The following is a 288,358-nucleotide window of genomic DNA, read 5'->3' as shown; positions in this document are numbered from 1 at the left end:
TCCTTGGACCATCATTAGACGGAGCAGGGAGGATGGCCTTATTCGGTCAGCTCGGTCAGCAGGAGCCACGGGTGAGCATGGTGCTGGATGGCCTGGGAGAGGGGAGTTCCCCTGGCTCCCCTGGCTTAACTTGCAGTCACCACACTACCGGCCGGTCCCAAGGGATTCACGGTGGGCCTGAAGTGGAAGAGACAGCCAACCCTGTAGAGTGGAACCTGGTTGCTGAAGGAGAGTTACACAGAGGAGAAGGATAGAACCAGCGTTGAACCCTGACAGCCTTTCCCTTACCACCAATCTTAGCTACAGCATGGTGAGATCCTTCCTTTTTTTTTCTCGTGTGGGCTCACTTTTGCTTCTTTCCCCCATCAAACCTATTCTCTCCTCCTTTTTTTTTCTTGGGGGAAACTATTACCATCTAAGTACTGTATATCATGCATCTCTTGCAATAAATTTGAACATACATTACTAATTTGCTTTCATCGAATTAACGCATTTTATACATCTTATGCAACAAATCTGGATATAAATGATCACCTTGTCACTGCTGTCTTGATATAGTGACTTTCCTGCAAATGTGGATAGAACTTTGTGATTTGAGGAGGGGGTGGAAAATGCACAGGGGGGACAGTCAGTACAAATGTAATTATGAGAGGCAAGTCGGCAATTTCAGCATGACCGCAAAGTCGCCCAAAGTAAGTGCCAGTCCTGGTACAATCAGAAAATGTATGCTACATGAAGAGCATAGAAAAATTACCCCCTGTTAAATCGCAAGGAACCCGTTCGAAAATGGCAGAAGTAAAGGAAAAATTGGCCTAAACAGGACAGCACTAGGCACGGGCCCTGTGGAACAAATAAGATTTAAAAAAGTACAAGATACTGACGCAAGACAAGATCAAAACGCAGAACAAACACCAAGTGACCAATTACCCACAAAGGGGGAAATGGCTGCCATGTCTGCGGTATTAGAAAAATTCCTAAAAATAAAACTAACAACAATTCACTAAGATTTGGCCCACTTACTATCACGAGTCAAAGATCTGGAAAATAGATAAGACAGCTACATACAGAAAATAAAAGATCTAGAAAGAGAGGTGATAGAGCTGAAAATGGAACACATAAGTCTTGCCTACAAAATGAAGGATCAAGAGTAGGAGGAAGAATCTGAGAATTTGTGGATTACCAGAGCAGACTTAAGGCGAGAACTTATTTGACAAAATTAAAGAGAGGAATCCGATCAGATAATGATGAGAGAGTACATCGGCTTAGGAAACCAAAAAATATTCCGGTGGATATCCCCAGAGATGTTATTATAAAATTCCAGAGTTATTCAGATAAGGCCCAGATCTGGGAGAATCTGTAAAGGAAATAATCCATAAACTATGTGTAGCACCCTCCTAGACAGGTGCTGGGTAAAAGCATTTTTTTGGCTCCTGCTGCTTATCAGGGGAATTTGATCTGTTAGTTTTGCCTGTCACATGTTTCCAGGTGTGATTTACTGGGTCTAAGGGAGTGTCCCCACTGGTATCCAACGAGGGAGCTTGTTGGACAGTGGATGAAACCTAGCCAGTAGCACACCAGGGTTTATGGCTGTCTCAGTGGGTGGGCATTGCTGCAATGCATCCTGGGATTGGCAATAAATCTGTTGGGATCATGTGACAAGGCATATTTGGCGGGAAGCAGAGTCCCAGGAGGAGGTGGACAGCTGTCTCTCCTCCTGCAGGTGTGAGGAAGGTGGTTCAGGCGGTCGGCCTAGGGAACCAAGTGTGTGAAGCTGAGCTGCAGAGGATCGAGAGCGCTGACAAGTGGAGCTACTGGCAGGGACTGTTGGGAAAAACAGTATCGTGACTACCAGGAGTTCTGCCTAAGGGTCTGCCTAAGAGAGGGGACCACTCCAGGGAAGTCAGGGGATCAGGAGCTAGCTCACATGGGAAGTTTTTTAGTAAAGGGGGTGCCCGGTAGTTGACCCTGAAGATTGAGAACAAAGGGGGTGCCAGGAAGGGCCCTGAAGTTGTTCAGTAATACAGTACAGATTACCTCAGGAAGTTTATTCAATACTACGTCACTCCTTGTGACAAAGTGAAGCAGCAGTCTAGCCGTGATTAGCGTTTCTCAGCGTTACTCAGCATTTTCAAGTTGCTCCAGCAAATTGTGCATCGTTGTATAAAGTTGGAGTATCCCACCATTTTCCTTCTCCTATCCAAGTTCCGAATAAAAACACAAAAACCAAAGCTGCTGGACTGTTTCCTGACTGAGCTAAAAAACTTGGAAAAATGTCAATCTGTCATGTTGTTGCTAATGGTAACCCTGGGGGACCCATAATCAGTAGCTGCCAAGGGAGTAGTGCTACATATGAAAGTACAAATATTCAGATTTTCACAGACCTATCACAGGCATCGTTTAAAAGAAGGAGACTACTACGAGATCCTTTCAGCTCCCTCCATTGCAACGAGGGTCAAGAAGCCACCCATACCGCCTTGGTCGTTCTTCCTCCTCAGCCAGTTCATTAACGCACTCTCGCGTAAGCATCCTTGTAAGGCTTCCCCCACCACTTTCGACGAGCTCTGTCAGCAGGAAGGTCCGCTTCGTAAATTAATTTCTATTACACACGCTCTCTTATTTGATTACTCAGATCAGGGTAAGAGTAAGCGTTGCGTTGCCTGGGAGAATGAACTTTCCTGTTCCTTCACCACTGAGGAATGGGAACAAATTTTTCTCAAAAACCACAAAGGTTCTCTGAATGTGACCACACAGGAAAGTGGCTACAAGATTGTTGCTCAGTAGTATCGCACCCCAGCACTTCTGAACAAAATCTCCCCTTCTTTGCCCCCTATGTGCTGTCGGTGCCTTGCAGATCGTGGCACCCTGCTACACATTTTTTGGTCCTGCCCGCACCTGTCCACATTCTGGAAGGATGTGCACAGGATTATCGAGCAGGTGACTACTTATGAGCTGGAGTTCTCGCCTGCCCAGTTCCTCCTGCATCATTCCCCCACCTCTCATGCATCGTACACGAAATCCCTGGCAATAGATATGATTAATGCGGCCAGGCAATGCATTCCTGTGTTGTGGGCCTCCACGCAACCGCCTACGATCAAACAATGGTTGCGCCGTGTTGCGAGGATTGCCGAAATGGAAGAACTCATCCATGTAGCTCGAGACATGCCGACGAAATTCCACAAGAAGTGGGCGTGTTGGACCCATTATACGACTACTACGGAATTCTCCTCTCTGTGTAACTCCTGATTCTGGGATGTGCCATCCTGTGGATCCTTCGACTCTGTTCTTATGTTCTTCACCTATGTGCTCTCACGTATGTTCACCCCCCAACTTTTTTGGACCTGCGCCCCGTCTGTTTCAGCATAAATAAAGTAACATGGTATTCCCCCTATACCCTATACCTCCGCGCCCCCCCCTTTTTTTTTTTCTTTCTCCCATCCCCCTCTTGCTCTTTTACACTCTGCTCCGCTGTCTCTCCTCTTGGCTCTTGTTACCCTCCCCCCTCCCTTTTTTTCTTACCCTCTTCCCCTGCCCTGCTCGGGTGCTATTGGGTGGTTTGGCTGGTCCAAATAGCTCGCACCCCTCCTGTCCTTCCCCATGGAACCCTTCCTTGGGTCTACCCCCTACGCCGACGACTACCCCTCCCCGCCCCTGGGCCTTTTTTGCCCGGGGGACAGGAGTACATCTCAACACCTCCCTGCTCCCTTTAGGCCCGTGTTCCCACATTAGGGATCCCCATAATTTTGCAAGCCTCTACACCTCCCCCCCTCCTGCTGCTGGGATTACATCTCTCCCTCACTCTTCAGACTTGGGGGTTTTTGCCTTCCCACGGGCTCCCTTTTTGTCCCCATTATACTCATTTGAGCGCTGGCCTTTCTAACATAGTTGCTTACTGTGCTCTTTCACTACTCTGGGTCTGGTTGCTTCTGATCCAATGTAAGCTGGGATAGTTGTCAAATGTTATGTTGATGTTATGGCATTGTTCTCTGTTTATGTCTGTATTCCCATCTGCATTCTATTCTTTCTGTAATTGCTCATTTTATTACCAATAAAATGTTTTAAAAAAAAAAAAAAAGAAGGAGACTACTGAGACATCTTTCAAGGAATCAATGCAAAAACAGGGAATACTGTATAATTGGGGCTTTCCAGCCTGTTTGATCGGCAGAAGAGACTGTCGCACAGAAAGACTAAGATTTCCTGAGGAAACTCAGGATTTCTCTGGAAAACTGGATATCTTTATACTAAAAATGCCAGGCTGGTATGCCGAGGTTAAGGCAGAAGAGACAACACAAGAGGAACAGTGGCAGTTAGCATCAAAGAAAAAAAATGGAATCTTCTGGAGCTGATCAGGAGTGGGTGGGAGGTGCCTGAGGTGCTGGTGGAGTAGGGGAAATGGGGGGTGGGCTGGCCAGCACAGGAGGGAATGGAAGAGGGTAGGACTCTGCTTTGGTGACCTAGCTGCCCCCCAGATTTTTCTCACCTGAGAGGGAGAGAAGGAAGTTCACAAGCGGGCAAGCAGAGCATCACCCTGATGCAAAGAAGTAGAAGGTGGGGAGAGCCGGTGGGTAGATATTCCAACTACTTTAAGACCATAGAATGGTCAGATCAACATCATGTCAAGAGCGAGGGAGTGGGGGGGGGCATGTGTGGGGGAGGGACTGGGAGAATTTAAATGGGAGGGGAAAGGGAAAACAAAGTTGCGCTAATCCCACAGTATTACTTGTTGTATGTTACTAAACATAGTCATAGACCCTCGCAGAGGTTTTGCAGTAAATGCCCCCATTCCTTCACCTGGCCTAGGCTAGGTGAGGGAAGGGGGGGGGCAAAAAAAATGCATGAGGTGAGAGGGGAAGAGAAGACAATATGAATCTTTTGAAAACACTGTCATATAATGTCAGAGGATTAAATACCCCCACTAAAAGACATAAAGTACTAGAAGAGCTTAGACGTAACTCTGCTAATATAGTTTTCTTACAGGAGACATACATTGTACAAGATACAAATGAAAATATATTCAAAATATTATCCAATATGGTATTATGGGGACTCACCAAATAAGAGGGCAAAGGGGGTAGAAATTGGCCTTGCCAGGGATGTCAGGTTCTCCCTTGAGGGGAGATTGGTAGACCTAAACGGTCAATATATTTTCCTGAAGGGACAACTGCAGTGTATGGAATGTACCTTGGCAAACCCTTTATTGTCCAAACAAAAATCCAAAAGGGTACTTTAGAAAAGTAATAGACAGATTTATCTCCTTTAAAAAAGGTAATCTGTTCCTAGCAGGGGATTTTAATTTCTGCCTGGATCCGTCTCTGTATTGTAAATCAAGTGCGCGGGCGATGGGAGGACTTCAACTCAGGAAGGAAAGGAAAAAGCTTTTCCGCTGCCAATTGGTAGATGTTTGAAGACCCCAACTTCCTCGGGAGAGGGATTATTCTTTCTATTCCCCCATGCACTCGATGTAAACAAGACTGGATTATATAATGATAGAACATAGGAAGATAGGTTGATAGAAGCAGTTGTTAGAAGAACATCAATAGGGAAAATGACCATATTAGACCATGGCCCAATTGTTACGGAAATAAAACTTTCAGGGTCCCATAGAAAAACAAACATCTGGAGAATAATTGAAGAACTGTTACGGGATGAGAAAGTGGGAAGAAGAGTAGAAAAAGAACTGGACCAATATTCCCTGGTGAATGAAACCCCAGATATTTCCTCAGCCACGATATGGGAGGCTCCTAAAGCATACAGTATATCAGAGGAATTTTTATCTCAATAGGTTCCATTTAAAAGAAGGAAAGAACTATTAATATAAACAGATTAATAATAGAACTAGAACAGCAACATAAAGGGAAGATGGGATACAAAAATCTCTAGTATTAAAAAGAGATACATTGAGGGTGCTTTTGGAGGAAGAGACAAGACAAAGCTTTAACAGAGTCGCTAAGGAAAGATATACATGGGGAAATAAACAAGGAAAATATCTAGCAAGATTATTAAAAAGTAAAAAATCTAAAAAATAATTACAACAAAACAAATAAAAAACAGCAAGGGAAAATGGTTTATTCAACAACAGAAATAGCTAAAGCATTCCAAAACTACTATAAAACTGTATACACTGTCCGTCAAAAGGAAATACATGAAGTAGAACAGTACAGTAAACAAAAGATAAACAAATATATAAAAGAATCAAAAATGCCCAAAGTAGCAATATATAAATTATCAGCATTAGAGACACCAATTTCTCAGGAGGAGATAAGGGAGACCCTAAAGGATACTCCAACAGGAAAAAGCCCCAGCCCAGACGGGTATACTACTTATTACTACAGGAGATGCAAGGAAATATTAGTCCCAAAACTTTGCTCATATATGAATGAGATAGGAGAAAAGGGGGAGATGAGAGTAGAATCACTGCAGACTCATATACCTAAAGATGGTAAAGATGGGACTCTATGTTCTAGCTACAGGCCAATAGCATTATTTAATGCAGATACAAAATTATACGCAAAAATATTGGCAACCCGATTAAAAGGTTTAATGGCAGGGTGGATCCATGCAGACCAGACAGGTTTTATCCCAGGAAGAGAAGGAAAAGAAAATGGAATAAAAACATAACTGCTATTACATACGTCTAGAGACCGATACATCCCAGCCCTCCTGCTGTCAATTGGTGCTGAGAAAACATTTGACAGGGTAGACTGGAGTTTATGGTGGAAACAATAAAGGATCTGGGTATTTGTCCAAGGATGATTCAGTGGATAGGAGCACTGTATAGGAACCCATCAGCATTGGTAAAGGTGAACAGCAACTTATCATCTCAGTTTGAAATGTGCAACGGGACGGGACAGGGATGACCTCTTTCGCCCCTGTTATTTGTCCTGTCATTAGAACCATCATATGGCACCTATAAGGAATAATATAGATATAAGGGGAGTGAAAGTCAGGCAGGAAGAGCACAAAATTGCAGCATATGCAGATGATGTCCTGTTTTTTTTAATAGTAATCCTAGAACAACCCTTCCAAATGTCATTAAAAAGCTGAAGAGATATGGGGAATTGTCAAACTTTAAGATAAATCCAAAACAATTCTTCCAAATGTCATTAAGAAGCTGAAGAGATATGGGGAATTTTCAAACTTTAAGATAAATCCAATAAAGTCAGAAATCCTGAATATAGGGCTAAATAAAAAAGAAGAGCAGGCTTTGCAGAGGGAATTTCCATTTACTTGGGCAAAATATAAATTTAAATATCTAGGAATACATTTAACCCCATCATTGGAAAACTTGTACCAGGCTAATTATATACCCATGTTAAACGAGATAAAATCAGACATCAGAAAAATATTAAACCGCCCACTATCATGGTTGGGAAGAATAAATATATTTAAGATGATAATATTGCCCAAAATACTATATAGATTTCAAATGTTACCAATTGCCATCCCATCATCTTATTTTAAAACAATAAGAACAGTGTTGTTATATTTCATCTGGCAAGGGAAAAAAACCTAGAGTGCAGTAGAGATAGATTACAGGGGGGACTAGCAGCACCAGATATTAAAAGATATTACACGGCAGCTGTGATTTCACATATGATAGTGTGGATGAAAAAAAAAATACGGATAAAAGATGGGTCAAGATTGAAATCACATTAAGCTGAACACAACTGAATAGGAATATATGGATCCCACGAAAGTATAGGGAAATACACGAAGATACACATGAAATACGAGAGTTGTATACAAGATCTGGGATATGATTCACAGACAAGCTAAATGGGAATACAACTCTCCGTTATTATCACTACAAGGCACAAAATATTTTGCAAAAACAATATGTTAATTGGGTAAAGAATTTGCAGTTAAACACATAACGAGAAGATTAGGCCATATCACAATCTTAACACTAGAGGAGGGAACTCGATATTAACCACTTTACCACCGGAGGATTTTGATGTCTTACGTCCAGGCCACTTTTTGCGATTCGGCACTGTATGACTTTAACTGACAATTGCACGGTCGTGCAACGCCGTACCCAAACTAAATTTAAGTCCTTTTTTCCCACAAACAGAGCTTTCTTTTAGTGGTATTTGATCACCTGTGAGATTTTTACTTTTTGCGCTATAATCAAAAAAAAGCGTAAATTTTGAAAAAATAACAATATTTTTCACTTTTTTTTATATAAAATTCCCCCCCAAAAAAATGTAAAAATCTAATTTTTTTTATTTGGCCAATTTGTTTTCTGCTACCTATGTTTGGTAAAAAAATCACAATAAGCGTATTTTGATTGGTTTGCGCAAAAGTTATTGCATTTACTAACTAAGGGAAAGATTTCTGTCATTTTTGGTGTTTTTTTTTTAACGAGTAATGGCGACGATCTGCGATTTTTTTTGCGGGACTGCGACATTGCGGCGGACAGATCGGACCCTTGACTGACATTTTTTACACTTTTGGGGGTACCAGTGACATTACTACAGTAATCAGTGCTATACATATGCACTGTTACTGTAAAAATGACACTGGCAGGGAAGGGGTTAATTTTATTGGATAGGGAGGGGTTAATGTATGCCTGGTGCTTACTAACGTGTGTGGGGGGAGGTGACTGAGTGACACAGGGACAGATCGCAGGTTCAGCTATGACTCCCGCTGTGACTGAAAACAGCGGGAGCGAGCCTCCGGCAGCGCGCGCGCGCCGCCCACAAGGGGAGGAGTCCAGCGACGTAGGTCTACGTCGCTGGACGGGAACGAGCCACTTTGCCGAAGTACAGTCAACGTGACTGGTCGGCAAGTGGTTAAACAAATAGAGATATTTACAATTAAAACATTTTGTAGGATCCTTACCTCAGCCCATTAGATCAGAAAAAGAGCTAAACGTTGTGGAAAAGCTCTGTAATCCATTAACAAAAATATAGATGTTAACGTAAATGGTGTATACAAGGAAACCTATATTTATAGTAACGTGGGAAAAAAATAGAAATACACTTAGAAGAGCACAAAGTGAATGCTGTGCCATACAGCGCACTGCTATAGATGCGAATACCATTGAAATGAACTATAAATGCCTATCGAGATGGTATATAACACCGGTAAAAGCACATAAATGTCAGTCAGAGAAATCGAACATGTGTTGGAGGGGTTGTAAGGTGCAAGGCACAATGCTTCATATCTGGTGGGAATGCCCTAAGATCCAGGAATACTGGTTGAAAATACAACATCTCATCAGAAAAAATACAGGTGTGAATACTATGGATGACCCATGATCATGAATATTCCACAGAACAGATAGATCCTTAAAGCAGTATAGAAATACAATCGCCCCAAATCTGTTAAATGCAGCAAAAGGGACAATCCCAAAAAATTGATTAAAGACAGAAAGCCCTACTTTAAGGGATTGGTGTTGTAGAGTTGAATATATTTATAACATGATGAGTAAGAAGCTTGCGCTTTGGTCTGGTGTAGTAAGGCTGGTGTGATAGGTGTAAAAATAGCTGGAGGGTAAAATCATCAAACAAGGTTAAATAAAATACCTTAACACATATGTTATATGGGCATAATCAAGTCCATCAGGTGGGGGAGAAACCCCGACGGTTGATGTGTCTGTGTGGCTAGAAGATGTATCTCAGTCTGCAGCAAAGGGCCAGCTCCACCGCACAGGGAAGTCAATTCTGTGGAGGATGCAAAAGACAAAAAAGGTGAAGCACCTCTAAGTGCAGTAAGTTTTTATTTAAATAGGCACACAAGATCTAACAACTCACATAGAATGATAGTAAGTAGGCTCGATCTGAGGTCATGAGGTGATTGTAGAATCCAGAGTCCTGAATCCAGGAGAAAAGGTGTTCAAGGCCGGTAGATGGAAGCGGAGGACAGTACAAGCAGGCTGCTGTCTTCCGGATCCAGGTGATCTCCGCGTGTCAGGATGGAACGCAGCGTCTGCCGCGTGACATCACCAGGGTCAAAGGAAATCACACGACGCGTTTCAGAGCATGCGCCAAGCTCGCAGAGAGCATGCGCACTCTTTTTTCAAGTGTTGATCAAGACCCTTGACTTCACTGGACTGGCTGAAATATTGTAGTACAAAAAGCACATACAGAGTTTTTTTTTTTTTCTAAGCGGGAGGCTTTAGGGGTGGGGGAAGTTCTGCTTTAGACTATATATCATGCAATCAAGGGATATTGCAGTGTTGGCACGAGCATGGCCTTTTAACGTAATAATTCTAATGTGAAGGATATCAAATAAAAAGAGAAAAACATGGTATTACCTAGTTATGAAAAATGTCATGGAGGATATTACTGAACCATAGCCTATTTACAACAGCAATGTGTCCCAGGAAATTACACGAAACACTCAAATGGAAATTACATTATATTGTACAGAGTGATATTTCTATGCTTACCACTTATCCAAAAAAAAAAAAAAAAAAAGAAAATATTGCTTGAAATATTAAGTGTTGTTTTGTCAAAATCTGATATATCAGCATCTAACCTTGCACACATAATTTTTTTATAAGTGGTTAATATAGAAATATTATACTGTGCAGCAGAAAAATATTGCAACGTCACTACATATAATTAATTATCATTTGAATAGTTCAAATAATATCCTGGCACTCGTTAGTGCTGCAAATCTGCTATGGTTCAGTATGCTCATGTTATTTTTCATAACTAGGTAGTAACATGTTTTCTTTTTTTCATTTGAAATCCTTTTTTAGAGTTGCTAAGTTGAAAGGTCATGCTCATATCAACAGTAAAAAATGAAATCAAATCAACATTTAAAAGCAGATATCTTTTTGATGCTGACCAAAATAAAGTGTATCTCTAGTCAGAACATTTTTTGTTTTGAACAGTGTAAGAAATGGTTGGAAGCTAGGTCGAGTTTTATTGCTGTCTATGTCCCTGCTGGGAAGAGTCATCATCTTTATTTGTCCTGGTGACCATTGTTTTCAAATTTCTTGATCAAATGTAACATATCCATCATACAAAATATGCATTAGAACACAAGTCCAACATGTAGAGTACATGAAGCATCTGAGGCTAACGTCAACAACCAAATTACCAGACCTATAACAGATAATTGGAACTTCATAACAATGACATGGTATCAATGAGTGTTACAGCAAACCCCATGATGTCAAACCATGGGGCATGTGACATGTAAAAAGAAGTAATGTTCACGTATGCAATTGGGACAACCACTTCATAAGTACCAGAAAAAGGACGTTCAGGTGAAACCTGGATCTCGGGGGGCAGGTAGGGAGGACAGGTGGGACAAGGGGGGGGGGGACAGGTGAGGGGGGGACACATGAAGGGGTGGGAGGTGTCAGAGGGACAGGGGAGAGAATGGAGTAGACAGAAGCAGTAGTGAGTGGCAGTGAGGGGGACCTGTGGTCCATAAAGGAGAGAAAAGATGTTTGGCTGAAGCTCGGCTAGCAAGAGACGGTTAAAGTCGTCCCGTGCGGGCGACCCCAGCGCAGATCAGTCCGTAGGTGAACCGGCGACCCCGTCCAGAGCCATGCCCTCCGCGGACAGGATAAAAGAGTTCCAGCACGCCCAGGTGTTGGAGTATTGCTCTTTCCTACCTTCCTTGTTAGTACCAAGTCCTCTAGGTCATTAAGCCATTTGACTCTACGCAACCAGAGTGAAATCGTAGAGGGAGATGTGCTTTTCCAACAGAGGGCTATACAGGATTTAGCCGCATCCGTCAGGTGTCTGAGCACCGAGCGTTTGTATCGCTTAGGGGCAATGCCAGTGCAGTGCAGCAGGAAGAAGGCCGGGTCATCCGGCTGGTGACCATTGTTAATGGAATAGAAAGTGATGGGATGTTCAAAAGTTTACAGTTGTCACCATACAGTCAGGTTCATAAATATTGGGACATCAACACAATTCTAATCTTTTTGGCTCTATACACCACCACAATGGATTTGAAATTAAACAAACAAGATGTGCTTTAACTGCAGACTTTCAGCTTTAATTTGAGGATATTTACATCCAAATCAGGTGAAAGGTGTAGGAATTACAACATTTGTATATGTGCCTCCCACTTTTTAATGGACCAAAAGTAATGGGACAATTGGCTGCTCAGCTGTTCCATGGCCAGGTGTGTGTTATTCCCTCATTATCCCATTTACAAGGAGCAGATAAAAGGTCCAGAGTTCACTTCAAGTGTGCTATTTGCATTTGGAATCTGTTGCTGTCAACTCTCAATATGAGATCCAAAGAGCTGTCACTATCAGTTAAGCAAGCCTTCATAAGGCTGAAAAAAAAACCAAAACAAACCCATCAGAGATATAGCAAAAACATTAGGTGTGGCCAAATCAACTGTTTGGAACATCCTTAAAAAAAGAATGCACCGGTGATCTCAGCAATACCAAAAGACCACGTCCACCAGGAAAGCGGACGATCAGACCGTTAGGTATCTGTTTATTGGGGTAACATCATCTTTTACATTATACAAAAAATTGACCTAACTTTAGTGTTTTGGTTTTTTAAATTTATTAAAGTGTTTTTTTCAAAAAAATTGCGTTTGAAAAACCGCTGCGCAAATACTGTGTGACATCAAAAATTGCAACACCCACCATTTTATTCTATAGGACCTCTGCTAACCTGACCACTGGCGGCCAGGTAAACAAAGAGGCGGAACCGGAAGTGACAAACTAATCATGGCTCCTGGTTTCAGAGGTTACAGAGAGAGAGAGGAATGATGTCAGTTCCTCTCTCTCTGTTCAGAGCAGCAATCGCAAAAGTGATCGAGTGGCTATTTAGCCACTCAGGTCACTTCTGCCTGAAAGGAAATTTTTGGCTGAAACTTTACATACCAGGATGATGCCTGTAGGTCAATCTGAAACCTGAAGACATCCATGAACGTCTTCATGGGAAATGGTTAGCGAACATATGAACACCAAAAATCACAAGTCCTCATTTTAAGGATTCAATTTAAGTGACTATTAATCACCCGCTGGGCCAAGAAATGGAACTCACAGTTTCTCACTTGCTAGCTTGTTATTCTAACAGCTATGCCACCAAGGTAGCTGAGTAGCCTATGACTCTCTCTACGTAACAATTCTCTATCTGGGATTGACAGCTCTTTTATAGGGCTGTGACATCACCAGCGCTCCATAATCCATTTCTCAGGTGCAGTGAATAAATTACTGATGTCACTTCAGAAGACAATTAATAGGTTTTAATTAAAATCCATAATTAATATTAATCACCCTGCTGGCCTGGGGATTCAAACTCACAACCTTTTGTTTGCAAGTTAGTTACTCTATCAGCTAGGCAACCCAGACAGCTGTATAACCTTGGACTCTGTCCGGCTAACTAGCATCTATCTGAGTGTAGCAAGGTTTCCAGGCATGTGGCGAGATGTGGGTCTGCCATTGTTACCGGTTACCTCTCCAGCCCATGTGAGTTGCAGCCCTGGGGGTGAGAACTGACACATTGACAACTCCGGCATCTTTGTTTGGTTGTTTTATTGTAGATTTAGGGGATGGGAGAAGGGAATGAGTGGGATACTCCTTTGGCTCGACTATGTACAATTCTGGGACTTTTGTAGTAAAAAATGTCTGTTAGCGCCAATGCTAGCTAACGCTTACTGACGCTTTGAACATACTGTATCTCTGAAAGCTGTGCTGGAACTCCGACTTAAGTCTAGCAGATCCAGGACTGTAGAACATAGAACATCTGACACTGCTTGCACGGCAAAGTCACTGACTACTCTCTCCAGCCTGGCCCTGGCTTGAAGTAGCTTGCTGTGTATTCCTGTATGGCTGTAACTCTCAACTGATGCACTCACGCAGTGCATTAACTCTTTAGGGCCCAAACTGCAGGCGCCCCCTTTACCACTTTAGGGTCCTTTGACTAGGTACCCCCTTTACAGCTAGCTAACAGTTTGGATCCTAGAACCTTCTCCGGAGTGGTCCCCACTGACTCTAGGCAGACCCTCAGGGGCAATCCTCAGTACTCACGACCTGTGTAGGCTTTCCTGGGACTGGACCCCTCTTGCTCTCCGCTGGTTCTCGGCACACCGGATCCTCCTCAGCTCAACTCAGCGCTCTCTGGATTCTCAGGCAACACCCGAGACATCCGCTTCCTCTAACAGGAGGAGAGACAGCTGTCCTCTCCCTCCTGGGACTCTGCTTCCCGCCAAAGACAACGAGTCATGCTCTCCCTCAAAGGTATCCTTTGCGGCAGAATCTGCCTTCTGGGGTAGTTACAAGCCTGAATGTATCCCTGATTGGGTTTCCTCCACTGCCCTATGAGAAGCCTCTCACAGAGCCAGTGGGGAGACTCCCTTTCAGCAGACACACCTGGAAACCATGACACCCTACCAAAAAGAAATCATGGCCGTGCTGTTAGGCAGACAAAGCCCACTATACATTTACCTAGCACCTAACTGTAGGGTGCTACATGAGTTTGACAGCTCCCATAATCCATTGCTTTGGGTACAGTGAATAAATTACTGACGTCAGTAATTTATTCACTGCACTTGAGCAGTGTATTGTGGGATGGCTTGTGACTCAGGCCACTATAAAAGAGCTGTCAAAATCAAAACAGCTCATTCAGTTGGAAGCCTCTGTAGAAACAGGAGCTTCTTCTTTTTTTTCTTCTATTTTTCGGGTGGTCAGCGACTGATCATCGGGGGACAGTATTTTTTTATTTTTTAATAAAAGACTTTTCCAAAACTGGCTTTTGTCATTATTTTTTTTGTACACTTTGTACCCCATATCCATTCAAATGGGGGGGTATCTGGGGGTCCCCTTGTTAAAGGGGGCTCCCAGATTCCAATTAGCCTCCCCCCGAAGACCCCCACAACCACAGCCCAGGGTTGTGGGAAGAGATGCCCCCTGCCCCAAAGCACCCACCTCCATATATATATATATATATATATATATAAATAACTTTGATCTCAACAAACTAAAAATCTCTCTCGCCGCTTGGGATTCAATCTCACAACCATCACGATTGCAGGTCTGGTATTCTACCAGCTACACCACCACCAAGTACAGCTAGGTTGGATACACTTTCCCTGCCTAACTAACTGCCTAACTGCCTAACTGCCTAACTGCCTAACAAACTAACTAACTAACTAACTAACTAACTAACTAACTAACTAACTCCTATCTCACCCTACACACAGTGGATGAGATAAAAGTTAGGGAGAGTATGTTTACTCTCCCTAACTACTGACCTGGCCCACCTATTGAGCTCCCTATTTTGCTCCCTGCACCAGGGGGTGGAGATCTGCACTGCCCCCCAGTACTCCCCCCTCCCCCTCCTCCTTCTCTTCTACATCCTCCCTGTCCTCATCTGACGGCCAATCTCCTCCACCTGGGCATCATTGTACACTCTGAAAGGGCACCACACCCCCCTAGACAGCCCTCTGCTAATCCCACCACCCCTGGACCTGGATTACAGCTCCGAGCCAAGACTTTGTGCCGAGGACCCCCCTGGACTGGATCTACTGGACGGAGACATGACTACCGGGATATACTGCAAGTCCTATGAGTGCAGAAAGGTGGGATCCCCATTGTTCTACATGACTAGAGAAGGGGATCTATTGGATCCCTCATTGTCACCTACAAGATATAGGAGGTGGGCTTCTGTATATTATATACTCATCATATAGGAGGGGGACCTCTGTATACTATATATACTCATCATATGCGGGAGGAGAACCTCTGTATACTATAAATACTTATTATTATAGGAGAGGGACCACTGTATACTATATATACTCATCATCATAGGAGGGGGACCTCTGTATACTATATATACTCATCATAATAGGTGAGGGACCTCTGTATACTATATATACTAATCATAATAGGTGAGGGACCTCTGTATACTATATTAACTAATCATATAGGGGGGGAACCTCTGTATACTATATATACTCATTATCATAAAGGAGGACCTCTGTATACTAAATATTCATCATATAGGATGGGGACCTCTGTATACTATAAATTCCTTTTTATCATAGGGGGGGAACTTCTGTATACTACATATACTGATCATCATAGCGGGGGAGCATCTGTATACTATATATACTCACCATAATAGGAGGGGGACCTCTGTATACTATATATACAGTGTCTTGCGAAAGTATTTGGCCCCCTTGAACTTTGCAACCTTTTGCCACATTTCAGGCTTCAAACATAAAGATATAAAACTGTAATTTTTTGTGAAGAATCAACAACAAGTGGGACATAATCATGAAGTGGAACGAAATTTATTGGATATTTCAAACTTTTTTAACAAATAAAAAACTGAAAAATTGGGCTTGCAAAATTATTCAGCCCCCTTAAGTTAATACTTTGTAGCGCCACCTTTTGCTGAGATTACAGCTGTAAGTCGCTTGGGGTATGTCTCTATCAGTTTTGCACATCGAGAGACTGAAATTTTTGCCAATTTCTCCTTGAAAAACAGCTCGAGCTCAGTGAGGTTGGATGGAGAGCATTTGTGAACAGCAGTTTTCAGTTCTTTCCACAGATTCTCGATTGGATTCAGGTCTGGACTTTGACTTGGCCATTCTAACACCTGGATATGTTTATTTGTGAACCATTCCATTGTAGATTTTGCTTTATGTTTTGTATTATTGTCTTGTTGGAAGGCAAATCTCCTCCCAGTCTCAGGTCTTTTTCAGACTCCATCAGGTTTTCTTCCAGAATGGTCCTGTATTTGGCTCCATCCATCTTCCCATCAATTTTAACCATCTTCCCTGTCCCTGCTGAAGAAAAGCAGGCCCAAACCATGATGCTGCCACCACCATGTTTGACAGTGGGGATGGTGTGTTCAGGGTGATGAGCTGTGTTGCTTTTACGCCAAACATAACGTTTTGCATTGTTGCCAAAAAGTTTGATTTTGGTTTCATCTGACCAGAGCACCTTCTTCCACATGTTTGGTGTGTCTCCCAGGTGGCTTGTGGCAAACTTTAAACTACACTTTTTATGGATATCTTTAAGAAATGGCTTTCTTCTTGCGACTCTTCCATAAAGGCCAGATTTGTGCTGTTTACGACTGATTGTTGTCCTATGGACAGAGTCTCCCACCTCAGCTGTCAGTGATGTAAGTAACTGCGTTTAAGTAAACGGCGTTACTTAACGCAGTTACTTTTGAGGGTAACGAGTAATCTATTTGATTACTCGTTCTATCCCTGTAAGGCCATTGCCGTTACTTTCGGCTGCGTTACTGCAATTACATCTACCGCCACTAGATGGCAGTAGATGTAATTGTAATTCCCCCTCTCCTCTATGACCGCTGTCTGCGGTACAGGAAAGAGAAGAGGAGGAGACTCGGACAAGGTCAGGGATCGATCGGCAATGTGTCCGTACACGGACACCGGTGTCTGGGCAATTTTTTCTATTTCGGCAGCGTGTCCTTCCGCCCCACGCTGCGTTCTTCTGGGCCGACTGATGGCGCTGTCCAGCTCAAGTCCCGCCCACCTGCCTGCACTTTGCCTTGAATGCCTTCTCTGGGGAAAAGATCTATTATCCTCCCTCCGTCCACGGCCAGCACTCAGTTCTGCTCTCCACTCATCCTGCGAGAGACAGAGACTGCAAGTATGAAGCTGCCTGTGTGAGTGTGACAGGCTGACAGCCGGCTCAGCTATTCAGAGGAGAGGAGGCAGCTGCTTTCCAGACAGTTCAGCAGTCCAGACAGAAGGAGGACGTGCAACAAGTGCTTAAAACAGGTGTGTGCTTGGGGGGTGGCTTTGACATGCGAGGGGGGGGGGGCACTGTCTCTGGCTGCAGCACCAGCACATACATGGCATGGGGACTGTCTCTGACTGCAGCACATACATCATGTATGTGCTGCAGTCAGAGACAGTGCCCTGTCCTCCCCCCATGCCATGTATGTTCTGCACTGCAGTCAGACTCAGTGCCCTCCCCCCCATACCATGATAAAGTGGGATATATGGGGAACCCTGCCTGGCCTGCTCTAAAGGGGAATCTATGGGGGAGCTTTGGGGACGCTGGCCTGCTCTAAAGATGGATCTATGGCGACCCTGTTCTAAAGAGGGATCTGTCCCTTATAGATCCCCTTTAGAACTCGGTCCCCCTAGATCCCCTTTAAAACAGGCCCTGGGGGAGAGTCCTCATAAATCCCCCTTTAGAGCAGGGTCCCCATAGATCCATGGGGACCCTGCTCTAAAGGGGGATCTATGGGGACCCTGGCCTGTTCTAAAGGGGGATCTATGGGGACCCTGGTCTGTTCTAGAGGGGGATCTATGGGGACCCTGCTCTAAAGGGGGATTGATGATGACCCTGGCCTGCTCTAAAGTGGGATCTATGGGGACCCTGCTCTAAAGGGGGATTGATGATGACCCTGGCCTGCTCTAAAGTGGGATCTTTGGGGACCCTGCTCTAGTGTCCCAGTACCAGTGTGCCACACCGCCAACACCAGTGTTCCACACCGCCACCACCACCAGTGTGCCACACCACCACTACACTGCTACCACCATTTCAGGCAGCAGGTACCAAAAAACAAAACAAAATACAGTTACTCACAGTCAGGAGGACACAGACCCCCACAGTGTGCCACACCGCCACCACTATTAAAGATCTCATAGAACGTAATTGCATTATAGAATAGTAAAAAAAGTCGCAGTTACTTTTCTGAGTAACTAATTACTTTTTCTATGTGGTAACTGAGTCAGTAACTCAATTACTTTTTGGGAGAAGTAATTTGTAACTGTAACGAATTACTTTTTTAAAGTAAGATGACCAACACTGGTGCTTGGGGGGTGGCTTTGACATGCGAGGGGGGGGGGGGGCACTGTCTCTGGCTGCAGCACCAGCACATACATGGCATGGGGACTGTCTCTGACTGCAGCACATACATCATGTATGTGCTGCAGTCAGAGACAGTGCCCTGTCCTCCCCCCATGCCATGTATGTTCTGCACTGCAGTCAGATTCAGTGCCCTCCCCCCCATACCATGATAAAGTGGGATATATGGGGAACCCTGCCTGGCCTGCTCTAAAGGGGAATCTATGGGGGAGCTTTGGGGACTCTGGCCTGCTCTAAAGATGGATCTATGGCGACCCTGTTCTAAAGAGGGATCTGTCCCTTATAGATCCCCTTTAGAACTCGGTCCCCCTAGATCCCCTTTAAAACAGGCCCTGGGGCCCTATAGATCTCCCTTTGGAGCAGGGTCCTTATAGATCCCCCTTTAGAGCAGTGTCCTCATAAATCCCCCTTTAGAGCAGGGTCCCCATAAATCCCCCTTTAGAGCAGAGTCCCCATAAATCCCCCTTTAGAGCAGGGTCCCCATAGATCCCCCTTTAGAGAAGGGTTCCCATAGATCCCCCTTAGAAAGGGTTCCTCATAGATCCCCCCTTGAGAGCAGGGTCCTCATAAATTCCCCTTTAGAGCAGGGTCCCCATAGATCCCCCTTTAGAGAAGGGTCCCCATAGATCCACCCTTAGAAAAGAGTCCTCATAAATCCCCCTTTAGAGCAGGGTCCCCATAGATCCATGGGGACCCTGCTCTAAAGGGGGATCTATGGGGACCCCTCCCTAAAGGGGTATCTATGGGGAGCATGGCCTGCTCTGAAGGGGATCTTTGGAGACCATGCTCTAAAGGGGGATCTATGGGGACCCTGGCCTGTTCTAAAGGGGGATCTATGGGGACCCTGGCCTGTTCTAGAGGGGGATCTATGGGGACCCTGCTCTAAAGGGGGATTGATGATGACCCTGGCCTGCTCTAAAGTGGGATCTATGGGGACCCTGCTCTAAAGGGGGATTGATGATGACCCTGGCCTGCTCTAAAGTGGGATCTATGGGGACCCTGCTCTAGTGTCCCAGTACCAGTGTGCCACACCGCCAACACCAGTGTTCCACACCGCCACCACCACCAGTGTGCCACACCACCACTACACTGCTACCACCATTTCAGGCAGCAGGTACCAAAAAACAAAACAAAATACAGTTACTCACAGTCAGGAGGACACAGACCCCCACAGTGTGCCACACCGCCACCACTATTAAAGATCTCATAGAACGTAATTGCATTATAGAATAGTAAAAAAAGTCGCAGTTACTTTTCTGAGTAACTAATTACTTTTTCTATGTGGTAACTGAGTCAGTAACTCAATTACTTTTTGGGAGAAGTAATTTGTAACTGTAACTAATTACTTTTTTAAAGTAAGATGACCAACACTGTCAGCTGTAGATCTCTGCAGTTCATCCAGAGTGATCATGGGCCTCTTGGCTGCATCTCTGATCAGTCTTCTCCTTGTATGAGCTGAAAGTTTAGAGGGACGGCCAGGTCTTCGTAGATTTGCAGTGGTCTGATACTCCTTCCATTTCAATATTATCGCTTGCACAGTGCTCCTTGGGAAGTTTAAAGCTTGGGAAATCTTTTTGTATCCAAATCCAGCTTTAAACTTCTCCACAACAGTATCTCGGACCTGGCTGGTGTGTTCCTTGTTCTTCATGATTCTCTCTGCGCTTTAAACGGACCTCTGAGACTATCACAGTGCAGGTGCATTTATACGGAGACTTGATTACACACAGGTGGATTCTATTTATCATCATTAGTCAACATTGGATCATTCAGAGATCCTCACTGAACTTCTGGAGAGAGTTTGCTACACTGAAAGTAAAGGGGCTGAATAATTTTGCATGCCCAATTTTTCAGTTTTTTATTTGTTAACAAAGTTTGAAATATCCAATAAATTTCGTTCTGCTTCATGATTGTGTCCCACTTGTTGTTGATTCTTCACAAAAAATTACAGTTTTATATTTTTATGTTTGAAGCCTGAAATGTGGCAAAAGGTTGCAAAGTTCAAGAGGGCCGAATACTTTTGCAAGGCACTCTCTATATATATATATATATATATATATATACACACATACACTCTTCATAAAGGAGGGGGAACTCTATAAAGTATATACTCATCATCATAGAAGGAGGACCTCTGTATACTATATACTCATCATCATAGGAGGGAGACCTCTGTATACTATGAACTCATCATATAGGAGGGGTACCTTTGTATACTATATATACTCATCATCATAGGAGGGGTACCTCTGTATACTATATATATATATTCATTATATAGGAGGGGGACCTCTGTATAAAAAATAAATTATATATATATATATATATATATATATATATATATATATATATATATCATAGGAGGGGCACCTCTGTATACTATATATACTCATTATCATAGGAGGGAAGAAACCTCTGTATTATATATATATATATATATATATATATATATATATATATATATATATCATCATTGGAGGGGAACCTCTGTAAAAAAAAAAAAATATCTATCTATCTATCTATCTATCTATCTATCTATCTATCTATCTATCTATCTATCTATCTATCTATCTATCTATCTATCTATCTATCTATCTATCTATCTATCTATCTATCTATCTGTCTATCTGTCTATCTGTCTATCTGTCTATCTATCTGTCTGTCTGTCTGTCTGTCTGTCTGTCTGTCTGTCTATCTATCTATCTATCTATCTATCTATCTATCTATCTATCTATCTATCTATCTATCTATCTATCTATCTATCTATCTATCTATCTATCTATCTATCTATCTATCTATCTATCTATCTATCTATCAACATCATAGGAAGGGGACCTCTGAATACTATATATTCATCATATAGGAGGGGGGCCTCTGTATACTATATATTCATCATCATATGAGGGAGACCTTATATAAATAATATGCACACAAAGCTAGGATGTGTGTGTGTATAATATGTGCACTTGTGCAGTAGTGTGTATATAAACGTATGGGTAGTAGTAGTATCTGCCCAATGCTGGGCATAACCCACAAAGACCTTAAGATGCATTATTTCTGACACCCCACCATCTTAAAACTTCATCAGCCGCCTCTCCCCTGCACTCTGTATTACGTACTCCTTCTCCCAAAATTCTGCATTACATGTCCCTAGCTTCTGGACACTGTGTTAGTTGCTCCTTACCCATGAACCCTGTGTTACTTACTCCTGACCCCAAAACTCTGCATTAAGTGCTCCTGACCCCTGAACTCTGCATTAGTTACCTCTGACCCCTCAACACTGTGTTACTTACTCCTAACACTTCAACTCTGTGTTACTTACGCCTGACTTTTTAACTCTGACCCAGTTCTGCGGTTTACTCCCACTGACACCAGAGTAATTTATCTTCCCCTAAAATTGGGGTATTTCTTTCTTCTCCCTTAACCAATAATGCCAGGCAGTTTTCTCCCATCACTCTACCAGCAATACAAGGGGCACTGTTAGGTAATCTGAACTGCTGCAGTAGCTCAGTAGCAGTACAAGGACTGCGGCAAAGTGTTCAGTGCATACTGTACATAGACTCAGATTTTATCCCAGATAGCAAGGATAACTTGCCACAAATTTGTGGTAGTGTTGAATTGTAAGCCTTGTTCACTTGCTGCACATTATCCCTGCCAAGTTGTACATGTGCAGAGCACTTGAAGCACAAGTTCTAATTAAAACTTTTCCAATTTATAGCAAATGTGTGTGGCAAGTCTCTAGCAAGAGCAAAGTTGCAATGGTGAGTCTACAGCAAGAGTTCTGCAAGTCTACAGCATGAAAATTCAGCCACAGTGACCTCTGTGGTGGGATGACTATTGCACAACATAACTAAACCAGAACTTGCAGCAGACTTTCAGAATGTTTGCAAAAAATGTTCATCTGGATTCATGCAATGCGGACTTGCTGCAATTATGCAATACATTTGTAAAGCCTGGCAAGTTTAGCAATAGCTTACAAGTCATTTTCAAACGTGAAATGCCACAGCTATTTTTGCTGCATTTTGTAGCACTTTATCCCTTATCCATGCTGTCTCTATTTATGAAAGCCTAAAGTTAGGAGGTATGTTATTTCAGTCACTGACACCAATGTTGGAGTTTATAATTTCACTCACTGACACCTGTGTTTATTGCACCACAGTTTACTTACTAAATAATCCTTTTCTTTATTACAAATGTGAAGTAGACATTTTGTTTGATAAATTTGGCACTCTAACTTTCCTGCAAACATTTTAGGCACACTGGACGCAAAAGGCCTATCTCTGTATCTAAGGAAGTGGAGACAATAAAGGTATAAAATATATAAGATATCTAAGGGATTTAAAGAACTATAATGAAGGGACAGTATATGAGTGGGTGAGATGTTCTACTAAGCATAGAGATACACCACGAGCTAAAATTGAGAAGCAAAATGATTAACTTCAGCTCCCCAGTAAGTGTTGAATTCACAATCAGAGCTATCAGACAGGATCTGTAAGCTCTGTTTTCTCTCAAGAATCAGACCTATTACTAAAGGTTTCCAAAGAAAAACAAAAGAGAAGCAACAAGGATCAATGTGTGGATCAAAGGAAAGAAGGTGCAGGAGAGTAATGAGATTCAGGTAAGAAGCTGTGCACAGCGGAAAAAAATTGCAAAGACATAGCATTAATGTGTTGAATCAGCCAACTATAGTTTTGTCTAAAGAGGACATAGTCTTTTCTTTTGAGGGGGGCTATTTTTTTCACCTACACATAGCTTTCATATTTTTTCTTCTGTAATAGATGTCAATAGATTTATTATAAATGTACTGCTGTTAAAATCATATTTTTCCGGAGCGAAGAGGGAAAATATCTTTTTGACAGAGATGAGCAAGATGTATTGTCATTTGTGCCAAATTCTAATACCTTTGATTTTCCAGGATTTTGAGGATGATTAACCCTTGGAACAGTTCAAACAATAGTCCTGCAGGGGATATGTAGTGGTGAAAGAAGATAAATACAGTGGAAATTTTTTTTATCCTTTTCAAGCTTGGAGTCCCACAGTGGAGAAGTTCCAGGTTGTAATTGAGATAGAACTCATAAAATTGAAAAAAAAACAGCAGGTCAGGGGACCATATAATATCATGAAAGCCAAATCTGCTGCAATCAAAACATTAAAAGGGAATAAGAATTTTAGGTTAGGAGATGCTGACAAAGAAGGTTGCATGCTGTTCTTCAGTACTCAAAAAAAGAAGGTTTAAAACATGTTTAACTTGTCCTTGAAAGTGATCACTTTCCAAAATGCCGTTGTGATCTCATTTCTGCCAGGGAATTGATGGGTGCTTTAACAGGAAAGTTGCTGAACTGCAGTACAATCATCTATCATCCTAATAGGATGTTACGTACACTTCGACTCTGCCCCAAATGGCGGGAAGTCGGAGGTATTTATGTTGCTGCCGTGCCGTCATGGTCACACCCCCGGTGAAGAAGTCGGAAATACGAAACGCGCCGGGGCGTGACCAGGCGGCGTAACTTTTCCTGTGTATGAGGAGTTTGGACACCCAGAAGGCGCGCGATCCACGGCGTGGAGTCTGGACACGGGTCCCTGAAGGGTGCACACCTCCTTATATTCATACATGCGGATGTTTTACTGGATACATGTGAGTTTAATACTTACCTTTTGTGTGTAATAAAGTGGTCAAACGTTATGACACTAGTGGAGCACTGTTTTTTTCCCTACATATCGCCGAGCTTGACTGATCAGTTGTCACTGTGACTAGTTTGGATTCCTGAGTGAAGGCTTTTACATCAGGCTTGTTTGCTCAATCATGAGAGTGACTGAGCCAGTGGAGCTGGCGAGTGTGTATTGCTTCTCCCCCTTCGAGCACGGTGGTGGTGGATATGGTGATCCAGTATACCTGCACACAGTTATTTTTTTTTTTTTTAATTCTTTTTATTTCAATATGTGCATAAAAATGAACATTCCAAACGTCCTTTGAACAAAGGGACAAAACAATATAAAATAAAAAAATTATACAATATCCAAATAATTATCTGTTTACTTAGTATTCATAATCTCTTTATGCGAAGGTATATCCATTTAGCTTAATTGATCGCCGTTGTCCTGGTGTGCCCCAACCCCTTGCTCCATCGCAATCATAGATTTATTTCCTCATCATACTATGTGTATCCCTCTATATCCTCTTGGTTATCTCCCGATATTCAACTATTGGTTAAAGTTGATTGACACCAATTATCCCAAATTTTATGATATTTCGTTGAGCATCCTCTATGCATATACAATACTTTTTCAAATGGTAAAATCTGATTTACCGCTCTTATCCAGTTCTTAACAGCAGGGGGCTTCACTTGAATCCACTTAACTGTGATTGTTTTCCTTGCCATAAACAGCGTTTCTCTAAGCATTATCTTGTGATATCTAGACCATGTTATTTCATCTAATATACCCAGCAAACAGGTTTCTGGGGTCAAAGGTACAGGCATATTCAGGACAGAGGATAATATTTGAATTATTTCCTGCCAGAATCTTGATATCACTGGACAAAACCACATAATATGTATAAAGTCTGCCCACTTAGCACTGCATCTCAAACATTTAGGAGATGCAATGCTTTGCATTGCATAAAGTCTACTTGGGGAGAGATATGATTGATGTAGCATATATAATTGTATTAACCTATTGTTTGCTGCTGGCGATACATATAAATGGGATGAACAGGCTTCTTTCCAATCTTCGTCAGTTAAATTGGGAATTATTTCTTGCCATTTTTTTCTTATTGCCAAGGGATTCATTCCTGAATTAACCCTGGTTAAATGTGCATATATTTTAGAGATTAATCCTTTAGGGCCCCGGGACCTAAGGATACCAATCATTGGATATCTAGAGATCCCAGGTCCCAAAACTCCAAATTGCGCTTGTAACGCATGTCGCAACTGTAGGTGTCTATATAATGAGGTATGTGGTATATCATATTTCATTTGTATATCTGACAAATAGTACATATGTGTTATGTCATATACGTCTGCAAGGATGGATATCCCTTTTTGTTCCCAGAACTGATACTCTACCAATTGTTTCAGTTGATTAAACATTGGGTTTCGCCAAAGTGGGAGATCCATGTTTATTTGTGTGTTTCCCTCTATACATTTTGCCTCTCTCCATATTGTACGAGCTAATGTTAACATTGGTATTTGCTTATATTTAAATTTATTCAAAGGTGCTTCTAGGGCTATAAGTAAATTATCGATTTGTAAAACATGAGCCAGGTGTGATTCTACCATCTGTAGTGTTACTGGTACTATCCATCCTGTGAGATGTTTAAGTTGTCCAGCGAGATAGTATCTGTATATTTTAGGAAGTGCCATACCTGCTTCTGTTTTAGCTCTCTAAAGTGTGGTTAACCGTATTCTATTTCTACCCTTTCCCCAAATAAATGTGGTAAATAGGGCATCTATTTCTTTAAAAATAGTTTTAGGGACTATAACCGACATATGTGAAAAAATGTATAAACATTTCGGTAATAGGACCATCTTGATTAAATTTATTCTCCCTGCAACTGAAAGTGGTAATTTAGCCCAAGTAGCTAATTTAGTTTTAATTGTTGTCATGAGTGGATTAAGGTCAGCCTGTAAAGCTGCTTGTGGTAATCTTGTAATATTTATTCCCAGGTATTTGAAAGAGGACACTACCTTTAATAAACTTTAATCCTTGCTTAGTGTGAGTAGTTGTGGTTGTAATGGCATAAGGGAGGATTTTTGCCAATTAATTTTAAGGCCTGAATAAGAACCAAATAGTTCTATTATATGCATAGCTGCTTCCAATGATCCATGTGCATCATTTAAATATAAAACAAGATCATCAGCATATAATCCCACTATATCTATCCTTTCTGCCAATGTAATGCCCCGTACAGAAGGGGTTTGCCGAAGTCGAAGTGCCAAAGATTCAATAGCTACTGAAAATAAGAGTGGTGATAGAGGGCATCCTTGCCGGGTGCCTCTATATAATTGTATGGCCTTGGTTAAAAAGCCATTTACCAACAGCTGAGAAGTTGGATTTAGATTATTTATTATTTCCACCCAAGTAAAGAATTTCTCCCCAAATCCAAATGCCCTGAGCACTGCCTGCAAAAAGGGCCATTCAATAGAATCAAAAGCCTTTGCTGTATCAAGAGAGGCCAAGACACTTGAGTCTGGTAATTGATCTCTAAGCTGAGCTATAAGTTGTGTTCTTCGAAGATTTATAGATGTAGATTTCCAGTTTGATCTGGATGTATAATATTAAGTATTACATTGTTTAATCTATGGGCCAAAATTTTTGCAAGAATTTTGTAGTCTGTATTTAATAATGATATGGGTCGGTATTAAGCACAATCTGTTAAATTTTTATCTGGTTTTGGAATTAGTACTACTGTAGCTAAATACATGGATTCAGGAAGTCTTTTTACCCTGAAAGCTGCATCAAATACTTGAACTAGCACTGGGGCAAGAATATCCACGTACAGTATTTACTATATACTTGTAATGGAAGTCCTTCTGGTCCTGAAGCCTTTCCTATTGCTAGACTTGTTATTGCTCTTCTTACTTCTTCCTCGGTTAGATTTTCCTCTAATGATTTAACCTGCTCGGTCGTTAAGGCTGGAAAGTGTATTTCACTCAGATAAGTTGAAATTTCATCTGCATTATACGTAAGAGAGGTGGCATACATATCAGTGTAAAACGAGTGAAAGCATGACATAATACCAGCTACATCCCTAACGCATTCCCCGCCAGGGCGCTGTATATTAGTTATAACTAAACTTGTACTTTGTTGCTTAGCCATATGTGCTAAAAGACGACTTGAAGTATTCCCTTGTTCAAAGTACTTCTGTTGATATTCAAATTGTTTGTATTTAGCTATTGCTGCTATATGTGTAGTATATTTTCTTACTGTCATTTCGCATTTTTTCCCTATTTATTTCAGTTGGTGTTTTCAAAAACGCAGCTTCTGTATCTCTACATTGCTCTTCTAGATCTTCCGTTTCCTGCCTGGTGGCTCTTTTAATATATGATATTGTTGATCTAAGTGCCCCCCGTAGATATGCTTTCAAGGTTTCCCAAAAGATCAAATCTCTTTGGGATCCATGTATTTCTAAAAATATCTGCAATTGTTCTGGTATGCGATCGTGCTTTCCAATCTGTGATAACCAATATGGCTGAAATTTCCAGTTTTGCTTCATTCCCTCAATTCCTGTTGCTATATTTACCAGGAGTGGTGAGTGATCAGACACTCCTCTAATCAAATATTCAACAGAGACAACCCTAGAAATAATTTTATCATTTCCCAGCGCCAGATCTATTCTTGACAGACATCCCCTTCCTAGGATGGCCCAGGAATAAGCCCTGGTCTGGGGATTAAACATTCGCCACAAATCTCTCCATCCAAATTCCTCCCCTAACTCACGAAACATAAGTGGTTTTCGAGTTCTTTTTAGGGGGGGTCCATGCCTGTCCACCAGCGGGTCCCACAGAAGATTAAAGTCTCCCAGGCACAGCACTAATGCCTCTGGGTATAAACTTGCAAATAGCATAGCTTCTTTAATTACACTTAATGTAGCAGGTGGTGGATTATATATACCTAAAATTACAAATGGTATATCATACACTTGAGCTCGTACAAATACATATTGCCCTTCAGGATCTACCTTTTTTTGAAAGCACTTCCATGGTACCGACCTATGGACAAGCAATGAAACCCCCCTTGCATATGTTGAATAGCTCGAGTGTATTGACCATTGGATCCAGGGTTTGCACAATTGGTTTGTTGTATCTGGGATCAAATGTGTCTCTTGCAGGCATATAATTTGTGCTTTAGTTTGTAATATATTTGTAATTACCTGGGATCTCTTCTGGGGGGTCCCTAGACCCCTAACATTCCATGATAGGAACCCACATTTTGTAGTCATCTTAGAGGTTTTTTTCTATATATAGCTGTAGGTTCACTTCCCAAAAGGGATCCCATATATCTAACCGTCTATCCATGACATTTATCATGATAATATCCCATAGCAATGTACTCCTTATATTTTATACCAATATAATTATTGAGGTCAGTTGGGCACACCAGGACACAGCCATCTTCAAAAGTAACAAGAAAAAATATGAAAAAGAAAAAAAGAGAAAAAGAGAAAAAAAAAATCACAAACAAAATTACAAAAAAAAAAAATGTTTTTTTAAAAAGAAAAATCATCATGCACATATAGCAAAATTTTGACCAATAGGTCTTACTCCAAAAAAAAAAAACAATGGGACATTGCCCGAGCATACAATCATTTGCATGCAAGGACATTATAGCTGTGGCCTCCTCTCAAGCTCCCACCTTACTCTCAGAAAAATTACATGTTTTCCTCTAAGAAAATAGAAAAGGAATTTTGCTAAGCCATCAAAAAAAAAAAAATGGCTCAAAGAATTACCAGTGGTGGGAGGAGGGAGGGAGGGGAAGAGGAACCCCGAAAAACAAAAGAAAAAAAAAACGCACAAAAAAATATATATATATATATAAACAAAAAAAAACAACCCCATAGTTCCTTGACTCCCAGTCCCTTCACTCCCCCCGCCTCGTCATTCCATCATCCACATGCTTCTTTTTTTTTCCCTTTTTTTCCTGTATCCTTCGCCAGGAAAAAAGAAAAAGTTTTCATTACAAGGAAAAACAAAGGAAAATGGCAAGATTCTTCTTTCTGTTCACTTCATAGTTCCTTTCGAACAAAGCCATTCTTGTACACTCTCCGGAGTATTGAAGAAATATATTTTCCCATCTTCCTCCACCCTCATCCTCGCAGGGTATGCCATGGAGTAGATAATGTGTCGTTCTCTTAATTTTTTTTTAACTTCAAAAAAGGTAGCTCTCAATTTTTGTAGATCTATTGAAAAATCAGGGAAAAAAAACACTTGTGCGTTTTCATATTGAATGGTGCCCTTTTGTCTTGCTTTCCTTAGTATAAGATCCCGATCTTTACAATTCAAAAATCGTGCAAGTAAAGGTCTTGCAGGGGCTCCAGGGGCTGGTGGTTTTGCAGGAATTCTATGGGCTCTTTCTACTGCAAATGCTGTGGAGAAAGTAGTATCAGGAAATAGGGTTTTAATCCATGTCTCCACAAAATCTCCAGGATTCTTCCCCTCAGCCCTCTCCGGTAAGCCCACAAATCTGATATTATTGCGTCTTAATCGGTTTTCTAAGTCATCAACTTTTTGATTAAGGTATGTTACTTGCTTTTCAGCTGCTAATATACGATTTGGCACTGGAGTGTAATTATCCTCTAATGAGGATATCCTTTTTTCAGCCTCTGCCATCCGCTCTCTCACAGCCTGCAGATCATGGTGTATTAAACCAATATCCATTCTAATTTCCTCCATTTTACCAGTCAACATAGTATTACTTGCAGTTATAGCAGCCATAAGTTGAGAATGTACCTGTTCAAGTGAGAGTTTTGCTGGTTTCTCCGCCGGCATGTTGCTCTGTGTATTGCTGCTGCTTCCTCCACTCCGTGTGTTTTGTGGGCTCCGACCTACTTCCTGCTTCTCGGTCCGCACAAACTCCTTCAAACGTTCTGTTGCCGTAGCAGGACGTTCCTTACTTGTCTCCTTACTCATATTGCCCGGTATGTATCGCAAGCTGCCGCAATACTCGCATTGAGGTCCGGATCAAGGTGGGTATCAAGGTGCACCGCATGGAGCTCGAATGGAGGCCTGCAGAGCTTCGATCACATGCGGCCAGCCATCTTGCTGGCAAACCACGCCCCTCCTGCACACAGTTATTAGCATCCCAGGAATAATGATTGTGGACTGATTACTGTTATTATTTCTGCTGTTTTGGTGAAATCTACTGACTGCATCCTGACTGTTTGCACATTAGCAGTCAAGGCTATATACTATTAGATGGTGATGATTTGTCACCATTTTGCGCTACTGGAGTATATGATTTTATTATTTGTTTAATTTCTATGTATTCCACTGTTCACATCTATCATCCCAGTTTTTCACCATTTGCCTAATAGTCTACAAGATGGGGTGGTCCCTTAGATGAGCACCCCATTGTGACAGGCATTGGGTCTTTTCTGTAACCTTTGGGTGAATGGGTCATTTTTTATTATTACAGGTACTTATATAACACCTACCTTTTATGCAGTGCTTTACATATATATTGTACATTCCCATCAGTCCCTGCCCTCAAGGAGCTTACAATCTAAGGTCCCTGGCTCACTTTTATAATAGGAACAATTTAGACAAGAGCCAATTAACCTACCAGAATGTCTTTGGCATGTGGGAGGAAACTCACGCAAGCACAGGGAGAACATGCAAAGTCCAGGCAGGTAGTGCCATAGTTGGGATTTGAATTGACGACCCAATACTGCCAGTAAGAAGTCCTAACCACTTTTATTTTCATTGCCAGTGGCGGAGCCAGAGGGTTAGCTGGGGTGGCAATTGACACCCCAGAAGAAGTCCTTGCCACCCCTGTTGCCACCCCAATCCTGGGTGGGTGGGTGCATGACAGCGCCGCAGCGGAGGAATCATAGGGGATCGCCGTATGGGAGCTGCGGAGGGAGGAGGGAGGCGGATCGGATGGAGAGCTGGTAGGCAGTGGGAGGGAGGCGGAGCGGAGGAATCACAGTTGAGCGCCCTGGGCGGTACCATTTACTAGAGGAGGGGGGGCGCAGGTGAAGTGCTCGCAGTCCGCAGAGTACACTGTGTGTGTGTGGATGACTACACTACACACCATCCGCTATGTAGCTGCAAGCCTGCAACGATGTGCCGAGTGCGCTCCTGCACTCGGTACAAGCCTAAAACTGCAGAGCCCTCCCCTGTCAGCAAAGACACTCCCCCCTGACGTGACGTCACTGAGATGCCGGCGCCGGCGGGATGAGAGAGAGAAGACTCAGAGGAGAAGAGTGTGCTGCCAGGGCTGCCAGAGGAGGAACCAAGTTAGTAAGGCACAAGTAAGCAATACTTAGGATTGGGGGGGCTTGGGGAGAGAGATACTGAGGCTGTGGGGAGGTTCATTGTTAATGATATTTGTAATATGCAGCATGAGGAGGTAATTCATTTCCACTGGTCATTGATGCATTAGTGACCGACCAGTGACAGTAAATGAACCCCTATTTGCTGCATTAGTGGCACCAATGTCAGTGTTAACACTAACATTGGTGCCACTAATGCAGCACAAAGGGGTTAATTTACTGCCACTGGTCGGTCACTAATGCATCAATGACCAGTGGAAATGAATTACCTTCTCATGCTGCATATTACAAATATCATTGGCAATTAACCACTTGCTGACCCGTCGCAGTATATGTACTGTGATGGGGTGTCAGCTACAGGCGTACATCCCTGCCTGTTTCAAGGTTTCTGGCACATGCCCCCACCCACCTACTCCCCTGTGATTTGACACAGCAAGAGACTGTCCGCATGCTCTGTCCGCCACCTGTATGTATTTATTCTGCCACATATTTTTTGTAAAAAATCCTAAGTGTATTTTGATTGGTTTGCAAAAAAGTTATTATATCTACAAACTATGGAACTTTTTATATTTTAATTGTTTTTACTAGTAATGGCAGCGATTATTAGAGGGACTGCGACATTGCGGTGGACAAATATGACACTAAATGACACTTTGTATATTGACCCCCCAAAATAATATCTTGCCACCCCTTTGCCACCCCTGTTTTAAAAGTCTAGCTCCGCCACTGTTCATTGCGTTGACCATACCACCTTAAACAGATCGAGTTGTCACCCTTTGCACACCATCTAGTCCATTTCGGTTGGTGAAATTATAGGAGCCAGGCAGTATTGCTCCAGTAATTCTCTTTTTGAGAAACAATTGGCAGTCATGCAAGAATAATTATTTAACAGGGATTCTTCCTTGTGATTGATCCAGTGAGTTGGGAATGCCATGAGGAATTCAGTAAGCTACTGCACCACTTTTCTGGTGTTAATTTATTTTTTTAATGTGCTGTGCCTAATTTAGGAAATAGTTATGAGAGTTTTGGTTCCATCAACAACCCATGCACCAAACTTAGGTAAACTTTGCACTACTTCTACATTGTAGCACAATGCCTGCACCAAATTCAAAATGAAATACTGACAGTTCCTATCTTATGAAAGTGGAGCTTATTAAGACCTACTCTCTTTTAGCCTATAGAGAAAGAGAGGATGGACCCACAGAGATGTGTATACATTTTAATTTTCCAGGATTTTGAGTATAATTAACCCCCTGGATCAGTTCATTATCCTGCAGGGGATATGTAGTGGTGAAAGAAGATAAATACAGAGACATTTTTTTTTTTTTTTCTTTTCAAGCGAGTCCCACAGTGGAGAAGTTCCAGTATGTAATTGAAATAAAACTCATAAAATAAAAATAAAAAACAGCAGGTCAGGGGACCATATAATATCATGAAAGCCAAATCTGCTGCAATTAAAACATTAAAAAAGAGAATAGGAATTTTAGGATAGGAGATGCTGACAAAGAAGGTTGCATGATGTTCTTCAGTACTCAAGAGAGAGAAGCTTTAAAACATGTTTAACTTGTCCTTGAAAGTGATCATTTTCCAAAATGCCCTTTGTGATCTAATTTCTGCCAGGAAATCTATGGGTGCTTTAACAAGAAAGTTGCTGAACAACTGCAGTACAATCACCTATCATCCCAGTTTTTCACCATTTGCCTAATAGTCTACAAGATGGGGTGGTCCCTTAGATGAGCACCCCATTGTGAAAGGCATTGGGTCTTTGCTGGAACCATTGGGTGAGTTGGTGGACTTTACCTAGGTAGTTCAAATTTGCACTACTTCTACATTGTGGTGCAATGCCTGCACCAAATTCAAAATGAAATACTGCCAGTTCATATCTTACGAAAGTGGAGTTTATTAAGACCAGCTCTCTTTTAGCATATAGAGAAAGAAAGAATGGACCCACAAAGATGTGTATACATGTATTTGTGCCCAACTCTCTAGCCTAGACCTTCATATCAACCATCATAGTATACAGTAAATGTGTATTCTTGTAAAATAAAAAAATATATGTAGTGTTCTAAGAAAAATCCCATTTGTTACTGTCTTGTATTGATATTTTTGGATGTTAACTGAACAAAACACATGTTACTATTAGGAATAGTTTAGGTGGGTATGCTCACTGAGGTTCTTGAATGTGCAAGGGACAGGCTTTAAGGGTAAGTTTACCTTCAAAAAATAAGAAACGCACATGTTTTTGCAGGTAGAAAAAAATTGCATTTATTATTTTTCTACATTTGAGCCTGCCACCCATTGCACCACTGGATCACGAAGGCAGACACTGCTGGAAGCTCTCCGCCCATATATCTGTATGGGCAGACAGTTACTCAACCAGCACCCTGGTAGTTCATGGAGAACTACAAGCCATCTGCCGTGGTGACAGACGGGACCTGTAATTTATTAATTCATGGAATGCTGTGAATGAACAACTCGGCTGTGAGGGGGGAACTCCACACAGCCACATTGTTTTTAAATTGTGACCATGGGTTGGGGAAAGGAACCCCTGCCAGCTGTCACCTTGTGGGGAATGGGGGTGGCAGGGATGGGTCCAAAGTAACTTGCTATGTTATGCTACACCCTAAGTATGAGTGTAACAGGTAGCTTGTTACTAAATGTGAACTTAGCCTTTAAAATCTCATATTGGTAAAAGCTGTCATTGTATATTCAAAGTAATCAGTAGTAATGAAAATTTGCTAGGTTAGTGCAATGTCTGTTTCTGTCTCCAGTGTGTATGGATGTAGGTTCAAGACTACTAAAGCTTTTATCCCCCTCCCCAAAAAAAAATACTGTTGTTTAAAACAAATGATAAAAGCTGGTGCTTTTGGCTCCTTCTCTGCTTTGTGTGCCCCCATAGCCAGCCACTTGCTATGGGGGTACACCTGCCAGCTCGCTCAAGAGCTGGGCTGTGTGGGTCAATAAACATACACAGTGTGGCTCGGCCATGCCCCCAACTCTCTGTTCACTGGATTTGATTGACAGTAGCAAAGCTAATGGCTCCTGCTGCTGCCACTGTAAGCGGAGAGAGGAGAGATCCACTGCAGACAGGCACAGTGCTGGACCGAGATAGGACTGAAGTAAGTATTTATGGAGGTGAGGAGGCAATATAATTACTGGGACATTTTTTACCTTAATGCAGAGAATGCATTAAGGAAAAAATGTTAAGCCTTTATAACCACTTTAAAGCTGATTTTATATCAATGACATTATATAAAATAAAATATAAATATAAATAAAATACAAATATAAAATACAAATATAAAATGCATTAGTGTGCAGCCTGCTCATTTCTATATGACAAGCGGAATAGCTGAACAGAGATGCACTCCTGGGAGTGCACCTAATGAATGCTGGAGGAACAGGGAAAAAAGCAAGTTTGGAGTGGCATAGCTGCTATTGATTCCGCAAGCTATGAAATTTGTAGTTTGTTCGAACATGTTATGTTTCAGTGTTTCAATATTTATATAATTTTTAATTATACTCTTCCAGGGAAGAGTATATTAATGCAATTTCTGTATTGTGGCCATCTATAAATAGGGCTGTTCAGAGCTGAAATGCATTAGCATTAGCATGTTATTTTTTTTTTATAAATTATCAGAACTCAGAATGGTGTGCAGGACTTTTACTGAATTGATTGTGTAGATGGACAAGGCCCCTTGCTGAGTACAGATGTTTCTTTTCTGTCCTACGTAATGAAGGAGAGACAATTCCTGGTTGCTTTATTAATAGCACCTGTGAACAGTCCAAAAACAAATTAATAATGTTTAAATTTCTCATAATATGAGATCTTATATTAATATAACAATATTATAATAATAATAGCGAATCTACAATACGTAAAACACTAAACAAGAATGGATTTCATGGGAGGAGACCACAGAGAAAGCCACTGCTGTCCAAACGAAACATTGCTGCACGTTTACAGTTTGCACAAGAGCACCTGGATGTTCCACAGCAGTACTGTCACAGATGAAACCAAAGTTGAGTTGTTTGGAAGAAACACACAACACTATGTGTGGTGAAAAAGAGGCACAGCACACCAACATCAAAACCTCATCCCAACTGTGAAGTATGGTGGTGGGGGCATCATGGTTTGGGGCTGCTTTGCTGCGTCATGGCCTGGACGGATTGCTATCATTGAAGGAAAAATGAATTCCCAAGTTTATCAAGACATTTTGCAGGAGAACTTTAGACCATCTGTCTACCAGCTGAAGCTCAACAGAAGATGGGTGTTGCAACAGGACAATGACTCAAAGCATAGAAGTAAATCAACAACAGAATGGCTTAAACAGAAGAAAATACGCCTTCTGAAGTGGCCCAGTCAGAGTCCTGACCTCGACCCGATTGAGATGCTGTGGCATGACCTCAAGAAAGTGATTCACACCAGACATCCCAAGAATATTGCAGAACTGAAACAGTTCTGTAAAGAGGAATGGTCAAGAATTACTGACCATTGTGCATGTCTGATCTGCAAGTACAGGAAACGTTTGGCTGAAGTTATTGCTGCCAAAGGAGGTTCAACCAGTTATTAAATCCAAGGGTTCACATACTTTTTCCACCTGAACTGTGAATGTTTACATGGTTTGTTCGAAAAAACATGGCAACATTTCATTCTTTGTGTGTTATTAGTTTAAGCAGACTGTGATTGTCTATTGTTGTGACTTAGATGATCATCAGATCACATTTTATTACCAATTTGTGCAGAAATCCATATCATTCCAAAGGGTTCACATACTTTTTCTTGCAGCTGTAGGTACTTATCGCTTATTCATTTGTAGTTACCTCTTTTTTTACTATGAATATCACTCATTTCATGTATTGTCCCTCTCTTCTATGTTTTTTTTGTTTTTATTTGACCTCAGATAGTGACAGGTACAGTGTAGTTTCATCACTGCATACAGGCATTTGTTCAGATGTGATGTTATCCACCAACTGCCATTGTCATTGCGGAAGATACTGTCACTAGGATTGCTATCAAGAACATATAGAACATTATTCTTGTGACATAATAGCTGAGACATTGACATCTCATTGAATCCTTTGTATTAATCAGCACATTGCTGCTGTGAATACGGCACCTGCAATGATAGCGAAGTAGGTTTCCCTGTTAGAATGCTTAATCGAGCCCTCATGTGTCAGAGCTGGATGATTATGGTGCCATCTTCGTCCAGGTCCAGAACACGCCCCCGCCCTCCCTCTTGCTTCTTAAAGACCCCAGAGGTCCACAAAAACACAGAGACCCCCCCCCCCCCCCCACACACATGAACGAGTATGTACTCTGCTCTTTCAAAAACAGAAAAAAATGTGTAACATATTTCTTTATTAAAGAAATAAAAATTAAAAAAAAAAGACACTCATTGTAAAGCCATTATGCGTCATCAAAAAAAAAAAAAAAAGATGACCACAGCACATGCTTGAACCCTGACAGTAAAATTAGCCACATGACAGCTCTACCCCCTAGAGAGCCCCTAGATTTTTGGGTCCCTCTATGTCCTGCACAGCCAAGCAACACGCATTTTCCCACTTTCACACTGAGACAGTAACCAATCCATGGGTTTGTTTTACTTTTTTTTTTTATTGACAAAATACAAAAAAGACAAATCAGTATAGCAACCATTTCGCTCAGACAAATATCAAGTCAAATTCACATTACATATGAATTATTTAAACTGAACATATATGGCAAAGGAAAAAAAACTGTGACACTGTACTTCCCAATCATTTAGAACCAAGTTAGTACTGTAACTGTATAAGACCATATAATATACAAACTTTTATACATTATGATACCCATACAATAGATGTGTACAATATACCCCTCAAGTATTAGTAATAGAGAGAGTCGAGGAGCACCAAATGTCCCACACCTTGTTATATATGTGTGGGCAACCCCTATGCTTAAAAATTAGTTTTTCATAAGGGAGTATCTGGTTCACCAACTGTATCCATTGACAAACAGACGGGGGACCTGACTGATTCCACTTAATTGCGATGGCTTTACATGCCAGAAATAATGTTTCCCAAAGTAAAATTCTGGTGTACCTAGGCCATTGTTCCTCATCCAATATACCCAACAGACAAATCCGTGGGGTACATGGCACCAGTGCAGAAAGAATGTTAGACAGTACTGCTGTCGCTTGTTGCCAATATCTATCTGTCACAGGACATGACCACATCACGTGAGAAAAATCTGCCCATTGGTAGATACATCCCGTGCATGCAGAAATTGTTAAACGGTGCGTAGTATGTAACCGTACTGAGGTAATATAGGACTGTTGGAACATGTAGAGTTGAATAGGCTTATTGTTAATACAATGAGACAAATAAATGGGAAGAGCATGCCTAATAACCTGTTAATATGACAGTTATCATTTTGTGGAAAAAAATGACAACTTCCAAAAACTTACAATGCCTCATACTAAATACCTTGAAATGTCTACTTTCCAAAAAGGGGTTATTTGGGGGGTATTTGTACTGTCGTGGCTTGTTAGTGTCTCAAGAAATAAAAAAGGCCTTCAGTACATCAGGTGTATGTAACAAAACAAAATAAGGTTTAAAATGAAAATGATCTTTATAAGTGAATTAAATTAAGTTGTTACTCTGCAATTTCAGCAAATCACCATCTGTGTGTTGTGTGTGTAAGAAGTGCAAACTCACCAGAACCAGTTGATGCTGTCTAAGTTAAAGGACAGCAAAAGCGCACACAGTAGTCATTTGTCTTCCTTATGAAGGTACATCTGGTAATCTATGGATGTAGTAGATCTTCCAACCTCACAGGTAAAGTCATTAGGAAAACTTCTCAATCTCATCAAGCCAGGCAGAAAGATCACCAATTCCAGAAAAAATGCTTGAGCTTAATTTATATGCCAGAAGTCCTGCTGCCATTTTGAGCTCAGTCTGGCTGCACATTATGTAGGTTTATGTCCCTCATGTTTATTCATGGTTTATATGAACTGTGTGCACCAATTGTTGTAAAGTTTTTATATATTTTAATAAATACATGAGCATTTTTTCTGGTGTTGGTGATACCGCTGTGGCATCCTGGGATATATCTCAACTAGGGATGGTGACTCTGTAGTGGGTTCATTATCGGAAGGTTGCATACGAAAGATTGAGATCCTAAGATACCCTGTTGAGGACTACCCCTGAGGCTTCTTGTGGGATATCCTTACAGGCGATGGTGACTCTGTAGTGGGGTCATTATCTTGAAGTGAGCAGGCATTTCACCTGAGGATGGTGGTCACTGAATTCACTGGATTATTATTACTCTGAACTGTCACTTAAAGATACACAGTAGTGGATTATATACACTTGCGCTACACTAATTATGATATACTGTTTGTTTTATTCATTCATATTTATTCATAACACAAAAAAATAAAAAATAAAAACAGTGGTGATTAAATACCACCAAAAGAAAAATCTATTTGTTTGAAAAAGGTACACAAATTTCATATGGGTACAGTTGTTGCATGACTAAGTAATTGTCATTCAAAATATGAGAGTAGTGGAAGCTGAAAATTGGTCTAGGCAGGAAGGGGGTTTACGTTCACATTAGGCGAGTGGTGAAATAAAAGTCTGGGGAATGCCCTTAACCTGCGATGATGCATCTGTACAAAGTATAGAATCTTCTACAGTAAGGCCCCTTTCACACGGGCCTTCGTATGTCCGTATATCACCCCATCTGTTTGCGGGTGATATACGGACATAATGCATGTCAATGGGATTGCGGATGTCAGCGGATGACACCACTGACATCCGATTTGCGTCCTTTCAGTTCTGTTCCGTTTTTTGGAATGGAAGAGAACCCTATTTTTCTTCCGTTTAAAAAACGTAAAGGACGCAAAATCGGATGTCACGGTGTCATCCCCTGACATCCGCAATCACATAGACATACATTATGTCCGTATATCATCCGCAAACGGATGGGATGATATGCAGACATACGGACCGGATGACACAAGTGTCCAGGGCTGCTGTTAGAAATCGCGGGGCCCCATACAGACTACCTGGCAGGGCCCCCCCAAGAAAATATTAAAGATATATTTAGCTAAAATTACAACAAAATCACTATTATCAGACACAAATATAACATAACTCGCATAATTCCTGCTAAAACTAAAAAAAAAACTATGTTAAATAAAAAAGAAGATGAAATGAGAAAAATATACAGGCTGGGCCGTTGGAGCTCAGTGATCAGTGAGACAGAGAGAGAGAAACAAAGTTACAATTTACAAATAAACTCCTGAGCAGAGATAAGTGCTGGGAGGGGGGGCCCACACAAGGGAGGGGGATTAGTGAGGGACAACTGTCTCTTTCTCAACAGATCAAAGCTGATAGCAGGGAGAGGGACAGATCAGATTCAGGTGCTGGAGGAAGATTTCTGTATTTGTTGTCCATCACTAATCCCCCTCTCTGTGTGGGCCCCCCTGTGTGCTCAGGCCCCCTACAAGAGGCCTGGTGGTCCCCCCCTATCAGCGGCCCTGCAAGTGTCATCCGTGTCCGTAAAGAAAAAAAAAAAAAAGTGCCGCAGCAGACGAAATAAACTGAGCTGCCGTGTGAAAGAAGCCTTACTCTGACATATAACAAGAACAAAATACTGTTTAAATGCTGGCTGCTTTATTCTGTTTGTATACAAAGTGGATATGGATTTCCTTCATCTATACAAGGCCCTTTATCATAGAAGAGGGTCTGGTATAGATGTTAATAGGGCACCCCACAAATAAATAAATGGCCCATCAGACTGTGTGCTAAGATAGGGATACAAATCAGAACTTTATCCTTGATAAGGGTCTGGTATGGATGGCAAGTGACACCCCACACAAAAAGAAAGAGGAAAAAAGTAGGGACCTCCCTGTATTCAAAACCAGACCTAATCTTATTATGCAGTCTGGCTGACCAGAAAAGCATGGATCAAGCATGTACCCCCACCCTGAACCATTCCAGGCAATATGCCCTTAACATGAAGAGAGTACCTTGCCAGGGGGTACTTGTCCCCATATTGATCAGTGGGCTTTTCAGAATCTGGAAGCCTCTTTAAATATAAGGAAGGGGCAGATACCAGCCCCCATGTAAAAGAGTAAGGAGTACATAGTACCCCTATACTGGTTCACGAAAGAATGTAAATAAACACACACACTTTGGAAAAGTCCTTCATTAGAAAAGAAAAAGAAAATCCCAGAATATAAATCTATTGTCAATAACAACGTCCAGTAATGCAGATCCTCATCAAGCATAGTGAATGATGCCTGCAAACTCGCTACAAGCCTTCTTCCAGATCCCCACAACCAGGGCAGGGTTGTGAGCAAGAGGTCTTTTCAAGAATTTTTCACAGATACCAAGTGTAGTATCCTGTGAAACTGGCATGACCAGAAATGTATGGATTTGCACAGAGAACACCATGCACAAACATGATATAAAATAATGTGATTTATTAAAGGATAATGCCAGTAAATATGCAATATAATACATATGCCTGGGTTACAAAAACCCCAGGAACCTAAACCAATGCAGTCTAATGGGTGAGAGTGATCACAACAAATAAACTAAACCAGATAAATGAGCTAACTATATACAGCTGTCAGTTGTAAGACTAAGGGAGTGGTCAGCATCAGAGCCAAGTTCATGCACGGAAAATCAGGTAGAAGGAGCAGGGAACAAGTCAGGACAGGCAAAGAGTACACGGGGGCAGAAACAAGCTGGTATGTGAAGGATATATAACATTTACAACAGGTAGCAGGTCACATGGCACATAGATCAAGGGCACAGGGCAAAACACCAAGGCTAGGAATAGTAGCACAGGAACAACAGGACGTGAGTGGAAATCTACCCCAAAAAAAAAGAAATTCACTCCTCTAAGAGTTATCAAGGGAAAATGGTGCCTCCACTAAAGCTTTATCACTAATCCTTGTTTTCACAACAACCCAAAGTTTTCAAAATCCAATTGTCACAGGGACAGAAAGTGAGGTGAAATCTTCTGAACAGGGGCACAGACATCTAGACATGTTCGCGCACGCATTGGCACCAAACGGCCTATTTAAGCTGAGCAGTGACAGGAGCACATTACTGAGTGGTCTTTCAGCTTGTTCCTGTTCACCTGTGCCTTGACCTGCTTCTGGTTTACCTGTGCTGACCCGGCTTGCCCTTGACTCTCCTTTGGATTCCTGCCTGCCTACCTGTGACCCCGGCCTGTGATTGACCTTGCTCCAGCCTTATGCCTTTGTACCTTGCTGCCAGATTGTGTACCGACTTTGACTTGTATCCTGACACTGCTTCCATCTCACGTTCCTGTACCTGCGCTGCCCGGCTGTTGATGACTCCTTGGCTTGTGTTCCGGCTTCGCTCCAGCCTTCTCATCCAGCATCATGGAGTTCCAGTTCCAGGTGCTCATCCGGTGATCCACGGCCATGGGTCTCCTGTCAAGGTGCCACCTGCTATACTGGCCCTCATGCCACTCTGTGCCCCACACCGCCTGTCATCTCTACCAGGGGTGTTGGACAGGAGGTGCAAGAGAAGTCCACTCTACAGCTCGATCTCCACCAGGTACGTGATACACATCAGACGGGAATACCTGGTAGTAGATTTGTTGACAAGTTGGAAGTTTATTCTTTTGGTGATTATTTAACCTTGTGTACTCCCCAGTTGTGTACCTGTTGAACACTCACCAGTTCTATTTTTGCACCAAAAAACACAATCAGTACCATGATGACAAGCGGAAACATTACTGCAGAGACACATATAAAAATATAAAGAATTATAAAGAAAAACAAGCTGCAAAGCTATTTCTGACGCCAGGAAAAAGTGGCGTCAAAAACACGCCTTTTGCAGCTTTTCGCATTGGTGTCAATGCGCGTTTAAGCGCATCGGCGCTTAGTAGCGTTTTTAAATAAACACAATCCTCTAAATTGTGACCAATCACATTTTTCATTTTTCCCATTTTAAAAAATGCCTGACACTGCTAAAAGCCGATATACAGCGTTAAGCCGCGTTTAGGTGCGTTTAGCAGCGTCAGGCGTTTTTACAGCTTAACGCTGCTGCTCCTGAACGCACTGGCCCTGGTTTTTTTTTGCAGCTTATAAACACCTATGCCACTTGGAGCTCCTAAAAGCCTGTGTGAGCATGAGGCCATTGAATAACATGGAGGGGCGTTTTTAAGCTGCAAAAGAAAACATCTGACACTCCTAACAGCAGCTGCAAAAATGCCCTGTGTGCATGGGGCCTATGTGTAGAGTGCAGTGGTTGAAATTATGTGATGTTTATACATGCAAGTCAAAAGATACATCTAAAAGACAGTAGTCTTTTGGAAAAATGCCCTGGTATCAGTTGGAAAAAAATGCCCTTGTGTCAGTGAGAAAAGAAAATGCTAAGTGACCTAGGTGCAAAGGTTACCCTGTACATATACAGTATTGTGCAAAGGTTTTAGACAAGTGTGAAGAAATTCTGTAAAGTAAGCATGCTTTCAAAAATATATATTTTAATTGTTTATTTTTATCAATTTACAAAATGCAGTGAGGGAACAGAAGAGAAATTCAAGTCAAACCAATATTTGGTGCAACTTCCCTTTTGACTTCAAACCAGCATCAATTCTTACACTTGCACACTTTGTACACTTGCACAAAGTCAGAGGTTTTGTAGGATTAAAGTCAGGTGTATGATTAAACAATTCTACCAAGCAGGTGCTAATGATCCTAAATTTCATATTTAGGTTGAAACACAGTCATTAACTAAAACAGTTGGCTAGGAGGCTTAAAACTGGGGGAGGAACAGCCAAACTCTGCTACAAAGGTACATTTTTGAAAGACAGTTTCATGTCACAGGTCATACACTATGGCAGGACTGAGCACAGCAACAAGACACAAGGTAGTTATACCGCATCAACAAGGTCTCTCCCAGGCAAATAATTCAAAGCAGACTGGATTTTCAAGATGTGCTGTTCAAGCTCTTTTGAAAAAGAAACGGGCAACGTTAAGGACCATAGACACAGTGCTCATCTAAAGAAACTTAAAATGATACTAAAGTCTAACTTTTTTTTTCAGTTAAAAATAACAAACATGTCATACTTACATGCTCTGTGCAGTGGTTTTTAAACAGAGCAGCCTAGAGCCTCCTCTTCTCGGGTCCCACTTCAGGGCTCCTGGCCCCTCCCTCCTGTTGAGTGCCCCCCACAGCAAGCAGCTTGCAGCTTGTTATGTGGCACCCGAGCCAAGCCACAGCTCCTGGTATCCATTCAGACATGGAGTCCTAGCTTGGCTTGGCCCGCCCCCTTTCTCTCCTCATTGGCTGGCTGATTTTGATTGACAGCAGCGGGAGCCAATGGTGCCACATTGCTGTCTCAGCCAATGAGGAGGAGAGTCCAGGGCAGCCGAGAGACTCCTGCAACATCGCTGGATCTAGATGGACCTCAGGTAAGTATTAGAGGGGCTGAGGGGGGCTTCTGCACACAGAAGGCTTTTTATATTTATCTATTTTAAGATTAAAAAAAAATTGCCATCACTTTAAGGTAGGAAATGAAAGACACATTATGCTTATTTCCCTTTGACATCAGAAGATGTCCAGCAGTGCCATCAATACAGAACTGGCAGAAACCATGTGGGAATGAGGTACCCCCATATACTGTCCAGAGATGCCTTGCCAAAAGTGGTCTTTTTGGAACAATCACAGCCAAAAAGCCCTTCTTCATGTGGAAACAAGGCTAAGCACCCCAAATATAAATGGAAACATAGGAACTGGGGTGCAAAAAAAGGGCAACAGGTGCTCTGGACTAATGAGTCAACATTTAAAAAAATGTGGTTGGAGCAGGAGGCAGTTTGTTGACCGTAGGGCTGTAGAGCCATACAATAATGCGTGTCTGAGAGTTGGAGACTTGGTCAGCATCAATGGTGTCCTCAATGCTGAGAATCACAGGCAGATACTTATCCATCTTTCCATACCATCAGGGAGGCATGTGATTGACCCCAAATATATTCTGTAGCAGGACAATTACCCCAAACATGTCATTAAGAAACCTCACAGAGCCCTGATATCAACATCATTGATATCAGGGCTCATCAACTGTCTGGGATTACATGAAGAGATCTTTGGTCAGTTCTCCAAAATGTTTGGAACAACCTGCCTGCCCAGTTCCTTCAAAAACTGTGTGCAAGTGTACCTAGAAGAATTGATGCTGTTTTGAAGGCAAAAAATGGTCAAACCAAATATTAATATGATTTGTATTTCTCTTCTGTTCATTTGTGATTTGTATTTCTCTTCTGTTCATTTACTTTCCATTTTGTTTAAGTGGTTATAAAACCTAAATATTTTTTCCCTAATGCATATATTGCATTAAGGTAAAAAATGTTTAGGCATCAGTCCTTCTTTTATTACCCGTGCTCTCGTTTGATCCAGCACTGTGCCCATCTGCAGCTCTTCTCTCCCCCCACTTCCTGGTCTCTCTGGCTTTGCTGAGGCAGTGAGAGCCATTGGCTCCCGCTTCTGTTGGTCAAAACCAGTGATGAGAAAGTGGGGGGGGGGGGGGGGGGCGAGCCCTGCTGTCTGTGTCTATAGATGCAGACAGCAGAGCTTAGGAGTGAGCCTGCACGAAAGCCTCCATAGAAAGTGGTTTTCCATGGAAGCACTTGCCTGAGAGGAGGAGCCAAGAGTGCTGACGGGGGACTTTGAAATAGGTGGTCCAGGGCTGCTCTATGCAATTGAGCAGGTACTTATAAACCTGTTTGGTATTTTAAAAAATAGAAAAGCATTGATAATCACTTTAATTAACAAAATAAACCATTAACACTTCTATTACTGAAAGCATTCTAATTTACAGCATTTTTTCACACCTGCCTAAAACGTTGGCACACTAATATATATATGTATATATATATATATATATATATATATATATATATATATATATATATATATATATATATATATATATATATATATATATACAGTAAAATCTTGGTTTGAGAGTAACTTGGTTTGAGAGCGCTTTGCAAGACAAGCAAATTTTTTTAATTAACCACTTTACAACGGAGGATTTTGCTGTCTTCCGTCCAGGCCACTTTTTGCGATTCGGCGCTGTGCGACTTCAACTGACAATTGCGCGGTCGTGCGACGCCGTACCCAAACGAAATTTACGTCCTTTTTTTCCCACAAACAGAGCTTTCTTTTGGTGGTATTTGATCACCTGTGCGATTTTTACTTTTTGCGCTATAAACAAAAAAAGAGCGTTTATTTTGAAAAAATAACAATATTTTTCACATTTTTTTATATGAAATTCCCCCCAAAAAAGATGTAAAAACCAATTTTTTTAAAAGTTTTTGGCCAATTTGTTTTATGCTACATATGTTTGGTAAAAAAAATCGCAATAAGCGTATTTTGATTGGTTTGCGCAAAAGTTATTGCGTTTACTAACAAAGGGAAAGATTTCTGTCATTTTTGGTGTTTTTTTTTTAACGCGTAATGGCGGCGATCTGCGATTTTTTTTGCGGGACTGCGACATTGCGGCGGACAGACCGGACCCCTGACTGACATTTTTGACACTTTTGGGGGTACCAGTGACATTACTGCAGTAATCAGTGCTATATATATGCACTGTTACTGTAAAAATGACACTGGCAGGGAAGGGGTTAATTTTATTGGAGAGGGAGGGGTTAATGTATGCCTGGTGCTTACTGACGTGTAGGGGGGGAGGTGACTATGTGATTCATGGACAGATCGGATGTCCAGCTATGCTGAACAGTCCGATCTGTCACTCCCTGTCACTATGGAGATCCGCCCGCTGTGTTTACACACAGCGGGCGGATCTCCAGACTCGATCCCCGATGATCGGGTAAGAGCAGCGGCGATCGCCGCTGCTCCTCCCCTGGCCCGACTCCCGCTGTGAATGAAAACAGCGGGAGCGAGCCTCCGGCGGCGCGCAAGACCCGCCCAGAAGGGGAGGAGTCCAGTCACGTTAATACTACGTGACTGGACGGGAACGAGCCACTCTGCCGCAGTAGTATTACTGTGAGCGGTAGTAGAGTGGTTAATTTTGACTTGATATACAAGCGATGTCTTGATATACAAGTAGAGTCATGTATAAAAAACAGAGGAGCCTCTAAAGTGTAGCAATATGGTTACATTTAATGAAGGTTCAATATTTAGCAACTCAAATGGTTGATGATTAAAACAGGCACATCAACGTATGCAGGCATCTGGGGTAAAGCTGTCCACATAGACCATCCTCTGCACAGCCATCTTTATCATCCCTTCCCTGCTGCACTCCACGAGTGATTCAAAGCCTCACTTTCAGATCACTCTACTGCAGGCTATTCTTCCCGGCCACGATTGCAGACTGACAGTGGTGAGAGCCGGTGGTTCAGAAGACGGTCTATGTGGACAGCTTTACCCCAGATGCCTGCATACTTAGATGTGCCTGTTTTAATCATCAACCATGTGAGTTGCTAAATGTTGTACCTTCATTAAATGTAACCATATTGCTACACTTAGAGGCTCCTCTCCTCTCTCTTATATTCTGTAGCTCTGCTAGATTTTGATTCTAATCCCCTTGGGAAGGCTGCATATTGTGGATGGACATTTTATGGTTACACAACCTATCACATTGCTATAATCTTTGTATATAGACTATAAACTGAAGGACTTGTGGAACGAATCATCTGAGTTTCCATTGTTTCATATGGGTAAATTCTCTTTGATATAAGAGTGCTTTGGATTACAAGCATGTTTCCAGAACGAATTATGCTCGCAATCCAAGGTATTACTGTATATATGTACATGAATATATATATATATATATATATATATATATATATATATATATATATATATATATATATATATATAATTTTTTTTTTTTTTAAATACATCTGAACAAACTTTGTTGCTCTGCATGCTTTTTCTATCTCTCCAGGACTGCTCATTTATCCTAATTGTGACACATGCAATATTGTTAATTATTCCTTTTCTGATTCCTTTTATAAGGCACAATAACAGATGCTGTTTAGGCTGTATCATTCAGCACTCTTGTTCTTGGCTCAGATGTACAGAGAAATCACTTGCTACTTTTCTCACGTGTTACAGTAGGAATACAGTTCTCTGGCTATTCTGCTCTGAGCCCTCTGGCGGTGCTGTCAATGGGATGACAGACAGAACAGGAGGAGTCAAAGCTCTACACCAGTGTCGTTATAGACAAGAAGGTATAAAACAGTCTGCTGCACAGCTACTGATATATTGATACTCAGTATTCTGTGGATTTAAAATGTACCATAGCCAAGCCATCTCCAGCTAGGTTGATTCTTTTGGATGATGGATCAAGAAGCAGAAAGTGAGACTGTGCAAGGACAAGATCAGGATTATAACAAACATCATCAAACCTTGTGAAGATTCCTGAACAGCTGCAGGTAAAGAGGGAGATAAGGGACTACTCTTATACTCTTATATTCTGTACTTTCCAGTAAAACTAGCATTTTCCAGGATGTTATACACCTGACCTATAAATCTTACGTATTCACCTTAAATTATTTCCAGTTAACAGATTAATATTGTTATTATTATTACTAATGATTTATTCTCTTTTATAAAATCTCTAGGGAAATCATGTTATTTGCACTTATCATAATATTATTTAATAAAAAAATAATTGTCTGCATACTGTGACAGCTAGATGCATATTTATAGCCACTTCTTCGATATCATTTTTTATTTTGCTTATATTAGATTACTTCTGCTATACTTCAAGAAGATTTGCAAAGACTTCCTAAAACATTGGTTTCATTTAGTAATGTTTAACTTATATATTTTTTTTTTGTTCTACAAGAATTTGTTTAGTTTTTACCTTATGAAATGCTAACAATCAAGAACTATTGCCTGCAGAGTATATTTTATCAATGCAGGATGAGACATGCCAAAGGCAATAACGGCGACATTCCCACTGAAATATTTCCATCAGTTGCAGATGGTTATTGACTTAATCCCACATATCTGTACCATCTCTCTGGTTTAAAATGGAACAGGAAACGGGGAGGAAGTCAGGTTCCCATAAGTTTTATGATAATAAAAAATAAATGTCAAATCTTGGTAATATTTAAAGAAAATAAAATTAGAAACTGTCAAATTGGTATTTTAATAATTGGTTTATTTATGACAAATGTAATAGTCTGACTATTTACTATTTTTAAAATGCACATTTAAAGGATCTTTATCTGTTTAAATGGTCAGACCAACCAAAATGGGTATTTCAGTTTTTGGTGGAGCATCATACTGCCTAATGGTCCTTCATATTGGTCAGCAACTACTGGGGAGACCAATGTGCTTGAACTCCTAGGTTGGAACATCCTGCTATGAAAAGGAGTCACAATCGCTCTGTTGGATTTGTTATATTTTTTTATATTATGAAGAATATAACAGGAGGAGCTGGCAGCATTCCAGGGGGAGCAGAAACACTCAAAACTCCAAATGAAGGTAGAACTGAGCAAAGGAATGTGGTAAAAGGCTCTCGCCGATGGAGGTCTCCAAAGATATTAACAGCACTGAAAACTCCACCTGTAACAGAGTTATCACTTTTGGGTGGATCGAGTTTCTAAAAAAAGAGGTTCTTAATTCACGTCAGCTTCTGTCTCACAATCAAATGAGTGTAACAAGGCAGTGCAATAATAATGTGCAGCAAACCAAAAAGAACAAGTCCAATTTCTATTTACCAGTGCTAGGGCATTGAGAGATTAGTTCTGGTTGGTCGCTAAAGGTTACAGCAATTTGCACATTATCTTTCCATTTTAAGTATGAAAAGCAATCATGAGAAATAATGTGAACCTGCTGACCACTTCACTCTTTTGTGAGGGTTTTAATCCAGCATGAGAAGTTAGATAGAAAAGTACCAGATATTTTCTGAAAAAAAAAAAAAAAAAGATACAGTAACAACAACGTTAATAATACCATAAAGAAAAATAATAATAATATTATATATTTAGAACTGTATAAGTATTCACTACAAAACAGCAGCTAGAATAAATGTCTAAAATACATGAAATAACAAGAATGTGATCTTTAATTTGTAACCTGAGTGTAGCAACAAGTTCATTTATTTCCAATTTCTCTGTTCCGTTTAAAGTAAACCTTTTACCTGTGATAGAACACGCAATTTTTTTTAAAGTTAGGTCATGGGAAGCATGGCACAATGTATAGATTTTATCTATTAACCTTCCTAGCGGTATTCCCAAGTGTGACTCGGGGTAAGATTTTAGTGCCAAAAGCGGTAACCCCGAGTCACACTCGGGGTAGCGCTAAGAAGATCGCTGGATGCTGGAGGAGGTTATACTTACCTTTTCTCCGGGATCCAGCGAAGACTGCGAGCGGTGTGCGGCGGCGGAGCTTCCTCCCCGATCGTCTGCGAGCCCCGGCTTCCGTCTCCGGCGACGCGACGTCCGCCGAGGGGGGGGGACCGGCGGCAAATTCAAATGTAAAATGCACCAAACACACTGATACCGTTCAAAATAAAATAAAATCACATTACATTGCCCCCCAGTGCCCTTTCCTGCAGTTTTACTGTACTTTTTATGTAAATATATGTATATATATATATATATATATATATATATATATATATATATATATACACGTAATTCTTGTGAATGAGCAGCCCAAACCAACTGTATACATTATATACATATATATATATATATATATATATATATATATATATATATATACGTATATATATATATATATATAATATATGTATACATAATATATGTATACATACATATATATATATATATAATATATATAATAAATGTATACAGTTGGTTTGGGCTGCTCATTTACAAGAATTACATGCAAAATAATGGTACCGCTTTCAGCACCTAAAATCCAAAAGAATCATACCGCCAGGGAGGTTAAAAAAAAATCAAAAAATCAAAACAAAGCAAAATTGTTAGCAGCCATCATTCTAATCATACATCATTTTAATGTGCTAGAACACTATTTGTTTTTCAATAAAGTAACAGGAAACATAATGCGGTATATAGCTTCCATTTATAGATTTTTGTTAAAAAAAAATTCAAAACAAAACAATTGTCAGCTGTAATAATTCTCATCATGCATCATGTTCAACAATTTCCTCTTATTCAATGGTATTGGAAATGAAATTCATGTTATTATTTGGTAGCTTCAACCATTGTAGTAAATGATTGAATAGATATGAGCCATTATGTAGTTCTTCTAACATATTATAAAGCTAAGCAAGCATCTAAATCTAAAACATCTCAGCTCTTTTTTCTTCTCGGTGGGGGAAATTTACTAAAGCTGGAGAGTGCAAAATCTGGTGCAGCTCTGCAAAGAAACAATCAGCTTCCAGGTTTAATTGTCAAAGCCTACTTGAAAAAGCTGATGTTAGAAGCTGATTGGCTACCATGCACAGCTGCACCAGTTTTTGCACTCTCCAGTTTTAATAAATCAACCTCTAATCTCATATATTGATTACTCCAGCCCATACAAAATGGCCTATAAAACTAAGTTTCTCTTACTCATTCAGTAGGGTGTATAAATCCGGCAATTCATGGATCAGAATTTGTGCTGTTCAACAAGGACAGACCAAATTTCGGTCCATGTATGGGCATGATTGTCTGATCTGATCTGTCAGATTTTTCTACATGTGATTACTATCAGCAGCTAGCAGTAATTATTGTATTCTGCGAGCTGGTAGGACCCCCCTGCTAGCAGAACATAATAGTGCTGCGGGAGACATTCCTCCATCATCGAACCGTGTTGATGGGGGAATCAAACAATTTTCTTTCCTTCCACCACAATTCATCTATGGCTTCCCTAAGCTTATGGAGGCACTGTCCATTGCAAAATATTAGAAAAAGCTGTCACTCCAAGTAGTGATCGACCGATATCAGTTTTTTGTTGCCGATACCGATATTTTGGCCATTGAATATCGATATCGGCCGATATGGGCTGATATTTTCGTACATTTTAATTTTTTCACTTGACAGGTACTCTTGTGGTACTCCTCTGCACTTAAAAGCATTCAAATGCCAAGTTTGGCTGTTTTGAATGCTGTCATTTTTTTTAAACTGGAGCCGAGTACCCGGAAGTGATGTCATTCTGGCACCACTAGAAGCTGAACTGATGTGTACACAGGAGCCCCCCCTCTGTCTCTCCATAGGACTCACCAAGGCAGCAGCATTGAGAGCCCCGGCAGACGCCCCATAGATCTTGGTGGCCTTGTTGATCAGATAGGGCGTTCTCTCCTGCAGGCAGCTGGACACCCCGACATTAAAGGACCGGACACAGTGACAGCCAAGCCCTGCCCCCCGGAGGCGTTACATCGAGGTAGCAGCAAAATCAGAGCTCAGAAAAGTGCCTCCTGCCCTGCGCGTTAGGATCCCCTGAGTGACGTCACCCAGCGCTGGTCTGGAAAGAGAGAATTCATTTTTACATGGAGACCAGATCAGATCTGAATGCAGCTTTGATCGGGTCTTCGGTGGCTGTGTAGGCTGGTTGTCCGGGTCTCCCGGTGGGACGGGAGACCCGGGCGAGCCGTGGAAGGTGGCGGGGAGGGGGCGTCCCCTCCTGCTCCTTGAAATGACAGCCAAGTGGCTTCTCAGCTGCATCAGTTGTCATTACAAGACAGCCGACCGCCGGCTATGGACGCTGGTACCGGGGTGATGCCTCTAGCTGCAGGTATCACTTCGGTACAAGCACTTTCCCAAAATATCGGCAATGTCGGTAACCTCAGGGGCCGATTCTGATATATCGGGGAAAGTGCATATCGGCCCTCGATATATCGGCTTTGCTGGTAATTGGTTGATCCCGAACTCCAAGGTCAGGCGTGGACAACCTTGCTGGGGCATAAAACAGTTTATGGGGGAGATTTACTAAAACTGGTGCACACAGAATCTGGAGCAGCTGTATATGGTAACCAATCAGCTTCTAACTTCAGCTTATTTAATTAAAGGAGAAGTACAGCCCAAGCTCATTCGGCTGTACTTCTCCTGTGAATCACAGAAGTGCAATTTGTTCTGTTCTCCTGTGACCCTTTTTCAGCAGACAGCAGGCTGAAGCCCACTGTCAGATGACGTCACAGAGCCAGTCCAGGCACTGAGAGCCTAATGCCTCGTACACACGCATCGATTATTGGCCGGGAATTTTCGGCCAACGTCCGATCGGCCGATTTTTGACTTGTTAGTATGATGCTTCCTACAACCGACTCCGACTTTTCGGCCGAAAAAAATCTGGTCTGCAGGTTATAAAAATCTGATGAGCAAGACTGGGCATGCTCAGAGAAGAAAAAACACACGGAAAGTAAACCAGCACATGACATCACTTCTGAAGTAGATTTTTGTTGGCCGAGAAAATTCGTGTGCAGTCTAGGCACATTCCAACCAACAAAACACCACTCTGGACAAAAGTCGGACGATCGGTCGGCCGATAATCGTTGCGTGTGTACGAGGCATTAGCCTCCCGCTCCCACCCCCTCCACAGCCCAGCACTCCAGTGAATGTGGGAGTGCAGAGCAGAGAGCCAGTGACTGACAGTCACCGGCTCTCTGCTCATGGATAACTATGAACTGAGCAATCAGCAGTCTTAGATCACTTGGTTCTCAGTCTTAGAGCTGGTGAGGGACAGATGCAGCATCGAGCCGATGCTGCATCCACCTAGGTATGATTCTTTAAAATATTTTTTTTTTAACTTCTCTTTAAGGCCCCTTTCACCCAGGCGGACCGTTCAGATCCGCCTGTCAGTTTTTTTGGCGGATCTGAACGGTCCCCCCATGCATTTCTATGGGGCATCGGATGTCAGCGGAGACATGTCCGCTGACACCCGATCCGATCCGTCAAATCTGGACGGATGGAAACCCTAAGGTCCGTTCCCATCCAATTTCCCCCATAGAGATGCATGGGGAACTGACAGCTGTGTCTTCGCTCACAGCATGGAGAACAGCTGTCCTCCTCCTTCTCAGCGGGGGATCGGAGGCTCGATCCCCGGCTGAGAAAAACGGACTCCGTCCAACGGACAGAGTGTGTGAAAGGAGCCTTAAGCTTTGACAATAAAACCTAGAAATTGATTGTTCTGCACAGTTGCACCAGATTCTGTGTGCTGGTTTTAGTAAATATCTTCATATGTGCTTTTAAACATATTTTTATATATACTATAAGGATAGGTTCACACTATAGGCAGATGCCAAATTATATGTAATTGCACACTGTCCTTTACCTGCATAAAAAATTAACTGTTGTTAGCAAACTCAAGGAATGCCAATAATTCTTAATTGCACCCCCACATACTGGAAGCTGCAGTATGTTTAGGAACTCCATGTGGTTTACCTGCAGCTGCAATTTTGGAATAGGTGCATTTTCATAGGTACAGCAGCCCATTCATATGAATGGTCTGCTGGGTCCACGCAAAAGAGGCCACTGGGAAATCAGCATAGTGTGAACCTGGCTTAATTGTTTTACAAATAAACATAATACATAATGAAGGATTCCCAGACAACTGGTTAACAATATGAAGAGCAGAGCAGAACAGAAGTTATCTCCTTTCAGGTGATGCTGTCTATCCTTGATGCCTTTGATGGAGCTTTGCAGAGGGAGGGGGAGAGAGGAGGGTGAGTCACTCCTCTAATTCATACACTAGAGAGAGTGCAAAAAAGGGCAACTAAACTTAAAAGGGCCATAGGAGACTTCAGTTATTAGGAAAGATTAAACTGAAGTTATCCTCCCTTGAGATGATACAGTGGGTATACAATCGCCATGTACAAATATATCAATGATATTAGTAGGTGTACAAATAAACCTCTGATAATAGTGTATTTCCACTTTTGCAGCCAAATTGGGATAACAGCTGCTTTAAATTTGTTACGGGTTTTTATTCACATAACATAATTTAAAAAAATATATAAAATATTAAAATATAAAATATTAAAATAAAAATATAAAAACAAAGCAGCTTACCTTAACTAAAATTCTACTTAGTTCTCTGTGTTTATGATGGGAGTGGTCAATTGTACTTTCCATAATTACCCCGCCTGTACTGTGCAGGCAGAGGTCATTATCAGTTGTAAACTAGATTTGATCACTGTTATTCTATCAAAGGTAAAAGGTATAGAAGCTGGGATTCCTGCATTGTATGTTAAGAAACCCAACCAGCACAGACTCACTCCAAAATGGTTTAGAAAACCTTGCAGTGAGCCGTGAGTCTCTTCACAAGATCCCAGGACACCACATCCCATCAATACGATACTGCACACATATCTGACAATGAGGAATTTTTAAGCTGTCAATGTTACAATCACAAGCAATTATATAAAACCATATTTCTTTTTACATTTATATAAAAAGATTTCTCCTTAAAAAGGCTTTTCAGAAAAGCCAAATGTTTTTTAAAAGGGAAAAAGAACATTTGTTATATTCAGAGAGAAACGATTCCCCTAAACATGCCATCAACTATCCAGCTATCGGTAGCATTTAGCATTTCTATTTCTTTTATTCATAATATTTATATAAAAAGTTTCTCCTTCAAAAAAGCTTTCAAAGAATCCAAATGTTTTTTAAAAGGGAAAAAGAACGCTTGTTATCTTCAAAGAGAAAATATTCACTTATACATGCCATCAACCATCCAGCTATTGGTAGCTAATATTCTAGTATATACATCAAATGACTATCTATGACAGAATATACACCACAGGGTTTTTAGATGGATGGTTGCTGTAGTTATAACTGAAACAGGTTTCACAGATGATCTCTGCTTCTTCAGATAGAAATGGGAATAATGATATGTTTATGTTAGAACCAAAAGAACCAAAGCTTTTTATCGCACATGCATCATCGATAGCGTTCATATCGCAGAAACGACTTACACAAAGTATACAATATGGCACTGCACCTATGGGCATAACCAGATCCCCATGGGATTGCAGGGGATCCTATAGACCAGAACACGCAAGAAACATAGGAACCTGCCTCTATACTTCTCTCTCTTTTTTCTAATGTCGACTTCTATGAAATAATGAGTCATGTTTATTAGTATAATATATAACTATATAATATCACACCCCTAAGGCTGGCCATACATTATACATTTTTCTTACAATTTTCTGTACAATTTTCTTTAAATTTACCTTCAATTATGAAGTACAAAGGACTGCCTAATTGGATACAATTGAAAGTGTTGTTTAGTTTTGACCTCGTATTATATGGTTTTGGGAAAATCTAACAGAAAATTGTACAAGAAAATTGAACATATATGGCCAGCCTTAGGCTCCGTTCACACTACCGCGACTTGTCAGGCGACTTGTCAGCCTGACAAGTCGCGGTCCATTGACTGGTACAGGACCCGCTAGAAAAAGGGTCCTGTACTACTTCGGGGCGACCTCAGAGCGACTTGCATAGACATTCATTATATGAAGTCCGTGCAAGTCGCGCCGAAGTCGCGGTGCACTGGACTTCACAGGTCGCCCCCGAAGTCGTGCAGAAGTCGTGCCGCTTCAGTGTAAATGCGGTCTTAGTCATACCTTTATCCTATCTAGCCAGCAAAAAAACCCATAAAAAACAAAAGCCTCCTTCCTAACCACAGAGAACGACCAGTATTCTTTTTCTATACTCTCCTGTCTACTCTTGCTCTGTTATGGAAGTATACCATTGCGGATTACGTTTCATCAAAATCATCCTAGGAAGGTTACAGAAAGCAAATATATATACACCATAGTTATCAATCATTATATTTAGCGGGTATCCATGCGTAGTATGCACTAAATGCAGGTATATATACTCATTCTCAAGAAGGTGCTTTGATACACCATCTTGGTAATTCCAAAAAACATGCCAGGAAAATTTTGAAATACAATACAATAAATTAAGCTTTAACCTATTCTTACCTGGAATTATGTGACTGAGTGCAGATCCCTAGGGCTAGAGATGTCATGTGAAGTAAAATAGGCTGAGAAATAGAAACACCAAGATATCTATCTGAACGATTATAAATTCTAAGTCAATAAATGTGCTAGCACCTACCCTAATGGTTATAAAATCCTCCCAAAAGTACAGGGGCATCTTTCCACCAGAAATAGATAGTGGAGGGACAAGCTGCCTGTGTTTTTATCCCCAACCATGCCTCATTATACCGGTTAATTTCTGGTGTGTGACGTAGGTGCGGGGAACAATATAGAAAATTGCGCAAGCGCAGATACGATGGCGCGACATAGAGGGGTCGGGGTTGTGTGAGTGTGAACATAAAACAAACATATAATGTAGGTTTCTCAAATTTGACTGCAAAAATATACTTTTAAGTCATCCCAAAAGACACAAGGCGGGGATTTACTAAAGGCAAATAGACTGTGCAATTTGCAAGTGCAGTTCCATTCTGCAAGGGTGTTTGCTCCAGAGCTTGGTAAATGAGGGGAAACTCTGCTGACTTTCATCAGCCAATCATGTGCAAACCAAAATATATATTTTTTTTATTTCCCTTGCATCTGATTGGGTATTCTTTGCAATGTGAAGTGTCACCTAATTTACTAAGCTCTGGAGCAAATTCCTTTGAAAAGTACACAGCCTATTTGCCTATAGTAAATAAACACCAAGGGAATGTTTGGTGCCTGGGAAAAAAAGGGTTCTTTACTGTTAGAGCTGTGAAAATGTGGAATCGTTTTCCAAAGGTGCTAGTTCTAGCCAACTTAGTAGATCGCTTTAAAAAAGGTCTGGACGTGTTTTTAAGTGTCCCAAAAATAAATAACATAACATTTATAAGAAATAACATTGCAGGATATTGATTCAGGGTGTATCTGCCTCCGGAGATCAGGAAGTATTTTTTTGCCTATTAGACCAAAGTAAACTTTGCTTTATAAGGGTTTGCTGGATCACCAGAAGGGCAACAAGTCAATGTAAAACAAGTTGAAAGCAACACAAAGTTCCATCTGCTGGCTGAAAAGAAGAATATAATATACTATCTTATAATATTTCATAATACTATGACCTAAAAATTCTTACTTCACATTTTCTTAGTGTTCCACCCCCCAGGGGACAATATACATGTAGTACAAGTAGTACTTTGTCCCACGTGCCTTGTAAGCCGAGGTCAGATAGGATGACCCCCGGCACAACTAATTAAACAATATAACTGGCAAGGAGACGGATAAACGCTGCTTGTCTCAGCTCCAAGCATTTGTCCAAGACAAGTAGCAGTGAGAGGAATGCAGCAGGATGGGAGTCCGGCAATCTGGACTTGCTAGCTGCACTGTCAGAAGAAGGGAACCCTGACTGACCTCATAGCCAGGCTTACTAAACACATACGAATGTAAGACCAAAAAAAATAATTAGCATCACTATCTTCACAGAGTTTGCATGTCCTCCCTGTCCCTGTGTGGGTTTCCTCTGGGTACCCTTCCCACACTCCAAAGACATGCTGGTAAGTTAATTGGCTCCTGCCTAAATTGTAAACTCCTTGAAGGCAGGGACTGATGTGAATGTATAATATATATGTAAAGCGTTGCGTAAACTGATGGCGCTATATAACTGTAATAAATAAAATAAATAAATGAGAGATTTTCTTTAACCTCTTCCTGCCTGCACTATAGCCGAAAGACGGCTACAGCGTAAGCCTAAATTGCCATCCTGGCTCCTTACCACGTGATCAGCTGTCAGCCAATGACAGCTGATCAGGTGATGTAAACAGAGCCCATAATCGGCTTCCCCCCCCCTCGCATTGACAGCGTAAGGAGAAAAAAAAAGCTTATCACCGGCTTCTGTCAGAGGGACATTGATTCCGAACAGAAAGAGCCACTGCTGCTTCATCTGTGCCCACCAGTGCCACCTACAAGTGCCCACCAGTGCCACCTAACAGTGCAAATCAGTGCTGCCTAACAGAACCCACCAGTTCCACCTATCAATGTCCCCCAGTGTCACCTATAAATGCCCTCCAGTGCCACCTATTAGTACCAATCAGTGCCTCATCATCAGTGCTGCCTATCAGTGTCACCTACCAGTATCTATCAGTGCCCATCAGTGCCACCTATCAGTGCCCACCAGTGACACCTTTCAGTGCCACCAGTTAGGGCCCTTCAGTGACACCTATCAGTACCCTTCAATGCTGCCCATCGGTGCCTATCAGTGCCACCCACCAGTGCCACCTATCAATGCCACCTATCAGTGTCAACCAGTGCCATCTTATCAGTGCCCATCTGTGCCACCTTTTCTGTGTCTATCAGTGCAGCCTATCAGTGGCCATCAGTGCAGCCTATCAGTGCCCATTAGTGCCACCTCATCAGCGTATATCCATGAAGGAGAAAAATTGCCTGTTTGCAAAATTTTATAACTAACTTTTAAAACTGTTTTTTTTTCAACATTTTGGGTCCTTTTTTGTTTGTTTAGAAAAAAATAAAAACCCCAGTAGTGATTGAATACCACCAAAAGAAAGCTCTAAAAATGCTAAAAATTTAATTTGGGTACAGAGTTGCATGACCACGCAATTGTCATTCAAAGTGCTACAGCGCTGAAAGCTGAAAATTGGCCTGGGCAGGAAGGGGGTTTAAGTGCCCAGTAGGCAAGTAGTCAAAGTGGATATATGTTGTTCCAATGCAAGGCTAAATAAAAGGTTGACTTTAATCCCCCCCTACACAAAAGCACAATTTCCTTTTATTTGATTTGCTCCTCCACCATTCTGTTAAGCTGCCAGAAGCAGAAGCCACCCTGTGTAAGCTACAAAGTACTCAATTCGTTACTTGGGCATATCTGTGGACTGTGATAATGCTGGCACTTTGTCATTACTCCAGCCCTGTCACATGCTCCTCTATACCAAGGAGCACCATATATTTTCTTCACTCTTAGTAGTCAAACAGAATATCAGGGCAGTGAAGGAAAGGAGAGTATGTGAAGCTATGTTGCTGGGGAGAAGGAAATTAATCCAAACGTATTGCTTTGCCCTACACATGCAAGGCAAAGATATGCCTAAAATGATAAAATAAAAACAATACCTCATGCGCACTGAACATTATAAAAAACACCAGTAGCTTTGTAGTGAGTTTTTCAGCGTTTTTTTTTTTTTTGGCATATTTAGCTAAAAATCACCTCTCTGCTATTTTAGTAACTCCCACTTTCCCACAATTCAATGCTCTCCAGACAATGCTTGCCAGAATTGCATTGCATTAGTGTTCACGCCCATGCAATAAGATTTAGGTGCGAGGAAAAAAGGGTCCTACAACATTTTGGTGCAAATGTGATGCAATTTGAGCTATACAAAATATATGGCTCAAATCGCATCGCAAAAATATCCCATGTGATGTGCACGGGAATGCGGTGCATTTTTGAGGCAAATCACATGTGGTGTTCAGCATGCACTGTAACTAATCAACCGGCACCCTGACCAGGTACCTCCGTTGACGGATGCTCCTAGTGCTTCCCAAGGGCTCCAAGCACTCCACCAGACAAAATAACCGCCTCAGACCCCACGAAACGCCGCAGCTTGGTTAGGGCATCGCCATCTCCTACCTACCCTGGACCTACAACAAGGCTCCAGGTTCCGTGGGGGAACCTCTCTTTCCCCAGAGAGTGCAGCAGAACAAGCTCTTACAAGAGCTTAGTGACTATCCAAGGGAGTATGGAGGACATAGCAATCCCTTGTAGCCGATTCCCCAATGAGAGACAGGACTCTAGATTGAGGGTGAAGTATAACTCTTTATTGAATAAGAAACACACTTTTATACAGTTTCCCCCCACAATGTTACCACCCTGGTGGACCTTGTTGAGAACAGGCCCTGACATTCACAATCCAATAAAAACAGAGTTTTAAACTACCATACAGTGTACACATATACATGCCATAATAAGTTTATTTTAAGACAGACAGGACAAGAGAGGTCATTAACATTTAACAATGAGACAGGTAAACTTTAACACAATACACATTCCATTTCAATACACAAACAATAGGGAAGCCTGTCTGGCATGCAGGGACATGGAATACACACATTATCTAGGAGTCAGACTTCATGGCAATTGTCTATAACAGTCTGAGTCTCCCAGTGTAAAATAGGATTAAATCTTCATATTTCTATATGAAGATATTGCTGACAAATATTGCTGTCCCATCTGAAGCAATTCAAACCATTAAGTATCTGCTCCTCACCTCCAGTGATGGCGAATACCGTCACACCCTTTGTGAATCCAGGCTATGTTCCATGAACGACACCTCGAAACAGAATCCAGGCTTAAAAAAAAGTAATGGAATCAAAAATGTCAAAAAATGCCAGTTAGTAGCGTTTTATGGCGTTTTTTTGGTGTTTATCAGCGTTTTCGACATTAGAGCGTTTTTACAGCTGAAAAACGCCACTCAAAACCACCTCGTTTTCTGTTTTTTTTTACAGCCAGAAAACGCCCCTGCCAAAAACTGCTGACAACAGCCTATGTGTGCATGGACATGTAGGACATGTTGCAGAAAAAAACGTCTGACGCCAAAAAACAGCAGCTGTAAAAACGTCCAGTGTGCATGAGGCCTAAAACAGGAAAAATATACTAAATCACTAAACATTCTCTTTAAACTGTAGGTATCCTTTTTATGAAAATTGAGTGAAAAAAATGTATGTGATATGATGTAGTCATGTCACAAAAAATTTCCTTAATTCATATCCAAATGAAAAATTGTAAAAATAATAATTTAAAATGCATTAACACTATTCAAATATGATAGGGTGTGCCCTTTTTAGGCTCTGCAAAATAGACTATGTATCTTTGTAAGAATACAGTATGCAATAGTTTTGTTATGGTAAGTGATGTACTTTTCCAAAAAGCTGGGATTTTTATGTGTATTGCAGCCCATATACTCTACACTCTACTACAGTGCAGGGAAAGATACATTATTGCTAATTGCTATAGGGTACTGCAATTTGCACAACTACTCTGTCTTATTAAATAAAATCACTAAAGTCAGCTTTTTCTTTTTATAATTTCTTCTTCACTATTTATGTTCCTCCATGACAAGCCAAGCTGGCTACGTATATTGGTGATAGCCATTTTTGGCAGTCCATCACCTTGGCAACAGTTACATACTAGGTTGCATGCTGTAATAAATTTAACTACTTAGATTAAGATTTCCCAGAGGATTACTAGTGTGGATAGAATCAGAAAAGGTTATTTACAGATATATAGAATACACACTAGTTTTATTTAAAATATATAATGTTTGGGTAAATTTTCCAAATCAGTGCCAGAATCTATTTGTTTCTGAAAAACATTGATAAATAATGTAGGAATTTTTTTTTTTTTTTATACATCAATATTATAGAGTATAGAGTAGAAGCAATGAATTCCAAGTTCTTCCAATGAATCTATTTGTTTCTGTAAAATATTGATAAATAATGTAGGAAAATTTGTTTTTTCTTTTTTTTACATCAATATTATACAGTATAGAGTAGAAGCAATGAATTCCAAGTTCTTCCAATGAATCCATTTGTTTCTGTAAAATATTGATAAATAAAGTAGGAATTTTTTTATTTTTTTTTATTTTTTTTACATCAATATTATACAGTATAGAGTAGAAGCAATGAATTCCAAGTTCTTCCAATGAATCCATTTGTTTCTGTAAAATATTGATAAAGTAGGAAAATTACTGTTTTTTTTTTTTTTACATCAATATTGTACAGTATAGAGTAGAAGCAATGAATTCCAACTTCTTCCAATGAATAGCTAGTCAGAGCGTGAGATATATTGGCAGCGGCAATTATGGTAGGGCTTAAGGCAATCAACTGTATTAATACAACTCTTGAAGGAATACTAGTAGCAAGTGAATGATAGCGGAGTGGATTCAATAGATTGAGCTCAGCTGGTGGTGAAAAATATGAATGAAATGCAGTGCTTAGATAATGAACCATAAGAGTAATAGGACTTGGTTTTACAATGCATTTCAAGAAAGTAGATGGTGATGATTTACAGTTAGGAATATACAGTATATGTGCTTATAGCATGTATAATTTACATGTGTTATTAACCACTTCAGCTCCCCTTCATGACCAGGCCATTTTTTGCGATACGGCTCTGCGTTATTTTAACTGACAATGGCGCGGTCATGTGACACTGTACCCAAATAAAATTTTTCCACAAATAGAGCTTTCTTTTGGTGTTATTTGATCACCTCTGGGGTTTTTATTTTTTGCGCTATAAACAAAAAAGACAGACAATTTTGAAAAAAAAAAACAATATTTTTTACCTTATGCTATAAACATATTCAATAAAAAAAATGTAAGAAATCACATTTCTTTATCAATTTAGGCTAATATGTATTCTGCTACATATTTTTGGTAAAAAGAAAATACCAATAGGCGTATATTGATTGGTTTGTCCAAAAGTTATAGCGTCTACAAACTATGGGATATTTTAATGGAATTGTTATTTATTTTAATTTTTTTAACTAGTAATGGCAGTGATTAGCAATTTTTAGCAGGACTGCGACATTGCGGTGGACAAATCGGACACTTACTTACAATTTTGACACTTTTTTTTAGTGACCAGTGACACTAATACAGTATTCAGGCTAAAAATATGCACTGTCACTATACTAATGAAACTGGCAGGAAAGGGGTTAACATCAGGGACGATTAAAGGGTTAAATGTGTTCCCTGGGAGTGCTTGCTAACTGTGGGGGGATGCTTTGACTGGGGGAAAGACAGAGATCCGTGTTCCTGCTTAGCAGAAACACAAAATCTCCATCTTCCCCTCTCACAGGACTGCAATCTGCCTTGTTTACATAGGATGACTACCATTCTGCCTCTCTCCGGAATGATCAGGAGGTGCTGGCGAACATCAGGTCCGCCAGACCCGCTGTGTCCAATCACAGCAGGAGCGGGTCTCCGGCGTCGTGCGCACGTGCCTAAGCCCCATTGCATGAAATCACGTACAAGTATGTGATTTCGCACAGGAGGGCCGCCCTGCCACAGTATATATGCATGGGGCAGTCCAGAAAAGGTTAAAGTCTATGTTACCCTATATATTTTTTTCTGTGTATGTTTACATATGTGTATTATATAAATCATAATCTCTATCATTTTCATGTACTTCTCCCATCTAAGGTATCTGGTTGATCCTGACAAACACCTGGTTTCCTTGTTCTAAAGAGACCACACAAAGCAGAGAAGCTAATCTGGGTTAGCGTGGTCAGTTTTCATCCTTTGGCTATTCAGAGGTACAGAAATGCAGCATGCCTGTTTTGTGTAGTCTGCTCAGCAAGCACGACCCCCTGACCAATCACAGAATGCCTCTGGCACACACCCCTCCCAATCACAGCCTTAAGCCTCGTACACACGCTTCGAAATTCGGCCGGGAATTTTCGTCCGACGACCGATCCGCCGATTTTCGGCTTGTTAGTATGATGCTTCCGACAACCGATTCCGACTTTTCGGCCGAAAAAATTCGGGTGTGCAGGCTATAAAATTTTTGTCGACCGTCAAAACACGTCCGATTTTCGTGCAGTCAGTACAGATTTCGACAGGGAAAAATCTTATTAGCAAGTCTGGGCATGCTCAGAGAAGAAAAAACACAAAGAAAGCAAACCAACACATGACATCACTTCTGAAATAGAATTTTGTCGTGCGGGAAAATTTGTATGCAGTCTAGGCACATTCCAACCAACAAAACACCACTCTGGACAAAACACAGACGACCGGTCAGGGCGGAAATTCGTTGCGTGTGTACTAGGCTTTATGCCCCGTACACACGTGCAGATTATCTGAAGACTTTTTCCTTCAGATTTACCTTTTCTATGTAGTGCAAGGGCCTGCCGGATTGCATACAAATTGAAAGTGTTTAGGTTTGACCTCATATTATATGGTTTTGGTAAGTCTGCAGACAAAAGTCTTCAGATAATCTGCACGTGTGTACGGGGCATTAGTTTTGAACTGTTCAAGCACAGCCAGCATCTTACCTCATGTTAAACAGACTGTAAAATACAGGCACACCGTGTGTTTGCTCAGTTTCCTGCAACCCCTCCCCCTACTATCATACAGACAAGACATGGTCACATGAGATAACTTTTTAACCATGTATAAAAGGAAGATCATTTCTGAAACTAAGAAAAAGCTGTTATGTTAACTGCATAGATAGAAGAGTATTAGAATGCATTTATAACATTGTATGGTCATAAATACTTAAAGACATAGAGGTTGACTTACTAAAGGTAAATGGTCTGTGCACTGCAAAAGCAGTTGCTCTAGATCTGAGGGGAAGCTCTGCTGATTTCTATCATCCAATCATGTGCATACAAAAATGCAGTGTTTTATTTTCCTTGCATGCTCCCCTCGGATCTAGAGCAACTGCACTTGTAGTGCACAGACTATTTACCTTTAGTAAATCAACCCCTATGTTTCCCCAACATTTCATATTACTGATCTGTGTCTGTTGCACCATGTACTTGTGCTAAAAAGGATCTTGTTTGTTGCATTGTTTCTTGTCTTTGTATGAAATCCATGGTGATTCCGCCAATCCCTCTGCTTTCCTATTCCATACTTACTACGCTAGGCATGAGAGCACATCCATCCCAATGTGATCAGTTTTCTGGCTGTCCTGAGAGAACAGCCTGCCTGTCCTCCAATGATCAGACTTGTCCTGACACACCCCTTCCCCTCTGCACAGTCATTAACATGGATCAGTGTGGTCAGTTTTCTGGCTGTGCTGAGAGAACCGCCTGCCTGTCCTCCAATGATCAAACTTGTCCTGACACACCCCTCTACCTCTGCACAGTCATTAACTTGGGAGATCAGTGTGGTCAGTTTTCTGGCTATGCTGAGAGAACAGCCTGCCTGTCCTCCAATGATCAGACTTGTCCTGACACACCCCTCCCCCTCTGCACAGTAATTACCGTCCTAGGGAGATCAGTGTGGTCAGTTTTCTGGCTGTGCTCAGAGAATTGTCCTGACATGCCCTTCCCCTCTGCACAGTCATTAACTTGGGAGATCAGTGTGCTGCTGCTTCTCCACCCCCACCTTTCTAAGATAATAGAAATGATCTAATCACCTAAATAAATAAAAAAAAGTATTTAGAATTTGTTTTATATATACAGTATATATACAAAATTGTTTGCCTTCCTTTTATATCGTAAAATGGGTTGTTTTACAAGGTAAGGGTTCTCATCAGTGGCGTACCAATAGGGGGGGCCGGGGGGCGGTCCACGATTCAACCAATCACCTGCTCATTAACTAGCACAGTTAACTTCTGCAGTTCCCGCCGACCGCTGTGTATTCAGGGCTCGGGAGGGACAGTGAGTCTCTCTCCCATCCTCTGCTTTAAACAGTTCCTCCTCCTCTGCTCTCCTCCTAAAAAGGTAGGGGGGGGTTGTATTGTAAAGGGGTTATTTGGAGGGGGGGGCTTTGTATTGTAAAGGGGTTCTTTGGGGGTGTGGCTTTGTTTTGTAAAGGGGTTCTTTGGGGGGGTGGCTTTGTATTGTAAAGGGGTTCTTTTTTTTTGGGGGGTGGCTTTGTATTGTATAGGGGTTCTATGGGGGGGGGGGTTTGTATTGTATAGGGGTTCTATGGGGGGGATTTATTGTAGTGGGGTTCTATTGGTGGGGGCTTTGTATTGTAAAGGGTTTATATTAGGGGGCTGTGTAATGTAAAGGGGTTCTATTGGGGGGGGGGCTGTATAATGTAAAGGGTTCTATGGGGGATGGGGGCTGTGTAATGTTGTAAGATTCTGGTACCTCTGGTACCCTTAATTTCCATTTCCTTTCAATATGCGTCCCACCTTTCTAATTAGGTGGTACGCATACACCTTTAAGACGGATGACGTCATCGCCGAGCGCCGCTCTGAGCGGCTATTTCAACCGCCGGCGTTCTCTCTCACGTTGTTCGTTCAATGTGCCTGTGCCTGTGCTTATGTGCCTGTGTGTCTACATGCTTACAAGCTTGTCTCGCTGCCGGAACCTCCAGCTATTTGCTTTTACCTGGAACAGACCGGAACCTCGCTACTGATCCCTGTATCTCGCTACCGGATCACTCCCTCACTACTGGACCCCTCTACTACTAACCTTACTAGTGATAAGTACCCCACAGGGGAATCCTCCATAACCTAACTTACACTACCTACCTCTGCACATTAAGGACTGTTACTATCTATGCATACTAATTCTATCATCTGCACTGTTACATAGATTGCTAGCTCTTGAGTCTACTAACATCTATCCTTGCACTGGGTTAGCCTATCCTGTATTTGTCATCTGCTGTCCTTACCACCTGTTACCATACTCGATTGCTAACCTATCTGCATTCTACCTAAATACCATCTAATACTCTCCTGAACATTTCTATCAAGTGCTTACCATCTCTGTCACTGTTCACACCTGTCCCTTCAGCACATCACCTTCATACTATCATATACATCCTATCACTCCAGGAACATCTTATTGAGTGTGTGTATATCTGTATGCTGAAGCTGACGGGCCCACAGTGATGAGTCTGGAGAGTTGGATCTGGTTATTCAACACATCTCTACATGACTACTGAGTGGAGATTCTGCAGCTGCAAATCCAGCCTACTACAAAAACGCAGGAGCGTTACAGATTGAACGAACCTAAAAAAATGGATTCAGCAGAATTACCCACTCAAGTGACACAATTAACACAACAAGTAAATGCATTAATACTTGCTCTTACTGAAGTAAAAGAAGAAAATCAAACTCTGACACAGAAGGTAACCCGTCTTTCACGGCTTACTGCTGCTCAGCCCCCTGAACCTAAAATAAACCCTCCTCCAGTGTTTACAGGTGATCGGAAAAAATGTTGTGAATTCAAAAACGCATGCCAATTGCTTTTTTTGTTAAAACCTCGTACATACCCTACTGATCAAATTAAAGTCTGTACCGTTATTTCATACTTAACGGGTGATCCACGGGCCTGGGCAGACTCTCTCTTTGAGAAAAATGATCAGCTTCTCAACTCCTATTCTTTATTCCTAGCGGAACTCGCTAGTTTATATGAAGACCCCAATAGGCAGAGTACTGCTGATATTCAATTGAGGGCTTTAAAACAAGGTAGGAGACCTGTAGAAGACTTTGTAGCAGAGTTCAAAAGATGGACCCTTGATTCAGGGTGGAATGATACATCTCTGCGAACTCAATTCAGACTCGGGTTGTCAGAAGCTGTTAAAGACGAGCTCGCCCGAGCGGATTTACCTGGCACCTTGGATGCCTTAATACAACTCAGTATCAACATCGACAGGCGACTGCGAGAAAGAAAGGCTGAGAAAATGGGAATGCCATTGTCTAGTCCTTCTCGGATTTCGGCCGTTGACCCTACTCCCATGGAGGTAGGAACCATACGCCCACCTTTATCAACTACTGAACGAGCCAGAAGAAGATCCAGAAACCTCTGCATGTACTGCGCATCCCCGGATCATTCGATAAGCGTCTGTCCCCTTGTCCGCAAAAAAGAGGGTGAGTGTTCACATGTCTTGCTAGGAGGATTAACGACTTCCTTTTCTAACCCCTATCTCTTTGTTCATCTAACATTACAGTGGGACCAGACTAGGATTACCACCAAGGCTATGATCGACACAGGATCTTGTGGGAACTATATTGATACATGTTTTGTTACCTTAAATAAAATACCTATTATTTCAAAACCTAAACCTGTTTCTGTTAGTTTCATTAACGGTATTCCGCTATCTTCTGGTCCAATCACCAAACAGACACAAGCACTCCTTGTCACTGCTAACGAGTCTCATATGGAGACCACCACTTTTGATATACTACCTTCACCCCATTATCCCATTATTTTGGGACTTCCTTGGTTACACACACATCAACCAATCATAGATTGGAACCGACAGACTTTAACTTTCCCTTCTCACTATTGCGAGATTACGTGTAACCTCCCATCTTTTGGAAAGATCCTGTCTGTGGTGTCAGATGAGATTGCACCATTATGCTATCAGGATCTGTCAGAAGTATTCCTTGAGAAAAATGCTCAAGCGTTGCCTCCCCATAGGGATTATGATTGCACTATCAATCTACTCCCTAACAGCAAACTGCCTTTCGGTCATGTTTATCCTCTTTCACAGGATGAACTTTCTCATCTCAAGGAATACGTAGATGAAAATTTGAAAAAAGGGTTCATTAGACCCTCTACTTCTTCCACAGCTGCAGGACTTTTCTTTGTCCGCAATAAGGATTCAAGTCTTAGGCCTATTATCGATTATAGGCAATTAAATACGATTACGATAAAGGATCGCTATCCTCTACCGCTCATCCCTGAACTCATCGAACAAGTGCGTGGGGCTACTTACTTCTCTAAATTGGACCTAAAAGGGGCATACAACCTAATCCGAATCCGTGACGGAGATGAGTGGAAAACAGCATTCAGAACCAGATACGGATTATTCGAATATCTTGTGATGCCATTCGGGTTGTGTAATGCTCCCGCAGCTTTCCAGAGGTTCATAAACGACATCTTTAGAGACTTACTTGATGTCTGTGTTGTATTATATCTGGACGATATACTTATCTATTCTCGATCTCTGTCTGAACATATAAAACATGTAAGACTTGTGTTATCCAGATTACTCGCACACAATCTATACGTGAAATTAAAAAAATGCCTATTTCATAAAGAAGAAATATTATTCCTAGGATACATCATATCCAAAACCGGAATTAAGATGGATATGAGCAAGATATCCTGTATTCTGGACTGGCCTATACCAACAACTCGTAAGGCATTACAGCGATTCCTTGGATTTTCAAACTTCTATAGGAAGTTCATCAAGAACTTTTCTGCTATTGTGAGACCTCTCACACAACTGACAAGTATAAAGAAACCATTCAAATGGTCAGAAGAAGCAAATCAAGCTTTCTGCTTGTTAAAATCAAGCTTTACTTCTGCTCCCATACTACGCCATCCAGACCCATCCCTCCAATATATTCTGGAGGTAGATGCGTCAAATATGGCAGTAGGAGCAGTTCTCTCCCAACGACCAACAAATACTTCACCACTCCACCCAGTTGCTTTCTTCTCAAAATCACTAAGCAGCCCAGAGGTGAATTACCCAGTGGGTGAAAAGGAGTTGCTTGCCATAAAACTGGCACTGGAGAATTGGCGACATCTACTTGAAGGTACCCGGTTACCAATACTCATATATACAGATCACAAAAACCTTCAATACCTCCAGACTAACAAAACTCTCTCCCACCGGCAGGTACGATGGTCATTATTCTTCCTAAGATTCAACTTCCTAGTGACCTACACGCCTGCAGACAAAAATAAAAAAGCGGATGCGCTATCACGATTAACCGAAGATAACTGCGCCGAAATCCCTTCTATTCCTATAATACCCTATGAACGTATTATTGGTGTTGTTCGTTCCTTGAAGGAAGAGATTTTGCACAGTATAGGATTGGATTCACCTCCACCACAACTAAGTACTGATGCAGAAGGCTTCCTCTATTACAACGACAAACTCTACATACCCCCTACTATGCGCACCAAGATCTTGGAGTTATCACATGATGTGCCCATGGTAGGACATATGGGTATGACGAAAACCCTTAATTTGCTTACCAGGCAGTTTTGGTGGCCTGATATGAAGACGTCTGTACAAAAATTTGTTTCTTCATGTGACATCTGTGCAAGGTCCAAAATTGACACTACAAAACCATCTGGTCTACTCTGCAGTCTACCAATACCCCAGGTTCCATGGGAAGTTGTGTCCTTAGACTTTATAGTAGAACTACCACCATCTAAAGGATTTAATACCATTCTAGTGTCAGTGGACCATCGCTATCCGTAGACTACCTTCATCTAAACAAACAGCGGAACTACTGATGAAACATGTGTTCAAGTTACATGGAATTCCAAAGACTCTTTTATCCGACCGTGGTTCACAGTTCATCTCCAGATTTTGGCAAGCTCTTTGTCAAATATTACGGATTGAGCGAAAGCTCACTTCACCCTACCACCCTCAGACCAACGGACAGACTGAAAGAGTCAACCAGTGTATAGAACAATATCTGCGTTGCTACACATCATACCTATAGGATGATCGGGTGGACCTTCTCCCTCTGGCGGAATTTGCTTATAACAACGCAACCCACAGTACTACTAAGCAAAGTCCATTCTACTTGAACTATGGGTTTCATCCCACACTTCTTCCACCACGCATCCTACCATCAAGTAACCCAGTAGCCTCGGACTATCTTACCCAAATAAAAGACTCTCTGGGTTTACTTAATACCACTATCTCACACGCTCATAGTCAACAAAAAAGGTACTACGACCTTCGTAGAAGACCTTCTCCTCAGTATGCTATTGGGGACCTCGTTTGGCTATCGACAAAAAATTTAAGGTTAAAGATCCCTAGCAAAAAGCTTGGACCTTTATTTCTGGGACCCTTCCCAATTAAGAAACTTATTGGAAAAGCTGCAGTACAGCTCACCTTACCGGCAGATCTCAAGATCCATCCCATCTTCCATGTGTCGTTACTGAAACCACATGTTCCTAATCAAGGAATAAGGCCTACCATCTTGCCTCCACCTCCAGTACAAGTTGAAGGCGGAGAAGAATATGAGATTAAGGAGATTTTGGATTCTCGTATCCACAGAGGAAGACTCCAGTATCTCATAAGATGGAAGAACTATGGACCCCAAGACGACACCTGGTTGGATACCTCTGATGTTCACGCACCTAGGCTTATACGAAGGTTTCACTCGAAATACCCGGAGAAACCAGTGCTATAGGCCTTCCGGAGCCGGCCTTAAGGGGGGGGGTACTGTAAGATTCTGGTACCTCTGGTACCCTTAATTTCAATTTCCTTTCAATATGCGTCCCACCTTTCTAATTAGGTGGTACGCATACACCTTTAAGACGGATGACGTCATCGCCGAGCGCCGCTCTGAGCGGCTATTTCAACCGCCGGCGTTCTCTCTCACGTTGTTCGTTCAATGTGCCTGTGCCTGTGCTTATGTGCCTGTGTGTCTACATGCTTACAAGCTTGTCTCGCTGCCGGAACCTCCAGCTATTTGCTTTTACCTGGAACAGACCGGAACCTCGCTACTGATCCCTGTATCTCGCTACCGGATCACTCCCTCACTACTGGACCCCTCTACTACTAACCTTACTAGTGATAAGTACCCCACAGGGGAATCCTCCATAACCTAACTTACACTACCTACCTCTGCACATTAAGGACTGTTACTATCTATGCATACTAATTCTATCATCTGCACTGTTACATAGATTGCTAGCTCTTGAGTCTACTACCATCTATCCTTGCACTGGGTTAGCCTATCCTGTATTTGTCATCTGCTGTCCTTACCACCTGTTACCATACTCGATTACTAACCTATCTGCATTCTACCTAAATACCATCTAATACTCTCCTGAACATTTCTATCAAGTGCTTACCATCTCTGTCACTGTTCACACCTGTCCCTTCAGCACATCACCTTCATACTATCATATACATCCTATCACTCCAGGAACATCTTATTGAGTGTGTGTATATCTGTATGCTGAAGCTGACGGGCCCACAGTGATGAGTCTGGAGAGTTGGATCTGGTTATTCAACACATCTCTACATGACTACTGAGTGGAGATTCTGCAGCTGCAAATCCAGCCTACTACAAAAACGCAGGAGCGTTACAAATGTAAAGGGTTCCTTTGGGGGGTGGGAGCTGTGTAATGTAAAGGGTTCCATGGGGGGATGGGGGCTGTGTAATGTAAAGGGTTCCAATGGGGGGGCTGTGTAATATAAAGGGGTCCAGGGGTACGGGGGCTGTGTAATGTAAAGGGGTCCAGGGGTAAGGGGGCTGTGTAATGTAAAGGGGTCCAGGGGTACGGGGGCTGTGTAATGTAAAGGGGTCCAGGGGTAAGGGGGCTGTGTAATGTAAAGGGGTCCAGGGGTAAGGGGGCTGTGTAATGTAAAGGGGTTCAGGGGTAAGGGGGCTGTGTAATGTAAAGGGGTCCAGGGGTACGAGGGCTGTGTAATGTAAAGGGGTCCAGGGGTACGGGGGCTTTGTAATGTAAAAGGGGGTCTCCATACATTTTACACGTAACACGTCAATGGGCAGTTCGTCGCCGGGGGGGGGGGGGTTGCCAGAAATAGGATCCGCCCCGAATGCCAAATGCTCTAGGTACGCCCCTGGTTCTCATATACTTTAGTACTGCTAGGAATGTATCATTAATACTATAGATTAAAGCGGAGTTTCACCCAAAAGGGAAAGTTCCGCTTTAAGCACCTCCCCCATGCCACATTTCTCATACAGATTTTTTTTGGGGGGAGCGGGTACCTAGTTTTGACATGTACCTGCTCCCACTTTTGCTTAGATCACCTAGGCGATCCGAGCCGAAATTCATCTCTTCCCCTCCCAGGAGACTGCCTGACCATTCAGAAGGTGCAGTGCAACTCGCCCAAGCGTAGCGTGTACCTGGCTGTGGAGCTCTGTCACAGCCGGATGCCCAAAGTTGAAATGTTGGCACCGGGGAGACGTAGAGAAGTGACGGCTCGGGGTGAGCACATTGTTAGATCCAGGAACAGGTGAGTGTGTGCTTATTATAAGCCGGCAGCTACATTTTTATAGCTGTTGACTTTTAATAAACACAAAAACGTCTCTCTTCTTCCTTTTCAAAGGGCCACCAGGGTCCATGACCCTTTACATGCACACGCATCCTACTGTAATATTTGAATGTTCTCTACCATAACACTCCTACTAGTTGGTTTTATCTATTTGTTATTTGTATACCGGCTTCATATGGCCCATCTTATATCTCTGAGACCTAATCTTTTTCATTCTTAATGCCTTGCACTTAACTACATTCTTTGAAAATCATTCCAGTGTACCCCAATGGCTGTTTTCGTACTTTACTGAAGACTTATAATTTGATGTTTGCATTATCTTGTACCTTGTTCTTACCCCAATAAACACATAGAACAAGAAATACAAAAATGACTGGAGCTATGCTTTAACATCAGTATAAATCTATCAACATAAATTAGTTTCTGATTTGCTATTTTTATCCAAATTAGCTATAATTCTGTTCCCCAACTCCTTTATGGCATGAAAGCCTTTGGGCACTATTTAGCTATTAATGAGAGGCAGAGTTTCATCTGATACTAATCTTAAGCAATCATTCAAAGACAATTAGTAAAAAGCTGCAACTGTTGATATCAAAGAATCATTTTCAAGGACAATACATATTATTTTGTATTTTTCTTTTGCGTGTATAGTACTATAATTGTACTCTAATTACTATTCATGAATACTAATTTCCTCTGACATGCAGGCATTTACAAAGGGTGAGCAAAACTACGGAAACACCTAACTGTAAATTAATCTAATTAGGAGTAGAATTTAAGACAGCTTATATAGTCTCACTTGTCAAACACAGGTCATCAGATTTCCATCGACTTCAACAGAGTTGTGTAGAGGACAGCTTCATTTGACTTGCTTTGCATTGTGTATCTTTGGATACAGCTTGCCCTACTGGGGCTATTAAGTCTTTTCATGTCAAATGCTGTGTTTTCCATTTGAAGGCGCGTATTTGAGAATTGCTGCATTCAAATAAAAAAAAGGAGCTGCCTTTGATAAAAACATTCTTCTACTTGAGCCTATTTTTCTTTTTAGAAAGCCTCAGGAGAATAAGTTTGGATATGTTCAAATAGAACCTGACAATCAGACATTCTGCTTAAATTTTAGCCCAGGGGTTCTTAACCTGGGGTCTATGGACCCCTAAATGGTCCATGGACGGGTTTCAGGGGGTCCATGAGGGTCAGATAAAAATAACCTATATATTCACTATACAACCCTTCCCAGTTTCCCAATCAATGGTTTCCCATTAAAAGAAATGAAATAAAATGCTCTCTGACACTGCTTATAGCACTGCCCGCTAAGCACCTCTTGACTCATTATTTGCCCATGCTAACCATTTAAATTTGTATCATCATTCACACCAGAACCTCCATCTTGTGCCATTCCATAATAATTCAAAAATGAATTCTCATTTCCCATAGCTTGATTATCTTTTCATATATTGGGGAGGCTTAATTGACCACAATTTCTTTCCCAGTGTGGATGAAGAGTAATATGTGTAGAGGGTGTGAATTTATTTGTGCATGTGGATTCAATATAGAAAAATGTGTAAGTGTTGTGAAAAACCTACAGTATTTAATGAAAAACATTGAAAACTTAAAGGGATACTTTTTATGTGGGGCAGATATACTGTATGTCAAATATATGTTAATTGTAAGGCAAAAAAAATTAGTTTGTATTAATTTGGTATCTGAAAGTCACAATGTCAATATATTGGTGAAGTCTGGTTATGTAAGCACACACACTGAAAGGCTGGGAATGGCTAAAAGCACACAAGTGGTGTCTGTACTGTCTGGTGCTTAATTCTTAGTGCATCTTTTATGTATGTGCGCGTTTAAGTTTTTAAAATACTTCTCACCTGGCCACTGCACATATGAGGCCAGTTGGGACTAGCGTTGCTCTGGGAGGACACATCTACGGCACAATCTGTGATGGCTGTGTCCACACTATGATTGGCTCTGGTACCATATGATCTCATTACCAGTAGTAAACAATGGCTGTCATTCATGATGCTATTGCTACTACTGTGATCTCTGTAATTGACCACAATAGCCCTGTACCATGTGATAGCTGTGGCCAATCATAGCTATCACGCTAGAACTCAATGACTGCAGAAATCCAGCCAAAGAGTGTAAAAATGTATTGCTTTTACAGCTATCATGGTTGTAAAAGCAATCACAATGTAAAAAAAAAAAAAAAAAAAGAATCCCAACCCCCCACCAAACACACACATGCACACCGTGGTGACACTGTACTACTCTGATGACAGTATGTTAAAAAAAAAAAAATAGTAGAGAAAAAATATTAATTAAAAAAAATATTTACAATTTTACATACAATAACAAGTCAGAGTCTCTCATTACAGCTACTCACTTACAGTGTGTCCCTAATTGCCACCACCCCAGTCATAGTGTCCCTGATCACCATCACACCAGTTACAGTGTCCCTGATTATGACCACAGCAGTTACAGTGTCCCTGATCACTGCTACACCAGGCATAGAGTCACCATAAGGACTTGTTTATATGTGCTATGCTCCCTGAAGAGTAAACTATGTGCAGCTCATACTTCAAAGAGCATTACACAGACACTGAGAAGGCCTTGCTTTGTCTCCTACCATAGCTGTGAAGCAATATATTGCAGCTGTGGCATGTGTACATCCCAGCCACTGCCTCTGCAATTAAAGGGTTTAGCAGGTAAGGGGTGGTAAACCAAGGTTTAACCACCCCCAAAAATCACGAGTGAATGAACCCTAATAGTGTAGCCAGTCACAGTTCTTTAATTGCCACCACACCAGCCACAGTGTCCCCAGACCAGTGTAACTAGAATCAGTGTTCCTGATTTCCACCACACCAGACCAGTGCAGCAATTAACAGTTTTTCTGACTACCACCACAGATATTCCAGTCTCACCAGACAAGTGTATGCTTGCAATGCTTGCAACAATTTTCCTTATCACCATCACAACAATTGCAGTGTCACTACAAGCCAGCAACAGTGACTCTGATTGTCGCCACACCAGTAACGGTGTCACCAGACAGGTGTAAGTCAGTAGCAGTGTTCCTGATTAGAGGCACACTAGTCTCCAGTTCCTGAATACTGCTACACAAGTTCTATTGTCACCAGACTAGTGCAGCCAGCCACAGTATTCCTAATTACTGCCACACCAGTGTAGTGTTGCTGTGCTACCTGCCTATGCTAGCGCCGGCCTGTTTGATAATGTTTCTGCCTGCAGACTGGACTGATCCTTTACCTATTTTATGGCCATGTCTCTGCCTGCAGCCTGAACTTATAAATCTGCAAATCCCACTAACTACATTCCTACAAGGTACCAGCCCAAGACATGCCCAAGGACAACAACACTCCTGGAACTTTTTGTGCTTAATTTTTGTGCTTAATTTTTTCAGTCTCCTTCACTTCCTGGCCAGTTAACATGACATTTCTAGGAGTAGCCATATACATGTAGGCTAGGCTTGCTTAGTTTATAGGAACTGGGACTGCTTTAGGTGATGCTACACTAAGCTATATTCCCTGAGCATTAGTACAGAGGTGACCATTACAGTACATTGGATTTGAGAGGAAAGGAAGTCCTCCTCTTCCTCCTGCTGCTCTGCCTTGAGTGCCCTGTCCATAATGCCACGAAGAGTCTGCTCCAGCAGGACACAACAGGGATTGTGCCACTGATGTATGCATGGTCACTGCTCACCATCCTTGTTGCCTTCTCAAATGGTGACAGTACAGTGCATGCATCCTTTATCAGCAGCCATTGGAGTGGGTAAAAAAAGCAGAGCCGCCCTGAGCCTGTCATTGTGCCATACTCACACAGGTACTCATTGATGGCCCTGCTGCATGTGCAGCCGCTGCAGTATTTTCACCTTGTGGGCATGTAAAAAATCAGGTGGTTTACAGGCAGGTGAAATTCCTGCTGAGTTTCAGCCAACTGAACACTGACTGTGTATGACCACCTGAAATGGCTACAGAATCTTCTGGCCTGCTTTAGAAGATGTTGCAACCCTGGGTACCTGTTTAAGAAACACTGCACCACCAAATTGAGGACATGTGCCAGGCATGGCACATGTGTAAATGTTCCCTGTCGAAGGGTAGACAGGAGGTTAGTGCCATTATTACACACCACCATTCCTGGCCCAAACTGGCGTAGCGTAAACCCCCTCTGGGTATGCCCCTGCAGAGTTTAAATAATCTCTGCTCCGGGGTGGCTTCTTTTCTCCTAGACAGACCAGCTAAAGCACTGCATGGCATCTTTTAGCCTGGCTCGTTGAATAGCCCCTTGAATGCTTAGGGGGTACTGGTGGTTCATAGGACAATTCAACAGAGGAGGACATAGAAGAGGAGGAGGAGGTGGAGCTGACAAACCTCACATCATCAAAGCCAGCTGTAAGGAGACATGGCAGCAAAACAAGTTTCAGCGCTGAGCCATGTCCTGCATTCTTCTTAGTTGCAAGCAGAGTTACCCAGTGTGCTGTGAAGGAAATTTAGCATCCCTGACCATGTGTCAGCAGTAATGTGTGGACCTTGCTGCTGATTGCCTTGCCCAACGATGCCACAACCTTGCCTTCAACATGATGGTATAGAGCTGGAATTGCCTTACGTGCAAAGAAATAGTGACTGGGAACCTGTCATTGTGGTACAGCACATTCTGAAAATTCATGAAAGGGGGCAGAATCCCCCAGACAGAAAGCCAGGAGATGTAAAGCCTGCAGCTTGGACAAGCTGCAATTTGGACGCTGGGCATGTGGGTGGCAGAGACTGTATTTTTTTTTTTTTTTTGCTGCAGCTGCTGGGGCAGAGAAATTTCCCTGCGATACTCTAAAGCTGGTGGTGTAATGCTGGCAGATGTGCTGCAAGAATCTGTGACACCCTTTGCTATACCATCATGCCTGTCATTGGAGGCTGCTGAGAGGTCATGAAATATAGCAGGAGTAGACCTGGAAAGTGAGGAGGAGAAGAATTGTGGCCCTTTTTAGTGACTTTCAGGTGCTCTTGCCAACAGGCTGAGTGGTGGGCGGTTATATGCCTTGTCAAGCATGTGGTACCCAAATGACTGGTGTTTTTGCCACACTCCATCTGCTTATGGAAAAACTTGCAAATTGCAACAGTGCGATCGGCTGCACATGTGCTAAAAAAGGCTCAGACAGCTGAGCTGTGGGAAGTGGGCTTGGAGATAACAGCTCCACAATCTGATAGAATGGGGTGGCTGCTCTCCACTCTTCCATGATGGCTGCCTCTAGAGGACATCCTGCCTCCTTGGGGTTGTGCCTCACCTTCACTTTCCTCCTCTGCTCTATCCATCACCCAGTTCACTTCAGTGACCTCACCATCATCATTCCCTCCATTCTCATCATCACTGGAGCCATCTTGGCAATAAGCTGCGGCTTGGGGAACATGGCTGGCAATTTGTTGTTTACCAGTGTTCTCCCCTCTCTGTAGGCTTATGTTCTAACCTTTCTCAACCTCAGAACCAACATCAGAATCAAGTAATGCCTGTGTATCATGAAGGAGCAAGGGGCTAATGCTGACTCCTCCATGCATGATGCTGGGGCTATGGCAGGAGTAGCTGTGGACAAGGAGGCAGAATAAGCCACTCTGGCAGCTGCGGTGGACTGCGCACTAGTCTCTGCTTGGGTGATAAAGGATGAGGGGGGGGGGTATACAGCACTGTGTACAGCACTAAATGTTAAGTAATGCGGTGTAAAACACTACACTACACATACACACTGCACAGACACACTACAATATACTGCAGTAAAACTTCACTGACACACTACAATATACTGCAGTAAAACTGCACTGACGCACTACAATATACTGCAGTAAAACTGCACTGATACACTAAAAAATTCTGCAGTAAAACTGCACTGATGGACTTTAATATACTGCAGTAAAAGTGCATTGACTCACTACAATATACTGCAGTAAAAGTGCACTGACTCACTACAATATACTGCAGTAAAAGTGCACTGATGCACTTCAATATACTGCAGTAAAACTGCACTGACACACTTCAATATACTGCAGTAAAACTGCACTGACACACTTCAATATACTGCAGTAAAACTGCTCTGACACACTACACTGCCACAGTTCAATATACACTGACACTACAGTAAAACTGCACTATCACTATATTTACACTAAACTGACACTCTACACTCACAATTGAATCACAATAGCACACTAAAGCACACTACCTCACTAGCAGAAATGAATAGAGCCCTGTTCTATATCTCCACTCCAACATCACACTTCAAATGGCTCCTCTGAGAAGGAACCTTTTATAGTGTGGGGTGGGTCTATGAGCAATGAGCCATGATTGAGCTAAGCCATCATGACTTTTCTCCAATCATGGCTCTGAAAGTGCTCTGTGCCCTGATTGGGTAAAGCCTTCATTTCTTCAGCAAATCAGGGCTTAGAATGCTTTGTGAGGCATGCAGTGCATTGTGAGGCATTTGGCAGGCCGAACAAACGATCAAACCACCTGGCAATTTGGGTGTTCACCAAATGGCCAATGATTGGGCCGAACCTTTGCTAGGCTCGAACTGTCTGCCCAATACTAGTAAGCAAGGAATGAAGAAAATATCAGCTGCAGGGGGCACAAAACCAATACCACTAACTAGTAGTTAACTATATGCCTGTTTTTAAGGGGAACAACATTCAGAGTTCTCTTCCTAGTAAACACTAAGAAATGTATTTTTAACCACTTCTGGATTGGAAGGTTTTACCCCCTTAATGACCAGGCCATTTTTTTGTGATACGGCACTGCGTTGCTTTAACTGACAATTGCGCGGTCGTGTGACGCTGTACCCAAATTAAATTTATGTAATTTTTTTCCCCACAAATAGAGCTTTATTTAGGTGGTATTTGATCACCTCTGCGGGTTTTATTTTTTGTGCTATTAACAAAAAAAAGCGACAATTCTGAAAAAAAAAATATATTTTTTACTTAACCACTTGCCGACCGCCGCACGACTATCTACGTGGGCGGTCAGCCCCTCACAGGCAAAGTGACGTAGGTCTACGTCGCTCGCCTGTGAGGGTTTAGGGAGCGAGCGCGCGCCGCCGGAGGCGTGCTCCCGCTCCCGCGTGGTCACGGACCCCCCCGCGCGCGTGACCGGCGGACCCGATCGCCGCCGGCCACTCTGCGATCGGCGGGGGAGAGGGAGAAAGTCAGGCAGCTTGTGTAAACAAGCTGCCTGTCATTCTCCTCTCTGTATGAGAGCTGATCACATGGATCTACTATGTAGATCCATTGATCACTCTGCATACAGTTGAAGCCCCAGCCAATCACAGTTAGAAGCACGCCCCTAGGGACACACACAGCCCCTCCCTCTCAAATAAAGTTAACCCCTTCACTACCAGTGTATTTTTACAGTAACAGTGCATATATATAGCACTGATTACTGTAGAAATGTCACTGGTAACCCCAAAAGTGTCAAAAATGTCAGTCAAGGGTCCGATCTGTCCGCCGCATTGTCGCAGTACCGCAAAAAAAATCGCAGATCGCCGCCATTACGCGTTAAAAAAAAAAACAACAAAAATGACAAAAATCTTTCCCTTTGTTAGTAAACGCAATAACTTTTGCGCAAACCAATCAAAATACGCTTTTTGCAATTTTTTTTACCAAACATAGGTAGCATAAAACAAATTGGCCGAAAATATAAAAAAATTTTGATTTTTACATTTATTTTTGGGGGAATTTCATATAAAAAAATGGGAAAAATATTGCTATTTTTGCAAAATTTACGCTCTTTTTTTGTTTATAGCGCGTGATCAAAAAATCGCACAGGTGATCAAATACCGCCAAAAGAAAGCTCTGTTTGTGGGAAAAAAAGGACGCCAAATTCGTTTAGGTACAGCGTCGCACGACCGCGCAATTGTCCGTTAAAGTCACGCAGTGCCGAATCGCAAAATACCCCCTGGTCAGGAAGGGGGTAAAATCTTCCGGGGCTTAAGTGGTTAATGCTATAAAACACAGCCAATTAAAAAAAAAATTAAATAATCACATTTTTTTTTATCATTTTAGGCCAATATTTATTCTGCCACATATTTCTGGTAAAAAAAAATCCCAATAAGTGTATATTGATTGGTTTGAGAAAAATGTATCGCGTCTACAAACTAGGGAATAGATTTATAGCATTTTTTTAATATATTTTTTTTTATGGTAATAGCAGCGATCATCGATTTTTAGCGAGACTGCGACATTGCGGTGGACAGATCGGACACCTGTAACTTTTGAGGGGACCAGTGACACTAATACAGTGATCAGTGTTAAAAATATGCACTGTTACTGTACTAATGACACTGGCAGGGAAGGGGTTAACACCAGGGGGGATCAAAGGGTTAAGTGTGTCCCTAGGGGGTGCCTACTAACTGTGTGAGGGATGGACTCACTAGATGAACATAGAGATGTGTGTTCCTTAATAGCAGGAACACAGGATCCCTGTGTTCATCTGTGACAGAATGGCGGTCTGACTGCCATTCTGTCTCTATGGTGAGCGATTGCAGGTGGCCGGCGGACATTTCATCCGCCAAACCCACTGATTGGCTCCCCCTCTGGCCAATCAGTGCGCCGTCTGAGGCTGTACGTCATTTCAAACAATAGAGCCGACCTGCTGCAGTATATGTGCGGCGGCGGCTGGTCGGCAAGTGGTTAAACATAGCTAGTCCAAGTGTTTGAAATTCACTTACTACCAACCTCGTGTAATCTTTTTTTTTAAGCTATAACCTATTTGTCTAGGACAGAAAAAGGGAGAGTCATTTGCAACTTCAGATTCTAATGCAGTAGAAAGCATCTTCATGTAGCTATATTATACAAAAAAAAAAAAAAAAAAAAAAACAGTGCGCTTGTTCATAAGAATCCCTCTATATGTTTAAAACAATGAATCCAATGTAACAATCAATTGTGCAATAGACTCATATAATTAGACATTCAATTGGAATGGTGTAACTGTAACCATACGTTTATAATAATAAAAAAATTGAGGAAAAATCTAGTTCAATATCAACATGCATATGTTGAATCCACAAAGTGACGTTTGTAATCATTCATTTATTCAGCAATGTGTAAAAATCCTTAAAAAAATGTGATGAAAGGATGGGACCACCACCAACAGGTGAAATAACTGCTCACCTCACGGAAAGACCAATTGGTCAAAATGCGCTTTTTCAACAGAAAGCTCAAGAAACTGATCCCTTCCACTGCAATGGTCTACCCCCCTGGATAACCAGATTGCTCCACCGATCAGTCTCTCCGGGCTTTCAGGATCCTCACTTCCAATTTGATAAATCACTCAGAATAAAGGAAAACTACATAATGCAATATTGCCAACTTCCACCAAATTTTATTAACACATCTAAATGGCTGCTCACAAAACCATGTAAAATCGCGTTTAAAAACACAGATTGAGGGAATTCCTCCTCACTGCAATTCCATGTATCGGTGTCACGGAAATTACATCACAGGCTCCATCCAATGCATTGTGTCACTGATCAAGTGACTTCTTCAGGGATAGGAGCCTAGTGATAAGCGTTGGGCTTTTAAAGTGTAAAGTGACAGATGTATCATTGGATCATGAGAGTTCTGCTTTTGTAAACAGCCACTGGGAGGAGGGTTAAACGAATGTCCTCCCCTCCCCCATGCTTTCGTGCCTGAGAACAACCAATACACTCTTTAAAATACATTAAGACATCTAAAAAAACAGCAAATTAATGGCAGCATTAACAGAAAATATGCAGATTAAAATAGCCTCTATATGTGGACAAAGGACAATCCCGGCTGTAACAATTTATCATGACCCAATTGTCCACACACACAGAAGCAAACTAACTCATACATTTAAAATGATCAAAATAGATATAAACATAGTTAAAATGGAAAAAATTATAATTAAAGAACGACCACCCATAACACTAAACTTTCAGAAAGGAGAAGATGGAGAAAAAAGATAAGGTAAATAACCTAGACAAAGCTAGTGGGGGAACCTATCACCTTCACAGGAAACAAAAACTCAGAGATTATGGACACATGGGCACACCCTAGTGGCAAAAAATATTGAAAAAAGAAGTCAAAAATTGTAAATGAAACAATTAAGGTCACAAAGTCAATGTTCATTACTTGTGGGTGAAAAAAAAATCAATTTAGATTCACTTCTACTTAATTTATAAATCTTATCACTAACCCCCCCAATGGGGCTTATATTTTTTTGATCGCCCCCCAATTTTAATACTGAGGGATCTTTAGTATGGTATTGTGCAAAATGTCTTGAGACACAGTGTTTGCTGAAACCTTTGTATATTTTCTGAATATATTCATGTTTGACACAAGTTCTGAATATATTCATGTAGCCTCTTCCACATAGGTAGTTTTGTTCTCCCTACATATTGCATTAGACAGGGACATTGGAGAACACATACTACACCTTCTGTCCTACATTAAATAAAGTCCTTGATGGCTTTCTCTTTCTCAGTGACACTGGAGGCAAACGTATCACCCCTTTGGCCATTAAACTTGGTATTTTTGCAAGTATAACACCTCTTACATGGGAAGAAACCTTTTCCCTGAAAAAAACTAAAATTGTTAGACAGCCTGGGGGGGGGGGGGGGGTCTGTGGGTGTTTTTCAATACGTACATTTTGGGCGTTCTGGTAGAATTGTACGCAATTGTGGGTCCGCTCTTAAGATGGACCAGTGCTTCCTAAAAACTGCTTATGTTGTACATTATAATTCAGTGTGATGGGTAAATTATCTGTAGTTCTTTTATTCCTAGGTTTGTCTTCAATGAGATCTTTTCTTTCTACGCTGGATACATTTCAAATGCTATCATTTATTCTATTACCAATCAATTGGGCCTGCTCATTAAAATCATCCTCCTTACTACAATTCCTTGGAAGTCTAATAAATTGTCCTTTGGGTATGTTTATAAGCCAGGGATCATAGTGGCAACTGTATACGTAACAAAATGTCTTAGTAACTATTTCATGGTTCTCTATCTCCAAAACCAAATCAAGAAAATGAATGTTTTTTTTCATGGTATTCAAGTGACAAGTTGATATTTTTCTGATTGCTATTCAGCCGTTGGAAATCTGACAGACTTGTCACTTCCCTAGTCCATAATACTATGAGGTCATCAATATACCTTTTGTATAATAAAAGCTCCTTTGGGAGGTTTCTAAACACACTTTCCTCTTCCCATTTTGCCATGAAAAGATTGGAATCATTGGGCGCATATTTAGCGCCCATCACAATACCCTTGATCTGTTTATAGTAATCCGAATTGTGCCAAAAATATTTATGATGTAAACCATTTTCGAGGCATTTAAGTATAAAAGATTTTTGTTTGGACACCAACTCACTAAAGGTATCTAAAGCCCATTTCAATGCTCCTATAGCCTCATCATGAATAATAATCGTGTAATCAGATGATACATCGGCATTCCTGTTATTATACCAGTTATTGTTGCCATTGTTGTTCCAATAATGATTCCCATAATTGTTCTTACCATAATTATTTCCATAGTTGTTTCAATGGGGTCTCCGTGGAGATTTCAAACCAGGGTTTCTGAGCCCCTATTTTGCCACCAGGGTGTAGGTGTTCTTGGTTCTTGGAGTTCTCCCCCTAGGTTTATGTCTAGGGGGAGGGGCAGGCATTCTATAGCCTTGATCTCTTTGAGAGGAGCACATTTTTTGATTTTTTTGGACTTTTGTTTTTCCTCTATTTTTTATTAATATAAATGTATGGTTACACCATTCTACTTGCATGTCTAATTTTTTGAGTGGTCTATTGCACAACTGATTTTTACATTGGATTAATTGTTTAAGGCACAAAGAGGGATTCTAATAAACAAGCGCATTGTTTTTTTATTGTTGTATCTTAGTGTTGAAGGTCACTATTGCAATGGTTGATGCTGTTCTATCCCTTTCTTTTTTTCTGTCGTTTGATTATTAATACAGATACTAGGGTTGCCCCTATCACATCTTCACATAGCAGCACATAAGTATTTACATTTAGGAAATTTTTATCTTCATGAAACTACTATTTAGGTAATTTTGATATGGGGCAATGGAAAAACATCAACAGTACTACTGCATGTGGAAGTGGCCCTTAGTGACCTCAACATTTTCTTTCTGCTGGTGACATTAAAGTGTCCTGTCTGTTTGTCAGAACATCCTGTTCTAGTGGTATCTTGGATTAGACCTGCTGTAGAGATGTCTACTTATCTCCTGTCTTCATGACAGTGCTCACTGCTTATGGAAACGAAGAAAGCCAAGGCATAGACAAAAAAACAATTATTGTTTTAGTAAAGTGAAGGACCTCTGTATACTTTTATTGATTTTCCTGTAAGGAAAGATTTCTTTACCCTCTGTGCCAGTAAGCACTGTCATCAGAACACCAAGTTCTCGTAAGTTTCTCCAGTTAGAATAAAACCTGACAGAGTTACTAACCTTTTGCCTCTCTATTAAAAATTGTCTATGCTCGACAAAAATTTTAAAGCCCAACTTCAGCCTTAACTTTTTCTTTGTTTTGAATGGTTGTATATGGAATAAAATCTTATGCCTAGTTTTTAATAATGCTCTTGACCCTGTTAGGGGCATTTCAACACAGTCCCTGTGCCTATGACAGCAAGACAAGAAATGAGAGAACCATTTCTCATTGGGATAAGAAGATTCAGACAGTGATTCATTTGACAGAGGTTTCTAGCCCCTTTCTGGTTTACTGAAAAAAAAACAAAGAAGTTTGTTGCAGTGTGCCTCCTAACTATTTATATTTCCCATTGCTTCATGTCTTGACAGGAAATGTCTTCAGTGGACTACACAGGCTACACACGAGGTCAGGGGTTCAATCTCTACCCAACTCAAAAGAAAGTAGATCACTGAAAAGGGCAATGGCTTATCTCAAAGCAGAAACATCTTATCATAAATATAGATTTAATTTACCTCCAGGGACCTCTTTTAAACTGGAATGTCCCTGGCTACATTTCATTGTCATTTAACTAGCTATGTTTGTGTTATCTGTGTTAGTTGGTTTTGTAGGGTTTGTCCTAAGCTAAGGACATTAATTGTTTCTACCTGTCGCTGTTGAGTGTTTGACAGTAGCTAGAAGGAAAAATTTCAACGTATTGGATTAGGAAAATGTATTCTACTTTGGCCAGTCACTATCTAGGAAGAGGATACATATTTAAAGCAACCTTTTAGAAGAGTCCCTGCCACTCCCAAGTTTCTGCCTGGGAATTATGTCCATCAGTTAGTGCCAGTTTTTCACCCCGGGAATGTGTACGTTAGATAGGACTGGAACTAAACATTCTGCCCACCTTAGAATGCCGATTGCCTCCATAGCTGCCAAGACACTTCTTGTGCCCCTCTGGTGATTGACATAAGCCACGGCCATGGCTTTTTTCGATTGAAAGTGAACTGGACAAGACATTGATTGGTAGTCTGACTTTTCCAGTGTCCAGACCCCCTGAGTAGAATTTTTGCAAAGAATGCCTCCCCACCCAGACAGGCTGGCATCCATGGCAACCACTGTCCAATACAAGGGGAGGAAGGATTTGCCCACCTGAAGCGCAGGAGAATGAAGCCACCATATCAGAGACTCTTTTGTTCCCCAGCTCAGCTGGATCCGATTGTCCAGAGACTGTGGATTCTTGTCCTATTTGCCCAGAATCTCCCTTTGCAGGGACCTCGTATGGCACAGTGCAAATGGAACCGCCTCAAAGGTAGACACCACCAGGCCCAGCATCCCCATGCAAATCCGGAGTGATGACCATCTGCTGGACAGCAGGAGATGAATTGCAGCCTGCAGTTTCTGGAGTTTGTCCAGAGGAAGGAGCATTCTGGCTAAGGCAGAGTCCAGAGTCAGACCCAAATAGTCCAGCTTTGCGGACTGAATCAGAGCAGACTTCTGAAAATTCAGAATCCAGCCGATCCCCCGTTGGCGTAACAATGCTAGCACTGGGGCTAACACTTTCGTGAGAACCCAAGGAGCGGAGGCAAGACCAAAAGGTAACGCTACAAACTGATAATGCTCCTCTCCCCTGGCAAAGTGGAGGAATCGTTGGTGACTTGCACATATTGGAATCTGAAGGTAAGTGTCCTTGATATCGACAGAGGCAAGAAAATCCCCCTGATGAAGGGATTTCACCACCATTCGAATGGACTCCATTCTGAACTACTGTACCCGCACAAAGCAGTTCAGCGTCTTAAGGTCCAGAATTGGTCAAACCTTGCCTTCCTTTCTGAGAACTGTAAACAGGTAAGAATAAAACCACTGAAAACTTTTTGATGTTGGAACCGGGACAATCACCCCTTGAAGTAACAGGTCTTGCACCACCCCAAAAAGACCCTGTAAGCAGTCCGGGGACAGGAACAAGTAGGAAGAAAAGAACCTTACCGGAGAGTAATAACGAAACTCTATCTTGCAGCCGGACTGTATGGCTTTGTGGACCCACTTGTCTTGTACCAGGAAAGTCCATTGGTCCGGAAACCAGCGAAGACACCCTCCCACCCCTGATACAGGTGAGGGCGCACCTTCATGCTGAAGGAGCTTTGTCTGTGAGACCCTTAATGATGCCATCCAGGGTAGCTCTAAACAGGCAATCTCCATGAAAAGGAAGATCAGTCAAGGCCTTTTTTGAAGTGTGGTCCGCAGACCAGCATTTGAGCCAAAAAAAAAGCTGAAGGACCACTGCTGAAACATAGACCCTAGTGACTAGGGGAGCCATATCCAGCAAAGGCAAGGGGGAGCTGCTCCCCTCCAGGTCACGGAGCAAAAGCTCAGCCCACTCGGTCAGAGTTTGGGACGACAGTGCAATTACTAAATACCGGCCTCAATGGGCACCAGCCAGGGTGTACATTACATAGTTACATAGTTAGTGAGGTTGAAAAAAGACATCAGTCCATCCAGTTCAACCTATGATGTGTGTGTGTGTGTTTGCTGTTAACCGTACATTGTATACCCCTGTATGTTGTGGTCTTTAAGGTGCCCATCTAATAGTTTTTTGAAACTATCAATGCTCCCTACTGATACGACTGCTTGTGGAAGAGAATTCCACATCCTTACCGCTCTTACAGTGAAGAACCCCCTGCGTATTTTAAGGTTAAACCGCCTTTCCTCTAGTTTTAGTGAGTGGCCACGTGTCTTATTGTATTCCCTTTCTCTGAATAGGTTTTTCCATATGCTAGGGTTGCCAGTACAGTATTTGTACATTGATATCATATCCCCCCTCAATCGTCTCTTCTCCAGAGAGAATAGGTTCAGTGCTTGTAGACTTTCCTCATAGCTGAGGTCCTCCATTCCCCTAATTATTTTTGTTGCCCTTCTCTGGACTTTCTCCAGTTCCAGCACATCCTTCCTGAGGACCGGTGCCCAGAACTGGACAGCATACTCCAGAAGTGGCCGGACCAGAGTCTTGTAGAGTGGGAGAATGCATGCCACTGCCAAGCCTGTTGTCTACCAGTACCCCCAGGTCCTTTTCCATCCTAGACTCACCCAGAGGTTCCCCCCCTAATGAGTAGCTTGCTTTCTGGTTTCTGGCACCCAAGTGCATTACTTTACATTTTTCAACATTAAACCTCATCTGCCATGTAGTTGCCCACCTCATAATTTTTTTCAGGACCGCTTGTAAGGTTTCCACATCCTGCCCAGAAGATATTGGCATGCTTAGTTTAGTATCATCCGCAAATACTGAGATTTTACTCGATAGCCCCTAAAAATTAAACAGGATTGGCCCCAGGACAGATTCCTGGGGGACCCCGCTTTCCACACCCGCCCAATCTGGGTACTCCCCATTAATCACCACCCTTTGCAACCTCCCCTGGAGCCAGTTCTCTATCCAGGTACTCACCTTATGGTCCATACCTACTTTCCTTAGTTTGAACAGTAAGCGTTTGTGGGGAACGGTGTCAAAGGCCTTTGCAAAGTCCAGATACACCACATCCACAGGCTTACCTTTATCTAGGTGGCAGCTCACTTCATCATAGAAGGTTAATAGATTGGTTTGGCAAGAATGATTTTTCATGAATCCATGCTGATTACTACTAATAATACCGTTTTCATTACTAAAGTCTTGTATGTGGTCCCTTAACATCCCCTCAAAAATCTTGCAGACTACTGATGTTAGGCTGACCGGCCTATAGATACCCGGGACATATCTCGGCCCGTTTTTAAATATTGGTACCACGTTGGTTTTTTTCCAATCAGCTGGCACCATACCCGTCTGTAAACTATCCTTAAAGATCAAGAATAATGGTCTGGCAATCACCTGGCTGAGCTCCTCGGGTGCAAGCCATCCGGTCCCGGTGATTTATTTATTTTAAGTTTCTCTAGTTTAGTTCTAAGTCTATCTTCTGTTAGCCATGGCGGTATTGTTTAGTTTGGCCTTCAAGCTGGGTTAGTGTAGCCCCCTAATACTTTTGTGAAGACTGAAGAGAAGAAATTATTTAACACTACCGCCTTTTCCCTGTCCTCTGTGGCCAAAACTCCCTTATCGTCTTTTATGGGGCCAATGTGTTCTGGCCTCGCTTTCTTACTGTTTATATACTTAAAGAATTTTTTGGGGTTCTTTTTACTCTCTTCCGCTATATGTCTCTCGTGTTCTATTTTAGCCGCCCTGATTTCATCTTTATATTTCTTATTACACTGTTTGTAATGCTTGAATGCTGCCAATGACCCCTCAGTCTTGTATTTTTTGAAGGCCTTTCCTTTAGCATTAATATGCATTTTAATGTTGGAGTTTAGCCACCCAGGGTTTAGTTTTGCTCTTTTAAATTTATTTCCCTTTGGAATGCACTGGTCAATCCCTTTGTTAAGTATGCTCTTGAAGCACTCCCATTTTTCCTCCGTGTTCTTTGTTCCCAGGGTTCTATCCCATTTGATATTTTCTAGCAGAGAGCGCAGTTTTGGGAAATTGGCTCTTTTGAAATTCAGTGTCCTTATATTACCCTTGTGTTTCCTATTACTATAATTAATACTGAAACTAATTGTTTCCTAAGTTGCCCCATATTTCTATATCCGTGAGCAGGTCTGTATTGTTGGTAATCAGTAGGTCAAGTACCGCATTGTTTCTTGTCGGTGCATTCACCATCTGACCCATGAAATTGTCCTGCAAAACATTTAGGAACTGCCACGCCTTTGCTGAATGCGCGGTTCCTTCTGCCCAGTCTATATCTGGATAATTAAAGCCCCCCATTATAATGACATTTCCCATCCTTGCTGCCAATCCTATCTGTAAAAGGAGGTCCGCCTCCCCCTCCTCCCTCTGGTTGGGGGTCCTATAGCATATGCCCAAAATTACCTTCCCCACAGTGCCTTCCCTTTGAAGTTCTACCCATAGGGATTCTGCCTCGTCCATAGCTCCATTATTAATATCATCCCTCATATTTACCTGTACACTGTTCTTAATATACAGACATACCCCTCCCCCTTTTTTACCTTCTCTATCCCTGCGATAAAGGGAATACCCCTGAATGGTCACCATCCAGTCATGAGAGCTGTCAAACCAAGTCTCAGTTATCCCCACAAAATCTAAGTCCTCCTCAAACATCAGTAGCTCCAGCTCTCCCATCTTGTTAGCCAGGCTTCTGGCATTGGTATACAAACCTCATAATTTTGACCGGTTACATATATCCTCATTTGATGTTTTTAGGCTACTCTCTTGATTTTTCCCCATACCCACCCTGGGTTTAGGAGCTCCGAACACCCTACCGCTAATGCCCCCATTTCTGCCCTCTGAATCTTGCTTTCCACTGGCTAATTCTACATCTGTACCCTCTTTGGAAGTATACATATTGTGGAACACTGCCTCCGCCTTCCTGTCAACCAGGTCCTTAAAGGTCGAGGACTTTTCAACCGTAATCATGGTGGCTTTGTTCAATCTGGAGACCGGAGGATCCACCACTTGTGGAACAGTCCACTTCTTAAGAAGGGACTCCTGATAGGGGTACCGCATAGCTGATTCCTCAAGGACCACAAGGTGACGTTTTGCTCATTCCCACTCTTTAGCGATAATTCTGTCAAAATAGGAGGGGAAAGGAAACACCTTTGTCGCTCTTGATGGCTTGTGAGTGCCAAAGGGAACCTGCGTCTTCATCGTAGCTTCAGTTGCGTCCTCCATTTTTAAGGTCTCATGCACAGATTTATTCAGTGCATCCACCAGCGCCTTTTCGAGCGCGGCTACAGGAGTGGAGAAATCATCCTCACTATCTGAGAACTCAGGGTGCATGGTCACAGACCCCATAGAGTGACCCAAATCCGCAGTGGCCAAATCAGATTCAGGATCTTAGGAGACAGATGAGGAAGGGGAAGGTGAGGGGGTGCTTTTTGCTAGCTGGGACACAACTCCACCCAGAACACAAAGGACTCCAGGGCCCTGCAGCCTCTAAGAGGGGATCAGATGGGGAAATGTGCTCCAAAGACTCTGAGTCAATAGGCAACCACACAAAAAAAGGTGTAAAAACAATGCGAAGGGACACCCCACTGCTCCGGCAGCATCACTCGGTCGCCAGTAACAGAACACCTAATCGATCCCAAGCAGAGAGGGAACGGACCGCACTAGACTCACCACCCAGCAGAAACAGGCACCTGCAGCCACCAGGATAATCTGCACTCCACGTGCGGCGATCAGGAAGTAAAAAGATCCAGGAGTCAACACCAGGGAATAAGGAGAGAATCCCACCACAGAAATTGCGGCCCATAGGGCGCTGTCATGGCCACCGCTATTTTCAATGGCAAATCACTGCAAAATGGCCGCCGGTCTACAAAAACATGGCCTCCGTGCATTGAGCACACAGGCTACCAGAAAATGGAGGCCATGCGTGGCACCACAAGGCACCAGGTACCCCAGAGGGATCCCTAGGCCTGATAAAAATGGCACAGGCAGGAAAAGGGGCCCAGGCAGGAGTCCCCAGATGGTACAGCCCCCCCACAGCCAATCGCCCGGTCACCGGTGGCGCACCCCCCCCGCCCCCATCACCAGAACAGCACCCTGACCCCACTGTGGACCAGGCCATTCCCCCAGCATCAGTGAAGGAGGGGGGGCAGATGGGAGATGAGATGGCCCACAGGGACCACTAGACCAATGAGGGGGGTGCCTAACGGGAAGGAGGGGAACCCAGGGATCTCACCGTCCCATAGAGGGGCCCACAACCATGCCAAAACCCTCCAGTGGGAGAGGGGGGACAGTTATTTACCATACCAAGAACCAGGCAGGCTCCCCTCCAGACAAAACCTCCTCTCCATCGAAATTGGGGCCATGGGCCAGGAGGAACGCTAACTCACAGGCCAGCTCCCGTCCAGTGGGGCTATGTTGCGGCTGACCTAACGCGGAGCTAAGGTCTGCCCGCGTTCATTGGCCAGACTGCGGTGACCAGTGGCAGTTGATTGTAGATCTCACAGGAAAAAAACCAGGAGAAAAAAATCTATCTAAAAAAGAAAGAATTGCCAGGACCAGAGATCATAGCAAGGAACTAGGTCTTTACTCCTGACTTGTGATGAGCATTAGAACACCGCAAACAGGGGAAAAGTTTGTTCAAACAAACGAACTCCATTGAAGTCTATGGGACTCGAACGTCAAAAATCAAATGTTCCCATTTTGAAGGCCAAATGCAAGTTATTGCCCAAAAAAAGCGTATGGGGGTCTGGGTACTGACCTGGGGAACATGTAGCAGTGCAAAAACATTTTTTAAAAACAATCGTTTTTAAAGGAGCAGTGATTTACTGATTTTAATGAGGCTTAAAGTGAAACTATAAAAATTCCTTCAAATATCGTGCCTGGGGGGGGTCCCCTTAATGTGCCTGTAAAGTAGCGCATCTGTATGATGTGTGTAGCCTGCTGCAGCAATACTAACATTTCTAAAGGAAAAAAAATTCATATACAAATACACATACAAATTTGAAATCGCATGCATTTGTCATACAGGTGCAGAAAAATTGGGCCTTGATTGTTGGTGGTGCCTTAACACTGCAACCCCTCGCAGTTACTCTTGCTGGGCGCAGGAACAGGCCCTACTGGTAAAAATTCAATACAAATTTTGAAATTGCATGTACTTGTCATACAGGTGCAGAGAAATTGGGCCTTAATTGTTGGTGGTGCCTAAACACCGCAACCCCTCGCAGTTACTCTTGCTGGTCGCAGGAACGGGCCCTGCTGCTAAAAATTCCATACAAATTTGAAATCGCCTGTACTTGTCATACAGGTGCAGAAAAATTGGGCCTTGGTTGTTGGTGTTGCCTGAACACCGCAGCCCATCGCAGTTACTCTTGCCGGGCGCAGGAACGGGCCCTGCTGGTACAAATTTCATACCAATTTGAAATTGGCAAAGATCAAGTGTTGTATGTGTTCTTATCAGTGATAGAGTGGGGGCACTGTGCTGTCATCTGACCTAGCCAAGGTTGGGTGTCTGTCGGCTATGTAAACCTGCTGGAGTGATGGGACCTGGAAGGTTAATATCGGCAGGAACTGAAACTGAAATTGGGCCTTTGGTGTTGGTGGTGCCTGAACGCCGAAACCCCTCACAGTTACTCTTGCTGGGTGCAGGAACTTGACCTGCTGGTAAGAATTCCATACAAATTTGAAATCACATGTACTTGTCATACAGGTGCCAAAAATTGGACCTTTGCTGTTGGTGGTGTCTGAACACCGTAACCCCTCACAGTTACTCTTTCTGGGTGCAGGAACGGGACCTGCTGGTAAGAATTCCATACAAAGTTGAAATCACATGTACTTGTCATACAGGTGCCAAAAATTGGACATTTGCTGTTGGTGGTGCCTGAACACCATAACCCCTCACAGTTACTCTTGCTGGGCGCAGGAACAGGGCATGCTGGTAAGAATTTCATACAAATTTGAAATCGCATTTACTTGTCATACAGGTGCCCAAAAATTGGGCCTTTGGTGTTGGTGGTGCCTGAACACGGTAACGCCTCACAGTTACTCTTGCTGGGAGCAGGGCACAGGGACAGGGCCTGCTGTTAAAATTTAAAAAAAAATTACATTTAAAATACAAAATTTAAATTGTATGCACCTGTCATACAAGTGAAGAAAAATTAGGCCTTGGGGGTTGGTGGTGACCTAAACCAAAAACATTGTTGAAAGCTAGCAGAATCAAGGTTGAGGAATAGGATAGGCAGCATATGCAGTCTTCAAGGGATTGCAGACCTCTAGCAAATTCAATCAGTTACATTAACATCAGGGGCTTGATAGTTGCTGTTGATCCAGGACTGACTCATTTTGATAAAAGTCAGCTGGTCAACAGAGTCTGTGGACAGACGCACTCTTTTGTCCATCACAAAACCTCCAGCAGCACTGAACGTCCATTCGGAGAGCATGCTGGAAGCAGGACAGGCCAGTAGCTCCATTGGATATTGAGCACAATCTGCCCAATGGTCTATCCTCAAGACCCAGTAACCCAGTGGATGCTCAGTTGGAAAGGTCTCCAAGTCTGCTCTTGCCCCTAGATAATCATGCACCATATGATGGAGACGCTGCTGATGGTTGCTTAATCCTAACAGCCCTGGGTGCTGCTGAGGACTGAAGAACTGTTTCAAGGCATTGGTCAGCTGGCCACCTTCTCCACCGCTCCTCCTTTGGCTGAACGATGCCTCAGAAACATGTGAAGGGAATGTTAATTTTTTTTTAAGGCCTCCTCAAGATGTTTCATTCTCTGCTCCCTCTGCGAAGGCAGGATGAGCTCTGCAACTTTACTCTTGTAACGTGGATCAAGAAGGGCTGCCAACCAGTAATTATCCCTCTCCTTGATACCAGGAATCCCCGGGTCCTTTTGCAGGCTTTGCAGAATCAGGGAGCCCATGCAACGTAAGTTGGAGGAGGCATGAGCTTCTGAGTCCTTTATGTCACTAAGGATGACATTGTCAGGAGCAACCTCTCCCCAACCAAGTACAACTCCTGGGGTTTCTGGGGAATCAAAACCATCCCTTGAAGACTGCTGTATGCTATCCTCTAAATCCATGCTGCCACAATCCTCCTCACCCTCCTTTTCCTCTTCCTCTTCCTCTTCCTCTTCCTCCTGTGTGTTTTGTGTCCCTGCAGGCATGATATCTGCATAAAGGGGGCCTTGTGAGGAAAGGAAGTCCTCCTCTTCCTCCCGCTGTTCTGCCTCAAGTGCCCTGTCCATGATTCCATGAAGTATGTGCTCCAGCAGGTAAACTAGAGAGATATTGTCACTGATGCATGCATCGTCCTGGCTCACAATCCTTGTGGCCTCCTCAAATGGTGACAGGATGGCGCATGCATCATTTATCAAAAGCCACTGGTGTGGCGAAAAAAAGCCAAGCTCCCCTGAGCCTGTCCTTGTGCCATCCTCACACAGGTACTCATTGATGGCCCTCTGCTGTGTGTGCAGCCTCTGCAGCATTGCCAATGTTGAGTTCCACCTGGTGGGCATGTCACAAATGAGGCGGTTGGTGGGCAGGTTGAATTCCCATTGAATGTCAGATAAGCGAGCACTGGCATTGTATGAACGCCGGAAATGGCTACAGACTTTTCTGGCCTGCTTCAGGAGATCTTGTAAGCCCGGGTATCTGCTCAAGAAATGCTGCACCACCAGATTCAGGACATGTGCTAAGCATAGAACATGTGTCAGGTGTCCCTGTTGGAGGGCGGAGAGAAGGTTGGTGCCATTGTCCCATACGATCATTCCTGGCTCAAGCTGTCGTGGCATCAACCATCTCTGAGCCTGCCCCTGCAGAGCTGACAGAATCTCTCCCCCAGTGTGACTCCTATACCCTAGACAGATCAACTGAAGCACTGCATGGCATATTTTAGCCTGACTGCTTGCATAGTCCCTTGAACGCTTAGGGAGCACTGCTACTTCAGAGGACAATTGAGCAGAAGAGGACATGGAGAAAGAAGAAGAGGAGGAGGTGGTGTAGTAGTCAGATGTGGCAGAACCAGCACCAGCTTTTTGGAGGCATGGTGGCAAAACAAGCTGCCACACTGAACCCTGTAATGCATCCTTCCCAGCTGCCAGCAGATTTACCCAGTGTCCCTGTCCATGCCTGCTGCCTGTAATGTGAACCTTCCTGCTGACTGCTTTGTCCAACGAGACCAAAACACTACCTTCCACATGACAATAGAGTGCCAAAATGGCCTTATGCGAAAAGAAATGTCTTTTTGGTACCTGCCACTGTGGCACAGCACATTTCACAAATTCGTGAAAGGGAGCAGAGTCTACCAGATGAAAAGGCAGCAATTGTAGTGCTAGCAATTTGGCCAAGCTAGCATTAAGATGCTGAGCATGTGGATGGCTGGGACAGTATTTATTTCTACGGTTCAGCAACTAGTGTAGTGAAATTTGCCTGCTGCTCAAATCAAGCGGTGGTGTACTGCTAGCAGATTGGGTGCAAGTCTCTGTGGCACTCATTGCTATACCATTATTCCTCTCAATGCAGGTTTTTGATAAGACATGAGGTATAGTAGGGTTAGAGAACCCAGATGAGGAGCAAGGTGAAGTCTGCTTGTTTTTATCTTCTGGCTCTTTCAGGTGCTGTTGCCAAAGGACTGCATGGCAGGTCATCATATGTCTTGTCAAGCATGTGGTGCCTAAATGGCTGGTGTACTGGCCACGCTTGATCCACTTCAGACAGATGTTGCAAACAGCAACGCTGCAGTCTACTGCACGTGTGCTGAAAAAAGCCCACACTAATGAACTTTCGGAAGTCTGCGGGGAGTCTGCAGCCCCCTGCACCTGTGGAGCTCTGTGATGTGATGCAATAGGTTGGCTACTCCTATGGCAGACCCTGGAGCACATCCTGCCTCGTTGGAGTTGTGCCTCCTCCTCCTTCTCCCCCTCACTTTACTCCTCTATCCTGTCAGGCACCCAAGTACAGTCAGTGACCTCATCATCCCCTCCCTCCTCATCACTGGAGCAAACTTGGCAGTATGCTGCAGCTGTGGCAAAATGACTGCCAGTTTCTTGTCCATCATTGTCACCCCCTATCTCTAGGCTCACTTTATTCCCTTCATCAACCTGGGAACCAACATCACAGCATTCAAATTGCTGTGTATCCTCCAGCAGCATGTCACTGAAACTATGATCGAATAGTTCAGGTGACTCCTCCAAGCATGATGATGGGGCGACAGAAGGAGTAGCTGTAGAGAAGGAGCCTGTGGAACGGGCCGCTTTGGCAGCTGCGGTGGAAGGCAAACTAGTATGAGCATGGGTGTCAGAGGATGAGGACGGCTTATTTATCCACTCCACCAACTCTTTCACATGTTGTGGCTGAATAACATGGCCAGCACCGGAAAAAAAGGATGGGCATGCCGCGCCTGCAGTGGATGCACCATGTCTGTGACCACCACTTTTCACTGTGGACACAGAGGCTGCTTGCCCTCTTTTCATGGCCTGTGAGAGTCTGCCTCTCCTTGTCGGCCTTTCAAACATGATGTGGATTTTGGGGGGTTTATTACTGGTTGACCAATATATAATCTATATATAATGCACTGCTGATAGGTAATGAACTGACTGATAGATACTGAATGGCCTGATCTATACTCAAGTGGCCTATATATATATATATGTAGATATCAATATATGGTTTATACTGAAACGACTGATAGATACTAAATGGCCTAATATATACTCAAGTGGTCTATATACATTAGATATCAATGTATGCTCAGTGTCCCATATATATATATATATATTATAAAGGTATGCTCTATACTGAACTGACCAATAGATACTCAATTGGCCTATAAATATATAGAGATCAATGTATGCTCTATACTGAACTGATAGATAGATACTCAATGGCCTAATATATACTCAATTGTACTATATAAATATACTGTATAGAGAGATCAATGTATGCTCTATACTGAACTGACCGATAGATACTCAATGGTCTAATATATGCTCAATTGTCCTATATATATATTGTGGCTCCACAGGACTGAGTGCAAAACCGTTAAAACTTAAACAAAAAGGCTTTTATTCAGCACATAAAACAAAATAAGGCTTCCAGCAGCACACCAGCACAAAAATACAAAATAAAGTCCGCTTATCTTCAGCACAAAGTAAAAGCAAAACACATACAGTTTGTAGATGGATCTTCGCCCCCAAGGTTTAACAGTCCTTATTAAGTCGTGTTTTCAACTGTATGACAGAGGTAGAGACCCGTTCCCACCCAAATATCACTTCAGGGTCTCTGAAATCCCGGGTCCCAAATATCTCTCTATTAACCCAGAGAGCTGCGAGTCAGTCCTCTCCTGTTTCAGGCTATTCCTGGGAATTCCTCACCTGTCCTGGGTGACCCCCCTGAGTACTGCCACACTTCCCTTAAAGGGCCCATAACTAGAGTTGAGCGAACACCTGGATGTCCGGGTTCGGCGGGTCCAGCTTAACCCAAACTTTATCCCGATCCCGAACCCCATTGAAGTCAATGGTGACCCGAACTTTTGAGCGTAAAATGGCTCTAAAACAAACATGGAAAGGGCTAGAGGGCTGCAAATGACAGCAAAATCATCTTAAGAGCATGGCAAGGGCTCTGCAAACAAATTTGGATAGGGAAATAACTTAAAATAACATAAAATACATAAAATTAAAAATAATCATCTTGATCTAGGAGGACGAGGCCTATATGGAGTAGGAGGTTGAGGTGGCAGTGGATGTGGCGGTGTAGGTGGAAGTGGAGGAGGAGGACGAGATAGCCAACACTGGTTTTGGTTTTTAATTACATTTTTTTTAAAATTAGGGTACACCCCAAATGAGTAAGAAAGATCAAATGCAACAATGGCTGGGTAAGGCTGGTATACATGTCTATTCTGCACAAGGTACGGACAAGTCCTGTGGGATCCAGTCCTGGTTAATTTTAATGAATGTGAGCTTGTCCACATTGGCTTTGGACAGGCGGCTGCGCTTGACTGTTATAACGCCCCCAGCCATGCTAAATACCCGTTCAGATAATGCACTGGCTGCAGGGCAGGCAAGCACCTCCAAGGCATAAAGGGCATGTGCCCAATTTAGAGACCCAGAAGTTGAAGGGGGCAGACCCGTCATTCAGTACGTGTATAGTGCGTAAGGAACGGTAAGGAACTATATATGGTGTATGGTAAGGAACGGTGATGGCGACGGGGGGGGGTTCCCCTTCTGGGTGGAGTCTGGCCTTGGAAAAGGTATGTGTCCCTGGTTGTGGGCTGGGCTCTCCCAAAGCTGTATAAGTTCTGAGGCCTTCTGGTAGGGACAGGGCTGCACTGGTCTTGGCAGGGACCGGTATTCTGAAAAGCCTGTGGTGTATGTGCCCCTGGAGTGGCAGTCCAGGGGTGCCATAATTCACGGTGGATGGCAACACTATGAGTATGGCACCAAGGACACTGCACTTCCTACACACGTTTTTCACACCTGCCTCTATTTATTCCTGGGCGAAGGGCCTGCCATAGTATTGCAACGTGGCACTAACCTTGCACTTCTCCACTATCCCTTTCCCCACTTTTATGTGTTGTGTGTCTCCCGTTTGGGTTTTTTATTGTGGCGGTACACTTTATTTTGCACAGCGTGATTAGTAGGGTTTAGGTCCTTGGGCCTGTCCCTAAAAGTCTTGGGAGGGGGTGGATATGGCCTTCTGGCTTGGTTCGCCCTCTCTATCATGGGGTCTCTCTGCGGGAGAGCCCCACCTAGTACTTGGGGTGGTCTGTTTCAGCAGACCTCCTAAAGAACGGGGCTGCCTCTCTGCCACACCAGAACTGGCCTTGTTGTCTCTGGTGCCTGGTTCCTTCCGCTCAATTAAGAGAGATGTTCTCAGGTTCTTCTTGGCAGCTGTCAGGGCTGTGATCCCCAGACATTGGAAAACCACCCATATACCCACTAGGTTGGAGTGGACCCTGGAGTTGGATGCGATTAGAGACATGGAAAATCTGTTCACACAGGGAGGGGGGCAAGGAGGAGCGATTCTCCGCCACATGGATGTCCTGGGACATGTTCCGGTGTTCGGATGCCTTCAAGTCCTGGATTGATGCCACAGTGTTACCTGGTGCCGGTGGAACATAGTGGGATGTATGCAGCACACCCCCCCTCTCTGATCTCTCTTCCCTACCTGTGCTTGCTGGTCCTTCCTCGCCTCTCTTTCTGCTTCTGCAGCCCCTTGCTTTCCTTTTTCTCTGTCCTTACAGATATGTCATTGACTATGACTGTGGTCTTTCCTATGTTTTCGCATATTGCTCTTCCACATTACCCGGCATAGTGCCTTGTTATGGTTCTCTGACCTCAATACTTGATTGCTTTTCTAATTTAGATACCTGCTGTAGTGAGTTCTATCAATGTTGTTTTTTTTTTTCTGCTATAGCTGACAGGTACCCTCCTGAGATATGACCGGCTCTCCTGTGCCGCTTCTCTCCGTTTGGGTCCATGTGGGCCTGGAGGTTTTTTTTTTTTTTCATGAGATGCGCTATTGTTGCGGATTACTAATGTATGCTGTGACTGCCTTATCTGTTTGTACTCTTTATTCTTGCTCTCTGCTCTGTAAAACAAAAGTTTGTGCTTTCTTTATTTTCCAATAAACAAAGATTGAACTAAGAACGGGGCTGCATAGTCTCGGCCAGGTTAGCCAGTGTAAGTACCCCAGTCCCTGTCAGGAGCCTTGCGCCCCGGGGGATCAGGGTAAGGGACCATGTGTACACCCTGTGCACTTTTTGTGTTTCACTTTTTTGGTGTGCACTTTTTTATGCAGCCACCGGGTGATAGTCTGAGTGTGTTCACACACCACAGGCTTAAAAAGAAAAAAAACAGCTGGTGGTCCTGGTTGTTGTGGCGTGCTGACAAAGCTTTTCCACATTTCATATATGCTAACCATGCCTTCTGAGGTGCTGGGGTGCCCTGGCTGCGTTGGCGACCTCCTCCTCCTCTGCCTTCGCCTTGTGCTTCCACTGTGCCCCCGCTGTCAGGTGGGAATGCCACCAGCATTACTTCTCGACCTTCTGGCTAAGATCAAGTGTAGTATCTGTTGTTATCAGTTATCTGGGTGCCACCCTGTTGTGAACATGGTTCCTCCTCCTCCATCTCCTCCTCCTCTTCATCCTCCACCTCGTCATCTTCCAGAACTGTGCCCTTGCTGGACAATTCTGTACCTGGCATTTGTGGGTGCAGGAACACACCCTCTGAGCCACTTGTGAATTACTGTCCTGAAAGCCTTGGAAATGATCACTGCTCCGGATGCGGAGGCGGTAGAGGATGAGGAAGCGGAGTAGGAGGAGTTAGCAACAGGAGGAAAACTGAAGCGCCCTGCAATCCTTGGTGGTGGAAGGAGATGCGCCAAACAAATTTAAAGGGTGTATCTCACACGTACAGATACAGACTAAGCCACAATTTAATATATTTCTGTCCCCTAAATGGGTGTTTATTGAAAAGCAAAATAGAACAACAGCATCTAAAAGGGTGTATCTCACACGTACAGATACAGACTAGGCTGCAATTTATTTTTTTCCCATAAATGGGTGTTTATTGAATAGCGGAATAGAACAACAGTATCCAAAGGGTGTATCTCACAGTAACATATGCAGACTAGGACGCAATTAAATTTTTTCCCCTAAATGGGTGTTTATTGAATAGCAGAATAGAACAACAGTATCCAAAGGGTGTATCTTACACATACAGATACAGACTAGGCCGCAATTTAATATATTTCTTTCCCCTACATGGGTGTTTATTGAATAGCAGAATAGAACAACAGTATCTAAAAGGGTGTATCTCACACAAACAGATGCAGACTAGGCCGCAATTTAATTTTTTCCCCCTAAATGGGTGTTTATTGAAGAGCAGAATAGAACAACAGCATCCAAAGGGTGTATCTTACAAGTACAGATACAGACTAGGCCGCAATTTAATATCTTTCTTTCCCCTACATGGGTATTTATCGAATAGCAGAATAGAACAACAGTATCCAAAGGGTGTATCTTACACATACAGATACAGACTAGGCCGCAATTTAATATCTTTCTTTCCCCTACATGGGGGTTTATTGAATAGCAGAATAGAACAACAGTATCCAAAGGGTGTATCTCACACGTACAGATACAGACTAGGCCGCAATTTAATATCTTTCTTCCCCTACATGGGTGTTTATTGAATAGCAGAATAGAACAACAGTATCTAAAAGGGTGTATCTCACACGTACAGATACAGACTAGGCCGCAATATAATATCTTTCTTTCCCCTACATGGGTGTTTATTGAATAGCAGAATAGAACAACAGTATCTAAAAGGGTGTATCTCACACGTACAGATGCAGAATAGGCCGCAATTAAATTTTTTTCCCCTAAATGGGTGTTTATTGAATAGCGGAATAGAACAACAGTATCCAACGGGTGTATCTCACAGTAACATATGCAGACTAGGCCGAATTTTTTTTTCTCCCTAAATGGGTGTTTATTGAATAGCGGAATAGAACAACAGATACAGACTAGGGCACAATTTAATATCTTTCTTTCCCCTACATGGGTGTTTATTGAATAGCAGAATAGAACAACAGTATCTAAAAGGGTGTATCTCACATGTACAGATGCCGACTAGGCCGCAATTTAATTTTTTCCCCCTAAATGGGTGTTTATTGAATAGCAGAATAGAACAACAGCATCCAAAGGGTGTATCTTACAAGTACAGATACAGACTAGGCCGCAACTTAATATCTTTCTTTCCCCTACATGGGTGTTTATTGAATAGCAAAATAGAACAACAGTATCCAACGGGTGTATCTCACAGTAACATACGCAGACTAGGACGCAATTTAATTTTTTTCCCCTAAATGGGTGTTTATTGAATAGCAGAATAGAACAACAGTATCCAAAGGGTGTATCTTACACGTACAGATACAGACTAGGCCGCAATTTAATATCTTTCTTCCCCCTACATGGGTGTTTATTGAATAGCAGAATAGAACAACAGTATCTAAAAGGGTGTATCTCACACGTACAGATGCAGACTAGGCCGCAATTTAATTTTTTCCCCTAAATGGGTGTTTATTGAATAGCAGAATAGAACAACAGCATCCAAAGGGTGTATCTTAGAAGTACAGATACAGACTAGGCCACAATTTAATATCTTTCTTTCCCCTATATGGATGTTTATTGAATAGCAGAATAGAACAACAGTATCCAAAGGGTGTATCTCACACGTACAGATACAGACTAGGCCGCAATTTAATATCTTTCTTTCCCCTACATGGGTGTTTATTGAATATCAGAATAGAACAACAGTATCTAAAAGGGTGTATCTCACACAAACAGATGCAGACTAGGCCGCAATTTAATTTTTTCCCCCTAAATGGGTGTTTATTGAATAGCGGAATAGAACAGTATCCAACGAATGTATCTCACAGTAACATATGCAGACTAAGCCGCAATTTCATTTTTTTTCCTTAAATGGGTTTTTATTAAAACGCGGAATAGAACAACAGTGTCCAACGGGTGTATCTCACAGTAAAATATGCAGACTAGGCCGCAATTTCCCCCCCTAAATGTGTGTTTATTGAATAGCGGAATAGAACAACAGTATCTAAAAGGGTGTATCTCACACGTACAGATACAGACTAGGCAGCAATTCAATATCTTTCTTTTCCCTACATGGGTGTTTATTGAATAGCAGAATAGAACAACAGTATCTAAAAGGGTGCATCTCACACGTACAGATACAGGCTAGGCCGCAATTTAATATCTTTATTTCCCCTAAATGGGTGTTTATTGAATAGCGGAATAGAACAACAGTATCTAAAAGGGTGTATCTCACACATACAGATACAGACTAGGCCACAATTTAATATCTTTCTTTCCCCTACATGGGTGTTTATTGAATAGCAGAATAGAACAACAGTATCTAAAAGGGTGTATCTCACACGTACAGATACAGACTAGGCCACAATTTAATATCTTTCTTTCCCCTACATGGGTGTTTATTGAATAGCAGAATAGAACAACAGTATCTAAAAGGGTGTATCTCACATGTACAGATACAGACTAGGCCACAATTTAATATCGTTCTTTCCCCTACATGGGTGTTTATTAAATAGCAGAATAGAACAACAGTATCTAAAAGGGTGTATCTCACACGTACAGATACAGACTAGGCCACATTTGAATATATTTCTTTCCCCTACATGGGTGTTTATTGAATAGCAGAATAGAGCAACAGTATCTAAAAGGGTGTATCTCCCATGTACAGATGCAGACTAGGCCGCAATTTATTTTTTCCCCCTAAATGGGTGTTTATTGAATAGCGGAATAGAACAACAGTATCCAACGGGTGTATCTCACAGTAACATATGCAGACTAGGCCGCAATTTAATTTTTTTTCCCTAAATGGGTTTTAATTAAAAAGCGGAATAGAACAACAGTATCCAACGGGTGTATCTCACAGTAAAATATGCAGACTAGGCCGCAATTTTTCCCCCCCTAAATGGGTGTTTATTGAATAGCGGAATAGAACAACAGTATCTAAAAGGGTGTATCTCATACGTACAGATACAGACTAGGCCGCAATTTAATATCTTTTGTTTCCCTACATGGGTGTTTATTGGATAGCAGAATAGAACAACAGTATCTAAAAGGGTGTGTCTTACATGTACAGATACAGACTAGGTCGCAATTTAATATCTTTATTTCCCCTACATGGGTGTTTATTGAATAGCAGAATAGAACAACAGTATCTAAAAGGGTGTATCTCACACGTACAGATACAGACTAGGCCGCAATTTAATATCTTTCTTTTCCCTAAATGGGTGTTTATTGAATAGCGGAATAGAACAACAGTATCCAAAGGGTGTATCTCACAGTCACAGTAACCCTTTATTTGGTGATTTTTGAAGAGCAGATTAGAACACAGCAGTGTCTAAATGCTGAATGTCACTGTAAAATATGAAGGAAAAAACGTTTTTTTTTTTTAAATCCAGATTAAGCAGACACATATGCACTGAGCTTGCATTACATGGCTGCTACACGCCGCCCACCTAACAGGTTGGATACTGTTGTTGTTCTATTCCGCTATTGAATAAAAACACATTTGAATGAAAAACTGAAAAATAATTAGTTTCCCCTTAAATTGGTGCTTTTTAACCACTTGCCTACTGTGCACTTAAACACCCTTCCCATCCAGGCCAATTTTCAGCTTTCAGCGCTGTCACACTTTGAATGACAATTGCGCGGTCATGCTACACTGTACCCATATGAAATTTTTATCATTTTTTTCACACAAATAGAGCTTTCTTTTGGTGGTATGTAATCACCTCTGGGTTTTTTATTTCTTACAAAAAAAAAGAATAAAGACAGAAAATTTTGAAAAAAAAAAGTTTTTCTTATTTTCTGCGAGTAAATTTTGAAAATAAAATTTTCTCCTTCACTGATGTGCGCTGATGAGGCGGCACTGATGGGCACTGATAGGCTGCACTGATGGGCACTGATGAGGTGGCACTTATGGGCACTGATGAGGAGGTACTAATATGCCGCACTGATGAGCACTGATAGGCGGCACTGATAGGCGGCACTGATAGGCGGCACTGATGAGCACTGATAGGTGGCACTGCTGGGCACTGAGAGGTGGCACTGCTGGGCACTGAAAGGTGGCACTGCTGGGCACTGAGAGGTGGCACAGAGGTGGCACTGCTGGGCACTGAGAGGTGGCACTGACGGGCGGCACTGATGGGCACTGATAGGCGGCACTGATGGGCACTGGCGGATGGCACTGGACACTGACGGGTGGCACTGATGAGCAGCACTGATGGGCAGCACCATCAGTACCCACACTCAGTGCCCATAGTGCTGCCAGTCAGTGCTCATCAGTGCCTAGATGAGCAGGCACTGATGGGCACTGACTGGCAGCACTATGGGCACTGATTGTGGGCATTGATGGGGGCACTGATGGCGGGCACTTTGGACACTGATGGGGGGGCACTGTGTGTATGTTTTTACCTTTTAGTAATCAGGGCACTGGTGATCAGTGCCCTGATTACATCGCTGTGTGTCCCCGGCGCTGTGAGGCTCCCCGTCCTTCCTCACACTGCAGGCTCTGTGTGAGGAAGGAGCGCCGGCGATGAGAGATGATCTCATATGTTTACATATGAGATCATCGCTCATTGGACAGCCCGATCACGTGGTGAATGGCCGCTGTGATTGGCCATTCACCACGATCTGTGATCGGCCGTGTCCAAGGGACACGGCCGACACAGATTTTCCCCGCTGCGCGCTCGCGGGAGCGCGCGGGGGGGGCGTGTCACTGGAGGCCGTTTAAAAACGGCCTCCCGAAAATTCGAGTCCGCGCTGCAGCCGTATATAGGCTGTAGCGCGGATGGCAGCAGGTTAAATAGCAGATTAGAACAGCAGTGTCAAAACACTGTATGTCACTGTAAAATATGAAGGAAAAACTTTTTTTAAAATCCAGATTAAGCAGACACATATGCACTGAGCTTGCATTACATGGCTGCTACACGCCACACACCTAACAGGTTGGATACTGTTGTTCTATTCCACTATTGAAAAAAAAAAAACACATTTGAATGAAAAACTGAAAAATAATTAGTTTCCCCTTAAATTGGTGATTTTAGAATAGCAGATTAGAACATCAGTGTCCAAACACTGTATGTCACAGTAAAATATGAAGGAAAAAAATATTTTTTTTTATAAATCCAGATTAAGCAGACGCATATGCACTGAGCTTGGATTACATGGCTGCTACATGCCGCCCACCTAACAGACTGATAGAAGTTTTTTTTTCTCCCTCCTCCTCAGGTCAGGGCAAAAAGATTGTGCACTGCACCCCCACACAATAAAATCGATGTAGATCGCTGTCTGATTAAAGAAGATTCTCCTATTCTTTCCCTGAAAGCAATCTCCAGCCTGCCCCTACAATAATCTCCTATCTCACCCTCAGCAGCATCAGGAACCTCTCCCTACAGTAGTTAGAGCAGAGTGATGTGCAGGGCTACGTGACTCCAGCTTATATAGAGGCTGGGTCACATGCTGCACTGGTCAATCACAGCCATGCCATTAGTAGGCATGGCTGTGATGGCTTCTAAGGGCACACTAGTTAAACGCTTGTTGATTGGCTGTCCTGCAGCTGTTGAAACCGCGCCGTTAAAACCGCGCCGTTAAAACCGCGCCAAAACATGAAATAAAATTACCGAACAAAAGACTGTACCCCGAATATACAGTAAAATGTTTGGGTCCGTGTCCGGGTACCAAACACCCAAAAGTCCGGTACGATCCCGAACAATACAATACAGTCTGTGTTCGCTCAACCCTACCCATAACCCAAATATTGGTGCTATATAGCACCCATCCAGGACCCAGCCTTGGACCCTTCCTGAACTGACCGATAGATACTCAATGGCCTAAAATATAATGAATTGTCATATATATATATATATATATATTGTGACAGGAAGTCAGGTAAATCTGTGGGTGTTGTCACAGACAGGAGATACATTTCCACCTGGTTTAGAAAATTCACCAATTACTATAGGGTGTTGGCTGCAGAGGTAGCCAGAAAGGTGTAAGGATGTTGAAAAAGCTTCAGCTGTTCAGGATGAGGCAATTAAGGCCTCTATAAGTTATCTAGAGGATGATTACTGATTGCTGCCTCCTGAAGCGATGTGCGCTGAGGAGAGCAGTCAGCTGAAGACTTCTCAAGGTGAGGTCATGGACTTTTTCTGTGTGAAAGGAAAACAATGGACTATTGATTGTCTGCTGTCTGCCCAGCAGTAGGTTGGGACAGACTCCCTAGGTAGGTTCCTGTGTGTGAAGGTAGACGCCCACAGTGGCCAGGGTTTATTTTATTTTATGTTTGTTTTGAATTATGCTGTTTTTGATGCTTGCACTTGTGTGAAGAAAATTGCAAAGATAAACCATAGACTGTTGTTTTTCAACTACTCCTCGGCTATCTCTCTGTGTAACGAACCCCCCCCAATGGGTCACCCTCTCTCACTACCGAGCTAACCCCTCACATAATATATATATATATATATATATATATATCAATGTATAGTATATAGTCTATGGTATATACTGCACTGCTGAATATACTTCACTATCTGATCTCTCAAATTGAAATAAGCACAAATCTCTCTCCCTGCCTAACTGAATGCTACTAGCAATGTCTTTTTAATTAGACTACACTGCACTGTCTGATAAACTGCAAATCACTTTCCTCTCCCTGCCTCAATCACGATCCTCTACTTGCCTAACTCATTGCTAGCAATGTTACTAATTAGACTACACTGTACTGTCTGATAAACTGCCAATCACTTTCCCCTCCCTGCCTCAATCACGTTTCTCTCCCTGCCCCAAACACTTTCTATCTCGCCCGCACAATCACAATACATGCAACTGCTGTCTGAGCAGCCTTTATATAGTGTGGGGCGTGTTCTTAGCCCCTGAGCCATGATTGGATAAAGGCAGCCTGCCTTTGTCCAATCATGGCAGAGATGATTTGATTGGCCAAAGCATGGATGTCAGGGTGCATGATTTGGCCAATCACAAAATGCACTGCACGGGTGCGTGCAGTGCATTATGGATGTGGGCACTCAAATTTCCCATGAAGAAGCACATTTGTTCATCTTATGTTCGACTCGAACTCTAAGCTCATCCCTACTCCTGACTAGGCAGGAAAAAAAACAGAGTATACCCCCTGGGACTGCCCATAGGCATAGCCAGACTTTTTTCTGCTTAGTGTCAAACTCTTGTAGGGGTTAGTATAACCCAATGGTTAAGAAGATCAGGAGCTGTGTCCGTTGATGACCAAACAAATGAACAAAAGAGAAATGTGAATGCATATAGCACAACTGATATTGCAGTATATAGATTTGTAGTTCTGCAGGTATATTTGGCTACATCTAAGAAAGTCAACATTGAATAATAGATGTATTTATTCAGTAAAATCATTTTGTTTCAGGCACCTACATTTGCCAATATGACTGACAGAGGTGATAAGCAGTGCAAATAATGCAAAACTGAGAGATGTAGATCCATATCTGAGTAGCATTTCAAGCTGTAGTTCAAATTACAATTTATCGAACTTGAAACTGTAAATTGCAACATATCACCAATATATATATCACACAGTAAGCATTTAGAAGGGGTCATTGATTGTGTAGTTAATATATATCAGAACAGCAGATGGTGCTCCACATGTATTGTTTTGTAGTTGTATTGTATTGCTTTGTGAACGTTCACAGTTTTATGACCTATGAATCTCCTTATTTCTTCTACTTGCACTAATTACACATGATATATAGTGAAAGAAAGATGATGGGATCCAAAGAACATTTTTGATGTGCATAAAACTATGTGTGGCCCTATTTAAACATTATTGGCTTTTTTAGACAGATGGAGTAGTTTGACATTCCAGATGGTAATCATAGTACTTGTATGCTGAAAGTTTCAGAACTAATATCAAAAAATATATTATATTAAAAGCTTTGAATTTTTTATATATAAATAAGACATAGTAAAAAATGTGTTTAGTGGTTTACAGATGAGATAGCCAATAGGCAATATTGCACTTGTCAGCATAAATACTTATCTCACAAAACAAACATCTTGGCACTTGTGTATGGAAGAAGCCCCCGACGTGTTTCAAAGTTACGTTCATCAGGGGTGCACCAAGCCCCATGCATCAGGCGGTCACCCCAGGGCAGACAACCCAGAGCCAGCACCTCCCCCTCCAGTGGCCAAAAAGGGAGGGAAAGTGCACCAGAATATACCAATATACATATTATATACAGGTACAAAGGCTATAGCAGAAAAACAGTATGTACAGTATATACAAGAAATGCATCTATGGAAAATCTCACAAACATATACAACATAGAACTGTACCCGAAGTTGGATCATATAAAAGTGAATTGAATTAATATTTTTCTGTGTATGGGAGGAAGAGAAAATTGCAAGACATTGATATATACTGTAAGTGTATAAATACTAAATGGAATACATAGCTACAATTTATATGAAACAATGGCTGTATATTGACTACTGTACTTCTTTACAGATATAATAACCTACATTTTGGCTTGGCACATGCCCGATGAAAGTAACACTGAAACGCATTGGGAGCTTCTATCATACACGTGTACCAAGATGTTTGTTTTGTAAAATACGTATTTATACTGACAAGTGCAATATTGCCTTTTGGCTGTCTCATCTGTAAACCTCTAAACACATATTTTTCTATGTTTTATTTGTGTTAATAAAATGTATAACTTTTAATATAAGAATATAATGGCTACCTTTTATAGTTCCAAGGAAAATCTGTTTTTGACACTTCAATATAGGGATGCCAACCATAGAGTAAATAACCCCTTTCTTGCAATAATTTACAGAATTGACATGTAATTGAGTCTACAAATACATGTGTTGTGTTAGTTGGAGACAACAAAGATCAAGGGCAATAAAGAATATTAAGACCTATGGTGAAAAGTGTGTGTTATATCTGCAAAAAGTGGAGCATTTACAAATCATTTTCCCCATATCTTGGGAATGTTATAATTATTGTGACTGCGTCTCAAATGTTAGCTCTTACAGCCAAGTGAGACAATTGCAACTCTTCTGCTGGATCCTTTACTGCTAGGTGCCACCTTTTACTGCACTAATGGGGGGGCGGGGGAGGAGTATTTATAGTATTTTGTATACGTGTTTTTTTAATTTTATTTTTATTTTTATACTTTTTATTTAAAGTATTAATATTTTTACAAATATGTTTTCTTTTTAGCAAACTTAATTAAAATTATTGCATACAAATATTTCTCACTGATAATTCCTGCCAGAGGTTGCATCTCTTTTTCATATGCTTTTTAAAAAAAATAATTGTATTGAATATTTTCAAAAATATAAGAGATTTTCAAACTTCAGAGGGTTGCATAAATGCACAGAGTAGCAGGCTATTTATAAAGCTGAACTCCGGGTATGTTTTTTATTGCATAGTTATATTGGTCTAGTTTTGACCAATGTCAGCATACATGTTCTATACTTCTGAGACTATGGAAGCTGTTTCCACTACTACAGTGATCTCTGTGGTCCTACAGGTCCTAAGCCTGCCCTTCTTTATAGTGAACACAGAGAGGAGGTTGCTTGCTCAGCACAGCCCCCATTTACAGAATGCCATGTATTTTTTTTTCAATGAATACAAGCTATTCCCAGATTGGAATAGGTGGAAAGATAAGCACAATCTCCACCCTATCCATTATGTGAATGGTGGCCTTGCTGAGCAAGCAACCCTCTGTGCTTACTATGCAGAAAGGTAGCCACTTGGCACATGACATTGAAGACCACGCTTATCACTGAAGTAGAGGCAACTATTGCATTGATTCTCTGTTTCCACAGTTATCCCACAGGTATGGGACCAAGCTGGACCAATGTAACAATGATAAAAAAACATACCTAGAGTTCATTTTGTGTACCCTGTATGAAATATTTACTACTTATATAAATAGTATGTGTATATTTTTTATATCAGTTTAAATGTGAACATTTAAGATGAATAAATAAAATCAGGGCTGGTGTTAGAAATCATTGGGCCTTGAATCAGTAAATAAAGCTCTGTTTGTGAATAAGGTGTTAGGGCTTATTTACATGGGCACTGGCGGCCTGTAGTGTAAATCAGATTTTTTTATTTTTTTTTTTAATGTGGCTGGAGTATTCATACCCCTTGAAATTTTCCACATTTTGTCATATTACAGCCAAAAATATAAATGTATTTTATTGGGATTTTATGTGAAAGACCAATGGAAAGTGGCACATAATTGTGAAGTGAAAGGAAAATGACAAATGGTTTTCAAAACCTTTACAAATAAATATCTGAAAAATGTGGCATGCATTTATATTCAGCTCCCCTGAGTCAATACTTTGTAGAACCGCCTTTCGCTGCAATTACAGCTGCAAGTCTTTTTGAGTATGTCTCTACCACCTTTGCACATCTAGAGAGAGACTTTTTTGCCCATTCTTGTTTCCAAAATAGCTCAAGCTCTGTCAGATTGGATGGAGAGCTTCTGTGAACAGCAATTTTCAATCCTACCACAAATTTTCAAAATCTGTGAATGTGAAAACCAAAAAATGTCAAAACCATTTATCATTTTTCTTCTACTTCACAATTATGTGCCACTTTGTGTTGGTCTATCACATAAAATCCCAATAAAATGCATTTACGTTGTTAGTTGTACCATGACAAAAAGTGGAAAATTTCAAGCAGTATGAATACTTTTTCAAGGCACTTTATCTACTATTTGGCTTTAGCCATTCTGCATTTTTGTTCTGTATATATTTTTTACATGCTTTAGCTTTGAAACTTATGTTGTCATGTGCTATACCAATTTTTGACTGTCTATGCCGTACATGTTCAATAAATTGTTTATGAAACTGTTATTAGAAAGTGGGTGTCATATTTTCAAAAACATTTAAGAGCTCTTGGAATTCATAATAAAGGACTAACTTGCCATGATAGTATGACATCTAGGAAGATTAAGGGAGAGCAGAATTTTGTCAAAAGAGAATGCCCTAGTGTATATAGCTTTATGTTTTTACGGAAGACCTTCATCCTGCACTGAGGTGCTTACGTCACAATCTTCAAAAATTGGACATGAAAAAAGCCTACTACCCTTATTTTCTCTCTCTTCTCCACCCTGAGATACACCCTTTAATTAAATCACTAACACATACATTGAGCACAAAATTATGTTTTTTTGGGGGGGGGGGGGGGGGTGGGGGGCATATAACTAAAAATAAAAAGTAGGCACTCATTGTGAAGTTCAGGGATATTGTCATGCTAATAAAACTAGTGTCAATTAATGTGACTACATACACAGTGCTGCAACAGGTCTGCTTCCTAATAAATGCACACTAAGCAGTTGCCTAAAGCATCTTCTGATGCCTCAGTGGTTGATCGTGCCATTTGCCGCTTTCTGCTCTATTTTGCTCTCAGTGTATTGGAGGAGGATATAAGAGAGACTTAAAAGCTGGACAAGTAGATAAGGAACTGTGGCAGTGGGCAAATTAAATTTACTCCTGCTCTGTGATCTCTCTGAGATCTGTGTATTATGGGAAGAAAGAGTAAAGAAGGAATCATTTTGCTTCCATTGGGGATTATTTACTAAAGCTGGAGAGTACAAAATCAGACTCACTTCTGCATAGAAACCAATCAGCATTTAACCTCAGCTTGCTCAATTAAGCTTTGGCTATAAAACCTGGAAGCTGATTGGTTGATATCCAGAAATTAGCTGATTTTGCACTCTCCAGCTTTACTAAATGAACTCCTTCATGATACTATGAAAAATCTTTCGCTGCCGAGCCTTGAGCTAAGTGTGGCTGTGTTGTTGACTATTTTTTAAAGCAGTTTCTTGATCTCTTTTTTGCTTTTCTAATTTCTGTTTCTTTCTTGCCTGTAATTATATACTACTGTATGGAGACACTTTTAGACATTCCTTTTTATATATATGTAAATATTCATGTAAAGATTTTACCACATTCTGTAAATTATTTGTCTATGATTCATGAATTTTGATTAATAAAGTAGATGTGAACCCTCACCTTATAAAACAACCTATTCAGTTTAAAGTGGAAATGAAAGGCAAAACTTGTGTATACATATAAAAAACATTATAAATACTTTTTTTTCTGAAATCTGAACAATCGCTCTGGGTTACTGTGTATGGAGTCAATGTACTTTGTGGTTATCTTGATAAATAAGCCCATATGTAAAGTATATCTAAAGCCAATACTTTTTTGTTTTTGGATAGAGTAGGGAAGGGTTAAAACCTAAATTAAAATACTCTCATGACTATGTTAATAATCCTCCATTCTGCTGCCTTTAAGGCCTAGTAGGGTCTAGTCCTTGGTCCTGTGATCAACTTCTCATCTAGTGTAGCACTGCCCCCCTGAGGACTGCTGGACGCCTTCGGGTCGCCCTTGGTGACCATTAGCAATTCCAGAATGCACATATTAAAACTTCTTGGCTCAGTCAATGATCAGTCCAGGCATATGTAGTGGTTTTTGGTGTTTTATTTAAATTAGGGATGGGAGAAGGGAATAGTGGGATACTCCAAATTAACTATTCACAATGTGGAGGACTCCTACTTCTAACGATACAGCTAGGCGGCTGTTTTACCCTGCCACTAGGTGAATTTGGATTAAGTCTATATCCAGATGACTTAATGGATTTGATTATCTTCAGGATACTCTCCTAGTATCCCCTTTAACTTGACACACTGACACCCGTCCTCTGGCTATCCTACACCAGGGTGGCCCCCCTCAGGTCAGGCCCCTAGACACGATCCCCTGTACTCACGATTGTGTTTTTCGATGGTCTCCAGTGTCTCTCCTCCTTTAGTCAGCTCTCCTGAGCCCCTGGGTTCAGTTTTGTTCCTCTGGTCCCCAGGCTGACCACCTGCGACCATGTGCCACCACTAAAGAGGAGGAGGCAGCTGCCGCCCTCCCTCTGGGACTCTGCTCACCAGCCAAAGACCCCGCAGCATATGTGCTCCTGGCTTTTATACAGTATCCCAGAATGTAATGGTAAATAAATGGCGCTAAGCGCCAAAAGTACCTGCGCTATTGGATAAAATGTAAATACAGGGGAGGGGAATTGTGCTAGTATAGCTCAATACGTGATATAAATGAAAGTGCACAATATAATGGTGTGAACCAAAAAATAGGGAGCTGCGGCTTAATCTTGGAAACGTAGCAAGTGATAGATGATACACCTTAGGTGTACTAAGCTGCGCTCACCAAAAAAGTGCAATGTGCAATAAATAATAAAATCCTCATATAAAGTGCATAAGTGATTCAAGTATAAGTAAAACTTATTAATCCACAAAATATAAATATATATAAATATATATGAGCACGGAATATAAATATATATGACAATTGTTCCTTAAAACATTTCAAATGGTGAAGTGCAAAAAAAGCAATAAAGAAATATAGTCCCAATATCAGCAAATAAATTAATAAACTGGTGAATAAGTGCAATCTTCGGGGGATAAATCTTCCTCATGAGCACATATCTTCAGTCCCTTCACCAAATAAGCACCCAGTGCATGAATATGCTTACCAGAGGGCACCGACCCCTTAATTACAGGGGGTCAGTGCAAGCAGAATGGTTCAATAAGACCAGACTCCACACAGTGAAAGACCAAGTCCTCCAAAGGTGTCCACTCCACAAACGCCTGTAACCAAAAGACTTCACACTCCTCCGCCTCCTTACGCTCCTCAGCAATATTTAAATAAACGAATGGCCAGGATGGTGAAGTACGTTCAAGCAGTTTTATTATAAAATAAGATGGACACACTTACATCAAAGACAGAATAAACAGGCATTCAGCTCAGGGTCCGGATTAGACACAGGTAGTACCGCTTCTGCGTTAGCAAGTCCGTGACAATCGGTCCCAGAAATGACAATAGCGGCAAGGTGATTGCGTTCAAATGCTCCCGACCAGTTTCGTCGGCGCACAGGCCGTCATTCTCAAGGGTCATCCCTCTGTTATCTGCATAAGTTACTTCCGACACCTTTTCCTGGACATCAAGAAAAAAATGGTGGAGGGGTAGGAGAGCTGCAGCACACAGCCTGTGATTTGACAGCCACAGCGGTGATTTTTCTCCTAGAGTGAGGAGGGGGTGTGTCCCTTATCCCCAATCAGGATTGGTGCTCTTCTCCTTTATCTGTGCAGTGTGTGAATAAAGATTCACACCTCTTGCTTCATGCTGCTGAGAGATGCTCACAGATTATTTGTAAACTATGTGTATTGTAAAAGGCTGTACAGAACAAATGGCTGCAGATAAAAACATACAACTTACGTAGGAGGATTTGTTTCATCTCTGTGTATCACCTGAGGCTAGTCACTTCACTTGTCTGGTTATATGTAAGGGTTTCCGACACTTTAAAGAGAACTCTCTCTCAAAAAAATCTAACACATGGAACTGGAGGCACACCGTGTTACATTAAAATACCATACCTTTATTCATAGAAAATACACATAAAATATTTTCCATTGTGTTGTACAAAGTCTTGTAACGTGTCAAAGTACAGACATTAAAATAAGCCTCAAATCAAACAATACATTTGAATCGTAATACTGGTACTTTACGGCAAAAATACGGTAAAATCATACAGCTTCCCAGTATATCTATATACTGTTGCATTGACAATCCTGTCTCCGGGCTATCACCTATTTCTATGTCAATATCTCAACCTTCTTCCCAGGAAACTGAAGCCAGATACCTTGCAGTCCCAGTTCTGTGATTGACAAGGGTGAAGAAAGGTGATCCAATTATTTGTTGCGTAACTTTCCTTGGGCACATATTACGAATTCTATGCAGGGGACCCAGTAGAATCCTTCACACAGGGACTTAACAAATGAACTGACCCATTGTAAATGCACTTTAAGGTTTAATTATTTGATTAACCAGTGCCCAAGGGTGTTCATTAAAATTAAGCGCTGCAAGATCACTTAAGAATAAAGTTACATGGCCCCTCGTACTTGGAATACTTATCATGTCACTCTGAAGAACTGGGGAGGTAGTGAGGTTGTTAGGGAGCCTGAATGCGTGCATGCGTGCAACCCACCACAGTAAAATTAGTCTGTATATGCGGTAAAGCATGCTTGTTCTACTCACTGTGGATAATAAGAGGAGAAGGCGCCTCTAAGTGCAGCATTGACAATGTTTATTTGCACACAAAAACATAACACTTACAAGATAGTAGTGTATAGCGGGCATATCAGGACATCACTGAGGTTCCGTTCCTGTCCCTGTGGCTGCATCTCCTTCAGCCGTCAATCAGCAGGAGGGATGGTTGAAGTGGAGAGCATAAACAGGGAGGTCTTTCAATCTGAGGCTGCGGTGGAACGCACGCCTCACTCGTGGACCGCACCGGGCGTAGTGATGTCAGGGGGTGGTAACACCTTTCGTTGAGTGCACAGTAGAGCTCCTTTGTTAGATGAATTAAAGGGGAAAGGTGCCCAAAGTTAAGTAGGGAGTAGGGCAGGAAGGGGGTAATGGAAAGGATGGAGGAGGAGACACAGGGGCCAGATATGTATGGGTGCCAATGGTCTTGGAGACAATCAACAAGCCTGTTTATGACTATTAGGGATGATCAAACTTTTGAAAAGTTTGGTTCGACCAGAACACCCGAATTTCCCAAAAGTTCGGTTCGGATTTCAGAACCCCATTGAAATCAATGGGACCCGAACTTCGGTAATCAAAAAACACAATTTTTAAGCCCTAAAACCCAATAAATGCCCCTAAAAAGTACCTAGGGTTCTGGGTCATGCCCCATTAACTATTAATCACACAAAAAAAGTTCTTAAAAATTGTCATTTTTGATAAAAAAAAGCCAGTTATTGAAAAAATTAAAAAAAAAGAGAGATTTTTTGATTTTTAGTATCTGTGGGGTCTAAAAGGTGTGCATGTGAAGTTTCAGCTCTGTAGCATGTCCAGAACCATGAAAAAAAAAAGATAATTTTTCAGTAGAACAGGGATGTGGGTCGGGACCCTCCTTTAACTTTAACACCTATATGATCTTTTTTTCTGGTTCTGGACATGCTACAAAGCTGAAACTTCACAGGTACACCATTTAGACCCCCCAGACACAAAATCACACAAAAAAAGTTCTTAAAATTGTCATTTTTGATAAAAAAGCCAATTATTGAAAAATTAAAAAAAAAAAAAGAGATTTTTTGATTTTTACTTTGGATTTAGTATCTGGGGGGGTCTAAATGGTGTGCATGTGAAGTTTCAGCTCTGTAGCATGTCCAGAACCAAGAAAAAAAAAAAAGATAATTTTTCAATAGGACAGGGATGTGGGTCGGGACCCTCCTTTAACTTTAACACCTATATGATCTTTTTTTCTGGTTCTGGACATGCTACAGAGCTGAAACTTCACAGGTACACCTTTTAGACCCCCCAGACACAAAATCACACAAAAAAAGTTCTTAAAAATTGTCATTTTTGATAAAAAAGCCAATTATTGAAAAAAAAAAAAAAAGAGATTTTTTGATTTTTACTTTGGATTTAGTGTACATGTGAAGTTTCAGCTCTGTAGCATGTCCAGAACCATAAAAAAAAAGATTGTTTGTATTAGAAAACTTTCAGACAGGGGGTTGGCTTCGCTGCTGTAACACCTTGCCGGTTTAATAGAAGGCATTTTTTTGGGTTCTTTGCAGTCAGGAAAAACATCTGAACTTGTGTATAGTGGTACTGTGCACAAGTTCAGATGTTTTGCCTGCCTCCAAAACCCCCCAAAAAATGCCAGCAAAAACACACCTGGGCATTTTTTTTTGACGCTAGCGTTTTTTTTGGCATTTTTTGGGTTCTTTTGAGGCAGGCAAAACATCTGAACTTGTGTATAGTGGTGTATATACACACATCCATATATTTATATACACACCTAGACATATATAGGTGTGATAGTAGCAGAAATATATGCTTGCGCTAATGAAATCATTTACAGTAATATATTTCTGCTACTATCACACCTATATATGTCTAGGTGTGTATATAAATATATGTATGTGTGTATATATACCACTATACACAAGTTTAGATGTTTTGCCTGCCTCAAAAGAACCCCAAAAAATGCCAAAAAAAACGCTAGCGTAAAAAAAAAAAATGCCCAGGTGTGTTTTTGCTGGCATTTTTTGGGGGTTTTTGGAGGCAGGCAAAACATCAGAACGTGTGCACAGTACCACTATACACAAGTTCAGATGTTTTTCCTGACTGCAAAGAACCCAAAAAAAATGCCTTCTATTAAACCGGCAAGGTGTTACAGCAGCGAAGCCAACCCCTTGCCTGAAAGTTTTCTAATACAAACGATCTTTTTTTTTTTATGGTTCTGGACATGCTACAGAGCTAAAGCTTCACATGTACACTTTTTAGACCCCCCCAGATCTGAAATCCAAAGTAAAAATCAAAAAATCTCTCTCTTTTTTTTTTTTTAATTTTTTCAATAATTGGCTTTTTTTTATCAAAAATGACAATTTTTAAGAACTCTTTTTGTGTGATTTTGTGTCTGGGGGGTCTAAAAGGTGTACCTGTGAAGTTTCAACTCTGTAGCATGTCCAGAACCAGAAAAAAAAAGGATTGTATGTATTAGAAAACTTTCAGCTCCGATGGTTAGCTTCTCTCCACACCTTGCCGGTTTCAAAGCAGGCATTTTTTTGGGTTTTTTGCAGTCAGGAAAAACATCTGAACTTGTGTATAGTGGTACTGTGCACAAGTTCAGATGTTTTGCCTGCCTCCAAAACCCCCCAAAAAATGCCAGCAAAAACACACCTGGGCATTTTTTTTTTGACGCTAGCGTTTTTTTGGCATTTTTTTGGGTTCTTTTGAGGCAGGCAAAACATCTGAACTTGTGTATAGTGGTATATATACACACATACATATATTTATATACACACCTAGACATATATAGGTGTGATAGTAGCAGAAATATATTACTGTAAATGATTTCATTAGCGCAAGTATATATTTCTGCTACTATCACACCTATATATGTCTAGGTGTGTATATAAATATATGGATGTGTGTATATACACCACTATACACAAGTTCAGATGTTTTGCCTGCATCCAAAACCCCCCAAAAAATGCCAGCAAAAACACACCTGGGCATTTTTTTTTGACGCTAGCGTTTTTTTGGCATTTTTTTGGGTTCTTTTGAGGCAGGCAAAACATCTGAACATGTGTATAGGGGGTATATATACACATATATGTCTGAATATATACCCCTAGACATATATAGGTGTGATAGTAGCAGAAATATATTACTGTAAATTATTTCATTAGCGCAAGCATTTATTTCTGCTACTATCACACCTATATATGTCTAGGGGTATATATTCAGACATATATGTCTATATATACCCCCTATACACATGTTCAGATGTCTCGTCTGACATCAAACATGTCCTCAAAAAAGCACTGGCAGTGGCAGCCCCTGCAGCTTAAAAAATGCTTGGCTGGTGAGAAGCCATATGGGTGTGCCGAAGCAATTCAGAGAAATTATCATTTCTCTATAGCGGTCACCCTGCTATGGAAGTGTTTTGTCACCCTGCCATAGCAGTCACTGCCACTTAACCCTACACTACACTACGGTCCCCTTACACTTAACACTTTCCCTACAGAAACTAAATTTTTGAAGCTAACTTAAGTGTAAAGGAGCACTCTAACTACACTAGATATCCCTTTCCTCGCACTAAAAATAGCTAAATTACACTTTTAAAGTAAAATTAACAGAACTGCTTCCACTCTCCTCCATGTCCAGTATAACAATGCTAGGAATATGGCGGGGGCGATCTTATATACTGGGGGGCGTATTCACTAATGATTGGTCTAGGGACCCCCTAGTCACTCCAATCACATTCCTAGCATTCTCCTGCCCCCTCAATTGGCTTTTGCTAATGGTTCTGGTCCAATCACGGGCTTTTAAAGCCCATTTCCTGAAGCATTGCATTTTGGGAAGTTCTGGTTGCCGAATTCCGAACTTTTTGGGCAAAAAGCTCTAAATTCGGCCGAACTTTGAACACCCAATGTTCGGGCCGAACCGATGGTCGACCCGAACCGTTCGATAATCCCTAATGACTATATGATGGGATCTGGTTTTTGTTGTTATATGAGCGGATGGCTTGCCCTCCTGTTGGAACCTCAGTAATGTCCTGATATGCCAGCTATACCCTACTATTTTGTAAGTGTTATGTTTTTGTGTGCAAATAAACCTTGTCAATGCTGCACTTAGAGGCGCCTCCTCCTATTCTTATCCTATCAGTTGGGAAGGCTTCTACTCTCCAGAAGAGCTGCCTCTGTGTCAGTATAGCACCCCCCAAATGTCCTTGGAGGATGTCACCTTTCTACAATTGAGGATTGATCTTCCTATCAGAAGCGCCCTATGTTCCATGTACTCATACTCACTGTGGAACCTAAGGGGTTAATCATCCACATTGTGTGAAAAGGCTTTTTGGTCTTATTTGCACAGATCCTCCTCTTCTTCCACTGACTCCAGAACAGATCCCGATTGTACAGAGCCTTTGGAGTCAGGCTGCACATGCTCAGTTTGATGTGTATTGCTAGAGAGTTTTTTTTTCTTGGGAGAGTGCATGTGATCAGCACAGGGCCAATCAGCACTATTCAGCCAGAGGGTCAGGGGCCCTTGATCCTGATAGGACAGCCAGCGCAGTATGAAAACTCCTCCTACAAGCTATAACCAGGAACTGATAGAAGTCACAAGATTGCTATATACTGCTGGTAAGAAAAAGTAATTAGCAGTTTCTTTTTACTAAAATAATTGCATTTCCATGTTCTTTGTACTGTGGGAGACCAAATATAGTGAAGGCAGAGTCCTGGGTTTATTAACACTTTAATATGCAGGTGTCAGGGTCTTTCTAGGCTCTGAAAGTTAAGAATCAGATAAAAGATAGCTGCTCTCTTACAATTACTCATCTGTTGTGAGTCCTATTTAATGAAATTATGCCAGAAGCAAAAGGTGTTTGTTTAACCAGTTCCCATCCACGCTACAGCCTATATACGGCTGCAGCGCGGACTTGAATTTTCGGGAGCGCGCATCGGGAAAATCTGTGTCACAGATTGTGGTGAATGGCCAATCACAGCGGCCATTCACCACGTGATCGGACCGTCCAATGAGAGATGATCTCATATGTAAACATATGAGATCATCTCTCATCGCCGGCGCTCCTTCTTCACACGGAGCCTGCAGTGTGAGGAAGGAGGGGGAGCCGTTAGCCGCCGGGGACACACAAGAATGTAATCAGGGCACTGATCACCAGTGCCCTGATTACTAAAGGTAAAACACATACACAAATTGCCACCATCAGTGCCCGCCATCAGTGCCCCCCATCAATGCCCACAATCAGTGCCCATAGTGCTGTCAGTCAGTGCCCATCAGTGCCTGCTCATCTAGGCACTGATGAGCACTGACTGGCAGCACTATTGGCACTGAGTGTGGGCACTGATGGTGCTGCCCATCAATGCTCATCAGTGCCGCCCATCAGTGCTCATCAGTGCCACCCGTCAGTGTCCATCAGTGTCGCCTATCCGTGCCCATCAGTGCCGCCCGTCAGTGCCGCCTCTCAGTGCCCAGCAGTGCCACCTCTCAGTGCCACCTCTCAGTGCCCAGCAGTGCCACCTCTCAGTGCCCAGCAGTGCCGCCTATCAGTGCTCATCAGTGCCACCTATCAGTGCTCATCAGTGCCGCCTATCAGTGCCGCCTATCAGTGCCGCCTATCAGTGCTCATCAGTGCGGCATATTAGTACCTCCTCATCAGTGCCCATAAGTGCCACCTCATCAGTGCCCATAAGTGCCACCTCATCAGTGTCCATCAGTGCAGCCTATCAGTGCCCATCAGTGCCGCCTCATCAGCGCCCTTCAGTGAAGGAGAAAAATTTATTTTCAAAATTTACTCGCAGAAAATAAGAAAAACTTTTTTTTTTTTTTCAAAATTTTCTGTCTTTTTTCTTTTTTTTTTGTAAAAAATAAAAAACCCAGAGGTGATTACATACCACCAAAAGAAAGCTCTATGTGTGTGAAAAAAATGATAAAAAATTCATATGGGTACAGTGTAGCATGACCGCGCAATTGTCAGTCAAAGTGTGAGAGCGCTGAAAGCTAAAATTTGGTCTGGATGGGAAGGGGGTTTAACCTTCTTAGCGGTATTCCCGAGCGTGGCTCGGGGTTAAATTTCAGAGCCAAAAGCGGTAACCCCGAGCCACACTCGGGGTACCGCCAGAAGCATCGCTGGATCCTGTGAAAGAGGTTACTTACCTTGTCACCGGGATCCAGCGATGTGTCTCGGCGGTGTTTCGCGGCGGATCTTCCTCCCAATCATCTCCGTGCCACGGCTTCCGTCTCCTGCGACGTGACGTTCGCAGGGGGGTGGAACCGGCGGCAAATTCAAATGTAAAAACACACCAAACACACTGATACCATTCAAAATAAAAAAAAAATCACATTAGTTTGCCCCCCAGTGACCTTTCCTGCAGTTTTACTGTACTTTTTATGTAAATATATATATATATGTATATACAGTATATATATATATACAGTATATATATATATATACTGTATATACATATATATATATATATATATATATATATATATATATATATATATATATATATATATATATATATATATATATATATATATAATATATATATATATATGTAATTCTTGTGAATGAGCAGCCTAAACCAACTGTATACATTATATATATGTATATATATATATATATATATATATATATATATATATAATATATATACATAATATATGTATACATACATATATATATATATAATATATATAATAAATGTATACAGTTGGTTTGGGCTGCTCATTCACAAGAATTACATGCAAAATAATGGTACCGCTTTCAGAACCTAAAATCCAAAAGAATCATACTGCCAGGGAGGTTAAGTGCACAGTAGGCAAGTAGTTAATGTGACCCTGCTGCTTAAAAAAACTAAACCCCCCCCCAAAAAAAAAAACTTAAAGAGAATCAATCCCTAAAATACGATAACTAATATCTGTACTATGACCTGTTCCATGGGTGGCAGCTCCAATTTTCACTTCCTGCCTTTGGATATGGCATCCAACATAAACAGAAGTGTCATATACAAATGGTGGTTATTTCTCTGAAAGAGAGCGTAGATTGAAAACTTTACGCACAGAACTGGCAAGCATAAGTAATAATTAGTCATTTTTTTTACTGGTTGTTTCTCTTTAATTTTGTTTTGAATGACAGAGGAAGAGGGGATATCCATAGTATTAGTGGCATGCTCTCTAAGATGTGCCATGAATGTTTAATTAAATAATTTTGCTTGTAAAAAAAAAACAGGATTTGTAAAGAACATATTGTTTTTATCTGTAACAGGACCTCAGTAACACTTCCTAATATTCCAGATCCCAATATCTTCTTGAAATGGGCTCATTTATATAGGCATTTTTACTAATCTTGATATGATGTAAATGAAAAGCATTATAAAGCAATTCCGAAACAGTGATAAGCAAATCTGCCCTGGTTCAATTTGTGGGAATGTTTGGTGAACTCATCATGAAATCTGCAAATTGCAAACTTTAAAGTGGAACTTCACCCTAAAGGGGGTGTTAGCTTGATGTCCCCCCCCCTCCTCCTCTTTTATTTTTGTCCCTTTTTTGGAGGGAGGGGGGAGTGATTTTGAGAGGTACCTGCTCCCACTTCCAGTTGGATTGCTGTGGCAGATCCACCAGAAGTTCTCCCCCCCCTCCCTGCCCACATGTAGGCAGGTAATAGTGAACGCTGCCCCAGCCGGGAAGTTGAGAGTTAATGGTGTTCCCAGGCTTGCTTTTGGCAGGCTTCACTGAGCTCAACCCACTGGATCTGTGTGTTATGGAAGAAATGGGGGGTTTAACTCCTGGGGGGACTTAGGAAATACCTGGGGGTATTCGTGTCATTGTTCCAGCTCTTTATTCTACCTATGTAGCCCGGACACCTTGGGGCTTTATGTAATGTAATAACATGTATTTATGATTGCTGTACCACATTTAACTATTATACTCCCTACTGTTGTCAACATAAACCTAATAAAATTATATTTGTTACCTTTTACATGGTTTGGAAGTGTGAAAATAAATTTTCCTTTTGTTAGTATATGTGGCACATTTAAACCCCCAGGCCTGATGCTTGGACTGCACCCTTTCTGTGTGTAGACCAGCACATGCCTTCACTCCCCACATACAATTTTTATTCGTGTCATTATCCAGCCAGAGTCTAGAAAGCCAGTGACGTGCCAAAGTCGGAATTCCCACGGCCCATTAGGATCACTTGGGTGCGTAGTTAATCTTAAATACACTAATTATGGACTTTGCCAGAGATGGACACTTTCCTCTACAGGTATGCTGGGGCAGCCACAAGCCTGAGTTAGCATGTTAGGGAAAGGACTGTACTTTCTTTTAGACTGCTATCTGTATAGTATATATTATCACATTTATTTGAGTAAAGCTTTTGAAGCTTTGCCTCTGCCTGGTCTGAAGGGGTGTAATGCAAGTAACCGGCACATATAGTTACAGCTCGGGTCACAAAGCACATTGGGGTGTGAATATAACTGTACAAGAGTTAACGCTGAGTGAAGATACAAGTGGTTACCAAGTGTAACAAAGATTTCTCAAGAAGCCTGTTGTTAAAGCGGAGTTCCACCCTGGATTTTTTTTTTTTTTTTTAATACCCCCGGGACAGTCAGGGCTAGTGCATTCCACAATGGCTAGCCTCTGATCTGTCCCGGGTTGCACTTACCTGCAAGACAAAATACTTACCTTGCAAACGTCTTGTCCAGCGCTGCCATCTCAGATGTGGGCAACTTGAAGCCAGCGCGTCCTCTTCGGCGTCTTCTTCCGCCTTCTGTGGTCCCACGATGCTCTGCGCCGGCCCCGACGTCACTTCCGGGTCGCGCGCGTCACCCCTCCACAGCTTCTGGGCATGCCCAGAAGCGGTTTAGAAGGGGATGACGCGCGCGGCCCGGAACTGACGTCGGGGCCGGTGCAGGCGCCATGATTCCTGGGAGCTATGACGTTCAGCTCCCAGGAATCATTGCAGAGCCAGGAAGTGACGACGGGCCGCGGCCGAGGAAGGAGGAAGAAGGAAGTAAGGTAAGTATATTTTCTTCGCTACGAGGTAAGTAAAAAAAAAAAAAAAAAATGCGATTAGCCATTTCTTTTTCAGGTGACCCGGAGCGAGAAGATGGAGGTAAGTATAAAATGAGGGTGGAACTCCACTTTAAGCATGTACATGTGGCAATCTGTCTTCTATAGCAACAGGAGCAGATCTGCACTGCCGGGCCTTCATCCTATACAAAGGTGCAGAAGAGAAATAGTTAAGTTAAGTGCACACATCGAGTCAGCACTAGGTGTATGGCTCCATACCGTCAATGGAAGTGAGGTAGCAGGGATATTCTGGACAGGTAGAGAGGGAAAAGGCTCTATCTATGTGTCTCTCCTAAATGCTCAAGTAACTGTGGGGATGTTTAATACATCATGAGAGACTAATTAAGTTTAATTGTCTGTTCAAATGAAAGGTACACCGTGTGTAAGGCAGTGACCCTGTACAAAGTGCCTAGCGTAGCCCAGAAGCCATCCAGGTGTAGTCCTTTCATGTGACTCTTGCTTGGCAACCCAACAAGGAGAAAAGCATGGAGGACGTGATAACCACCACATTACACCTACCCCACATGCAGCTTCTGGGACACATCACGGGTCCCAAAAGTCTGCGGGAGCATTCGCTAAGCAAAGCGCAATGGCCAGCTGACTGTGAATGCACAAGGAATCAGAGGCAGCTTCCCACAGTAAACATACTGCATCGGTGACCAGAAGACCAGTGAAGAATCAGTTTGGCTGAGGATGGCGCTGGATTCCTGGACAGATAACTTATTAGAAGTTATCAGCTACAGTATTTGTAGCTAGTGACTTTTAATTTTTTTTTTTCAAACAGGGCGAAGAACCACTGCAAACCCTATCGAAGTCAATGGGAGGCAAATCTTAAAAATCTGTTACTTTTTGAGGCTAATAGTCAAGGAATTGATAAACAAAGGGCATGGGGATCTGGGCACTGACAAGGGGAGGATGTATCAATGCAAAAAAAAAATAAAATAAAATATTAATACCAAGTGGCAGGCAGAGGGCTTTCCATGTTATAAGACTTACACATATACATTTTTATACAACTAATGGTAACATAGAAGAAACATAAGTTATTCAAATTACCTGCTTTAAAGCGGTATTAAACCCAAAAACAAAAATGTAACATGTTGCAGTCTACCAATTCTTGGATGTGGTTGCTGCATTCGTTTTCTTATTTTTTTTTCCCTTTTTTTCATCTGATGATGCAGCTATTAACACCATTCTGGACAGCAACATTGTCAGTCAAAGGGGAGGGTAATGTTAGACTAGCAGACTTGATTAACAAAGTGAAACTGAACTCTATCTAACATTTTATAAGCAGTTACAGCAAACAGTTGTTTCCCTTTTGGGAATGCAAGCACCACAACTATGAATTAGTAAGCTGCCATATATTCAATTTTTGTTTTTGGGTTTAATACCACTTTAAGCTATATGTTGGTTTACAGAACATTATGATAATCAACAGCAGCATATTCTGGAATCACATAATTTGTATGCAAAATACATTTTCTTAATTGTACAATATTCCCTGGCTTATATAAAGCAGCAACATCCCAATATGGTTAATTGTAATTTAATTTAACAAATCTATTTTTAGGATGTTCTTGATATCACAAGAATCTAGCTGTAATAGGCCAGAATTGAGCTGTTTAAGTAGTCAACAGAAGAGATCTTAAAGTTGTTTGGATCTGAGGCCAGGGAAATCTAGGGCTGTCTCAAGAACAAATAAGTGTACAATTGCTGCGAATTAACTGCAAGTGGATGCAGCAACAGGATGAGCAACAGATAAAAAAACGGCACAAAAAGTACTAAAAATAAATGTCATAAAGTGATAAGTGCATAATCAGTTATAAATCTATAAATTACATAATAAATGGTGTTATAGAATAAAAAAGTGCATGTGCTAAATTAATTAATTAATTAAATATGCATAACTTCTATGTATTTGATCATCCAAATTGCCTGTGCAAACACACTGAATAAATTCTGTGTAGTATTTTGCACAAATTTGCACAGAATTTATTCAGTGTGTTTGCACAGACTAGCACACAGAATTTGGCTAGCATACTTTGCACATCCATTAGATATGCATATTTGATCACCAATTTGGATGATTGTACACATAGAAGTTATGCATATTTAATCAATTCATTAATTTAGCTAGCACCGCGCACTTTTTTATTCTATAATACTATTTATTATGTAATTTATAGATTTACAATTGATTATGCACATATCACTTTATGACATTTATTTTTAGTACTTTTTGCGCCGATTTTTTCATCTGTTGCTCAACAGAAGAGGTCTGAAATCTATCCGCAGTTTTCCCTGTGAATTAAAAAAGCTAAATTCCACATCTTCATAAAAATTGTTATTGAGTAGTAAAACATACTTCCTAGCTTGTTCGAGATGATCGAGAGACCCCAAGTAACATGATGACATGGGGTGGCATGACTAGTTCCAGTGGTGTGCCTCCTGCATTTTTCTTGTCTACCAACAAATTTACCCAGTGGGTCAAGAATGTAACTCCCCCTGCTCATGATTGCTGGACCACATGTATGTGGTAATATGGATCCTCTCAATGACTGCATGCTCTAGTGACAAGGCGATATTACCTTTCAATTGCTAGTGGAGGGCACGGATAGCCGTTAGAAGATAAAATAGAAGCTGGCTACCCGTTACTATAATAGACTGCAAATTCGCTGAAATGGGAGCCATTGTAAAGCCAGCAAATTTGCCATGAGGGGGTCACTTAATACTTACTTTCTTCTTACACCCCAGCAGCAGAGAGACATCTGCCTGGTCAAGAATGTACTGTAGCCGGAGATGGCAAGGCAGGGTCAGAAGACTTTGAATGTAATTGAAGCCTATGTTCCTACTAGCCTACTAGCTGGGGCCCTATGCCGACCTTGCTAACCACTTGATGCGCCGTAAGCTCTGCCTCTTAAATCTTTGTCAGACTTCCATTTCTGTCCCTTGAGGATGTAGATTTAGCAGCGCACGCAGATGGAGATTCCTTAGAGTGGTGGAAGAGGTGGAAAGGATAGGGAAAGAAGGATGCGGATTGCAGATCTGCTTTGTGGTGAACAGTCATGTATCCTCTCATACATGTGGCTTTAGCTGTGGAATAGGACAGATGGTCCCTCAAATCTTCTGCAAGCTGCTCCTTGATGACATCCTGCCTTGCAGATGTTTTTTCCCATTCTCTCATTCCTCCTTTACATTCATCCCCACTCTCCTCATCAGTCAGGCCCACTTGGCAGTAAGCTGCAGGAAAATCACTGTCAATTGATTCTACCTGCCTGTTGTGTTCTCCCTCTCTGCTAAGTGTGCTCTCTTCCTCAAGATGTGCTAAAATTATTTGCTGGACATCCATATGCAGTATGTAATAATTCATCTGACTCCTCAATGCTGGTTTGCAAAGCTTCCACAGGATTAGATGTTGAAGAGCAAGAAGACGAGGGTGCATTTGTGGATGCTGAAGACACTGTGCTGGTCTGCACCTGGAAGAAGGAGGAGGAGGAAGGCTTGTTTATTCTCTTTACCACCTCCTCCTCCATGTGTTCTGGCTGTATAGTATGCCCACTGACAAAAAAAATAGGGCAGATGTGCCTCTCAAAGTGCTGCCTGAACACTGCGTTGGGCTTCAGAATTACCACCTACCCCCCTTTAGGCCTCTCCGGCATAATAACAATGGGGCTGTTTGATTTATTAGCAGCTATGGCAATAGGGGGATTGAGGATGTGGTGCTTTGGTGCATTTGATACTGTAGTTGTTTTATGCAGTAAACTGGACCACAAACTCTGTCAACTTCGTGATGTCTGGGTTGAAATGCTAAATGGACTAAGATGAAATATAGTCAACAGTTGGAAATATACTAAAACTGGGCTGAAAGGGCTAATCAATTGTGGAATGAATTGTAACAAGTAATCTGAATCCAGGGAAAAGGAAACAAATACATACCAATAAATATACTGGCGTTGATTTACTAAGGGCAAATAGACTGTGCACTCTGCAAGTGGTTAAGCCATAGCTTAGTAAATGGAGCTCTGCTGACTTCCATTGTCCAATCATGTGCAAGCAAATGTTCTGTTGTTTATTTCCTTTGCATGTGATTGGGTATTTACAAAGTTAAGCTTCCACTCATATACTAAAGGAGAAGTACAGCCAAAGCTTGTTTGGCTGTACTTCACCTCTGGATCACAGGAGCGCAGTTCGTTCTGCACTCCTGTGATCCATTTTCAGCAGCCAGTGGGCTGAATCCCTCTGTCAGCTGATGTCACAGAGGCGGTCCAGGCTTGGGCAAGATCGCGACCATATGTTTACAAGGCTCAGCCTCTCAGCAAGCTACCAAGGGCTGCTCCTGCCCCCCTCCACAGCTCAGTGCTCCAGTGAGCGAGGAGGGGTCAGGGAAGACAGCAATGACTGACAGTCACCAGCTCTCTGCTAAGAATCGAGCGATCAGTGGTGTTTGATCACTCAGTTCTCAATTTTTGAGCCAGCGGGGGACAATTGCAGCTTTGAATAGATGCTACATTCACCTAGGTAGGTATGATTAAAAAAAACTTTTCTTTAAGCTTTCAGGGTGCACAGCCTATTTGCCCTTAGTAAATAAACCCTCGGTTGTTTTAATTGAATTGCTAAATACATTTGTGATAGTGTTGTATAATGTAGTTGTGTTGTATAGATGTGATAACTGTATGTAGTGGCTCTAGTCAGTTTTGTTTTCCAGGTCTGTTTCAGTATATTTCCCACTGTTGATTATACTTCATCCGGATCTACTTAACATTGCAATTTAGTCATTGCTCTGTGGACACCTTCATTTTACTTTTTTTTTTTTTGGCAAGCGCTGTTCCCCACTGCTGTTAGTTTTTCCTATATTTCAAAGTGTTTTTTAGAGTAACTACACTAGGAACAGTGCAGCTGTCACATTACGTTTTAAAATGTTTTTAACAATTTAGTAGCTATACACAATCAACTTGGGTGCTAAATAGTGGGTGGTGATGTGCTGCTAATAAAGGGCAGCTTTGCCTGTGTCACTAACAAGGTCATGCTGCTGCCCCCCCAAAAGAATTTAAAAAATGTCCCATAAATAAAAAAAAAAAAAAAAATATATATATATATATATATATATATATATAAATTATATCTCCCTCCAAAAAAATTAAAGTGAAACCCCAGTTTGTAGAAAAAATGTATAACCTACAAGAGAGAGAGAAAAAAAATGATTAACCCCCCTCCAAAAAAGTAAATAAAAAAACAAAATAAAAAATAAAAAGACAAAAAGAAAAGGTAGTCCAACAAAGTGCTGTTGGGTTGACACTTAACAGCCCGGGGGAGGTACACATCACTCTCTGTAGCCCCCCACATTGCATTTCTGCATTTCACTGTAATGCCGCAGTGGCAATATACAGCACTGTATAAGTAGTACACTAGCACTGTATATTAGGACTAACATAAATATCTCTCCCTGAAATCACTGCCAGCTGTCCCTCACTACTCCAACTCCAACACACACTGACAAAAGCATAGCTCCCGACTGTCCTTGATTTAAAGGGCTGTCCATGATTTGAAGGACTGTCCCTGATTTAGAACAGTCTCTCTGTCTCCTCACTTGTCCCTCATTTTGGTCTGATCTATGTAGTTGTATATCAAATGCACTATTTATCTTTCAAAGAGTGTTTCCCAGGGCTAAACCTCTCATCCAATTTCTAAATTGCTGAACTTGTACATTTCAAAAGGAATAATAGTGGTAAAAAAACAAAGCACCTGTGGGTTTAACTAATCTTTTTTTGTATGATTCTCCTTTAAGGGGGCGTGGCAGGGGGTGTGTCCTATACCAACATAACTTTGCTAATAGGTGACCTCCTTTCCCATCTCAAAAAGTTGGGAGGTATGCAAAAGGCTGATTGGAAAGTTGACTTTTATAGGGAGAGGGCAGACACTTTTTTTCAAGCCCCTTTATTGGCCATACTCCACCACTTAACCACAGTTCCCACGTATGTAATGAACAGCGATTCACTGTCAGTGCTTAGGTGAACAATCCCCTTTTCCTGTGAAAGCACTTGAAAGCTGATTGCAATTATGTTGCTTTTAGGGGCCTACACTGGTACATTTTTTTTTTATCAAAAATACAGCTTCCCAATGAAATAAATAAAAAATTGCAGCAAAGTCGCCGTAAAATCGTGGTAAAAACACACCACAATTTTGCATTTTTGGTGCGTTTTTGAGTCACATGTCGATTTTCCACAGGTGCAGGAAACCCAGAAATGCACAGCAAACACATAAAACACAGCAAAATCATGGTAAAAAAAAGCAGTTTGAAAGAACCCTTAGTCTGTGGTCCAAGAACCTCTCCACCAAAAGCTGGTGAAGAGAATCAGGTTAGAGAAAGCTTCCAGAAAAGGGCTTAAAAAGGAAAAGAAAATGACTGCTGTCTTTTGGAAAAGCTAAATACAGGCATACCCCACTTTTAAGTACACAATGGGACCAGAGCATGTATGTAAAACCAAAATATACTTAAAGTGAAGCAATACCTTTTTTCACTTATCCATGCATGTACTGTAAATACACTAGCTCTATAGGTAATATTGGTCAGCTTGACATGGCACTGCTCCCGAACCATAAGTGACAGGGACACCAAGCTTGGAGAGCATGTTAAGGGGGCCCTTGACTATGACATGGTAGATTACCTAGGCAAGCTGGTCGGCAACAAAACAGGATATGTTGTAGTCCTGGGTCCCCTCTTGGGGCTCCCTAAGTTTGGTGTTCCTCTCACTTATGGTTCGGGAGCAGTGCCATGTCAAGCTGACCAAGATTTCCCATAGACATCAATGTTACAAAGGGAGCAGTGCCTTACCAAGCTAGCCAAGATTTCTCATAGACGCCAATGTTAAAACTAGCAGCAGTACCATGTCAAGCTGACCAAGATTTCTATAAATGCCAATGTTAAAACCCGGGAGTAGTGCCATGCCAAGCCGACCAAGCTGTGTCCGTACTCGCGAGTGTATGTAAAGTGAGTGTAGGTAAAACGGGGTATGCCTGTAATGAGTTATGCAGTTCAAGAAAACAGTAGACTGATTACAAAGTAAGGCAGGCCATACACGGTTCGAATCTCAGCTGGCTCAGCAGGAACCAGCCGCGATACTAACCATTTATGGGCAGGCAAGTTTATTGATCGATCAACTTTGGTACAACCAGCATGCCAGATTTTACCTGCAATTATCGCTAGCAGAAGCTATAGCCACTAGCAATAATCACTGTCTTCTCCCCCTGCAGGTAGAAGACAATGGCCCAGCAGGAGGGAATCCCACATCAACACTGTCTGTATTGATGGGGGAATCAAGCTAATTTCTTTCCTGCAACCGATAATTGCTCCTTGTATGGCTGGCTTATGGGGTCTTTTGACATAAAACTGTCTTGATTTAGTGAGTTGAATAGAAAGGGAGTTGAGAAAATACTGAGATTTAAATGTTACATGCAGTATACTGTATATAAGCCAGCCATATTTGCTCAGTATGTGTGTAGGCTCTGGTTCTTGTATTGTACTAGTTGTGTAGTTGCTGTACTGGTCACTGCATGGAAGGGGGCATGTATGCTGGTCACTGCATTGAAGAGGGCATGTACGCTGGTCACTGCATTGAAGGGGGCATGTACGCTGGTGACTGCATTGAAGGGGGCATGTACGCTGGTCACTGCATTGAAGGGGGCATGTACGCTGGTCACTGCATTGAAGGGGGCATGTACGCTGGTCTCTGCATTGAAGGGGGCATGTACGCTGGTCACTGTATTGAAGGGGGCATGTACGTTGGTCACTGCATTGAAGGGGGCATGTGTTATACCTGAAGGGTTTCACATGTACTGTCACTTTAAGGCTGGCTCCACCCAGGAGTGATGACAAGGGTCAAGGGGCAGAGTGGCCATCTTTAGACACATGTAGAGATGTATTGATATGCAGAGCTGTCCTGTAATGCTGTACAGAGAGTCCTGAATAAACAACCGTTGTTCCAGACCAGAGTCCTGTGTCTCTCACAACACGGAGAATATAACAGTGGCGACGAGGATGGGATTTACAAGGTTAATATCTGTGTGAGAAAGGAAAGGAAGAAAAAAACTCTGGATTGTCAGGAATACAAACACCCACAGAGCCCAGCAGGAAAATGTCATTGATCGGGACATTAAGTGAATTTGATGGAGAACAGACAACGTGGATTTCCTGGATTGAAAGACTAGAACAATATTTTGCTGCAAATGCCATCCCAGGCGACAGGCAAGTAGCAGTATTTCTGACAGTGGTTGGTGCTAGGACATATGACACTCTTAGGGATCTCCTTTTCCCTGAAAAACCAGCAACTAAGACTTTGGCAGAGCTCCTGACACTGTTAGGGACTCACTTCCAGCCTAAACCACTAGAGATTGCAGAAAGATTCCAGTTTTATCAGCGGCAGCAGCAGCCAGGTGAAGATATTAAGGCTTATGTGCTCGCCCTTCGCAGACTAGCCTCAACCTGTTCGTTTGGGGAGTACTTACCGACTGCACTGAGGGATAAGTTTGTCATGGGACTGAATAGTGAGTCTAGCCAAAAGAGACTGTTAACAGAGAAAGACCTTACCCTTACAATGGCAATTGAGATAGCTTCAGTGATGGAAATGGCTGTGAAAGATACAGAGGCATTGAACCCCCAGAGTAGAAGGGAAGAGGTTAAAAAGGAAGTTTTCAGAACAGCAGTCAAGCAAACTGCAGCTAACGGTAAATATAGAACCTCACCAACCGGGACGTCAGCTTGCTACCGTTGTGGGAATACAGACCATGATCACAAAGTCTGCCGGTTTAAGGATCAGCTCTGTCATAATTGTGGTAAGGCAGGCCATCTGAAACGAGTCTGCCGTAGTAAGAAGGTGCAAAATAAACAACCTCTGAACACCAGGACGAAAGCATATATGGTGGGAAGATATACATCGTCATCGGAATCAGAGGATGAGGAAGTGCTCCACAGATTAGACATACATCATATGCATTCAGCACCCTCAGCAATGACTGTAGAGGTAACCGTGGAAGGAAAGAAACTCAAGATGGATGTAGACACAGGAGCAGCAGTTTCAGTTATCACCCAGAAACAATGGAGAAAACTTCTGATCCGAACAACTGTCCGTCCAACACCAATCAAACTGCAGACATACTCAAAGCAGATACTCCACCCCCTGGGGTACGTGAAAGTACAGGTATCCTACAAGGGTCAGACGAAAAGAATGCCATTGTATATCCTAGAACATGGGGGACCCCCTCTCTTTGGCAGAGACTGGATTGCTCACTTTGGCATGCCAGACATCGCCATTAACCCCTGCAACACCGTGACCATCCCATCAGGGGATGAAGAGGGATGGGTGAAGTCCCTGAAACAGCGATTCCCACAAGTCTTTGATAACCATTTGGGAAAAATAAAGCATGACTGTGTGAGACTCAGGCTGAAACCCAAAGCCCAGCCTAGGTTCTTCAAAGCTCGGACGGTACCTTTCGCACTCCGAGCAGGTGTGGAAGCTGAACTAAGCCGGCTGGAGGAACAAGGTGTCATCTCAAAGGTAGAGCACAGCGAGTGGGCATCACCAGTTGTACCAGTAAAGAAAGCGAATGGGGACTTACGCATTTGTGGCGATTTCCGCATGGCACTAAATTCTCAACTGGAGATAGACCAGTATCCCCTACCCAGAGTAGATGACATTTTTGCCTCTCTTGAAGGAGTTCAAAAGTTCACCAAGCTTGATCTCAGGCAAGCTTATTTACAGTTTGAGGTCCACCCTTCGTCCCGCAAGTTTCTAACAATCAACACTCACAAGGGACTGTATGAATACAATCGGATGGTGTTTGGGGTAGCCTCCGCCCCAGCCATTTGGCAACGCAAAATGGATGAGATTTTGGAGGACATTCCTTTCACACAGTGCCTGTTAGATGACATGCTCATCACGGGCCTGACGGACCAGGAACACAAGCATAACGTGGAGCTTGTGTTGGCCAGACTCCAAGAGCAGGGTCTAAAAGTGAACTTGGCGAAATGCCAATTCATGGTATCTAAATTGGAGTTTTGTGGCCACCTTGTGGATGCAGAGGGTATACACACCACGGAAGCCAAAGTTGATGCTTTAGTAAAAGCTCCAGCCCCGACCAACGTCCAGCAGCTGCGATCATACCTGGGCTTGCTGAACTATTACCACAAATTCCTGCCGGATCTAGCACACACTTTGTTTCCATTAAACAAGCTTTTGGAGAAACACTCCAGATGGAACTGGTCGGCTGCATGCCAACGTGCTTTTGAAGTTTCTAAGCGAAAGCTGTTGGCGTCACGCATGCTCGTGCACTATGACCTCCAAAGGCCTCTCACCTTGGCTTGTGATGCCTCACCCTATGGTCTAGGGGCTGTACTATCTCACGTTTTGCCAGATGGGTCAGAGAAACCAGTGGCATTCGCCTCCAGGTCCTTGACAAAAGCAGAAAGCAATTACTCTCACATTGACAAAGAGGCTTTGGCGCTCATATGGGGAATTAAGAAGTTTCATCTTTACCTGTATGGTAGGGAATTCACCATACTGACTGATCATAAACCACTCCTTCAGATCTTTAACCCTGACAAAGGCATCTCCCAGACGACTGCGGCCCGTCTTCAACGATATGCCCTATTCTTGGGAGCATATAGCTACAAAATCCAGTATCGCAGCCATGATGCCAATGCTAATGCAGACGCCATGTCCCGTCTGACAAGGACATTAACAGACTCTTCTCCACCTGTCAAGAGTTGTCATTACACCAGCCTGTCCTTTCTGTCTTCCGGGGAAGTAGCAGCCCATACAGCCAAGGATACCTTCCTTAAGACAATACTCTCCTGGGTACGGTACGGTTAGCCTGCAACTGTCACACAGGATTATGAACCTTACTTCCGTAGGCATCTGGAATTAACTGTGTCTGGCAACTGTGTTTTATGGGGAGACAGAGTGATCGTTCCACAGACCCTCCGGAGACACATTCTGGACTTGCTAAATACTGGTCATCCTGGAGGCACACGTATGAAACAAAAGGCCCGAGGCTATGTGTGGTGGCCGAACCTCGACTCCGATATCACGACATATGTGAATGCGTGTGCTGGATGTGCACAAACTGCAAGAGACCCTCCTCGAGCGTGCGTCCAGCCCTGGACTTGGCCCACGGTTCCCTGGTTTCGCCTACACTTGGACTTTGCAGGCCCGATCAGAGGACACACCTTTTTGATTATTATTGATGCCCATTCAAAGTGGCCTGAGGTCATTCCTGTTACCCAGCCAACGACTAAGGCGACGATTTCCATACTGTTACATCTCGCTGCTACGTTTGGATACCCCAGAGAAATTGTAACAGACAATGGTGCACAATTCACAAGCCAGGAGTTTCAGGGTTTCCTGACTGCCCACAACATCAAACATAAGTTGACCGCACCTTACCACCCAGCTACAAATGGTCAAGCAGAAAGGTTTGTACAGACCTTCAAACGCTATTTCAAAGCTACTGTGGCTACAAGTAAACAACAGTCCCTGTCACCCCAGCAGCTGGACTTCTTCCTTTCTGCTTACAGAACCACACCACACGCAACCACTGGGAAAACTCCAGCTGAACTTCTTTTGTGTCGGCAGCCATGGACTGTTTTGGATATGCTCCGCCCTCAAATGGTCCAGGAACATGTACGGCAGTCCCAAGACAAGAGGGTCGAATCCGACGAGATTCCCCGGTTTACAGCCCAGCAAAAGGTATGGGCCCGATCTTATGGCACTTCCAACACTCGTTGGCTTCCTGCTATCGTCGCAGAGACTTTGGGACCCAAAATGTATAGGGTCTGCCTGGAAGATGGTTCCATTTGCAGAAGGCATGCGGACCAATTGCGTCCTCGTTCTCAGCTGCCCGAATCCCTGACATCAGCTGCACCTCCAGTGTCTCAAGGATCTGCTCCTACCGGATCAGGAGGCATTGAGACTGATGCTTGGGAGGACTCTGAACTTTTGAACTCAGCTCCAACAGAGCCCTCCAGCCCTGGTCCAGAGGTCTGCTCACCCTCTGAGCTAGGGGATCCCCACTTGGCCCCGCCGTTGTCCATTCCGGCCAGCCCTGCTTCCTCCGGCCCCGAGTCGCTGGGTGCCCGTCCTCAACGACACTGTCGCCCTCCTGACCGGTTTCAAATGCAAGACCGGTTACGAGACTTTCGACGGGCCCGCCGAAAGTGATCCGCTGCCATTTTCTCCCCGTAGCGTCCCTGGAAGTTGTTTTTACATCCGGACGCGGAAGAAGCCATGTAAATCTTGGAGGACGGTATTGGACAATTATGAGTTACTGTTTTATGCCTGTTCTTGTATTGTTGTTTTTTTTGTTTTTTGTTTTTTTTTTAGGGATGGATGGAAGGTGTTATACCTGAAGGGTTTCACATGTACTGTCACTTTAACCACTTGCCGACCGCCGCACGCCGATCTACGTTGGCGGTCAGCCCCTCACAGGCAAAGTGACGTAGGGCTACGTCACTAGCTTGTGAGGGTCTAGGGAGCGAGCGCGCGCCGCCGGAGGCGCGCTCCCGCTCCCGCGTGGTCACGGACCCCCCCGCGCGTGTGACCGGCGGACCCGATGTCCACCGGCCACTCTGCGATCGGCGGGGGAGAGGGAGAAAGTCAGGCAGCTTGTGTAAACAAGCTGCCTGTCATTCTCCCCTCTGTATGAGAGCTGATCATATGGATCTACTATGTAGATCCGTTGATCACTCTGCATACAGCTGAAGCCACAGCCAATCACAGTAAGAATCACGCCCCTAGGGACACACACAGCCCCTCCCTCTCAAATAAAGTTAACCCCTTCACTACCAGTGTATTTTTACAGTAACAGTGCATATGTATAGCACTGATTACTGTAGAAATGTCACTGGTAACCCCAAAAGTGTCACAAATGTCAGTCAAGGGTCCGATCTGTCCGCCTCAATGTCGCAGTACCGCAAAAAAATCGCAGATCGCCGCCATTACGCGTTAAAAAAAAAAAACAACAAAAATGACAAAAATCTTTCCCTTAGTCAGTAAACGCAATAACTTTTGCGCAAACCAATCAAAATACGCTTTTTGCGATTTTTTTTACCAAACATAGGTAGCATAAAACAAATTGGCCGAAAATGTTAAAAAATTTAGATTTTTACATTTTTTTTGGGGAGAATTTCATATAAAAAAAAGGGAAAATATTGCTATTTTTGCAAAATTGATGCTCTTTTTTTGTTTATAGCGCGTGATCAAAAAATCGCACAGGTGATCAAATACCGCCAAAAGAAAGCTCTGTTTGTGGGAAAAAAAGGACACCAAATTAGTTTAGGTACAGCGTCGCACGACCGCGCAATTGTCCGTTAAAGTCACGCAGTGCCGAATCGCAAAATACCCCCTGGTCGTTTAGCAGCCAAATCCTCCGGGGCTTAAGTGGTTAAGGCTGGCTCCACCCAGGAGTGATGACAAGGGTCAAGGGGCAGAGTGGCCATCTTTAGACACATGTAGAGATGTATTGATATGCAGAGCTGTCCTGTAATGCTGTACAGAGAGTCCTGAATAAACAACCGTTGTTCCAGACCAGAGTCCTGTGTCTCTCACAACACGGAGAATATAACAGCATGTACGCTGGTCACTGCATTGAAGGGGGCATGTACACTGGTCACTGCATTGAAGAGGGCATGTACGCTGGTCACTGCATTGAAGGGGGCATGTACGCTGGTCTCTGCATTGAAGGGGGCATGTACGCTGGTGTCTGCATTGAAGGGGGCATGTACATTGGTCACTGCATTGAAGGGGGCATGTACGCTGGTCACTGCATTGAAGGGGGCATGCTGGTCACTGTTTTGAAGGGGGCACACTGGTCACTGTGCATTGAAAGGGGGCACGCTGTTCATTGTGCATTGAAAGGGGGCACGCTGGTCACTGTGCATTGAAAGGGGGCACGCTGGTCACTGTGCATTGAGAGGGTGCAAGCTGGTCTCTCTGCATTGAAAGGGGGCACGCTGGTCTCTCTGCATTGAAAGGGGGCACGCTGGCATCTCTGCATTGAAAGGGGGCACGCTGGTCTCTGTGCATTGAAAGGGGGCACGCTGGTCTCTGTGCATTGAAAGGGGGCACGCTGGTCACTCTGCATTGAAAGGGGGCACGCTGGTCTCTCTGCATTGAAAGGGGGCACGCTGGTCTCTCTGCATTGAAAGGGGCACACTATACTTTAATTACTGAAGGCCCCTTTCACACTTTTGCAACCTCAAAGTCACGCAATTTTTTACAGCGTTTTTTGCCACAAAGCAATGGCTATTACATTTTTCTATTTGTGCCCCCCCCCCCCCCCCAAAAAAAAGAATTTTGAGCACCAGCCGCCACTGCTCCTTCCCCAAAACGCAAATCTATGAGTTGGATAACTCTTCAGCTGATATCTTATTAGTTGTTGATGAAGCGAGAATTTTTTGAACCAATGAGATCTTCATCTAGTTGCTAATCTAAAAATCAGTACATTTAACACAAATTTGAAATAATGGAAGAGGAAGCTTGTAAAAATGTGAACGTAAGATATACTCTGCAATAATAATTTAAAATAGGGGGTCACTAAGGGTTATATTTACTAATGCTAGAGAGAGCAAAATGTATCCCAATTCTGAAGCGATACCAGCCAGCTTGCAGGTTTTATTGCTAAAGCTTAATCAATCACTTGCTGACTGTCTGCCACAGTTTTATTGCGGCAGGCTGGCTCGGCTGCACGAAACGACGTAGAGGTACATCAGTCACGCGAGTGGCGCTAGTGGACGATCGCGCGCCGCCGACGGTGCGCTCCCGCCCCCATTAGGCAGTGGGGATGCTGATCCACGGGACTGGCAGCCACGATTGCCGCCTGGCTCCCCACTGAGAGAGAAGAACGGGCAGCTGTTGTAAAAACAGCTGACCATTGTTCTCTCTGAAATGATCACAGAGTGCCTGTGATCCTTCTATATAGGATCACAGGTCTCTATGGCCATTTCACAAGTCCCTCCCCCTACAGTTAGAATAGGCTCACAGTTAATCCTTTGATTACCACTGTGTTAACCCCTTTCCTGCCAATGTCATTATTACAGTAACCTATCATATTTTTTTAGCACTGATTACTGTAGTAATGTCACTGGTCACCCCCAAAAGTGTAAAAAATGTCAGTTAGGGGGTCCGATCTGTCCGCCACAATTTCGCAGTCTCACTAAAAATCGCAGATTGCCGCCATTACTAGTAAAAAAAGAAATAAATAAAAATTACATAACTCTTTCCCCTAGATGGTAGACGCGATAACTTTTGCACAAACCAATCAAAATACGCTTATTGTGATTTTGTTTACCAAAAACATGTAGAAAAATAAAAATTTGCCTAAAAGGATGAAAAATTGTGATTTCTTAATTTTTTTTTTGTAATGTTGCATAGCAGAATGTAAAAAATATTGTTTTTTTTTTTATCAGAATTGACGCTCTTTTTTTGTTTATAGCGCAAAAAATTAAAATCGCAGAGGTGATCAGATACCACTAAAAGAAAGCTCTGTTTGTGGGGGGAAAAAGTACATCAGTTTTATTTAGGTACAGTGTTGCATGACCGCGCAACTTTCAGGTAAAGTATCACAGAGCCGAATCACAAAAAATGGCCTTGTCATTAAGGGGGCAAATCCTTCCGGTCCAGAAGTGGTTAAGCAAGCTGAGGTTATAAGCTGATTCTCTGCAGAATTGTGACTAATTTTGCCCTCTCTAGCTTTAGTAAATAAACCCCTAAGACTCTATTATTTCCCCTTAGAGCAGGCATGTACAATAGGTGAGAGCATAATAAAAAGACTTTCTGATAAAAGGTAAGAGACAGATCACTCTTTTTAGCAAGATTGTTACCTTGTCATAATAACTTTGGGTTGCAGTATGTCATTTTTACCATAATTCCTATTACATTGACAGTAAATCCTCATTTAGCCCAAGTCTGATAATACATGATGCACTTTGTGTAAATTGTTGCTGCAGAACATTTAGTTACAGGTTTCTATCTTTTCCAGATTTGGAGTGAGTAATACTGCAGAAATAATTTTCTTCTGCTTTCTTTCAAAGAACTAGAATAGCATTTTTATGAAAGTACCAGCCATCATTTTTCTCCATATACAGTCAGGTCCATAAATATTGGGACACCTACACAATTCTAATCTTTTTGGCTCTATACACCACCATAATGGATTTGAAATTAAACAAACAAGATGTGCTTTAACTGCAGATTTTCAGATTTAATTTGAGGGTATTTACATCCAAATCAGGTGAACAGTGTAGGAATTACAACAGTTTGTATATGTGCCTCCCACTTTTTAAGGGACCAAAAGTAATGGAACAGATTAACAATCAGAAATCAAACTTTCACTTTTTAATACTTGGTTGCAAATCCTTTGCAGTAAATTACAGCCTGAAGTCTGGAACGCATAGACATCACCAGACACTTTCATCCCTGGTGATGCTCTGCCAGGCCTCTACTGCAACTGTCTTCAGTTCCTGCTTGTTCTTGGGGCATTTTCCCTTCAGTTTTGTCTTCAGCAAGTGAAATGCATGCTCAATCAGATTCAGGTCAGGTGATTGACTTGGCCATTGCATAACATTCCACTTCTTTCCCTTAAAAAACTCTTTGGTTGCTTTCGCAGTATGCTTCGGGTCATTATCCATCTGCACTGTGAAGCGCCATCCAATGAGTTCTGAAGCATTTGGCTGAATATGAGCAGATAATATTGCCTGAAACACTTCAGAATTCATCCTGCTGCTTTTGTCAGCAGTCACAACATCAATAAATACAAGAGAACAAGTTGCATTGGCAGCCATACATGCCCACGCCATGACACTACCACCACCATGCTTCACTGATGAGGTGGTATGCTTTGGATCATGAGCAGTTCCTTTCCTTCTCCATACTCTTCTCTTCCCATCACTCTGGTACAAGTTGATCTTGAACTCATCTGTCCATAGGATGTTGTTCCAAAACTGTGAAGGCTTTTTTAGATGTTGTTTGGCAAACTCTAATCTGGCCTTCCTGTTTTTGAGGCTCACCAATGCTTTACATCTTGTGGTGAACCCTCTGTATTCACTCTGGTGAAGTCTTCTCTTGATTGTTCACTTTGACACACATACACCTACCTCCTGGAGAGTGTTCTTGATCTGGCCAACTGTTGTGAAGGGTGTTTTCTTCACCAGGGAAAGAATTCTTCGGTCATCCACCACAGTTGTTTTCCGTGATCTTCCGGGTCTTTTGGTGTTGCTGAGCTCACCGGTGCATTCTTTCTTTTTAAGTATGTTCCAAACAGTTGATTTGGCCACACCTAATGTTTTTGCTATCTCTCTGATGGTCTTGTTTTGTTTTTTTCAGCCTAATAATGGCTTGCTTCATTGATAGTGACAGGTCTTTGGATCTCATATTGAGAGTTGACAGCAACAGATTGCAAATGCAAATAGCACACTTGAAATGAACTCTGGACGTTTTGGGGGTTTGTCCTACTAGCTTTTGCAATCCGTCATTCATTTTTAATTTTTGCGTCCCTGATTTCCTTTTTACATATTCTGTTTACATATTCTGTTATATTCTTTGCAACAATTAAACAATGATAGTGTTCCTTCATTTTTATATTTTTTAAAAGCACTTTTCTTTTTATTTATAGCTTTTTTAACTTTGGCCATGAGCCACATAGGTTTTATTTTTAGCCTTTTAAACGTATTACCCATGGGAATATACTTTGCAGTGAGTTTGCATAAAGTCATTTTGAAAATTTCCCATTTCTGTTCTGTGCTAATCGATGCCAATATTCCCTCCCAGTCTAAATCCTGGAAAATTTGCTCTCTTAAAGCTAAGTGTTTTTGTATTTCCTGTATGCGTTTTTTGCTTACAACTAACATAAAATAAAATCATATTATGGTTAGTGTTGAGCGAACACGGACTGTATTATTCGTGTTCGTACCGAATAATTGGATTTTTTGTACCCGAACACGGACACGGACACTTTACTGTATGTTCGGGTAAAAATCCGTGTTCGGTCGTTTTATTTCCGGGTTTTGCATGCTTTGGCGCTCTTTTCATGGCGGGCTTTCAACAGCCAATCAACAATCGTTTAACTGGTGTGCCTTAAGCCATCCCAGCCATGCCTGCAAATGTCTCAGTAGCTGTGATTGGCCGTCTGAAGCATGTGACCAAGTCTTTATAAGTTCGAGGCAGCCGCAGCGGCGTCATTATGCTGCTTAGATTCAGGGACAGAGCACACATCAACGTGCTGGCTGCTGATTAGGGAAAGATAGGCAGGAAAAAACCATTTGTGTCCGGATAGAATTGAGGGACAGGTCGGAGTGTTTAGGCAGGGCGAGTTGTAGGCATTTTAGGGATAGAGTCTGCTGAATTATAGGGTCAGTGTCTTCTACAAACTACAATCGATATTGCTGTGTGGGGGGTGGGGTCTGCACTCAATCCTGATCTACGATCTCTTCTCAATCCTGTTAGGGACAGAGTCTGCTGAATTTTAGGGAAACTGTGTTCTACAAACTACAATCGATATTGCTGTGTGGTGTGGGATTGGAGATAGGCAGGTGTCAGTGATCCACATCCATTTTTCTGTGTGTGAGCTGCAGTGAACACAATCTTTTTGGGCTGCAGTGAACACAATCTTTTTGGGCTGCAGTGAACACAATCTTTTTGGGGTGCAGTGAACAAAATCTTTTTGGGGTGCAGTGAACACAATCCTTTTTGGTGTGCAGTGAACACAATCTTTGTGGGGTGCAGTGAACAAAATCCTTTGTGGGGTGCAGTGAACACAATCTTTTTGGGGTGCAGTGAACAAAATCCTTTTTGGGGTGCAGTGAACAACATCCTTTTTGGGGTGCAGTGAACACAATCTTTTTGGGGTGCAGTGAACAAAATCCTTTGTGGGGTGCAGTGAACACAATCTTTTTGGGGTGCAGTGAACACAATCTTTTTGGGGTGGAGTGAACAACATCCTTTTTGGGGTGCAGTGAACAAAATCCTTTTTGGGGTGCAGTGAACAAAATCATTTTTGGGGTGCAGTGAACACAATCTTTTTGGGGTGCAGTGAACACAATCTTTGTGGGGTGCAGTGAACACAATCTTTTTGGGGTGGAGTGAACAACATCCTTTTTGGGGTGCAGTGAACAACATCCTTTTTGGGGTGCAGTGAACACAATCTTTTTGGGGTGCAGTGAACACAATCTTTGTGGGGTACAGTGAACAGAATCTTTGTGGGGTGCAGTGAACACAATCTTTGGGGGGTACAGTGAACACAATCTTTGTGAGGTGCAGTGAACACAATCTTTGTGGGGTGCAGTGAACACAATCATTGTGGGGTGCAGTGAACTCAATCTTTGTGGGGTACAGTGAACACAATCTCATACTTCTGAAGGTTTGAGGGTGCTGCCTGTTCCATACTCCCCCTACTCCTCATCTAGCCTTTTAGGGGTACAAACAATAGTAATTGGGGCCTAGTGTGGTTGTGTACGTGTGATATACATACACTTTTTTGGGATCATATTTTCTATTCCGCTATTTAATCAAAAACCTTTGGGGATCAGTTAAATTGGGGGATAGTCTGTGTTGGTACGTGTGAGAGAGATCCACCTTTCCAAGTTGTTGGGGTTCATCTCATACTTCTGAAGGTTTGAGGGTGCTGCCTGTTCCATACTCCCCCTACTCCTAGCCTTTTAGGGGTACAAACAATAGTAATTGGGGCCTAGTGTGGTTGTGTACGTGTGATATACATACACTTTTTTGGGATCATATTTTCTATTCCGCTATTTAATCAAAAACCTTTGGGGATCAGTTAAATTGGGGGATAGTCTGTGTTGGTACGTGTGAGAGAGATCCACCTTTCCAAGTTGTTGGGGTTCATCTCATACTTCTGAAGGTTTGAGGGTGCTGCCTGTTCCATACTCCCCCTACTCCTAGCCTTTTAGGGGTACAAACAATAGTAATTGGGGCCTAGTGTGGTTGTGTACGTGTGATATACATACACTTTTTTGGGATCATATTTTCTATTCCGCTATTTAATCAAAAACCTTTGGGGATCAGTTAAATTGGGGGATAGTCTGTGTTGGTACGTGTGAGAGAGATCCACCTTTCCAAGTTGTTGGGGTTCATCTCATACTTCTGAAGGTTTGAGGGTGCTGCCTGTTCCATACTCCCCCTACTCCTAGCCTTTTAGGGGTACAAACAATAGTAATTGGGGCCTAGTGTGGTTGTGTACGTGTGATATACATACACTTTTTTGGGATCATATTTTCTATTCCGCTATTTAATCAAAAACCTTTGGGGATCAGTTAAATTGGGGGATAGTCTGTGTTGGTACGTGTGAGAGAGATCCACCTTTCCAAGTTGTTGGGGTTCATCTCATACTTCTGAAGGTTTGAGGGTGCTGCCTGTTCCATACTCCCCCTACTCCTAGCCTTTTAGGGGTACAAACAATAGTAATTGGGGCCTAGTGTGGTTGTGTACGTGTGATATACATACACTTTTTTGGGATCATATTTTCTATTCCGCTATTTAATCAAAAACCTTTGGGGATCAGTTAAATTGGGGGATAGTCTGTGTTGGTACGTGTGAGAGAGATCCACCTTTCCAAGTTGTTGGGGTTCATCTCATACTTCTGAAGGTTTGAGGGTGCTGCCTGTTCCATACTCCCCCTACTCCTAGCCTTTTAGGGGTACAAACAATAGTAATTGGGGCCTAGTGTGGTTGTGTACGTGTGATATACATACACTTTTTTGGGATCATATTTTCTATTCCGCTATTCAATAAAAACCTTTGAGGATCAATTGAATTGCGGGATAGTCTGTGTCGGTACGTGTGAGAGAGATCCACCTTTCCAAGTTGTTGGGGTTCATCTCATACTTCTGAAGGTTTGAGGGTGCTGCCTGTTCCATACTCCCCCTACTCCTCATCTAGCCTTTTAGGGGTACAAACAATAGTAATTGGGGCCTAGTGTGGTTGTGTACGTGTGATATACATACACTTTTTTTGGATCATATTTTCTATTCCGCTATTCAATAAAAACCTTTCTAGGGCAAGATCTTAAATTACAGAAATATGAGGAGACCGTCAAATAAGGGCCGTGGCCTGGGTCGTGGTGCTGCTGGTAGAGCTCCTGTTGCAAGGAGAGGACATGGTCGATCTGTGCCAGCTACACGCACAAGTGAAACACCTTCCTCAAGTGTGAGTAGGCGACAGAACCTGCATCAGTATTTGGTAGGGCATCAAACGCCCCTAGAAGTGATGAGGCCAGAACAAGTTGAGGCGATAGTAGATTGGTTTGCTGCTGACAGTGCCTCCAGTTCCTTCACATTGTCTCCCACCCAGTCTACTGCAGAAAGGTCAGAGTTGGCACCTGCAGCCAATGTCCAACCGTCTTTCACCTCACCCCCTTGCAAATCAGGCCAGCAGTCTGAGCCCCAAGCCATACAGCAGTCTCTTATTCTTTTTGAGGACTCTGTCAGCAGGGTTTCCCAGGGCCATCCACCTAGCCCTGCCCCAGAAGTGGAAGAGATTGAGTGCAGCGATGCCCAACCACTTATTTCTCAAGATGAGTACATGCAAGGATCATCGCAGCACGTCTCCGATGATGACGAAACGCAGGTGCCAACTGCTGCGGCGTTCAGCATTGTGGAGACCGACAAGGAGGGCAGGGGTGAAGACTGGGTGGAAGATGATGTGGAGGACGATGAGGTCCTCGACCCCACATGGAATGAACATCATGCAGGTGACCTGAGTAGTTTGGAGGAAGAGGCGGTGGTCGCACAGAGCCACCAGCACAGCAGAAGAGGGAGCAGGGTGCAGAAGCGGAGCGGCCGTGCCCTAGACACTACGCCCGCTACCGCCCAACGCAGCAAGGGAACGAGCGCACCAAAGTCAGCTCAAAGGAGTTCTCTAGCGTGGAAGTTCTTTAGAAAATGTGCTGATGACAGGACACGAGTGGTTTGCACCCTGTGCAATCAGAGCTTGAAGCGAGGCATGAACCTTCTCAACCTGAGCACAACCTGCATGATCAGGCATCTAAGTGCAAAGCACGAGCTGCAGTGGAGTACACACCTTCAAAACCAAGAAACGTCTCTGGCTCATCCTGCTTCCTCTTCTGCTGCAGTCTCGGCCGCTCCAGCCACATCTGTAGTGATACCGGCACCTGCCACCCCGCAAACAGACGATCTGTCAGCAACACCACCACCTGGGTCACCAACAACCATCTCCACAATGTCCCGTGGAAGCGTTCAGCTTTCCATCTCCCAAACACTTGAGAGGAAGAGGAAGTACCCCCCTACCCACCCGCGATCCCTGGCCCTGAATGCCAGCATTTCAAAATTATTGGCCTTTGAAATGCTGTCATTCCGTCTGGTGGAGACGCACAGTTTTAAAAACCTTATGTCGGTGGCTGTCCCACAGTACGTCGTGCCCAGCCGCCACTACATTTCCAGGCAAGCCATCCCTTCCCTGCACAACCAAGTGGGGGAAAATATCAGGTGTGCACTGCGCAACGCCATCTGTGCCAAGGTCCACCTAACTACGGATACGTGGACCAGTAAGCACGGTCAGGGGCGTTATATCTCCCTAACGGCACACTGGGTAAATGCAGTGGCGGATGGGCCTGAGGCGGATAGCAATTTGGCGCATGTCCTTCCACCACCGAGGATTGCAGGGCGCTTCAGTTTGCCTCCTGTTCGTAACTCCTCCTACTCCGCTTCCTCATCCTCTACCGCCTCCTCATCCGGACAGCGTAACACCTTCACCACCAACTTCAGCACGGCCAGGGGTAAACGACAGCAGGCAGTTTTACAACTTGCCTGTTTGGGGGACAAACCACACACCGCGCAGGAGTTGTGGAGGAGCATGGAACAGCAGACAAATGAGTGGTTGCTGCCAGCGAGCCTCAAGCCCGGCCTGGTGGTGTGTGATAACGGGCGAAATCTCATAGCAGCTCTGGGCCTAGCCGGTTTGACGCACATCCCTTGCCTGGCGCATGTGCTGAATTTGGTGGTGCAGAGGTTCCTTAAAAACTACCCCGATATGTCAGAGCTGCTGCAGAAAGTGCGGGCCGTTTGTGCGCACTTTCGGCGTTCTCACCCTGCTGCTGCTCGCCTGGCAGTGCTGCAGCGTAACTTCGGCCTTCCCGCTCACCGCCTCATATGTGACGTGCCCACAAGGTGGAACTCCACCTTGCACATGCTGGAAAGACTGTGCGAGCAGCAGCAGGCCATAGTGGAGTTTCAGCTGCAGCACGCACGCGTGAGTCGCTCTGCGGAACAGCACCACTTCACCACCAATAACTGGGCCTCCATGCGAGACCTGTGTGCCTTGTTGCGCTGTTTTGAGTACTCCACCAACATGGCCAGTGGCAATGACGCCGTTCTCAGCTTAACTATCCCACTTCTATGCCTCCTTGAAAAAACAATTCGGGCGATGATGGAAGAGGATGTGGCACAGGATGAGGAGGAGGAGGAGGATGAAGAGGTAACATTTCCAAGGCTTTCAGGGCAGTCATTCGCAAGGGGCTCCGAGGGTGGGTTCCTGCACACGCAAACGCCAGGGACGCAATTGTCCAGCAGGGGCACAGTTCTGGAGGATGAGGAGGATGAGGAGGAGGAGGAGCTGGAGGAGGAGATGGAACCATGTTCACAGCAGGGTGGCACCCAGGCCAGCTCATGGCCATCACTGGTGCGTGGCTGGGGGGATACAGAGGACACGGACGATACACCTCCCACAGAGGACAGCCTTTCGTCGCCTCTGGGCAGCCTGGCACACATGAGCGATTACATGCTGCAGTGTCTCCACAATGACCGCCGAGTTGCCCACATTCTAACTTGTGCTGATTACTGGGTGGCCACGCTGCTGGATCCCCGTTACAAGGACAACGTACCGTCCTTAATTCACTCACTGGAGCGCGATCGCAAGATGCGCGAGTACAAGCGCACGCTGGTAGACGCCATGCTGCTGGCATTCCCATCTGACAGCGGGGCCACAGTGGAAGCACAAGGCAGAGGAGGAGGAGGAGGAGGTCGCCAACGCAACCAGGGCACCGCCAGCACCTCAGAAGGCAGGGTTAGCATGGCCGAAATGTGGAAAAGCTTTGTCAGCACGCCACAACAAACAGCAGCACCAGCAGCTCAGATGGAACGTCTTAGCAGGAGGCAGCATTTTACCAACATGGTGGAGCAGTATGTGTGCACACGCCTACATGTAGTGAATGACGGGTCTGCCCCCTTCAACTTCTGGGTCTCCAAATTGGGCACATGGCCTGAGCTTGCCCTTTACGCCTTGGAGGTGCTGGCGTGCCCTGCAGCCAGTGTATTATCTGAACGGGTATTTAGCACGGCTGGGGGCGTTATAACAGACAAGCGCAGCCGCCTGTCCAGAGACAATGTGGACAAGCTCACGTTCATTAAAATGAACCAGGCATGGATCCCACGGGACTTTTCCGTACCTTATGCAGAATAGCAATGGATACCGACCTTACCCACCCATTGTTCCATTTTTGCTCTTTCTCACTCTTTTGGGGTGTACCCTCATTTAAAATTTTTGAAAAGAAGCAGTGTTGGCTACCTCGTCCTCCTCCTCAGGGCCAGATTAATGTAGGGGCTATTGGAGCTGCAGCTCCAGGCCCCTACCTTTTATATAGGCCCCGGGTTGGCCATATTCACTGTTACCGCTCTTCTGTCACTTGTAAACACAGAAGTCTGGCTTCTATGCTCGCTTCCCCAGGCAGCACCCTCAGAACCTCCCCACACAGCGTGAAGGCCGGACAAGGAGGGACAGTTGGCGATGCATGGATGTGTTTATGGGCTTCAGAGACAGCATCCCATGTTGAATTAGGCATGCATGGCTGCACCCTTCCTCCTCTGGATGCATGGCAAGGCACGGCCCTTAAGGCCCTTCAAAATCCTCATCACCAAGCCCATGATGCTGTTAATCCGGCCCTGGTCCTCCTCCACCGCCGCTTCCACCTACACCGCCCATAGGTGTGCGCAGCCTATTGCATTAAGGTGTGCACCCCAAAGTTGAAATACACATGCATGTGTTTGCCAGCAGGGAGAGTAATGTATCGGGGCCATGTACCTGTAGGCAAGGAGAAATAGAGCAGAGCAGGTCCCAGGGAGATCTTTCCCATCTCCTCACTGGCAATGCTATGTGCCCTAGGTGATTAGGGTGTGCCCAGGCACACCCAGCACACCCTGTGCGCACGCCTATGTCACCGCCACATCCACCACCACCTCAACCTCCCTCCTACTCCATATGGGCCTCGTCCTTCAGAGATGAAGAAGAACATTGTTTTATTTTTCTGTTTTTTTTTTGTTGTTTTAAGTTATTTCCCTATCCACATTTGTTTGCAGAGCACTTGCCATGCTCTTAATTACGTTTTGCTGCCATTTGCAGCACTCTAGCCCTTTCCTTTGGTGTTTTAGAGCCATTTTAGTGCCTTAAAGTTCGGGTCCCCATTGACTTCAATGGGGTTCGGTGTCCGGGAAAAGTTCGGTAAAAGTCCGGCCGAACCCGTCGAACACGGACATCTAGGTGTTCGCTCAACCCTAATTATGGTAACTGCTACCCAGATGTTCTTTTATATGAGCTTATATTAATAAGCTCTGCATGGTTTGAGATTACCAGGTCCAACAGAGCATCATTTCTAGTGGGGGGCCTCAATAAACGGCACCATAAAATTGTCTTGTAATAGGTTTATACATTTTTGCCCTTTAACTGTTCCAGCAGTGCCATTACTCCAGTCATTATCTGGGTAGTTAAAATCCCCCATTATTATCACTGTCCCAGCCCTTGCAGCCCTTTCTATCTGTGCCAGGATCTGAGTCTCCACCTCCTCATTAATACTAGGAGGTCTATAACAAACTCCAATGATAAGCTTTGTATTACGCACACCCATGTACATTTCAACCCATACTGCTTCAGACTCATCACACTCTCCATCAACTAGGTCCTCTTTCACACTAACTTTGAGATCACTTATCACATACAGACAGACACCAACACCCCTCCGTTTTACTCTGTCTTTCCGAAAGAGAGCATAGCCAGGAATTTTAATAGCCCAGTCATGTGAAGAATGAAGCCAAGAATTAGCAATACCAAATAAATCATAGTTCTCCTCGTGCACCAGAGCTTCCAACTCACCTATTTTGCTTGGCAGACATCTGGCATTTGCGAACAAACACTTTAATTCATTGTCACATTTTTCACAACAAATTTTGAATATTTTTAATTTTGGTACAAATATTACCATTTCCAATGAACCCCCTTCCATTTAGGTGCAATCAATCTTTAGCATATAGGTTGCACCCCAATGAAAAGTGAGCCCAGTGCTCTAAAAACCCAAATCCCTCCTTCTTACACCAGGTCTTTAGCCATGCATTCAGCTCTCTAAATCTCCCCCTGCATTTCATGTGTTGGGCATGGCACAGGCGATATTTAAAAAATATCACCTTGTAGGTCCTTCCCTTCAACTTCAACTGTGGGTGTTGTAGCTGCTTGAATGCAGATGCTAGCAGAGAAGGTTCTTTTCTGTTTAGAATGGGGCTAAAGGAGAGAAATCAAACCACTTATGGCTGGAGTTGGCATCAAAGAAGGTGTCCCCTAGATTCCCCATGACCTTCTCTTCCTACAACCATAACATTTTAGTTTCCCATCATCTTTGGTGACAATAGTCACAGGACAGATTTAGAGAATAAGTCTCCACAGTGGGAGACAGCAAGAACTTCTAATCTCTCCCTACTCTATCCATGATTTTCCATGATTTGAAGCCAGGGATCAAAACATTCCTGTTCTGAACGTGATTGTTGCGCATTAAGGAGGGGGATGTTGAAGGTCCCCTAATGGCAGCAGCTCCTAAACTTTAGTAAAAGCCTATGTGTACATTGACACATAGGCTTTTATGGAGTTGAGTTTTGGAGCTTTGGCAAAAAAATGCCAAAAGCTCCTAAACTGAAGGTTAGAAGCTGTAGTGTACATGAAGCGTTAGGGTTTTAAATGACATCCATAGTCCCCAGACTTGCATATTTTTAAAATCTGTGGGTGTGCCATTTATCTCTCTACAGAAGTCCAATATTCCCCCTACTTAGTTATAGCTAAAGCATTGCTAAAAGCAGACCTATAGGTCTGACACAGCAAGTGAACCTCTGCAGAGAGACCGCTGGCCCCAAACAGGGCAAGGGTCCAACCCTGCAGCATGCCAGGTGGGGGACACGTTTTTCTAGTCAGGATGTGACTGCTTTCAAAAGAAAAAAATTGTACGTTTTTCTACACCTATTGTTTGGATCCACTTGCATTGTATTTAGGTCATTTAAACTAAAAGTTCACCCTAACACTAAAATCTACAGGCATGCATGATCTAAGACTAACCTATCTAGCCCTGTAAAGAAGAAGTCACTATACATACCTTTTTTTGAAGCTTTTCAGGTACCCTCTCCAGCAGTGGAAGCTCTGCAGAGGAGACAGCTGACAATGGCTGTGAAATGAATGGGAAGTGATGTCACTCATATACTTACTATGGAGTTTCCGTTGTCTGCTGCCTCCTCTGCACCCGCCTCCACAGAGAAGCCACAGGGGAGAGTTCAGCTTGGGTTTGGACCGCTTTGGCTTCAGAAGAGGCATGTATCGCGATTTCTTCTTTACAGGACTAGATAGGTTAGTCTTAGATCATTGGTGACTGCAAATGTAGAGATTTTAGTGTTAGGGTGGACTTCCCTTTTAACCACTTTGCGACCAGTCACTGTGCCTCTACTGCGGCACAGTGGCTCGTTATCGTCCAGCGACGTAGACCTACGTCGCTGGACTCCTCCCCTTGTGGGCGGCGCTCGCGCGCCGCCAGAGGCTCGCTCCCGCTGTATTCATTCACAGCGGGAGTCGGGCCAGGGGAGGAGCAGCGGCGATCGCCGCTGCTCTTCCCCGATCGTCGGGGAATTGAGTTTGGAGATCCGTCCGCTTGTGTAAACAAAGCGGGCGGATCTCCTAAGTGACAGACAGTGACAGATTGCAAGGTTCAGCACTGAACATGCGATCTGTCCCTGTGTCACTCAGTCACCTCCCCCCACACATGTTAGTAAGCACCAGGCATACATTAACCCCTCCCTCTCCAATAAAATTAACCCCTTCCCTGCCAGTGTAATTTTTACAGTAACAGTGCATATTTATAGCACTGATTACTGTATTAATGTCACTGGTACCCCCAAAAGTGTAAAAAATGTCAGTCAAGTGTTCGATCTGTCTGCCGCAATGTCGCAGTCCCGCAAAAAAAATCGCAGATTGCTGCCATTACTCATTAAAAAAAAAAAACACCAAAAATGACAGAAATCTTTCCCTTAGTTAGTAAACGCAATAACTTTTGCGCAAACCAATCAAAATACGCTTATTGTGATTTTTTTTACCAAACATAGGTAGAAGAAAACAAATTGACCAAAAATGTAAAAAAATTTAGATTTTTACATTTTTTGGGGGGGGAATTTCATATGAAAAAATGTGAAAAATATTATTATTTTTTCAAAATTTAAGCTTTTTTTTGTTTATAGCGCAAAAAGTAAAAATCGCACAGGTGATCAAATACCACCAAAAGAAAGCTCTGTTTGTGGGAAAAAAAGGACTTAAATTTTGTTTGGGTACGGCGTCACACAACCACGCAATTGTCAGTTAAAGTCGCACAGTGCCGAATCGCAAAAAGTGGCCTGGACGTAAGACAGCAAAATCCTCTGGTGGTAAAGTGGTTAAGTTTGTTTCTTTAAGTCTGCTGGGCTAGCTACTGTCTTACCTAAGATAGCAGCACTCAAAAGCTGTGTCAAGCATTCTGGCTAACTAGAAATAACCAGGCCAAGACTTTCCTGGGGGAATTTGACTCATAATAATCAATAGTAAGCGGATATAAGTTACAATAGGAAATATCTTGTTTTATGGATTTATGTTGAGACAGGGTCTCTTTAGGATCTAAGCCCAAAGACAGCAAAGAGAATTTTTAAATTCCCATTCACTTTCCACCTATACCCCATATATTATCTCCATTTAACAATATTTATCTTTGCTTTGTAAATGCAATGTGATGTCAGGATAAATGGACCTCGGTGAGTATAAAGGGCTTTCATCTACATAAAAGTTTGCATGATAATGTCACCTTACTTTTGAAGTTTACCAGCTTTCACTTCATTATTCCTATTACTGGGCACTAAAATCCACTGATCCAAAAAGCACCTATTTATCTCTACTGCTAAATAATGGTTATATGTAGAGAGATAAGAGGATAATCGCCATAAAATGGCATGACATAACTAACTGATTTGCTTCAGTTAGTACAAACAGCCTAGATGTCATTTTGAAAAAGATGTAGACACAGTATATGTGCAGCAACTGCAATTTCTTGAGTATTATGGCAAATTAAAATATGAGCTCATGCAGGTTTTTATTATTGGTATATACTATGCTTCATTATTTTAATTCAAGTGTGAAGCCTGATTTCCATATGCAGCAAAGGAAATATGCATTTATTAGAAGGCAAATAAAATAGGCTTCTGGGAAGAAAGTATTCATTAATATGTAGAAGCTAACTTTTAATATGGCTATAAAATGTTAAATAAAAGATAGGCTATTTACTTGCGAAAACGAACAGGACCTATTAAAAAGAAGAAGATGACATATTAAAAATAAGAATTGGATTTATAATAATATATTTAAAATGCATTTGTTATCATGTAAAAATGTATTAGGTATTCATACATATTACGAATCAGTCATGTTTTGTCATTAGTCCACTGATACTGTTGCTCTTTATAATGGCTACTGTACTTGGGCTTCATCATTTTTGCACCATATTTTAAATCTCAACTCCAGCCAAGTCTTTTTTGTTTAGCATAGAAGGGCAAGGTGTAAGAACCTCTGTTTTTCTTTTTCACTGCTGGCAGTGTCCCCATCTGGGAATTTCCCCTTCACTTCCTTTCTATTTGATAGTTGTCAGTCAGATCCAGAAGTGGGGAGAATTTTCCCAGTGACAACGCAGACATCAATAGAAACCTTTATTGGCCTTGTTTCGAATGCTTATAATGCCATCCTAGAGGGATTTTCTCTTTCTAGGTCTAGGAGTTTCATAAGAAAAAGGAGTAACAGCGATTGTGGAGAATTGCTCCATCAAGAGCAGCATTTAAAACCAACCAAACATTGTGTGCCTTCTCCACTTCCCCACAAAAAAATTGCCTGGAGTTGGGTTTTAAGCTTAAGTGTATAAGGTGTCAATTGTTGAGTAATAAAGAACATTTAAAGTGGTTCTAAAGTCTTAAAGTGATTGTAAAGGTTAGTTAGTTTTTTTTATAAATAACATACATGTTATACTTACCTGCTCTGTGCAAGGGTTTGGCACAGAAGAGCCCTGATCCTTCTTTTCTAGGGTGCTCTGGCGGTGCTACTGGTTTCTCCTCTTCATCAGTTGTCCTCACAGAGAGCTGCTTTCCAAGTAGGCACCCGTGCGGATGCGCTCAAGAGTCCCGCTGCTGTGTCCATTAACACAGACAGTAGGACTCGGCCTGGCCCCTCCGCTCCCAACGCATTAAGATGAAAAACTATGAGACTTTACAACCCCTTTAAGGTTTTTTTACCCTAATGCAATCTATGCATCCAAATAAAAAAACCTTCTGTGCCAAAGGATCCCCCAGCCCCCCCTTACACTTACCTGAGCCTGATCCCAAACCAGCAATGTGCACGAGAACAGTGGCTCTCTCAGCTCTCCCATTCCTCATTGGGCAGATTGTTAGCAGCGGGAGCCAATGGCTCTCCCCCTGCTGTCAATCAAATTCTGTGATGAAGGAGTGGGGGGAGGCATGGCCAAGCCACCCTTTCATGGTCAATAGATGAAAATAGTGAGGCTCGGGAGTGAACTGCCACCATAGAAAGCGGCTTTCTATGGGGACACTTATAAGGAGGAGGAGTCAGGAGCACTGGAAGGGGCTGCTCTGTCCAATACCTTTGCAGAGAGCAGGTAAGTAAGACGTGTTTACTTTTTTTTTTTTTAATTTTAATAAAAATTTAAGCTTTACAATCAGTGTCAAGTCCTGCATGCTGTTTGACTTTTTGCATGGTTCAGTGACAATTTGATGAAAACAAATGATAAATTAAAATTTCTACAAAGTAAAACTGGTATTTTTTTTAACTAAAAAAAAAACAGTAGAAGACTGCTGAAATAATATTCCAGCATGCTGGAAATTATACTGTACATTATTTATAATTTTTTGAGATATTTAGTATTAATGCTTTTAATCCTGTTTAATCCTAACCATTTAGAAATACTTGGAGAAATGTTCTAGCACTTATAGCTGAGCATGTTTATGTATATAGCTGTGTGTCTAGTGTAGCTATTGTACTTAGCACTAATCAGCAGAAGCAGGTGTAGTTGGGTGCAGTAGATAAAATAAAAAAGAGGGCGCGTAGGCTTGTCTGGAATAAATGAATAGAGGTAAATATACTCACAAACCCATGCTTGAATCATTGCTTATCATAAAAGTAATCTGCTTAGGTCCATGTAGAGATGTTCACATTACATGGAATTAGCCTAATTGGCTAACGCGTTTCGAGGTTTCCCTCTATCTCAGAGCCTGTAGCTGGGTGCCGCATTTGGTGCCCCTGCTGTATACCAAGTGGCTGTGCTGAACAGTGATATTGCGGGTTGTGTCACCCCCCCCTCTCTTCTTCTCCCCACGCCACTATGCTACTCTGCCAGCTAGAGGAGAAGCAGTCTGTTTGCTCCAGTGCCCATTCTTTCTCCTTTGTTCTTTCTCCACCACTGGAAAGCTATGGCTGAGAGGAGCACCGAGCGTGTGCAGCAGCCATCTCTCTCCTCTTACTTCCTTGCTGTGAAACTTTTTGAATGGAATCTGTGTAAAATCCCCCACTCCTGTGACCCTTCCCCCCCCCCCACCCCCAGCAACAGTAAACTTGAGCTAATCAGGGGTAATGTGGATGCCAGGGATCATGACAACTGTACTTCTTAAAGGAGTGCTGCACAACACAAGTGAATGGCTGTGGAACTACTATACGCACACATCCCTGGCACAACAGGGGAGCAAGACTTTTTCTGGGTAAATTTACTAGGTTTGGAGGCAGCCCAGGGCCAGGATAGAGAGAGAGGGGATGTGCTGCTTGCAGTGTCTATACTCCCACACACCCCTAAGTGCTCTTGTGTGTGGGGACCTGGAGCAGTGCAGACCCATCACTGGGGTGTATGCACAGTGTGCGCAAGGACCTTTATTTTCTTTCGTCAGTTCATGTGGATCTAGTGATCGACCAATATTGTTTTTTTACGATACCGATATTTTGGTCATCGGGTATCGGTATCGGCCGATATCTGCCGATATTTTCGGACATTAAAATTATTATTTTTTTAATGTCTACAGGTACTGTGGTGGAGGGATCTGGGGGTCTAAAATACCCCAAACCCCTCCTCTGCACTTAAGCATTCAAAACGCCAAGTTTGGCTGTTTTGAATGCTGTAAGTTTTGTTGAATTCGGCACCGCCAGTACCCGGAAGTGATGTCATGTCATGACATCACCTCCGGGTATGCAGCGGCACCAAATTCAAAGAAATGGAGACCCGGGTCAGATGGTGGCGGTGAAGGTAGGATTCCCGGGTCTCTTGGTGGGATGGGATCCGCAGAAGGCGGCGGGAGGGGGGGACGTCCCCTCCCGCTCCTTGGAATGACAGCCAAGCAGCTTCTCAGCCGCATCGGTTGTCATTACAAGACAGCCGACTGTTGGCTATGGACACCGCTACCGGGGTGATGCATCAGGCATCACCCCGGTACAAGCACTTTCCCTGAAATATTGGCAATATCGGTAAATAAAAAGCCAATTCCAATATATCGGGGAAAGTCCATATCGGCCCTCGATATATATCGGCTTTGCCGATAATCAGTCGATCTCTAACTTTAACCCTGTTATGCACCAGTTATAATTTAACTTAACATTGCTACAGTTCTATTGTTTGCCAGTTTGTGGGCCGGTGATTACATAGGCGTGCACAAGGGGTATGCTACATGTGCCTGGGCACACCCTAATCACTCTGTGTAGTGCCAATTCCCCCTACTGCCTGACTTCCCCCCCAAGTTGTGCCCCCACATGTTGTGTTTACTATGCTTCAGTTTGTGAATGAAGAGGAAGTCGCCCAGCACAGAGCACTTCCTATTCATTGGCTGCAGAGAAAGGCATGTGTGTTTGAGCTTTAGGGTGCACATCATGATGCAATAGGCCAGTGCACACTTATGGGTGATCATTTCTCTAGTATAGTATTTTTAAATCTGTTTGATTACCTATTCATTGATTAATACATCTGTTTAACAGCATTAACATAATATACAGTATCTGACAAAGTGAGTATACCCCTCACATTTTTGTAAATATTTTATTATATCTATTCATGTGACAACACTGAAGAAATTACACTTTGCTACAATGTAAAGTAGTGAGTGTACAGCTTGTATAACAGTGTAAATATGCTGTCCCCTCAAAAAAAATCAACACAGCCATTAATGTCTAAACCACTGGTAACAAAAGTGAGTACACCCCTAAGTGAAAATGTCCAAATTGGGACCAATTAGCCATTTTCCCTCCCCGGTGTCATGCAACTCATTATTGTTACAAGGTCTCAGGTGTGAATGGGTTAGTTGTATTAGATTTGGTGTTATCACTTTCACTCTCTCATACTGGTCACCTCATGGCAAAGAACTCGCTGAGGATTTGAAAAAAAAAAGGATTGTTGCTCTACATAAAGATGGCCTAGGCTATAATCAGATTGCAAATACCATGAAACTGAGCTGCAGCATGGTGGCCAAGACCATACAGCGGTTAAACAAGACAGGTTCCACTTTGAACAGGCCTCGCCGTGGTCAACCCAAGGAGTTGCGTGCACATGCTCAGCATTATATCCAGAGGTTGTCTTTGGGAAAAAGATGTATGAGTGCTGCCAGCATTGCTGCAGAGGTTAAAGGGGTGGGGGATCAGCCTGTCAGTGCTCAGACCATAGGCTGCTCACTGCATCAAATTGGTCTGCATGGCAATCATCCCAGAAGGAAGCCTCTTATAAAGATGATGCACAAGAAAGCCTGCAAACAGTTTGCTGAAGACAAGCAGACTAAGGACATGGATTACTGGAACCATGTCCTGTGGTCTGATAAGACCAAGATAAACTTATTTGGTTCAGATGGTGTCAAGCGTGTGTGGCGGCAACCAGGTGAGGAGTGCAAAGACAAGTGTCTCTTGCCTACAGTCAAGCATGGTGGTGGGAGTGTCATGGTCTGGGGCTGCATGAGTGCTGATGGCACTGGGGAGCTACAGTTCATTAAGGGAACCATGAATGCCAACATGTACTGTGACATACTGAAGCAGAACATGATACCTTTCCTTTGGAGACTGGGCCACAAGGCAGTATTCCAACATGATTACGGCATCAAATACACCTCCAAGATGACCTTCGGCCTTGCTAAAGAAGTAGTAGAGGGTAAAGGTGATGGGCTAGCCAAGCATGTCTCCAGACCTAAACCCTATTGAGCATCTTTGGGGCATTCCCAAATGGGAAGTGGAGGAGCGCAAGGTCTCTAACATTCAAAAGTTCTGTGATGTCGTCATGGAGGAGTGGAAGAGGACTCCAGTGGCAACCTGTGAAGCTCTGGTGAACTCCATGCCCATGAGGGTTAACGCAGTGCTGGAAAATAATGGTGGCCACACAAAATATTGACACTTTGGGCCGAATTTGGACATTTTCAATTAGGGGTCTACTCACTTTTGTTGCCAGCAGTTTAGACATTAATGGCAGTTGAGTTATTTTGAGGAGACAGAAAATTTACACTCTTATGCCCCATACACACGTGCAGATTATCTTTTGACTTTTGTCTGCAGACTTACCTTTTCTATGTAGTGCAAGGGCCTGCCGGATTGCATACAAATTGAAAGTGTTTAGGTTTGACCTCATATTATATGGTTTTGGTAAGTCTGCAGACAAAAGTCTTCAGATAATCTGCACGTGTGTACGGGGCATTATACAAGCTGTGCACGTAATACTTTACATTGTAGCAAAGTGTCATTTCTTCAGTGTTGTCATATGAAAAGATATATTAAAAAATGTACAAAAAAATGTGTACTCACTTTTGTGAGATACTGTATCTAATCACCAAATTGCTTGTAGCCTAATTTCTGGTCATCATCAGAGTGGTGGTTTATTAACGTTTAATTCACACAGGTGTGACTGGCCTTTAGCCTGTATCCAGGTGTGTCAGTGGGGATAGAGCAGTTTGGAGATTCATGGTAGAACAAACCCATCAGCAGCAGCAGGCAAAGGTGCTACACAGGTCTTTCAGCATTAGTGCTTGTTATAATGTACGCAAAACTAATAGTTGTAGTTAACTGCAGCTGCCAGAAGCAGTTAGCTGCAGTCCAAGGTTTTAACCAAGCTTCCTGCACAATTATAATAGCTCAAGAAACTGTTGATTGAAGTGCATCATATTAACTAAGCAGATAATGCTGTTTCAAGTCTATCTGAGCCGCGCATCAGAGTGAATCAAAGCTAGCACAGGGTATGCGTCTAAATAACAGAGGGAATAGGACAGTTTTCTATATTTAAAATTGCTGCAGATTACCTTCAGGTGTGACTTGCAATAGGTGATATGAGAAATATGCAATAAGTTAAGTAGATGGCACAGAAGTTACAGCCTTCTGTTTGTCATACTTTGCTTAAAGAGGAAGTAAACCCTTCTCTGCAACTTTTACCTATAGGTAAGCCTATGATAAGGCTTACCTATAGGTACTGTAAATATCTCTTAAACATGTACCGTTTAGGAGATATTTACCTTAAATGCAGCCAGTGACATCACTGGCGCATGCGCTCTGAAGGAACTGCTGCTGGTGCCGTTCCTTCAGAGCCCCGTGCCGTGACCGTGGGCTCCCGCGTGCATGCGTGGCAGTGACGCAATCAGATGGCCGGATGCTGCGATCCCGGAAGACGGGCGACTGAACATGTCGCCCATCATACAGGTAAGCGGACGGCACGGCGGGGGCTCGTTCTAAGGTAAGTATTTCATAATAAGCTAGTATGCAATGCATACTAGCTCATTATGTGTTTCTCTTTCAGGTTGGAAAAAAAAAAGTTTTAATGAGTTTACATCCTCTTTAAAGTGTTACTAAATCCAGGACCCAGCATTCAGTATATCTGGTCCCCCACAGCACACAGAATATGGAAATGCAATTATTTTAGTAAATAGAAACTGCTAAATACCTTTTAGTATCAGCAGTATATACCAGTCTTGTGACTTCTATCAGTGTCTGGTTAAAACTTGTAGGGGAAGTTTTCATTCTCCCATGATTGTCCTATGAGGCTGCACGACCCCTGACTTTTTGTCTGGACAGTACTGACTGGCCCTGTACCGAACACATACACTCTCCTATGGAAAAAAAAAAAAAAAAAAATTCTCTAGCGATACACCAAACTGAGCATGTGCAGAGTGCCTCCAAAGCTCTGTACTTTCAGGAGATGGATTGGGGACAGTGGAAGAAGAGGAGGATCAGAGGATCAGAGAAGACAGGATCAAACAGCCTTTTTACACAATGCAGAGGATTAAGCCCTTTGTTTCACAGCAAGTATAACAAGCATGCTTTACTGCACATACAGACTAATTTTACTGTTGTGGATTTAGTAACACTTTAACTAAATGTTGAGCTTTCTGATAAAGGATGAGTCACAGCTGATGAGTCATCCACTCCTGTGTATGAACAAAAGGCTTTACAGCTAAGAAAGAGTCTGGAAACCTTTCAGTGAGGACTCCTGTTTCACTTGTTTTAGAGAAATGTTATTTACATTTCTGTCGTGTGTCTGGAAAATGGAAATCTTCCAATGGGACACAAACAGCAAAAAATGAACAAAAAAATCTGACAGGGATGTTAACCTGCTCAAGCTTTTCTCAATCAGGGTTCTGTGGATTCCTAGGGTTCCTACAGAGGTTGCTTGCAGTTCCTTGAGCTGTGGCTGACTGGCCTCCCAATGGATGGTGCCAGCATAGTGCCAGGGTCAATGCCACTTGGTTGGGCCAGTGGCATGACGTCAATAGTCTTTTTAACCGTCCATAGGGGTTGTATTCTGACCGCCACTGGGTTACATTATTTTTACTGAGCACCAATTTAAGGGTCATGGTCTTCATTGACCACCATGTAATTGGTTTTAGCAAGAGTTCTTCTGGGGTAAAACTGAAGACAAAATATTTGGGCAAAAACTTTGCAATTTGGATACACTTTAAAGGGTAACTCCACTTTCATGGGAAAAAAATAGCAAAAAAAATAAATATAGCATATACAATTGCGACGCAAGTCATATTACGATTGAATGTTATTAAAAGTTACTTTTCCTTTTCAATCTGCAGCCGCTGTCATTTTCTGTAAATGCAATGCAACGTGGCTACATATCTGTACAGATATGTAATATGTAATTTCCTGCTTGTGTGATTGGTTCACTGATTTTCCTAAAGGTCTGCACTAAGATACAAGTCAGATTTAACCACTTGACCTCTAGCCACTGTGCTGCTACTGCGGCACAGTGGCTCGTTATCGTCCAGCGAAGTAGACCTACGTCGCTGGACTCCTCCCCCTGTAGGCGGCGCTCGCGCCCCGCTGGAGGTGAGCTCCCGCTGTTTTCATTCACAGCGGGAGTCGGGCCAGGGGAGGAGCGGCGGCGATCGCCGCTGCTCTGCCCCGATCGTTGGGGAATTCAGTTTGGAGATCCGCCCGCCTGTGTAAACAGAGCGGGCGGATCTCCTAAGTGACAGGGAGTGACAGATCAGAGTGTTCAGCATAGCTGAACCCTGGATCTGTCCCTGGCTCACTCAGTCACCTCCCCCCCACACGTTAGTAAGCACCAGGCATACATTAACCCCTCCCTCTCCAATAAAATTAACCCCTTCCCTGCCAGTGTCATTTTTACAGTAACAGTGCATATATATAGCACTGATTACTGCAGTAATGTCACTGGTACCCCCAAAAGTGTCAAAAATGTCAGTCAAGGGTCCGATCTGTCCGCCGCAATGTCGCAGTCCCGCAAAAAAAAACGCAGATCGCCGCCATTACTCATTAAAAAAAAAAACACCAAAAATGACAGAAATCTTTCCCTTAGTTAGTAAACGCAATAACTTTTGTGCAAACCAATCAAAATACGCTTATTGCGATTTTTTTTACCAAACATGGGTAGCAGAAAACAAATTGGCCAAAAATTTAAAAAAAAATTGGTTTTTACATCTTTTTTGGGGGGAATTTCATATAAAAAAAAATGTTAAAAATATTGTTATTTTTTCAAAATAAACGCTCTTTTTTTGTTTATAGCGCAAAAAGTAAAAATCGCGCAGGTGATCAAATACCACCAAAAGAAAGCTCTGTTTGTGGGAAAAAAAGGACGTAAATTTTGTTTGGGTACGGCGTCGCATGACCGTGCAATTTTCAGTTAAAGTCGCACAGCGCCGAATCGCAAAAAGTGGCCCAGACGTAAGACAGCAAAATGCTCTAGTGGTAAAGTGGTTAAGGCATCACCCCCAACAAAAATGTCATTTTTGGTAAGATACTCCCAATAGGAAATCAAGACTAAAGGCTAGTACACACTATAAGAAAATCGGGCGAACATTTTCGTCCAAATAATTTTCGTAAGATTTTCGTATAGTGTGTACACAACTTTTGACAGCCAATTCTGAATTTTCGTATGGGAAATTCTCGAAGGGACAAGTTCCAAAATATTTATTGTAAAGAAAAAAACAAACGATTTTCGTTTAATGTGTACCGTTTTCGTACGATTTATGTACAAGAAAAATCAAAAAAGAAAGACTGCGCATGATCAGAAACAGTAAACAGCAAAAAAAAAAAAAAAAAAGCCTTTGTTGTACGAGAATTTTGCTTTCATTGGTTCCAATTTGCTGTGAAACAACGAGGAAAATCGGACAATCGTTCGCCCGATTTTCTTATAGTGTGTACACCACTTAAAGGGATGCAGGACCAGCAGATTTCCTCATTAGAGCTTTGTCGATAATTAAAAAAACACTCCCATTAGACTCACTTCTGCACATGGGCACAAACAAACACACATGGATTTCTTCAGAATAACAAAAGGTAGGAATCTGCAACAAAGTTTGTCAAAATCCTTGTAATATACAGAGATCCCCCAGAGGAGAATGTTTTTTCTCAACAAAAGTGGAGTTACTCCTTAATATGAACCACAGACAGACAGACTACATTGTCAAAACTATTGGGATGCCTGTTCATTTATGGCATCCCAGTCTTAGTCTGTAGGGTTAAATATTGAGTTGGCCCACCCTTTCCAGCTATAACAGCTTCAACTCTTCTTGGAAGGTGTCTACAAGGTTTAGGAATGTGACTTTGGGAATGTTTGACCATTCTTCCTGAAGCACATTTGTGAGGTCAGGCACTGATATTGTATGAGAAGACCTGGCTCGCAGTCTCTGCTCTAATTTATCCAAAATGGTGTTCTATCGGGTTGAGGTCAGGACTCTGTGCAGGCCAGTCAAGTTCCTCCACCCAAAACTCGCTCATCCATGTCTTTATGAACCTTGCTTTGTGCACTGGTCCAAACCATTTGGTAGAGGGGGATTATGGTGTGGTTTGTTTTTCAGGGGTTGGGCTTGGTCCCTTAGTTCCAGTGAAGGGAACTCTTAAGCCATCAGCATGCCAAGACATTTTGGACAATTTCATGCTCCCAACTTTGTGGGAACAGTTTGGGGATGGCCCCTTCTTGTTCCAACATGACTGCGCACCAATGCACAAAGCAAGGTCCATAAAGACATGGTTGAGCGAGTTTGGGGTGGAGGAACTTGACTGGCCTGCATAGAGTCCTAATCTCAACCTGATAGAACACCTTTGGGATGAATTAGAGCAGATACTGCGAGCCAGGCATTCTCATCTAACAGCAGTGCCTGACCTCACAAATGTGCTTCTGGAAGAATAGTCAGATATTCCCACAGACACACTCCTAAACCTTGTGGACAGCCTTCCCAGAAGAGTTGAAGGTGTTATAGCTGCAAAGAGTGGGCCAACTCAATATTGAACCCTATGGGCTAAGACTGGGATGCCATTGAAGTTCATGTGCGTGTAAAGGCAGGTGTCCCAATACTTTTGACAATATAGGATAGATAGATAGATAGATAGATAGATAGATAGATAGATAGATAGATAGATAGATAGATAGATAGATAGTTTGATTTTTTTCAGTGGTACAATGTGCATTGTATTTATGAATAATTTACAGTAGGAAGTTAGTTACATGTAAAACATTTCATACCAATTGTGATTGGCATCTTCTGTCTACATAGTCCGCCATTCTATTTTAAGATTAGGAACTGATTAATTATACATTCTGCTTTAAAGAAAAATCAGTAAACAGTGAAGAAAGTTAATTTTAATGTTACACATTTTGACATTTTTATTTCATCTATCACATTATTACAGATACAAAAAAAAAAAAAGATACATATTAATGCGACTTTGTATTCATCAATCAAGTTTTTTTTTTCCATGAAACTAGTAAAAGTATTTGACTTAGAATAAATATTGCCCCTATAAAGAAGCACTTAGAGTAGAAGGGGCAAGACTGTGAGCCAGCCAAGTGTGCTGCATGAAAATGTGCTGACCAGGAACATGCTGATAGGAAGGATGGGATAGAGCCGAAGGATGATCTAGTCAGCAGGATTAAGCCTGCTACACACTAGCAGTTTTTTTCAGTTCAACCCAGCAGGCTGAATAAAAAAAAAATGCTCAGAAGGAGCCGCTGTACTAACTATCTGACAACGTCCCCTGCTGTCTTATTGTGTTTTGACAGGGGGACAGCCCCCCCATCAGAACACACCAGTCAGCGCTCTCAGCCAGTGTGTTTGGTCCTTTAGTGTGCATAGGTAACACTACTCTATCACCTAACTATTATTTGTGTAATCTACCTGCCTATACTATATGTTGGTTTGTGTAAATCCCAGGTTTCGACAGACTTGTATAAAGTACTCGAAAGTTCTACTTGAGTAAAAGTACAAGTGCTCGATCAAAAAGTGACTTGAGTAGAAGTGGAAGTGCTCGCAGAAAAAGTTACTTAAGTAGAAGTACTAAAGTATTCAACATTTTTTTTACTTAAGTATTGCAAGTAGTTTTTTAAAAAAATTTGCTACTTAAGTACTAAAAGTAAAAAGTACCAGTAGTTTTGAAAAAAAAATTCTACTCAAGTACTGAAAGTAGAAGTACAAGTACTGTGTTATGTAGTTATTAAAGAAAGAAGTCAAACGTTTGAACATCATATTGTTTTTTATTATTTCAAATGATTAACCTGTGTTTGTTAGTAGTTTCTTGATGCACTTTAAGCGCTGTAGCACCATTTATTTGTTTGTTTCATATTTTCTTTTTATTGGAAAGATTTGGTATAGCAGCTTTTATTATACACAGCCTTTATTTCCGTATGCGCTGATTTACAAATGACCTTATACACATTTTTTTGAGCTTTATGCAACCTGCCATTTACTGTTCTGGCAGTGGTAATTTTTTTAAAAGTAACGAGTAACTATGCAGCACAAAAAAAAAATACTTGAGTAGAAGTATCGAAATCATCGAAAAAATGTAGTGAAGTAAAAGTAGAAGTAGGAGAAAAAAATTCTACTCTAGGAAAGTACAGATACCGCATTTCGGTACTTAAGTACAGTACTTAAGTAGTTCTACTTCGTTACTATACATCTCTGGGTTTCGATAGATAGAAAGAAACCTTGGGCAGGTAAAACAGCTTCTTTATATGTCTTTTACATGTGTTATTAATCATTTCACCTATGACTGTGTAAAAAGATCTGCAAAACATAACCTTGTAAGCAGAATAACCCAACCCCCCCAAAAAAGCTCAGCTCCCAGCCAAGGCCCCCGCTGTCTGCCAGCTCTGCTCTTCGACAGTTCTTAATAACTAAGGGGCTGTGCCATCCGGTGATGTCACCAGGTGGCCCTGCCTCATGTTACGTCAATGACCGGGGTCATGCTGGGTCGGTGATGCCATACAGCGGCAGGACCGCCGGGTGACACCACCGGGTGGCACCACCCCTTAGATATTTAAGCGGGCAGATGGTGGGGGCCTTTTTTTTCTGGGTCATTGGTGGCGGCGGGCTTTATGCTTGGGGATGAATCTACATTGGGGGACATTGTTTTTTTTTATTTTTAATAAAGGAACTGTCAAAAACTGGGTGTGTTTTTATTTCTTTTTGACACTTTTCCGGTGAATAGGTAGAGGAAATTTGTACCCCATGCTCATTCACATGGGAGCGGGATCTGGAAGCCTCCTTGTTAAAGGGGGCTTCCAGATTCCAATAGGCCCCCTTCCTGCAGACCCCCACAGTCACAGCCCAGGGTTGTGGGAGAGAGACCCTTGTCCCCATCAACATGGGGACAAGGTGCTTTTGGGTTGGGGGAGAGCCCCCCTGTCCCAATGCACCCCCCATGTTGAGGGCATGTGGCCTGGTATGGTTCAGGAGGGGGGGTGCTCGTTCACCCCCCCCTCTTTGCTCGCCAGCCAGGCTGCATGCTGGGTTAAGGGCCTTGTATGAATTGGCTGGAGACCCCCAAGCGGTTTTTGTAACATCTTTGTATTGCCGGCAATGGTATTGTATTGCCAGCAATTTACATGATTTCTTTATATTTTATGTCAGGTTCGCTGCAACAAGTTCTATACATGATACAGATACACCACTTTGCAGGCAGACTAATGGGGCCCCCCTTGCACTATATTTAAAGGAATTTTTCATTTTTATTGTTTCACTTTAGACATCATTAAAGTCCCTGCTCCTTCAAATTTTTTTTGCAGTAATTCATGTCCTCCAGGGCAGTACCCGGGCCCCCATACCCTTTTTATACCCAATAACTTTCATATAAGACTTCAAATAGGGGGCTTTTGATTTTTCAGGTTCGGGTCCTATAGTAGGGTTCACGGCTCAGGTCTGAACTTTTTCCATGTTTGGGAGTTCTGGTGCGAACCACACCGGGGGAAAGGGGGGGGGGGGGGTTTGGCCTATCACTAGTACCTATTATAAAATTGTGTTTATATGCTAAAAACAACTTTATTGCAAAAGCATTCTTGTTATACGGTATGCAGATATTAGTGGGGTGCAGACCTTTATTGCTAATTACATTTACTGGGAGGTTGCCCAAGATGTAGTGTATAATGGGTATGCATGTTGCATGAAACAAACAGTTGCCATGCTTCTGTCTTGAATGATAAGTTACTATTGTGTATGGCCAGGTATATTCAGGCTCATTACTGTGATCCATATGATTTTGCGTGTCGAAAGGTACCTCCAACTTTTGTATTAAAATGCAATCTCTGATCACTATAAAAAAAAAAAACAATAAAAAAACAAAAAAAAACAAAAACCATAATGTTTCACGTTCTTTTGTAATAGGAAGGCATACGTGAATCATGTTGATATCTGTTTTTATTCTTTTTTGACAGTATACCTCATATCTCCTGACAATGGGACCAAAGTACAAAATTGGAGAATAACAGTCTTGGGAAAGAACATTCACATTCTTGTAAGGATGAACATGTCCGTGCAGCAACGTATCCTGGAACTTAATATAAGCAACATAGATGGCAATAACACTGTGCCAACAAGCAAGACTAAGCTGTCTTCGTGTGATCAAGTGGTAATAGCTGCGGAAGTGTTTTTAACGCTTGGTATTCTAAGCCTCCTTGAAAACATCCTTGTAATTTTTGCCATTATCAAGAACAAGAATTTGCATTCCCCTATGTATTTCTTTGTATGTAGCCTAGCAGTAGCCGATATGTTGGTCAGTGTGTCCAATGCATGGGAAACAATCACCATAAACCTCATAAATAATAGACATCTTGTTATGGAAGATGCATTTGTACGTCATATAGATAATGTTTTTGATTCCATGATCTGCATATCAGTGGTGGCTTCTATGTGCAGTTTACTTGCCATAGCTATAGACCGCTATATCACCATTTTCTATGCTCTTCGGTACCACAACATCATGACTGTAAAAAGAGCTGGAGCCATTATTGCTTGTATATGGACATTCTGCACTGGGTGTGGGATTATATTTATTCTTTACTATGAATCAACGTATGTAATAATATGCCTCATTAGTATGTTTTTCACCATGCTTTTCCTCATGGTATCTTTATACATCCATATGTTCTTGCTGGCACGTACGCATGTCAAGAGGATAGCTGCTCTGCCAGGCTATAATTCAGTCCACCAGAGAACAAGTATGAAAGGAGCCATCACTCTAACCATATTGATAGGAATTTTTATTGTTTGCTGGGCTCCATTCTTTCTCCATCTCATTCTGATGATTTCATGTCCACAGAACCTTTATTGTGTCTGTTTTATGTCTCATTTTAATATGTATCTCATTCTTATCATGTGCAACTCTGTCATTGATCCTCTGATATATGCCTTTCGCAGTCAGGAAATGCGAAAGACCTTCAAGGAAATCATTTGTTGCTGCAATATGAGAATTACTTGTGAATTACCTAGAAAATATTAATAAAATCCTTTGTAAACTCTCGCAGTTCAGTTATTTTGTATTAGTCTCCTATCTTCATGAATTATTGCAAGTTTTTATCACATGGATGAATGTAAAAAAGACCCATACAAAAAATAAACTTTTGGAAGGTACTGAAAAGCCATGCTTGGAAAACTAAATGATGATTTCCATTGATAAAAATCAGAACAAGCAGAAAAAAACAAACAAATGTATTAACATGCTCTTGAGAATTCATTTCTATCACAAGCTTTTAACCTTAGTTCCCTAACTCCAATCCTCAGCTACCAGCAACAAGTCACATTTTTCAGATACACAGTCTGTTTCATAGTCATTAAAGTGCTTACAGTATAAATGAAACACCCTAATTGTTTTACTGTTGGTGATGGGATGAACACAGGGCTTTTTTTTTTAACTGTAACTTTTTTTTAACTGTAACTCCATTCCGTCACCTCTAGCTTTCGCCCTCCACCCCCTGCCCACCACTGTCACTTGTGAACACAGAAGCCCGGCTTCATTGCTTACAAGGACATCTTGCTTCCCCCAGTAGTTCCACAGATCCCTCCCTGCCTTGCACTCAGGGATGGGGCAAGGGAGATGTAGGTGCTATTCCAGTGTGGTCATGTGCGGGAGGTTGCTTTGCATAGAACACTACACCCTCTGTGATCACCATTTCTCATCTGTTTCCTGGTGCATGGAAGTCGATACCCACGGTGGGGTGAGAGGCAGAGCCACCTACAGTGCGATGAGGCACTAGAGCTTGACAGGTGTTTTTTTTTTACAATGTAAGATGTGTTGAAGCTTTGAAGGAAAGAAAGAGAAAGGGGGTATGTGTACAAATGTTGGAATTTGATGGATGAGTTGAAGGCAGTTGTGTACGGAGGTTGGGGATGGGGATAGGATGAGGGCAGTGCAGGGGTGTGTATGCAGAGGTGTGGGATGGGGGTGGTGGTGCAGAGCTGCAGATGTAAGGACCTGTAAAAGAGAGCTGAGCTCAGCACATACTCTGTACATTGTGCACTCCTGAATCCTGCACTCTGTACATAGTGCACCCCTGAATCCTGTACTTTGTACTTAGCACACCCCTGAACCCTGCACTTTGTAGGTAGTGCACCCCCCGGACCATGCACTCTGTACATAGTGCACTCCGGAACTCTGCAACCTGTATGTAGTGCACCCCTTAATCCTGTACTCTATACATAGTGCACCCCTGTATCCTTACTCTGTACATAGTGCACTCCTGAATCCTGTACCCTTTTCACAGTGCACCTCTAAATCCTGTACCCTGTATGCAGTGCACCTCTGAATCTTTTATTCTGTACATGGTGCACCCCTAAATCCTGTACGCTGTACAAAGTGCACCCTTGAATCCTGTACTCTGTATGTAGCACACCCCTGAATCCTGCACTCTGTACATAGCGCAACCCCTGAATCCTGCACTCTGTGTGTAGCACACCCCTGAACTCTGCACTCTGTATGTAGCGCCCTCCCGAACTCTACATTCTGTACATAGTGCACCCCTGACCTCTGCACTCTGTACAAAGGGCACTACTAATGCTCAAAGCCCAACTGCAAATTGGTCACTCCCACCATGTGATGTGGTTCAGTGGAAAGGAGAGGGTATGGTTGAGTTCCTGCATCTATTCTCTGAGGCAAAAAGCCATAGATAAGTATAAAATGTTATTGGCCTCTGGAGGACTGCTATGGGAAATACTGCTTTCATGATATTACTGTATCTTAACAGATCACATCCTGTAATAGGTTCCATCCCCTAAGACATTGTACTGTACATGAGCAAGGCTTCTGAGAACAGTTATATTCATCAGCCTGGGGCACAAATTGTTGTGGGAATGTACTGTTGCTTTTGTATTGTATAAGAATACAAGAATACACTGGAGTATCTTTGCACAAAAGTTACAAGAATACACTGGAGTATCTTTGCACAAAAGTTCAGCCATTGTTTTTTTTATTTAAAAATTTTTCCTGACCAGGGGGTATTTTGCGATTCGGCACTGCGTGACTTTAACGAACAATTGCACGGTCGTGCGACGCTGTACCTAAACAAATTTGACGTCCTTTTTTCCCACAAACATGCGCTATAATCAAAAAAAGAGTGACAATTTTGCAATAATAACAATATTTTTTACATTTTTTTTATATGAAATTCCCCCCAAAAAAATGTAAAAATCAAAATTTTTTTAAATTTTTGGCCAATTTGTTTTCTGCTACCTATGTTTGGTAAAAAAAATCACAATAAGCGTATTTTGATTGGTTTGCGCAAAAGTTATTGCAAAAGTTATTGCGTTTACTAACTAAGGGAAAGATTTTTGTCATTTTTGTTGTTTTTTTTTTTAACGAGTAATGGCGGCGATCTGCGTTTTTTTTGCGTGACTGCGACATTGCGGCGGACAGATCGGACCCTTGACTGACATTTTTGAAACTTTTGGGGGTACCAGTGACATTACTACAGTAATCAGTGCTATACATATGCACTGTTACTGTAAAAATGGCACTGGCAGGGAAGGGGTTAATTTTTATTGGTGATCAAGGGGTTAATGAATGCCTGGTGCTTACTGACGTGTGTGGGGGGAGGGGACTATGTGACACAAGGACAGATCGCAGGTGCAGCTATGCTGAACCCTGCAATCTGACCCTGCCTGTCACTTAGGAGATCCGCCCGCTTGTGTTTACACAAGCAGGCGGATCTCCACACTCGATTCCCCGACGATCGGGGAAGAGCAGCAGCGATCGCCGAGAGAGGGGAATGTCTGGTGACGTAGGTCTACGTTGCCAGACGTTATCGAGCCACTTTGCCGAAGTAGAGCTCTAGTGAGCAGCGGCAAAATGGTTAAAGCATGACATGTTAGATATCTATTTACTCAGTGTAACGTCATGTTTCACATTATATAAAAATTGGGCAAGCTTAACTGTTTTTTTTTTTTTAATTCATAAAAATGTATTTCTTCCCAAAAAATTGCATTTGAAAGAACGTGTGACATAAAATATTGCAACAATCTCCATTTTATTCTCTAGGGTCTCTGCTAAAAATTATATGTAATGTTTGGGGGTTTTAAGTAATTTTCTAGCAAAAAATACTGATTTTAACTTGTAAGCAACATATGTCAAAAAAAGGCTTACGATCCAAGGGGTTAATGGCATCCCAGTCTTAGTCCGTAGGGTTCAATATTGAGTTGGCCCGCCCTTTTCAGCTATAAGAGCTTCAACTCTTCTGGGAAGGCTGTCCACAAGGTTTATGAATGTGTCTATGGGGATGTTTGACCATTCTTACAAAAGCGCATTTGTGGGGTCAGGCACTGATGTTTGAGAGAAGGCCTGGCTCGCAGCCTGCACTCTTATTCATCCTAAAGATGTTCTATCGGGTTGAAGCCATTTCCAGAAAACTTGAAGCTGTTATAGCTGCAAAGGATGGGCCAACTCAGTATTGAACCCTACAGACTAAGACTGGGATACCATTAAAGTTCACGGGTGTGTAAAGGCAGACGCCCTAATACTTTTGGTAATATAGTGTGTGTGTGTATATATATATATATATATATATATATATATATATATATATATATACACATACACCGTTTTTAAATGAGGATTTATTAGATAAAAAAGGCAAAGTAAATGCCCCTAAACCTAATAACTGGTTGTGCCACCCTTGGCAACAACAACAGCAATCAAGCTTTTGCAATAACTGGCAATGAGTCTTTCACATCGTTGTGGAGGAATTTTGGCCCACTCTTCTTTGCAGGATTGTTTTTTTCAGCCACATTGGAGGGTTTTCGAGCATGAACGGCCTGTATAAGACCATGCCACAGCATCTCAATTGGGTTTAAGTCCAGACTTGGACTGGGTAACTCCAAAACATTATTTATTTATTTTTTTTTTTTTTTTTGAGCCATTCAGAGGTGGACTTGCTGGTGTGTTTCAGATCATTATCCTGCTACATAACCCAATTGTGTTTAAGCTTGAGGTCATAAACTGATGGTCGGACATTCTCCTTCAGGCTTTTCTAGTAGAGCATAGAATCCATGGTTCCATCAATTATGGCAAGTTGTCCAGGTCCTGAAGCTGCAAAGCAGCCCCAGACCATCACACTACCACCACCATGTTTGACTGTTGATATGATGTTCTTTCTATGAAATGCTGTGTTAGTTTTATGGCAGATGTAACTGGTCACACACCTTCCAAAAAGTTCAACTTTTGTCGGATCCGTCCACAGAATATTTGCCTATAATTCTTGGGGATAATCAAGATGCTTTTTGGCAAATGTGAGACAAGCCTTTGTGTTCTTTTTTGTCAGCAGTGGCTTTCACCTGGGAACTCTCCCATTGATGCCACTTTTGCCCGGTCTCTTTCTTATTGTTGAATTATTAACACTGATTCTATGAATTACCAATTTGGACCTATCTTAACATTTTGAATTATTCTCCAATACCAATCTATAATCTAAGTTAGCTTCCCAAAAATGTTGCCATCTTATTGATAATCCAACTTTACAAATATCCCTCAAAATTGTTGGACTCTATTAAATACTCCAGCCAATTAATATCCCCTCATATCCCACCTACAGGTATACTTCACAACCCTTTCTTTCCTCTTGCGTTAAAAAATCCATCTGATTTTCTCTAGTGGTCAAACAGAACCATAAAATATATACATGATCTTATGACTCTTGATGGAGTCAGATAGCTTTCATATCTTCAGGAACATTGGCAACTTTCTGCCTCCAAATATTCCCATTTAAATAAAATTTCAGAATGTAAGAATGCATATTCCAAAGGCTTAATTTCTCTTTTGTACTCTTTGATTAATCCTTTAAGCTACTCCAAACCCCAATACGTCCTTAACTGTGAACTTGATAATTCGGCAAATTGTTAGACATCCCTGAGCGGAATATGAGATAGATAGATAGATAGATAGATAGATAGATAGATAGATAGATAGATAGATAGATAGATAGATAGATAGATAGATAGATAGATAGATAGATAGATAGATAGATAGATAGATAGATAGATAGATAGATAGATAGATAGATAGATAGATAGATAGATAGATAGATAGACAATTTCTGGTTTCACTAAATCAGAACAGAAATGTATCTCCTTTATATTTCTTGCTACATGGCAGGTTATTGTGAGGGCTTGGAGAGAGCCATCCTTGAGTTTTAGAGAGATAAAATCACACATCACAGGATTGATTCATAAAAAACGTACTTCTATTCCTAATGTTACACACTCAAAACTCCTTGAAATCTGGATGTCACGGATATTATATAATAATACCCTCAACCTTGACTACACATTACTCTCTATTTAACACTTTCTGTAATCCTAAAGTTTTGATGTCCAGTCAGGAAAACAAAATTCCACTTTACCTACCCTATTTTTCCATTGCTGTCTTCTTTTTTTCCTTTATAAAATTATTATATTTTGTTAAACTTTTTTTTTTCTTTTTTCTCTTTCACTTTTTTCCCTTTCATTTTGTTTATCTTGTTTATTTTTTACTTTAATTATTTACAAATAAACTTACAACTCATTAAATTATATACTTTTGCTCAATATATAGAGTTTATTATACCAAAAACGTTAATATTGCAACACGACTAAACTATATTCATATGACAACAATCTATTTAAATTTTTCCCTTGGTCTTTGTTTTTATACAATATATTTGTTCTTATATTATATAAGGTATATAGTACAGTATATTTAATTTTTTTTACTTTCAAAGATTTTTATTAAGTTTTAACAAAACAAAATCCATCAACAGATAACAGCATTTAGCCATATAAATTGGTAGGTAACTTACAGAAAGCTTCACCATACAAGTTATGACCTGTGGACTGAAAAATGTCAGCCATAAACAACAATGCAGGTAAAGAGGCTCCTATGGAGGAAGAGCAACGTGAGTAAAAGTAGAACATCATGCAGTCAGAGGGCAACCCCAATGGGATCACGTATTTACATTTTTTACGCACACATCTACCTATATATTAAATCGTACATTCCTTACCATTTATATCTTTGTATTTAATTATTTTATATTTACTTTTACATTTACTATATATTCTATTTATGTGAAAAAAAAAACCAATACAATTCCTATACCATAACTACCATTATGAGGAGCCCCTAATCTGACCACCAGTGTTCATTCCTCTTACTAGCCACTTGGGATGAGCTGAATGTACCTGAGTTCAGTCCAAGGCAGGTTCAGCAAATATTACTGAAGTTTGGTGCCAAATCTGAACTCTTCTGAGGGGTCTGGCATTGGTTTCCAAGGGGACCTCATTCTTTTTTTTTGTGAGGTACCCTCTTAAAAACCATACAAGACTCAGAGGAGTTGATTTACTAAAACTGGAAAGTGCAAATTCTGATGCAGCTCTGTATTGTAGCCAATCAGCTTTTAACTTCAGCTTGTTCAATTAAGCTTTGAAAAAATAAAAACCTGGAAGCTGATTGGTTACCATGCATTTTGCACTCTCCAGCTTAAGTAAACCAACTTAAAGGATCTGGCATGTATTTTGGGGGGCTCTAAACAAAATGTTTTAATTCAATCTTGCTGTAGAACCTTCTCATATGGCAGCAATTTTAAAGTGGAGCTCCAACCGAAAGGGGAAGCTCCGCTTATCTGACTCCTCCCCCTCCGCTGTAACATTTGACATCTTTCAGGAGGGGTGGGGGGAGCAGGTACCTGGCTTTGAAAGGTACCTGCTTCCACTTCCCGCTGCCTTTGCCTTTTTTTTGAGAATGTCATATAGCAGAATGTGAAAAATATTGTTTTTTTTTTTTTTTCAAAATTGTCGCTCTTTTTTGTTTATAACACAAAAAAAAAAAAATTACTCAGGTGATCAAATACCACCAAAAGAAAGCTATATTTATGGGGGAAAAAATGACATAAATTTTGTTTGGGTACAGCTTGGCAGGACCGCACAATTGTCCGTTAAAGTAACGCAGTGCCGAATCGCAAAATAGGGCCTTGTCATTAAGGGGGCAAATCCTTCTGGTCTGAAGGTGGTTAGGTAGTGTGACTGCTTCCATGAGCAACCTGATGAGGCCAAGTGAGAGCTGTCCTTATCCAATGTACATAGTTCTAGTTGGAGTATCCCACTATTCCCTTGCTGATGCTGTATATTACTGTATATTACTGTCAGTGAAACAGCTACTACCAGCAATTTGCAGCCTTAGTACAAAAGTGGATTCATTTTGGCCTCAAATCAAATGCTAAATAAAAATGTAACCTGTAAAAAAAGATAAAAAATAAATATTTCCATCTCCTGCTGCCCATAAGGCTGAATATTGCAGTAATTTGGAAACACTTTGGCTGAAGCCGCTTCAGAAACTGACACTTCCAGAGGTGTCAATTTACCAATCCACCGCTGCGCTCAGTAGTTCCTGCTGCAAACCACCACAACAATAATGTGTATTGTGGTGCCCCGTTCAGTCAGCTAGTTCTGCTATCATTGAATAAATGGATTCTTTAGCCAGTTACACAATGTTTCTTTAGCTGCTTATCTTTTACCACCTCTCAGAAATATTACCCAATTCCTCATCTAGTATTGTTCTCTACTGAGCTGTGTGAAAAACAGCAAATGTATGAAGCAGAAGAAAAACAGAGAACGAAGGAAGGAAGCTGCAGTGGAAAACTGATCCATTTATGTATATCCCAAGAGTGAAGAAACTGTAACCTGAATTCAAGATGTCATTTATTTAGATCTTGTTTGCTGCTGTATAGCCTGTGAAGAACCTACTGTAGGTGCACAAACACAGGCTAACATGTTTGGTTGGAGGGCAAGAACGTTATATGTTCCACCTCACCTCTGCAGGTCCAGAAACGATGGTCCTTACTGCAATACATACAGTACATTGTGTATACACAACTTTTTGTGACATTTTACATGCTGCTTTGCATCCCTCTTCCTGTGAATCTCATTCTCAGCTTTCATTGTTGATATTGTGTAAATTACTTAAATTCAGTGGAATTCACACAGTCAGACTCCCTAGCACAGTTGCTTGTACAATCAGAAAATCCCACTAAATCAGCATGCAGCAGAGGAGGCCTTTGTTGCCAGTCAGCATAAAGCCATTAACTACATAGGCATTACCAGCTTCACGTAAGAAAAAAGGAAGCACAGGCTTCTCTCTGCACCACTGTGTTCCTTTTATTCCTTAAAAAATATATTTTCAAAGAATGGAACCTCTTCTTCTATACAAGCTTCCCATGCAGTCACCAGCAGTTCAATAATGTATTATAAAAGAGTAGTAAAAGCAATAATAAAGAGAGCGATTTATTCATGTCTATGTCATGTAATAAAGACTTTGAATTCTCAGATACCGTTTTCCGTATCTCCCAAGTTTGAAAGTTGAAAAAGAAGGATTCCTTGGGATGGAGAAGACATCTATTGGATATGGCTTAAGGGAGCATGGTTAAAGCGTAACTCCACTTTAGTTGAGAAAAAACATTCCACTCTGAGTGATCAATGACCTTTGCAAGGATTATAACAAACGTTGTTGCAAATTCCGACCTTTTGTTATTCTGAAGAAATCACTGTTTGTTCCTCTGTGCCCCTGTGCTAAGTGAGTCTAATGGGAAGAGTTTCATAATTATTAATCAGCTGTGCACCTGCAGGGCACTAATGATGAAATATGCAGGGCTTGTATCCCTTTAGACATCTTCCTATTGGGAGTATCTCACCAAAAATTACATTTTTGTTGCAGGGGATACCAGAAATCTGATTTGTATCTTAGTGCAGCCTTCTGGAAAATTCAGTGAGCCAATCACACAAGCAGGAAATTATGTTTCTGGGGGCATTCTGTGTACAGAACACCTCCAATTGCCAAGCAGGAAGTGAAAGGCAATCCCTGCATATTAGGGAATTCCTTGGGAACCCCCAGGTCATCAGAACTAGTGACCTCATTGGAAGATTTTCCCTCTATTAATTTTCTGGGGTCAACCCAAAACTGGGGTCAACCCAAAATTTGAGATTTTATTTTACTTTCACTTTCAATGATAATGGTAAGCAGGACAAATAGAGAGGGTGAATCTCCTTAACGGGGGGGGGGGGGGGCACAGACAGCAAGAATAGGTGTTCTAATTCATCTACACTCTGTGCAAAAGTTAAAAAAAGGTTTTGCCTTTAGTTATACTTTAAACTCAACATACGCAGACAGCTAGCATTTTCGTCTGAACCAACATAAAAAAGCTTAATTAAAAAAGTTGCAAACTGTGCAGCAATGAACAACTGTCGAGAAAAAAAAAAAAGAAAACACTTTGATTTGGAGTATGTTATACTTATAATAGTATATAGGGTGAAGGGGCCAGGTCTATGTAATACACAACATAGCATACAGAGTGCAAGGGTCAGGTCTATAAACATTGCCAGTCTGGACTATGCAATGTACAACATAGTGTATAGCGTGTAGCAGTAAAGCATATGTATCATAAGGGCCCTTACTTTGTTGGTCAAGAAGTAGAGCAGAGGGTGAGGAGTTAGAGTAGAAGGTAAAAAGGTAATGCTGAATGCTGAAGGATAGAATATGAAGCACAGGGTTGGGAACTGGACTAGAGGAGCAAGAGGTAGAGTGCAGAGGCAGGAGGTATAGCAGATAGTCAGAAGGTAGAGCAGAGAGGCAGAAGATCAGAAGGTAAAACAAATGGTCATGAGATAGAGCAAAGGACCAGGGTGCAGAGCAGAGAAGCCAGAGGTAGTGCAGTAGACCAGAAAGTAAAACAAAGAGGCAGGAGGTAGACCAGAGGAGCAGGAAGTATAGCATTGATGCAGGAGGTAGACCAGAGGGCCAAGAAGTAGAGCAGATAGGTCAGGAGGTAGACCAGAGGGTCAGAAGGTGGAACTGAATGTGAAGAGATAGAGAAAAGCGTGAGGAGGTAGAGCAGAGGGTCAAGAGGTAGAGTGGAAGGTCAGGAGGTAGAGAAGAAGGACAGGAGGTAGAGCAGTGGGGAAGGAGGTATAGCAAAGAGGCAGGAGTTAGCCCAGAGTGTCAGGAGGTAGAGCAGATGGGTCAGGAGGTAGACAAGAGGGTCAAAACGTAGACCAGAAGGTCAAGAGGTGGATAAAAGAGTCACTAGGTAGAGTAGAGGATCAGGAGGTAGAATAGAAGGTCAGGATGTACAGCAGAGACGCAGGAGGTAGAGCAGAAACTCAGGAGATAGAGCAGAGGTGCAGAAGGTAAAGCAGACAGACAGGAGGTAGAGCAGACAGACAGGAGGTAGAGCAGAAGAAAGCTGTATTTGTGGGTAAAAAAAGGACATAAATTCTATTTGGGTACAGTGTCACATGACCGTGCGATTGTCAGTTAAAGTAACGCAGTGTCGTATCGCAAAAAAACGGCCTGGTCATTAAGAGGGGTAAAACCTTCCAGTCCAGAAGTTTAAACTGTGCTTTATACAGTGTGGGCTTTGTTACACATACACAGAGTGTATTGTACACAGATCTCGTGTTGATATGAGTTTGCACATGGCAGAAGTTTATAAATTGTATTGAAAATACCTTTCTGCTTCCACTGTCTTCAGGAACAGCACTGCTCTTCACCAGTCCGAGAGACTCCATTTCAAGGCGCACGATAAGGGGGTACCACCTGTCCAGTAATGGGCCCAAGCCCCAGAAATTTAACATGGGGTGCCCAAGCAGCTGACAAGCAGAAGAAAAGGGAACCTTGACTGGGGGGTAGATCGATGTGGCATGGGCGACTTTTACTGGAATCGATCACTTGTGGTTCCCTCCTACAATAGCCGAAAGCCAGTATCTTCTCCTATCCCTCCCACAGTCTTTCAGCATGCTACACGAGGGAACTACAGTTTCAATAAATGCCCTCCCTGCCACACCAATCACCCGTCTCCTGTCTAGGTTCCCCTTCCTTCTGATCCCTGGGCCCCTCTGTATGCCTCACTGGTCTCCTCCTTACTGCAGATCTGGCAGCTTCCTCTCCACTCCCTCCAGCCAGCTTTCAGCTGCTGCTGCCAATTCAGCCTCAGATCTGAATGTGACAGGTGTCAGAGGTGGGAGAGTGGCCCCAAATGTACACGATCTGTGTTTGGGGCCATAGACCTTCACCCACATGTCTGTCAAAGTAGATCCTGCGGCGAGGTTTGTACTGCTGCTGCGTCCCCATAGTGTAACATAGACTGCCTGTATACAGCTCCAGCTACACACACAAAGACTACTGATTCACATTGTACAGACCGCAGTGCCCATGCGAATGAGCTCCAAGACCTCATTTACACAAAGAGCTTTATTTATTAACCTAATACGGTTTTATCTTTTACATTAAGCATTCATTTTATAAGCTATATTGTGTAAAATATTTTTTTGATAACTGCATGGGGGGGGGGGGTGTAGCCAGGGGATATCCTGTCAGGTAAGTTTTTATGGGCCCCGTAATTTCTAACAGCAGCCCTGCTCTATCTGTCTTCACCCTGAAATCCCCTTTAACTCAGGCACAGGAAGCTAATCACAGTCATCAAATGCATGTCTCAGACACTGGAGCGGCAACGAGAACGCGGGTATCCATGGGTTCAAGTGTTGCAGGTTCTTCATGGTGCTGTGGAAAGAAACGGAATTGCAGAAGACATCCAAGCCATGGACAAAGGACACTCATGGAGGTATGCCTGGGCCACTAAATTATTCTAGTTAGGATAAAGGAAAACAACAATGTTCATATTGAACTGTATGCTGCATCATGTTCAGTAAAGATATATTAACTGTTATAAGCCTGGTCTGACGTTACTCAAAGGTGTGCATGTTGATTCTGGCATATTCCAGAGAACCTGGGTCTGTAAAACACATATGGGGTATGAAGTAACACCGTTACACAAGGATTAACTTGGCAAGACAAGGAAGAGAAATGCAGTCGCTAAGAGTAACCAAGCATACGTTTAAGCAACCAGTCATTAGGCGTGGTACCTGGTAAGGTGACAGGTCAACTGGCAGTGAGGGGGTCATTATTAGTCTCCCTCCCTAGTGGTCGTATCCAATAGCATCTGGATCTGAACCCGTGTTATAGAGATCTATGAACTGGTCACGAGGTATAGAAAGAGTCAAGTGAGAGCATGCATGAGGTCCATGAGGTCCATGCTAGGTGCTAGGTGGACCCCATTCTGTTACTGTGAGTGAAATAACAGAAGTACGCTGGACTGGTTGAGTGGGTGCAGACTCAGCATGGCCCTCCTAATGCAACATACAAGTTACAGTGTGCAGTGAAAGTCGCTTTTCAGAGTAGTTCTGCACTTTACTGCTGCACACAGTGAAGGCTCATCCCTAAGTCAGGGAACTACCTTATTGTTAGATTCTTTCTAATGACCACAGCCAACGCCTGATCCCATGCATTGATCAGAACTAGGGTTGAGCGGACACCTAGATGTCCGTGTTCGACGGGTTCGGCCGAACTTTAAAAAAAAGTCCGGGTCCGTGTCCCGGACTTTTACCGAACTTTTCCCGGACACCGAACCCCATTGAAGTCAATGGGGACCCGAACTTTAAGGCACTAAAATGGCTCTAAAACACCAAAGGAAAGGGCTAGAGTGCTGCAAATGGCAGCAAAACGTAATTAAGAGCATGGCAAGTGCTCTGCAAACAAATGTGGATAGGGAAATAACTTAAAACAACAAAAAAAAACAGAAAAATAAAACAATGTTCTTCTTCATCTCTGAAGGACGAGGCCCATATGGAGTAGGAGGGAGGTTGAGGTGGTGGTGGATGTGGCGGTGACATAGGCGTGCGCACAGGGTGTGCTGGGTGTGCCTGGGCACACCCTAATCACCTAGGGCACATAGCATTGCCAGTGAGGAGATGGGAAAGATCTCCCTGGGACCTGCTCTGCTCTATTTCTCCTTGCCTACAGGTACATGGCCCCGATACATTACTCTCCCTGCTGGCAAACACATGCATGTGTATTTCAACTTTGGGGTGCACACCTTAATGCAATAGGCTGCGCACACCTATGGGCGGTGTAGGTGGAAGCGGCGGTGGAGGAGGACCAGGGCCGGATTAACAGCATCATGGGCTTGGTGCTGAGGATTTTGAAGGGCCTTAGGGCCGTGCCTTGCCATGCACCCAGAGGAGGAAGGGTGCAGCCATGCATGCCTAATTCAACATGGGATGCTGTCTCTGAAGCCCATAAACACATCCATGCATCGCCAACTGTCCCTCCTTGTCCGGCCTTCACGCTGTGTGGGGAGGTTCTGAGGGTGCTGCCTGGGGAAGCGAGCATAGAAGCCAGACTTCTGTGTTTACAAGTGACAGAAGAGCGGTAACAGTGAATATGGCCAACCCGGGGCCTATATAAAAGGTAGGGGCCTGGAGCTGCAGCTCCAATAGCCCCTACATTAATCTGGCCCTGAGGAGGAGGACGAGGTAGCCAACACTGCTTCTTTTCACAAATTTTAAATGAGGGTACACCCCAAAAGAGTGAGAAAGAGCAAAAATGGAACAATGGGTGGGTAAGGTCGGTATCCATTGCTATTCTGCACAAGGTACGGAAAAGTCCCGTGGGATCCATGCCTGGTTCATTTTAATGAACGTGAGCTTGTCCACATTGTCTCTGGACAGGCGGCTGCGCTTGTCTGTTATAACGCCCCCAGCCGTGCTAAATACCCGTTCAGATAATACACTGGCTGCAGGGCACGCCAGCACCTCCAAGGCGTAAAGGGCAAGCTCAGGCCATGTGCCCAATTTGGAGACCCAGAAGTTGAAGGGGGCAGACCCGTCATTCACTACATGTAGGCGTGTGCACACATACTGCTCCACCATGTTGGTAAAATGCTGCCTCCTGCTAAGACGTTCCATCTGAGCTGCTGGTGCTGCTGTTTGTTGTGGCGTGCTGACAAAGCTTTTCCACATTTCGGCCATGCTAACCCTGCCTTCTGAGGTGCTGGCGGTGCCCTGGTTGCGTTGGCGACCTCCTCCTCCTCCTCCTCTGCCTTGTGCTTCCACTGTGGCCCCGCTGTCAGATGGGAATGCCAGCAGCATGGCGTCTACCAGCGTGCGCTTGTACTCGCGCATCTTGCGATCGCGCTCCAGTGAGTGAATTAAGGACGGTACGTTGTCCTTGTAACGGGGATCCAGCAGCGTGGCCACCCAGTAATCAGCACAAGTTAGAATGTGGGCAACTCGGCGGTCGTTGTGGAGACACTGCAGCATGTAATCGCTCATGTGTGCCAGGCTGCCCAGAGGCAACGAAAGGCTGTCCTCTGTGGGAGGTGTATGGTCCGTGTCCTCTGTATCCCCCCAGCCACGCACCAGTGATGGCCATGAGCTGGCCTGGGTGCCACCCTGCTGTGAACATGGTTCCATCTCCTCCTCCAGCTCCTCCTCCTCCTCCTCATCCTCCTCATCCCCCAGAACTGTGCCCCTGCTGGACAATTGCGTCCCTGGCGTTTGCGTGTGCAGGAACCCACCCTCGGAGCCCCTTGCGAATGACTGCCCTGAAAGCCTTGGAAATGTTACCTCTTCATCCTCCTCCTCCTCCTCATCCTGTGCCACATCCTCTTCCATCATCGCCCGAATTGTTTTTTCAAGGAGGCATAGAAGTGGGATAGTTAAGCTGAGAACGGCGTCATTGCCACTGGCCATGTTGGTGGAGTACTCAAAACAGCGCAACAAGGCACAATATATGCAAATGTCAAATATGCAAACTATGCCGCAATTTAATGTTTTTTACACCAAAAGGGTGTGTATTGAATAGCGGAATAGGATAAAAAACTGTGTATCTCACACGTACAAACACAGACTAGGCCCGATTAAATTTTTTCCTACCCTAAAGGGAGGATGAGGAAGAGGAGTATGGAACATGCAGCACCCTCAAATCTTCAGAAGTATGAGATGAACCCCAAAAACTTGGAAAGGTGGATCTCACACGTACCGACACAGACTATCCCGCAATTCAATTGATCCTCAAAGGTTTTTATTGAATAGCGGAATAGGAAATATGATCAAAAAAAGTGTATGTATCTCGCACGTACACAACCACACTAGGCCCCAATTACTATTGTTTGTACCCCTAAAAGGCTAGATGAGGAGTAGGGGGGGTATGGAACAGGCAGCACCCTCAAACCTTCAGAAGTATGAGATGAACCCCAACAACTTGGAAAGGTGGATCTCTCTCACACGTACCGACACAGACTATCCCGCAATTCAATTGATCCTCAAAGGTTTTTATTGAATAGCGGAATAGGAAATATGATCAAAAAAAGTGTATGTATCTCGCACGTACACAACCACACTAGGCCCCAATTACTATTGTTTGTACCCCTAAAAGGCTAGATGAGGAGTAGGGGGGGTATGGAACAGGCAGCACCCTCAAACCTTCAGAAGTATGAGATGAACCCCAACAACTTGGAAAGGTGGATCTCTCTCACACGTACCGACACAGACTATCCCGCAATTCAATTGATCCTCAAAGGTTTTTATTGAATAGCGGAATAGGAAATATGATCAAAAAAAGTGTATGTATCTCGCACGTACACAACCACACTAGGCCCCAATTACTATTGTTTGTACCCCTAAAAGGCTAGATGAGGAGTAGGGGGGGTATGGAACAGGCAGCACCCTCAAACCTTCAGAAGTATGAGATGAACCCCAACAACTTGGAAAGGTGGATCTCTCTCACACGTACCAACACAGACTATCCCCCAATTTAACTGATCCCCAAAGGTTTTTGATTAAATAGCGGAATAGAAAATATGATCCCAAAAAAGTGTATGTATATCACACGTACACAACCACACTAGGCCCCAATTACTATTGTTTGTACCCCTAAAAGGCTAGGAGTAGGGGGAGTATGGAACAGGCAGCACCCTCAAACCTTCAGAAGTATGAGATGAACCCCAACAACTTGGAAAGGTGGATCTCTCTCACACGTACCAACACAGACTATCCCCCAATTTAACTGATCCCCAAAGGTTTTTGATTAAATAGCGGAATAGAAAATATGATCCCAAAAAAGTGTATGTATATCACACGTACACAACCACACTAGGCCCCAATTACTATTGTTTGTACCCCTAAAAGGCTAGGAGTAGGGGGAGTATGGAACAGGCAGCACCCTCAAACCTTCAGAAGTATGAGATGAACCCCAACAACTTGGAAAGGTGGATCTCTCTCACACGTACCAACACAGACTATCCCCCAATTTAACTGATCCCCAAAGGTTTTTGATTAAATAGCGGAATAGAAAATATGATCCCAAAAAAGTGTATGTATATCACACGTACACAACCACACTAGGCCCCAATTACTATTGTTTGTACCCCTAAAAGGCTAGGAGTAGGGGGAGTATGGAACAGGCAGCACCCTCAAACCTTCAGAAGTATGAGATGAACCTCAACAACTTGGAAAGGTGGATCTCTCTCACACGTACCAACACAGACTATCCCCCAATTTAACTGATCCCCAAAGGTTTTTGATTAAATAGCGGAATAGAAAATATGATCCCAAAAAAGTGTATGTATATCACACGTACACAACCACACTAGGCCCCAATTACTATTGTTTGTACCCCTAAAAGGCTAGGAGTAGGGGGAGTATGGAACAGGCAGCACCCTCAAACCTTCAGAAGTATGAGATGAACCCCAACAACTTGGAAAGGTGGATCTCTCTCACACGTACCAACACAGACTATCCCCCAATTTAACTGATCCCCAAAGGTTTTTGATTAAATAGCGGAATAGAAAATATGATCCCAAAAAAGTGTATGTATATCACACGTACACAACCACACTAGGCCCCAATTACTATTGTTTGTACCCCTAAAAGGCTAGGAGTAGGGGGAGTATGGAACAGGCAGCACCCTCAAACCTTCAGAAGTATGAGATGAACCCCAACAACTTGGAAAGGTGGATCTCTCTCACACGTACCAACACAGACTATCCCCCAATTTAACTGATCCCCAAAGGTTTTTGATTAAATAGCGGAATAGAAAATATGATCCCAAAAAAGTGTATGTATATCACACGTACACAACCACACTAGGCCCCAATTACTATTGTTTGTACCCCTAAAAGGCTAGGAGTAGGGGGAGTATGGAACAGGCAGCACCCTCAAACCTTCAGAAGTATGAGATGAACCCCAACAACTTGGAAAGGTGGATCTCTCTCACACGTACCAACACAGACTATCCCCCAATTTAACTGATCCCCAAAGGTTTTTGATTAAATAGCGGAATAGAAAATATGATCCCAAAAAAGTGTATGTATATCACACGTACACAACCACACTAGGCCCCAATTACTATTGTTTGTACCCCTAAAAGGCTAGGAGTAGGGGGAGTATGGAACAGGCAGCACCCTCAAACCTTCAGAAGTATGAGATGAACCCCAACAACTTGGAAAGGTGGATCTCTCTCACACGTACCAACACAGACTATCCCCCAATTTAACTGATCCCCAAAGGTTTTTGATTAAATAGCGGAATAGAAAATATGATCCCAAAAAAGTGTATGTATATCACACGTACACAACCACACTAGGCCCCAATTACTATTGTTTGTACCCCTAAAAGGCTAGGAGTAGGGGGAGTATGGAACAGGCAGCACCCTCAAACCTTCAGAAGTATGAGATGAACCCCAACAACTTGGAAAGGTGGATCTCTCTCACACGTACCAACACAGACTATCCCCCAATTTAACTGATCCCCAAAGGTTTTTGATTAAATAGCGGAATAGAAAATATGATCCCAAAAAAGTGTATGTATATCACACGTACACAACCACACTAGGCCCCAATTACTATTGTTTGTACCCCTAAAAGGCTAGGAGTAGGGGGAGTATGGAACAGGCAGCACCCTCAAACCTTCAGAAGTATGAGATGAACCCCAACAACTTGGAAAGGTGGATCTCTCTCACACGTACCAACACAGACTATCCCCCAATTTAACTGATCCCCAAAGGTTTTTGATTAAATAGCGGAATAGAAAATATGATCCCAAAAAAGTGTATGTATATCACACGTACACAACCACACTAGGCCCCAATTACTATTGTTTGTACCCCTAAAAGGCTAGATGAGGAGTAGGGGGAGTATGGAACAGGCAGCACCCTCAAACCTTCAGTATGAGATTGTGTTCACTGTACCCCACAAAGATTGAGTTCACTGCACCCCACAATGATTGTGTTCACTGCACCCCACAAAGATTGTGTTCACTGCACCTCACAAAGATTGTGTTCACTGTACCCCCCAAAGATTGTGTTCACTGCACCCCACAAAGATTCTGTTCACTGTACCCCACAAAGATTGTGTTCACTGCACCCCAAAAAGATTGTGTTCACTGCACCCCAAAAAGGATGTTGTTCACTGCACCCCAAAAAGGATGTTGTTCACTCCACCCCAAAAAGATTGTGTTCACTGCACCCCACAAAGATTGTGTTCACTGCACCCCAAAAAGATTGTGTTCACTGCACCCCAAAAATGATTTTGTTCACTGCACCCCAAAAAGGATTTTGTTCACTGCACCCCAAAAAGGATGTTGTTCACTCCACCCCAAAAAGATTGTGTTCACTGCACCCCAAAAAGATTGTGTTCACTGCACCCCACAAAGGATTTTGTTCACTGCACCCCAAAAAGATTGTGTTCACTGCACCCCAAAAAGGATGTTGTTCACTGCACCCCAAAAAGGATTTTGTTCACTGCACCCCAAAAAGATTGTGTTCACTGCACCCCACAAAGGATTTTGTTCACTGCACCCCACAAAGATTGTGTTCACTGCACACCAAAAAGGATTGTGTTCACTGCACCCCAAAAAGATTTTGTTCACTGCAGCCCAAAAAGATTGTGTTCACTGCAGCCCAAAAAGATTGTGTTCACTGCAGCCCAAAAAGATTGTGTTCACTGCAGCTCACACACAGAAAAATGGATGTGGATCACTGACACCTGCCTATCTCCAATCCCACACCACACAGCAATATCGATTGTAGTTTGTAGAACACAGTTTCCCTAAAATTCAGCAGACTCTGTCCCTAACAGGATTGAGAAGAGATCGTAGATCAGGATTGAGTGCAGACCCCACCCCCCACACAGCAATATCGATTGTAGTTTGTAGAAGACACTGACCCTATATAATTCAGCAGACTCTATCCCTAAAATGCCTACAACTCGCCCTGCCTAAACACTCCGACCTGTCCCTCAATTCTATCCGGACACAAATGGTTTTTTCCTGCCTATCTTTCCCTAATCAGCAGCCAGCACGTTGATGTGTGCTCTGTCCCTGAATCTAAGCAGCATAATGACGCCGCTGCGGCTGCCTCGAACTTATAAAGACTTGGTCACATGCTTCAGACGGCCAATCACAGCTACTGAGACATTTGCAGGCATGGCTGGGATGGCTTAAGGCACACCAGTTAAACGATTGTTGATTGGCTGTTGAAAGCCCGCCATGAAAAGAGCGCCAAAGCATGCAAAACCCGGAAATAAAACGACCGAACACGGATTTTTACCCGAACATACAGTAAAGTGTCCGTGTCCGTGTTCGGGTACAAAAAATCCAATTATTCGGTACGAACACGAATAATACAGTCCGTGTTCGCTCAACACTAATCAGAACGCTCCAAGTGAGAGGTGCCCCATGTGCAAGATTGCAGATGACCCGCCCACATGCTTCTAGCTATACGATTTGGCTTATTTCATTCACATTTTCTTACTTTACCTTTGCTTATTTTTTTTTTGTTATATCCTTTTATAATGGATCTTGCTGATAGTAATAATAATGGTGGTGACAGTATTTTTTCTAAGGGGGCTGTAGGGACCTAAGTCTCGGAAATGACTGTAATGACAGGGATTTCTAGTAGTCTCTTGTACAATATCCCCAGTCTCTGTCCTATCTAATAAAGAATGACCAGTCTTTGACCATTTTATGTAACATTACTTACACATAACCTTACATTTGGACCTTTGGAGATGTTAAGTGCCGCACTTAAGGCTCCTAGTTAATGTAAGTTTAACATCACTGTGCTATTTTCTCAATTTCAATGTAACAACTGCATGGCTGAATTCCTATTTATGCATAATTGCTTGTCCCTTGATACATTTTTTATTTATTTTATATTATGCATAACACAACAGGACCTCTAGGAACTCCAATTTTTTAAGTAAAGGAAGAGTTGGATGGGACACAGAGCAAGAAAGTAAAGTATTATTGTTGATCTGTGACACCTGTAATGACTTATCTCTTTTTAAAATAAAAGCATAGTTTTCACCTGCCCTTGCTTTTAAATAACATCTGCAGATTTTGTAAATGTGTCCCTGAAAAGATTTTCACAGATTTTTTTTTTCTATATAACAGAATTCTGGCAAGTTAAACATTTGTTTGTATGTAAAACCCCAACTTGCTGAACAGGCCTTTCCTGGAACTTCTTGTTTACAAGTTTAAATTAGTATTTTTTGCTAGTAAATAACTTAGAACCCCCAAACATTATATATTTTGGTCTAGCAGAGACCCTACAGAATAAAATGGCAATCGTTGCAATATTTTATGTCAAACTGTATTTGCACAGCGGTTTTTCAAAGGCATTTTTTTTGGGGGGGAAAAAATACACTTTAATTAATTAAAAAAAAACACTAAACTTAGACCAATTTCTTGTGTAGAATGTGAAAGATGATGTAACACCAAGTAAATAGTAACCTAAAGTTTCAAGCTTTAAAATTGCTCATGCTCTTGGAATGGGGACAAACTACGGTACTGAAAAATCTCCTTGGTGACACTTTAACAATTTTTACAGGCTACCTTTTTAGAGTTACAGAGGAGGTATAGTACTAGAATAATTTCTCCCACTCTAATGATCACGGCGATACCTCAAATATGTGGTTTGATCTTCATTTACATATGGGGACGCAACTTATGTATGAGTTTACTTCTGCGTGTGAGCACAGAGGGATGAGGTGCTTTTTTTTTTTTTTTTTAAATAGTTGTACATATTTTTTAAATATTTTTTATTTTTACACTGTTCCCTATTTTTTTTTCTTTTTGATCACTTTTTTTCATATTATAAGGAGAGATTGAGAGATATTGAGAGATCTTGGGTCAAAAAGACCCCAGATCTCTTATTTACCCTTAAAACAAAAAAAAAAAAAATTAAACTGACTTGAACAAAAAAAGTGAATCATCCCCCAGCCTGAGAGATAGAAGTGATGTTAGACGTCGCTCTGGTCCACCAAGGGCATAGAGCTGCGGGGGGGGGGGGGGCTATCTTGCCCACACTCTAACAACAACAATTCAGCGTCAAACTAATGATGTAAATGTACTGTGGGTGGCCAGCAAGTGCATAGATCCACGTGGGGGCTATCTTGCCCTCACTCTACTTCATGCCCAGGCATAAGAGGGATCAGATCGGCTCTGGGCTTACCGACGGCTCCGGTAAGCTCAGAGACAATTGGGAAGCGACAGGAGGGGGGGGGGGGACTACCTCTCCCGCTGCCTCCAAAAGTGATCCTGTGACAAATCTGCTGTTGAGACACCACTTTTATCCTGTAAAGAATTGCTCATAATACAAAATGGTACCAGGGTTACGGCAGCTAGCTGCTGCCATAACAACGGTATTTAACGTCAAAGTAATTATGTAAATGTACCGTGGGCAGATGGCAAGTGAATACCTACCCTAACTTGTAAGAATTAAATGGAGGATTTTACTTGTACAGTGCAGGATAGACAGATCTGTAAGGATGTTGTGGATAGAAACAAGAAGAGCAGAGAGAAAACAGGAAACTAAAGAGTAAGTTATCAAGCAATAAGAGAAACTGCATATAACTAGGCTATATCATTGATTACTATATTACCACTGGGATGAACTTCAGGCTTGGGTTGAACATAAGATTGACCTGAACCTAGTCTGTTTGCCAGTTCACCTGCCTGAATCCCTGGTGATGTTTGTAAACAGACTAGTCGAGGAAAAATAGATAATGTCATTGTTGGACAATGTGATTGTCACTGTATTTATATCGGAGGTCATTATTTTTGTTTTTTTCCTAATAATGAAGCTTTTTAGGGTGTGGGTACTTTCATTTACTTTTTCATTTTTTTGAATGCATGAAAAAGGGTACTATGTATCCCTGACTCTTTCACCTAGGGGATGCCAAATATCTGCAGGTTTCCTTTTTCTAGAGGAAGCTTCCTCTTTTTCCCCACGAATGTCCTAAGACAAGATGTGAGAATGAGGCCCTTGTCTCCTCAACCAAACTGGATGGACCTGTGTCTTTTTTTAACCAGACTAACTATGTAATTATGTAAAATTGGGGACAAGGTACCTTGCAAAGGGGGGGGGGGGGGGGCTTTACTGCTTGTGGGCAGAACTTATTGCACCCGAGTGTGGGACACCGCGCGAACACTTGCTAGTGCCCCCAGCGGTGGGCTGAGGTTGACTGATATAAAGTTAGGGCGGCACTCCATCTTAAAAACAAGGCTCCTCCACTACACACAGTTAACTCTTTGTAATACTGTATGTGCCAACTTCTGTAACACTTCACATCGCGGGCAGACCCAGTTCTTCACTAATCTTCAACACTTCTCTCGCTTAAGTTGTACCAACCCAGTAGCCTGTCGTTTCACTCCCAGTGACATCAATCGGCATGTTTCACTTAGATACTAGGAAGCTATTTTGTACATATCCCACGCTAATTCTTCTCCTGGGGCCTCACAACATCTTTCGTGACTCCCAGGCTAGGTCCCTAGGGTTCCCCATGCTGTGAGATCAGTCTCAGTATGTGAGGAATAGGTCACTAGGGAAGGAGCCTAAGCACCAAGCTTCTTCACTACCAGGGCCCCCCATCACCTTCTTCTTGACTGCCTGACTGCTTATGCACATGACACTAGTACTGTAGTCATTAACAACAGCAATATAGCCTCCTCCAGACAGCTAAGCTGCTTATTAAACATTTGTACAGTATCTTCACTAACTTCTCTTGTCCCCTTGTTAAGCCCTGATCTTTGGATACACCATGCATGCACCCCTTTAATGACTTCAGACCAGGCAATCTAAGTAACAGCAGTTACTTTTACTGAAGTTCTTTTACTGAAGAAGTTAAGTAATACAGATGAACAGTTCTCAAAAAAATTGTCCATACACACTCATGTACTGTGTTCTCAAAGTGCCCATTTATTTGTGCCCCTGGTGCTTCCTTTTGTCCCATGAGGTAGTCAGACTTTAAATAGGTGAGAAATGATTTTAGTCCATTAGTTCATTTCAGCAGCATACTGCAAGTCCATGTCCCTTAGAACACCAAATGGGCTCCCACAGTGGGAGGTAAAGTAGCATTCTCTATAGCACTCTCCTTCTCTTCCAATGCAGAGAGTATAAAGTGGGACCCTTACCTAGATACAGTTTCCCTTTTATATGTTTTGTCCAGAGGAGGGTAATACTTCTCAGAAAATCCCAGAAAACATGTGCCTAACAGTGTTAAGACTTACCTTTCAGTTAGCAACAGTAAAATGGTTGTAACCCTAAAAAAAATAAAAATATCCTGTTCCTTTAAGGCATGATCTATAGCACAGTGCTTGTGGTGTGTAACTTGCCCCTTCCTATGTTGTGCTATACCTGCTTGTTCCTGTGTCCTGACCACGGTAATACCTTTTTCCACACCGCCACTGTGCAGTCACGTTACTTTCCCTGCTGCCCTGATTACATCACAGGGGAATCTCGGCCCCTCCCTCTTCTCTGCATGGATCAGGGAAGAAGAACGGAGTGGGATCACCTGACTGCGCAGCTGCAATGTGAGAAAAGGTATTTAGCCTTTTCATTTTAACCACTTTCTGACCGTAAGAGGTACATATACTGCGGCAGGTCGGCTTTGTCCCACAAAACGATGTAACTGTACATCGCTTCACGGGACCGAAGCCACAGGGGAAGCTGATCTTCCCTGGGTAAACACTGCAGACCACTGTTCTGTCAACAATGAACATAGGGCTCCTGTGTTCCTTCTATTTAGGAACACAGGTCCCTGTGTTCATTCGATAAGTACATTCCCCACACAGTTAGAAAGAACTCCCTAGGGACACATTTAACCCTTTGATCGCCTCTGGTGTTAACCCTTTCCCTGCCAGTGTCATTAGTACAGTAACAGTGCATATTTTTAGCACTGATTACTGTAGTAATATCACTAGTTCCCCCCCCAAAAGTGTCAAAAATGTCAGTTAGGTGTCCAATCTGTCCGCTGCAATGTCGCAGTCCAGCTAAAAATCTCTGTTCGCCGCCATTACTAGTAAATAAAATTTAAAAAAATAAAAATGAAATAAATCTTTCCCGTAGTTAGTAGACTTAATAACTTTTGCACAAACCAATCAAAATACACTTATTGGGATTTTTTTTACCAAAAATATGTAGCAGAATACAAATTGGCCTAAAATGATGAAAACATTTGAGTTTTACATTTTTTTTTTTTTATTGGGAATGTTATATAGCAGAACGTGAAATATATTGTTTTTTTTTTATAGCACAAATTATAAAATCGCAGAGGTGATCAAATACCACCAAAAGAAAGCTCTATTTCAGGGGGAAAAAAACACATAAATTTTATTTGGGTACAGTGTCGCATGGCTGCGCAAAAGTAACGCAGTACCGAATGACAATAAATGGCCTGGTAATTAAGGGGGAAAACCTCCAGTCCAGAAGTGTTAAAAAAAAAAAAACACACACACACTATAGTTAAAGTGTTTGTTACCCCAACACTTCATATTCCTGATATGTGTCTGCTGTACCATGTACTTGTGTGAGAAAGTATCCTGTTCTCTTTTTATTGCTTCCTTTATGGAAAATCCCTGGTGTTCCTGTCAGTCCCTCTACTTTCCTAATAAAAACTGATCACACTAAGGAGCAGAGCACACCGTGATCAGTTCTCTAGCTATGTGATATTGCAGTGTATTGGCTGCTGATGATTGGCCAAAGCATGCACCTGACCTGTATTCTGTGGCCAATCAGCACATTGTACTGTCAGAGCCCTGATTGACTAAAGGCAGGGTGCCTTTGGCCAATCATGGCTTAGGGGCTAAGTCTACGCCCTACACTATATAAGGCTATTTACAGGGCAGCCATGTTTAGTGTGCGTTAGTGGAGATTAGGCAGGTAGTTAGTTGGTTGTGTGTTCAGTCAGTTTAATGCACTCCATGTAGTGTAGTGTTGTGATTCTTTGTGAATAACACGGTGTAGTGGTGCCACTGAAGTGTTGGTGTGTACAACACTTCTGTGCCACCCCACTGATCCCATTTTTTTTTATCGATGTTTATTTATTTATTTATTTTTTTAAATGTATCTTTTTTTGCAGCATTATATTATTTTGCTACATTATTAGTACTCCCCCATCTGTGTCACCTTTTGCGTAAGCAGAGGTTTTCTTTTTACTTTAATTTTTTTTGTGGCGCAGCAGCACTGATATTATTTAGGGCATAATTGGTGTCCCTCCTTCTACGTCTGCATCAGCAGTGGTTTTCTTTTTTTTTTCTTTTTTTGTGGCACAGCAGCACTAATAATATTTAGGGCATCATTGCTGTCCCCCTTTCTTACTTCGCAGGTGCTATTCCTTCTGGGTCAACAGTGATTTTCTTTTTTTGTTGCACAAGGGGAGAGAACCACAAGCACCAATCAAAGTGTAGTATAAAAACATTTTATTCCAAAGTAGAGCAATGTTACTCACAAGACTAGCATAAAAACAGGCATCAAACATGAATAGGGAGGTCCTAGGCATTAGGGATGATCGAACTTTTGAAAAGTTCGGTTCGACCAGAACACCCGAACTTCACGAAAGTTCGGTTCGGATTTCAGAACCCCATTGAAATCAATGGGACCCGAACTTCGGTAATCAAAAAACACCATTTTGAAGCCCCAAAACCCAATAAATGCCCCTAAAAAGTGCCTAGGGTTCTGGGTCATGCCCCATTAACTATTAATCACACAAAAAAAAGTTCTTAAAAATTGTCATTTTTGATAAAAAAGCCAATTATTGAAAAATTAAAAAAAAAAAAAAAAAAAAGAGATTTGTTGATTTTTACTTTGGATTTAGTATCTGGGGGTCTAAAAGGTGTGCATGTGAAGTTTCAGCTCTGTAGCATGTCCAGAACCATGAAAAAAAAGAGATAATTTTTCAGTAGAACAGGGATGTGGTTCGGGAGCCTCCTTTAACTTTAACACCTATATGATCTTTTTTTCTGGTTCTGGACATGCTACAGAGCTGAAACTTCACAGGTACACCTTTTAGACCCCCCAGACACAAAATCACACAAAATAAAGTTCTTAAAAATTGTCATTTTTGATAAAAAAGCCAATGATTGAAAAATTATAAAAAAAAAAAAAAAAGAGATTTTTTTATTTTTACTTTGGATTTCAGATCTGGGGGGTCTAAAAAGTGTACATGTGAAGTTTCAGCTCTGTAGCATGTCCAGAACCATAAAAAAAAAGATTGTTTGTATTAGAAAACTTTAAGCACAGGAATATGGCTTCTCTGCTGTAACACCTTGCCGGTTTAATAGCAGGCATTTTTTTGGGTTCTTTGCAGTCAGGAAAAACATCTGAACTTGTGTATAGTGGTACTGTGCACAAGTTCTGATGTTTTGCCTGCCTCCAAAACCCCCCAAAAAATGCCAGCAAAAACACACCTGGGCATTTTTTTTTTTGACGCTAGCGTTTTTTTTGGCATTTTTTGGGGTTCTTTTGAGGCAGGCAAAACATCTGAACATGTGTATAGGGGGTATATATAGACATATATGTCTGAATATATACCCCTAGACATATATAGGTGTGATAGTAGCAGAAATAAATGCTTGCGCTAATGAAATCATTTACAGTAATATATTTCTGCTACTATCACACCTATATATGTCTAGGGGTATATATTCAGACATATATGCCTATATATACCCCCTATACACATGTTCAGATGTTTTGCCTGCCTCAAAAGAACCCCAAAAAATGCCAAAAAAACGCTAGCGTCAAAAAAAAAAATGCCCAGGTGTGTTTTTGCTGGCATTTTTTGGGGGGTTTTGGAGGCAGGCAAAACATCAGAACTTGTGCACAGTACCACTATACACAAGTTCAGATGTTTTGCCTGCCTCAAAAGAACCCCAAAAAATGCCTTCTATTAAACCGGCAAGGTGTTACAGCAGAGAAGCCATATTCCTGTGCTTAAAGTTTTCTAATACAAACGATCTTTTTTTTTTATGGTTCTGGACATGCTACAGAGCTGAAACTTCACATGTACACTTTTTAGACCCCCCAGGTCTGAAATCCAAAGTAAAAATAAAAAAATCTCTTTTTTTTTTTTTTATAATTTTTCAATCATTGGCTTTTTTATCAAAAATGACAATTTTTAAGAACTTTTTTTGTGTGATTTTGTGTCTGGGGGGTCTAAAAGGTGTACCTGTGAAGTTTCAGCTCTGTAGCATGTCCAGAACCCCAAAAAAAGATCATATAAGTGTAAAAGAGGGGTCCCACCATCCCTGCTCTACTGAAAAATGATCTTTTTTCTGGTTCTGGACATGCTACAGAGCCGAAACTTCACAGGTACACTTTTTAGACCCCCCAGACACTAAATCCAAAAAAAGTCATGCCTGCCTCCAAAAATGCCCGATAAATGCAAGAAAAAGCGCCGTAGAGAAGCCGTATACCTGTTCTAATAAAAATTATAAGAAAATGCTAATTTTTGGGGGGTTCTGGACATGCTACAGAGCTGAAACTTCACATGTACACTTTTTAGACCCCCCAGATACTAAATCCAAAGTAAAAATCAAAAAATCTCTTTTTATTTTTTTTTTTATAATTTTTCAATCATTGGCTTTTTTATCAAAAATGACAATTTTTAAGATTTTTTTTTGTGTGATTTTGTGTCTGGGGGGTCTAAAAGGTGTACCTGTGAAGTTTCAGCTCTGTAGCATGTCCAGAACCATAAAAAAAAAAGATCGTTTGTATTAGAAAACTTTAAGCACAGGAATATGGCTTCTCTGCTGTAACACCTTGCCGGTTTAATAGCAGGCATTTTTTTGGGTTCTTTGCAGTCAGGAAAAACATCTGAACTTGTGTATAGTGGTACTGTGCACAAGTTCTGATGTTTTGCCTGCCTCCAAAACCCCCCAAAAAATGCCAGCAAAAACACACCTGGGCATTTTTTTTTTTTTGACGCTAGCGTTTTTCTGGCATTTTTTGGGGTTCTTTTGAGGCAGGCAAAACATCTGAACATGTGTATAGGGGGTATATATAGGCATATATGTCTGAATATATACCCCTAGACATATATAGGTGTGATAGTAGCAGAAATATATTACTGTAAATGATTTCATTAGCGCAAGCATTTATTTCTGCTACTATCACACCTATATATGTCTAGGGGTATATATTCAGACATATATGTCTATATATACCCCCTATACACATGTTCAGATGTCATGTCTGACATCAAACATGTCCTCAAAAAAACACTGGCAGTGGCAGCCCCTGCAGCATAAAAAATGCTTGCTGGTGAGAAGCCACATACCTGTCCCGAAGCAACTCAGAGAAATGATCATTTCTCTATAGCGGTCACCCTGCTATGGAAGGGTTTTTCTCACCCTGCCATAGCAGTCACTGTCAGTTAACCCTACACTACACTACGGTCCCCTGACACTTAACACTTTCCCTACAGAAACTAAATTTTTGAAGCTAACTTAAGTGTAAAGGAGCACTCTAACTACACTAGATATCCCTTTCCTCACACTAAAAATAGCTAAATGACACTTTTAAAGTAAAATTAACAGAACTGCTTCCACTCTCTTCCATGTCCAGTATAACAATGCTGGGAATATGGCGGGGGCGATCTTATATACTGGGGGGCGTATTCACTAATGATTGGTCTAGGGACCCCCTAGTCACTCCAATCACATTCCTAGCATTCTCCTGCCCCCTCAATTGGCTTTTGCTAATGGTTCTGGTCCAATCACGGGCTTTTAAAGCCCATTTCCTGAAGCATTGCATTTTGGGCGGTTCTGGTTGCCGAATTCCGAACTTTTTGGGCAAAACGTTCTAAATTCGGCCAAACCTCGAACACCCAATGTTCGGGCCGAACCGATGGTGGACCCGAACCGTTCGATCATCCCTACTAGGCATCAGGCATCTGGGGGGGTCCCTCTGGTACCGGATGCACTTTGTACAGGGGAGCGTGGTTCTCCTGTGTGCTGGCAGGAGGCTGTCCTGATCCATGGGCTGCTGTAGCTTCGATCATCCGCACGTCCGAGGGCCGTGACATCACTTCCGGGATGCCGAGCTGCAGACAAACGGTGACGCGTTGCGGAGCATTTGCTCCTTCTTTAGGCCATACAGGGGCCATATTGGAAAAGGTCTTTTATGCCCACAGTCTCTAATTGTCTCTAATCTCTGATTGTTTCTTTTTTTGTTGCGCAGCAGCACTGATAATATTTAGGTCATAATTGCTGTCCCCTCTTCTGCATCGCAGGTGCTATTCCTTCTGCGTTAGCAATGGTTTTCTTTTCTCTTTTTTTATGGTGCAGCAGCACTAACATTATTTAGGGCACAATTGCTGCCCCCCTTCTGTAATGCAGGTGCTATTGCTTCTGCATCAGCAGTGTTTTTCGTTTTTTTTTTTTTTTTTAATTTTTGATGTGGAGTAGCAGCACTAATAATATTAAGGGCATATTTTTCTGTCCCCCCTACTGCGTCGCAGGTGTTCCTCTTTCTGCGTCAGCAGTAGGTTTCCTTTTTTTATTCCAAGAGCAGCACTAAAAATATTTAGGGCATAATTGCTGTTCCTCCATTCTGCTTTGCAGGCATTCCTCCTTTGTGTCAGCAGTGGTTCCTTTTTCTTTATTTTTTTGGCTTTCTTAATTTTTTCATTATCAAAAGTACCATATTTGCTAACCACACACTATAATAAAAAGTTATAAAAATCCCCCCCAAAAATAAAAACCATAATAAAACAGGTTGCAGTGATCAGGCTTCACCAACATCCCAATTTTTCTGCACCTGTTTGACAGTGCATGTCATTTCAATTTTTTTTTCTAATTTTTACAAGCAGAACCCGTTTCTGAGCCCAGCAAGAGTAACTGTGAGGGGTGACAGTGTTCAGGCACCACTAGGGATGGACGAATGGTTTGGGCCGAGCATAAGTTTGCCCTAAATATCGCCCATTCAATTACTAACATCTGAACTTTCTCGGCACTTAGCGGGATGTTCCCCCGCCGAGCACACAGTCAGTCAATAGGCAGCCGCTGCTGGGCAAAGTGACCTAGCTCTACGTCGCTCACTTTCAGAAGGCTCAGGGGCGAGCGCGCACCGCCGGTGGCATGCTCCCGCCCCCGCTCGTCAGCCGGGGAGCCAGTGCGTGTGTCAGATGGCTCTAATTGCCACCTGACACCGGCGATCTCCCCCCACTGACAGAGAAGGATGGATGGCTGATGTAAACACAGCCATCCATCCTTCTCCCAGAGATGATCACAGAGACTATGTGATCCTGCTAGAATCGCATGTCTCTATGGTCATCTCACAAGCCCAACCCCCCCACAGTTAGAATCACTCCTATAGGGTCACAGTTAACCCCTTGATCACCAACACTGTTACCTCTTCCCTGCCAATGGCATTATTACAGTAACAGTGCATAAAAAAAAATAGATTTTTACATTTTTTTTTGGGGGGGGGGGGGGGAATGTTCTATAGCAGAATGTGAAAAATATTGTTTTTTTTTTTTTGTTTCCAAATTGTCGCTCTTTTTTTGTTATAGCGCAAAAATTAAAAATCACACAGGTGATCAAATACCACCATAAGAAAGCTCTATTTGTGGGTTGCCCCCCCCCCAAACATGGGGACAAGGGCCTCTTCCCGACAACCCTGTGCTGTGGTTGTCAGGTTCTATGGGTGTGGAGCTTATCGGAATCTGGAAGCCCCCTTTAACAAGGGGGCCCCCAGATTCCCCCCCCCCCCCACCTAAGTGAACGGGTATCGGGTACTTAATACCCCTACCCATTCAAAAAGTGTCAAAAAGTAAAAACCACAGGACAAGTCCTTTATTAAAAAAAGAAAAAAAAGTGTCCCTCGATGTATATCTATCATCAATCATGACGCCCGCCAGGACCCGAAAAATAGAAAAAAAATGTTCCACTTCTTAGGAGGCATCCCGTCACCTGCCCAATCTGCGCACTGACAATTCTTATATGGGCAAGGGACAGGGCCACCCGGCTACGTCCCCTGCTGAAATCCCTTGCCTGTATAAGAACTGTCAAAGCGCAGATTGGGCAGACGGCAGGACTCCTTTCAAGAAGCGAAAGCGTTTTTTATTTTTTCTATTTCTCCGGTCTGGCGGTCATCGCGATTGACGATGGACTGATGCTGGCCATATACTATATGAATTATTGGGCAATAGCGATTTAGAAAAACAAAATAATTTTCGGAAGCATAAATATACTACCATCATGTGGCGACCAAATTTAGAAAGATAAACGTTCAATGGACATAAGTTAACTGGTTTATCGTTCGATTTGGTCACATTAGAAGTGAAATGACGAAATAAAATTGACCTCTCGATGTCCCTTCCGTGTATGCCCACTTGGTGTACCGTACATTCGTTGTGGATAGATCTTTCTGTCCCTCTTCATTTGCTTCGTTAGCATCACCATGGCTTTTCATTCAGTATGGGTCATGTGGATGAGAGGACCATTGCCATAGCAATGCTTGGTATCATGGCAATACAACAGGCACAGGAGAAGAAAACTAGAAGAAGACAATGGACCAAGCAATGACTGAAGAATCATGAAAAATACTCTCACATGACATTGTTGAGAGACCTGAAGGTGAATAATGTAGCACCCCTCATAAGAAGACAGGATACTATCCTCAGACAAAGTATAACAGCAGGGCAACGGTTAATAGCAACACTTCGTTTTCTGGCAACTGGAAGGTCATATGAAGATCTTACGTTTACCACAGGCATATCGGCCCAGTCGCTAGGTCACATCATCCCAGAAACCTGTGCAGCTATAGTGAAGGTCTTGTAAACTGAATATTTAATGGTAATCACATTATCTCTATTGTTTGAAATAATTTACAAAAACAGCAAAGAAGTGATGTGAGACGTTATGTTTTTAACAGTAGGTAGTACAATTTAGTCAGTATGTATTAAAGAATTTAGTACAGATTTGTCTCTGTATAGCAAGAAATTATATGTTTTTTTAACAAAAACATAATTTAACCAAAAAACTGAGCTCAAATACATTTTTGGGGGTTGTAAACATCAGTATAACCATGAAAAAAACATATTAACACAATTCATCAAGAGCAAGAACACAATTACAAGGATGTGTAACGGAAGTAATTTCCCCAGGTGTTTTGTGTTTGTTCATGTTATGTGAATGGTAGACGCCAGTGATGTGGCTGCTGAGATTGTTGAGATTGATGCCCCTGAGTGATATTGCATTCTGCCAAGTATGTATGTTGTATGAGCACCCCTCTGATTTCCTTATTTAGTAGCTGGATCAGTAATGGTTCAAGCAGTTGTTTTTTGCTCTTCTGAAATCTGTTGTATCTTCTTTGCAGTTAGGCCTCCTAAATCATCACATTCATCCCTCCTTTGATTCAATGCAGCAGATGCTTGTGAAAGAAAGATGGTAGTTGAATCTTGTAATGGTCGTCTTTTTTTTACCCATGTTTGGTGTTTCAGCTGCTGATGATAAAAGTTACAAAGGATTGATGAATAGATCCTGTGTAAAAAAATAAATAATTTAATTTGTTATTAAAGTACATAAAATAGCACACAATCTTCTAAACAATGATTATTTTCTGTTACAGTTACCAACTTCTGTGGAGGAATGGCTGACAACAGCCAAGCAATTTCAAGATTATTGGAATTTCCCAAATTGTGATGGTGCGATTGACGAGAAGCATGTGCGTATTACACCCCCTGCAGACTTGGGTTCCTACTATTAGAATTATAAGGGATATTTCAGCATCGTGTTAATGGCCATAGTGAATGCCAAATATGAGTTCATCTTTGTGGACATTGGGAAGAATGGACGAAACTCTGATGGAGGAATAATAGGCAAAACTGAGCTTTACAAACCTCTAAAAAATGGGTCACTCAATCTGCCATCAAGACTAGGGATGATCGAACGGTTCGGGTCGACTATCGGTTCGACCCAAACATTGACTGTTCGAAATTCTGCCAAATTCCAAACTTTTTGCTGAAAAAGTTTGGAATTCGGCAACCAGAACCAACCAAAATACAATGAGACAGGAACTGGGCTTTAAAAGCCCGTGATTGGACCAGAACCATCAGTAAAAGCCAATTGAGGGGGCAGGAGAATGCTAGGAATGTGATTGGAGTGACTAGGGGGTCCAGAGGCCAATCATTAGTGAATACGCCCCCCAGTATATAAGATAGCCCAGCCAAATTCCTAGCATTGTAATACAGGGACGTGGAAGAGAGGGGAAGCAGTTCTGTTACTTCTGCTTCAAAGTGTCATTTAGCAATTATTAGTGTGAGGAAAGGGATATCTAGTGTAGTTAGGGTACTATTTTCCACTATAGTTAGATTTAATAATCTAGTTTCTGTAGGGAAAGTGTTAAGTGTAAGGGGACCGTAGTGTAGTGTAGTGTAGGGTTAACTGACTCTGACTGCTATGGCAGGGTGACAAAACCCTTCCATTTCAGGGTGACCGCTATAGAGAAAAGACTGTTTCTCTTAGGTCACTTATAGAACCGTGATATGGCTTCTCCCCTGTCACCCTGCTTTTTGTTGCAGGCGTTTATAGGCCTTTTTTGAGGACATGTTTGGAGTCAGGCATGACATCAGAACTTCTGTGTAGGGGTATATATAAACATACATATGTATGTATATATACACTTACACATATATAGGTGTGAAAGTAGCAGAACCCTATGCTTGCGCTAATGAAATAATTAACAGGCATATGGCTCCGCTCCTATCACACCTATATATGTGTATGTGTATAAATACATATAAGTGTGTGTGTATATATACCCCTATACAGAAGTTCAGATGTTTTGCCTGCCTCCAAAGACCCCAAAAAAAATCCAAAAAAATGACTCTGCAAAAACACACCCTGGCGTTTTTGTAGCTGGCGTTTTTTTGGGCATTTTTTGGGCATCTTTGGAGGCAGGCATAACATCAGAACTTCTGTGTAGGGGTATATATACCCACACACATGTATGTATATATATATACACATACACATATATAGGTGTGAAAGTAGCAGAAACCTATGCTTGCGCTAATGAAATAATTAACAGGCATATGGCTCCGCTCCTATCACACCTATATATGTGTATGTGTATAAATACATATAAGTGTGTGTGTGTATATATACCCCTATACAGAAATTCAGATGTTTTGCCTGCCTCCAAAGACCCCAAAAAAATGCCCAAAAAAAACGCCTCTGCAAAAACACACCTGGGCGTTTTTGTAGCTGGCGTTTTTTTGGGCGTCTTTGGAGGCAGGCAAAACATCTGAACTTCTGTATAGGGGTATATATACACACACACTTATATGTATTTATACACATACACACATATAGGTGTTATAGCAGAGAAGCCATATGGGTGTTAATTATTTCATTAGCGCAAGCATAGTGTTCTGCTAGTTTCACACCTATATATGTGTATGTGTATATATACATACATGTGTGTGTGTATATATACCCCTACACAGAAGTTCTGATGTTATGCCTGCCTCCAAAGATGCCCAAAAAATGCCCAAAAAAATGCCAGCTACAAAAACGCCCAGGTGTGTTTTTGCAGCAGGTGTTTTTTTTGGGCATTTTTTGGGGTCTTTGGAGGCAGGCAAAACATCTGAACTTCTGTATAGGGGTATATATACACACACACTTATATGTATTTATACACATACACACATATAGGTGTGAAAGGAGAGAAGCCATATGAGTGTTAATTATTTCATTAGCGCAAGCATAGGGTTCTGCTACTTTCACACCTATATATGTGTATGTGTATATATACATACATGTGTGTGTGTATATATACCCAGGGCCGGTGCAAGGATTTCTGCCTACACAAGCGAAGCTCAATTTTGGAGCCCCCCTGTATAGGCCAGCGGCGCGGCGGCGGGACTACAAGAGAAGCTTTCAGCTCCACGCGCGCCGCTGGCCTGCTCCTGCAGTAAGTGTGCTGTGGGTAATATTCTTTTCGGGGGGGGGGGGGGCAATTGACCCGATGCACATACCTCCCAACTTTTGAACTTTGCAATGAGGGACACTGAAAGAGAAATAAAACCAAATTGTGGGTGTGGCCAATTGCTTAGCAGTGGGAGGGGCTTAAGGGATAGGGTAAACAAAACCCAGACTTCCTAGTACTCATAAAATATGCTTTGATTGCTCAGCCTACCTTAAAGAAGAACTTCATTAAAATAATCAGAGACTGCATAGAAACCAGCAACTGTTGAAGGGGACAATGAAGACTTTGGTGAGAAGTATATAATGTACAGTATTGTGTATATAGTGCAAGAGAGTAATGTACAGAATGCAGGAGACAGGAGTATGTAATGTACAGAATGCAGGGGTCGGACTCTGCACCATCCACCCCCCAGCTCTATACACCCCAAATGCCCACCCAGCTCCATACACCCCAAATGCCCCCAGCAGCTCTATCCACCTCAAATGCCCACCCTAGCACTATCTATCCCAAACACCCATCCAACCTCCAAATGCCCACCCCAGCTCCATCCACCCCCCCATCCAGCTCCATTCACCCCATATGCCCACCCCAGCTCCATCCACCCCAAATGCCCCCTTTTGGAGGGCGCAAACAGAAAAATGAAATAGGCATTGCTTTGCGGCAAAAAAATGCTGTAAAAAATTTAGTGACTTTGAGTTCACAAAAGTGTGAAAGGGGCCTTCAGTAATTAAGGTATAGTGTACCCCCTTCAATGCAGAGAGACCAGAATGCCGTGCCCCCCTTCAATGCAAAGTGACCAGCATGCCCTTCAATGCAGAGTGACCAGCGTGCCCCCTTTCAATGCAGAGAGACCAGCGTGACCCCTTTCAATGCAGAATGGCCAGCCTGACCCCTTTCAATGCAGAGGGAGGGAGGGATGACGGAGGGATGACGGAGGGAGGGAGGGAGAGAGAGAGAGATGACAGAGGGAGGGAGGGAGAGAGAGAGAGAGAGATGACAGAGGGAGGGAGGGAGGGAGAGAGAGAGAGAGAGAGATGACAGAGGGAGGGAGGGAGGGAGAGAGAGAGAGAGAGAGAGAGAGAGAGAGAGAGATGACAGAGGGAGGGAGGGAGGGAGGGAGGGAGGGAGGGAGGGAGGGAGGGAGAGAGAGAGATGACAGAGGGAGGGAGGGAGAGAGAGATGACAGAGGGAGGGAGAGAGGGAGGGAGAGAGGGAGAGAGGGAGGGAGAGAGAGATGACAGAGGGATGGAGGGAGAGAGAGAGATGACAGAGGGAGGGAGGGAGGGAGGGAGGGAGGGAGGGAGGGAGGGAGGGAGGAAGGGAGAGAGAGAGAGATATGACAGAGGGAGGGAGGGAGAGAGAGAGAGATGACAGAGGGAGGGAGGAAGGGAGAGAGTGAGAGAGAGAGAGAGAGATGACAGAGGGAGGGAGGGAGGGAGAGAGGGAGGGAGGGAGAGAGATGACAGAGGGAGGGAGGGAGGGAGAGAGAGAGAGAGAGAGAGAGAGAGATGACAGAGGGAGGGAGGGAGAGAGAGAGAGAGAGAGAGATGACAGAGAGAGAGAGAGAGAGAGAGAGAGAGAGAGAGAGATGACAGAGGGAGGGAGGGAGAGAGAGAGAGATGACAGAGGGAGAGAGAGAGAGAGAGAGAGAGAGATGACAGAGGGAGGGAGAGGACGGGGGGGTAGAAGACAGAGAGAGGGAGGAAGGGGGAGAGAGGGAGGAAGGGGGGAGAGAGAGGACAGAGATGGGGGGGAGAGAGAGGACAGAGATGGGGGGGAGAGAGGACAGAGATGGGGGGGAGAGAGAGGACAGAGATGGGGGGGGGGAGAGAGAGGACAGAGATGGGGGTGAGAGAGAGGACAGAGATGGGGGGAGAGGACAGAGATGGGGGAGAGATAGAGGACAGAGAGAGGAGGGAGGGGGGAGGGGGGGAGAGGACAGAGAGATGAAGGGGGGGAGAGGACAGAGAGAGGGAGGGGGGAGAGAGGGGGGGGGACCGAAAGGAAGTGAGGACAGAGGGGGGTAATGGATGGGAAGGGAGGGAGGAGAGAAGAGAAGAGAAAGGGGGAGGAAGAGCTCCTCCACCATAGACATGCTGGATATTGTAGTCTGAGTCTCACAAACTCCCCTCTACAATGGCACATGGAAATCCCGCCCAGCCTCTGCCTCTCTCAGACACAGCAGTCTACTCACAGGGCATTTACCTCTTCTTCCAGGGCTTCCTATCAGAGTCCCCCATAGATCAGTAGAGTCCCCCATAGATCAGTAGAGTCCCCATCAGAGTCCCCCATAGATCAGTAGAGTCCCCATCAGAGTCCCCCATAGAGCCCCTATCAAAGTCCCCCATAGAGCAGTAGAGCCCCTAACAGAGTCCCCCATAAATCAGTCGAGTCCCTATCAGAGTCCCCCATAAATCAGTAGATACCCTATCAGAGTCCCCCATAGATCAGTAGAGTCCCTATCAGAGTCCCCCATAGATCAGTATAGCCCCTATCAGAGTCCCCCATAGAGCAGTTTAGCCCCTATCAGAGTCCCCCATAGAGCAGTATAGCCCCTATCAGAGTCCCCCATAGAGCAGTAGAGTCCCTATCAGAGTCCCCCATAGAACAGTAGAGCCCCTATCAGAGTCCCCCATAGAGTCCCTATCAGAGTCCCCCATAGAGCAGTAGAGCCCCTATCAGAGTCCCCCATAGATCAGTAGAGTCCCTATCAGAGTCCCCCATAGAGCAGTAGAGCCCCTATCAGAGTCCCCCATAGATCAGTAGAGTCCCTATCAGAGTCCCCCATAGATCAGTAGAGTCCCTATCAGAGTCCCCCATAGAGCAGTATAGCCCCTATTAGAGTCCCCCATAGAGCAGTATAGCCCCTATCAGAGTCCCCCCATAGAGCCCCTATCAGAGTCCCCCATAGAGCAGTATAGCCCCTATCAGAGTCCCCCATAGAGCCCCTATCAGAGTCCCCCATAGAGCCCCTATCAGAGTCCCCCATAGAGCAGTAGAGCCCCTATCAGAGTCCCCCATAGATCAGTAGAGTCCCCCATAGATCAGTAGAGCCCCTATCAGAGTCCCCCATAGATCAGTAGAATCCCCATCAGAGTCCCCCATAGAGCAGTATAGCCCCCCATAGATCAGTATAGCCCCTCATAGATCAGTATAGCTCCTCATAGATCAGTATAGCCCCTCATAGATCAGTATAGCCCCTCATAGATCAGTATAGCCCCCCCATAGATCAGTAGAGCCCCCCATAGATCAGTATAGCCCCTCATAGATCAGTAGAGCCCCCCATAGAGCAGTATAGCCCCCCATAGAGCAGTATAGCCCCTCAAAGATCAGTAGAGCCCCCCATAGATCAGTATAGCCCCTCATAGATCAGTATAGCCCCCCATAGATCAGTATAGCCCCTCATAGATCAGTATAGCCCCCCATAGATCAGTATAGCCCCTCATAGATCAGTATAGCCCCCCATAGATCAGTATAGCCCCCATAGATCAGTATAGCCCCTCATAGATCAGTAGAGCCCCTCATAGATCAGTAGAGCCCCTCATAGATCAGTATAGCCCCCCATAGATCAGTATAGCCCCCCATAGATCACTATAGCCCCTCATAGATCAGTATAGCCCCCCATAGATCAGTAGAGCCCCTCATAGATCAGTAGAGCCCCCCATAGATCAGTATAGCCCCCCATAGATCAGTATAGCCCCTCATAGATCAGTATAGCCCCCCATAGATCAGTAGAGCCCCTCATAGATCAGTAGAGCCCCTCATAGATCAGTATAGCCCCTCATAGAACAGTATAGCCCCCCATAGATCAGTAGAGCCCCTCATAGATCAGTATAGCCCCTCATAGATCAGTATAGCCCCCCATAGATCAGTAGAGCCCCTCATAGATCAGTATAGCCCCCCATAGATCGGTATAGCCCCCCATAGATCGGTATAGCCCCCCATAGATCAGTATAGCCCCTCATAGATCAGTATAGCCCCCCATAGATCAGTATAGCCCCTCATAGATCAGTATAGCCCCCTCATAGATCAGTATAGCCCCTCATAGATCAGTATAGCCCCCTCATAGATCAGTAGAGCCCCTCATAGATCAGTATAGCCCCCCATAGATCAGTATAGCCCCCCATAGATCGGTATAGCCCCTCATAGATCAGTATAGCCCCTCATAGATCAGTATAGCCCCTCATAGATCAGTATAGCCCCCCATAGATCAGTATAGCCCCCCATAGATCAGTATAGCCCCTCATAGATCAGTATAGCCCCTCATAGATCAGTATAGCCCCCCATAGATCAGTATAGCCCCTCATAGATCAGTATAGCCCCCCATAGATCAGTATAGCAGTGTACCTGTCCCTGTAGCTTGAGCACTGGAAGCAGAAGCACATTGCAGGGGGCGGGGAGCTCAGCATTTCGTGAAGGCGGCACCAGAGGAAAAACGTACAGTGATAGGAGGACAGGACTCGGAGGACATTTCTGGGAGTGCAGGTGATGATTGATAGCAGCTCCAGCCAACCAGCAGCCTCTTATCAGCCGCCTGTGTGAGACTTGACTCCACTCAGAGGAGCCGACACTCGCACCCTCAGCACACTGTGAATTTCAGTGTGGGCGGGGCAGACGGGATTGGAGCCTGACTGACTGCTGGAGAACAGCGCGGAAGCTCTGCGTGCACCGGACAGGAGAATCTGTGGAGTCCAGTACCGGAACTTGTTCCGGTACGCCGATGCCCCCCCCTGGATCCGCCACTGCACAGGAGCGGGACACCTGGCGCCGGCGGGCGGCGGCAACTAATATAATAATAAAGGATAATAAAGTATTTAAAAAAAAAAAAAAGGTTAATTTTTCCGCCCCATCCCCGGCTGCGGACCTGCCCGCCCCAAGCGGCCGCTTGGTCCGCCTGGTGGTTGCGCCGGCCCTGTATATACCCCTACACAGAAGTTCTGATGTTATGCCTGCCTCCAATAACCCCCAAAAAATGCCCAAAAAATGCCCAAAAAATGCTTACTACAAAACCGGCAAGGTTTGAAAATAGCGGAGCTATTAGTGTAACTATAAGTGTTCTAATACAAACAAACTTTTTTTTCTGGTTCTGGACATGCTACGGAGTTGAAACTTCACAGGTACACCTTTTAGACCCCCCAGACACTAAATCCAAAGAAATCTCATTTTTTTCCCCAATAATTTTTTCAATAATTGGCTCTCTATCAAAAATGACAATTTTTAAGAACTTTTTTTGTGTGATTAATAGTCCCTGGGGCATGAACCAGAACCCTAGGCACATTTTAGGGGCATTTATTGGGTTTTAGGGCTTCAAAATGGTGTTTTTTGATTACCAAAGTTCGGGTCCCATTGATTTCAATGGGGTTCTGAAATCCGGGCCGAACTTTCGGGAGGTTCGGGTGTTCTGGTCGAACTGAACTTTTCAAAAGTTCGATCATCCCTAATCAAGACAAGAGACAGTAAATGGACTCAACTTTGTCTTTGTTGCTGATGAGGCATTTGGTTTAGGAGAAAATCAGATCAAAAGATTTCCTATGAAAAATCTCAGCCCAGATCAAAATATATTTAACTACAGATTATCACGAGCTAGACGTGTGGTTAAGAATGCATTTGGTATCATGGCCAACAGGTTTAGAATCTTCCATACTACTATCAATGTCTCTCCTGATAACGTTGATACAATTGTGCACAGTTGCTGTGTTCTGCACAGTTTCCTGCATCACACTACCTCCTTATATATGCCACAGGCCATGCTAGATAGGGAAGACACTGTGGCAGGTAATGTGATTCTTGGTGATTGGCGAAGTGACACAGAGGCACTGGTGAAAATAGGCCATCTCCAGTCCAGCCTCTCCAGTCAAACTGCAAGCCAAAATCAAGTGGAATATATACAATACTTTGTTGGGGCTGGTGCTTTAGATTGGCAGAAAAATATGTAGTGTATGCCACTGCTCATTTTCTGTCAGGTTATGCCAAAGCCATCTATCTGCCATCTATCTGAATAATCGCTTATTCAGTAAAGTGTACATAGGTGTTCTTTGTTATGCAATTTTAAGATAAATGAAAAATGAACAAGGACAATCCATAAAGTGTTTATGAATTTTTCTTTACATCAAACAAAAATTCACATGGTACAAATAAAAAGCATTTCATGCAATTTACCTGACTATCAGCAAGTTCCTCTGGTGTCCTATCTTCCATGTCTGATGATTTGTGATCTATGGCTAAACTGGATAATGGTGGTCTAGCGTTGTCTTGGTCAGTGAGAAAGCGAATACCATAGATGGGGTACATCAATTTCATCTGCCCCTGATCTTTTAGAGTCATAGATTTTGTTTATTCTAAAGCTGTTGTTGCTTATGTCAAAGGGAACTGTGTTCAAAAAATAATTAAACAGCAGTACAAATTGCAGCCAATTTCATATATGCTTCATTTTTTAAGTTTGTCTGAATATTCCTTTCCATAGACAGGTCAGGTCTCTATACATTTGTATAAACTGTGGTAAAAACTCTTGTGAAGTAAACTTATCCACCATAGTGCCTGTATACCAAATAAAACACTCACAGCATGCATGCATACATACTAATTTTAGCAAGAGCTCTTTAACGCAGTACAGATACTTACTGATACTTGTCAGAAGAAAGATATTGGAAGAATCGTGAAAGAGTTTGTTTATGACAATGATCTGTTCACTAGAACAGGAAATGCTTCACCTCATGTAAGGAAGAAGCTGATGTGCTCCAGACACAGATGTAATGCCCAGCAATGCAGCACCAAGAAAGCAACACCTATGTGCTTGGAAGAAATGATTACCATGTTCAGAATACTGGAAAGAAAGGATTATGATGGCAAATATGCACACTATCCAAAACCAAACACAAGAAAGGACCAAATCATGGATAAAGTTGTCCGCGTCATCTATGCTAAACACGCGGTGTGCAAAGATCCAAGGACCAGCTTCGTAAATGTTGGTTTTAATTAAAGCTCAGGGAGGTTGATCAGCTCCGCAAAATCCACAAAGTTATCAAGAAAGGTACAATAATTATTACAGCAATTATCAGTGGATAAACACGGAAAAGCTTATTTTACCTATTTTATTTTGGCTTATATCTTTTAAAAAAATGTGAGGACCAGTTATAAAAATGCAAATGCTGAACTGCTATCCATATTCAAAATGTTCTTTTATGGTTTATATTTATTATTTATTATTTTATTCCTTCAGTTTATAATATGTTATTCCTTCTTATTTTAGAAAAAAAAAGATAAAGGCAAAATGGTTGTTTCATAAGCCATTGAAGAACACTCTGACAACTCACAAAAAGAAGATGACACACTTATAATTGGAGATGAAAACAAAGTTGAACCTGCAGAAGATGTTGGTCAGCCAACAGATGAGGAAACAGTGTTTTCCTTTGGGGAAGAGTGTACTACAGCTGACCATTCCGAATGTCTAGATAGAGCTGAGGAGGCATTGGCAACTGAGATTTCCAGCAGCACAGATATTTGAATCATACATATTGGGCATACACATGTTTCACTCTCTTTCACAAGCCTATATATATATTGTATATAGAGTATATATATATATATTTATACTGTATATACAGTATATATATATATATATATATATATATATATATATATATATATATACAGGGAGTGCAGAATTATTAGGCAAATGAGTATTTTGACCACATCATCCTCTTTATGCATGTTGTCTTAATGCAAGCTGTATAGGCTCGAAAGCCTACTACCAATTAAGCATATTAGGTGATGTGCATCTCTGTAATGAGAAGGGGTGTGGTCTAATGACATCAACACCCTATATCAGGTGTGCATAATTATTAGGCAACTTCCTTTCCTTGGGCAAAATGGGTCAAAAGAAGGACTTGACAGGCTCAGAAAAGTCAAAAATAGTGAGATATCTTGCAGAGGGATGCAGCACTCTTAAAATTGCAAAGCTTCTGAAGCGTGATCATTGAACAATCAAGCATTTCATTCAAAATAGTCAACAGGGTCGCAAGAAGCGTGTGGAAAAACCAAGGCGCAAAATAACAGCCCATGAACTGAGAAAAGTCAAGCGTGCAGCTGCCAAGATGCCACTTGCCACCAGTTTGGCCATATTTCAGAGCTGCAACATCACTGGAGTGCCCAAAAGCACAAGGTGTGCAATACTCAGAGACATGGCCAAGGTAAGAAAGGCTGAAAGACGACCACCACTGAACAAGACACACAAGCTGAAACGTCAAGACTGGGCCAAGAAATATCTCAAGACTGATTTTTCAAAGGTTTTATGGACTGATGAAATGAGAGTGAGTCTTGATGGGCCAGATGGATGGGCCCGTGGCTGGATTGGTAAAGGGCAGAGAGCTCCAGTCCGACTCAGACGCCAGCAAGGTGGAGGTGGAGTACTGGTTTGGGCTGGTATCATCAAAGGTGAGCTTGTGGGGCCTTTTCGGGTTGAGGATGGAGTCAAGCTCAACTCCCAGTCCTACTGCCAGTTTCTGGCAGACACCTTCTTCAAGCAGTGGTACAGGAAGAAGTCTGCATCCTTCAAGAAAAACATGATTTTCATGCAGGACAATGCTCCATCACACGCGTCCAAGTACTCCACAGCGTGGCTGGCAAGAAAGGGTATAAAAGAAGAAAAGCTAATGACATGGCCTCCTTGTTCACCTGATCTGAACCCCATTGAGAACCTGTGGTCCATCATCAAATGTGAGATTTACAAGGAGGGAAAACAGTACATCTCTCTGAACAGTGTCTGGGAGGCTGTGGTTGCTGCTGCACGCAATGTTGATGGTGAATAGATCAAAACACTGACAGAATCCATGGATGGCAGGCTTTTGAGTGTCCTTGCAAAGAAAGGTGGCTATATTGGTCACTGATTTGTTTTTGTTTTGTTTTTGAATGTCAGAAATGTATATTTGTGAATGTTGAGATGTTATATTGGTTTCAATGGTAAAAATAAATAATTGAACTGGGTATACTGTATATTTGATTTTTGTTAAGTTGTCTAATAATTATGCACAGTAATAGTCACCTGCACACACAGATATCCCCCTAAAATAGCTAAAACTAAAAACAAACTAAAAACTACTTCCAAAAATAGTCAGCTTTGATATTAATTCGTTTTTTGGGTTCATTGAGAACATGGTTGTTGTTCAATAATAAAATTAATCCTCAAAAATACTCATTTGCCTAATAATTCTGCACTCCCTGTATATGTATATATATATATATATATATACCGAATATCCAGTATCTCACAAAAGTGAGTACACCCCTCACATTTATGTAAATATTTTATTATATCATTTCATATGACAACACTGAACAAATTACACTTTTCTACAATGTAAATGAGTGAGTGTACAGCTTGTGTAACAGTGTCAATTTGCTGTCCCCCTCAAAATAACTCAACACACAGCCATTAATGTCTAAACCACTGGCAACAAAAGTGAGTACACCACTAAGTGGAAATGTCAAAATTGGGCCCAAAGTGTCAATATTTTGTGTGGCCACCATTATTTTCCAGCACTGCCTTTACCTTTTTAGGCATGGAGTTCATCAGAGCTTCACAGGTTGCCACTGGAGTCCTCTTCCACTCCTCCATGACGACATGTCAGAGCTGGTGGATGTTAGAGACCTTGTGCTCCTCCACCTTCCGTTTGAAGATGCCCTACAGATGCTCAATAGGGTTTAGGTCTGGAGACATGCTTGGCCAGTCCATCACCTTTACCCTCAGCTTCTTTAGCAAGGCAGTGGTCATCTTGGAGGTGTGTTTGGGGTCATTATCATGTTGGAATACTGTCCTGCAGCCCAGTATCCGAAAGTTGGGGATCATGCTCTGCTTCAGTATGTCACAGTACATGTTGGCATTCATGGTTCCCTCAATGAACTGTAGCTCCTCTGTGCTGGCAGCACTCATGCAGCCCCAGACCTTGACACTCCCACCACCACCATGCTTGACTGTAGCCAAGACACACTTGTCCTTGTACTCTTCACCCGGTTGCCGCCACACAGGCTTTACACCATCTAAACCAATTAAGTTTATCTTGGTCTCATCAGACCACAGGACATGGTTCCAGTAATCCATGTCGTCAGTCTGCTTGTATTCAGAAAACTGTTTGCGGGCTTTCTTTTGCATCATCTTTAGAAGAAGCTTCCTTCTGGGATGACAGCAATGCAGACCAATTTGATGCAGTGTGCAGCGTATGGTCTGAGCACTGACAGGCTGACCCCCCACCCCTTCAACCTCTGCAGCAATGCTGGCAGCACTCATACATCTATTTCCCAAAGACAACCTCTGAATATGACGCTGAGCATGTGCGCTCAACTTCTTTGGTCGACCATGGTGAAGCCTGTTCAGAGTGCAACCTGTCCTGATAAACCACTGTATGGTCTTGGCCACTGTGCTGCTGCTCAGTTTCAGGGTATTAGCAATCTTCTTATAGCCTAGGCCATCCTATAGACTTTAATATAGTTCACATGTTCGCTAGAACTTTTTCCCTGTTCGAGATGTTCTGGTGCGATCCGGACATGGGGGGGTGTTCGGCCCATCACTAAGAATGAGTCACTTCTGTCAGACACATGACAGACACAACTTTTGTTTTATCCAGCTGTATTTACTCATTGCACTTATTTTAGGTTCTCACTTAACACCTACTGTATATCATTTCTGGGTTCTGAGGTATCAAAATCCCAGCTGCAAACCCAGGCTGCCGAGCCTGTATGGTCTGAGCTGGTGTGATGCCCGGTGTGGATGACACGGATCATTGACTAACTTTACAGGCTTTATTGCTCAAACACGAAAGTGGGTTGGGCCACAGCATCTGGTGAGTGGGCATTCTCCTCCCCCCCTTGGAGCACGGTGGTGGTGGTGACCCTCTTGAGAACTACACCTGTATATCTAATTACCCCAGGAGATGTATTGAAGGATCATGGACTGATTTATGTCAATATGATTATTTCCTGATGCTATTGTGACATCTGTGTAAAAGTTGGACTTTGTGTAGTCTTACGAGTTGTATCTTCATACAATATGTTTATGGCACTTTCTTTTTGCTAAGTTTGCGCTACTGGTATATTTAGAGGTATTGTCAAATATCTTCTGTTTATCCATTGTGCATATATATATATATATATATATATATATATATATATATATATATATATATATATATATATATATATATATATATATATGAGCTTTGTGGAGTGACTATATACAGTAGAATTGAATGGACATTTTAACCATATGAGGTACAGTCTTTCTGAGGGAATATGGGGGGGGAGGGGGGGGTTATGCATGTGTGGGGGTGGGCGCCCTGAGTGTCCTCATATCGATTCATGCACATGGTACCCCCGGGTGGTGAGCTTGGGGAACTTGGGATTGTATATTGTATTATTAATTATGATTATTGTATGTTTCTATTGGTGCATATATGTATACAATAGACAATACTGATGGCTCCTGAAGAAATGGGTTATGTCCAAGAAATGCACTGAGCAAAGGAGAATCAGTGTCAGGATAATATATTTTAATTCACATTTTTTGCATTAGTGTGAAAAAGATTTTTATTTTGTCTTTTATGGATTCATAAATATAAAGTTTATTTGTAAATGTTGTGCCTCCAAAGTCCTTTTATTTTCAATATATTGATTTAGAGACGTGGCACCGTTTTCACAGTAATTTTAGAATGAAAGGAAGCTTACATTGGACTGTCAAAAAAACTATTGTTTATAATGCTAATACAATGCTGATGGTATAAAATGAAAGTGTATTTATACTATGACCATACATTTGTGCCACTGTAGCAATATCAGACCTTGGCATAATGGGAATGTAATTTTCCTTTGATTACCTATAATCAGAATTATCGGTTAGCAAGATGCCTTAGGGTTAATTTATTATTGGTAAAAAGACTGCACACTTTGCAAGGGAAATTGCACATTGCAAGGGAATCTCCCCTGCACTTTGTAAATTAGGTGAGCCTCTGCTAACTTCCATCATCCAATCAAATAAAGCAAAAATATTTTTTTTTCTTGCAAAAACTATTGATTGTATCCCTCATACAGCTTAATGGTTCATACAATAGGTCTTCAAACCGGCTCTCATTGGGGTTTATTTACTAAAACTGGAGAGTGAGAAATCTGGTGCAGCTCTGCATGAAAACCAATCAGCTTTCAAGGTTCTTTTGTCAAAGTTTACAGTGGAAGTTAAGTAATTTTTTTTCAAAATGTCTGACAGGCAGGGTATTTATACCCACATCCTTCTTCCTGTCAGCCATCATGTACACTAAACGCATCCTTCTTCCTGTCAGCCATTGTGTACACTCAGCTGTGCATGCGCAGATCAGTGTACATTTACGGCCCCGATCCTCGTCTGGAAGATGTTACTCCCGTGAGCATCATTGCAGCCCAGTCTATCAAACGACCGAAGGCACAGGACCCGGAGGAAGACCGGGCTGAAATGGAAGCGCCTGGGGCCCACTGGATTGATCCCACAGCAGCGCTGGAGAGTACCGTTTGACAGGTAAGTCTGCCATAATGCACTAATATGCTGTGCATACTAGCACATTATGGCATAACCCACCTGGGGGGCCCTAAAAAGCACATTTTATAGCAAACAATACTTCCACTCAGTGGCGGTTTTAGGCAGGGGCGAACGGAGAAGCCGCCCGCGCGGCATTTTTTCATGACACGTGGGGGGCGGCACACGAACTTGGAGGAAAAAAAAAAATCATCTGTGCCGCTAAGCGGTTTTCTATTATCTATGATACCTGCGCTACCCCTGCTGCTGAAGGAGCAGCACAGAAGCTGAGCGAGCGGAGAGGGGAGGGAGGGGATGAGGGGCAGGGGGGGGAGGCGCAGAGTACAGATTACCTCTCCCAAATGAAGCGGACAAGGAGGGGGGCTAAACTATGTCAGTGACACACCTGACTTTCTTACAAATAACGCACATTTCATTCAAAATATTTTAAACACAGACCAATAATTTGCACATTTTTTTTATTTATTTTATTGTGTGAAATGGCTAATAAAAATAGGTAATAAAAAACGATTATGATGTGGAGGTGAATTGGTTTAGTCTTGACTTCTGGTCGTGAGTGACAGCATTGGGGGATGGGAAATCTGTTGATTGACGATTACTTAGTAAACACAGCGATGGAGAGAAAAAGGCCAAAGCTGTCAGGTGCCCAATTTAGGAAAAAAAGAAAAGAAGATGAGGAGAAACGGGCAAAAGATAAAGGTATGCAACAATATTCTCTCTGTATGATTAAGGTATTCATGTCATTGTGTTAATTAGTGGTCTACCGTGGGAGAGCAAGGTCAAGAGCGTTGAGCCCATGAGGTACCACGGAGCTGCCGTGAGAGAGGCTTTAATTGAGGTGAGAGACAACACCAAAGACCCTGCTATAAAGGCTGAGGCCCAGTCTTTGTCTGAGGAGGTGGGGTGGTACCGCTTCAGCATCTGCACGGTTGTTTGGTATGACATGCTATCTGCAATACAGCATGTCAGCAAACTCATGCAGTCTCCAAATATGCATGTCGACCTAGCTGTGAATCTTTTGAAGAAGACTGAGCAAGGTCTCCAGAGCTACAGGGCAAGTGGCTTTGTGACTGCATAGATGGCGGCCAAAAACATTTGTGAAGAAATTAATGTGGAAGCTGTTTTGAAACAAAAAAGGCTGAGGTCCACAAAGCGCCACTTCTCATATGAATCACATGATGAGCCTTTCAGTGATGCCCTTAGGAAGTTGGAGATTGGATTCTTCAATGTTGTTCTTGATGCAGCCCTGTCAGCTATCGCGGAGAGATTTACCACATTGGAAAATGTGGAAAACAAATTTGGGTTTTTGACAAATTTCCCTAGTCTTGCAGATGAGGAGCTGGCAGAGCAGTGCAATGCACTAGGTACCACACTGCACTTCGAAGGGCATTCTGATTTGGACAATAGAGAGCTTTTGCAGGAAATCAAGAACTTCCCTCACCTGCCATCAAAAACCATGAGCCTCCTTGAGCTTATCACTTTCATGCACGATAAGGATCTATCTGAGATCTACTCCAACTTTTGGACTGCTCTCAGGATTGCACTTACCCTGCCAGTGACTGTGGCTAAAGCAGAGAGGAGCTTTTCCAAACTGAAGTTAATCAAGACATACCTGAGGTCAACCATGTCTCAGGAATGGCTCACTGGCCTTGCTGTCATAAGCATTAATCATTCAGTAGGGGAGCATATCTCATATGATGCCATTATTGATGACTTTGCATCTAGAAAGGCCAGAAAAGTCAGATTTTAGTTTCAGTTTGTGTTTTCTGTTCTGCAGTGAAACCATTTAATTTTCTTTAGTGTGATTTATTCTATATTTTATTTGTATATTATTCTTAGTAATTTAAAATATTTTTCTTAAATAATTTTGTTTTGTACAGAGTATATTTAAGTTATGAGCAGTTTATTTATTTATTTTTTGCAAAAATTGGTCTGTTACGGAATGACATAGTATTACTACAATAAAACATGTGGTGTGTACAAAATGTGAAGTTTTGTCATGTTATTTTTTTTTGGGGGGGGGGTGGGGGGGCGCCGGGAGGGAGTCTTGCCCGGGGAGCAATTTAATGTAGAACTGCCACTGCTTCCACTTTAATTGAACAAGCTGAAGTTGGAAGCTAATTGGCCACCATGCACAGCTGCACCAGATTTTGTACTCTCCAGTTTTAGTAAATCAACCCTATTGTGTCAACTATAGATTTCAGGTTGCTCAGATGAAATTGTTAACAGATTTTAAATCCACGCAAACACATACAGTACATATAAATCACAAACATATTAATTTATAAAAGATAGCTATTTAATCAAATTATTAACCACATTTTATTCTAAAAAAAAAACACAAGGACAGTGTTCAGGTCCCTGCATACTGTATACCTTATATCTTAGAGCATCCTATTTGATAACAGGTGACTTTTTTTCTTGCTTCTGATCGGATATTCTTTGCAAAGTGAAACTTTTCCACATTCAATAAGCTCCAGGGCAGATTCACTTGCAAAGTGCAACTTCCTTTGCACAATGAACAGCCTATTTGTCTTTACATGAATAGTCACAGGAATTATTTTATTAGTTAGCTTCTATTAAGTTTACTGGTTTTGCATCTTTTAAGCCTTCATTAGTTATTGAATTATGTGCCCTTTGTTAAGAAATAATTTCTGCTTTTAAACCAAATACCTAGCTAAAGTTTATGGCCCAAGGTCATTTGTCTTGTGTCTTGATTTAGGATTTGTATTAAAGTTTCATCAGCTTCTTTCTCAAAGTAAACAGGTCATCAACATAAATACAAACATAGATCCATCAGTCAGTTAGTCAGTCTGATGTGTACGAATAGGGGTCTGGAATGCTGCTCTAAAAATTCTCTTGTGTAAGCAATTCATTTATTTTGGTATTCCACATTGTACCAGCTTGATTCAGCCTTTAAATACTGTTTTTAGCTTTTTTAACCAAGTCTGGTCTCTGTGTATCCCTAAAGTGAGCCTGTGTTTTGCTAGAAGAAAAGAGAAAGTGATTTTAGAGGGAGCGCAAAATCCACCTATACAACGAGAGATAAGATTCATATATGTGCCACATATAATAAATACAATTTTGCAAAGTTACAATATTTTTTGCAATTGTGTTTCAGGTTGTTTTGAGATTAGTGAGATTTCAGATGCAAATTGATTTGCACAGAATCGCATGACAATGGCAATCACATTATTTTCAATGGTGCCAATTTACATCAATGCATTTCAGCATGGTGTGATTTTGGAAAAGTTTCCCGTACTATTTTGGTGTGATTCCAGCACAATTGTGGCCCACAGAATATACAAACTACATCCAAGTTGTATCCAAGCTGCCCTACATAATCGCATCACAATCTGATCACAGCATTGTGAACCAAGTCTCATTTACCACACAAAGAATGTCTTTGAAAATGGATCCATCATCTTTAAAGCAGTTATATGCCCCGCTCTGTTATTTTTAACTACAGGTAAACCTATAATAAGGCTTACCTGTAGGTAAAATTAATATATCCTAAACGTGCACTGTTTAGGAGATATTCCCCCTGCATGCAGCCACTGATGCTCTGAAGGTCCAGCATAGTGTGCCGGATCTATGCGATGCATACTAGCACATTATGCCATTGTGTTGCAGGTTTTTTTGTTTTGTTTTGTTTTTTAAGGGTATACAACTGCTTTAAACAAGTAAATTATTCACAGCACCACATGTGTTCTGAACTCTATATCAAATGTGCTTCAACTATAATGTCCATCACCACCTTCAGAAAGGCTCTGGCACCAAATTATAAAGGTGAGATCAACATTTTCATTATTGCCTCCAGATCCCTTAACACCAATTATTTCATAAACAATCTCTTTTCTATCATTCCAACTCAGCTTTCATAAATTATTTTAATGTGGGGAGGATATAATAATACAATACAATCTGATAGTGTAATCCTGCATTATGAATAAAAAACTGGCAGAATTCTCCAGACGAGAAAAAAAAATCTTACACTCTGATGACACGTAACATCTCTCTCTCCTTCAGTCCATTTTTGTTTTCTTCTGTTTCGTATGTTTTGCTTTACTCTAAGAAAATACACAACTTTCTGTGACAGCTGAGAAGTCTATTTCGAACATTTTGGTGATGAATGCGGACCTGGATGAAGTATATTTATCTTGACTCCAGTTACTGATCCTACTACTGGGGGGTGAGTTTTTTGGCTGTTTTCTCACCTATTAAGACCTTGCGATTCAGCAAGGGGAAGAAAAAAAAAAAAGACCCAGCTTGTACGAGGATTGTTTGACATTACCATCTGGACAGTGGTCTCAGGTATTTTTAGATCCTGGAGGACTTCCAGGTTAAGTGAAAGCGTGACGTTGTGCATGTGAAGATTTCTGCCAAGGTCCCTGGAAAATGAAGCTGGTACCCAGGACACGTGAAACATTTTCACAGGATATCAGGTTGGAGGCCCGAGGGTAGGGCTTTAAATGAGACTAAGACTTCACATTATTTTTTAAAGCCTACCATTACAGGAAAACCAGCAGATTTTCCCTTTAGATGAGGCAAGTTTGAAAGTCGGATTCTGAAAAAGACACTATTTAGCTCTTGTTTTTCTTTAATTCCGCAAAGGACTGTCATTCTTAACAGAGTGAGTGTGTTTGTTCATATAAGCAGATAAAATGGAATTGTTAACATCTCAAGCTCAGAAGTATAAACATATCCCTGTACTATCAGGAATTGATACATTCCATATATTCAATACAGGAATGCAGTGGTTTATTGATCAGTGCCAGAGTGTTAACAACAAAATGTTTAGCAAATAATCAACTATGTTTAATGCTGCATGTACCATATTGTTATCTTTTTATGAATATTTATGCCCTGAAATGTGTGTTATTATGTGGTCATTTCAAACACATACAAGGGGCAGAACAAAGCTTACAAGAGAATCCATTAATTGAGGTTGTGGAAAGAACTGTATGCAAATTAGATAAATGGAAAATAACCTGGTGTTTAGTGTTTAACAACAATCCTACAGATGAGATTGCAGGAAACAATAGGTTAAGGATTGAGCAATTTTTACAAAAGATTCCAAACTTGGATTTGGTTATTAAATTAAAGGTAGTAGATTGTCCTAATTTACTTGAGGCTACCCAGCAAATGTTGAAACGTAAATGTTTTGTGTAACCTGAAGTTTCTAAATGTCAACTGTTAAAAGTTTTTGCAATAAGCATTTCTGGTAAGAGTAATGACAATGGTTGTGGGAGGAGTCTTTCTCAGGGAATTGGCCAATCGCAGTTCATGGGCAAGTCCCAGTCTGTGAGTTTCACGATGAAATCAGTCTCCAAACAATTTCTTTGTTTTTGCTATAATCAGGAAAGTCATATTGAAAAGCAGTGTACAAGCTTTTTTTTGTAGATGTACAACCAAAATCTGTAAAACACAATAGAAAAAGTTAAACAAGATTGTTACCAACAGTATATTGGGATACAAAGTGTGACAGCTACGACTGACAGTAATAGATTAACTTCTGCGCTCTCTGAAAAGAATGTGACATTTAAGGCATATACTATCAATCTTTACAGAGCAGCAAAGATCCAGTTACACAAACTAGCTAGCTATCCCATGACAGTTTTCATTTCTTCTGTGGCTCAGAGAATGGCAGATTTTTGTGTAAATCCTTCCAGATACATGCAAGAGAGTCCAAGAATGAAAAAAAAAACAATTTAAAGGTACTTTTACCTACTAATGTAACTGTTTTAAGAAGATTTTTAGGCCTTTCAACTTCTCTCAAGAATTCATTGAGATTTTTGCAGACAAAGCATCTGTCTGAGAAAATCCGAATGAATTATGGAGGCTTACTGAGGATATGGGGCAAATATATAGGAGAGGCCTTGTACACAATCATCTGAAGATCTACAAAAAGCCCTTATAAATTAAGTATTTCTTATTAATGTAGATCCCTCTCAACCATTTTACATTCTAGTGTATGTGGGTGATAAGACAATTTCATCAATAAAATTGTGTTAAGAGTGCATTGAACAATGCTACAGGTCAGACACATCGTGGGTTTTACACCATTTGGTTTGCTAACACCTCAGGTTACACTAAAAGGTGTTATTACAAAGAAAAACAAAAGGTGTTAATTCACAAAGATTTGCCTAGTGACAATTGGGTTATGAGGAGAAAGGCTTCTCAGTTGAAGTGGGAGATAAATATTCCTTTGCTCAAATGACGTAATGTTAGAGACGGAGCCACAGTTGTGTAATTAATCATGAAAAAGTCACTCCTTCACCTTTTTTTAGTGGACAATTGTTGGGAATAAATTTCCTGTGCCTATATAGATGGATCCAGATATTGGCACAATGGAGCGTATGTGATGGGATTTGCTGATTGGATTCTTGATCAGCAATGTTTGTTACAATCTAAGCTTCCTGGATATATGTCTGCACAAAGAGCTGAACCTGAGGCTGCCTTGTGTTTGTTTTGCAGTCAGAGTGAAGCCCCGTACACACGTACCGATGGTCGGCTTACAAATGTTCCTCTTTTCTCCCCGGGATGTCGGTGTCTGCTGAAAAGTGCAAAGACAGCACAAGGACAGCACAAGAATTTTGTCCGCCGACTGCAGAAGTGATGTCATGTAATGGTTAACTTTCCCTGTGTTTTCTATTTTCTGAGCATGCCCAGTCTTGCAAATCTGCGGTCTGTCGGCCGAATTGTGTACTGACAGGCGAACAATCGTCCGTTCTGGTGTCGGCATACAAATATTTTCATGTTTGCACGAAAGACTTTTGTCCGCGGATTGTGCGCAGACATCTGTCGGAGGCACCATACTAACACGCGTACAATCGGCAGATCCTTCGTCCACCGACGTTTGTATGCCGACGATCGGTACGTGTGTACGGGCCTTGAGAGTGCAAATGTGGTTCATTCACTCACACTTTATGTTTCTATATGGTCTATGACAGGCATGGTTGGTTCTTAAAAAAAAAAACAACTTCAACATGATCAAATTTCTTTCAGAAATAGAACATATAGAAAAGATCAAAATAAATCAGTGGTCCTTTTGCAAAATGAAAGCAGCTGTGAGTGTAGTAGTCAAAAGAATATACGAATCTGATAAGTCTACTTCTTTTTAAGATTTAATCCAGTCACAGGATAAACAGGGGGACACTGACATTTTATCTTAGTTAGAAGAATCAGTGCATCTGATAGTGGAGATAAAATTTATTGTAAAAATTTTGAAAGGTCAATTGGGTTACTTATACTTCAACAATAATGGCTAGAACGCCATTGAAATTGAATTATTTTCAGATTTTTTTTTTTGGGATGAGCTAATGGAAGTATATTTTTTAAATATGTATTTTTAGAGCCCTTTGTCATTAAACTTCTGACTCTTGTTTTATTTGTTTATAGAACAATCCAAAAGGCAATGGTAAACCTAAACTAAAGGTTGGGTGACTTATTTACATGCTATATTTTAGCTTAAGTATTTTCTAGTATAGGTTTGTCACTTTTTGAGTTGATGACAGGACAAAGAATGTCTATTCCTCTATCTTTTGAGATTAGCATTCTTAGTTATTTACAATCTGTTGTATAGAAGGAAGTGTGCTTGCAAACATTGCAACAACAGGTACAAGAACTTCAGAAGTTTGCTGCACAAAATATGGCTAGACCCTTGTTCGATTTAAAAAGAAATGATGTTTTGAATAAGATTTCTACTTCTGAGTATTTCAAGAAATGTATTCCAGGAACTCAAGTTATGGTTAAGATCTGAAGGTACTTGGGATCCCAACAGGGAAGGTTTCTTTTGTTATTCTTAAGTTAATTGGGACTATAGTTCATTTTTGTTCAAAGAATGGGTAAACAACGTAGAAAGGACTTTGAGTCTTGAATGGTCCATATTGATCAATGAAAATTACTTAGGAAAAACATATAATTTTTTGATAAGAATTTGATACTTGTTTTTAATTATGGACTCAGAGCGTATTTACTAAAAACTGGAGTGCAATTTCTGGTGCAGATCTGCACAGAAACCAATCAGTTTCCATGTCTTATAGTAAAAGCTTAATGGAACAAAATAAACTTTGAAGCTTTTTGGCAGCTGCACTGGATTCTGAATGCACCAGCTTTAGTAAATCTACCCCAATGTGTTACAGTGTGCAAGGTCCTTATTGTGCTAAGTTTGACTACAGGAGCAAGTGTCATATCATGGACCTCTCCATATTTCTTGCATTTTCTCTGGTGGTAAATCCTAATATGCATCACTTACTTTCAGTATTACAAACCCACAGGTTTTCCTATCAATAGGAACTTTGTATGTGTCTTTGTTTGGTTGTCATGCAAGGACTTTGTTTCCTTGTCAGCTGCTTTTTTTCCATTTTCTGGCTACCCCTCCTGGTAGTTGAGAAACTGTATGTTCTTTAAGTATTTAGTTAGTTGTTAGTGTAAAAGCTGTATAGATGGGTTACATTTTTTGTGTAGAACATCTTAGTTTCGCTATGCCAGCTTTTCTGCTTTCAAAACAATTTTCAGCTGCAACTGCTGATTAACAAAAGTTTTCCAACAGTCCTTCTGACAGAAGTTTATCATTAAATCAACTTCTGTCTAATGGGGATGTCCATAGATAGATCAAATTTCACCCGGTTCCTGCTGAACTGGCTGAATTTAGACTCATCTATGGGCAACCTAAAGCTTTAAAATAAAGCTTCTATTTCTAGTTCCACATATTTTCTGCTAGCAAGACCTCATTATTAACCTCAGCTGTGCACAAGCCTTTTATATGTGAGCTGTCTGATGCTCAGGACTTTCTGCAGTGCGAGCCTGCTGCTGTGTAAAGGGCTGACAGCTAGAATGTGGGCATGTGCAGTCTATTTTCTCCACTGTAGGTGGCAATCTTTTAAAGTGGCACTGCAGTTGAAGAGGAAGCCAAGAGGAAAGTGGTTTCTCTGTGGTTTCCTGGGTCACTGCGGAAGCTATTCTATTGGATGCTGCAACCCCATGTGACTCTAGCAGCCATCTTGTATCACAGTGGTCCTCAACTCCGGTCCTCAGGGCCCACTAACAGGCCAGATTTTAAGTATTACCTTGGGGAGATGCAGACTAGAGTACTGCAATCACTGAGCAGCAAATTATATCACCTGGGATGTATTTCAGTTATCTTGCAAACCTGGCCTGTTAGTGGGCCCTGTAGGCCAAGGTTGAGGACCACTGTTGTATCAGACCGAGCCATTTTAAGGCTGTGGCTCCCAGGTTTGGTGCACATTTTCCAAGTTGGTAGAGTAGAGACAGGTACCCTGTGTGATAGGGACAGAATTAGCGACAGGGAAAGGTTCCTGATGAGGAGGGAAAGCATAGAGCTTGCAACTTCTCTGGACATCTTCCTGCACAAGATGGCCAGGCCACATTCTGCCCCTCTCAACAGGCGCAGTTGATCTGGCTGAAACCTGCTCTCTACACGCTGTTGGACCTGTGAGTGTTCCTGGCTGGGCTGCCTTCCCACTGGGTTATTTGTAAACTGTCTTTGCATTATTTCCAGTTCTTTCAAGTTCTTTGATCACACTGGGACTGTGCGTGTTATTGCCGCCACACCACACTGCAAACACTAAAAGGAGCAAGAGCTCCCCGTTTTTTTTGGAGAACCTATTAGAGGACAACCTGCTAGCCAGAAAATTACCAGAGTTTAGGCACTGGCTCAGATCAGTAGTTTTTTTTTTTAGGTTATAGATTTGCTGTACATAGATATCCTGCATAGAATCTGTGTTTTTTTTTTTTTTTTTGCTGCCTTGCTAAATAAAAGTGCAGGACTAACCCATTTGGACTGTTCCTGAGTGTCCTTGTCTCAATAATAATTTACTCCTGTACGTACTGGTTTAGCCAGCCTCCTTACAGCATCCACTTTCTATCTACATGCATTTCCTCTGATAATGGATGCATGCTAACTTTCAGGGTGGGGTTCCTAAAGGTGATAATGTCAGTGAATTTTTTTCCTGGAAATTTGTATTCTCCATTGGAAGATTACATGGCAGAGCTGGAGCACAATTTGGAGTGCTGTCAGCCTATAACTAGAAGTACCTGGACATGGATCTTTATAAGAGAATCAATAGATATTATTTTAATAAAAGCTTCAGATCTAAAATGATTTTGAATTACTTTTACAATAAAATGAACATGTTAAAAATTATATGTGGTTTTAGCAAGAATATTTGGATCAACTTTAAAATTGGCTTGCAAATTTCAGCAATAAACCTATTCTTGCTCCCCATTTTTTCCTGTGAGATGTAAGAAAGATCCCAGCTCCTATATCAGGCTTGGGTCCATAAGATGATAAAATCAAAGACACAAGATTGGTAGTGTCTAATGTTATTATAGAGGCTTGGGCAGTGGCTTTTCAAGCTAGCTAACAACCACTATGCTAGAGTGCCTGGGATAGTATCTACTTTATAAGAGGAGTCTACAAAAATCTAAAAAACGACAGTACGGATATCACAATATCCTAAATCACAGGATTAGATAAATATGTGTCCATTCAGAATGCTTTGGTCATCTCTAGCGTTAAATAATGTTTAAAATTACATATTATTACCATTTATTGCCTATATTTCTCTGTGAATTTACGTCTTATCTTCTTTACATCTCCTTATCTTCTTTACATGATCATCTTGAACTATAAGTGAGAGCCTTGTTTTTAAAACCTGTTATAATTTCACAAACTCACATATCTTTTATTGTAGGAAGTGATTCATTTTCACTGAGGTCTATACAGATACATTAATATTAATATACTGGTACTGGCCTCATATTTTCTGTTCATTTTGGAATAGATTGTTTTATATTTCAATTGTATTGTAATTGCTCGTTTACAATGTATGTGTGTGTGTCTAAGATACATTATCTTTGATTGTAATTTAATTATGGATTTGAAATTTTAATCAGGATTTTATGTAATTGTACTTTATTTAACAGCAAGTTTTTTTGAACAAAGATAGCTGAAAGCAGCATAGTCCCGTTCGTGACAATACAATTTATGCTATGCTTTCAAAGACTTTGAATTGTGGTTATATTAAATGCCTACTAACCTCTCTGTATATAATTTTCACCCTTGAAAGTGATGCTTTTCATGCACCTTGACATTTCACAGGAAAAAATAACACAATGGATGAATAAAATATATAGAGAATAATTTATTAAACTATGTGCAATGTAAACAGCATTCTATTTACAGTATCCATGGTTTATTTAATCTTAACTGGGGAGGAAGACATATGCATGCATTTACTCTATATTCTGTGCTCGTTTCATTAGCATAGATATAAAGGAAAATATATTTGGACAATGGTGAATAGGTTAGAGTGCTCTGATACAGCAAAAAACAAACATAGTGCTAAAAAGTTAATATGATTATTTCTAAATAATATTAGTGACATACACGCAGAAGTTATTCCATTTTCTGCTTCTATTGACCTTCGCACCAAGGGTGGATTTATCTTTTAAGACATGACTTGACAGCATGTTTGCTGGGTGCGGCACTAACTCTGTGGTGCACATAGATTTGAAAGAAAGGTTCCTGCACTATTTTATTTGTGAATTCAGGTGCGACTTGCACAGACATCTGTGCATAAAGACACACAGATGTCAGCCAAGTTGCACCTGGAGTAGCACTGACCTGTGGCTTTGAAAAAAGTGCAGCTTCAAGTAAAGGTGCACAATTTCAAAGTCAGATTCAGTGTGAACAAGGGCTAAAAACCACTTACATGTGAAATAAGAAAACAGTGCTACGTATAGAAAGCAATACTGGCAAAGGCGTCTTCCTGGATCTGCTGGACTGCATCAGGCCATCGTGTTTGATGATGTCCCACCCTGTCCCTACACATTTCTTCAGAGGCTGACATTTTCAACAGGATATGAGATATGATCAGCCATGTGTTGAAGACAAAGAGAAGTATATTTTGGAGGACTCCAAGAAGCAAGGAGCAGTCTGGAAGAGATCCTGGGTAGAAGGAAGAGGACTCCATAGTAAAGAAGGCTTTAATAACAACAAAGAAATAGCTTTGGGTGAGCGGTTCAGCCAAGCATAAGTTCAGCCGTAACATCGCCTGTTTGTCAAACACCCGAATTTGCGGGGTGCTAGCCAGAATATTTGCCCGCACAGTGTCCCACAATGCACAGTGCCCTGCACAGTGCATTCCAAGCACAGTGAATAGTCATCATCTGTCAATGGGCTTCCCCACTGACAGCTAAATGAAAAAAATGCGTTGCCTTTTAGTGTGGGGTTCCTAAAGGTGATGATGTCAGTGTAATTTTTTTTTATGGAAGTTTGTATTCTCCATTGGAAGCTTACATGGCAGAGCTGGAGCACAATTTGGAGTTCTACCATAACAGGAAGTACCTGAACATTCACCTTTATAAGAGAATAAAGAGATATTATTTTAATAAAAGCTTCAAATCTAAAAAAGATTTTGAATTGCTTTTATAAAAAGATAATGAACATGTTAAAAATGATATGTGGTTTTAGCAAGTGAGTTTGGATCTACTTTAAAATTGGCTTTAAAAATGTCAGCAATAAACCTATTCTTGCTTCCCATTAGTTCCTGTGAGACGTAAGAAAGATTCCAGCTCCTATGTCAGGCTGGGGTCCATAAGATGATAAAATCAAAGACACCAGATCGATAGCGACTAATGTCTCTAATGTTATTATAGAGGCTTGGGCAGTGACTTTTCTAGCTAGCTAACAACCACTATGCTAGAGGGCCTGGGATAGTATCTACTTTATAAGAGGAGTCTACAAAAATCTAAAAACTACAGTACGACTATCACAATATCCTAAATCACAGGATTAGATAAATACGTGTCCATTTGGAATGCTTTGGTCATCTCTAGCGCTAAATAATGTTTTAAAATGACATATTATTACAATTTATTACCTATATTTCTCTGTGAATTTACTCCTATCTTCTTTACATGATCATCTTGAACTATAAGTGAGAGTCATGTTTTTACAACCTGTTAAATTTAAAAAAATCACATATCATTAATTGTAGAAAGTGATTAATTTTTGCTGAGGTCTATATAGATACATTAATACTAATATTCATATACTGGTACTGGCCTCAAATTTTCTTTTAATTTTGGAATAGTTTATTTTGTATTTTAATTGAATTTTAATTGCTCCTTTACAATGTGTGTGTGTGTGTGTCTAAGATACAGTACATTATCTTTGATTGTAATTTATTTATGGATTTTAAATTTTAATCAAGATTTTATGTTATCGTGCTTTATTTAACAGCAGGTTTGTTTGAACAAAGATAGCTGGAAGCAGCATAGTCCCGGTCGTGACAATACAATTTGTGCTATGCTTTCAAAGACTTTGAATTGTGGTTATATTAAATCTCTGCTAACCTCTCTTTCTATAATTTTCACCTTTAAAAGTGATGCTTTTCATGCACCTTGACATTTCAAAGAAAAAAAAAAAAACACAATGGCTGAATAAAGTATATAGAGAATAATTTATTAAACTATGTGCAATGTACAGCATACTATTTACAGTATCCACAGTTTATTTACTCTTAACTGGGGAGGAAGACATATGCATGCGTTTACTCTATATTCTGTGCTCATTTCATTAGCATAGATATAAAGGAAAATATATTTTGACAATGGTGAATAGATTAGAGTGTTCTGGTACAGCAAAGAACTAACATAGTGCTATAAAGTTAATATGAATATTCCTGAATAGTATTAGTGACATACACGCAGACGTAATTCCATTTTCTGCTTCTATTGACCTTCGCCCCAAGGATGGTTTCATCTTTTAAGATGTGATTCGACAGCGTGTTTGCTGGGTGCGGCGCCAACTTTGTGGTGGCACACGGATTTGAAAGAAAGGTTCCTGCACTATTTTTTTGTGATTTCAGGTGCGACTTGCACAGGCATCTGTGCATAAAGTAGCACAGATGTCAGCCAAATTTAACCTGGAGCCACACTGACCTGTGGCTTTGAAATAGTGCAGCTTCAAGTGAAGGAGCACTTATGATTTCCTATTTTACACTGGAGCACTATGCACTTTATTGACTAAATTTTAGACTTTTTCACCTCACAATATGTGTTATATTGAATCATTTATATTGTGCACACTATATATTTATTATTGATATTCTTAAAGACACATGGTACATTGTTTATGCTAGCGCTGTTTTTAAATTTTATTCTATATAGATTAGTTTTTTTACTTAGTGAAGCAGCAGCTGCAATTTTTCTTTTTTTATTTAATTTATTGTGAGCGCGGGTTTATATCACTTCACAGTTAACTTGCATAACAGCCTTCAAACTAGGGCCTTATGGTTTTTTGGGTCCCATCGACTTTAATAGGGTTCTCGGCTTGGGTCTGAGCTTTTTCCATGTTCGGGAGTTCTGGTGTGAACCAAATTGGGGGGCTATTCAGCCCATCACTACAAAGAAAGTCTGTGCAAGGAGGGAACTTCAACCTAGGGAAAACACTAAATCAACAACCTAAATGAAAGGAGTTGTAAAGTCTCAAGATTTTTCACCTTAATGCATTAAGGGGCATCAAGGTGAAATGTATTAATGCATTAAGTTGAAAAATCTTCTTGTTTGCAGCTGCCCCCCAGACTCCCCATTATTCTGAACGTTCCAGTGGCGAGCATGAGCCCAGCAGCTCCAGCCTCTGTCTCAGGTCCTCATTGGATAGATTGATAGCAGCAGGAATCATTGGCTTCTGCTGCTGTCAATCAAATCCAGTGACACGAGAGTGGAGGGGTGAGGCCGAGTCCTGCTGTCTGTGTCAATGGAAAGTGGATCTCCGTGGAGGCACCCGATGAAGGGGAGGAGCCAGATGCGACACCGAAGCACCCCAGAAGAGGAGGATTGGGACTGCTCTGTGCAAAACCCTTGCACAGAGCAGGTAAGTATAACATGCTTGTTATTTAAAAAACAAACAAACAACCTTTACAATCACTTTAAGTAACTGTTTAGTGAATCTTTGTCACGTACATTGTCCATGTTCTTTTGCTAGGTAATATAGATAGCTTCTGCATGTGTATATTGTATACCTATTTTGAAATACTCTGTATGTCATGTATTGTTTTCCTAACATTGTAGGTTTGTGTGAATATAGCATTTATGTTTAGTAAAGCACATTAATACACTATAGAGGTATTTTATCCTTCCTTTCTTGTACCACAAAGTGACCTTAAAAAACGAAGCAAAACATATAAGCTTTAGTAGCGCAGTGAAGTTCCTGGTTCACAGATTGCATAATGATTTTGACAGGCAATGATATCATCTTTGTATACACAAACCACCTCTTGTGCTGAAACAATAATAAATAAAAGAATGTGTGAATAATGAATGAAGTAAATTAACAAATGACATGTAGCAAACAATAAATTGAAAAAAATAAATAAAAGCTGAAAACACTGAAGTGAAATAGGGATGCTGCACACTATGCTGTGTCAGAATATTCAGGATATTTATATATACACAGATGGGGGTTTACTAAGACTGGAGCAGCCAAAATATGGAGCTGCTGTGCATGGCAACCAATCAGCTTCCCCTTTTTTATTTTCAAAGCTTAACTGAACAAGATGAAGCTATAAGTCCCGGTTCACACTATTGCGATGCGGGAACACTGTGAATAAACTGCGTGTTCCCGCATTGCATCCACAGAACAGGCAGTTCACACTGCCATATCCGATATGCTGGGGGTGTCAATTCAAAGTTAACGACACCCCCAGATCAGATTGCATATCGCAGGGCGATATGACAGTTTGCACAGAATCGGATTGCACTAGTGTGAACCACCATGCGATCCGATTCTGCTGCGGACCAAAAAAAGGGTCCTGTGCGAGTTCACTGCGATTGCGGTGCGAATTCAGCCATACAAACTGTATGGCTGAATTTGCACCACACAGACATTGCATGTGATTTTAGGAGCAGTGCGCTCTGAATCATATGCAATCTCTGTGATCGCATAAGTGTGAACCGGCACTAATCGTATTCGTTGCTATGCAAAGCTGCCCGTGATTCTGCTGGATGTATTTTGGTACATACCCACCACCATAGTGTATTGTCTCTTAAGATGCTAACTAAAGACACACAGCATCAAAATATATAAATACATCGAAAAATCAATAAATAAATATATTAAAATAAAACATATCACTTAGTGGGAAACTTCACACTAGCTATTGCTTTGTCATTAATCTTCCTAGAAGCCCTCAAAAGGGTCAAAGGTGAACACAACAAAAATGGTCCCCCACTTGACTTTAGTGCTATCAAGGTCAACATTTAAGTGCAGTGAACTTTTACAAATATTTAGTGAATTCAGGTGGAACCAAATTTTGGCCAGTTCAATCATTACTATTGCTTAGGGATGCAAATCAAAACCAGAAGAAATGTACATCCTTCATGTTTTGTCTCCAAAGAAACCCTTAGGGTCCTTTCACACAGGTTTTCCGATCGGGTCCGCCTGTCAGTTTTTCGGGTGGACCTGATTGGATGCTCCATTCATCCCTATGGGGCAGCAGATGTCAGTGGTGACATGTCTGCTGACACCCGCCGCTATCCAATCCGATCCTGTCCGTGAAATCCAGACCGATGGAAACCCTATTTTCCATCCGTCTGGAGGATCGGAAAGGATCAAAAGAAAATGGACAGGCAGTCCATTTTAATCTGATCTCCCATAGAGGAGAGCAGGGAATTGACAGGTCTGTCTCTGCACACAGAGACAGAGCTGTCTTCCATCTGCTCAGTGGGGATCGGTGGATCGATCCCCGCTGAGCAGAACGGAGTCTGCCAGGCGGAAAACCTATGTGAAAGGACTCTTAATGTGTCCTTGTCAGTTGTCACTGTTTAAAGTTCCAGTTTCTGCTTTTCATTTACATTTTTGCTACATGTTTGTTAAACATTTGCAAGTTTATCAATTGATCTTTATTATTTTTACTTTTTTTTAGAATATACTTTGCAAAATAAACATTTAACTCAGGTTTTTTTTTTTTTTTATCCTGTAGTACTTGAATAAGATGCTGAACTTTTCAGTATGAAACTGATTCTTCACATGGAGCCCTATGAACAGATGGGAGGCAGCTGTTTTTCTTCCCACAGCTGTTTCTGTGCTTTTATGGCAGATTTAATTACAGCCTATTCACAGCTTAGTAGTAAAATGAAAAAGAAAAAATGGTGAACTGACTTGAGTGCAAAACTTTGTCTCAGTAAATGTTAAAATGAATAATTCATAGGCAAGTTTTCATATTTACAAAATTAAAAAAAAAAATGTTAAATATATTTAATAAATAATTTGTTTAATAATAAAAATAATATATGACACTATATCTAAAAACACGATGTATTTTTCTTACATATTTCTGGCAAGAATACAATAACTTCTTGAAGTTTAAGTCATTAAAGGGTTGCTTTGCTGCCTTGTTATACCCACTTTAATCTCCCTGCTAACTTGTCGTTTCCTTTAGCAGCTTTTTTCTCTGCTTTGTCTTTCTGTAGCCAGCCACTTGTTTGCCCTGGAGGCTATTTACCCTCGCATCTCACAGCTGAATGTCCTCAGTCTTTTGTTTCAGACCTTTTACTTGAACATCTTCTGTTGTCTCCCTCAGGTCTTGCTCTCACTTTTAGGTCTCCTATTTGAACATTCTGTAGTATCTCCCCTGTTGTAAGAGAATAACGTTGAAGTATTAACTATTGGAGTACAGCTTTCATATAATTTCTACTTTGCTGTGTTTTATGTGAGTGTAGTCCAATTGAACATTATTCTGTAATTTCTAATGAAACCAGTTTCTAGATTTACATAACCTATTAAAAATGCTGGCTCTGTTTGTTACATAGTTGGTAAGGTTGGATAAGGACAATAGTCCATCCAGTTCAACCTGTGTTGGTGTGTGTGTGTGTGTGTGTGCGTGCGTACGTGCGCGTAGAAAATTATTTCCCATATCTCCATATATGGTTTTCGTCAAGATGCATGTCTTTGAGTCTTTTAAAACTATCCAAACTTCCTGCCGACACCACCAATTGTGGAAGAGAGTTCAACATTCTTACTGCCCTGACAGGGAAAAACCCTCTACGCAGCTTAAGGTTAAACCACTTCTCTTCCAGTCTCATCGTGTGGCCCTGTGTCCTTTTACACTCCCAGGGACTGAAACGTTTCATACTTACGCTGGGATCACCATTTAAATATTTGTACTGTATATCGCTATCATATCTCCTCTCAAGCATCTCTTCTCCAGGGAGAATAAATTTAGTGCTGGCAGTCGTTCCTCATAATTGAGGTCAAGTCCCAATATTAATTTAGTTGTCCTTCTCTGGACTCTCTCCAGCTCCAGCACATTCTTCCTGAGGACTGATGACCAGAACTGGATGGAATACTCCAGATGCGGCCAAACCAGAGTTTTATAAAGTGGCAGGATTATTGTTTTATCTCTGGAGTAAATTCCATTTGTAATGCATGTTCATTTTCTGCTGACTTTGGTAGCTATAGCTTGACACTGCATGCTATTGCTCAGTCTGTCTTCTACTAGGACCCGTAGATCCTTTACCAATGGTAAATCTTCATTTGCCATCTAGCATCCCACTCCATTTATTTATCCAGGTCCTCTTGCAAAGTTTCTATATCCTGCCGTGATGTTCTTGCCCTAAATAATTTTGTGTCAGGCACCCTAACAGGATTACTTTTATGCATATTAGCTTATCTCCTAAACCATGTAACTATCTTGTTTTAAAGTAAACACATTAGAGACAGCCACAACTGGTCCCTTCCTTTAAGAACAATAATTCCCTGGCTACTATGTGGATGCCTTGGCTTCAGTGATTCAGTCTCTCACCAGCAACAGGTATAACATTATGTTTTGACACTCACATACACCCAGTGAAGCGAATAGCCTCAGATGATACACAGAGATTAAACAAATCCCCCTACATAGGTTTTACTTGTTTATCTGCAGTCTTCTCTTCCCTACACTCAGTCAAAAGGGCAAAAAAATGTTAAAATCTGTCATCATCTGTCAAGAACAGAGGGTAGGGAGTGGAGAGGTTACAGTTACAGTATGTGAGAGCTGATTGGAGGAAATGAACACAGAAGAACTGTGTTTTGAATAGACAAGCTGCCTGCTGAGCTCCCTTCCTGACACAAATTTATCTCATGTGTCAGGAAAGCTTTTCAGAAGTGACTCTAATGCTGATAACAGGGGAAGTAAGCATAAGAGAGAAATGGCACTTATTGCTTTGGAGAGAGATAAGTAAACACTACAAATGTATGTGCTTTGCTCAGATTCCATGACTGAGGTTTACAACCACTTTAATTATGCATTTATCCAGATCTGTGGCTCAAAAGTAGTGAAAGCAAACACAGCCAGGCAAACGGTGTTTTCAGAAGGAGGTCAGCAAAGACAGTCTGCATACATTTCTCATAACAGGTCTACTCTCAGCAAAATTAGTCAATGCATTTATGCCGTGCCGGTTTGCATTACCACTACTACTGTAATATGCTAAAAAGGAGGGATGTTAATTGTTTACATTTTTTCACATGTGTAGGTCTTTTTTGACTTGTCTAGCCACTTGCCTCTAAATCATGTACCTGCAACATCATTGTACTTAAAGTGGTTGTACCGGGGTGATGCCTGCAGATGCAGCATTTTTTAGAGCCGATAGTCGGCTCTCTTGTAACAGCAATTGGAGCAGCTAACTAGCCGCTCTATTGCTATTACATGCAGAGGGAGGGGACATCCCCCTCCTGCCACCTTCTGCAGATTGCTCGGTCTCTCCCGTCCCACTTGGAGACCTGAACGACCAGCCGGCGTGTCCACTGACTGGCCAGACAACCAAACAAAGCTAGGATTGGATCGGCTATTCATAATATTAACCTGGAAGTGACAGGACGTCACTTCTGGTTTACCCGGATGTCAGTGGCGCCATTTTTAGAAAATCAAAATCATTCAAAAACACAGATCTTGGTGTTTTGAATGCTTTTAAGGGCAAAGGAGGGATTTGGGGGATGTACAGACCCCAGATCCCTCCATAAAGAGTACCTGCCATGTGCCTTTTGCTGTCACAAAGGATGTTTACATTCCTTGTAACAGCAGTATAAGTGATCAATTTTTTTTAAAGTAACAGAATAAAAACAAAAAAGGAAAACATGCAAAGGCTCTCTGAAATTTCAGAACTTAGCTTCACCTATAGATGACCAGACCCACTGATAGTTTATCATTTTGATCAACTTGCCACACCATATTACTAGTACAACTGACATAAGATCATATTGATGTGATGTTTTTTAATGATATTTTCTTTGTTGTTACATTTTACAGTGTGTAATGTCTATATAAATACCTTACTTTCTCTAGTATATATATATATATTTTTAAGTAGGCAACATCAAACCACTGAAACATTTCAGTTTGTTTTGTAAAATGTACTTGGAATACTATCCAAATCTCATTCTGTTCTAGGCTAGGAGAGCTTTAAAGACAAACAAGCCCCATTTATCAACTTTGCAAAAAAAGAACATGGAGCAAAATCTGAAGGGTTGGCCCTAGAAACTATCCAAATCTCTACTTGTAAAAGACCAGATGCCATTACTAACAGTTCCACTTCTTCTTTGGGAGTCTATTTATAAAGGATTTACTGTGCAATATGCCAGGTGAATCCTTTACTGAAATTCACAAAAGTGAAATTAACAAGCATTTGCCTTGCATCCCTTACAATAGGATGAAAATTTAACAGCCCCCCCCCCCCCACAAATGGAGGTTGCAGCAAATGGGTAGGTGATCCATACCCCCTAGTGAACCAGTTTTTGGAGATCCCTTTGACTCCTAACCAGTTCACCAAGGCATAAGGGTAAGTCTAGATGCAAATATTAACCCTACACATGTTTAAACATTTTTTGATGTTAATAATATTTACTTTACAGGCTCCAGTGGTGTCCAAAGGTGCCTGGTTGTGGGTCCAATCCAGAAAGAACAGAAGTCCCCCTCCTCATTTCTAAGACCAAATATGGGCACTTTTGTCACAGGGAATTATAACTCCAGAGTTCCCTACTAAGGGTAGCTGGGGAAACAGCAATTAATTGAACGTATTGATTTACCCTGCATGGGCAAAGCAAAAGATAACTTTAAAGCAGATCTTGTCTTATGAATATGCTTTTTGAGTAAACACTGTCTGTAAACAATTTTATTTTTTACATGCCACTGTGTATTTTTTAGGAGATGTTATAATTTTGGATTGAAGTAAATGCACAGAACAATGCTTTTTGCTATCATGCCATCATCACTGCCACATTTTTATTTATTTTTTTTACCAGTGTTGTTGGAGCAGATGGTAAATTAAACGCCTCAGCAACTCATTCTCAGACGTTCGCTAATGATCTACTATAATTACTATAATAATTGCTATACATTGTCAAACTTTTCATCCAATTCCTCCCACATACCATGCCCTACTATGGTCCAAATGTGTACTATTGCCAGTAGAAATATTGTGGTATGCAACATCAGTAAACAATGAAAGCACTTTTTGTTACTGAAGTCATCTAATTAATAAACAGTACCAGCATTTGTGGTCAGGCAGTAAGTTTAAGAGTATTTTTATATAATTGTAAAAATGCAATTTTAAGTCCTAACATCACAGCCAAATGATCTCTCTTGCATGAATTTGTATTCTATGTTTTGTTCTGTGGAGTAAGACTTGAACAAAAAGCAAGCTTTGTTGCAAAGTGAAAATCTGTTTGGCAGTCTTTTCGGCTTTAACCTGGCAGATTAGATGGTAGGCATGTTTTTTTGTATATCGGATCTTTTCTCCACAATACAACTGTCACAAAACATGTGTGAGTTTGTATAAAAACATGTTTACAGAGAAAGCGAATTAACACATAGAAGGGGCTGTTTTTATGGGCACAGAAAAGCTTATAGGAAGCTTGCCAGTGACCATCTTCCTCTGGAAAAACAGCACTGACCTTTCATCATCCAATCTGCTGTTTACAGTATATTACAAGAATATATGAGGGAACACAGACAATAGGGCTTGCTTTTATTTTCCATTTGGCTCTATTGTGTTTTCTCTGTTGAACTTTAGATATTATAAAGCTCCCACATATTTTATTATAGAACTCTTTTACAGCAAAATAAAAAGTTCCAATAAAACTTTTATGGTATGGTTGTTGTTTCTCATTGTTTGGCTGAGGGAAAAACACTTATTCATTGCTTTATATTAGAATATAGTACCCTAATGAGAATCTGATGATGTCATAAGTGAAATTTTGGGGAACACAACATGGATGTGCAAACCTATGTACTTGCAATTTACCCCCACAAATGCCACGGGCATTTTGAGGCTCATTTATTAATATGCTAGTAGAGTGACCCATATACAAAAACCTGGACCACAGCTCAACTGCAAAACTTTCCCCTGCAGTCCACAGTACACATCGGGTGCCAATGTTCAAACAAGCTCATCCAGGCTAGCTGAAACATATCGGAAGACAGAAGGTAGAAACACCACACGCTGAAACCCCGCTACTATATAGAGAGGTAAAGATATGGCTTCAGCTTGAACTCCTCCTGGCTATGCTCCTCTGACACATTTCACCACACCTATGGGGTCGAATATTAGAGATCGGATATGATAATAGAGTTAAAGTGGGCAAGCTGGTCTGGGCTCACAGAAGAATACTGAAGAAAAAGGCATACTGGTAGTAGTTAGTCACATTCAACTGGAATTGTTCTGTAATGCTGAAAACATTTCTTAGCTTATTCAAGGCACTTCTTCGGTTTTATTCAGGAAAACACCCCAACATTTATATCCACACAAGTAGTACAGACACCTAAATCCAGTCATTGTGGAAAACAGATGTTTTTTGTCCAAGAACAGGATGGGAGGTATGCAAGTGTAGCAGAGAAATCTCAGGATTGAATGGACAGAAATACTGATCCTTTAATAGTTAAAGTAGCTCTAAGTATTTCAGCTGTGTATTTATTTTTTTCCTTGAGTTTAGTATAAGGGTTATGGTGGTTACCCTGTTCTTGCCAGCTGTATATACAGTATATTACCAAAAGCATTGGGACGCCTGCGTTTACACGTACAGTACATGAACATTGATGGCATTCCAGTCTTAGTCTGTAAGGTTCAATATTGAGTTGGCACATCCTTTGCCGCTACAACAGCTTCAACTCTTCTGGGAAGGTTGTCAACAAGAATTAGGAGTGTGTCTATGGGAATGTTTGACCATTCTTCCAGAAGCTCATTTGTGAGGTCAGGTACTGAATGTTGGATAAGAGGGTCTGGCTCGCAGTCTGTGCTCTAATTCACCCCAAAGGTGTTCTATCGGGTTGAGGTCAGGAAGCTAGTCAAACTCACTCATCCATGTCTTTATGAACCTTGCTTTGTGCACTGGTCCAAATCATTTGGTGGAGGGGAAATCATGGTGTGGGATTGTTTTTCAAGGGTTGGGCTTGGCCCCTTAGTTCCAGTTAAGGGAACTCTTAAGGCGTCATCATACCAAGACATTTTGTGCAATTTCATGCTCCTAATTTTGTGGAAACAGTTTGGGGTTGGCCCTTCCTGTTCCAACATGACTGCTCAATCAAGAAATCAAAATTAGGGTGTATTATGCTACAGAAAAAAAGCCACAGGAATTGTAGAGACTATTGCATACTATTTAAGAAGTTAAAATTAGAACGTATTGTACCAGCTCTAGCCAGTGGTTCAGCCTGCACATCCAATAGGTGCTCACTTAGAGGAGTGAATCCTATGGTTTAAGCACATTTTTACATTTACAGTTACAGAACCTGCAAACACCCTAGTAGCAGAACCTCTGTCTCTCTCTTTAGACCTCCCTGACATAATGAATACGGAAACACGACCCCACAATGTTTTTGTGGGCTTTCATCAGAATACCGCTTCCTTCAGGCTAGATATCAGATATTATACCCGCCCCCCATAAAAAACTAGCAGGGAATAGCTTGTATAAGATCTGGAACATTTATTGAACAAACTCACGTCCAATATATACCCCACCAGGTCAGGTGCCTGATTACATTATCTAATGCAGATGAAATCAGTAGTCTACTTTCCCACTAGCAGCTAATAGATGACAGTGATTTAATTAACTTGAGCTGATTAACTAGCAGATTTGCCGTCATTGAGCTCATGAAGTACAATACACATTATTATAAGTGAAAACACTTCCCCACAGTAGACAATAGGTTAGTTAATCAGGACAATCAACAATGTGTGGAAGACAAGTGGTTGAGCGGATGACATTAGCATCTGCAATGAGTCTGACTGTGTGGAGAAGTCCCCTATTGGCAATTGGCAGCTAGGCCTTTAACATGGATCCGAGGCCTAGAGTCCCAGAGTCTGTGTGTCTTGGGGAAATGTGGGCTTGAATCCAAAGTAACATTACTCTAAGGGACCCCCAGCATACACCCCACAAAGAGCAGTGTTCCCTCACAAGCCACGGCCCATAGTCAGTAGGCAAGAGGCTAGCCTGCAGTGCAATCCAAAAGCCCATGTCCTGAGTGAGTTTGTCCCACAGGGGATTGACTAACTTTATTAGCAGCCATGGCAATTGGGGGCTTGAGGTTGTGGTGCTTTGGTAAACTTGTGTGTGATTTGGTATACCAAACTGTACTGCAGAAGTATGTAGTGATATTTTACAAAGCATCTCAGCCAGTGTAAAGCCTAGAACATAAGGGCCAAATGTTGGGCGGCATTGGCTGTTTCAATACATTTGGCCCATGTGTACTACAGCCGGGGGCATGACCGGAAAAGGTCTGACGATCGACTCCCAGTCAGCGCTCTCAGTCAATGGCTGGGAGGACCGGAGTGTTCTGACGGGGGCGTCCCGCTGTCAGAACACGATAGCACAGCAGCTGAGATCACTGTACTAACATTGCATGTTAGCAGGGGAGCTGTCATTTTTGTTACGTACAGCCCTGCTGGGTTGGGGTGAATGAAAATAAAAGCTACTTGTGTATACTAGGTTTTAGGAACAAGTCCCAGGGGGAAGGGAGGAGTGGAGAGATGGGCAGCAGATAAACACCAACTGAGACATTGGTGCAAGTTGTTGTTGACACACACAAAAAGGTAGTCCTAGAAAGGATTGTTTGTTCTGTGCACTGGGAATACAGAGGGGGTACAACAATTTATAACCCACCACACTGCGATTCACAGTAATGTAGCACAGCACAGCATGGTGAACACAGAGCAGTACGCACTACACAGCCCACCACTACAAATCACTATAATGTGGCACAGTTTGGTATTAAGTATAGCAATGTCCAGCAGCACAGTATAGAATGTAGCAGAAATGTTCCCTGCAAACACTCTGTCAGTTCTCCATATCCACTCCAGGTCTCTCCAAGACACATTGGGGTTTATTTACTAAAGCTAGAGCGGGCAAAATGAGTCACAATTATGCAGAGAAACCATTTAGCTTCCAGGTTTTATTGCTAAAGCTTAATTAAACAAGCTGAGGTTAGAAACTGATTGGTTTCTCTGCAGAATTCTGACTAATTGTGCCTCTCTAGCTTTAGTAAATAAACCCTGACTATGTATAGCACCACCATGTATGGCTCTTTTAAGCAGCACTTTATAGCATAGCAGCAACTATCATTCTCTGCAAACAGTCTGTCAGCTCTCCATATCTACTCTAGGTTTCCCCAACACACAATGACTGTGCATAGCACCACTGTATATAGCACTTTTTTAGCAGCACTTTATAGTATAACAGCAACTATGTCTCCCTGCAAACACTCTGTCAGTTCTATCTTTCTACTCCAAGCCTTTCCAACTCCCACTGACAAAAGGCTGTTGGAAACCCTGAGTATGGAGGGGGCTGGAACATAGGAAACCCCCAACATTGACCCTTCTAAGCCACCTGACCACAATTCAGTATACTTAAAGTACATTTTTGGTAATTGGTTGCTGTAGCATTCAAAGGGCTGCATTAGATCATTATTTTTCTAAATTACAAATTACTTACAAATGGTGCAGGTCAAACTCATATTCCACCTGGACTCAAAGTGCACCCCTACTGCTGGTATTTATTTATTGGTTAGAATAGAGAATAGGTAAAGAATACATTTATGTGCTAGCCGTAGTGATCAACCAGGTTTTCGTCTAATACTGTAGCTGCTGAATTTTATTTTAGGACACTTACCTGTCCAGGGATCCAAGGATGTCATCACCCCAGCCGATTTTCAGATTGTCTCTCGGGTGCTGTCGCTGCAATTCATGGTAAAGGAAACTGGCAGTGAAGCCTTACTGCTCATGCACAAAGCGTGCTGCACTTTCTAACTGGCCTGGCAGCAGTGGAAGCACCAGGGGGGCCAAACTTCAGAGGGACTTTGCCACGGAGTCTCATGTAGGTGGGGAAGGGCACCTGTCAAAAACAAGTACCCATTCCTCCCTCCCCCCTGAAAGGTGCTAAACTCAGCTGGCTGGACTATTTTTGCAATTTTTTCATTGTTTTTTTTATTTATTTTTCCCTTACAGCTTTCAGAGTTTGTGCAGGACCCCCCAAACCACATATTCATATAAATGACCAGTAGAATAAAAATAATTTGCTACTGATTTTTAGGGTTCCATGATAAGGGTTCCATGATATTTGCACAAAAGTTTATCAAAATAATATTTTTAAAGTCTTTATTAGCAGATAAAAACACAATTAATTTTGCCATCCTTCTGCTATATAAAAGCTTAACCTGTATTGAGTTAATAAATAACAAGCATTTGTAAATTTTAAATTGCACCTTTTTGCGAAATGGTGGAAACCGAACATACACATAAATTAAAATATCTAAACTTCTCTAAAAATCTGGAGGATTTTTTTTTCCACTTACAGCTTTCAGAGATTGTAACAGACCAACCCCCCCCCCCCTCCCAAACCATATATTTTCTGAAAGCACATGACCTGTAGAATAAAAAATAAAGTGCTACTGATTTTTATTGCCCCATGATATTTGCGCAAATGTTTATCAAATCAATATTTTCACAAAAAATACACTAAAATCATTATTAGAAGATGAAAAACACAGCAAATGTCACAATTTATCTGCTAAATTCCTACTGAATATAAAAGTTTAACCACTTGCCGACCTCCAGTAGTACATATACTGTGGCAGGTGGCTCTGTCCTGCGAAACGACGTAACTGTATGTCGTTTCACGGGACCGCGAGTGGGGGCATGCTATAGGGAGAGTCAATCAGCGGGTCCGGCAGCAGTGATTGCCACCAGGCACCTGCGATCACTCCCTGTGATGGTTTGCCGTTGTAAACACGGCAGACCGCTGTTCTATCAGTAAGGAACACAGGGATCCTGTGTTCCTCTTATTTAGGAACACAGGTCCCTGTGTTCATTCAGTAAATACATCCCCCCACAGTTAGAAAGCACCCCCTAGGGACACATTTAACCCTTTGATTTCTCCCTGGTGTTAACCCCTTCCCTGCAAGTATCATTTTGGTTTGTGCGAGGCACACACATCGAGTATATAAGTAATAATTGTAAAGAATATAAAAGAAAGGTTACAAATTTTATTATAAACTTTTCAATAAAACAGAGTGCATAAAAGCAAAACAATTTATGACATAGAAATTGTGTTTTTGAAACACTACCACCAGGCTTGTTCACCAGTAGAGCGGTAGATTTATTGTTTCAAACTGTTAGCGCAAAAATATGTACACTGTCATGTCATCCACAATTTCTATGTCTTATTTGCTTTTATTCACTCCGTTTTATTCAAAAGTTTATAATAAAATTTGTAACCTTTCTTTTATATTCTTTACAATTATTACTTCTATACTCGATGTGTATGCCTCGCACAAACCCCAATGGGACTGGTGTGTTCTTGTTCTACAATACTTTCCTGGAGGGGTGGCATAACACATATCTAGCTCCATGTTGCTACCTATAGAATCTTTCCTTTCATATCAGTACAGTAACAGTGCATCTTTTTAGCACTGATTACTGTAGTAATGTCACTGATCTACACAAAAATGTCAGTTAGGGGTCCCATCTGTCTGTCACAATGTTGCAGTCCGGCTAAAAATAGCTGATCGTCACCATTAATAGTAAAAAAAACAAAAAAATAAAAATGATATAAATCTTTCCCCTAGTTTGTAGGCATGATAACTTTTGCGCAAACCAATCAATATACACTTATAGGGATTTTTTTATCAAAAATATGTAGCAGAATACAAATTGGACTAAAATTATTTATATTGGGAATGTTATATAGCCGAAAGTAAAAAATATTGTTTTTTTTTTTTCAGAATTGTTGGCCTTTTTTTGTTTATAGCGCAAAAAATAAAAACCGCACAGGTGATCAAATACCACCAAAAGAGATCTCTATTTGTATGAAAAAAGGACATCAATTTTTTTAGGGTACAGCGCCGCATGACTGCGCAATTGTCAGTTAAAGTAACGCAGTGCCGTATCGCAAAAAATGGCCTGGTCATTAAGTGGAAAATCCTTCCGGTCCAGAAGTGGTTAATCTGTGTTCAGTTAATAAATAACAAATATTTGTAAATTTAATAATGTATCTTTATGCGAAATGGTGAAAATCAAACATGCAAAAATTGTAAATGGAGGTTTTCATTTTTCACTTACAGCATTCAGAGTTTGTAAAAGACCCCCAAAATCACATATTTTATGAAAGCACCAGTAGAATAAAAAGAAGGTGCTACTTTTGGAGCACAATAGTTGCACAACGCAAATGTTTTAACTCAAAAAACACTAAAATCCTTCTTAGCATACAAAACACAACAATATTACTTTCAATATTCCTGCTAAATTCCTACTAAGTCCTTGTTCACAGCCCCCGCCCCCCCTTTTCGCTGTCCATCCTGATACTCACTGATCTCCCGGGCAGCAGCTGCAGCCTGTGGCAGGAGGTGGAGGGAGAAACGGTAGTCAGCATCGCTGCATATACCGGCACATGGGATCGGTGAAGAGGAGGGGGGATGCTGCAGGGAGGGAGGCCACAGTAGGGGCAGTTTTTCAGATTAGGAAAGGGTGCTTATAAACACATGTTTATGTCACGGGGCTACCTTTGTTGGAGTCTGTAACACAGAGATGTACGCTCACCCTTGCAGATATCCACAGTCCAAGGTGACCAGGTAAAAAAGCCACCTGAGCTGTGAATCTGTGCATGGGGGCTTGGCAGGGAAGGTGCTCCAATAAGCCGGACCGGCAGGAATACAATGGGAAGGGAAGTCCAGGAATAACAGTAGTCACTGGATGACACGAGTTCGGATAAGGATCACAGGAACAACAAGGAGCAAAGGTAAGGATGGAAGCTGGGGTCAGTCTGGAACACACGCTTGGGAAACAGGAACACTGGAACAACGGAAGAGTTTAAGAATTTTTATTTGTTACTTTATAATCTACCGAAAGTAGGAAAAACACAGAAGGAAATGGAGGAGTACTTAGTACAAACAGGAATACCAAAACTTACTGAGGAAGACAAAGACGATCTGGAAAAATATATCTCACAGGAGGAAATAGAACAGACCATAAAAAATATGAAAAGTGGTAAGGCACCAGGTCCAGATGGACTGACACCACAGTACTTCCATGTATTGGCCCCCATTTTGGGACCATACATGGAAAGACTGTTTAATGAGAGAGGCCCAGAGGGGATGTTGTCTAGGGACACATTAACGGCTTATTTAACGCTAATATTGAAAGAGGGCAAAGATCCATCAAGCTGCGGAAGCTATAGGCCCATTTCGCTCCTGAATACAGACTTAAACATTTTTACAAAAATTTTAGCGGCAAGAATGGCAAAGGTAGTACCAAAAATAATACATCTGGACCAAGTTGGCTTCATGGCAGCAAGAGAAGCCAAAGACAGCAGTACTTTGATTCATATAGTCACTAATACAATAATAAATAATATAATAATAATAATATAATAAACTAATAATAATAATAAACTAATAATAATAATATAATAACTAATACAATAATAATAATAATATAATAAAGATAGCAGTAATTTGATTCATATAGTCACTAAAGCAGAAATACCTTGTGTTATACTGAGCACTGACGCAGAAAAGGCTTTTGACAGAGTCCAGTGGGCCTTTATGCAGTCAGTGCTCAAGTATATTGGAGTAGGAGAAATAATGCGGGAAAGAATAACTAGGGTATACTCCAACCCGACAGCAAGGGTAAAAGCGAATGGGGTGTTGTCAGAGCCTCTGAGTATGAAAAATGGTACAAGACAGGGATGTCCACTGTCCCCCTTGCTCTTTGCACTTACATTAGAGCCCTTTCTGAATAAAGTCAGACTAAACCCAGATATAAAAGGAGTTACTGTGGGTAAAGTACAATATAAAATCGCAGCATATGCGGACGATTTATTGTTTACACTGATAGAACCAGAAATATCGCTACCAGTGCTCCTGGAGGAATTTAAACAGTATGGAGACATATCAAATTTTAAAATAAATTATGGGAAGTCAGAAGCGATGGGAGTTGGAGTAGCAGAGGTAAATAAGGATAGATTAAAGAGTAATTTTGGATTTGCATGGGTAGAGAAAGCAGTGAAATATTTGGGGACTTATATAACAGCAAATCTGGCCCAAATATACGAACTAAATCTAATTCCCCTGATTGGAGAGACAAAAAAAAAAAACTTTGGAGCAATGGAGGGGGGGGCCTCCAGTCATGGTTTGGCAGAGGAAATCTAATAAAAATGAATATTTTACCAAAATATCTATATATTATGAGAGCACTCAGAGTAAAAATACCTAATAGCTTCTTTAAAACTATACATGGGCTGTTTAACCTCCCTGGCGGTATGATTATTTTGGATTTTAGGTGCTGAAAGCGGTACCATTATTTTAGGTGCTGAAAGCATGTAATTCTTGTGAATGAGCAGCCCAAACCAACTGTATACATTTATTATACATATTATATATATATATATATATATATATATATATATATATATATGTATGTATACATATATTATATATATATATATATATATATATATATATATATACGTATATATATATATATATATATATATATATATATATATATATATATATATATATAATGTATACAGTTGGTTTGGGCTGCTCATTCACAAGAATTACGTGTATATATATATACGTGTATATATATATATATATATATATATATATATATATATATATACATACATATATATGTATATATATATATATATATATATATATATATATATATATATATAATATGTGTGTGTGTGTATATATATATATATATATATGTATATGTGTATATATATACGTATATATATATACTGTATATATATATGTATATATATATATATACATATATTTACATAAAAAGTACAGTAAAACTGCAGGAAAGGGCACTGGGGGGTAATGTAATGTGATTTTATTTTATTTTGAACGATATCAGTGTGTTTGGTGCATTTTACATTCGAATTTGCCGCCGGTTCAACCCCCCGGCGGACGTCACGTCGCCGGAGACGGAAGCCGGGGCTCGCAGACGATCGGGAGGAAGCTCCGCCGCCGCACACCGCTCGCAGTCTTCGCTGGATCCCGGAGAAAAGGTAAGTAAAACCTCCTCCAGCATCCAGCGATCTTCTTAGCGCTACCCCGAGTGTGACTCGGGGTTACCGCTTTTGGCACTAAAATCTAACCCCGAGTCACACTCGGGAATACCGCTAGGAAGGTTAATAGATATATTTGGGCTGGTAAAAAACCACGTATAGCTCGTAATATCTTAACACTCCCTAAAAACATGGGTGGACTAGCAGTACCTGATCTTCGTAGATACTATCATGCTATTCATCTAAATCGAATATTGAACTGGTGGCACCATGTAGAAACAAAAAGATGGGTACAAATGGAACAAGCACAGACTGTGGTATCTTTAAAGAGAGCGATCTGGTGCTATGAGATACTTCCCAAAACTTTGAAGATACATCCTTTAATGGGAAATACAATAAGAATAGGTTATCAGCAGTCCTTGAGACAAAATTTAACTACTACAGAATCTCCGTTATATCCTATTTTAGGAAATCCTAAGTTCATTCCTGGCCTAGATAGACAGCATTTTAAAAAACTAAGGGAAACGGGACAAGATGGCATTAAAATTTTTGTGAGCCAGCAGAGGTGGCCTCCTATCTCTAGGTTAATAGAAGAGGAGGGTCCGTATGGGCTCTGTGTGTGGGAGGCACTCCAACTACGGCATTTTTTGGAGTCGCTACCTGAGCCTGAAAAATTTAAGAGGCCATTGACACACTTCGAAAAATTATGTGAGAAAATAGGGAGCATGGATCGCCCATTATCTATTTTATATAAAATGCTGAATACCCCATTGGACCAGCCAAGATTAAAATGGCTGGAAAAATGGAAACTGGAACTAAACATGGATATAACGGAAATACAGAAAAAGAGGATGTTTAGGGCAATATTTAGACCAACAAAATGCACTAAAATTCAGGAAATAAATTATAAGATCTTAACCAGATGGTATAATACACCAGATAAATTACACAGGTGGTACACTCAAGAATCAGATAGATGTTGGAGATGCGGAGAAGGAGAAGGCACAATATATCACATCTTTTGGAACTGCCCAGAGATAAAGAAATTCTGGTCAGAGATCGGAAGTATAGTCCAAAAAGTAACAGATTATAAAATCGAGGGAGATGCGGCTTTCTGCCTATTACAGATATCAGAATTGTCAGGAAGGAAATATGAAAGATCAGTATTGCCCCATATGATGAATGCTGCAAGAGCATGCATACCCCAACACTGGAGAAAGAAACAAGCCCCATCGGTGTTTGAATAGGTTAGAAAATTAGAACACATCAATAAAATGGAAGAACTAGTGCTCTCTTCACAACATAAACAAAAACAATACAAGTTGACATGGAGAAAATGGAATCTATTCGCATCCTCGGATGAGGGGAAACAAATGTTGTTCCCATCATCCCAGAATGTTGAAGTTTTGTAAGATGTGAGCTACTAAATATTCTTGTGGAAGTGGGAGGAGGGAGGAAGAGGGGAGGGGAGGTTTTCCCCCTTGTGGTTTTTTTTTTTTTCCTTCCCTTTTTTGTGTGTGTGTGTGCGCGTATGAGAGTGATTGTGTAGGGGGTAGGAATGTGGGGAGGGAGGGGGGTAATATAGAGGGAAGAAGGAAAGAAGGAAGGGAATGGATAGATAGGAAGATGAGGGGAAAACAAAGAAAAATCAGGAGGTTAAGGGTCATTTGAATCAAGTATAATGAAGGTTAAGGATCGAATGAGTAGGGATGGAGAAGGAGACTTGCTGTCTTAACAATACCTTGCCTCGGTCGAATAATTAATAAATGACTGAATATAAGTAGGTTGGAAATCTTTAGAGGATCATAATAGACCTCTGAGATAAGAAAAATTTAAGTGGATAATGTCTTTGTAATCTAGTAACCTTATCTTGTTTTTTTATGTTTTGTAATGACTTTCCTGGAAATCAAAATAAAGTAATAAATACAAAAAAAATAAAAATATGTACACTGTCATGTCATCCACAATTTCTATGTCTAAGAGTATTTTGCTTTTATTCACTCCGTTTTATTCAAAAGTTTATAATAAAATTTGTAACCTTTCTTTTATATTCTTTACAATTATTACTTCTATACTCGATGTGTATGCCTCGCACAAACCCCAATGGGACTGGTGTGTTCTTGTTCTACAATACTTTCCTGGAGGGGTGGCATAACACATATCTAGCTCCATGTTGCTACCTATAGAATCTTTCCTTTCATATCAGTACAGTAACAGTGCATCTTTTTAGCACTGATTACTGTAGTAATGTCACTGGTCCACACAAAAATGTCAGTTAGGGGTCCCATCTGTCTGTCGCAATGTCGCAATGTCGCAGTCCGGCTAAAAATAGCTGATCGTCACCATTAATTGTAAAAAAATAAAAAAAATAAAAATGATATAAATCTTTCCCCTAGTTTGTAGGCATGATAACTTTTGCGCAAACCAATCAATATACACTTATAGGGATTTTTTTTATCAAAAATATGTAGCAGAATACAAATTGGACTAAAATTATTTATATTGGGAATGTTATATAGCAGAAAGTAAAAAATATTGTTTTTTTTTTTTTTTCAGAATTGTTGGCCTTTTTTTGTTTATAGCGCAAAAAATAAAAACCGCACAGGTGATCAAATACCACCAAAAGACATCTCTATTTGTATGAAAAAAGGACATCAATTTTATTAGGGTACAGCGCCGCATGACTGCGCAATTGTCAGTTAAAGTAACGCAGTGCCGTATCGCAAAAAATGGCCTGGTCATTAAGTGGAAAATCCTTCCGGTCCAGAAGTGGTTAATCTGTGTTCAGTTAATAAATAACAAATATTTGTAAATTTAATAATGTATCTTTATGCGAAATGGTGAAAATCAAACATGCAAAAACTGTAAATGGAGGTTTTCATTTTTCACTTACAGCATTCAGAGTTTGTAAAAGACCCCCAAAATCACATATTTTATGAAAGCACCGGTAGAATAAAAAGAAGGTGCTACTTTAGGAGCACAATAGTTGCACAACGCAAATGTTTTAACTCAAAAAACACTAAAATCCTTCTTAGCATACAAAACACAACATAACTTTCAATATTCCTGCTAAATTCCTACTAAGTCCATGTTCACATGGGGTGTAATAAAGCGTATGCCCATTTAGGGCCATATGGAGAACCGTCTTTACCTGCACAGGGATGCACAATCAGTCAGCCCATGTGAAACGGGCATTATTATGTTTTTTTTTTAACAGCACAATTTGATTTTTTATATTTTTTTGAAGGGGGGGGGGTGGGGAGGGTTTGGAGAGACCTCAGGGGTCTGAACAGACCAATAATGTCTCTTTTTTGAGACACAGGAACGGACTCAAGACAGCCTCAGCTGCATTGTAGTGAATGAGACAGGGGTCTGCATAGAGACTCCTATTCATTCACTAACTGAAATATATTAAACAGTGTTTATAATACTTCAGTAATGAATGAACAGAAGCGATCGGTAATGCCCAATCTCTGTGTTCATTCAAGAAATAAAGGAAGCTGGTAAACACATGGTTACCAGCCCCCCCCCCCCCATTACGCTGTCCATCCTGATACTCACTGATCTCCCGGTGAGCAGCTGCAGCCGGTGGCAGGACGGGGAGGGAGAAACGGTAGTCAGCAGCGCTGCATATACCGGCACATGGGATCGGTGAAGAGGAGGGGGGATGCTGCAGGGAGGGAGGCCACAGTAGGGGCAGTTTTTCAGATTAGGAAAGGGTGCTTATAAACACATGTTTATGTCACGGGGTTACCTTTGTTGGAGTCTGTAACACAGAGATGTACGCTCACCCTTGCAGATATCCACAGTCCAAGGTGACCAGGTAAAAAAGCCACCTGAGCTGTGAATCTGTGCATGGGGGCCTGGCAGAGAAGGTGCTCCAATAAGCAGGACCGGTAGGAATACAATGGGAAGGGAAGTCCAGGAATAACAGTAGTCACTGGATGACACGAGTCTGGATAAGGATCACAGGAACAACAAGGAGCAAAGGTAAGGATGGAAGCTGTGGACAGTCTGGAACACACGCTTGGGAAACAGGAACACAGGAACAAAGTCTGTCAAACAGACAGTGTTATATAGCTTGCTTAATTGAGCAATTAGCTTCAGGTGGACAATGAGAGACTGGATCCATAAGAGCTGAAGTGTGGCTCAGGGGAAATTTAACAGGACAGAATGTCAAAGTACACAGGTTCAAATCCCATGTCAGGTACTTAGCAGTGACCACGCCTGGCTGACTGTAAGCCATGGCGAGAACTGTGAGAGTTTACCAGCCTCCCCCCCCCCCGCTCTCCATCTTGATTGTCACCCTTCTCCCAGGCAGCAGCTTCAGCCGGCGGGAGGAGGTGGAGGGAGAGCCGGTCAGCAGCGCTGCACATACTGAGTGCTGGGGATCGGTGAGGAGAGGGGAGACACTGAAGGTAGGGGATCACAGTGTGGGGGTTTGCCATTTAAAATTTTTTGTTGTAGAACTGTGGCTGGAATGGATGTAATTGTCGGTGGGAGAGGTAGCAGGGGAAGCAGACAATTGCATCCAGGACAGAGATCAGTGCTGCGGAGAGGTGCTGGGGGTGAATAATGTGCTAGAGGGGGATGTCCTCCTTGATGACTTCGAAAAGTTCATTGGTGTGGGCTGTTTTAAACACATGTGTAGCGGACCGCAGTGTTGCTGTTTGCAACCTCTGTCTGAAGAGGATAAAGCGTGGCAAGAACACCAGCCGCTAGGGAACCACAGGCTTGACAAGACATATGACGACCTGCCATGCAGTCCATTGGCAACAGCACCTGAAAGACCCGCATCATTAAAAAATGCAGATTTCTCCTTCCTCCACATCTGGGATCTCTACCCCTACTATACCTCAAGTCTTCTCAAAAACCTGCACTGAGAGGGATGATGGTATAGCAATGGGTGCCACAGGTACTTGCACCCAATCTGCTAGCAGTACACCACCTGTTGATTTGACCAGCAGGCAAATTTTGCTACCCCAGTTACTGAACCATGAAAAAAATACTGTCCCAGCCATCCACATGCTCAGCATCTAAATGCTAGCTTGGCCAAATTGCTAGCACTACAACTGCTGCCTTTTCATCTGGTGGACTCTGCCCCCTTTTGTGAATTTGCGGAATGTGCTGTACCACATTGGCTGTTCCAAAAATAAATGTATTTTCACGTAAGGCTAATTCCAGCTCTGTACCATCATGCTGAAGGCAATGTTTTGGCCTCATTAGACCGAGCAGTCAGCAGGAAGGTGCACGTTACATTTCCTTCACGGCGAACTGGTTAACGCTGCTGGTAGCTGGGAAGGATGCAGGACAGGGTTCAGTGCTGGAGCTTGTTCCACCACCACGCCTCCAAAAAATTAGTGGTGATTCTGCCACATCTGTCTTCTCCACCCCCTCCTCTTCTTCTTCCTCTATGGCCTCTTCTGCTAAATTTTCCTCTGAACCAGCAGTGCTCCCTAAGCGTTCAAGGGGCTACGCAAGCAGTTAAAAGATGTCATGCAGTGCTTCAGTTGGTCTGTCTAGGGGACAGGAGCCACACGGGGCAGAGATTCTGTCAGCTCTGCAGGGGCAGGCTCAGAGGTGGTTGACGCCAGGGCAGCTTGAGCCAGGAATGGTTGTGTGCGACAATGGCACCAACCTTCTCTCCGCCGTCTGACAGGAACACTTGACACATGTTCCATGCTTGGCACATGTCCTGAATTTGGTGGTGCAGCATTTCTTGAATAGGTACGTCAGTGGACATTTCTGGTGGTCATACAATGCCAGTGCTCGACTGGCTGACATTTAATGGGAATTCAACCTAACCACCAACCGCCCTTATTTATGACATGCCCACCAGGTGGAACTCAACATTGGCAATGGTGCAGTGGCTGCACACGCAGCAGAGGGCCATCAATGAGTACCTCTGTGAGGATGACATAAGGACAGGCTCAGGGGGGCTTGGCTTCTTTTCGCCATGCCAGTGGCTGCTGATAAAGGATGCATGCACTGTCCTGTCACCATTTGAGGAGGTCACAAGGATGGTTAGCCACGACTATGCATGCATCAGTGACACTATCCCTCTAGTCCTTCTGCTGGAGCACATGCTTTCTGGAATCATGGACAGGGCATTTGAGGCAGAACAGCGGGATGAAGAAGAGGACTTCCTTTCCTCACAAGGCCCCCTTTATGCAGATACCAGTCCTGCGGGCCACAAAACACACAGGAGGAAGAGGAGGAGGAGAAGGAGGATTGTGGCAGCATGGATGTAGAGGAAAACATACAGCAGTCTTTAAGGGATGGTTTTAATTCCCCAGAAGTTGTACGTGGCTGGGGAAAGGTTGCTCCTGACAATGTCATCCTTAGTGACCCAGAAGACTCAGAATCTCATGCCTCCCCAAACGTACGCTGCATGGGCTCCCTGATGCTGCAAAGCCTCCGAAAGGACCCAAGGATTCGTGGTATCAAGCAGAGGGCTAATTTCTGGTTGCCAACCCTTCTTGATCCACGTTACAAGGGTAAAGTTGCAGATCTCATCCTGCATTCACTGAGGGAGCAGAGGATGAAACATCTTGAGGATTCCTTGAAGAAAATTTTGTGTAACACCTTTCCAGACACTGGGAGGTTACCATTTCTTGGACGACGTTTTTCTCCGGCTTTGTTCGGTCAAATGAGGAGCGATGGAAAAGGCGGCCGGCTGACCGATGCCTTTAAACAGTTCTTTAGCTCTCAGTACCCAGGGCTGTTAGTTTTAAGCAACCATCACCATCATCTGCAGCATATGGTGCAGGATTATCTAGGGGCAAGAGCAGACTTGGAGACCTTTCCAACTGAACATCCACTGTCTTGAGGATGGACCACTGGACAGAACTTGCTCAATATGCAATTGAGCTACTGGCCTGTCCTTCTTCCAGTGTGCTTTCCAAATGGACATTCAGTGCTGCTGGAGGTTTTGTTACAGATAAAAGAGTGCGTCTGTCCACAGACTTCGTAGACTGGCTGACATTTATCAAAATTTAGAAGTCCTGGATCAACAGCAGCTATCAAGCCCCTGATGCTGATGTAACTGATTACTTTTTAAATTTGCTAGGGATCTGGGATACCTTGAAGACTGCCTATGCTGCCTATCCTATTCCTGAATCTTGAATATGCTAGCTTCCAACAATGTTTTTGGTTTACGGCACCACCAACACCCAAGGCCCATTTTTTCTGGACCTGTATCACAGGTGCATGTAATTTCAATTTGTGTTTCTAATTTTTAACAGCAGGGCCCTTTCCTGCACCCAGAGAGAGTAACTGTGATGGGTTACAGTGTTCAGGCACCACCAACACCCAAGGCGCATTTTTTCTGCACCTGTATGACAAGTACATGTCAATTAAATTTATGTTTCTAATTTTTAACAGTAGGGTCCCTTTCTGCGCCCAGCAAGAGTAACTGTGAGGGGTTACAGTGTTCAGGCACCGCCAACACCCCAGGCCCAATTTTTCTGCACCTGTATGACAAGTACATGTAATTAAATTTTTTATTTTCTAGTTTTGAACAGCAGGGCCTGTTCCTGTGCCCAGCAAAAGTAACTGTGAGGAGTTACAATGTTCAGGCACCACAAGGGATGGGTAAACGATTTGGGCTATGTATAAGTTTGGCCTAAATATCACCCATTAAAAAAAGAAAATATAAATAAAAAAAAATTGGTGTAAAAAAAGCTTGGGGAACCCTTTGGGTCTTGAATGGCTTTTAAGGGGAACCCCATGACAGAATTAAGAAACAAAATGGCGTGGGGTCCCCCCAAAAATCTATACCAGACCCTTATCTAAGCATGCACCCTGGAAGGCCAGGAAAGGAGAGGAATGAGTGAGCCCCCCTCCTGAACCATACCAGGCTGCTTGCGCCTCAACTTTGGGAGGATGTTTTGGGTTGCCCCCCAAAGCACCTTGTCCCCATGTTGATGGGGACAAGGGCTTCTTCCCGTCAACCCTGGTCTGTGGTTGTGGGGGTCTGCGGGTGAGGGGCTTATCGGAATCTGGAAGCCCCTTTTAACAAGGGGGCCCCCAGATTCTCCACCCCCATGTGAATGGGTTTTAGGTACATTGTACCCCTACCCATTCACTAAAAAAGTGTACAAAAAAAATAAACACACAAGACAGTTTTTGACAAATTCTTTATTTAAAAATAAAAAAAATAGTGTCCCCTGATTTAAATCCATCATCAATCACGCCGCCCTCCACAACGGTGAACGTTTCCCGCGGACTGCATATTCGCAGTTTTGACAGTTGTATGCCCCTCACAATGTCACTGACCCAGCATGCAACGGTCCGTGACGTCACGAGGGGTCCCAGTGACATCAATGCCATTGCTCCGCCCATTCCCTATATAAGAACTGTCAAACCATGAATAGGCAGTTCACTGAGAGTGGAGCTTTTTTTAAAAATGTTCTTCTTTTTTCGGGTCGGCGGGTCCGGCAGGCAGCGTGATTGATGATGGATTTACATCAGGGGACACTATTTTTTGATTTTTATTTTTGAATAAAGGACTTGTCTAAAACTGTCTTATGTGTTTTTTTTTTTTGTACACTTTTTGGATGAATGGGTAGGGGTACAATGTACTCAATACCCATTCACATAGGGAAGGGGCAGTATCTGGGTGCCCCCTTGTTAAAGGTGGCTTCCAGATTCCAATAAGCCCCCCACCCACAGACCCCCAAAACAACAGCCCAGGGTTGTTGGGAAGAGGCCCTTGTCCCCATCAGCATGGGGGCAAGGTGCTTTGGGGTGTGGGGGGTGCGTCATAAAAATTGAACATGTAAATTTAAATTAGAACAAATTTGTTTGTGTTTATACAAATACTTTTTATGTGAAAGAAAACAAAAAGCACAATTATAGTATAAGCAAATAAAGTTTTATTATTAACTCAGTCTAGTAAACCAAAAAAACACGTGGGAGTATTATTGAGAGTAAATTCTGTTTGGTATGATGTTGTGATGACCTTTGTGCGTATTACTTGTTTATGAAGTACTCAGGTGCTTGCAAGATTTCAACATACTAAAAACAACTTAAAATGATTCTGCAAATGAAACAAATAGTGAGAGTTTTAGATTGTGAATTTCATCCATTAGGTTTGTGTGCAGGATGGTATTGCGTTATGGACATGTTTTTCTTGTTTTGCAGACCCTTGACTATGAGGACATAAATATATTTTCTACCATATGTTGCAAAAGTTAATGCAATTACTATGAAAACACAGGCAGGCATCTGTAGTATATCAGAACAGTCAGAACTTGTACATCTAAAGCTGGATACACACTATACAACTTTTGTTGTCTGATTTCCTTTAGATTTACCTTTAACTATGTAGAGCAATGGCCTGCCTGATTGCATACACATTGAAAGTGTTCAGGTTTTCCTCATATTATATGGTTTTGGTAAATCGAAAGGAAAAAAAAAATCGAAAGAAAATTGTATAGCATGTATCCAGCTTTAAACTCCTTTATTTACCACTGCATTACCAGACACTTCCTTTACCCCCTTCCTGCCTTCAGTTTTCAGCGCTGTTGCACTTTGAATGACAATTGCGCAGTCATGCAACACTGTACCCATATGAGATTTCTATTTTTTTTTTTTTAACACAAATAAAGCTTTCTTTTGGTGGTAATTATTCACCACTGTGTTTTTTTTTTTTGCTATATGAGCAAAAAAAAAGGGTAAAAATTTGGGGTGAAAAAAAAAAGCAATTTTCTTAATTTCTGTTTTCAAATTTTGCTTATTTTTTTTGCAGAACAATTATTTATAAATATTTTTTTTTATAAAAAAATGTATGATCTTTCTTCATACATTTAGATCAATTTCTATTCTGCTACATTTTTTGGGTGAAAATAACCCAAATCAGTGTTTATTATTTAGTAGGAAAGTTAGAGTTCACAAACTATGGTATATACCTTTACATGCACATGAACTTTAATGGCACCACAATCTTAGTCCGTAGGGTTCAATCCTGAGGTGGTCCACCCTTTTCAGCTATAACAGCTTCAAGTCTTCTGGGAAGGCTGTCCACAAGGTTTAGGAGCGTGTCTATGGGAAGGTTTGACCATTCTTCCAGATGCGCATTTGTGAGGTCAGGCACTGATGTGGGCGAGAAGGTTTGGCTCTAACTCATCCCAAAGGCGTTCCATCCGGTTGAGGTGGGGACTCCAGGCCAGTCAAGTTCCTGCAGCCCAAACTCACTCATCCATGTCTTTATGGACCTTGCACCACGCACTGGTGCACAGTCATGTTTGAACAGGAAGGGGCCATCCCAAAACTTTTCACACAAAGTTGGGAGCATGAAATTGACTAATATGTCTTGGTATGCTTACAACTTTAGAGTTCTCTATACTGGAACAAAGGGGCCAAGTCCAACCCCTGAAAAACAACATCACACTATAATCCCCGCCCGCCCCCTCCACCAAATGATTTGGACCAGTGCACAAAGCAAGGTCCATAAAGACATGGATGAGTGAGTTTGGGGGTGGAGGAAATTGACTGGCATGCAAATCGATCAATCCTAAAAGTACCTTTTTGGAAAATAGACAGTCTGAGGTAATTAGTAAGAGGCATGGCGCATTTGTTTTTACATAGGTCACCAGTGCAGTACAATGTCATCATATAGCTAGTGCGGTGGTCACCAGTGACAATATGTAAAAGAAAAAAGAAAAAAAAAATGTTTAAACATTATTTCTGTTCCTTTTTTTTTTTTTTTTAAACAAGTGACCAGAGCAATACGTTACTAAAGTAACACTGTACCACTCAGGATTTTCTTTTTTTGCATACAATATAGCATACTTGCATACTTATAGCAGTGAATTTTATTATGATATTTTTACTGAATGACTGAATGACAGTATGTAGACACTGTATATTGTTGTGATTAGCTGTGATTGGTCACAGCTGATCACATGGTACAAATAGGCTGTGAGGGACCCTGTCTGTACCATGTGATCACTGTGACCAACCATAGCTAGCAACACAATTGTACGCAATAAATGGCATGAAAGGAAGCAAATCATTGTTTACAATTGTCATGTGGTCTGCTGTTACTGGCACAGCAATCGTATGATACTGGCAGCGGACCAGTATATTAATCAGTCATCCATTGGAAACAGCGGGTGACAGATGGTGGCTAGAGCGCACCCCGGAACTGCTGCCCGAGGCGTGTTGAAAGACCGCTGCGCAAATACCACGGGACAAAAAATATTGCAATGACCGCAATTTTATTCTCCAGAGTCTTTGTTAAAGAAATATATATAATGTTTGTGGGTTCTAAGTAATTTTCTTGCTAAAAATACAGATTTTAACTTGTAAACAACATGTGTCAGAAATGGGCTTGGTCCAGAAGTGGTTAATATTACCCTTTTGCGATATGATATTTTTTTGTAAATGTTTTTCAATACAGCGTTCTGGCTACCCGTGCTTTTTTTTTATTACCAAAAACCTGAATATTCACCTTGAAAAAAGCCTGAGAAACATTTAAAGATTCAGTTCCTATAGACTTTGGTGTTGGGGCACTATGTTCTGGGTTTGTGTTTTTTAAATTTGTTTGGTGAATGTGCAGCAAACCAAACTATGCTCACTGTCCGCTCATCCCTAGCTTTGAGTTATGCATCTGGTGTAATTGTCTTTCATGAGGAATTGAACTCTGGAAGTTGTGCCAAAAATAGCCAGGAACTAACCAAAGGACTAGTCACCAGATGACTTTACTCCATTACTGACCTACCATGCCTTGTTCTGCATTCTACTTATTAGTGAAGTCGGCCCTCTTGGTAGAGACAGGCATTTGTTTTCTAATGACAGGCACAGAACACTTAGCAGTGCAGTAGCAATATCCTCAAATCTCTCTCCAAATCTTTAGAGACTAGCAGTCAGAGGCAGTGGAGCTTCAGATCTCCAAGTACAAATATACGACTATGATGCAGTAGGCATAGAACTCCTTAACTCCCTTAGCGGTAACCCCGAGCGTGACTGGGGGTGTTTTTTTCATGCTAGGATCTGTATCCCCGAGTCACGCTCGGGGTAGACGTGCAGAGCCTGCAGCGGGGTTTACCTTCTCCTGGCGATCCAGCGATGATCTCCCATTGCTGTGATCGCCGCCGAGATCCCCGCCGCGCCGTCCGTCGCTCTGATGACTTCCTGGTTCCGTTCCCTGCAGCAGCAATGGTGCATGGGAGCGGAACTGGGAGGGAAATTCAAATGTTGCACAAAACACAAACACATAAAAAGGAGGTGATACAGTGTAAATCTGAGAGGATTACACTGTATCACCTTAGTATCAGAAAAATACCAAATATTATAAATTGTAAATTATAAATTATATTATTAATATATATATATATATATATATATATATATATATATATATATATAAATAAAATATATATTATAAATTATAAATATCAAAAATTGTACCGCTTTTGGTACATAATTCCTGACATAATCATACCGCCAGGGAGGTTAAGAACTCTAATACTAGTACTGTTATTTTTTAGGAGAAATTGGAGGAATTTAGGGTACTGCACAATCAAAACCATTCACATTGCTAGTAATCCCTATAACAGAGAAAATATTGACTTTTTGAGCTCAGATAGCAGTAAACCAGAAACATAGAAAAAGACTAAGTGGTCCATAGAGTCTGCCTGTTTTTTGTTTGTTTTTTATACAGTATATATTTTGTATTTTTTTTTTCATTAACTTTTAGTATACAGTCGATCTAGGTTTGTCCCAGGCATGTTTGAAACCACTTACTGTTGACTAACTCACTACCTCTGCTGGAAGTCTATTCCAAGCATTAACTACCCTTTCAGTAAAAAAAATACTTTCTAAGATTCATTTTTAACTCCTACAGTTAGTTTGAGGTCATGTCCCCAAGTTCTTGATTTTGGTTTCATATTGAAAAACTGCCCTCATGCACCTTATTCACCACCTAGATGTATTTGCAAGTTTCAATCACGTCTCCCCTTTCCCTTCTTTCCTTCAGACTGTACACATTGGGTTTCTGAAGTCACTCTTGATATGTTTTACCTTTCAGACATCTCACTATTTTTTTACCCGTCTCTGGACTCGTTCCATCTTATCAATATCTTTGTGTAAGTGAGGTCTCCAGAACTGGACACAGTATTCTAAATGAGGTCTCACTAAAGATCGATATAGAGGAATCAGAACCTTCTTCCTCCTGCTGGTGATCCCTCTAGTGATGCATCCTAGAATTTTATTTGCATTCCCCACTGCCTGGTCACACTGCTCATTTTGCAAACATCTGAATAAGTACTCCCAAATCTTTTTCCTGTATAGTACTGACCAGTACTGTACTCTCAATGTAGTACTCAAGGGATTCTTTTTCTCTAGGTGCATTATTTTACATTTAGAAACATTGAACTGCAGTTTCCATTGCTGTGACCAACTTTCCAGCAATGCCAAATCACATCAATGCCAAATCATATTCCTTATAACAGATATCACCAGGGATATCAACCCTATCACACACCTTTGTATCATCAGGAAAAAGACATACCTTGCCATTAGACTTGGTTCACACTGGGGCGGCACGACTCTGTACTACTTCGGGGGCGACTTGTGCATTCCCATGCACCACGACTTCGGAGTGACTTGCGTGGACTTCACATAATGGAAGTCTATGCAAGTCGCTCCGAGGTCGCCCCGAAGTAGTACAGGACCCTTTTTCTAAGTCGGAGCGACTTGTGTCGCTTCTATTAGAACGGGTCCTTTAGCAGTCAATGGACCGCGAGGGAGCGCGACTTGTCAGGCTGACAAGTCGCCTGATAAGTCGCGCTGGTGTGAATGGAGTGTTAATGTGCCTTAGACCTATGTACTGTATATGGGTGCGAATAAGAAGGTGAGAATAGAAGATTGTTGGTGACAAGATTACACTGTATATGGTGGTCTGAAGGAAACAATTGCATGCAGAGATGATAAACAGTGTGGACTTATGTAATAGAAGATTGGTGACACACATATGATAAATAACACAGACAATGTTACATGGTGGACTAGCAAAAAAAAGAAAGAAATTATAATTGTGAAATATTATTATGTTGGTTCTTTATTGAAAATGCGGAGATAGATTATTATTTTGGAAATATCATGCACATTTGGGAAGAAAGCATTCCATGTCACTGTTTATGTATATTATGTGATATTTCATTGCCAGCTTCTTTATTTTTATTTTTTTAAATTATGGCAAACAGACCCTGGTCTCCCAAATATTTTGGCTGACATTTGGAGGGATCTGTGTGCTATTTTTTTTCCCAGAAGGGAAATGTTATTTGCAAGCAATTAAACACACTTTACCTTTGTAAATGGAAATGCTTTATAAAATCATTGCTACCAACCAAATGCACTAGTACATGCCGACAACCCCCCCCCCCCCGTGTTATTTTTTAAATGTAATATTTCCCTAAAGTTTAGCTTTAAAATGTGCCATATAAATCATTTTCGCCTTTTGTCAAAGGTGTTTTTGTTGTATTTTAATTTACTGGTGTATATAGCTTGTGATTATAGTTTAACATCTTTGTCTCTTGTCAATAACAGCTGTCAGCAGCTCACTTTAAGTCGTTGGCTGGCAGGTTACTTATCATGTACAGTTGCTATTTCTAGCAATACAGCATAACCTCATGGCAATGGACAGAGCTGTGCAAAGGTTATTAGAATAGGTCAGTAAACAATGATGTAAGCGCTAACATTCAAAACTGGGAAGGACCTTAAATTCATACTGAAAATCTCATGATAAGCTGTCTATACACAAAGAAACCATCTTTATGTGTGCAGAACATGCCTTTGTGAGAAAGCTTGTGAAATAGAAGAGATGGTTGACAATTGTTATTAATGAGCAGAGACAATCTTAAAAATTTCTTCTTTCGAAATGCTTCAGGATTTAGGGCTGGTTCATACCTGAATCTCACAGGAATGCGGTCTGTGTTTCTGTGCGATTAGTGGTGTGACTCAGTGCAGTGCAATTTTTAGCCCAATAGCACTGGATTCCACAAAAAGTAGTCCAGCCAACTTAAGTAAACAATATAATTACAATAATAATATCATCATCCTCATCATCATCATTATCCTTAATAATAATAATGAGTTTCAACTTACTAGACCTTATATGTGGTGGCTGGTTTTCCTTTAGCTTATTTTAACGAGGTGGTCCTGCCAGTAACACACATTCTGTTGCGGGGGTAGGGGGCAGCACTCAGCACTTACCATAATGTATCTATAGAGAAGCGTCGTTGAATCGCCATCGCCAGAATGTTCATTGTCTCAGTTCTCACACCTGGGGTTCACAACTTAAATGTGTTGGAAATGTTAAATGTTACCGGTTCTGATGGCAGACCCACCTCAGGCCCCAGGCCTGGAAATATTGCTACATAGTTTAATTGTCTTTTTATTCTGCCATTAGATCTGTTATTTTTCTACTTCCTGTAACAGTGTGATATTATTGTAAGACGTGCAGTGACATTGCCCAACAATGACTTTGCCCTGTGGAACAGGATAGTTTTAAATTTATACATAGGTTTACATTTATTCAACATAAGAGACAAACATATTAAAGGATAAGTTCACCTTTAACCACTTAAGCCCCGGAAGATTTTACGCCCTTCATGACCAGGGCCTATTTTGCGATTCGGCACTGCGTGACTTTAACGGACAGTTGCGCGGTAGTGCGACGCTGTACCTAAACGAATTTGACGTCCTTTTTTTCCCACAAATAGAGCTTTCTTTTGGTGGTATTTGATCACCTGTGCGGTTTTTTGATCATGCGCTATAAACAAAAAAAGAGCGTCAATTTTGCAAAAATAACAATATTTTTCACATTTTTTTTATATGAAATTCCCCCCAAAAAATGTAAAAATCAAAAATGTTTTAATATTTTAGGCCAATTTGTTTTATGCTACATATTTTTGGTAAAAAAAAAAAAAATCGCAAAAAGCATATTTTGATTGGTTTGCGCAAAAGTTATTGCGTTTACTAACTAAGGGAAAGACCTACGTCGCTTTGCCTGTGGGGGGCTGACTGCCGCAGTAAATCGACTGACGGCAGTCGGCAAGTGGTTAAAAAAAAAAAAAAAGTAAATGCACATTATTTTGCAGGCAAAAAAAAAGTGCATTTACAATTTCTTTTGTAGGAGCCTGGAAAGCATTGCACCAGTATTGCACCAGTGATCAGCAGATCACCGGTGCCATGCAGGACTCCTGCAGACTGTCAGTGGAAGCTGTCTGCCTGTACCTCATACGGGCAGACAGCTTCTCACTGAGAGGAAGAATTTGTGAACTACCATAGCACTCAACAGCGCCATGGTAGTTTTTTGAAAACTAGAAGCCAACAGCTGCAAAGGCTGTTGGTACTTTTAGTTGATTCATTCACAGAACTCTGTAAATGAATGACGCAGCTGTGTGAGCAGAGCCCCACACAGTTGTGCTCTTTTCATAAAGTGACAACTAGTACTGGGGAACTTCTCCCCATACTGCTGTCACATGGAGAGGGGGGATTGACAAACGGCTGCAGCAGTGGGGCATGTTACATGTTCTACCCTAAAACAGGCGAAACATGTTCCCAGAAGTGAACTTAATCTTTAAAGCCCAACTCAACAATAAACAACATTGCTACAGATAGCTGCACTTTTAATTGGCTTTATTCTTAAATTACAGATAAGACCATCACATAGCAGGGAAACAGCTATAGACTGATGCATCTCAAGCTATACAAGCACTTACTCATAAAGCCCAACTCCAGCTTAAACTTTTTTTTAAAATTACAGCATTTTTTTTTCTTTTGGAATAAAATGTTTTAAACCATATATAGTGCCTTGAAAAAGTATTCATACCCCTTGAAATGTTTCACATTTTGCCATGTTACAACCTAAAACATAAATGTATTTTATTGGGATTTTATGTGACAGACCAACACAAATTGGCACATATTTGTGAAGTAGAAGGAAAATGATAAATGGTTTTCAACATTTTTTTACAAATAAATATCTGAAAAGTGTGGTGTGCATTAGTAATTGGTGAAAGGGGCAGCTGCAGCCAGGTGGGCTGGCAGTGCCTGAAGAGGTGGATCTGGGATCAGTAGCCACAGGGATGTAAGCTGGACATTGGACTTTGCCACACAACCAAGGGGCCCAGGGTCCCTGCCTTTAAAGGGCTTTTTGCTTTGATCTGGCTGAGTGCCTTGTCAGATCTACCAAAGTGTCTCAGCTGAGTTTTTTTCTCTGCAAGCAAGTGTGCTGGAGGAAGTGAGGAGTGTATATAGATGTATGTAAGCGAGATTGTCTCCGGAGTTGTTTAAAGTCAAGTGGGCATCCCATAATACCCCTACTCCCCATCCAAGTTCTAATCCCTCAAATAAAAAAAAACCCCAAAGTGCTGGACCCTTTTTAGACTCTGGGGGAATATGAAAAAATTGGTGTGCCTGGCTGTGCAGGGTGGGGGATCCCATTGTACTTGGTGTTCCTTAGTAGGTGTGCTATATATATATATACATACATACATACATACATATACACACACACACACACAGTATGTATGTATGTATGTATGTATGTATGTATGTATGTGTGTATATATATATATATATATATATATATATATTGTAAGGGATTGGCTCGGTAGCGGGTGTGGGTGACCCCTTGGGTAGGTTCGTTACACGGAGTGGTTGAAAACAACGGTCTATGGTTTATTCTTCCAATTTGATGGAAACAAGTGCAAGCATCCAAACAGCATAAATCAAACAAAACATAAAATAAACCCTTGCCACTTGGGGCGTCTACCTTCACAACACAGGAACCTACCTATGGTGTCTGTCCCAACACTGCTGGTCATACAGCAGAAAACCAATAGTTTATTTGTTTTCTTTTCACACAGAAAAAGTCAACACCACCTCACCTTCAGAAGTCTCTCAGCTCACTGCTCTCCTTAACGCACAAAGCCTCAGAATGCAGCAATCAGTAGTCATCCTCTGGATAACTTATAGAGGCCTTAATTGCCTCATTCTGAATAGCTGAAGCTTTCCAACATCCTTAAACCTTTCTGGCTACCTCTGCAGCCGACACCTGATAGTAATTGGTGAATTGTCTAAACAAGGCAGAAATGTATCTCCCGTCTGTGACAACACCCACAGATTTACCTGACTTCCTGTCACAATATATATATATATATATATATATATATATATATATATATATATACACATACTGTGTAGATATATAGCACACCTACTAAGGAATACCAAGTAGAATGGGATCCCCCACCCTGCACAGCCAGGCACACCAAGGCATACTGTGTATGTATGTGTGTGTGTGTGTGTGTGTGTGTGTGTGTGTGTGTGTGTGTATATATATATACATACACACACACATATACACACACATACATACACATGGACATACACAGTATGTATGTATATACACATATATATATATATATATATATATATATATATATACATACACACACACACACACACACACACACACACATATACACACACACACACATACTAGTATTTAGATGTGGAATATTTTGCCAATAACAGACTTCCTGTCCAAGGATGACCAGGGCTGGTGCAAGGATTTTTAACACCCTAAAGCAAAACCTAATTTTGGTGCCCCCTCCCCGGCTTTGCCCCTGACTCCACCTCTTTGCCCTGCCCATGTATACGCATACCTCCCAACTTTTGAACTTGAGAATGAGAGACACTTCAGGGAGATGTGCGCCGCATCAAAAAGTGGGTGTGGTCAAACAATTGTGGGAGGGGCTTAAGGGTCATGGTTAAACAAAACCTGGGTTTCCTTGTACCTATTCACTCACCCCAGAATGCATTGTCTTCAGAGGCTCAGGGAGACATCAGGACAGGAGCACTGGCTGCTTTAAAATCTCATGCTCACACTCCATTTCCATGCACAGATTGACTGCACGGGGAGGTTGTGGGCAAGCACGGGGGGACAAACCTAGCCTACCTCCTTCTCCCTCCTTATGAAAAAAACAGAATAGAGTGGACAGGGTATGTGCAGCGGGTGGGGGACGTGCAGGGGATGTGCAGCGGGCGAGCCCGTGGGTGAGTCAGTGGGCGGTGGAGGTGTGGGGACTGTGTTGCTTGGCACTGAGTGAGGCCACGGCACCCCCGACTGACCGGCGCTGACCCTGAGGGTGACAACACTCACTGCACTGTGTCTATGAAGTAGAGGCGTTGTCACACTGGGCAGTTTACCTTATTTGGATTATGAACACCTTCCCCTCTGTAATCTCCATTACATAGAGGAGTGTTGGAAGATAGCTGTAAAAGCTGACAATATTGTTTGAGATTTCTGCACAGTCTACAGAAAGTTACAAGCATGAGAGTTCAACAGGTATTTTTCTGTACTAACAGAAAATGTACTAAAGCCATCCATACATGGACTGAAATGTGTCTGGTTCAGAAGAAACAGGATGAATTTCAATAATGTATGGCCATGCCCATTCATGAAAAGTTGATCTATTGATTGACGTCTTATGAACGGGGTTGCTGGTAAATTTTCACTTTTATCAATGCATGCAGCCAATTGCATCCACATTGAATGTATGGATGGGGGGATGGGTTTGGTTTCTTTTGTTTGTTCATGTCCAGCTTTAGTTGTAAAAAAATAACCGCCACATCTAAGAAATTGTAATGTACAATACAATACATTTCTGTCTTTGGCTTTGATATGCCTTAAGTTTAGCTAGGTGTGTCCTTTGGTCCCCTGGTGGCTCTATATATTTATATATAAAAAAGTGAGATGATCTCAATAGGAACATATGCACTACTGAGAAATAGCAGGGTTATGTGTGATAAAAGGAAAAAGAAGGAGAGCTGGAATGAACTTATATATCACTATATATTTCTAATTCCCCTACAGTATGATAGTGATGTCAACCCCCTGAGAAATCCGAACAAAATTGACTGGAAAGAGCTGAACCTGTATGAAAAAGAAAGCTCATGCACCCCACTGGTTATTTCATGTTCCTGGCATTCATATTTTCTATTTTCTTCTATGTTTAATACATGAGAATAGAATCAAGGATTACCAACGCAGAAATATGTGTTTTGAGTGGATCACTGAGTCATGCATTTACTGCTTTGATTAAACACGCTATATATAGACTTACTTACATTTTGCTTTTTAACCAGGGTTTATGGAAAGGTACACTGTTGGATAATAAAAGCATTAAAACATATTACACATATTATTATTGTGTTGTGATTTATAGATAGCCTAGTGTTATAACAAAATTGATTTAAAAAAGCATTGCAGGCTATCAGTCAGCTACAAGCACACATCCCTGAATACCATTCCATGGTAAATGGTGTATAATGTGTATACACACACAGTATTTCACATAAGTGAGTACACCCCTCACAATTTTGTAAATATTTTATTATATATTTTCATGTGACAACATTGAAGAAATGACTCTTTGCTACAATGTAAAGTAGATAGTGTACAGCTTGTATAACAGTGTCAATTTGCTCTCCCCTTAAAGAGGAAGTAAACCCTCCTCGGGAAGTTGTACCTATAGGTAAGCCTATGATAAAGGCTTACCTATAGGTACTGTAAATATCTCCTAAACATGTACCGTTTAGGAGATATTTACCTTTGATGCATCCAGTGACGTCACCGGCGCATGCGCTATGAAGGAACGGCCGCTCGTGCCGTTCCTTCAGAGCCCCGTGCCGTGACTGTCGGCTCCCACGGGAGTGACGTCACCGCGGCTCCGGCAAATCAGATGGCCGGATGCCGCGATCCCGGAAGACGGGCGACTAGACATGTCGCCCGTCATAGAGGTGAGCGGACGGCACGGCGGGGGCTCGTTCTAAGGTAAGTATTTCATAATGAGCTAGCATGCGATGCATACTAGCTCATTATGTATTTCTCTTTCAGGTTGTAGAAAAAAAAAAAAATTTTACCGAGTTTACAACCTCTTTAAATTAACTCAACACACAGCCATTAATGTCTAAACCGTTGGCAACAAAAGTGAATACACCCCTTAGGCTGGCCATACACTATACAATTTTCTTGTTCAACTTTCCTTTAGATTTACCAAAACCATGTAATATAGGGTCAAACCTAAACACTTTCAATTTGTATGCAGTCACGCAGGCCCATGCACTACATAGTTTAAGGCAAATCTAAAGGAAATTGAAGAAAATTGTATAGTGTATGGCCAGCCTAAGTGAATACGTCCAAATTGGGCCCAATTAGCCATTTTCCCTCCCCAGTGTCATTTGACTCATTAGTGTTAAAAGGTCTCAGGTGTGATTTGGGATCAGGTGTGTTTAATTTGGTGTTATCGCTCTCACTCTCTATTACTGGTCACTGGAAGTTCAACATGGCACCTCATGGCAAAGAACCCTATGAGGATATGAAAAAAAGAATGGTTGCTCAACATAAAGATGGCCTAGGCTAAAAGAAGATTGGCAAGACCCTGAAACTGAGCTGCAGCATAGCGACCAAGACCACACAGCGGTTTAACAGGACAGGATTCAGTCAGAACAGGCCTCGCCATTGTCGACCAAAGAAGTTGAGTGCACGTGCTCAGTGTCATATCTAGAGGTTGTCTTTGGGAAACAGACATATGAGTGCTGCCAGCGTTCTTAACCGGTTGCCGACTGCCGCACGACTATATACTGCGGCGGTCAGCCCCGGCCAGGCAGAGTGACGTAGGGGTACGTCACTCGCCTGTAACTGACTTGTGAGCCATTATCGTTCACTGATAAGTCAGTGCGTGTGACCGGCGGACCCAATCGTCCGCCGGTCACTCACGATCGCTCCGGTGAAGGGAGAAAGTCAGGCGGCTTATGTAAACAAGCCATCTGTCATTCTCCCTGGTGTAAAAATGAAGATCAGACGGTTCTACTATGTAGGACCGTTGATGTTTGTTTTTACACCAATAGCCATGTCCCTTTACAGTTAGAATCATGCCCCTAGGACACACGTAACCCCTCCCTCTCCAATACAGTTAACCCCTTCACTGCCAGTGTCATTTTTGCAGTAACAGTGCATATGTATAGCACTGATTACTGCAGTAATGTTACTGGTAACCCCAGAAGTGTCAAAAATGTCAGTCAAGGGTCCGATCTGTCCGCCGCAATGTCGCAGTACCGCAAAAAAAAAAAAAAAAAAAAAAATCGCAGATCGCCGCCATTACTCATTAAAAAAAAAACACCAAAAATGACAAAAATCTTTCCCTTTGTTAGTAAACGCGATAACTTTTGTGCAAACCAATCAAAATACGCTTTTTGCGATTTTTTTTTACCAAACATATGTAGCATAAAACAAATTGGCCGAAAATGTTAAAAAATTTGGATTTTTAAATTTTTTGGGGGGGAATTTCATATAATAAAAATGAGAAAAATATTGTTATTTTTGCAAAATTGACGCTCTTTTTTTGTTTATAGCGCATGATCAAAAAATCGCACAGGTGATCAAATACCACCAAAAGAAAGCTCTGTTTGTGGGAAAAAAAGGATGTCAAATTCACTTAGGTATAGCGTCGCACGACCGCGCAATTGTCCGTTAAAGTCACGCAGTAAAAAAATCGCAAAATACCCACTGGTCTTTTAGCAGCCAAATCCTCCGGGGCTTAAGTGGTTAAAGAGGATGAAGAGGATGAAGGGATGGAGGGTCAGCCTGTCAGTGCTCAGATAATATGCTGCACACTAAATCAAATTGTTCTGCATGGCTGTCGTCTCAGAAGGAAGATTCTTCTAAAGATGATGTACAAGAAAGCCTGCAAACAGTTTGCTGAAGACCAGCAGACTAAGGACATGGATTACTGGAGCCATGTCCTGTGGTCTGATGAGACCAAGATGTTAAGCGTGTGTGACTGCAACCAGGTGAGGAGTACAAAGACAAGTGTGTCTTGCCTACAGTCAAGCATGGTGTTGGGAGTGTCATGGTCTGGGGCTGGATGAGTGCTGCCGACACTGGGGAGCTACAGTTTATTGAGGGAACCATAAATGCCAACATGTACTGTGACATACTGAATCCCCTCCCTTTGGAGACTGGGTAGCAGGGCAATATTCGAACATGATAACGACCCCAAACACACCTCCAAGATGACCACTGCTTTGCTAAAGAAGCTGTGGTTAAAGGTGATGGACTGGCCAAGCATGTCTCCAAACCTAAACCCTATTGAGCATCTGTGGGGCATCCTCAAATTAAAGATTGAGGAGCGCAAGGTCTCTAACATCCACCAGCTCCGTGATGACATCATGGAGGAGTGGAAGAGGACTCCAGTGGCAACCTGTGAAGCTCTGATGTACTCCATGCCCAAGAGAGTTAAGGCAGTGCTGGAAAATAATGGTGGCCACACAAAATATTGACACTTTGGGCTCAATTTGGACATTTCCACTTAGGGGTGTACTCACTTTTGTTGCCAGAGGTTTAGACATTAATGGCTGTGTGTTGAGTTATTTTGAGGGGACAGCAAATTTGCACTGTTATACAAGCTTTACACTTACTACTTACATTGTACTAAAGTGTCATTTCTTCAGTGTTGTGACATGAAAAGATATAATAAAATATTTACAAAAATGTGAGGGGTGTATTCACTTTTGTGAGATACTGTATACTGTATATATGCATTGGCACATTTGACAGGTTCCCCATGGTCAGCACTGACTATTATTATTTACCCCATGGACTTTGATGCAAATCACTTAAAAATTTGAATTTTCTGACATTTGAACAGGATTTCCCAAACTCCAGACAAATTCAATTTTGATGGATTCTACCATGACTAGTACTAAGCAAGGTCATTATATAAAATAGTAAGGAAAACCACAAATACCATGCAGTTGAACTACCATGAGATAAACATATAAAAAAAAATAAATAAACCCAACCCATTAAAGGATAAAATAAAAAAAAAAAAAAAAACAGCCTTTCTTGCAATATTCACTTCAGATCTGGAGCACTTCCCATGACACTTATTTTCCACCACAAGATGCCCTCATTCTAATGTCCAGCATCATTCAACCCACTTTCTCTGAGCCCAGACTGTCCTTGATGTAACAAACAAGTGGTTACTGCCCCCACCTATAACTGGTCACTGCAGCAAGGAGTATTGGAAAGGCAACGCATATAAAAAAAATGAAAATTAAAGTCTGGTACGCTAAATGATGAGGTGTGACTCTCTTGTGTATAGTGGTGAGCAGTATCAAACCAAATCAAAAGGCAAATTAACAAAGTGCCAAAAACTACATAAATACCACATACATGAAAAATAGTGTATAGGTATGCCTTACAGAAGTTTCCCACACATTAGGAAATACCCAAGGCATCCGAGCGACGGCTGTCCTTCACCAGTGATCTCTGTTTGCCCGAGAGCGAGCTGAGCCTGCCCGACACACACAGATATATGGGAACCAGAACAGTAGCGTAAGACCACAGGAGATCTCCAGCTTATTCACCCCAGAGGCGACCTGGAGTGGAGGAAGGAGAGAGTCCCTAGATGGGAGTATATACAGGACTAAGATCCTCCGTTATCTGGTAAGAAGGCCCACCTACCCGTCTTAGGAGGTGGGGGAACATATACACCTCTATTTCTGACACTAGGAATCTGTTCTTGAGGTGGCTGTCTTTACACCCTAACTATTTATCTGCTGGTAAGAAGCAAACCGGAACAGGTGGTGGGACATCAGGCGTTTATACTTGACACATGGTGGTCGTCTGAAGCATCACTCTTATTTTATCTGCACCTATTGTTTGGACTGTCACTGGCTTTTGTCACTGCACAAATTTTTGGACTGTAGATATCAACACTTGGAAATTTTTTTGCACTTCTTTGGGTTGCCTTGGATATTTCCTGATGTGTGGGAAACTTCTATAAGGCATACCTATACACTATTTTTAACCACTTTTCCACCGGAGGATTTTGCTGTCTTACGTCCAGGCCACTTTTTGCGATTCGGCACTGTGCGAATTTAACTGACAATTGCGCGGTCGTGCGACGCCGTACCCAAACAAAATTTACGTCCTTTTTTTCCCACAAACAGAGCTTTCTTTTGGTGGTATTTGATCACCTGTGCGATTTTTACTTTTTGCGCTATAAACAAAAAAAAGCGTAAATTTTGAAAAAAATAACAATATTTTTCACATTTTCTTATAGGAAATTTCCCCCCCCCCAAAAAAAAATTTAAAAATCGAATTTTTTTTTAATTTTTTGCCAATTTGTTTTCTGCTACCTATGTTTGGTAAAAAAAAAAAATCACAATAAGCGTATTTTGATTGGTTTGCGCAAAAGTTATTGTGATTGGTTTGCGCAAAAGTTATTGCGTTTACTAACTAAGGGAAAGATTTCTGTCATTTTTGTGTTTTTTTTTAACGAGTAATGGCGGCAATCTGCGATTTTTTTTGCGGGACTGCGACATTGCGGCGGACAGATCCTTGACTGACATTTTTGACACTTTTGGGGGTACCAGTGACATCACTACAGTAATCAGTGCTATAAATATGCACCGTTACTGTAAAAATGACACTGGCAGGGAAGGGGTTAATTTTATTGGAGAGGGAGGGGTTAATGTATGCCTGGTGCTTACTGACGTGTGTGGGGGGAGGTGACTGAGTGACACAGGGACAGATCGCATGTTCAGCTATGCTGAACCCTGCAATCTGTCACTGTTTGTCACTTAGGAGATCCGCTTTGTTTGTTTACACAAGCGGATCTCCAGACTCGATTCCCCGACGATCGGGGAAGAGCGGCGGCGATCGCCGCTGCTCCTCCCCTGGCCCGACTCCCGCTGTGACTGAAAACAGCGGGAGCGAGCCTCCGGCGGTGAGCGAGCGCCGCCCAATAGGGGAGGAGTCCAGCGACGTAGGTCTACGTCGCTGGACGGAATCTAGCCACTTTGCCGCAGCACAGTCCCAGTGACTGGTCGGCAAGTGGTTAATGTATGTGGTATTTATGTAGTTTTTGGCACTTTGTTAAATTTGCCTTTTGATTTGGTTTGATACTGCTCACCACTATACACAAGAGAGTCACACCTCATCATTTAGCGCACCAGACTTTATTTTTATTATTTTATATTTCCAAAATTTGGATCTTTGGTTGCAGCTCACATTCATTTATCAGCGCACCCTTCACACATTTTCATTTGCATATAAAAAAAAAAACCCAAAGAAATTTCCAAGTTCAACTTACTGACCAGCCTGCGACCAACTAAATTGACCTGTCCAACAATATGCGATAAAAACAGGGGTTTAGTTGCACACATTTGCAAATACATGCATAAGCCACAGAGCCTCCATCTGAATGCATGTGCTTCCATCGTTGGAGACTCACAGAAATTAGAGTTTAGGTCCACAGAATATGGGGTGCCTTGCCTGGGCTCTGTTGCTTATGCATGTATTTGCAAATGTGTGCAATTAAACACCTGTTTTTAACGCATACTTTTGGGCAGGTCAATTTGGTTGGTTGCAGGCTGGCTGGTAAGTTGAGCTTTGAAAATTCGTTGTGTTTTTTTTTTTTTTTTTGGATGTAAGAAGTAAAAATAGAAGAAAGAAAGTTAAGTAGGCCATACATGGGTCATTTTTCTTCATTAGCTGCATGAAGAAAAAAAACTGACAGATTTCTCTATCCACACAAGCAAGTTTTGCTAAATTAAGCTTCTTGATGATTCCTGAAATTAGCTGGCCACACCTAGTGCTGCACACTGCTTTTAGGATTGACAAAACTAACCATCCTGCTGAATCCCTCCCACTGTGAGCTGTAGTGTGTATGAGGGGAAACACGTGGGATGCAAATAAAGTAGTTTATGACTGACTGAAAGGAAGTCAAAAAGTTTTTTTTTTCAAGAGGTGTTTTCATTACATATTAACTTGACTTGAAAATTGTTTAAAGCGGTAGTAAACACAATCCAAGTAATGTACTAAAAGAAAACACATAGGGATAATCAAGAGTGTCATGTAATTGTTCTTACGATTTATGCAGCTCAATTTTATTGTAACCTTATTCCGCCTGAAGCAGCCCCCATATTTATGGAATCCTCTGGCTCCCTTCTCCACCCAAACTTCTGCCCTTCTTGTACATCAGTGTAGAAATCTATCACATGCTCAATAAGATTAAACCAAGTCTCGGTTTCATTTAGCAGTTTCCATGGAGCTTTTATTCCGCTTTAGCAATCAGTGATGCTGTATGCCAGTTCATGAACCTCCCCTGTGACGTACCTAGTCACGTTATTTTTTACGAACTGTTGAATGGTCAGCTTACAGTGGGATTACAGTGCCGTGGAGTAATGCTGAGAGATACAGGGCATATAGCTGTATAGACTGACAGCAAACTCAACGTGCTGTCAGTTGAGGTTACAATGCGAAAGCGCGAGTGCCGTAATTGAAAGAAGGAGATGGAGAGGTCTTCTAAAAGGCGCACCTTGAAATATTTTTGTAAAGCAACTAATACTAAGTCATAATACTGCTTTACATGGTACTGAGTTGTTGGGGAGAGTTTTTTACAACTTTAAATTGCCACTCAGGGTTCTTTAGATATACAATAATTTAATATATGTTCTTTCCAACTTTGAAACCAGGTTCATAGGTTTTCTTACTGTATACAAAGCATAATAAGTCATCTCTTTCTAAAAAAAAGAACCTGTTTTGTCAATATAAATGCCCATTCACACCATTTATAACAAAGTGCGCAGCGCCAACTAAAATAGCAAAGTCCAGTGACAAAACAACATGAAGTCCATGAGTATAAAAAGGACACTGATGTTTCAGAAAGGATTAACACGCTGACTGCTGTGAAAAACTGTACATGACACCACCGTGAGGAAAACTGTAAAATATGATTGACCCTCAAATTATAGAAAGGTCAATAATAGCATATGGGATGTCAAATGCGATTGATCAACAGTTGGGCCAGGTGCGCACTACATCCCTCACTGCAGGAACCAAGACCAAATGGACTTCAAACCTGACGGTAGATGGCTTCCAGACCGGAAGTGGTGAGTATAACCACTAGTCTTATCCTCAAAATAAAAAACACTACAATAGTGTAGTATTGCTAAAATTTGAAATGTCTTTACTTAAAATAAAAATGCACTCACATTAGTAGAAAGCATAAAAAACATGTCAGCATCGATTCAAAGATGGCCACGGCGTATAGCTTGCTTATGTCATGCCTAGGCAACACCGGACAATGTGCCTAGGCAACACCCCCAAACAGCCCTCTCTAGGTGCATTCAAATGATTGAACCCCCCGGGCCTGGCATTGGCCCAATTTGCTGACCTATTACTGGCTGACAATAGGTCATCCTTAGTAGTAATCCTCTTACCTTACTTTTGTCCGCTGTGGGGCAGTGAGACAAGAGAGGCTACACGAGTGCGCCAATCTCTGCATCCCACCGCACACCAACTAAATATGGTCCCAGCGCATATGACAGGGCTGCGTAACCGGGCCGTATGTCACATACAGCATGGGCGCCAAGGTATTGCGCATGCATGAGTGCCAGGTTACCACTGGTCAACATTAACCAACAGGACCACCCTGTATTATTCACACAGCGCCACTGCCGATCAGAGGAATCATCACCGATTGGATGTGGATGGTAAGGAGTGAGGGATAAACCAATTCTCCCTCATCCTGGCTTGGCGCCCGAACATCCCCCAATAAACAACAAGGCCGTGCCTAGTCCAATCCGCCACACTGTTCGACAAACACAACAATATAAAAAATAAAAATAAATAAGACTCCTCTCAACTTTTGGAGACATAGGGGTAGATTTACTAAACAGGGAAAGTGCAAAATATGGTGCAGCCCTGCAAAGAAACCAATCAGCTTCCAGCTTTGTCAAAGCTTAATCGAACAAGCTGAAGTTAGAAGCAGATTGGCTACAATGCACAGCTGCACTGGATTTTGCACTCCCCAGTTTAAGTAAATCAACCCCATATTCTCTATACATTGTGGATATTTATACGTCAATCTTTAACCACTTGCCGACCGCCGCAAGTAGATTTACTGCGGCGGTCAGCCCCTCACAGGCAAAGTGATGTATATAAACGTCACTAGCCTGTGAGGCTCTGGGGAGCGAGCGCGCTCCCGTGCGGTCACGGACCCCCCCCGCGCGTGTGACCGGCGGACCCGATGTCCGCCGGTCACTCTGCGATCGTCGCTGCAGATGGAGAAAGTCAGGCGGCTAGTGTAAACAAGCCGCCTGTCATTCTCCCCTGTGTAGAAACACTGATCATACGGTTCTACTATGTAGGACCGTTGATCATTGTTCCTACAGCTCAAGCCACAGCCAATCAAAGTTAGAATCACGCCCCTAGGGACACACACAGCCCCTCCCTCTCAAATAAAGTTAACCCCTTCACTACCAGTGTATTTTTACAGTAACAGTGCATATGTATAGCACTGATTACTGCAGTAATGTCACTGGTAACCCCAAAAGTGTCAAAAATGTCAGTCAAGGGTCCGATCTGTCCGCCGCAATGTCGCAGTCCCGCAAAAAAAAAAAAAAATCGCAGATCGCCGCCATTGCGCGTTAAAAAAAAAACAACAAAAATGACAAAATTTTTTCCCTTTGTTAGTAAACGCGATTTTTGCACAAACCAATCAAAATACGCTTTTTGCTATTTTTTTTACCAGACATATGTAGCATAAAACAAATTGGCCGAAAATGTTAAAAAATTGATTTTTACATTTTTTGGGGGGAATTTCATATAAAAAATGTGAATAATATTGTTATTTTTGCAAAATTGACGCTCTTTTTTTGTTTATAGCGCATGATCAAAAAATCGCACAGGTGATCAAATACCACCAAAAGAAAGCTCTGTTTGTGGAAAAAAAAGGACGTCAAATTCATTTAGGTACGGCGTCGCACGACCGCGCAATTGTCTGTTAAAGTCACGCAGTGCCGAATCGCAAAATACCCCCTGGTCAGGAAGGGGGTAAAATCTTCCGGGGCTTAAGAGATGGTTTTCAGCCCTTAGAATCCTTGGGAGTAGTACTTGAAGAAGAGAGTTCAAAATACTGTAATTCTTATTGACCCTGAGTACTCTGCTTCTCATTCCTCTGCAAACTTGCGGTGCATGAGCTTCCTTATTCTTCAAAGCCTGTGAAAGGACCCGAGAATTTGAGGCATCAAGGAGATGGACCATTATTGGTTGGCATCCCTCCTTGACCACAGTTACAAGAGGAAAGTCTCGGAACTCATTTTGCCCTCACAGAGGGAGCACAGGATGAAATATCTTGAGGACACCTTAAAGAGGAGTTCATGTAATAACCTTCCAGACTCTGGTAGGTTACAGTCTCATGGAAAAGGTATTTTGAGGCTTCTGTTGGTCTAGGAAGGAGCAGTGGAGAAGAGGGCCGCCTAAGTGATGTATTTAAACTTCTTTTAAGTCCTCTGCGCCCAGGGCTGTCAGCTTCAACATCCCATTGGCAGCATATGCATCATATGGTGGGAGATTATCTAGGGGACAAACATGGAGAGCTTTCCAAAGGATGATACACTGGGTTACTGGGTCATGAGCATAGACCACTGGCCAGAACTTTCCAAGTATGCTGCTGGGCTGCATTGTATCCAGCGAACTTTTTGAACCAGCATTTAGGGCTGCCAAAGGTTTCATGACAGATAAAAGAGCGTGTCTGTCCACAGACTCCATTGACAAGCTGAAATTTCTCAAAACAAATCAGCCTGGATTAGCAGCAGCTATCAAGCCCCTGATGCCGATGTTGCTGAGTAAATGTGATTGGGATCTGGAATCTCATCAAGACTGTGTAGCCTGCCTAGTTTATGGGTGTTTATTTTATCTTAAAGTAATTTTTTGGTATAGGTTTCATTGGCACAAATAACACCCTAGGACCAAATTGTGGCTGTAATTTAAATTTTTTACAGCAAGGCCAATTCTTGCTTATATCAAGAGTACCTCTTTAGAGTAAAGGCCCGTACACACGTACCGATCGTCGGCCGACGGAACGTCCTACAAATGTTCGCGGCTGGTGTGTTTGTTGTTTGTCTGTTGAAAAGTGCTCCAAACTTGCCCAGGACATTTGTCTTCCGACAGAAAATGACGTCACTACGTTCCACGCACGTTCGCCGCTACAAAAGAGGAAGTGAGTGTTTGGCCGTGACCCTTCTGGGCATCTCGCGCTGATTTCGGTAGCATTTGTTTGGTTGACGACATTTCGCTATTTTCCGAGACATCGTTCGAGAATTTATTATGGCGACCGTGAATTCGTCCGTTGCTGTCGTTAGTGTTGGAGTTTTGGCTCTGAGACGACGTACGAGCAATAGGAAGAAGAAGCGGACCTCCTGGACGAAAAATTGGTTGCTTAACCGTGATCAATTTTCTCATATGTCCTTGCTGAGGGAGCTCCAGGAAAATAATCCTGATGACTTCAGGAATTATTTGAGGATGACGGATCCCATCTTTTACCGTCTTCTTGCCCTGGTGTCCCCCTATATTCTGAAGCAGGATACTTGTATGCGGCTTGCAATTACTCCTGAGCAAAGGTTAATTGCGACGTTGAGGTATCTTGCAACAGGGAGAAGCCTGCAGGATCTGAAGTTCACCACAGGCATCTCCCCCCAAGCTCTTGGAGTCATCATCCCTGAGACCTGCTCTGCCATCATCAAGGTCTTGCAGAAGGACTATATCAAGGTATGTTTGATTTTTTACATTACATTACATGTATTACTAGTTTCACCCGAATTATGATGTTTTTGGATGTACAGCAATTGACACAGGCCATTATTTGTAAACTACCCTCTGTCCGCATGCACATAGTAGTAAAGATGTAGATTATCTTTAACCATTTGTAAAATTACCCACTAACCACCCCACCATTCTCTCCTATGTGTCCCTAAACGCATTGCCTGTTAACAGTATTTTGAATTTGGGTCATTTTATTGCTTTCCCTCAAACAATTATTCCTTGGCCAATGTTTTAGTACCTAGTTAATGATTTATCTAAAATACATCAGTCCATCCATTCCCACCTATGATTCTGTATGTTTATGTAATGATGTTAAAACCTTCACTGACCACAAGCCCTAATTGATGTATAAATGCCCAGTTTTACTTACCCATCCCCCCACCCACATGCTAAATCTCAAAGTCAGCATATACCAAAGCTCAAGTTCAGAGGTCTTCAAACTATGGCCCACCAGTTGTTCACGAACTTCAATTTCCATCATGCCTAGTCATGTCTGTGAATGTCAGAGAATTACAAGGCCTCATGGGATGTGTAGTTCTGCAACAGCTGGAGGGCCGTAGTTTGTAAATCTCAGCTCTAGCTGGTGAGTATAATGGGCCATACACACTAGAAGATTGTCAGAACAATTTATCCTTCCGATTTACCAAAACCAAATAATATGAGGTCCAACAAACACTTTCAAATCCTATGCAATCTGGTAGGCCCTTGCACTACATAGAAAAGTTAAATCTGCACGAAAAAGTCTTCAGAGAATCTTCTAGTGTGTATGGCCCTTTACAATATAAGAACAATAGGAGGTTGAAAAGAAATGTATGTAGATGTTACATCCCCATATCCAAACCTTTGCCTTCCTGTTGTATATTTTTTTAGCAAGTTGCATAAGCATTTAACAGACAACTGTGTGTGTAATTAATAATGTGATGTGCTCAAGCACTAATTTTATTTTTTTATTTTTTTTTTTTTTTCCCCACAGTTTCCTTCAAACGCAGAGCAATGGCTGGAGATTTCTGATCAATTTCTGGAGAAGTGGAATTTTCCCAATTGTGGGGGTGCTATTGATGGGAAGCACGTCCGCATTGTCCCCCCTCCGAATTCCGGCACATTTTATTATAATTATAAAGGTTTTTTTAGTATAGTCATGCTAGCCATAGTTAATGCAAACTATGAGTTTATTTTTTTGGATATTGGCAAAAATGGCCGCAATTCGGATGGGGGAGTTATTGATCAGACGGAGTTCGCTCGTCGTCTAAAGAACGGCACTCTGAACCTGCCATCCAGGGAGCAAACTGTTGAGGGTATGAGCTTTGTGTTTATCGCAGATGAGGCTTTTGCGCTTGGGGAGCATCTCATGAAGCCCTACCCTCAGAGGAACCTCACCCCAGACCAAAGGATTTACAACTACCGGTTGTCCAGAGCTCGCAGAATTGTGGAGAATGCCTTCGGGATAATGGCCAACCGGTTCCGGATATTCCTGACGTCCATAAACCTGGCACTGTACAAAGTGGATAATGTGGTCTTGTGTTGCTGCATTTTGCACAACTTCCTACGCAGGAATGCACAAAATTATGTCTTGCAGCAACTGGATACTGACCCTGCTATGCCAGGTACAAGTGGAGAGGCCCAACCTTCTAACCAAGTGGAGTCCATGACGTCAATGGAAGTTGGACGGTCAGCATTGGCATCACACAGGGCCCGTCAGATCCGCCAGGAATATCTGGACTATTTCGTGGGGAGAGGAGCTGTGTCCTGGCAGCAATCACTGTCACACACCCATTAATCTTGTTAAAGATTGGACACACAAGATAAATGTCAGAGATATATTATTTTTCAACACATTAAACAAAAATTGCAATGATTCTGTATTGTGGATTATAATCATTTGGGCACATATGCCAAACACAATTATTTGGGTTAATCATGTGTTATATATGTGTGACTTTGGAAGGGTTAATACATTCATCAGTGTGTTTCTTGACTGTAGTCTCTCACCAGCTGATCCAAAGTGATGATGGCCATGTGTTATTTTTTAGCCAGTGGTGTAAATACAAGGGCCTTCTGCACCCCACAAAATGTACACAAACCCTGTCACATTGAGAACTAGGTCACACCCAAGGTTCATCTAATGTCACCTTACATTGGTGTTCATTGTCCAGAAGTTGCCCATACTATATATTTCATATAATACATTAGGGTATTAACAAAGTACCTACACCTGTTATGTTGTGTTCATTTATGACATCCTTCTCACTGCCCACCAATGTTAGGATATGTCAGTGTTATGTGAAACTTGATCATTGTTCATCTCAAAGTGTTATATATATAGGTAATGGAAAGTGAACTAGAGCAACGAACAAGCAATACACTATAGATTACACTGATCTCCCTACACTGATTGCTACTGGCAATATCAATGCCATATTGAATCCTAGGACTGCTAGTACCTTGAGTGTTGAGTCACACTTATGCGATGCGGGAAGTCTGCGACTTTGCAGCCTTCCAGCATTGCATAAGGGTGACCCGCCACTTACTTTTTGCACAGGATTGTATTCCACAAGTGTTAAGCACTGTGCGATCCAATCCAGATACATCAGAAATAAAGGGTCATGTGCGACTTGTATGCGTGTTCAGTGCGAATGTAGCCATACAAAGTGTATGTCTCAATTCACACTGCACATCTGATGGCATGTAATATCGTAGCGCACTGCTCCTTTATTACATGCGATCAGATGTTCATGCGAAAATCAGCTATACAGTTTGTATGGCTCAATTCGCACTGCACTCGCACAAAAGTCGCACATGATGCATTTATTCAGCCACATCAGGATAGGATCGCACAATCGTTCAAACTTGTGTGATCCGATCCTGTGTGAAATGTCAGATCGCACTGTGATATGCGTTAAAACTGGGGGTATCTTTAACATTTCATTGACACCTCCAGCAACTCGCATATGGCAGTGACCAAAATGCTTTCATTAACATGTAAATATGGGAATAGGACAGCCATCATACATTTAGTGCTTCTTTACACAGCTTTAGACCTCGACCCCCCAACTAAAGTCTAATAAAGAATTGAACACACATTGTTGAATGTAAAAACGTTTTAGTATCAAACATTCACAGGGTTAGGGTTAGGGTTAGGGTTAGGGTTAGGGTGTTGTAAAGTGCTTTTCCCAAACTTGGGTACACTCTTTAACATCTGAGTGTAATTAAAATGCCCTAAAACATTCTAAAAAAATTGTAACATCAGGAACATCCCAATACAAACATTAAAAACCTAGTAAAATTGTGGCTTAAAATTTGCCAATCATGTCCACAAAATTGCGCATTTTGATTTGTAATGCCGTTGCAGTCTCCTTTATTTGTTCCAGGTCTGCGCAGCATTGGAGAGCCTCACGGGTCAATTTGGCTAATGTGCAACTATGTAAAACATGGTCTGTAAAAATTAAAAAAAAATGAGTCAATGTGAATCACCTACATGAGGTCATAATAATAGAGAAACATTTGGTGTCCAGGTAATCTTAAATTCCTCTCGAGTTAATACCTACCCTGTTCTTATGCTCTTTTGCCCTAGGCTCTTCTTCTTCCTCCTGTCCTCCTCCGATGCTGTTGCTGATGATTCTGCCGGTCTCCTGAGCTTACTATATATTCATTAGGGGTGTGAACGCATGATGACGTCATTGTGAGGGCATGGTTGTAATGTATATATATTAAGATGCAGAGACCAGAGACGGGCAGAATGCACGGCAACAGCATTGGAGGAGGACAGGAGGAAGAAGAAGAGCCTAGGGCAAAAGAGCAGACAACATAAGAGCAGAAGATTGGACAGCAGAAGAGTGGAGAGGAGAAGATCCAAAGAGCAGAGTGGAGAAGACCGGATGAAGATATTTAAGAACATTTCATAAACGTCTCCTGTCGTTATTCACATACACTTCCATTTATGTGGTTAATGTGTAGGGGTACTATGTACCCCATACCCATTCACATAGTGATTGGGGTCTGGGATCTGGGGGCCACCCTTTGTTAAAGGTTGCTTCCAAAGTCCTAGGAACCCCCTGGCCGCATGACCCCCCAAAACCACCAGACAGGGTTGTGGGGATGAGGCTCTTGTCCTCCTCTACATGGGAGTAAGGTGCTTTTGGGTGTGCGGTGCAGAGGCCCCCTGGCCCAAAGCAACAAAACCCCCCCATGTTGAGGGCATGTGTCCTGCTGTGGTCCAGGGGGTGTTTGGTCCGCTTGCTCGTTCTCTTTCCTGGCCTGACAAGCTGCATGCTTGTATAAGGGTCTGGTAGGGGTTTTGGGGGTAACCCACGCTGTCTTTTTGTTGTGGGCATACCCTCAAACTCAATACCACACACAAAAGGCCTGGTTGTGAACTTGGGGGGACACCCACGGTGGGTTGTTCAATTTTTGGGTGTAGTTCCCCCTCAAAAATCTTCACAACGCAAGTGGCCCCGCAAGTCAGAGCATCCTGATCCGACTTACGGTGCGACTTCCATTCAAATAAAGAGGCTCCCATAGGGAACTAGTGTTGTAAATTGGAGGCTAAAAATAACACTGATAAAAATCATTCTGAAAAAACCTACGTGGGCACACAATTGGCTCTTGGACACTTGGTCCTGGTTCCTCCACAGTTTCTGAAGTGGCTTCCATGCTGCTTGGCAAGTTGCCAGGAGATATTGGTTCAGACCTGGCTGGGGATGCCACATCCTGGCATGACGCAACATCTGCAATGTAAATTTGTAAGGGAATACAAGAATATAAGGTTAAACAATCATTGCAAATACACATATTTCTATGATCCCACTACACAAAAATCTGTGACTACCAACCTTCTTGTTGCTCTGGTGTCTGGTCACTTGTAGGCTCCACCAGAATCACCTCAGGCATAATGTCTTCATCTACATAATACAAAACATTGGCCATATCATAAAAGTCACAAGAGGTACATTTGTTAGGACATGGTGCCCTGCTTGATAGCTCTTTTAGTAACAAATATGAAGACATGTACATGGTTATCTACGAAAAATATGGTACATTAATGTTTGACAGTGCATAGGAACCAATTACCTTTAGTGGAATCTGTGCCACCATCTGGGCCCATGTCCTCCTCTTCTTCCACAACTGCCGATGGAGCTGCCAAACCTCTCCTCCTCCTTTCCCATTGTTTGGCACGGAGTTTACGTTTTTCTCCTATTTAAAGGTTTGAATAATAATCTGTGATTAATAGGAATGTTTGCTGAGAAGATTCGTGCAGGAAAGAACGTTCGTTGCAACACAATACATATATTTTTAACTATGGCTTCCTGACTTTTAATGTCATATACTAAAACATCAACAATAGATCGATCAAATCACGACATGACAACTAAAATGAGTAATCTAACTTTTTACATAGACATTATAATCTAGACATGTTAATACAACATACACCAAATTATAAAAAACATATTGCATGATTAAAAAAAAAAAAAAAAATAAAACTTACTTTTTTTCAAAATCCGATGGATTTGGGAAAGCTGATCCTGCTCACGGTGTTTGAGGTCAGACCACCGTTTCCGAATCTGATCTTTCGATCGCTCGACACCGAATTTTTTGACCAAACAGGCCACCACCTTGTCCATGATGCCATCTTTCCTGGCATTGGGCCGATCGTAATTTGCCAACTTTCCATCGTAATCCATTTTTTCTAAAATGGAGACCATCTCCACCATTTCTGGCTTTGACATGGGTGTAGCCCTTGATTTTCGGGTGGCCCAATCACTTCGGCCCCCACTAATTGAGCTCCCAGATTGTTGAGACATGGTTCCTAATTAAACAATGATTATTCCACTGCCTCAGGTGTGAGTGTCGCATGTAGGCCTGATCTTCGGCACGTACACACCCCTGCACAAGCCCGCCACTGGAGGAGGAGTTGACGCCTGCGCTGTATTTAAAGGACGCCAGATCGTTCGGCCGACGATTCGCTAGCGGACATATCGAGAGTTGGAGCACGATCGAGCGGCGAATCACGACTTTTCCACACAAACAAAGGTACGACTCTTTTAATAGAAAGTGTGTGTTTTGGGCCCTATACAGCTTTTATTAGGAATATCTTTATTATGTGCCAAAATACATGCTATTTTAATATGTTTTGTGTTGTTTTGTGTCTTGCAGGCATATACTGTCCTGCAATATGGTGGACAATTTCACCACCCACAACTTTTTAATAAGTTTTATTGATGAGTTCAGGCAACTGCCCTGTTTGTGGCAAGTCAAGTCCGCAGATTATAAAAATCGAAAACTCAGAAAACAGGCCATGGAACATTTGGTGGCCTTCTACAAGCCCGTCTGTCCTGGGGCAAATTTTGATTATATCCGCAAAAAAATAAACAGTATTCGCACTGCCTACAGGCGGGAGTTAAAAAAAATAGAAGATTCCACCCAGTCTGGAGCAGGTGCACAGAATGTACATGTACCACGGCTGTGGTACTATGATAACATGCGGTTCCTGGCAGACACCATGGAATCCAGGCCGTCAATTTCTACACTGCCTTCTACTTCGGCAGAGGGCTCAGTGTCGGTAGATCCAAGCCAGGATGAGGATTTCCTGGAGGAGAGTTTTACTCAGGTATGGCATTTCACAATATATTGTCTGCTAAAATGTAATCATGTAACAAAATTATAAGCTAAACCATAATTGACCCTTTATGTAAACGGGCATAGCAAGGGGTTGGCATGACAGGCAACCGCCAGGGGCGCAGGCCAAGGGGGGTGGGTCACAAAAACATTGGCATTGTTTTATTGTTTATTTTAACAATCCACTCAGCCTGCACACC

The 288,358-nt window shown here is 42.0% G+C and overlaps 1 protein-coding gene across 2 annotated transcripts; it reads left to right on the top strand.

Moving 5' to 3' along the window:
* The first annotated feature begins 47,878 nt into the window (after positions 1-47,878).
* MC5R (melanocortin 5 receptor) lies at positions 47,879-170,619 on the top strand. 2 transcript variants are annotated; one of them, XM_082257486.1, is made up of 3 exons: positions 47,879-48,199; positions 55,355-55,425; positions 169,537-170,619. In XM_082257486.1, the coding sequence occupies exon 3, from the start codon at positions 169,623-169,625 to the stop codon at positions 170,598-170,600; it is 978 nt and encodes a 325-aa protein (XP_082113612.1). In that variant the 5' UTR covers positions 47,879-48,199; positions 55,355-55,425; positions 169,537-169,622; the 3' UTR covers positions 170,601-170,619. The 2 variants fall into 2 exon arrangements, with proteins under 2 accessions (XP_082113612.1, XP_082113613.1); XM_082257487.1 differs by lacking the exon at positions 55,355-55,425 and having other exon boundaries at positions 47,880-48,199.
* The last annotated feature ends 117,739 nt before the right edge of the window (positions 170,620-288,358 follow it).

The sequence above is a fragment of the Pelophylax lessonae genome (genome assembly GCF_965119305.1).
Source record: "Pelophylax lessonae genome assembly, chromosome: 5".
In the NCBI taxonomy this organism is placed as follows: Eukaryota; Metazoa; Chordata; class Amphibia; order Anura; family Ranidae; genus Pelophylax; species Pelophylax lessonae.
The sequence above is the reverse complement of the archived record's forward strand: the minus strand, read 5'-3'. Positions and strand labels throughout refer to the sequence as shown.

What these genes read in the sequence shown, in the direction of transcription:
- MC5R (XM_082257486.1), top strand. Translation starts at nt 169,623, where the DNA reads ATGAACATGTCCGTGCAGCAACGTATCCTGGAACTTAATATAAGCAAC.